This window comes from Drosophila biarmipes, chromosome 3L, assembly GCF_025231255.1.
Source record: "Drosophila biarmipes strain raj3 chromosome 3L, RU_DBia_V1.1, whole genome shotgun sequence".
NCBI lineage: Eukaryota > Metazoa > Arthropoda > Insecta > Diptera > Drosophilidae > Drosophila > Drosophila biarmipes.
In genome coordinates, this window is record NC_066613.1 from 11,347,254 (window position 1) to 11,551,103 (window position 203,850).

Here is a 203,850-nt window from a genome sequence, read left to right on the forward strand (position 1 = left end):
AACTGTTAGCACAGACCAGCTAGCGGTAATCGCGCTCCGGAGAATCCCGACCAGCCCCCCGAAAGAGTGAAAGTTTGCAGGGGGCTAGATCCTGTGCACATATATATTCCTATGGTGCAGGGTGTGGGGACCCAACCCCACATCTCCCCACAGCTTCTGTGAAGGTGTTTTCGTTCGACGCATGAATACCTGTTTTTGTTTCGTCTGGGGCTTTGAGCCGGTTTTTGTTTCGTGTTAACTACCGAGCTCAGCCATTGCTCAGGTTATTTTATGTTCCTGATTTATTGGAATTTTTAAAAAACCAAGGATATAAAAGTTGGTAAATTGAACGCGAACTTAGAAAAACCGCCATTAACCAATATTACTTTAAATGTTTTCAAACTTTGTACTAAGAGAAATACAAATGTCTTGTTCTGATATTAAACGTTAAAATTTACCAATATATGTAAGATAAATATTATTATAAGGAAGTAACAAAGATATTATCTCGTCAGATGGGAAAATTTAATGTTGTCGCCTTTTAATGTATTTAAAACCCCATATCATTTCTTAAGCTTATAAAAGCACTAGTTTTTATTGAAACCATTTCATCTGCGCCGTTATGAGCCATTGCACCTGATTGGATTAATGTATTCAAGACCATCAGCATGTACACAGAACCATAAATAAACCCATTCGCACCGTTGGCAGACCAGGTTCCAATCCTTTTCTTGGCCAATAAAAATATATGACTTTGAATTTGATCAAGGGGCGGACCGTCGAGCGAGAGGGCTTTTACTTGTGACGAATGCTTTGAATGCACGCTCTGGGGAATAACAAAATTAAATTGAACTGTGCCCAAGCTTTTTCCCACGTTCCAACTCTGCAATCATAACTCATTTCTAGAGTGTTTAATGCACTTTAAAAATAACCACCCACTTTTATGGTTTTGCCGATGGCAAATTTCCCAAGCTTGAGTTTAATGTTGTGCTGATAACTATAATAAAAAAAAAACATTAAACGAACTTCAAACTGTATTTAATATAAGAAAATTTAAATCGTTAGATTCAACACTTTAATCCAATGAAATGATTTCTGTATAGGTTTAAATCAGTCCATTTGGGTTAGCAGATAAAAGCGACAAGAAAAACACGAATTTATGGCCCACATATTTAATTCAATAATTCAACCGTTGTCACCTACGCCTTGCGGGCGGGATCGGGGATGCTAAAAACGCAGGATTGTTAGCATATAGGAAATTCCCAGGGTATAAATTAGAGAAATAAATTATATTTATCAATGAAACCCATAAATAATATTTATTTTCGCCGGTGACAGGGGATGCCATCCACACACCTTGCTGACGTGGATTCTCGTGCCTCTTTGTCAGTATCTGTACTCTGCGGTTGGGCGGGAAATGCGTCTTCGTGAAAAGCCCACAAAGCATCAATCAAAGGAATTAAATACAATTATAATTGTCTGTCACCGTATCGAGATGAAAAGCCGGCCGCAGAGGATTTTCCGAAACGCGAGAACTTTTCTTCTCGGCCTACCTTAAATTTGATAAAGTATGTACTCCAACGTAGGGTGAACCTTGTGACAGCATTGAAAATCTAAGATAATGTGTGATAAGTATAAGCATTCAGGGATAAAAGCGAATTAAATGGTATTGCACCTTATTGAATCTTTCAGCCACTATTTAAAATAAACTAAAAGAGTTTACTTGATTTTACTGTGCAAAGGTTCACCCAAATGTAACTTTATCACCTACGGCAAGCGATGACTTTCATGTGGAATCACACAGCATGATAATAAACTTCTTAATATACTTTAATCCCGACATTCACTGTGTGGCACCAAATACTTAAATTCCTGATAAGCTCCTTTAACATTTGTCAGGATTATAATTATTTGTTTTTGGTAATGTTGTTTACACATCTATTGAGAACTACAAGTTGCTTGAGGCCATGTGGATTACGTTGAAGTGTAATGAGTCCTATGACAAGCTCTATTTATTCTAGTTGAAGTATATGAACACCCTTTGAACTATGCGAAGAAACTGGAAAGTTAGAAAGCTCTATATAGACTCAGGCTAAACTCAGTTTAGGGATGTCCGTTTTAATGTTTGACATCCTATCCGCATTTCTAGGTGTATGGGACAATGGAAAGGAAAAAAGTAAAATGGAAATTGGAAAGGCTTTCTCCAAAGGTGCATCCCTCGAAAGTATCCTTTTTTGGCATTCCTCCTAAGTGAATTGAATTGAAAACAAACGGAGAATGGCTGCCCACTTTGGCACAGGGACGACCGCAGGGCTTGAGAAAGTACGAGCGAAATGTTTAATTTCCGGATGCACAGGCCGTTGAATTTAAAGGAGGCGGCGCCGAAATGTATGCAAGGAATATCATGCAGATGCTTCCGGCACTTGGCAACATGCAAAAGGTCGTTGGGTGGGCGGTTCGGTGGCCAGTTGGGTGGGTCGAAAGGGTACAGAGTGGGCAGTGGCAGTGACAGTGGGAGTGGGAGTGGACGTGAGTCACTAAGAGGTCGCCGCTCGGACAAAGAGCCGTCGAGTGTGTGCAGCTGAAAGTGAAGCGCAATTTCCTGAAAAAACTCTAAGTAAAGGCAGGCAAGATACCGAAAGTAATAAAACTGAGTACCGAAATAGTGAATACCGAATTTAAATGATCAAAACTGTTAAGGTCATAAAACCATGGCTTTTATTTTCCTTTTTTGATTGCACTCTAGCCAGGTGCTGCAGCAATTATGAAACTTCTCTGGCCTTATTCGTGTCACTTCCGGGCCCATTCAACTGGCCAAGATCACATCCGAATCATCAGCATCGAGGGCCACTCGGTGACAAAGTTTGAGCGGTAATTAGGCATGAACAATTGAGCCGAGCAGTGGGCAAACAATAAACACTTAATGCATTGGCACGAGTTTAATGACACTTCGCATCGGTGGCGATGACTCCTCTCGGGTAACAACAATTGGAAAATTAAACAAAGCCACCGCCAGTCGGGATGGGAGGGAAATCCCCCGCCCATGCATTCCACCCAGACAAATTGGGCCAAAGGAAAGCAAATAAAGGGTGGAGGGTGCAGGGAAAGGACACTGGGAGAAGAGCTAGCCCATATTTCAAAAATTTGTTTTCAGTTTGAACTTGTAATATGTATTGCATTATATTGTTTGCACCCTTGGGATAACTGGGAGGATTTTACTATCTTTTTATAAGGTTCTTAAAAATCTCCCTTTGTTTTAGATTAAGTCCTTCGGTAGAACTGAACATTGTAAAGAATTTTTTTACATCGAATAATATTATGGCTTATTTAAACGTATTTCTTCAGAATATTTTAAAATCAAAGGTAAAGTTAAGAGCCTTCTGTTCCTCTCCTTTTTTTATTTTAGTGGATAATTCGATGGTGTCCGGCATGTTGGATTGAGCGCCGGCCACAAGGTGTCTACACAACAATTTATAATGGTCGACTGGCAGTCCACGACCACAGGCAACAAACAAACAGCCAACGCTGGGAAAGAAAGGCGAGAAAGTGGCGAGAAAAATACGGGATAATAGCGCCAGACGGCTGCAGTGCCATTTCTCAAGCTCAAGCACCAAGGACCAAGGACCAACTGACCAAAGGACCCGGCGACCGAGCGCCTGTCAAGTCGAGGACTCGGCGACATTTGGACGCCAGGACATGGGCACCCCCATCGAGGTCCTGTCGTGAAAGGAGGGGTAGCCATCAGTGGCCAGGTGACTGACCAGTTGTTGTTTACTCTCCGCAGTCGCTTCGCAAACTCGGCTTCTTCATCCTGATGGTCCTGGATGGAGGGTCTTCCCTACATCATTTTATTTTTGAATTTGCCGAAATCGATATGGATACAGGGTAAATTAAGTTTACATTTAGTTCAGAGTGTCTGGTTTCTGCATTTTTCGTAAAGAAATGTAAAGGCTTTAGAACAAGCTAAAGGGAAATATAAGGATACTTATATTTAGAGCGGAAACCTTTAATGAAAATGTTTAAAATTTAAATTATAGACAAGAGACTTCTTTAAGTGACTAAAACTGGTTAGCAATAACGTTTGAGTTCGTCTCCTCAAAGTTGTATTTTAAAAACTCAATTTAATTCTAGTTTCCTTCGACATGGACGAACATTTCCCGTCCTAAGGAAATTTTATTGTTAAGCGAGTATCGAAAAGCAGTCGAGCCGAAAAAATGCGAAACTATTGTATGATGTGGTGGTCGAGTAGCCATAAATAATCCAAACGGACTTGACCTTCGATGGGTGCAGTGGAGGAGAAGCCATCGACATCGTTGATATTTATTATGCGACTCTATTGATATTTTAAATAAATGTTCCGTGACACAGATAAAAACATTTCAGCAGATACGAGTGCACTGATGCTGGCATGTTGCTATAGCCTCTATATCTGTGTTGTTTTTGCGTGGGGAATTGAACTATTTTTCCTGACATCGTTATTGTCGCTGTGCACCTGTCAACTGACCTTGTTTTCCCCCTTTTTTTTTGAACGAGAAATGCCGAGCAGGAAAAACCAACAGAATCGAATTCATTTTTTATGAAGACAAAATGGTTTCCAAGTCGCAGCTTCCTCGCTTTGAACACCGCTCTAAGTCTGATTGCATTGTGGAGCCTTGTTTCGGGTAATTAAATAATCCGTTTTCAATGTATACTGTGTTTTCGGTAATTGAAAGCTACGATTGTACATATAAATTACCAAATTTTCACTTCTTCAACCCCTTCTTAGTACCTCCAGAAATAGATTTCTAAATTGCATAAAAAAAATTGTGTTTTGTTCGTTATATCAAACTATTAAACTTTTGAATGAAAATCTTTATTGAATGGTGACCCAGATATCAATATATCATTAATTGATAATATTATTTTAAAAAATTGGTCAACGATCTATTAAGGGACACTCAGAAATTTTAAATCAAAGTCATAACATTTTGGTGACCCAGATTTGAGAACATCTTAAACGATCCCCTCTACATAGACTATCCAGAAATACATCCTTGCCCTAATCTCATCTTGGGCAGCGGCGAAAAGTCCATCAAGTGCGGTACTAAGAGTGGCAAATCCTCTTAAAGACTCCTCCTCGAGCTGTTTGTGGGACAGCCGCTTAAAGTGCGCCGCGCCGGGATGCGTGGATGGTGGATTCGCGGCACTCACAAAGGCCAGGAACGAGGAACGAGGACCCCTGGCACCGGTGTCCTGGGCTCCGTGTACCCTGCTCGGGGCTCATTATTTCCCCGAGTAATATGCTAAAATGACGCGAACACACAGGAAAGGCAGACGTCTGGCCGGAGGTAAAGCGTCGGGCTGGGAAATGTTTTTAATTGAAAGGAACTTGCGAGGCGTGCCTTCACATGGACATGGGCAAGTGCTGAAAGTGGCGGAGGAGCGCGGATGGGGGCCGGGAAAACTTGGCTAGGGTTAAGCATGGTGTCGACACTTTCCAGGCAGTGCGCCAGGTGGATGTCCCCGACAGACCTGTCACTGGCAAAATTGTTTTTAAAGCCCTACCTGGAACGGCTAATTTCCATTTGTTTTGCTTCAATTTCAGCTCTGTTCTCCTGAACTAATATTTGCACAATCACTTTGGTTTGACTTCAGCAAGTCAAGTAGCTGCACAATCTGTTAACTTTACTTACCCTGCAGGGGAGTAAAGATTGTTAATCATATCACCTCTGCCATAGAACAAATGGCTAAAAATAGGGCATTTAAGCTGTAATATGTTGATTCCCTGTTTCCCAGGATTACTTATCCTGCTGATTACAGGCGCACTTAGAAGTGGTCAGATTGCAAAGCTGCCGGAATCCCATGGCATTTGAGTGCGTTGCATCCACGCACAACCATAATCATAATCCCATTTACACGATTCCGCCTGGCACTGCAGTGGCTGAATTCGGTTAGCGGATGCTTCAAGTGGGCCCTCGGAAAACGAGGAAATTCAATGGGGGCTCGCCGTTCCGAGTGTTTTCCGCTGGAGAGTGAGCTCACAAATTGCGTATTTTTATGACTACCATTACGAGACGTCTAAATATAACTAACGCAGCCGCAGGATCCGCGAATCCGCGTATCCGAGGCAAGCAGCCTGACTAACTGCCTGCCATAACACTTCAATCGCGGAATTACGACATTTATCATAATGCTTTTCGAGAAGCGGTGGCTCTGCTGAGGGCGTGGCATGCAAATAATCCACTCGGCTGCGGCATGCATTGCCTGTTTTGAGTGTTCTCTTGGTTGCCTGCATTATATTTCTGCCGAAAGCAGGGATAAGCAGGGGAAAAATAATTTATTAACTCAGTAAAATTGCTGGTTTTATTTGCCAGTATAACTTGCGAAACATACGAGTTGAAAGGGTTTATCAGACTTATTTAATCAAGAGTGGGTCTTCTAGTTGGGGTGTAAAAGAAGCAAGTAACTAGGCTACTTTGGTTCATTTTTTACATTTTAGTTGCAAATTGCATGTGTATTTAATACTTTAAGTATCGGTAATGAAATAAGGTCAAGAGTCGCATTTAAAAATTGTATATGAACCACCCCCACATTGTATTTTATTACAATTATTAAAAAGGCTTAATCAATAGTTTTTCAACAACTTTATCGCGGGTAATTGGACGACAAAAGCCAGGCCAATTAGTAAAAGCCATTTCAATGACATACTGTCCCGGCACGATGGCCCTTCATTTATCAAGTTGCATCCTTGGCTCAGAGTCCTCCTTCGATGTCTCCGCTCGGCTGCAGCTGCCGCAAAACTTTTTAATGGTTAAATAAGCGATGTTGTCCAGTGCAGTTTGCCTGGTGTCACCATGGAACACAGATTTTAAACGTATTTGGCCACTTTCGGTTGGTAATTGGTTTTAAATGGCATTTGTTTAACTTGGCAAAGTGAATTAATTCGGGATAAGGGCAACTTCTTCTGTGCCATTAATAAAACTAATGAAGGCCATTTTATTATAAGCACAAAGTACCTACCAACTTTAAGTGAAATAAAACCACAGCTTTTGGTTGTTTACATTACAAATAATTTTGATATTTATTATTCAAGCGTGTAAATAAAGCTTTTTTGCACTTTACTCTTTGTTTCTTGTTTGTATTCCTTTGTAAATAAATTGCAATTAGATATAGTTGCAATAACATTAAAGTTTAACTTCTAAGTACCACGTACTGTATGTGTGTATGCATATACTCTTTGGGTTGGCCCGCAGAGGGGATAAGATATTTTTACACGAATGTATCTCGTTACAGGTTAAGATAGCTCCATGCCCTCCAACTAAGTATGACTCTAAAATACGATCTCAGCTCTACGCAGCCCTAAATGTTGGTAAGTATTCGTACATAAAAATACAGTAAACACTTTGTATTGCGGTTGTATTTTGTAATTATGTTGTAGCTCACTTCTGTGCAACACATGCACCTCATTAGCCCATATCTATATAAATATATTCCCTATATGTATGGTGTGTATATGTATTCGTTTGTCTCTCTATATGTAATTTAGAACTTATGTCACGCTTTCCCTTTGATAATATGTACAGGTCGTCATCCTTTTAATCGAAATTCTTTTCGAAGGAAGAACATTATCTTAGTCTTACTCTACTTTCGAATATGTTACCTAAACTCAAAGAACTAGCCATGATAGTGAAGGATCATAGAGGCGATTAGCATTAACATTATACTTATCCACTTGTCTAGATCTACATTAAAGTTTGGTAAGCCCAACTAAAATTGTATCACCCATATGAACATAGCTTAAACGACGGATAATAATTTAGAGTTGGAGTACTATTCATAGCCTGCCTTATTAAAAAAAAAAACATTCTCAAGCGTTAGAATCTGTGCTCTGGCTTACACCTCTTACGGTTTGTGGAAGAAGACTACAACATACTTATTTAGGTTCCTAAGGTAAATATTATAAACTATACATATCTCGACCGAAAATCGGCTAATACTCTATTTTGGTATACAATATTGTACCTAACACTGAGTTGAAGCTGTTTTGATGTTGTATCCAAGGGAACGGAAAGATTAAAATTCTAAAGATATTTAAAAAAAATTCGCCCCACTCCACAAATTAAAGTCTGACAAAAATAAAGTATGGAGCAGCTATGAAGTAAATATATGAAGTTATTTAACAAATGTGGGACCTTATGTTATGTGCAAACAATGGGCAGCCAGTAATATGTTATTTTAATTTATATGTGGTGTTTATTTATTTGTATTTTGACCGTAACACTTGATTTACCTACTTAAGGAAAGTAACGACTTACATCAATAATATGGAAACACTTTTATAAAGCTTGTGATCAATCTAAGTTGTTTCTGTATATGGCATTCGGACTATGCGTATTCTATGGTAACAAGTACAACTAACTTTAGTTTGGTTTAACTTTATTTGTCTTCATATCGTTATGGGAAGATTAAAATGGCGAATGTGCGGAGCATTGTGTTCTGAAACTTCTAGTCTCGCCAAGGTGTTGAGGGAGGGTGTTAGTTTATTTGTGGAATGCATATAAGTTCAATATCAGTTTTGGACCCAAAAGTGCGGTTTTCACAATACAAGCTCACGATGTCCTACACTCAGTATCCTACGTGAAATTTAGAAAATCGCCTTTCATTTTAGCTGGTCCTTTAAACAGTAAAATAAATACAAATTACTTATGAATAGCTTGATTTTCGTATAAGCTCTTAGTTTTAAAAAATAGTTTCAATACCTTTTTATCAATTTCGTACATTAAATGAAGGAAGCACTAAATGAACAATAAGAATAAAGGGTTTAAAAATAACTTATGTCATTTTTGTAATACGTTCTTGAAAATGATGATGGAAAACCGTAACCAAACGATAGCCAAATTAAAAGTTATTATATTTTTGGGGTAAATAGCTTTACCTTACCATTGTCCAATTAAAGGACTGCGAATCAAAGGCGATTTTCTAAGGGTTTTATACTATATGTGGGATAGTTGTGGGTAATTTGTGACGGATCTATTGGTAAGTACATTCTGCGGCTTGAGGCGTCTGCGACCCCATCCTCATCCTCATCAGACGTCCGTTTCGGTGCTCGACTGGTTGTGGTTGGAGGTGGGCAGCGGCGCCTGGTGGGAGAGCTGCTTGTGCAGCGGGGGTGGTGGCAGCGGCTGGCCCTGACCTTGACCCTCCTCGCTGGGGACCAGCAGGGGCAGCGACTTCTGCATGCAGACCGCTCCCGGCGACTGGTGCTGCGATCGCGGGCTGGGCGGCGTGGGCGTGGCCGGGATCTGGTGCCAGTTAATACTGTTCTGGGAGGTGATGTTCCGGGTCTTCCGCAGCGGCGGGTTCTTCGTCGACGTGGAGAAGGCCAGGCCACGGCGCAGGGGAACTCTACAGGAGCGGCGGGAGCAACAACAGGACGGAGGACACGCATTAGCAACGGTGGGTTGGTTAGCAGATGGCCATGCGGCGGTCACGATGAGGCGCAGGATGTGGGTTATGAGAGTTCAGGATCGAGTTCGGGACGATGCACATGAGGACACGACGCAGTTGGTTATTCGTTATTGTTTTGGTTTGAAGGAGAGGACGACAAAGACACAGGTTATACAGACGGGTTACACACAGTCGGACGTGGGCACTTGGGGGCTCTAATCTCTAGAGACACTCACCTCGTTGGGCTCGGCGGCGGGTAGGAAATGCCGCGGTGACTGGGCGACAACAACATGTTGCCCGAGTGGCTCGTCGTGGAGCCGGGCACGAGCAGAGTATTGTTACTACAAGTAGGACAAAGGTTATACTGTAAAGAGCACGCTGGCGGATTTGGATCCGGTTTCGGATTCGCTGGGGGAAGCGGAAACGCAAGTGGTGGGCGGTGACAGTAAAAGGATAAAATCATTGTTGCCCCTAACAAAACGCATTGCAGCAATCGCAGAGAACAAACAAAAATAAAAAACAAACAAAGGGACTGCTTGGGAAACCGAGGTATTAAAATACCCTTGCAAAAAAGAAAATTGGTGAAGATATTTTGAACATATTAAATGGTGATAACGAAAAGTGTTTTACCTTAATAAACATTTGAAAACTTGCAAGATTTGTAAACATAAAATGCCTGAAGGACCCGGGGAAACATAACAGATGGACGTAAAAGAATATATAAATGTAGCCAGTATGGTACGTAAAATATTTCCAATTTGAGAGTAACAAATTAAAGTTATTTTAGCACAAATGAAGTTTGGTGTGACAGGTGATTAGTGATGAATCCACGTCGTACATTTCACAATAAAAATTTTTATTTAGTTGATTTTGTTTTAATTTTTAAAATATGACTACAGTACGTACTAGCTAAAAACAGTGTATAAATATGATGACTAAATGTAGAGTATGGTACAACATAAACAGAGTGAATCCGATCCCTGGGAACGCTCACACGTGACTGGACAGGGGATCTGATCTGTGATCTGGTGACCTGATGATCTAGTGATCTGGTGATCGGGTGATGAGAGTGGTTTGGTGGTGTGTGCTTGCTTGATATTGTTAAAAGCTGGTCATGGTCAGTGGCGGTGGTGCACCCTCTACGCAACTTACGTGTGGCTGTGATGCATGTTCAGGTTGGGCAGGCTCTGGCCCAGATGGTTCATCGGCTGCACGGAGAGGGTGTTGGCCGACTTGGAGCCCATCTGGCCGATAATGCCCATCTTAGTCTTGTGCAGGCCACTGATCAATTGCTGCTTGCCCTTCAGGTTCACTCCGTGGTTGCCTGTAGATATTGATAGAAATAAAGTTTATCAAGAAGAATACCATTTATGCAAAGTTTTATTATAATTATTACTCTGAAGTGTCCAAATTGTTTGATACGTTGGATTAAAATGACCTTTTGATATATCCCTTTGTTAAAGTAATTTTTCAATCAATCACCCTTTAAAATTATATTTGCTATACCATTAATTTCTTTGAAGTTAACTTAAATAATTGGTAGGGTACATCTTAAAGTATCTTTATATTTAACCCTCTAAATGCTTTACTCCCTACCCACCTGTCATTATGCTGGAGCCCTCGTCGCTGGACACCGAGTTTGTCTTTTCAAAGTCGACGGATATGTTGCGCGAGTCGTTCCACTCGACGCTGCCGCTGTGGCTATTGTTCGCACTGGAGACGTGGCTGCAGATGGAGGAGTTCATCGGCGACTTGCGGACGCCCAGGGAGTCTGCGGTGCCGCCGCTGGTGCCACTCCCGCCGAAGCGGAAGCTGTCGCCGCCCACCGTGCCGCTTCCGCTGCCGCCGCCAGTGCCGCCGCCTCCGCGCTTCAGTCTTTGGTAGATCGTCTTGGCCCGCCACAGGGCGTCGTACCAGTTCTTGGCCTCGGTGCACTGCAGCGTGAACGCCGTGGTGGCCACCTGGAACTCGTTGAGGTACACACAGTTCAGCGTGTTGTTCGGCGCCAGCTGGACGATCAGCTGGTCGGTCAGGTACGGCTGCCGGATGACCTTCAGGGCCCCCAGGCCCCGCTTGGCGATCGTCTTGCACACCAGGAGCAGGTCCGTGAGCAGGAAGCAGTGCACATCGGACTTGCCGAGGTTGTCCTTGAACTTGTGGTCGCCCTCCATGAACAGGTGGCGCACCTGGTAGGCGGGGCATCCGCGCATCGGAGCACAGAGGTCGAACATCTGGCTGTGCTGCTTGATCAACTTGTCCAGCATCTCGTTGTTGGTGTCCTGCAACCCCGAAAAAAAATTATTTAAATTGAATGATATCATGGTTAAATAGTCTATCCATCCGTCAATGGCTCATTATAATAAAACTATTTTTCTTGGATAAGCACTACTTAAAATTAGAAAGAATAATTCCTGCAAAATGATTATTATTACTCACCACCACATCGTAGGACTCTATCCGCACCATCACCCCCTTGAGCCGCTCGTTCTCCTGCCGCATCGTCAAATGGTTGTTCACACTGCCCACGAAGTTCTCCACGCTGTGCATCATCACGTCGATGGCCTCGATCTCCTCCACGTCGCTCATGTGCTTCTTGATGGCCGCCAAGAGGAGGCTGTACTTGGTCAGTCGCTGCATGGGCCGCACCACAATGTCCGCGAGTCGCAGGCGGTTGCACATCTTCTGCGACTCGCACCACGCCAAATAGGAGGTGAACAGGGCGTTGTTGTGGTTCAGCTCCTTGCAGTAGAACTGGCAGGTGCTCTGCTCCGCGCAGTAGATCTGCGGGGGATCAGCAATCATAAGTACAACTAATTCAAGCATATTAGTTTTCAGGAACCCACCTTATATGGCGCAAAGATGGAGGCGAAGGCAATAAAGCCCTCCTGGAAGAAGGCGCATCTCAGCGGCTCGTGCGTAACCACACTGTGCGCCACCATGGGATACAGCCACAGGGTCCAGAACTTGATGTTCGCCTCGCACACAGCTCGTATGTTGGAGAACAACCGGGCCTGGTCCACATCGGTCAGCAGACGCTCCTCCTGAACGGCCTCCAAACAGGCCAGAAACAACTGAAACACATCCCTTGGTAAGTTTATTTCAAGGATTTGGACCGTAGGAAAAAGCGCTCACATCAGTCACTGTTTGCAGGGCGTGTATGTAATACACCTCGGTGGTAACCAGCTCCCAAATGGCCGTCTGGATCTTAATCTCCGACTCGCTCATCGAATCACTAGCCACAAAGTCGCGCCACGACTTGTGCATATCCTGCAGATAGGCCAGGGAGTTCTCCAGATCCGGATGATCAAAATTCATGCTATCCGGCCGCTGAGGAACTCCGTTCTTGGCATAGCTATTCAGCAGTTCGCAGAGCTGACTCTGCTGGGGATTCTTGATACCGAATATGGAAGACCACCGCTGCTTGATCTGCTTGCCGGCTGCCACTCCCGACTCGCTGGTCTCCTCGGTGGAAACGGAGGGCAGAAGTCGGGGCGGCGGTTGTCGGGAACCCTGTGAGTTGAAGTTTAGAATGATACAAAATTTAAAGGTGAACGTTTTCCAAATAATATAAAATAATATTATATAATATTTCTCAGCTCTCTCTTATGGTAAACGAAATGCTCCTTATACTATTTGATAGCTGCTAAATTTCCTACTAATATACATGCACTTTGTTTTACTCAAATTCGAGAACCTTAACTTACAAAGGAAGCTGCCTTCTGCAGGGGCTTGCGGTTGCTGCCCCGTTCCGTGATGCAGAGATGGTGTCCAGCCAGGCTCTCCACATCGGTCTGCTCATCCACGGAGACGGGGAGGAGCGGAGGACCTGACGGGGGCGAAAAAACAAGCTAAAATGGTAATGAATTTCCGGGAATCCCACGTAAACGACTTACCGGCATCTAAAAAACTGGGCGTGGGATTATTGTCAGTGATGGTGATCTGTGTAAAGCTGAGGTTCCGCCTACGCAGGGCGTGGCTGAGTGCGTTACTAAAAAGTGTACGCGTTGTTATATATTTATTCTAATTTCTGCGTGGGGGTTTGCAAGGACTCACAGTAGTGTTACGCCTTTGGTCGCCGGAATAAATTCCTCGTCCGGATGCTGCAACGATTCCAGGCAGAATGACACGGAGAAGAACTCGGAGCTGGATACCTAAACGAGTGATTAAACCGAAATAAGTAAGGGAGGCTTGCGTTGACGGTTAGGAACTTTTGGTCCACCACTTCCTGCTGATGCAGAACCTAATCTGTAAATTCAAGGACCAAACAAAAAGGGCCTCGTAATCTGGCCTTCAAAGGGGCCACAAAGAGGTCCACTGGCAAAAACTTCGATTTGGCGACTACAGCCAGAGCACTCTCTTTGATGGCCCTCCGAAGTGTGAAGATTGCATCTGTGGGCCCCGAGGAAGAAAGGGGGCAAGTGAATCCCAGTCCCAACGCCCGCAAAAACTACAGAAATAAGAGCAAACATCAAGAAATATTCTCCGTATTTGTGTTGGCGGGAAACGGGGCGGAATCCTCCGCTTGGCAAGTGACAGAAAAGCGGCGGCAATGGGAAACCGAAGAAAGGAAAGGAAAGTACAGGGAGGGCAGAAGGAAAGCAGGGAAAGTTCTACAACAACTTTGGCTGATTAAGGCGACAAAGGCAAATAAAGAAATTAAAAATGTATATATTTCCCCCATCCAACAAACGTCGTCTTCCTCGCCGTTAATTGCAGACTCATTTTTAAGGCACATTCAGGTGACAAGAAGGCCGTCTGATTGTGCAGCCATCCGAGATCTGCTTAATCCCAGAGCAGCTTGTCCTTTGACCAGGCGATACTGTTTGTCCTGTTGATTCAGGAGCTCTCCATTCCCATTCCACTCACCTCGCTGCGCGTCAGCAGTGGCTTCTTGCGCTTCATGAACGAGGATTTCTTTTTCACCGCCGAGCCGGAGGACGAGGAGCAGCCGACCGGAGAGGTTAAGCCACCTCCACCGACACCGCCACCACCAGCGATTCCACCGCCCGAGGTCGCAGATGTGGTGCTGTAGGGACTCAGGGTCGAGGACGAGGGTGTGGCCGCCACCTCGCCAGCGAACTGAAAGTGTTTGGAGGAGGGAATCGCATGAGTAGCCGCGGCGGTGGTGCCCGTGGTGCCGGTGGTGCTGCCGCTGGTAGTCAGTTGCTGGTGGTTTTGCTGATGGTGGTGCTGGTGGAAGGACGCGGCACTGGAGTGACTGGTGCCAAAGCAGGACGAGCTGGCCGTCTTCGTGGTGTCGTCCAGCGTGGGCGAGAGCATCAGCGAAGGCGTCCGCCGCACGATCTGCGGTGCCTGGGTGTAAATCGTGGGTGGGTGGTGCGGTGGGTGCGCTGGTGCGGGTGGTGCCGAGGGGGACAGACAGACGCCCGCCGCTTCACCCTTCTCAGTCTGCGATTTTTTGGGGTTTTTGTGGGTATTTTTTTTTGGGTAGGTTCAGCGTGTTTTTTTAAAGCGGTCAGCAAAAGAATAAAAACCAAAGTTTATTAAGCCCATTTAGGAAATATATAGGACAGAGTGGGGGGAAGAGACAGAGAAAGATAAAGAGAGAACAGAGAGGAGAAGACAGATATTGTGAGCATATTTTTTTGGTGGTTAGATGGTACTACACTCTATAAAGCTATAGAGGCTACTCTACTGTGCAAATCTTCTAGACTTGGCCAATTATTAAGCGGGGCTCAGCTACTAAGTAATACAATTAAAAGTGCAACATAGAACTCCTTATATTATTGCTTCTTTTCATAATGTAAGTAAGTCTTTTAGGCATAGGAAAAAGTATATCATATTTGATCATTTATTTTAATTTTAAATTTAAACGTCTTATTCAACTTAGGAAATGTTTAACCACGTTTTAACCAGTGGTTTCTTAGGTTAATAACTCCCAACTAAAGATGAGAAATAAATGACGAGATGGGGGAACATCCCTGTGTCTTAAAATCGCAGAAAAGTCACGTTCCGTGTAAAACTGACAACCAAATGACTAGCAGTTACAAATAGTTAGTGCAAAGAAAAACAACTGACTGTGCTTAAATCAATGACAGCTACAAGAAGAGCAGTGAGTAGTGCTATAAAAAAGTATAAGAAAACACAAATCAAAGACAGACGACAGCAGCAAGCAAAGTAATTTGTTATCAATTTGCGAGCGGACTTCCTCTCGAGGGGCTTAAAACCAGGAATGGCGAGTCTACTGGGGCAAGACACTACACTTCGCACACTACACACGGAGTAATTACAATCTAAAACCAAGATAAGTTCTCTTGAGATAGAGCAATAAATCTTTTCAATGTGATAGAGCTGAGTTAGATAAGTTATTATAGATAATTGAGTATTTATGAGATTATATTAAAGTGAGCTTCATATAATTCATCGTTTTAAACTGATAGTATCTGTTTTTGATGTGTATTTACCAAATGGAAAATATTTAAAAGCATATAACCTTTATATCTTTAAGAAATCACATTCTCGATTTTAGACCGTAAGTTTTCCCCCAGTGAACACGCGCTCTAGGCAAGACGGATGTGCTGACTAAGTGGCCAAGTCCTAGCACTTGGCCGGCGCTTTAGCATGTGCTCCGTGGTCCCCCGACTGCCACTTACCACATTGGCCTGCCGGCCCAGCGATCCTGGCGGTCCAGTGGTGGCGAACAGGCCGGAAGTGGCGATGGAGCTGCCGACGGCGGTGGTCGTGGTGGTGCTGGTGGCCATTCCCGGAGGACCGTGCTGGCAGGCCACCACACCCGAGTCGAGGCCATCCAAGTGCGTGAGGCTCTTCGATTTCAGCTGCAACGGAAAATGAAATCGAAATCAGTTCGCCGGTCTGGGTGAAATCGTTGAGGTGTGACGCAGATATTTATAATTAAATTTTATTTGCGTTATCGAGGGCTTTTCACATATTGTTTTTCATATGCTTCACCCTTCGAATGGGTTGCATTCAAATGAAAAATGCAATTTAAACGTAAGCGGATGAAGTGCAGTCTTTTGTGGACGCCTGAAAATGCTAGATGATTTACAAAATGCTCAAATAAAATAACCGATTATATAAATATTTAATAAAAAATTGTACAAATAAACTGATCAAAAATAATCTTAAAGCTTTAAAAACTCTTGTACAAACCACAACTTTTTCGCCACAGTTTCCAATATGTCTTATTAATGCAGGATCATAAATCTGCAAGCAGTCTGGACAGCGAAGAGATTAGCCCTTCGTTTTCGGTTTATAAGCCATAAAAATCCCGGATACGCTTTTGTATATTTTAAGATGCTTTCGGAAATGTATTGTGTGCCTGGCGACCTTCGGAGCAGGAGCTGACACAAAGCCATCAAGCCAGTGCGTCCAAGGGACGATGGAGCCACATCGAATTACTGAATATTTCGCGCTTAATGCGGAAAATAATGTTTTGAATGCTTTTGGCGCCGGGCGTCCCGAGACAATGAAAAGCTCAGTGCATTTTCCGGGGAAAATAAATTGCTTGCGGCTGGGTGGCAACCGGGCAACCTGACGAGGGCAACGGCAATGGCGATGGCTGTGGCTGTGGCTGTGGCTAGGGCGAACCGTCAACGAAAAGATGCATCGAGAACAAAAAGATTGCGCCGGCGGCCAAGAGCCCTAGACGTGTCCTCGAAGGTTGCCTGTCCTCGCCTAATGCACCGAGATTACATCAGTCAAGTGCCCCCAGCTGGCCGAGTGAGTGTGGACGTGGACCAAAGTCAGGGCCCGCCTCAAAGTCAATGCCCCGCCCATCAGCCATCGCCCATCAGGCAGGGTCTTTCGAAAAGGACTGCGATTTTCACATCTCAATGCCTCAGTTTAAGCGAAAAACCTTGTGCTTAAATTCGCATTAACCGCAGCGAAATGCTTGCCATAGCATGTCTAAAAGGATTGTCAACAAAATAACTTGAAGTAATTTATTTTACTTTTAAAGTTCTAATATTATCCTAGAAAGTAAAAGTAAAATTATTTCAAGTTTGGCTACACTTATTTCTTTCAAAACCAAAAAAACCAAAACAAATTCTCTGGACAAACAGCACAAAATCCCCAACATTTCATGTAAAACAATAAGTTACTTCCAGGAAACATCCTCTGTTGTGGTGCTGGTTAATTACCACTGAATTCTTGGGCGGCACTTCTCGTCATATCCCCAGATTTTTGGGACTTGGTTCCATTGGATTGCTTCGCATTGCTTAAACACCAAGTGGAGGAGATAGCCCCGAGTCCAGGGTGCGGCATGCATGGCATCCGAGCTGCGAGAATTTAAGCTCCGGGACGGATGCCATTCGGGCCCCGACGTCGCTAATCTCCCCCGAAAGCCACGACCAGGACCAGCGACTCCCCCGGAGTGCGCCCAAGGATACGGGCTCTGGTCTATTATTCCTGCTGACGACAATATTTCACATTCTGTTTTGGCAATTTCCAGCTGGCGGCCCTCACCCTGTGCCCACTTTCCGTGCCCTTTGCCCTGGTTTATGTTTTCGTTTCCGGTTATATTGTGAGTTGCTCGCCCACTGCGGCTTGGCTCACTGTCTGCGGGACCACACAAGACGAGGGTATACTCGGCTACTTGGACAGTAGTTTACTATGAAAGATCTTCCAAAAACCATACCAGGAATATTTTTTACATATTTCAATTGCCTTTTTCCTAATCGAAAATTATTTATAACTAACAGAAAAAATATTATACGTATTTAATTTAATAAATTAAGTAAAAATAGCTACATTCGAATGGGAATATGAAAATAACTAGGTTTATCCGTGAAACCGCCCTTAATCTAGTTTTTCATTAACATGACATTTTGGGGTTACAGGATATCTAATCCTTGGTACAGTCACACAAGGGCGGATTCCTTCCTGACTCTTTGGTCTTTTGGCTTAGTTTGGCCTTTGGCCTCCCACACAAAACAAAAGTATTCAAGTGCAATTCATACTCGTAGGTTCTCATAAAACGAACACTTTACCATTCTAGGATCCCGGCTGAGGAAATAATAGTGGTGATTGTTTATACTGCGTGGGAGCAGTGCAATGCGGCATTGCATAATTCACTCCACTATTCTGCTCACTTAAAGACTTCAACACGTGTGGTGGCCCACGGAATTTCCCTGTTAACACTGCTGCTTAAAGGGGACAGAGCTGGAAAAAAGAAAAGGAACTGGTCCACACGACTCGTAACATGGGAAATCACTCTGGGGCTTAAGTCGGACACCCTGGTAATTTATATATACATCCGGTGCCAGGGAGTTCCAGTCAAGTGCAGAGGATGCCTCCCAAAGGGGCTTGAAGAGGCTCTGGCTAAACGTCAAGGGGCAAATGCTGCCTACACATTAAAATAGAATTTAAGCGAAGAAAGCTTATGGCTCGCCTCAAAATCTCTGGCATTTGTAATATGCTTATGTTTTCGTGTTTATTTCAGCCAGTTATTTTGCCATAATTGTTTTCGTTTTTGTACGTGGAGGCACTCATGCCGCTTTCTTTGCCTTTTCAGAAAGCCTGCCACTAATAGGATTAGATTTTGTAATAAACGTACAAATTATGATTCCGGCCGAGGAGTGGTCCATTTAGATGCCCGTCGGCATCCGAGAGATTTGTCCGTAAATGGCCGCTTGTGCGAAAATATTTGCCAGACTCTGTGACGGAATGAAGAGGATAATCTGAATAGATTTCGCCAACAAAACAGTGCAGTGCTATGTGAAATGGAAGCATCCTTTCACGGCACTTTGTCGAGGCTTTCATGGGCGGACTCGCAGCGCAGGATCTGGATCTCCCATTGTGGGCTGGACAAATCGCTGATGCAATTTATTGCTCGACTGCACTTGCGCTAATGCCCCTAAATATCTTCCGGCGACAATTGAATTCCCCCCGCGCACATAAGCGCTCACATTAGTTGCTACGCAATCACACTGCGTATACGTAATGCATATAAAGTCTGTTATAATATTTATGAAATCCACGGCGGTCAGAGTCGTTTATTGCGATTCCATTCGGGCATAAAACACGACGGCGAACTGAATTTATGCGCCACATTAATAGCACACGTATAAGAATAACTTAGCGCACATTAAGTTGATCTCATTCGCCATCGGCAAATTAAATAACTCTTTGTGGCAGTCACTTTTAAAACAGAATAAATATCCAATTGCAACAAGTTAAAATAATATTACATCTTAAGAAATTATTTATAAACAGAGTGAATTTAAATCGATTGTGGTTAAATTGATGTTTTCATGGTATAATCGACGTGTCTTTAAACAAATAAATAGTTTATATACAAAATATTGTAAATTACCAAAATGAGTTCGTAAATGACAAAAAGTATGAAAAGAATTAACCAAAAAATCTTCCTCCCTTCCAAGATGCATCTTAATGGCCCTCCTTTTTGCAATAATAAATAAAGTTTAAAAATAAGTCTGAGGGAGCATTAAATAATTTATAGTTCTTAAGGGATCTCTGGGGATGCAGGACTTATTCATACTCAGGGGCTGACGTAATGGCTGCAAATTTATTTTCGCCGTTGTTCACGGGTAATTCGGTAATTTAATATCCCAACTTAAAACACAAACAAGGGCATGAAACCAGAGGAAGCAACAGAAGGAAATAAAACAAAATACGAGCGAACATAAGAGTGGAAATATGTTTATTCTCATTTGGCTAAGTAAACATTTGATTAAGGCCGCGCATAATTTGTTGACCACGTCCCTCCATTTTGGTGCGGATTTGGGAGGACTCACCTGGAGCTTGCTGTTGGGCGGCGAGACCACCAGGCAGATCTTCATGGTGGCCCGCAGGAACTCCTCGCGCTTGGTGCTGAGGTCAGGGGTCAGGGAGCCCGGCGAGGTCACCGCCGACTGTTTGTGCGGCGCCTTCTTCGGCGACGTAACGCTGGGCAGGAAGGGATTCAGACTCCTCACCAGGCTGGCCGAATTGAACTTGCCGCCGGAGCTACCACCCTCGTTGCTGCTCCCGCCCGAAGGAGGCGAGGCCGAGGTGGCTCCACTCTGCGGTGGCTGCTGCTGCTGGTGGTGCAGCAGCCGGGTGGGTGAGTTGAGGCTAAACAGCTTCCGCCGATGCCTGCCCGGCGTGGAGGAGGAGCTGGAGGCGGGACTGGGCGTGGGACCAGGTGGTCCTCCCTCGCTGTGCGTCGACTCCTGCGATCCGGCTCTACTGTACGATGGCGTGGGCAGCTGGGCGGAGCGGGAACCCGCACAGCCTCCATATCTCTGGACACCCCCGTCCAGCTGAAGCTCATCCGACGTCGGCTCTCCCCCCTCCACTGCCCCATCCTCGCTGTAGGTGCTGTGATACGTTCTCGCCGTGATCTCCGGCAGGAAGGGATTGTTGGGCGAGGTCAGGGTGTACTGATAGTAGCCCCCTCCTCCGCCGCTGCCGCTGCCGCCGCCGCCACTGCTGCTCGTCTCCACCGGCAGCGTGGCCTCCGTCTCGTCGGGCGTGCTCTCCTCGGGAAAGGAGCCGCCCTGGAAGTCATGGCCACCGCCCACGCCACTGCTGCTGGACAGATAGGCGCCCAACTGCTCCCACTCGCCCGAGGAGGAGTTGTGCGAGGACACAGTGAAGCCCTCGTTCGAGTGGCCCTGGCAGCTGCGCGAGCTCTCGTTGCTGCTCTTGAAGAGGAAGTTCTGCAGCCGGGTCAGTCGGATGGAGCTGCTCTCGCTGGTCAGGCTGCAGCTCCTGCTGCTGTTCCCGGGCGCCGAGGAAGCGGTTGTGTTGATGGGCTGCTGGTCACTGCGATTGCTGCTCTGCGTCTCCAGGCGTCGTCTATTTTGGTTTTCGATGGGTACTGCCCCTGCTCCTGCAAGTCCAATTGCTGCTCCTGCTGTTTCTGCTGCTCCTGCTCCCCCCGCGGATGCCGTGCTCACCTCGCCACCCATGGAGGCCCAATAGAAGACACTGTTCTGGGAGCCACTCAGCTCACCCAACTCGCAGCTGCTCTCCAGGGAAGTGCTCGAGTTGGTGGTGGCCACGCTACTCAAATGCCGGTAGGCGTACTCCGGCGGAGTGCCCTCGTCCGGGCTGTCCAGCAGCAGGGCGGGATTGATGTGGCCACCGAGACCTACACCCACTCCCAGTCCCAGGCCTGGTAAATTCAAGTGGCTGAGGGCAAAGGGCAGCCGGTTATTGTCCGAATGCAGACTACTCGGAGGCGGTGGAGTGGCCCGATTCTTGGCCTTCAGTTCCTCCGGCGTGGGTTCCTGTCGCTTGATCTCCAAGGATCGGTGGTCGCCGCGGCGAAAGGAGCGACGCAGGCGCTCCGCGAACTTGGACTGCTTGGGCGGCTTGTCCTTGGGCGGTTTGTCCTTGGACCTGCCCAGCAGATTGGTCCTCTCAGTCTTGTCCTCCTTCTCCAGGAGTTTCTCGTGCATATCCGTCGCCGGAGTGGGGATCTGGGCCTGGTCCAAAGCCACTGGTCGCTGGTTGCTGGCTAGTGTAATCGGTGGCGCCGCAAAGCCACCACCCATTACGGCCGCCCTTCGCCGTGGTGCTGGATCCTTCGCCCACGGAGGTTCCCCCAAAGTGTGGTCTCTAACTTAGCTGGTCCGTGGATCGTTATTCACTAGTTCGTTAACTTATGAAGCGTTGATTTTCCCCAAGATACACGTCGAGATGTGATCCTTTTTTGATTAACACTAGGTGCCTTTAAAGCGATTAAGTTATAAGTAGTTGGCTCGTATTGCTTATTCTATTGTTTTAACCTTCGTTGGCCTGCTGAAATGAGAGTTGTATTTCGAAAAAGGTTTAAAATGAGGTAAATCTAATATGCAACTCATAGCTCAGTCGAGGAGTGGGTGGTTTTATCTTAAACTAAATCTTAAATAAATACATTTCTTAAAGGTCTACCCTAAAATAGTAGTTGAAGATAACAAATTGGCCTCTCATTTTATTTAATGTTAAATGTAGCTGCAAAAAGCCAACTTTCCACTACGTTCAGATACAAAACTAATTTTCAGCAAAAAGCAAGCGACAATAAGTAATGCAAATAAGCACTTTCGGAGCAAATCAATTTAGGATAATCCATTCAGTCATAATCCCCAACCGTTATTGCTATTTTTCGCCCTTCGATTTGTGTATGCAACCTTTAAAGTTTTCGGTTGTTATGGAAATTGGGAAAACGTGTTAGCATTTCAAATGAGGGACGACCAGGGACGACGAGACGACGAGCTGGCCCCCGGGGCTTTCACATAATTTCCCGAATCCGGGATGCGATGGAAAGCGATTGGCAATCGATGCGAGATCCGAAAAGTTTAATCAATGTGCATATTTTGCTGTCAACCGATTGGCAAAACTGAATTAATCAGGCAGAATCGAAAACCAATTTGATGAGTCAAAGCTCAAGTCCGATGCAGTTCCATCGGAATATTTAATTAAAGTTGTAAAGTTCGCAGGATTTAAAGGAAGAGCAGCAGGCACAGCCCAAGCAACAGAAAGATTTTAAATTCATGCCCATTAATAATATTGATATTGAATATTTACAAGCACAATACTCCGATTAGCCTCCGTTTTCCCTTTAATTTGGGCCTGTTTATTGATATTCCTGCTGCTCAGTCACGTTCTGAACTCTCGCCATAATCGTACATTTATATTCGCAACATAACTTTAAGATCCTGCTGCACGGAGAAGAAGGCCTTTGGCCGACAATAAACAATTTCTGGGCCTATTTTCCTGATTTTCGTGCGCTTTTTCTGTTTTTTTTTCTGCGGCAGGAAAGGATGGTGGTTGGGGGCAAGCAAACTTGGCCATAAAACGGGGCCAGAAAACTTTATTGTTATTAATATTATTTGCACATAAATATAACAGTAAATAAACATACAAGAGTGCGTATGTGGATGGAGTGTGGCACTCGCAGCTCGAGAGTTGACAGCCAGCTTGCCCCCGGCTGTTGCAAATAAATCATTGCACACGCCTGGACGCCCCTCGAGCACGCAACGTGCCCCCGAATCCTGGGACCCTCTAAGTGGGTTCGGGCTTAACCATCCATACACTCGACCCAGAACGACCGGCCAGGCAACCAGCCAGCCAGTTAGCCAGCGGGGCGAACCGGTGTTTGCTTGTGTTTAGGCCAAAATAATGTATAATTAAGCTGGGCCAGAGAGCCGACTTCGGGCGGGCCTTTAATAAAACCAACCATCTTTCATGCCACACACACATCGGGGGTGCTGACAGCTCAGGGGCGGGGATGGGGCCGAGGATGGGGACGGAGGAGGCATGGTTGCTGTAGCCAGGATTGGATTGTGCAGATTGTGTTAACGGAGGCAGGGGGAGGGCTAACCCCTTTCAGGGGACCGAGGGGCATCTGGCAAGTTATTTTCAATTAAGTGTTCTTAACACGATGCCTAATCGACAGACATGTTCCCCTGGGACCTGGCGACACCGCCTCCTAATCACATTACTGCAAAGCCGAAGGAGCCGCACAAAAGGTCGGGCAAAAAGAGTGACATGATGTGATTCCGTCTACCCAGGGGAGGAGATTCACCCAGAAATTTCCTACTGGGAAACAGGTACAATGCCCATTTCTTGCACTTCGATTTAAAATTCCATTAGGCCAGGAGCTTTGACACCTTTAATCTGAACAACAAATGTTATATTATTTGTTTTATGAACTTTATAAATCATTCTTTTCAGAACCCCTTCTAAAAATAAATAATTGTGTAACATTTATTTAATGAACTTTATTATTCATTTTTTAAAAAACCCTTGAGACTTTAATAAAATCATAAAAAGTGAAGGGTTACAAATTATAAAATATTCTTTAGAATAAGGCAGATCCTTTAAATTTACTTTTGCAATTCAAAAGAGGAACAGAAAGAAGCCTATTTTAAATTTAAATGATTGGCACCCCTTTTGAGGTGGTCTACGTTTACACCTTGGGGTGATAACTCCCAGTATTTGGCAGTAGAAAAGGTATAAACCAGCCAGGGACCCACCCTGCATAATTGCCGCCACCTCCTAAAGCAATTTAAATATTCCGTGAGGAGCAGGCCGGGATTCCCTGGAGTGGGCTCAAAAATACGTTGTATCACGGCAGGCAAATCGCAGAACGTTTAAAGATAAGCGAGCATGTTGTTCGCCTCTCATTAAATTAAATTAAATGTGTGTCTTGCGATAAAATTTTATATTCAAGACCCCACTCCAGGGGCGCAATGCGTGGGGGGTTGGTCGGCTGCTTGGCTGGCTGAAGGGGGTTTCCTGGGGATGTGGGTCGCCGGTCGCGAGTGGGTTCAAGGCGCTTTTCAATTTCAGTGCAGCAACAAAATCCGTCCGCCACAACGCCAAGAACAACAACTAGCCGCGAAGCGCCGTCATTTCCGCTGCCTGTCAGACCAGCAACAATTTAATTTTTATTGTTATGATGTCATCAGCATAAGAACCAGGCCCGCGCCATTTGCAGCCCCCATCCCAGAGGCTCTGAACCTCAGACCCCAGAACCCAGAGCCAGAGCCCAGAACTCAAACCTCAGAGCCCAGACAGCCGTATCCAGAGTGAGTTTCACTCGGGTCTCGCTGACGCACTCGGACGACGTGAACCACATACAAATTGGCATTGTGATGGGGTCCAAGAAGCCCGCTAAAATAACACAGCCACTATCCCAGGACCCCGGGGGCGTCTTCGTGGGGTCCAAGAGCGATTTATGCGCGAATTGCTATTTGCACCAACAGGATTTACTCGAACCGCTGACCAGTCACCGAAGGAATTTGAAGTTGGACTGCTCTAAAGCCTCAGGTACAGTCTACACCCGTTAACTCGACAGATGTATAGTTTAAAATTAAAATATTATCTTGTAATATTCCCAAAATAGTTGGAACCGTCTTTTAACGGAACAAATTCTGGCCTGTTAATTAATGTACAAAATATCACTTACTATTTACACTTCCCCAAATTCATTTGGTTAAGCCTACTTTCTGGGTTACTTTTTTAGTGATATCTAAATAAAAATACAAAATAAAATTAAACATAAGTTTCTAAAAAAAGAAATACATTTTTATTATTTTACTGGGAAAAGTCAACTACATATGGTTAAATATTTTGAAATTAACACTCCGTTCAGGAATATTTATAATAATATCTATGCTGCGTAATCTACAATTATTTTTAACTTACACAAGTTGAAAGTTAATGTGAAAAATCGCAAAATACTTTTGTAACTACATTTTTAGATTATTTAATGTTTACATAAGTAGTTTTAAAAAATGAATAAATAGAAAAACTTTATGGATACTATCTTAATTCAAGAGATACAAAAAAACAGTCGAGGGAAGGTTCGAGCTAGGGAAGATAGACTGTATAGACATCCGAAGTGATGGCTTGGGTTGAGTTGGAATTATGCCCCTGGCCTGCCGAGTACATTATTACGACGCCGGCTTTTATGTGGCTGTGGTAATGTAACATTTTGCTGAGCAATCAAAAGGCGCAGCAAAAGTTTCCAAGTTCGAGGGGGACTGGACGCGCAGGAGGATGAACCGCATCCACCGAGCCCACCTGGCCAACTTGCAGCCGGAGTTTGATCGATAAACCAAGCCCGACCAAACCAAACCGAGCCAGGCCAGAGCCCCACCAGAGCGAATCGAGGTCCCTTGCAAATTGCGGCAGCTGAATCCGGCCGAGGCCCGTGTCAGTGGCAAAGTTTAATCTTCGATGCCGGCGACACATTGGGCCCAAATTGATTTTTAAAGTTATCAGAGAGCCGGCCCGTGATTTATGCAAAGAGCTTGCCAACTTTTGCTGGGGTTTTGTCTCTACAAGTCGGGTCAGAGTGCAGAGTGCAAAACCGAAACAAAAACACAACTCAGGGCCCCACAAAAGTGAAACAATGCCCATCCATCATTCCGCTATCAGGGGGTTCTACATTCGTAAACAGAGCAAACAAATGAGTTGTACACGATGACATAATAATATTAGTTTGAAATCTTACTTAAAAATAGGTTATGGGTTTTTATAAAATGTTTTTAATACCTTTTTAAAATTAAAACATGACTAGGTAATAAAGATTTTTTATTTACAATAGTTTATGCTTAACTCTTTAGTTTACTGCCCTGTTATTATTGAATATTAACCTATCTATAAGATATCCTTTAAAATATATTACGATTTCCCTGGTGCCCTTAAAAGAGGGCTATTCCTTTCTCCAGGTGCACCCACTCCTCGATGATTGTCACCGGCACTTACTCACCTTGGCTGGTTCATTAATGGGACCTCTTCGATTCCGATTCCGATTCTGATTCAGATTTTTGTTTCTTCTTTTTTCGAGTCCTCTTCCTTTTGTTGAGTCTTTGTTGCTGCTGCTTCTTCTGCCCCCCGCCGTACATTTATTTTAGCAATTTGTTTGCCTCTCGGTTGGTTTGTTTGTTTGTCTCTTTGTTGTTTGTTTGTTCGCCGCTCGCCTCGATTGCTCAGCCCACACACCTAAACACTCGCGTAAAGTACTTGGGCACAGTTTCTGCACTCGCACCTGTATCTGTATCTGCAAATGTATCCGTTACCCTACCTGCCGAGGACCCCGCAACCGGGATGGGTCCTGCCACAAGGAGCAGCGTGCTCGGGTCGAGTACGTAAATGAGTTTATTGCCGGCAATAAGCGAACTTAATGCGCCTGCACGAGAGGCATCGATGCAGTATATCATCTGGATTCGAGTCGTTACCTTGAAAGAGACAGAATACGGGCCAGAGGTTAGTGATGAGTCGTAACCTCTATTTATAGCATAAAAGGCTTGCACCACTTGTAATATTTCATCATCGCCACGAAGGCAGGAACAAACATTTCAGACTCAAACTTCTCAACTCGTACAAACAACTTTTACCACATGAAAGCTGGTAATTCAATTGAAGTTTGATTTAATAAATTGTCTAATCGAGTTTTCAATTGCTGTTGTTACTGAATGGTGCAGAAGTTGTAAAAGTTTGCTTCATAAATATTTGATTTAATGATGTTGAAGTTCCAGTAGGGGTTTTTTCATGAAAAGCAAAATATAGATATAGATATAGCTAGATTCAAGCGGTAACTTAAATTTACATCAAATAAACAAATATTTACTGGCAATTTCACACAAAAACGGTTAGCTTATGTGCTTAGACTTAATCAAGATACAATCCATGAAAAGTTATCTGCCGACCTTGTCAGCAGTTTGATTTGCCAGCCCCATATCGTGTTCTTCCGAGTGAGTATAAAGTCAGCAGGAGTAAACACGAAGGCCCCGAGAAGCCACAACACAATTACGGGTTACTTGGCCCGGCGAGTTCTCCGTAGTCGGATTACTCATTTTACAAGCAAGGTACAAGTAGCAACGGCAATTTAAGACAGCTGCCGCATTTTTTGTAGAATACGAAGGAGGACCTAGGGAGGATAATAAAGCTTTTAGATTCACCAACCAACTGCCACAAAAGAAGCCAAGAATTTAATGTGGTAAACAAGGGCATTTGTGCACTGCACAAGATATTTTTAGCCAATTTATATTTAGAAATTGAAATGGCCACAAATAACTCTTATTAATGGCAGTTAAATCTTCCTAAGCCCACGTTCTACAATTTCTATGACATATTCATTCATTTTATTTATAAACATTTGCACAGAAAACACGTTACATAGCGTCCTCAAATGCTCCCACAACGACTCTGATTGTACAATCGTGCCTACTTAATGACCTTTGCATTGTAATTTAAATCCATATGCTTGCTATTAATATTCCAAATTATTGCTGTAGTGGTTTAACACTTTCCCTTTATCAGCTTAATTGCTTAATTTGCTACCAATTAAGCCGAAAAGTGAATATGTAAATCACAATTCCCCCAGGCCTGCTGGCTCATCTTTGTTAGCATACATGTGTAAATCACTGGAAATCATCATTTAAGGCTTAATTCTATCAGCGAGTCAGTCGAGCGTAGTGTGCAATAGTCGAAAGAGCAAGATTCCGAGCTTTTGCTGGGCATGCCCAAACCCATTTCTCGGCGAATCCCGAACAACATCCCATGTGGCCCGCCCCGAGTGTTATGCAAAACAAAAATTCAATTTCAATTCAATTAATCACGCTTGATTACCACCAATAATGGCCATCGCCAGCAGCCAGCAGACAGCAGGCAACAGACAACGGCCAAAAAGGACCTCCAGATGGCAGGATGGCAGGATTCTGACAGGAGAGACTAGAGAGCTACTAGTTCTCGATTCCCCAGTGCAATCCACAGGCACGCTGCCTTTTGTCCTTGGCTTGCAACTGCTTCCGAAGTCGCTTTTTGTTTACCACTTTGCACATTCTGCTGTCAAATTTGTTGATTTATAGTTCCCGATGTGCCTCCGACAATGGCGGCGGGGGCGTGGCAGGACGAGGGGCGGGCGTGGGGCACGGAGGGCGTCTGATGACAGCCGGGCGCCAAGCAAAGGGCTCAGGGAATACCAAACCAAAAAAAATCCGGAAAATTCGCTGTAGACGAAAGCTCCGACCATCGAATACCCGGTGTGCCAGCTGTCAGATTACACAAATCAGCCATTCTTGTTTTATATAAAATGTCTTTACTGATAAACCTTAATTTAAAAAAGTGCTCAGAATCCACAACAGCTTTTTGATAATATGAGCTCAAGTCTAAAGAATAAAAGTTAAATTTTAGTGTTCGCGATGGAACTTATTTTATTGTAACCTATCTAAATGTACCTAAAACAGTTAGCATTTCCAATGGCATGTTAAGGCTAAAGTTTATTATCAGTCAGAGAAAATGAACTTCAGGTAACTGTAAGAATAAAAATATCATATGAGTCATATGTTTTGACCCTTTTTCCAAAACTTAAAAAGTTATTTTTGGTTAAGAATATTTTCTTAAACTTTTAGTACTATACTACTAGTACACTCCCTTTTTTGACCAGTAGCGGGTACATCAAACACGGGGAAAAATCGAAACCCCGAAAGCAAAAACCAAGCCCTGCGATAAAGTCAAACTACAAAGGACACCGAGTGTGCCAACAATTTCAATGACAATGCGGCAGTTTGTTGCCAGTTTCGCAGCCAGTTCGCCAGATGCCTTTTGTGGTGGTGCACTTTTCCGGCCTGTTTTTTCCTGGCAGCCTTTGGAGCTCTGGGGCTCGACGAGTGCGAATTGTTTTTGGCAGAATGCGATTTGGTACCTGGAATAGTTTGCGGTCTTCGCCCACTGCCAAAGCCTGGGCGTCTGCCCCCTGTCGATAAATCCAGTCGAGTGCACACCACCGACCATCGGAAGTGTTTGCCGGCCCACAGAGCAAAGATTGGATCCATCCACCCGCCGGCATACAAATGTCCGAGTGTCCTAAGCAGGTCGACTGTTCTCAGGACGCACGACCCGTATTCGACGGAGATCTATCCGCAGACGACCGCAATCAAACGCCGCTCATCTGCAGGCAGTCCGCATCGACTTCTGGTCGAGCCGGAGCAATCGGAGCAGTCCGGATGTCGGGGGCGCCCGGGGATTCGCAGATGTGTTTGATGAGGCCGGAGATAATCGTTTGGCAATTGAATGAGTCCCACATGTCGGATTTTGGGTTTTTGGACGGATGCCGAGTGGAAATTTTTGGCAGGCCCTCGCCTATGACAACCCAGAAAACACAATTTCAATGATTCCAGAGGGGGTCAAGTAATGTAAGTTGAGAGAGTCGTTCTGAGCTATAAAACATTTCCAATAGTAACTGCTAACCTATCAATTCTCTAGATATCTAAACAGTCTGCATAAAAATATATCAGACTTAGTTCCTAGAAACTTGTTTACCATCCACAAGTACCCGAACACTACAAATATTTATGGTCAAAAGGCAATAAATAATTCCCTACTAATTCCCCCCATAAACAGATGGTTCCGCTGGTGCAATAATCATATTTCAGATTGTATGAAATTTACGTTCCAGAAATTAGTGTTTGGCAGCCCAAGCGAAAATATTTCCGTAAAATGTGTTCCTATTTGGCTAATGGAATGAAAAGCAAATTGCAAATTTACCACTATTAAAATGAAAAATATTTTGCTGGGTATAAACACAAGTATGTAAAGCTAAACAGCCAGGGAAACTCTAGTAAAACAAAGCAAATGTCGGATTTTACATGGCAACATATGATTTTCAAGTGTTTTCTAATTTACACAGAGCAATTGCAAGAAAATGTTATTACATACAACAAATAGTAGAAGATTTCAAAAACCTTTTGAAATTGTTTGTTGGTTCGTGCTAGATTATGTTTGATTCAATGGGAAGTCTTGTGGGAAATATTTCCGGCGTAGTTCGTCCACAACGGGGCCACTCCAATGTTCAAATTTGCAAATTGAATGGACCTACTTTCGAGAGGGGTTTAACCCCATTGCACTGGCCATTATTGAAAACACACCGACTCACGCCGCAGAACGTTGACCAGAGCGGATTGGTGGAGGGGTCCGGGGTCGTCCATAAATAACGGCCAAACAGTCAGATAAATTTGCAGGAGCTATAAACAAGGTACTCCGGCGGACGCCCAGTGTCCCGCTCTCCCGGCGAAATCGATTTAAATGCTCCGTTTGCGTGTTCTGTGTTCGGAGTCCGCCGGTTACCTTGAAGTCGTTATGTAATTTGTACACAGAAACAAATAATATCGGGTATCAAATGAATGTCTCGAACTTAATTTGATCCCCGGCAAGATAAGATATTATATCACATCTCATAACATCACAAATGATAGAAAATGTCACATGTGTAAGATACCATTATAGATTGTGGGTACATTATAATCAATGATTTTTGTAAAAATGTAATTAGAAATTGCTAGTTTTATTGTTAGTTTAGTTAATTAGTTAGATTATTTTATTATTTCTTTTGAAACTGTTTGGTATTTCTTCTACCCCAAGGACTGGAAGCACTTAGAATCATACATTTTTTTAATGCCAAGTGTCTGCCTATATCAGTGTAATTATTTCTCTGAGTGCAGCGCAGTCCGGCTGTCGCATTGTGTCCCGGTTAGAGCCGCCGCCGGTAAGCGAATTTCCATGCTAAATAGCCCGACACGTGGCATCTGCCGCTCTCGACAACCTCATCCTCGTCCTTTTGCACGCTCGCTTCCACCGCGTGCACCATTTTGATTGGCGTTTGATAAGCCGCAAGGACGCGCCGGAGTCCTGCGGCCTGCCTTGGGAGTCCTGGACACCGGAACGGCGGAGCTGCCGATAAGGACGGACCCCATTCAGCCCGCCAACCACACGACGGTCTCGATTGTTTTCGCCAGTTCCTCGAAAACAACGCGGACACACTTTCCGTGTGCGATGCACTGCCTTCGAACAAACAGATTTTACGGCCACTAAAGCACGGGACAACCGCACGCAAGGATAATTACGGACTTACAGCGAACAAATATGCGAACGGTCGCGGCTTGCGGAGGGATCGATTGTGATGAATTGGGTGAAGACCGTGGGGGAATGTTTAATTTCAAATATTTGCCGGTTTAATTTTTGTTTTTTCTGACGGAGTAAGTCCTGGGAATTTATTTTGTTGTCTGCCTAACCAATTGCAAAACAAATTGTTTGCATTGCTCAATAGCTTTATTGCATTTACTTCTCCACCACATGCCAACATGAGGAATTCATCAGAGAAAAGTAATACTACATAGTTTTGGATGAAGATTGGTTTAACCAAGATTGGACTACCTGGGGTTATGGAAATCAAGTACGCATTGAGCTTATTGCATTTGCTGTTGCCCTAGTATAACCAACAATGTCTGTTGGAATTAGTTAAGCATTTGAAATATGCTTAACAAACGTGCGACAGCCAACCCGATTTCCATTCCTGCAGGGTCAGTGCGAGCCAATTTCCAGTTGCCATTTTAAACAGGAACGTGTCCTGCACACTCACCTTGGCACATTTGTGGTAAGCTTAATAGAGTTTTAGTCTAATATTATTATAAGTAATATACAAATATAATTTAACAGAATTTATGTTTTTTAAATGAAAAAACCGTATTATTCATTTACTATTTAGTACTTCATAACATATCTCTTTAGACAATAACAAAACAAAAGTAGTTCCGCATACTTTACCAACTTCTTTGATGAAGAATGTGTACGTAGCTCCTACAATAGACAACTAACAAAGTTACTTTTTATTAACCAATTTAGTGCGATATCTGTAATCCGACATACTTATATTACCCGATGAAAACTTAAAGAAAACACCTTAGATTTTGCGTAAAGCCCTATGTTTTTATATCTAAATCTCTATAACAGATCTCCAGAATAAATAGGCCACCAAATACAGGCGATTCATCTTCATCATCATTTGCCCCAAATTTCTTGGACATCCCCGAACATGTTTCTGGCATTTTTCAACAATTGGCAAGTGCACCCCCTCCCTCAATCTTGACCAGAACTGTGTGCGCTAACCCATGTGCCGAGTGGAAAGTTCATTGCATACATACGTACACAGACACGTGGGTTTCTTGTGCGACCCGAAGGAGTATAGTTGCAGTAGTTTGCCTAATATATTGTTGCAAGGCAAATCAACACAAATTTTCGAAGGATACGTGTACCGACTTTGTTGCTGGCTGATGTCTGCCCCGTGTCAGTGGAGCATGCAACTTGCCAGGCCACACCCACTGCCCACCGCCTACCGCCTACCGCCCACTTCCACCCACCGAGGACTATAAGCCAGCACGACCACCACCACCGCCACCACCCACTGAAGAACGCCCACAAAGACGAGCTGACATGCAAACACATAAACGCCATTTCGCCTCCAGTTGCCACCTAAATGGCAATGACATCGCCCCAGAAGACGAGCAAGATGGCAAAATGTTTCACTTTTGAGTCGACTTTTTCATTCGTGTGCGGAGCGCTTTAACATGTTACCTTCCAATTTGCCGTCCTCCGCTGTCGATGGCCAGTCAAACGGATCCGGGCCAGATGCGTCAAATTAATTTCATACCAAGCCAACCGAACCGGACCGAACCCTCTTTTGAGCGCAGAATTGGCCAGTTTTTTAGACGTGCCACAAAAGGGAATGACGGACAAATTTCAACATTTTAGGTAACTTCAGATGGGTTTTAAAAAATAAATATCTTAGTCTGCGACCCCTCAAAACATATAGGAACTCTAATCTAACTTGACACAATAATAAAGTTATTTTGACGTTGAAAAAATAAATTGGGCTCGGGTACATACTTATTTCTGAAGAATTCGCGTTCATTTTATTTATTATTACTGAATATATCAAATATCTTGTTCATAATTCGCGCTCTCTTCTAAAGAATTCGAGTTTGCTTTTGTATAATATAAAAGAGCCTTCATGCAATGGTTCATGGTTTTTCTAAAGAAGTCGCGTTTTTTTTGTTTGTAAGTAGAAGTAAAATGCTGTACTAGGGCAGAAGGGCAGCCAACAAAAATATGAAATAGGAACTGAAAATAATTCATCACAGAAAATTACCGAAATTCGAAATGTGACGGAAAAAGGCTAAACTGGTCCCGAAATTTCCTGGCCGGGGTGAGTCAGTCGGTCTGTCGGTGATAGCTGTCCCCGAACTGAGCGAGCTGGATTCACATTTGACACGTACACACATATGTGACAGCTCGCCAACTCGGCCTGGCTTAGGGCACATTTAGTTTTGGCCAGGTTTGACAGCCGAAATGGCCCAAAAAGTGGGGACAGGACAGCGGCCCTAATGAATTATGTGCGAACTCAAAGTTTCGCCAACTGCCCCACAAATCAAATGGATTCGGCATAAATTTGTGTAATTCGCACCTGTGAAACCTTTCCTTGGGGTTGAACTTTTCCAGGAAGAAAATCAAGCACATCGTTACCAGGAAATCAAGTTGAAAGGAGCCCTTTCTGCATTTTGCAGAATTTATACTTTTTTCTCAGGTACAGAATAGTTAAATGCCTTGTAGTTTAAAGTGCAATTCGATGTGTCATTCCAACTTTCTGTATTTATTGAACCAAAAACTTGAAATGGCAATATTGTGGTCAACAAATTAATATATGTATGTACACTCTGTGTGCAAATATAAGATGTCACGGATGGTCGGACAGCAGAAATATTCATAGTTATTCCATTTTATTGCGTTGCATGAACAATTGCCAGAGTTTAACAGAGTGTATTCGTAAAAATCTAAGTTAATTAAAATCATAAATAGTCGAGGGATTTGGCTTAATGCACAGTGGATTTCCATAAATTATTTCGTTGAAAAAATGAGTTACGTTTGCATTAATCATAAAACAATAATATTTAATTTAAGAAAAACAAATGAATCGACGACTAGACATTTTATGACTGCAATGTAGATATTAAATGCGGGTTCGAACCAGTTGCCACTACATAAGCCCGCTTATATATGGGCTTCCCCTTTTCGCTAGAAACTTCCTTTTAACAGGCACCCAGGAAATCTTTAGAACGATTTTAATGAGGTCCTCTTTCTTATACACAGTCACTGACTTTTTACACATCGATTATTGATCCGTGCCAGTTTGGCGCGCAGTCCTTTTGCAACTTCTTACGTCATTTGGGGAATGCTCGGCAACTGGTTCGCACTGGTTGGCTGGGGGCCACGTTTTCCCCATTTCCCCGCCCCCACACAGTTCCCCCACCTCGCAGGATGTGTCATCATTAGGGCTCGTCGTGCATTCCCCCCATTTCCCCGCCGGCGGCCATTCCCTTTTGCCTTTTTGGCCAGGCCAATACACAAATCGATCGCTGTGGTTTCTTTCATTAAATATATTTCGCGCGTTGTGTTCTCGCCGGGCGTTATTATTGTAATAAAAATTTACGTAAATCGTGCCCGAACATTACCCCCAGACCAGGGCGCCTCCATTCAGTCGACACATTGGCTCACGCACTGTCGTGTTGGCTCGTCCTTCGGCGAAAAGTTTCCTTTGTTTGCCAATTTTTATGAGCAGGCCACGCTTCCGCCAAGCGGCAACCGCTAACCGCCCACTGGCCACCCAGCCACCCAGCCACCCATCCGCCCGTCCGCCCACCCAGGTGGTGCGGTCAAATTCTTAGCCATCTTTCGCCACCTTTTCTTCTTCTTCTGGCCAACGACACCTACAGACTAATTAATGGCGAGTTTCAGGCACCTCACTTCGGCGCACATATATGTATGACCTCGCACTCTTGGATTCTGTATGTGGATACCCTGGTTGAGATTGGTTTAATCCGAAAACACCGAGGTTCCATTAGGATCGAAATTAATTACCATTTTTCGATTACGAGGAAGATTTACTGTTATAGACCTCGGTTAGTTATATATGACGTAGGATTTTATCGAGAAATGAAAATAGATCGCATGCGTTAGGATTCTCTGTGCTTGTTTTAAGATGTTTATATAGTAGAAATCTTGAAACTCTAGAAAGTGTTTAATAACAATATGGATTGTGGGTACCTTATAATACACCGAATTCCAGGAAATTTAGCAATTATTTTAAATTACTATAACATAGAATGGAAGCATTAAATCCCTAATAGACTCCGATTTTCTCTGAATGTACACATTTAGCGCTATGAAATGCCATGGCTGCCTATATTTGAGCCGTTTATGTCCCTTGGTGGCAATTTTAACAACGATTGTGCCCCGCTAATGGCATCAAAGGGTAACCCGTTCCCGCAATGACATGCCGCAGGTAGGGCATCCAAAGTGATTCGATTAGGCCCGGCTATCAATGGAATGTCTCAGGCAATTTGCATTCGATGGGGCGTAGTAAAAACTTTATCGAATTATCGAGTGTCGGTAGTTATGTTCGAGCGGAGAGCCAAAGTGATGAAAACTGGAGTGACACTTCACGTTACGTTGATTAAGCACTTAGAATTATGTGAAAATGCCGCCGGGGGGAGGGGTGGGGTGAAAGTAGGGATAGCACTCGTGTCCTTTGTGAGTCGAGTGTTTGCCATGCACATACGTACAATGTAGACACAGCCTCACGGAGGCAAACATGTTTGAGTTTCGTCTTTCGGGCGCACTTGAAAGCATTTGGAAACTTTTAATGACATTCTCGCTTATTATTTTCTGGGGCTTCGCAGCCAAGTGTTTGGCTGCCTTAATCAATGGCAGACAATTGTCCCCGCAGTGGCTGTAATTAACAGATGACAAAGGAGATCGCCTACCCAGTGGGGTTGTCCTTGGAATTACCACACTCCATATAAATGGCATGCATACATGCTGACCAGAAGGGAAAACTCGATGACGCTGGCGAATATTATTTATTCAGGCAAATTGCTGCTTACGAGCGTTTCATTCGCCAGCATTTTACATTCGATCTCCATTATGCCATTTGTTGCTCGAAGGGCTTTGTCAGCCTGATTTGGTTTCCGTTTCCCGGCCGAGGACCCAGAACCGTTAATACACCAACACACACCAGCGACAATGCCTCCTTTGTTGGCCATTTGGGCCTACAAGAGGCGAGGACGTCCCCTCAAGTGCCGGCAATTATTTACAACAATCCGAGAATGGCTCTCTGAAAGGATCAAAAGAGGAGGCGTCGTCCCATACGCCCAGGACATTGAAGATGTGCTACCGATATACACTTAACAAAAAATTAGCCTTTAAATCAGAAAGCCAACTGATGCAAGAGAAGACACCATTCTTTGTGGAATGGTAACTTTTTTCAGTTGCTAGACTTATATAAAAATAAAGACATTTCTTGCTATAATTAAAACTTTTTCAATTGAAAAATGTATTTTTAAAACATTAAAAAAGTTGCTTTGGTTGGTATAGATATTAATACACTCTTCCCCAACTAAAAAAAATGTGGACTCGAAACAATAATCAATTGGGATCTGCATAATAATACTGCAATCAAAATTAATGATAGTATGAATAATATTTTTTGTTAAAAATTCAGTGAGGGTTATCAAACATTTTAGCCCCGAAGTTGTTACAGTTCTCCCCCCCAATTTTACTCCCAGTGTATTGTGCGTGTCTGTCTGTCTTTGCAAAATAGTTTAACATTCTACGGATTTTCTGGGCATTTGTATCTTCGGAATCGTGGGGCCAGCATCCTCGCCGTATGGCTTGTTGGCGACGTTTCATTAAGCGAGCGGAAAATGACGCATGCCTGGTTCACTCGGCCACGCTCCGCTTCACAGGACATTTGCGGTTATCCTTTATTGTCTGAGTGGCAGGGCAGCGCGGCAGCGCGGCAGCGTGGCAATCTGGCAATGGCGATGGCAATGTGGCAATGGGACCTCGGAGATGCGCCACTCAAGCCCCGTTTCCGTTTCAAAGCAAACATTTTCATCCGCTCCAATCTGGCGACGCCTGGCGCAGAACAAAGCGAGGCAAAAGTGCTTGGAGTCCATTTGCTAAATAAATTTGATAAACAAGAAGCGCCCCTTGGCACAGAACTACAAACCTACACTCGGCTAAATGCGGCATGTATCCGTGCCCTTCTATTCCATTATATTTTTTATGGGTCAGCTGCGTGTCTATACTCTATGCCAGAGTGTATAACTGCCATTGATTTCATTGTGAATTCGGTTTAAGAGCACTTCAGCAGCTCTTCAGTTCGAGGCTGCACTAAAGCTTCAGCCGTCTAGCATGGCTTGTGAGTTCAGCAGGATGGAAGTAATTACTCAGAACTTACAGTACAAAATTCCGAAAATGTTTTAAAGATGGCAGAGAACTAATAGTTTTTTAAGCCACCCCGACTAGTGGGTTCCTAACTTCCCAGTGACACCGGCACAAAGTGATTTCATCTTTTTTCCGAGTGATGACCTTACGTCGCCCCCTGACAAGTGGCTCCCTTGTGCTATCTCCACTGACCCCAATTGGCAACAAAGTGGGTGTCGCAGTTCCTCGGGCGGTGGCGGAACTTTAACATTCAATCTGCTGAGAACACGGGACCGAGCAGAAAAACAGGAACGACATGCTCGGCGGGCGGGCCTTTCAGACTTGGCATCCGCTTCTGCACTCGACCGGGAATATTAAATTCTTGATGCCATTACCCGCTTGTTGATCCACATCATGCTAATTAGCCCCAACTTTTTGACGTCGCAGTTGTCGGGCTAAAGATAATGCCAGCCCCACCCCCAGCGCCTCGGACATTATCGGGTTTCGGGTTTTTGAGAATGCTAATTGAGGGGTGAACGTAATTTATACGCCATTTCGAAAATGAAAATGAAATATCGAACGACGTCAGCACGGAACCGGACCGCGGAGGGTGTTTCATATGTCTGCCATGACAGCCCTAATTCCCTCTTTAACTTTTGCTCTTAGCTTGCCAAGTTTTTCAGGCACTTTTCTTTGAAGATTTTCGTTTGAAAAAATTGTTTAGTACGGTAAATTAGACAAACCAGTTTTTCTTAAACGTTGAAAGATATTTTGCTCTAAAAGTTTAAGTAAAATGTTTAAAAATCTACGAAGGACGTACAAAATCTTGTTTGTATAAATGTATTATTAAGCGAAACCCACATTTTCCAATCAAAATTAATTGTAGGCTGATTTCGCTTTATATAACCGCTAGATTTTATTTGAATAGTCATACCAAAAAAGAAAGAAAGAAGGAAAAATTCCTGACTATACTGTGTTTGCTACACATAATTCGATTTAGTAGTCAGGCGAATTGCTGTGCGGCTTAAATAATACTGTTTCGCAATTTATAAAATTTAATTAATTTTTCGGATTTACCCAGTCATGGACAGAAGTGTGCCGAGTGGCAGGCAGGCTCTAGCGAAAATCCACAATTCGCCGCCAACTATGCAGCACCGGCAGACGACACCGCACAATCAGTGACCATTGTCCAGTCCATTCCTGCGATATACTGCCCAGCAGGCCGCACCCCTCTCACCTGGCGGGAGTCCTCGGAAGGCCGAGTGAGCCTGCATCGCTGGCCGCCGCGCCCAGGACACAAATCAAATTAAGAGCCGACAGACCGGACGAGCCCGAAAAACACCACATACTGAGAAAATAACTCACTCAATCGGTAATGAATCCACAAAATAAATCACATATTACCAGGACATTCAAAAATATATAAAATATTAAAATAAAATTTTAGTTTTCAGCTTTTAGCTTTTAAACCTTATAGCTTTAGTATTGATTTCTCTCAGTGTACCGAACCAAACCAAACCAGACCGGCAGTAATTACGGAAGAGTGGTGGGTGGTGGGCGACGAGTTGTGGGTGGTAAGCGTGGTGAATGGGAGGCTAGAGACGGCCACCTACCAATAGTGCATAAATCACTTCGCATTCAGCGAACACGAAATCTATGCCCCTGACGCGCCCATCGAGGGCCGGCTGGTGATTTATATTGATTAAAACTAGATTTCAATTCCAGCCGAAGCCGAAGCCATTATAAATGGAAGATAATCGTCGAGTTTTTCCCCGATGCTTAGATCCAAAAAAAAAAGGAAAAACAAATGAAATGTGCAAATTAACTGAATGACTTCCAATGAGCAATCGTTCATAATTGAATGTGTTTGCATTTTCATACGGACCAATTCCTAATTGAAAGTCCACGCTTTCATTTATTTTTACGCTCGCCTGCCTTAAAGATTAAAGTAATTTTTAAGCGTCCCTGAGCTTGTTAATTTTTATAGAAAGTTTACCATTAAATTTTAATATTTGTGCATATTATTATTTCTCCCATATTTTCCAACTAGAATTTATTTTCTTTTTTGTCTAAATGTAATAAATTTCCATTGGAGGAAGCACGCGTGAAATTAAATGCGTTCGGATTGCTTTATTCAGCTCACTCGTCGGCGGAATTAAAAGTGAGCAATCAGAACCGCCGGGAAATCCATCCTGGTGCTTGTTTGTAATTCAACCAGCAAGGAGTTTTCCACTTGTCGCTGTCCCATGTTTGGCCATCGCATCCGGAGAAGCGTTCGATTTTCACCCGTGTTGTTGGCCTGCGGTTCCCATCCCGTCGGTGTATATATACTCGTCCATTCGACGAGTCCGGGATCCGGGTTCTGGATCCGGCTGTGAGTGGGCTTCGTGCGGTTCGTTTTGTGGATTTGTTTTCGGTTTAATTAATTTTAAAATGGACTTCTACCTTGGCGCTAATTGCACTGACTTTGATTTATGTGTTCAGATAATGACCAAATTGGTTTTCTGGGTAGCCACTCTGGGTAGTCCTCCCCGCCACCGCCCACCTGTCGTTGTCTGCTTGTGTCGTCCTGCCAAGGATGCGGCACGCTGGGCCAGGAGCATTCCAGGGAGATTAATTCAAGAAATAGCTGCGAAAATGCCTGTGCCCCAGCCAGCAGAAGGGGCCCTTGTTGAAAGCGAACTTGGGGTTTTAATTCCCTATTTTTAGTTCAATAGTGGTGAAGGTCGCAAAGCAAAAGGCTCAGCCTTGAGCCTTCCAATGGTTAAATCGTTCATTTAATGACAAATGAAGCCAATTCGAAAGGGAATCAAACAACTTAAGGGGAAACAAAGGCATCGAGCTCCACTATTTCTTAAATCGGTTGGAGAAAGTACGTTTCCCGCACAGCAATTTATCAAAATAAGTTTATCTCTCCGTCTTAAATTCGATTGGTTTTATTCCCGAAATACATTTATGCTGCGCTATAGAGCCAGTTCGTGTTTGCCGCATTTCAGCCAATTTATTGCGACTGAATTTCCTGTTCTCAGTTTTCAGTGCTTCAATTGATGCTCATAAACTTTGCGGCATGTTAAATTTAAGTTCTTAGCCTCGAACGCAGCAAACTTCAGGTGCCACGTACGTGGAAATTGAAAGTCTGGCGGAAGATAAAAGTGTCTGAGATAACAGGACTAAAATAACCGAATGGTGCTGCTCAGAAACTTAATCCGGATATGGCTGAAGAAAATTCGCTTAAGAAAATGTGGCGAAAACTTTGAAACAGTGTTTAATACTTTTTCTAGGAACTTGCGTATGAAAACACGTTTGAAAACAATAAATATATTTTTATACATTTAAGTTGTGCGCTTCAAGCACCTCAACAACATTTTGCCTAACTTTATTAAATGTTCGCATTAGGAAAAGAAAATTCTTTCGAATGCGTACTTTCGCAAAGTCAATGGTCCAGTCAAGAGTGCTCTCGATTTCCCAGAAATGCGGGTGCATTCATTAAAGTTTTGCAAGACCCTGAACTTTTAATATTTATTTTGCTGGCCAAAAGGAAGGCGAAAGCAATAATTTCCACCAAAGAGGCCCAAAAGAAAACGTTCAAAGGCGTCTGCAGTATCCGGTGCAAACTTTGCATCGAGTTTTCCCTGTTATCTTAAGAGGAAATTTTGCCCTCGTAAATAACCAGATAATTTGTCAAGGTCTTACACTTACATTTGAGAACTTGTGTCATTTAAGGGCTTCTTTGCAAGGAAAAACGTTCAATTACCTGAAAGAAAAAAATAAGGTATCATTAGTAGGACGATGATTAGGCAAATTAAATTCAAATCGGCTGATTAGCCATTAAATCTTTGTTGGTAGAACAAATTACGTAATATTAAATTTAAGTAGTCCCTTGTTAAACAAAATGTCTTCTGAAGCAGCCATTAAAAATAAATACGAACAATTTAAAATGCTATATTTTAACTGTCGCCACAAAAACCCAACAAAAGACGCAGACTTTTATAAAGTAACATTATCCCCATAGATTTAAGGTGTCACATGTGTGGCAGAATTGCTAGGAATTCTCCCCATTCCCGGGCTTCCACAAATGCCAGTTATGTTTTGTTTATGAAAAATACCCGACAACAACCCAAAAGTATGCGGCAATAATTTTCCCATTAAAATTGATTTATGACGCTCCATGGCGTACACACACCAGCCATCCAGGCCGAATATTCAGCAGCCGACGCATTCGACAAATCTTGGAGCTATTTGTGTGGGCTCCCACATCCGGCGAGGAGCCGGGCGGATGACCAAACAAACCGAGGAATGGAATTGGCTGCAGCCTTAGCCAGAGCTGGCAGCCATAAATCATTTCCCGTGGCCACTTCTTCTTCGTCGGGCGGCGCGGAGTACTCCTTGGGCAGGAGCAGTCTCCTCCCATCCCCATCCCCACCTGACTTTGCACCTTTTTTTCGGAGCCCGGACGTCACGAGTGCCTAGCACGGACGTCATCGGAGACCAGTGCCAATTCCTACACGGAAAAACATTTTTTCTCATAGTTTATATTGAATCTTTTCCGCCAGAAGGTTGCGGTTTGGAACTGGAAGTTATTACCGGGAATCTACAGACTCTCTTACTCGGAGAACTACATCAAACAAAATATATTGAAAAATGTAACAATAACTAAAAATATTAAAAACATTTTGACAAAAAATTATAGAATTAGAACAAAGTACATTGCATAAAATTTCGAAATCGAGATTACGCATGGTATCTTAAACGATTCGATTACGGTCTTTTAGATATTATCTTTAATTTAATTAACATCTGATAACTAAGGTATTTTCGAATGTATCCGGATTTTATAAACATTACAAGTTGACTTTTGGGAAGTTGGTTAAAAAGTTGCGTTATAACAAATATGTATTATAACCACTTTCCCTTCAAGGCTCTCAAACCAGAAATTACCTTCGTTAATGATATTCTAGTTCAGTGCATTTGACGTGACCTATTGGAAAATACTCCCAGTGGTATTCTGATCGAATGATAGACGGAACTTAGTTTTTCCACGTGCACGGCTGTCCGGCACGACTCTCGCTCATAAACGAAATTTATTAGCATTTAAATGTTTCAGCGGCGGACGGGGAGCGCACATATGGCTAGGTAATGAATATTACAGCAGGGGCGCAGGAGGAGCAGCATCGATGCCGTGGGCCGGGCCGAAAAGTATGTTGCATAAGCCAAAATTAGTTTATGCATATTTGAAGGCTCCGGAGAGGGCCCAAAAAGTGGCACAAAAGCGGGGGCCGGAGGTCGCAGCCAGCCTCCCACTCGCTTTTGTGTTTCCAATAAAGAAAACGCTCCGCCATGATTACATTTATCTAGTACTTTTTATGCCCGAAAGTATGTTAAGCATTACAAATTTACAAATCTCTGTCGCAACGGAATGAATGCCACGAGCTATTCCTTGTGGAGGCAAACATTAATCCACAGCTTGGAGGAGATATTCATGGGGGATGGAACTGAGGGCTTTACAAAGGGAAAATGTAGGATTTCAAATGCAGATAAGTGGAGAAGCTTGGGAAATTAAGACACCAGTTAAAGATACATTTGCGATAGAAGCCTGGATAAAATATGAAAGGATGTTATATCATTTAGCCCTTGTTCAAAAGAATTCTTTTTGTTTTTCCGGCAATATATAGTTAACAAAACTACAACTAAATTTAAATACAAGAACATAATTACTTCAACATTAAATATTTAAAAATCCCCTTTAAAAATTAAATTCTTTGTCACATGTTTGAAATGAATTCATTACCATATGCCAGCATCACATTTACTAAATGGTCCACTGTTTAAATGTAAACGAGTCAACGACAGGCCATAACATTCATTAATAATGAAAGCCATTGAAATAAATGATTTCATTGAATTTTTATGGCCACATTTCCACCTCCACTCTACTCTGGACCAAACAAATGAAACGCAGATCATTCTGTGGAAAGATAAGGCATTTCCGTGTCAAAATGTAAACAAACCCCTGCATTGTACTATAAAAGATACACGGTTAAAGCTATGTGTCTGCTGAAAATTTAGGATGCTTTCTATCTATCGTATGACCTTTTAAAGTCACCGACATCAAGCAAACGTCAGAATCAAGGACACTATTCGAATAGCTTCAAACAAGGATAAGTGACACATCAACCATCGACGTCTTACAGTGAGAATCAGAACTATAGGGCGCAGCATTTTAGGGCTCAAGAAAATATATTTTGTATCTATTAATTAATTACCTTTAATATAATTAATAATTAATAAATGATCTTCAAAGACAAAATAATCATCTAATGAGCGTTGATTTAAACGCCTCAAAACGGGTTTGAGTTGAAAATTAAATAAAGAAATCATACAGGAATTATTTTAAAATATATAACTCTCTACAATTTAAATGGTTTTAACCATCAAATTATACTAACCAAATTAACCGTAATTTAAAACGAGCTTTACTCTCGAGTTTGGTTGGCAAGAAATGTTTTATGCTCTGCATTTAAATTTTATACAGAGGATTTTGGGATTATTCGTCCAGTCTTATATGCACATTTTGTGGTCACCAGTGTCACTTAGACGCGAAGTGCACTGTAGGCAAAATCTGGTAACGAATCCGATGTTTGCAAACAAACAATCATGGACGAGCTCTTGTGTACCGTGGATGCATCCAGCCAAGCGGGTATACATATTTCAATTGATTTGTTATTGAACGAGGGGCCTTACTTTATTTAGTCATGTAACTCTAGCTGTCTTGTTTTCTCTGTTTTTCTATTTTTTGCCCGAAATTACAGCACCATCACAGAACGGAACGAAAGCGTTCAAAACCGCGGCGACAGCGCGGTAAAAATTGCGAGCGCGAGCGAAAGGATGATGTCAAAGGTCGGCGCTCCGCGGTCCGGTTTTGGGTGATCCGCTCTGTGGGACGGCTGCCGACGAACTGAGGCGACGGCGACGCCATCCGCTCGTTTAAAGGACCCCCGAAGGCAGCAGAGAAGGCTGGCAAAACACTCGCCTGATAAGGATAACGACACGAAGATGGGGTTCGGCCGTGGGTCTGGTTAAACAAGGCGGCCATATCCGTACGCAGACCCACAAGTAGGTCTATGACTGTACTGCCACAATGGCAGTTGAAATAATAGAAACAAGTATATTTTTCTGATTTAATACTAATAAAAAAGCAAATATCCGAAGTAATAATAGAAATAACAGAAACAGGATATAATTTATATTTTCTATTTCTAGGAATATTTTTCTGATCAATAAGTAAACTAAAGAAAGAATTAAGGATATATTTTTTTTTTTTTTTAATTAAAAAAGGGTGAAAGTAATTAAAAGTCGAACTCTTAATATATTACAATGCATTCAGTGCTTCTCTAAATAAAAGTTTTAGAACTATATACACTTTCCGCTTTAAAGTCTATCACTCATACGTCCTGTTGACCTAGGAATGTATAACTTAACTTCTTAAAATTTAAACTTAAAGTGCTTTTCAGTAAATCTCTAGTACCTGCTGTTGGTTTCTATCATATATTTGTATCCTTCTTCATATTTTATTATAAATGTATTGTGCCAACTTAATTTGATTACCTAAAACCACAAGAGAACTTAATGTTCCTCTAAAGTGTATCACTAATGCGTATCATATATTTTTAATAAGTTGTACCATAAATTTTTAACTGTTTAAAATACTAAATGATTTGTTTTGTATAAAAAGACGGATTTTTATGCCATAGTACTATTATTTTCACCGCTGTTGTGGGTTCGAATTTTCATGAATCCATGAATATGAATGCAAGCGTTGAGCAAATGTCATAAAAAACCGTCCAAATACATTTTCGCCCATTTCAAAGTTCAGAGTAAACATCGGGGTTGAAAATTCTGTTTGTTCAACAGCACATTAAAATTATTCGAAAGTCTAGTACTAAATAATTATTAACTCCAAGTGTACAGTTTTGCAGCTCATGAGTTTGCCGCAATTTTTCAAGTGGCCAAAACTTTTCAGATGCGATTGAGTGTGTTCGAACTCAGGTGATAAGAATCTCTCCTTTCTCTTTTCCCTTACTCTCACTTTTACTTTACTCTCTCCGGGGCAGAGAGAGCTTTGTGCGCACACTCAAAAGCGCAAAAGTAAACAAACGGAACTTTCATTCATAAATAGCAACAACGCAGCCGGCGGAAAATAAGAGGAGGCGATATAAAATTGGTAATCAAAACAAAATCGAAAAGCTCCCGCCACATGTGCTCTTCGCCGTTTTCTGAGTCACTCGGCGACTGTCTGCCAAATTAATTGAAATCCGCCCACAGAGAGCGAACTTCAATCCCATTACCAAATCGCTGTCACACCTCATTGACGCCAGGTAGCCCAAATATGGCAGGGAAGTGCTTCCCAAAAGGTGTGCAAACAGTCATAACTAACTTATCTGTATCCGTGAGTTTCGGCTAAAAACTCTCGCTTGAGATACACTTTACATGGCTGTAATGTTCTGTAATGTTAAGCGGCGCTCTCCCAAGCTGAGTGCTACAGCACCCGTTGGAAGGCGCGCTTTACTTGTAGTGCCGCCAAGTTGGCCGTTTTATAGCTAAATATGGCGAGGGATTCAAGTCCGAATAATGTCTTATTTTAAAAGGATATTGAAATATTTAGTGCAGAGATTAAGGGGTTTTAAAGTGCTCAGAGTTCATATCGTCGTAATTTTATAAAATAACTTAGTTTAATTAAACAACTAGGGGTATTTTTCTTGTTGAATTAAAAGTGGGACTTACGAACGAATTTAATAGCAATATAAATAAGTAGATAAGTAGTAGGGTAGATTTTTAATTTAACACAACAACAGTTTTGTTATTGTTTTTAATGTTAATATTATCATCAACAAAACCAATTGGATAATTGTCTTTTTAATAAAACTGTTGATCTATGTTTTCAAAAGCATCCTTTTCATTAAAACCATCTTCGACTGGAAATATCCCAATTAAAACTATTATTTCCTTTGTTTATCTCATCAGAATAAATATTTGGAGCCGTATGGCACGCAAAAGCTGGTAGTTATGAAGTCGGTTGCTCTTTCCTTTTCTCTCTCCGTTCTTCATGTAGAGAGAGGGGCTCCAAGCCGAACTGCACTTGTGTTGGTGGCAGTTGCATGCCGGTTTCTGTTGTTCCGCCGCTGCTCTCTCTCTGCCCATGAATCATCGGCAGCGACGCAGAGGAGACAAATTCCAAATTTAAAGACTCTTTCTGGGACTCCATGGGACGCGAGAATGGGGAGGGGCAGTGGGGGTCGGCTGCGGAGGAGCCCGAAGAAAGAACACCAACCTCTGGCCTTGGATTGGAAAGAAGAAATTCCTGAACTGATTCAGGCCCGAGATAATTTGCATTGCATGCCTATATCTGGATCGAAAGTCTGTGCAATTGTACAATCTATATATATAAGTAATTTGTTATTTGCCATCAATTCTTGAAGAAAAACAATTGTTCCGTTAAGCTGTATCAGTAAACCAAAAAAAATGCATTCTATAAGGTTTCTTTATATTTTTAATGAAACTATTAAAATAAGCCCTACTTAAGGTAAGTCACCTCATTAATATTAAATATTTTATATGCGAAAGCAAAGATGTTTTCCTTGGGATATTTATTATTCCCTCATAACACATGTAATACCATTCCATGAGTTATGGATTATGCTGTACTGGAACTATTTTTGTTGATTTATGCTCCCCCAGAAACTAATGCACCATAATTTTCGGGTTACTCAGCCTCCGAACGAAACCCAATAATACTTGGAAGCGAGTAAACGATACTTGTTTATATATAGTACTCATGAATCTGTGTGTATACTTGCTACTCAATGGCGGGTCATAAAAAAACCTCTTGACTACGTGTGATGTCATGTTAGTTTCATGTTTTAAACTATGATTTATACTTTTGAAACTTAATGGTGCCTTAAAAATAGAGTCCACGAGGTGCAAAATGTTTACTAAAGTTTCCCATGTTCTTTATCACGAAGTTCTGTTTTTGCCTTATAAATGCAATTTTTTTAATAAAATACATTCTGGTAATTAAAAAAACGAAACTTAACAGATATTTACATTTTATTAAGGATCAAGAAAGAAATATATGCTTGAGAACAGCTAACGATGCCTTTAAATTGTGTATTATTTATGTAACCTCCTCCTCCACAGATTGAAACATCCAATTACTCCCCAAATAGATGAGTACAAGGGATCCCTGGCAAACCGCAGACGAGGTCTTGCGTCCGCCAATTGCCACTATCACTTTGCATTGCGCTGTTCCAATTGATTCGAAATCTCGAGCATGGGCTACGCCTGCGATTTATGTGCTAGGGTTGAGGTAATTGAAATGCAGATTAGCTCCACCGACTGTGGGCGAGGCGTTTCAATCAGCGGCGAGAACTAATGTAATCAATGGGGGCTATCGATCACATAGAACCGTGGCAAGGTCGGTGGATTTTCAAGGTTTTGGGGATGCATTCGGCGGACATTATCTTGGGGAATGCCAGACCTATGGCTCACCCAAAGTATTTCAGAAGTCCATCGATGACGCAAGAAGAGCAGTTTCCGGCCTGCCAGAGCCCGGGCTTCGCTGTCCACTTTTGTGGCTTTGTGGTCGCCATGAATAATGCTTAACAGTGCTGGGAGAAGGGCCAGCGAATCGGAGCACCTGATACCGCGATGTAAGGCGTCGGAACCCCGATAAGGCCCACCGATAAGATACGCGGGTGGGGCTGGCGCATGCGCATCGGGCTGTTTTTACCTCAGCGCCGCACGGGGAACCGCCGACAAATTAGTAACCCACTTCGAATAGCACCTGTTATCTACCGCGCGCCTATCTTATCGCTGACCGTGTATGCTCAGATTGCAAAAGCTACAAATTCTTGGCGACAATGCGAGCTGGGCGCGCAACAGGTTGCCTTTCAGTGATACTTTCCGTTTAGTCGACGAACGACAACGACACGAACACGAATCATTCTGTTTGTAGTTTCCGCGTGAAAATTACAGAAAAGATTGTGAGTGCCCCCCATTGATTAGCAGCCTTTCCTGAGGGGTGCGGTCTAAAGTATTTCCCTGAATTCCAGCCAAACGAAAGCAAAATCATCGTCCACTGTGCAAAATGGTGTCCGTGGAGACAGTTGGCTCTATTTTCATCAAGGCCCTGAAGCTGGTGAGTTTTCGGTATATTAATTGCTCCACCATTGGGCAATGCCTGGGTAGTCGCAACAACTTGGCTGAGGCTGATAAGCGCGCGTTTATCAGCCCGCGCGTATTAGCAATGTTACTCATACGCCGCGTTGAGCGGCGAGGCGTGGCCAAATGAGAGTGATTCATGAGTCAAATACATGACCTCATTGCTATCCTGCGTCCCTTTTGCAGATCATCAACCTGGTGATCATCTTCCTGTACCGCTGGGGCGACGGTGGCGAGTTCCTGGGCATCGGCGGCACTTGGAACCTGAACGAGGAGAAGAGCGCCGATGCGGAAATCGTGGCCTCGGGCGTCATGGTTGGTTTTCTGATCTACACTGGCTGCCACACAATCGCCTTTGCCTTCGGCACCACCAAGCACAAGGGGTGAGTTTATCATTAGGAAATCAACAAAACATAATGTGGCAAAGTCAGGGTTGACGATACTGGTCATAAAATTCAATTGTTTTAAACGTAGTACTAGAGTACTTTGACCTGCCACCTTTATGATTTTGCTTGTACCTAATTAAGTTCCTAAACTCCCATCTCATAACCTTCTTCTGCATTTTCCAGAGAGCTCTGCGACACCATCATGAACGTAGTGGGCTGCATTATGTGGATCGCCGTCGGCGGAGTGGCCCTGCACTACTGGAAGGGCTACATGTCCGACGAGGGATTCCTGTACGTGAACTCGGAGCGCCAGGTGGGCATCGCCATGGGTTCGCTGTGCGTCATCGAGGGCGCACTGTACCTGCTGGACACCGTCTTGGCCTGCATACACTACTCCAAGGGCGACACGGACTACACGCAGTAAAGTGGAGCACAGGGGAAATCGCAATCGCAGTCGCCGAATAAACTTAGATCGCTTTAAGTGCAAATTAGTCTTTATCCACAATCAAATTACGTTCGTAAGGGTCAATTGTCGCTACACTATATACTAACTGTTCAACATTTCCATTCACGATTCACGCCTAGATTTGGCAAATACAAATAGTTAAGACCACGCCACAGATACGAGTTGTTGTGCATTCGGGAATACTGTGGGAAAACCTGATGGCTATCAAAAGAAGTTTCAATCTGAGTTTCAATAGTTGATAGATTGATACAGAAAATTGAGGTACACATCTAAATACAATTAAAACTTCTGAATAAATATAAGTGGGCAGGAAGGAATAACACTTGTTTCCTCAATCGCACTACTATATTACTATACAAGTTATAGAACTATATGTTATTCAGTCAAGCCATTCAGATTTATATTTTTAATGAAGTTGATTTTACATTTTTATCCAATTTTGCTTAACTTTTTTAAAAGTTTTTAAAAATTCTTAATTGAGCAAGTAAGTGTAACCAACGGGTTGGTAATTTTTTTATGTTGTTTGTTTTTTATCTGCTCCAATGGAGAGCAAAATTCTTTTAGATTTTTTGAAAACTTTTGTTTCATCAGGTTTTAATAATTACTTGCATTGTGTTAGTTATACCCTTTTATAGGGGTCAGTTGCACATAAAATGCACTGAAGTACCCATTAAAGGAAGTGGATGAAGAACTTGGCGGTTGGCCACAACCTACGTAAATGACAAATAGTACACTCATTTCCTCGATAAACAAAGTTATGAGCTGTTTACCACATCGATGACGCCTTGAGAAGGAACCCCTTTCAGAACCATGGACTTTCCGGAGAAAATTATTAAATATTGATTACTCTGAGTAACAATCCACAGTTATCGGCAAGCTATAGCCAGAAGTCATATAATAATGTGTCACCCGTAACACTTATGACTGCTATAAGTGCACTCACAAGTACTTATTACTTACATACGTAAGTCACTTTATCTGTTAACTGAAGAACTAAAAGCTGCGTTTTTCTAATTTTTGATTTTTATACAATTTAAAAAAAAAAATTAAGAAAAGCAGAAATAACAAGTAGTACCATTTAAACTTTAAACTAGGATTACCATTTAAACATTTAGCTTCATTCTACTTCAAAAAAAAGGATTGACACTTCTGTTTGAAAAGCAAGGTAAGCTCACCTGTTTCACTGGATTCCCTCGCCCGTCCACGGCGTCCCGTTCCCGCTGCTGCTGCTGCCGCATGCTTCCGCTCCTGCCGACGCGTTTCGAACACAGGGCGCACCGCCGAGCCACCGACCCGTCCTCCAGGTTCAGGGCATCGAACAGCACCGCCTGGTCCTGGATGAAGGAGTTCCGGGACCGCAGGTTCAGCAGCTCCAGTGTTCTCGAGTCCAAACTCTCACGGTAGACATTGTGCACTCGGTCCAGATTGTGCTCGTAGTCGGTGTCCAGGTTGTAGGCACTGTTCAGGCTGGCCATGCTGCTCCTGGCCTCCAGCGAGGTCTTGCTCCTGCCCTCCAGCGAAGTCTTGCTCCTCTTCCGCCGCATCACCACCGTCCTGACCGACTCATCCAAGGAGGAGCCCAGGTGGACGGAGGTGCGCGAGGCATCGCCCAGCGGCGATGGCGAATGGGAGTGGGCCAGGGCCGAGGGAGGCAGTGGCAATTGGGTGGCGGTGGGCACCGGCTGCTCCGCCAGGCTCATCAGCGACTGCTGCCGCTCCAGCTGCTTCTCGTAGCCGTTGAACTTGTCGTAGTCGATGAAGGACATGTTGGCATAGCTGACCATGTTGTCGATGGCCTGCAGGGACTGCAGCGAGGCGCTCCACTTGGGGTTCATCTTCTCCTTCTTCTCGGCCCCGCCACTGCTGCTGGTGAAGCCACTGAAGGTGCTCTTGAAGGAGGCGATGAGCGTGTTGGACCGCCGCTTCTGGAAGTTCAGCTGGGGATTGGTGGGCTCCGTTTGATTGAGCGACATCACCGAGCCCTTGCGCGGACCTTGCTGCTGCACATCCTCCAGCGGAGTTGATGTGAAGGGCTGGGCGGACTGACGACGTGCCGGGGTCCTCACCGACGAAGTCAGTTCGTTCCTTCGCAGGAGCACCGGCGAACTGACCTCGAAGTCAGCCACCGAAGTCTTGCGCGGCGATGCCGGCGAGGTGAGGTCGCCCGACTTCTCCGTCTCCTCGGACAGTTGCTCCAGTTGGGGCTCGATGAAACTCCGGCGGTTCGGCCGCCTCATCTGGATCATCGAACGACTACGGGTGAATAGATAGGGTGTCCTGCTGGAGTCTCCGTCGTTGTCGGCCCTCGATAGGTTCTCCTTGCTGCCCGTCAGGTGGTTAATCAGCTTGTTCAGCTTGGTGCGCAGCGAAAAGCTGTTGGACCGCTCCATTTTGGGCACATTCTCGTAGCCCGGCAACGTGTTGGCGCCCATTATAAGGCCCTGGTTCCTCTTCTCCGCCTCGTAGTGCTCCTTCAGCTTCTGCGCCGTGTTAACAGGCAGCGAGTTGTTCTTACTATTGTTATTTGGCACTATACTGCTGTTGTTATTGTTGTTGATGTTGGCTTGGTTGTTGTTGTTATTTGGCTGGGAGTTCTTGGCATTCGCTGGTGATTTGACTTTGTTGCCATTCGGCAGCGGTTGCGACGGTTTCGGTTGCTGCTGCTGCTTCTTGGTCACCTTCTGCGTCTTTTTGTGCGCCTTGGCCGCGCTCTTTGTCTCCTTGTTGGAATACATTCCGAAGCCAGCGGACTTCAAACCCCTGGAAAGCAGAGAAAGAGTGTAGAAACGGGCGTTAATAAACTGATTAAAAGTCGGGTAATTCGCTCGGTCAGCACTTCTGTACTGTACGTTGGATTCGGCCCTCCTATCAGCTATCAGCACCCCTAATGGCACCCCGAATTTCGAATGGCGAATTCAGTCAACTCATGAGTAGCGAGTGGATCTCAAGTAATAAACAGTGAACAAGGTTCAATGGGGGTATTCTAAATTCGGATTTTCCCATTTTCGATATCTGATAGTGTATGTGTAGCATCTAAATGTTACATTTAGAATTCCTTCAAACTTATCTTGTAAATAAAATGATGTCAACTGTCTAGTCCTCCCATTATCTGTGCCATTATCATTTACCTTAGCTTTTGTATGTTTAGAGATTAAAAAGATGAAAAGGCCAAGCTAATGTTGTAAGATTCTATCTTTCGAGTGTGTATGTTAGGAATTTGTCGTTTTCAAGAGTCTCGTTTATCACAGAAGAGTGACATTGCATCAAATCAAAGCCATATTCTTAGAAAAAAATATATTTAAACCGCTGCAGACTGGGTTCAGAAGATACAACTTGAAGTGCGATTTTTATGATCATTTTTACTCTCCCTTAATGTATTCGGTCGTACAGCTCGTAAAACTCGGAGTGTTCGACTCGTCTGCGATCAATTGCATCTGACACTTTCCCATTCTAAGTGACAGTGACCTCGGCAGTATCGCAAAACGGCGGAGCACTAAGCGAAAACGTTGGACAAGTGCAGGCTGTCAATTTATCATCGCCAAAGGACGGCAGCGACTCGTTACATTGATAAACGCGACCCAATACAGCAAAAGAGCAAAAGTAATCGCATATATCACGCGTTTGTGTGGGTTAGTATCTGCGAGTGTTGGTGGAGCCATTATCTGGCGTACAGTAGATACCGCACAAGTGAAACTTTCACTCTGGTTAGTTGTGCCCCGCAATAATGCCCGCTCTCGACACGAATCAATATAAGATTAATCTACACTCAGACTGCACTAAAAAAATGTGAAATATTTTTTAACTACCCAAAGGATAGATTAAGTAAACACGGATAAATTAGAAACATGAAAAAAATGCATTTATAAAAATTGCATGTTTATGTACGCTTTGTAAAATCTTCCAAAAATATCTTTAAAATTTTTGGGACACCTTACGGATATTTTCCATGTAGTTTAAATTTACATTGTGATTAATGTTGGAAAAACATTTAAAAGCCTTAGAACCCGTAAGAAATATAAATATTTCAAACACTAAACCCATTCTTTCTTGTCTACTTTCTTTAGTCCACCATTTTCTCTAAGTGCTTTCCTGCTGTACATGGGCTGGCAGATACGTGGCCTATATAGCCAAAGATACACGGCCAACACTTGGAGATACTTGCAGCGGGCGTCATCAGAAGTCCATCTCCTCTATTCGACACAACTCCAATTTACGACTGACACTGGCAACAACTGACATATGTGGATGGGATGAGCTAGCTGCTCCCGGAGAACTGAACCGGGCCAGAAAGAGGGACACAGCAGTGAAATTGCCTAAATGTTATCGCCAGCAATTTTTATTTCCAGCAAAGCTCAAAAACAACAGTCAACAGCCATCGCGTTGTGATAAGATTTCGAACCAAAAAAAGCCCAGACGAGCGCACTTGTCTGAGTTCCCGCTGGTATGGTTGTGCGATTCTGGTCGGGTTGGCCGATATTGTTTTGGTTCCGTTTCCAACGGCCGTATGTGTGCGAGTGATTGCACTGCCCGGGGCAACTCTTTTTTCTTGATGGAGTGGATTGGTGTCTCTGATTTGGCAGTGTAATCTGTATTTATAGTTGGATGACTGCCGACGAGCTCTACTCAACTGTCCACTTGGGAATCAGCTCCGTGTGATCCTATCACTTTGCACCTTTTTAGTGACATTTTTATAGGGAAACATCTACTGGAAGTATTTAGGGAACGATCTTATCAACTAATTAAAATTTATTCACTTGTACCCTCGTCTCTATCAATGTCATTGCCACTTCAGTAGAACTTCCCGAAAACAAACAAAAATGTGTTATTATGATTCATTGCCTGTTCGCTTCTAGATTCTCGTACGCATCTAGTGGTCGAGGCCAATTATGTTGGCGTTGAGAACTCAATTGAGAAGCATGACACTACTTTTCATTTCGACTTGAAGATACCCAAACTTTTTCTATTTTTAAATTCAGTAAGTTAAGTCGAAGTTAATTTTATCTTGAAGAGGTCTAAACACAATAAACAAATCTCTCGAGGAGTCAGTTCGTTTGCATTGCTATCAACACTAATGAAAATAAAGGGAATCAATCATTCGTTATTCTCAACTCAATTGTTTTGATGTATTTCATTTTGTCGCCAGATAATGGCATGCGCTGCATATTTGGTATCTTTGGCAGCTATACTCTTACCAATTTTATTATTCCTCTAAAAGATTTACCAAACTATTTAATAATTAGTTCCATTAGTCAGTACTTAGTTCCGTTTTTTCCCCCATTTTATACATTTTGTCATTAAAGCTGATTAAATGTACGTGACCATATTGTCTGAGTTTTTGGCCTCTTTTAAAAGCGTACCTACGATTTTTCACAGATGTTAATATTTTTTAGTACAAAGTGCAAGCAACCATGATAACGATGTGGTCGTGTCATTGAGACCCCTTTATTCCTAACACTGAATAGCCCAGCGTCTCGAAATGGGTTGTTTTAAATTGTGTTGACCATTGTAACTTAACATTCATGGCGAAACGTGAATTGAATGGCTTATGAAGCCGCCTTCGAAGATATATTGTGCAAACTCTGGTAAACAAAAACAGAAATGACTGAAATATTTGTTCTCTATAGGGCCTGCTCAGCTAAGTACCCATAAGTCTCTATCCAGCGGTACACTGCAAACAACCAGCAGAAACAAAAATGACGTTTAAATATCAAAACCCGTTTACTTAGCCTGCTGAATATACAATTATAACCATTAAATGTTCTCAAAATCGTAAGTAATTCAACCATTTCCTCAGTAAAACTAGTTCTACATTCAGAAAATTCTTGATATAATCATGAAATAACGAAGTTTTTTCCAGTGCAGGATTTAAGTAACCGCACACTTCAATGATCGCAACCGCACGGGAAGCCATGATCAGAATATCAATAACAATCAGTCTCCTCAAACGCCTGTTTCCATGAAGATGCCAGTCCCTGCCGAAGCTTCAATCAGCCGCCAGCATTGTGGTTAATTTTAGACGAGTCTCCACTGTCCTGTCAACTGATCTGGCAATTATTTCGATGTTACTTCTGCCCTTGCACTTGCTCTGCGCATCGATACGGATATCGATTTCGGTTGCGTTTGATTATTCGCCATGCTCCGCTGGCGATTTCAAATTTCACTGTGCGTGGAGGAGCACTAACCAGACTCGATGTTATGATTCACTTGGTCTTGACTCCAGTTTGATTCGCTTTTGCTTATCTCTCGGATGCGATCGAATATTGCGTTACCACTCGCCGATAGCTTCTGTGCGAAGAGTTTGGCTTTTCAATTGACTGATCAAATTTACCTTGCAAACATCGATATGATAGCGTAACGAGAGAGTTGAAGACGCACGGCCGATGGTCAACAAAGATTGTAGTTCGGGAGGCAGTTCGAAAGATATTTTCCAATTTTATCGATTTGCAGAAAGCAAAAATTTGATTAGCTACTAGGTTATTCATTCCATTTAAAATTTAAAAAATAATTATTTTTACGATCCTAATAGCAAGATAGCCATAAGCCCAGCCTTGCCCGAAAGACCTGACTGCAACACGTGTCTGGTAATATAATATTTATATTAAGTTATAATTGTGCTGCCTGAAACTGAATAGTCAACAACGAGTATCACTTATCAAATTGCTCAGAGCACAAAATGCATAAATAATATTTTGGGTGCCCTTCTGGCGCGGTTCTTTTTGTTTACACTGAAATTAACACCGCGATATTTAAGACTCTCTGGGCAGTGCATGGGTATGCGGTGGTCGAGCTCGCAGCGTTTTCATCGGCCAACTTTGCACTGCCGTTGCGTTGATTTTCCTAGGCCGAAACCAGTTTGCGGCTTTCATTGACAACGCATTGTTGTCCGAGTGCACATACTCATAGAAAAATATACAGTTCATCTTCTGTAGCTCAAACCATCCAAAAATATCAAATATTAACCCTTGAATAATGTAAGAAAAATGGTATAGTTATTGGGTCTTAAAATTCAAACTTCTATCGTTATTAAAAATAAATCATAATTTAAATATATAAAATATAAACAACTGATACCTATGGTAGCCTGCAAGTCCTATGATTAGTTATACCGAAATTTTTCAAGTCCGATAAAGGATATGATGTCAAGATCTGTGATAGGCCATCACTAGCCTCAGCTGAGTTGCAGTTATGGAAGTTTGACTGTAGCACTGATTGATGGCTCGGTGCACGGAGTTCCTGTGAGGTGTACCCCGGCTTCCCCTTCCAGTGTGAGATGAGTCTTAACTGCAGGAACCCAAACCGGTTGTGAAACGAATTGAACGGAGTGGTTCGGGCCCAAAGCAAATTACGCCGCCAAATGGATGTGTTTGAGCATTTCTTGGTGCATTTTGTAGCACCGTTTGATAAGACTTTCGGATAGTGAAACTGGCCTCAGCCCCGTCAATTTGGAACCACGAATGTTACATAAATCCACGCGAAGCTTGTTAGCCTTCTCACGTACTCGTTAGATTAGCCGCCTGTGATAACGAGAGATATGCCATCTCCAGCACGTGTATACATATTTATCTGCCAGACCTCTGGAGACGTATTAGGTGTACTAGGTTAGTTCAATTTGTAGCTTGTATCTCAACACAACTGTACAGATAAATAAACTGTAGAGCGAGCTAATTTCCCGATTGTGGCAAAGATAATTATAATTTTAAATTATATTTGCTTCGATAGAAGTAAGAAAAAAATAAAGTAACGCTACAAAAGAATATAACAATAATGTAAATAAAATAAATTGATAAAAAAAATAAGTTTTGATAAGTTTTCGGGCATACGTACATACATTTGTAACAATATAACTCTAATAACCTCTTATTATGGTAAAAAAATCTTGCTCTCACCCAACGATTACGCATAGATAATAGGTCATTCCACACAGGAGCAACCAGAATTTTTTAAATATGCCACACATTTGTAATAAAGGCCTTTAAATTTTTAATTCTCAACACCTATCACGTCCATTGGGCACAAAAGTTCACTTGAAATAATGCCATGCCTCAAATGTATCGCTTTGCGATTTATGTAGAGCTAAAGGAGTGTTATAGGTCGATAACATAAAATATTGGAAAATGGGAACACCTAAATGAGTTCGCACCTTTGTTTGGGTAAATGTAAATAGAACAGGAGAGCTCTAGATCGGGAATAATTTAAAATAACATGGTTTCCAAATGAAAAAATGGGAATATAATACTTTTTTTACTATGCGGATGATATTCTTCTTCCGGTCTTGGCGCTGACAAAGGTTTAAAAAAAATTGGATAGTAAGAAAAAAAAATTGCCAAGACATAAGAAGCATTACCATCTCTTTATTTTTAAGCTATGAAAAATCATTTTCAAACAAAAGACATTGAAGTTTGAGATTTCGATTTATCGAGTCCGACACTTCTAATTGTGTTGTTCTGAGTCACTAAACTCAAACGGACAGAAATAGAGTGACCATATCCTACAGTTGCTTCAGAAGCGGTTCTGAGTGACTGCAGGGTATGCTATGTCGGATATTGCCGAGCACGCACATAGAGAGCAGCTGATACCAGGCCAGAGCGAGAGGGCAGGTTGAAAGAGTTGGCGAACCGAGCACTCTTACCTTCGAGTCTTATCAGTTTTTAAGTTAGTTTGGTGAGCGAATGCCGCTCGTGTCGGCTGATTTATGTACTCTATATTTTGATGGACTTGCCTGCTGCCTTATTTCCGTTTGCTGATTTGTTGCTCGGCGTATTGTTGTACTTCGTGTGATGATATTGTGATGTTTTATTTCTCTGTTTATTTTATCTGCTGTCGATTCTCAGGGGTTTGTGTTTTTCATTAACATTCGCATGGCGACGCGACGCTTGCGCTCTGAACCCACGGACACACAAACATATACAGCCTTGCTCGCTTTTCGAAGTTTGGAGCGAACTTCGGTCGCAAAGAAATGCACTTCAAATGCCACTTGCTCAGCACACGGCTTTGTTGTTGTTTCTAATACTGGTGAAAATAATCAAATAAATTATATATATTTTCAGGTACGCACAGACACACATACGTGGGTGTGTGTGTAAAGAATATTTATAAAGCGCTCTCTTCTGCTTGCGCAATAAATGAAAAGAGAGCGCGCGTTCACGAACACACACGCACCGCTCTCCCAGCTTTTTGCACGTTTCTTCGGTTTTTTTTATTTATTTTATTTCTATTAAACAACGCCAGCTTTTTGCACTTGATCATATACTTCTTATATACTTTTGCGCGCACAGCTGTTGGCTTTTCAAATGGCGCCTGCTGATCCACAAAATACGCGACACGCGGAAAGCGACGCGTGTCTCCGGTTAGGCCACGAAACAACAACTATTCCTTACGATTTCCATATGCGCGCAATTTCCCCCTGAAATCGGCGACGTCACTCGCGAAAAGTCGAACGGAACGAATTAAGTTAGGTAAAAACAAAATAAAACTATTCGCGGACGCCGCGGCAAAAAGAACTCCGCGCGCGGGTGACTGAATTTCAACTGATCGCCGAGCGAGCGAAAAAGCGCAGCGCCGCAGAGAGCGGGCCAGTGTACACGTACAGCTCGCGCTCTCTTCGTGCTTGCGTGTGTGCGGTGCTGGTTGCGGCGGCGCAACATCAGCTGTTGGCTGCAGGGTATCGGGAAGTCGACCTAGTTCTCGCAATCCTGGAGGATATTTTTAGGAACCATAAAGTTACGAACGTAAAACACTCTTTACGATGTGCATATTGGGTGACAAATAGATGTACTCCTAGAGTATACTAGGGTATACTAGATTCGTCGCAAACTTTGTAAGAGGTATTTAGAAGGAAGCGTTTCCCACCCTATATGGATTATAAATATCCTTAACCCGGATCACTAGCCACTCGGTTGGTCCGTCTGTCCGTTTTTACCCAAACTATTCTCTCAGCTTTTAAGCTATCGGTGTGAAGACTTATTTCTTTTGTAGGTAATAAGTCGGAGCGAACCATAGTAATAATCAAAAAAGTGTTCCTTAAAAATGAGAAAAATATAACTTTGGTGTTTTTTGGCACATTTATTTAGATTTTTGGGAATATTATTCTCTTAATATTTCAGTATTTCGAAAAAATTGAGTGAAAAAAATTCGACTACTATACCAAATAGTTGCCTTAGGAATGATCGGATGACTAATATTCACTAATAAGTGCATTAAAACGTTACAACATTTTTAAAGTTCTGGGCAAATGAGTTGATTGGAAGACTTAAATTTTAATTAATGAGCCCTAGGTTCTATACTAAAGCTAGGGACTTTTTCCTCCAGGTTGCGAATTGATTTAAAACACAGATCAAGTCAGCATGTGAAACAACAACATGCGTTAACTGCTACTTTTTCATACAAATACAACAAAATGAGCTTGGAACTTAGGTGTTGACCGCGACTGTGTTGGATTAACAGCGGGAAGGGTGTGACACAACAGAAGCGAATTTGAACTTGAAATTCAATTTGAATTTGCGCCGTTAGCTTGGAAGCAGAAAATTTACTTTGCTGTGGCAGAGCACACATATGTATACAAAATTAATGAAATCAATAAAATTAAGATACTTTTCGTATTTACATTGTTTAATATTCAACACTGTATTCTTCCGGGTTAAGGAGAATTTGGGTCGTACACACATATATATCTGATATTTAATAAAGTTTAAGGCTATACAGTCAATAAGTCACCTTGTCAATAATTGACACTTATATTATAAACCCATTAATCAGTGTTTGCTTAATATCTGTGTGTAATTTAATTCAACTTTCTTAATCGACAAAAAGGGCAATGCTCTTGTTGCGCTAATTACAATGTTTGTTTTACAAGTGTAAAATTAGGTGGAACACAAGTGATACACACTCAGAAAGTTATTCCTAGTGGTAGGTATGCAACTTTCCTTGTGATACTCGCACCGAAGTATGTATTTGCTTTGCCGACAACCCCAAAACGATTTTTTCGGTTTGCCATTTTGCGCGGTATAATGAGTCACGCGACTCCACGTTTGACCAACGAGTTTGGCCAACAGAGACGGCTGAATTAATTACTGGGCAGCTTGGCGATTAGCTGTGAGCAGAGAACCAGCCCTAATTGAGCCCGACCGCCTCAGAAGTTAAATTTAAATTTAAATTAGACGAACACATCGCACAGCCGTTTATGCACACTCATATTCGCAACATAGTCAAGCAGGCCAACATGGTTTTAGATAATTTATGAATGGACGGATCGATGTGCGACGAGATCAGGGACAATCTTTCAGATGTTGTTTGCCGATTGAATGACATCATTTATAATTTTTTAACAGAGTTCAGCCCGAAAAGCTACACGACAGTCTCTTTCCTTGACCTACCTCATGCCACCTAAAACTCGAACGTTCCAACCATATAGTAAATGTAAGATAAAATATGTATTTTCGCAGCCTTTTTCCATTAATGAACACATAGTCATGTTGGTAAACATTTATCTTTGGACTAATTTGATCTAAATAAATTTGCAGAGCAAACTTGAAAATCGTTAGGTTAATATTAAGAGTTACAGTGTAACTTCCTTAAGTATAACTTTACCATATCCAAGTCGTTATGTATAAAACCAACGTTAATTTAAATTTGGAGCACAAATATAAATATACTATAAATGAATCCCTTGATTTAAATTTAACAATTTCGGACGCAAATTTAAAAAAATTCGTTCAATAAAATTATAAAATTGATATAAATGCTTTAACCTCTGGCACTTATGTACATTTATTCTACACAAACGAAGCTTTTTACTTAGCGATCGTTAAATTCGTAGAGCTCTCTTTTAGGCTGAAAAAAGCGAACACAACTAATGTCGCTTGATATCTTATCCATTATCTGTTGTAAAGCAATTTGCGGCCGTCTTTAAATATTTTCTATTGATAAGATTCGGAATGTCGTCAGGCGAGCAGGAGATAACTTCAAACAAGATCAGTTAGAGATCATCACTGCCTCGAAATGGGAGCAGCTAACCGAATTAATTTCGCAGTTTTTCTAATATTTGTTCTTCTGTTCTCCTCCTGTTTTGGGGGCAACTCAGCTGAGGAAAATGCGCAAGATGTCCAATCGACGGAGCCAAGTGCCACAACATTCTGGGAACGTATTGTGAGCGGTGTTAGGAACTATCCCTGGAAAACTGATAAGGTCGAGAAGGAGAGCCCCGAAACTGCGCAGAGAAGGGCCGTTTTTTGGCAGAGACTGACGATGGCCACAGTTCTTTAATGGATAATTATTTGGAAATTAAATAAATATATTATTTTTCAACCAATTGTTGTGTCCAAAGAATTTTCAACTTTTTTGCAATTGTGTTTATTGTGTTTATTAATCACTTCTGGAAACACCTAACGTTCTTTTCCACATCGCAGTAGGCCGACTTCTGATCCCAGAAGAGGCCCTTGGGACAGGATGTGACCACGGGCATCCCGCCGATGCAGATGTAGTACTTGCTGCAATCCTCCGGGTGGGACATATAGCTCTGCTTGGCGGACGGACAGGTCAGGGCGGTGAGCTCTGTTCGAGGTGGGGAAGGTGGGGTGGGCAGTGTTACGGGAACCAACTCGGTGGTGAGGAATTGCTGGAGCGTGCTGAACTCACTCGATCCGACTAGGTAGCACACTGTTATTGGCGCCCCACTGCTCGGCGTGGTGTCTGCCACGACGGTATCCACTTTGGTAACCGGTTCCAAAACCCTGGACTCCCCGTAGCAAACGGCCTGGTCGCTCAACTGGCACTCGGACTTTTCGAAGTTCCACGAGGTTCCACGCCCACAATGATGTCGGTGCAGATGGCCGTAGGCGCAGATGAAGTACAATCCGCAATTTTTCGGATGCGGCAGGAAGTAGGCTCCGTAGTGGCGGCACTCGATGCGCTCCGGATCGTACTTCTCCATGGGATTGACCGGCTGACCACTGGTCACATCGACGGCCATGAAGATGGGGCGTGGTTTGTCTGGCCACTTAATCTCTGAGTTATCCCCTGGGCTAGCTTGGGAAACAGGTAGATCACTCTGCCAACAGTTGGTATTCTCGGGCAGATCGCAGATCCCACGATCACTGTCAAAGTGTAGGCCCTCATCGCAATAAAGCAGTGTTGGAATGCGTGAGCAGGAAAAGTATCCATTGCAGTCCAGCGGATGGGCCACCAAATCGCCCTCCTGACGATCCATGCAGATCTGAAAAAAGGAGTTAAACATCTGAACATAAGGAGAACGAATCCTTGAAAGTAATTAACTAGCCGAGGTTGTATTGTAGTTGAATGATGCATTTTTTTTTTTTAATTTTTACTGAAAACTCACATGGCTGAGATCACCCAAAGTTTTGCGAACTTTGGGCAGCTCCCAACTCCGATCCACTGAGTGACCGGCTCCCAACTGGAGGCAGATGCTCAGTGCCAAGACAAATGCCCAAGAGCTTTGCATTTTAGTTAGTAGTTCCTTTTCCTATGATGGCGGTTCTTTGCGGCTTCAGAATTCCTCAGATAGTATTTCGGCCGTCCCAAGACCGACCCTTTTATAAGGTCGAGAAAATGGGTGTGACTATTCTAAAAGCTAATCGAAAACTTGTGTTTTCATTCTGCGTGAACGCGTTGTTCGCGTTTTAAGATAAGATTCTATAAAGATGTTTGATATGCACACATCTACAAATAAGTAAAAGGCAGCTCTTAATCATCTCAATTTATCCATTTCACTATTTTTAAGGTTACTATTCTTAACTTAAGTTAAACTTCTTTATAATGATATAAAATGACGGATATTTTCAATATGAAGGTGTAAAACTTGAATAAGATGTACCATTTAATTAATTTTTCCTGCTATTCTTTTGCTTCTATTATTATCGACTAAGCTGGCTAACTGCTGAACTGAAACCGTAGAAGAGAGAGCCATATAATATTGTATGTATAGTAGAGACTGTAACACTTTGCTTGCGAACATAGCTTTATTGCCTTTTATAGGTGCTGAATACTAAATGGTAAATATATAGGATCGTGTTTGCAGATTGTCCCGTGTCGGCGAGTTCCCTTTCAGTAATCCTGGACTGGGTGATTCGGCTTATTCATCGACCGTAGTGGCACCATCGTCAGTGGTATCGCTGGTTGTGGTGAGACTGGATCCGTAGCAGGCTCCGTTGTTCTTCACATAGGCTTCCATCTCGTCGTCGGACTTGCAGGCGCCCACCGCCTCGTTGAAGAAGTACGATTCGGGGCAGCTGAGCAAGGTGGCATCTCTGTTGCTGTTGCAGTAGTAGTACGAGGAGCAGTTCTCCGAGTTGACGGCGTTCACGAACTGCTTATCGGAATACTGGCAACGGTTGCAGCCCGGCTCGGGAGTGGCCAACTGGCGGGTCACACAGATCTTCTGAAGCACATCGTAGTAGTATCCAGTGGAGCAGGACTGCTGAACCCACTTGCCCTTCGTGCACACCGAGTATGTGCCACAGACGGTGGCCGATGCCTGCTTTTCTCCATCCGTAGAACACGAAGTGGAGGCACTGCTCAAGGGAACTCCGGTCACACGGGTGCACACGGAAGTCGTGTTGTAGGTACACTGTTGGGTGGCAGCGTTATAGACCTAAGGGAATGCCATGAAAAAACGGTTAGACAGATCTTAAGAATGATATTGATAATGAAAATCATTTCATTACAAAGTGTTTTTTGTGACAAAAAAGCATTCCCAACTTATTTTAGTGGATATTACTCCCATTAAGAGTTGAACTGTGACCAGTAATGAGGAAAAAAAATAACAGAAGATTTCAAGAGATTAACTAATATCGCTGTAGATAGAATATTTCCAAGCATCCTTCGCTTTTAAAACTTGACTGTTTGGTTCGCAATAAATAATTAACAATGGCTGCTAAGAGAGAGTTAACTTACATCCTGTTTGTTGGCAGTTGGGCACTTGCCAGTTTGCAGGAAGACGCCACTGCTGTTGGATACGCAGAAGTTCCAGGTGGCACAGTCCTTGGTGTCGCCGAAGTACTGGTTGGGGGGCGCCACATCGCAGAGCGAGGTCAGAACGATCTCATCGCTATCGCCCAGGTTGGACTGGCAGGATCCCCAGTCGCAGGCGACCTTGACGGAGTTGAATATTTGGTTCGGTGGGCAACTTCCTGCCTTTCCAACACCATTGTCGCAATAGTAGTAGCCGCCGCAGACGGCGGTGTTCGGCACCCAGGTTCCATTCTTTCCGGCACAAGGCTCTGCAACGCCGTAGTAGCAATCCACCTGGCTGGACAGGGCGCAGGTGCTCTTTTTGTAGTCGTAGGAATAGCCAGTTTGACACTCGGCCACAACGGGGCCGGTGGACTGACAGACATAGTACTTCTGGCAGGACTCGAGGCTGCCCAGCTGGGTTCCGATCTTCACCGCCGTGCAGAAAGCGGTCACATTGTAGGTGCCCTCCAAGATATCTTCGCCCAAGGCGCTGCCGCCCATCAGGCACAGGATCGTCACCAGTAGGAGTTTGCCTGCGAGTCACAAATCACAAGTTAAAAATCACACTTCACACATCGCTTTGGACAGAATTCCTCGCGGTTATCCACTGGACTATTGGTAAGAACTCGCCACACTTGCCTGCCATCGTTAATTGGTAATACTTTTGGTCTCTCGGGGAACGAATAACACCACTTGTATTGCCCAATGAAAGGTAGTCGGAAGACTGATGTAGGAGTTTTCCCACCGCCTGGTTTTTATAGGTATACGCCGCGAACTTGGCCATCTAGATCGTAAATTGACTGTAGATAAGCCAGCTATTCTCAGGAATTATAGACATAGGAACATGGTTCAATTTTTTATTTATTCCACCAGATACGCGCTGAACATCTTGTCTGGTTGTTATTTTCCAATTTTAATTAAAGTTAAACGCAAGTCAGCCGCTATCATACTCTATTTCGATATGTTCCGCAACTTAATAATTAAAAAAAGAAGCGATTGACGCCACACCATTATCTTTATCAATGTCGTAAGGCCTGCCTTGAAAACTAACACCCAAGCCAGGTGTTGCAAGATCCAAAAAAGGATAACCTATTGCAGTAGAATGACGATAAATTAAATGTTGTTAATGGAAATAAATTTGTTGTGATACGGAATAACAGGAACAAAATCATTTTTTGTAATAAATATATAAATTTTATGTTTATTTTATACCTATCATTTATACATTAACCGATTTTCAATAGTTGCTTATCTGCTTTGGATGACGTAGTTCTAGCCAGTAAACTTTTTTCGGCTGTAGTTCGCTTAGTGTTTACTTTCGACTTTATTACCATGCCAAATGAGCTCTATAAAATGGTCTTTATACTCTTTTGGGATATCCGTAAATTGATTGGAAATTTCCGATGTACCTTTGATATGCTGCAGCACATAATTGAGACTAGCGTTATAAGTTAAATTCGGTTTATTCGGATAGTATTCACACAATATAAAAGTTTATAACTACATAAATATGTTAACTCATCAGAACGTAATGAATACAGGTACGACAGTGATTACGGGTAACATTTCCATCATAAACATTACCCTTACCAAAAACTAAACTATAATTAAAAGCAATTTCAAGCATTTTTATACTATTGGTAACCTGTTACAAAATATGTTGCCTACCTTAAAGGGTGGGTATTGTGTAACTCGACAAAAAAAATCAAGGAATCACTATCAGCTACCCGTTACTCAGCTTAAGGAAGCAAAAGGGGATGCAGATATATAAGCAGCAAGGCGATATTTAAGGGCGCCACCTACCGGCTATTTCAGTAGATGCTATGTGGGCGGCCTACAGATTTAGGCGTTTAAGCCATTTGTAGGCGTTAGAATGGGCTTGGCAGGAAGTCCAGGAATCTGCATGCCAAGTCTGACTGTTCTACCTCTTATAGTTTCCGAGATTTCCGAGTTCATACGGACAGACGGCTTGTGATCCTGATCAAAAATATATATACTTTATGGGATCGGAAACGCTTCCTTCTACCTGTTACATACTTTGCGACGAATCTAGTATACCCTTTAATCTACGAGTAACGGGTAAAAACCTATGTTTTTACAGCAACATTTTTGTATAAAAATAATGAAGTATACTCGAAGTAATTTATTTTATTGTTTGCTGGATTATATATAATATATTTTCTAGTGCAAAAGAGCCTAATCGATTATTTTGTAGTTCCAGTTGAAGTTCCTGTAGATGTTTTATCGGATGTTCCCGTAGAGGTTCCACTGGAAGTATCGGTTTTTGAAGAAGTATCAGTGGAGGTTCCCGTAGAGGTTCCACTGGAGGTATCGGTTTTTGAAGAAGTATCAGTGGAGGTTCCCGTAGAGGTTCCGGTGGAGGAATCGGTTTTTGAAGAAGTATCAGTGGATGTTCCCGTAGAGGTTCCTGTGGAGGTTCCCGAAGAGGTTCCGGTGGACGTTCCCGTAGAGGTTCCGGTGGAAGTACCAGTAGAGGTTCCGGTGGAGGTTCCGCTGGAAGATGATCCCGAAGAGCTAGAAGATGATCCATCCGAAGTGGATGGAGCGGCGGTGGTCGCAGTTCCGCTGCTTCCCGTGGGGTTGCAGCACAGGAACTTGGGCTCCACACCGTTGACACAGGATCCGAGGTTCTCGTTGAAGTAGTAGTTGGTGGGACAGCTCTCCACGGCCTTCTGGACACCGTTCACGCAGTACAGGTAGTCGGAGCAGTTGCTGCTCGAGTAGGCGTTCACGAAGCTGGCGGTGGTGCCCACACACCTGTCGCAGTTGTTCCTGGCGCTCATCCTGGTCACACAGGCCTTAGAGATGGTGTCGTAGAAGTATCCCGAGGGGCAGGTCATCAGCTGGTAGTTGAGGCTGGAGGAGCAAATATAGTACTGATTGCAAGCGGTGGCCGCGATCATCGATCCCGGCGAGGTGCAGGTGGTGGGGTTCGTGACCACTCCGGTCAGAGATGGATCGTTGGTCACCTGGGAGCAGGACGATGCCGTCTTGTAGCCGCAGTTGGAGGCCTGCACATTGAAGACCAGTCCAGCCTCGCAGGTTCCCGAGTGCAGGACGTTGTCCTGGCAGAAGTTCCAACGACTGCAGTTCGAGGGACTGCCGAAGTAGACGCCATCCTTGACCAGATTGCACAGGTTGAGGGTCACCGACGAGGCCGAGGCACTGTCTCCGCTAATGGACTCCGAGCAGGGATAATTGTTCTTGTACACACAGGCCATGGTCGTGGGATTGAAGTTCTCGCCGGCAGGACAACTGCCACTCACGGCGCCGGAGGCTCCGCAATAGTAGTAGCCACCGCAGGACGAAGGGGATGCGGCAAAGGTGCCCACCGCCTTGCCCAGACAAGGATTGGTGCTGCTGGTGCAGGTGCTTGGCGCAGTACCCGTGCACTGCTGGGCATTCTTGTCGAAGTAGTAGCCGGTAGGACAGGACATGGCCGTGTACGAGGATCCCTGGCACTGGTAGTACGTGGAGCAGTCCAGGCTGGCCACGTAGTTTCCATTGCTGACCAGCAGGCACAAGGCGGTCACGTTCAGTTCGGCGGTCGCTGGAGCGGCACAGGCGACCAGCAGCGCAACGGCTGCGATGATGGATCCTTTGTGTCCACCTGGGGAATTAAAATCATATGTATATTAGTACTTTTTCAACTTAACTAAGTTTCTTAGTTCCAAAACCCACCCATTCTTTAGCTCTGTTTTTTGGTGGCTCCTAGTTGTATACTGTTTGTGGATGTTGGCCTCCAGGGGTTTTTATTGCGAGTCCAGCCCGGGGTTTATCTTCGGTCCGCTGGACTGTCCAAATTGATCGACGAGCCGTCAGGCCAGGGAATCGACTTTGTGATACATCGCCACAGGCAACCAGTATAAGCAGCTCTGTTTTTGCATGATCGATGGCCCATTTGACAGGTCAACCAAGTAGTGGATAAGAAGTTCCCCGGAATCCGGACACACCAAAATAAACCGATAATAATTGTATTTAATTTAGATTGTATACAGAATGTTTCCCCCAAATAAAACTTAAAAAAAAAATAATTAGTGTAAAATGGTTTTATTTGAAACTGCTTCAACTACATACAATTACGGTAAAACATAGGCCCGAATTGAGGCCAAGAGCAAGATAAAGATAATCTATTGATTGGTAATAAAAAGACCGGTAAACCACCGAATTCTCGGAAGAAATCGTTTTTAAAAAGTTCAACTATTAGACTTCCTTTCATTGTCTTATATTTTTGTCCAATATTTTTGCAACAAATTTGATTAGATAATTATTGGCAACTTCCAGTCGTAAGAGAACCACATGATTCCCAAATTTAATGATACATTTTCAAATGGTATTTGGATTCGATTTGGGAAAGTCAGCTGATAAGAGTAATCTAAATTGGCTTTAAATTACCTACCTATTTTAGGACTTACCCACATATTTTATTCGAATTCTGCTTCAAAGCCTTCTAGCAACAATGACTTACCCATTATTTCCCATAGATGACGATTCCCAGCAAGTTGTTTGTTACTGGAGCAGCTAAACATGCCTTATGGGCTAAAGTTCAATTAAATGTTCACAAAATATATAAAAATGATTTGAAGTGAAGCAAATTCCAGGTAAATTATTAAATTATAATTAAAAGTAGTAATCTAAACCACTTAAGTCTAATCTCCAAATTTATACAGAAATTGGTCATCATCATCTATTAATACCTTAATGTCGTATGTACCAGTCCTATCAGCTCGGACACAGAAGATTAGGACAATTACCTCTTATTTGAAAATAAAATGTTTTATATAATATTGTTGGTAATAAATTAACGGCATGCTTTAGGGATTTTGATTGTAAAAGATCGTAAGAGTTTTCATTGAGGAAAAAAGAGCAGTATGAGCCATGCTCAATGAACAAAAATAAATGTGTCTTTAATCGAAGAAGATTAGGACAATTACCTCTTATTTTAAATTAAAAAGTTTTATATAATATTGTTGGTAATAAATTGACGGGAATTTAATTGTAAAAAATCGTAAGAGTTTTCATTGAGGAAAAAAGAGCCGTATGAGCTAAGCTCAATGAACAAAAATAAATGTGTCTTTAATCGAACTGCGAAGCGGCAGTGGTCAAATTTATCACTTGTCAATTTGAGAATTAACAGAACCTGATAAAACTGAAATATAAATACGCCATGCGTCCATTTTGGCCACTGACGACAGCTCAGACACTAAGTTAATGCTCCGAAAGTTATAGACCTTTCGGAACGCCCGAAACTAATTGAGGTAAGCATTGTCTCTGGTCATGTATTTAATGCCAAAGTTAAGGGGCTTCCAGTTAGACGTTTTTCCGCCGGTTAGTGTAGAGGATTGTTTATTTTCTTCCCTAAAACATAACAAGTTTTCCTCAAAGCGAGATGGGTAAGTGTTATCCCAAATCTTTCAGCGACTGTTGTTATTTTATCTGAAGTATCTCTTATCATTTATAATTGTGTAATGAGTTACAAGAAGAACTTATAAGAAAAGTTATAACAACACTTAAAAACAAATTTTGGATAGCTTACTCTTACATAAATCCTTTTGAAATAAAGGCAAGCACATATTTAAATAAAAAATAGCATTTATTAATTCAGATACGTTTGTCTGAATTTGTTAAGTTTGAATTAAGCTATACTAATGGCCATTTTCTGCAAACAGAAACCAAATTCGTCTTGTTCTTTGGACTACTTATGGTGCCCCTGATATCTGGGGCCTCCACCTTCAATGCGACTCTGATATGCGAACTGGTGGTCAACGGAACCAAGATGAACGATCCGCGGGCCTGCAACGCGTGGGTGCAGTGCGTCGATGGGAGCCCAGTTGGTGGGACCTGCGGCACTGGACTCTTCTACGACAGGGAGAGCCAGAAGTGCCTGAGTTCCAGCAGTGTGAAGTGCGTGTCCAGTGATCCCTGCGCCGCTCTGTCCACCGGATTCGCAGCCGATCCGTACTCCTGCAACGGGTATTACTACTGCAAGAATGGCAAGGGGCAGCACGGTGTCTGCAACACGGGAATGAACTTCAACCCGGGCACCCAGGACTGCATCCGGGACTTTCCGTGCTCGAGTAAGATGGATCCGGACAGCTACTGCAACATCCTGCCGGATGGCGTCTTTGTCAAGGACACGGACAGCTGCAATGGCTACCAGATGTGCTGGGATGGCCAGGTGATAAACGGCACCTGTCCCGGCACCTTCTACTTCAAGGCCTCCACGGCCCAGTGCGATTATCCCCAGGATGTGGCGTGTGAACTCACAGAAGTGCCAAACATTGCCGAAAAGGGTGTGTGTCCCGAAACGGGAGGTTTTATCTCCGATAACCGGACCTGCAATGGCTACTACTACTGCAAGGAGTTGGCAGACGGAGAGTTTACCCTGGAGCACGGCAAGTGCTCCGACGGCAGGTTTTTCCTGGCCACCGATGGAGGCGCCTGTGTGCCCCGATCCAAGGTGAGGTGCAACTACGACCGGTGCGTGGGATTGGGCAACACCACCATTCAGCTGGCCAACGAATCGGATGACGGGTGCCGGGGGTACTCGATCTGCCAGGACGGCGTCGTCATTGGCCAGGGAACCTGTCCGCAGGACGAGTACTTCGACGAGCTGACCCAGCGCTGCACCACCCAGGTGATATCCTATGCCGCCTGCCAGGTAACCGACGGCACCACCGGCTCCCAAGTGGAGCAGCTGACGATCGGAGTTGATGGCACTTCCACCACCACCAGCTCGGTCTCGTGAGCCTAGGCCGTAATCGGTTTTAATTAGCCTCTCGGTTTTATTTCATGCCATAATAAATTTAACAATTTCAGGTGCTCTTATCAGAGCCAACGCCTATAAGGCTGAAAGATCACCTCTGTGTTTAGATGGAATTGTGAAATTGTAACTGAGTAATCATTTTAGAAACGGCTATCCTTATATCCTTTATATTTCAGGTGAAACAAATTTTATTATAATTAGCTATACGATATACTTATGTAGTTATACGATTAAACGGAATAGACTTTTCATACAGAAGTGGCGGAGCTGACTCATTTCTGAGCCACATGGGCTATATCTTATCCCCACTGGCAGAAATCGTCGGTTGATGAATGGCACCTCCACACAAGTGTTGGTCTCGTGAGCGAAGTACGCAATCAGTTTTAATTAGACACTCTGTTTGGGTCGCCGCTACAATAAATATAACTACACATGGTGCTGTTATCAGGCGTAATAACGATTAAGTTACCGGATCACATCTTAACTACGATTTCCTTGAATCGATTGGCAGCATAGAACCGTGATGTCATGCCCGAAAGCGGAAAGGTACTAAGGAAGTGGTTCATAGAACCCATTCATGAGTTCAAAAAGCGGTATCAGCAAATATCTTGATTTTAGTAGCTGCATATCGGATAACGGCAGCAATAAAGAACTTCGATGGAAAAATACTCAAATAAACTTATCAGAAGGAAAATTCGAGTACTTTAACCACTTCACCCAATCACTTCATTCATCAATCATTTAAACTTGAGAACTTGAAGTACATCTACTTAAAACCAAATACATTCACTAATGGCTAACAAGATAATTTAGCGGCGTGGTAAACAAATTAATGAGTCAGCCTCAAAGGAAATCGTCTATAAGGAAGGATTTTGTCTAAAATCATAAAAACTCGAGTGTTGGTAAGTACTCGTATTTTGCAAACATTTACTAAAGTGTTCTATGCAGTAAAAATAAGATGAGATATGTTATAGCAACTTTCCATATAAGGATCAAGATCCGTGATCCAAAAAACGATTAAATTTCGTAATATAACCAATAACATTTCTCACTCCTTCGCCAGGTGTGATTGCTTTTACTTAATTAGTCGAAGAAGAGTTTGTAAGGAAAAAGACCCTTGGGGACCTATCGGATACTTCTTGCTCGCTTCAAGGCAAACACGGAAATAACGCCTCCGCGGCATTGGCGAGTAGCAAATTTGTTATCGGCCTATCAGGAATCGGTTCGGAATTCTCCGAACCCTGCGCCGGGGTACTCTTTTAATTAAAACTGATAACTTTTCGGGCACTCCAACTGTCACGAAAAACAGATTGCCAAAAAAGAACCGTGGTGTGTCGCCGTTCTGATAGCAAAAGGGTTGCCAAGAATTTTATCGCCCTGTCTTCGTTCCCCTAATGAACATTTCCGCTCCCGTATTTCCACCACTCCAAAAAACCTGTGGCATAGGATCACTTTATTTGGCCTCGACCATAAGTTATAGAAAAGTAGAAGAAAGAAATTAAAAACACACGTTTTCTTCGTAATGCAAATGTGCATTTTTAAAACCCTTTTATGTAAGATACTGATGAAAAATCGTTATTTAAATCAGTATTAACGTTTCTAGTGCCCCTTTGGGGTATTTAGAATGATCATACAAATTTTGCTTTGATCATAGGGATATAGTCTCAAATGGATCGTCTTTAAGGCAAAAGATCGTAACTTAGAAAACACAAATTAACCCGCCAAGAAGTACAGTAGTTCCTTTCGTAGAATGCATTTGACCTCCACCCTGAATTGGATCGATTTATTACTGATTTAAATTGGAAGTGACATTGACGGTTGGGCATCCTAGACGGAGCAGGCGATGTAGTGGTAGTTGGTTTGGGTGCAGCCCTGGTTGCGCTCGTCGAAGTAGTAGCCGGTGGGGCAGTGTCCCAGGCTGATGGTCACTCCGCCGGAGCAGCGTCCGTAGCTCTGGCAGTCGCCGGCGACGTTAACGTAGGTCAGGTTGGTGCCCACGCACCTGTCCAGCTGGCAGCGCACGTTGAGCCTGTCGCGGCAGGAGAGCTTCTCGAAGTCGAAGTACTGGCCCATGGGGCAGCTCAGGTGCTTGGGCTCCGTGTCGTGCTTGCCGGCGACGGGTTGGCCGCAGATGTAGTAGTGCGAGCAGGAGTCATCGTCGGCGAAGTAGCCCACGCGAGCGGATCCGGTGGCGTTGTCCAGGCAGAAGGTGTTCTCCGGCTCCGGCAGGGCGGCCGTCTCATAGCAGGTCACCTCGGCCACATCCACGCAGTAGCCGAGATCCGCGTCGTAGGCCGTCTGCACGGGGCAGGATCGGCTGTGCAGCACCTCGCTGACGCACTCGTAGTACTGGTCACAGTGGACGGGATCGGCCAGGCGGGTGTTGTTGGCCAGCGATCGGCAGGCGGGGCTTGACTTCTTGGTCTGGCTGGAGGGGCACTTGTACTGCGTCTCGTACACACAGGACCGGGATGTGGGATGGAAGATCAGCTCGTTGGGGCAGTTGGCCTGGATCTGCTTGTTGGCCTTGCACAGGATGTAGCCGCGGCAGTTGCTGCTGCTGGGGTCCACGATGAAGGCGCCCTCCGTCTCGTTGGCGCACAAGTTCTTCGGCTTCTCGATAGCTCCGCCCGCATACGGGCAGACGGCACTCGAGGCCAGGATGCAGCGGCCCAGCTCCTTGTTGTAGTAGAGTCCTGCGGCACAGCCGCCCTGCTCCAGGGCGCTGTAGTTGGTGGCGCAGCGCACCCAGTTGTCGCAGGTGTTCGGTCGCAGGAAGCTCGTGTCCTGTGGCAGCAGCTCGCACATCTCCTCCACCGACAGGTACTCAAAGTCCTCGATCACGCCGCCCAGGGCGCTGGCCACAAACAGCAGCGACAGGATGGCGCTGGCTGAAGGGATTCGAAAGCAAGGGGATACTCTGTTAGTCAGTTAGTCATTACTATGTCAGGAGCATATAACTCTCTCTTGTCATCGGTTAGACAATGATACTTTGCAATGATATTTGTCCTATTTGTCCAGGAATGTAGAACTCAGGTTTTACAAATAATAATATTTTACATATGGGCTGCTTCATAAATAAGACTCTCCAATCTACTATACTAAAATTTGTGCAAAACGATTAAAAAAAAACAAAGCTTTTGTGCACGTACCTATGCTCATGGTGTGTATCCTTTGGTTAACTTTTATCCTGGTAACTGGAACTTTCCGTGGCGATCTCCCGGTGGCGGCAATCACAGCACAAATGATACTGCACCCTCGGAGGCTGCTGCTCTTAAATATGCAAAGACCATTCTGCTCGGTTTTGTTCGGCGAAAAACAATTTCCAAAATGCACATGCTATCTCAACTTCGATGTACGATAGCGGGGCCGCATGTAAATTACACGGCAATAACATCGAATTGTCTCGTTCGCAGAAGAGCAGGCTCCTGGTGGTATCGGTATCAGTGTCACTCCGATCAACGGACTTCCATTGATAGGGAAATTGCATGTGTCACGTCGAGATCCCCATCAATGCCATTGACAGTTCTCGAACATCGCGGAATCGCTGAGAAGTGTTGTGATAAAACGCCTAATTGGTTATCACTCATTGTATCTCTAAACATTTTCATCAACTTGCATGCCAAATATTTAAATATTGAACGTTTTATGATTGAACCCGTTTCTTTGCATACAAATTCTTGAAATCGTATTTTATTAGTTGTATCATTATCAAAAATAACAATAAGTTGACGTCACTAAAGTTTACCGAGAATTCCGGAGGCATTCGATAATTTTGCCGTTCAAGTACCAAAATCAAAATAATATCTAAGTGCTGACGTCAAATAACGCTATTTTTCCAGTAAGTTCCAAGGAAAAATATTTGTTATCTGCTGGTATAAGTATCCACCAGCCTTTATCTTTATAAAGTATTTTTCTGGGGAAATACTTTAAGGTAGAAATCGTTTACAGGCATCTACAGACAGTTGATCTTCTTAAAGAGCAAAATAAAATCAACGTCATAGGTAATAAAAGAAATTTATGTTTGATTCTAGAAAACAATATTTGTATGGTCTATATATGTATATGCATGTTACAATACCATTTTGCAACAACATCAGTTTTTGTCTTGTACTTATTTAGTAGTCATGACTATACCCGATTCAGAAGAATCCATTTTTAAACGTGAATTAGCTTCAAGTCTTAGAATTTAATTATAAATATTGCGCAAAATAAATAAAACGAATGTTAAACCCAATTTCAGCTGATGCATTTTAAACGAAGTTCGATTGGTCGATGTCGAGAGTTTTTTTTATTAATTTGTTGTAAATACTTTCCCGCAGTCCTAGCAGGAGTAGAGTGAAAAACACGGAAAGGAATTCAGTTATTTGTAAATAACCAGATGTTGAACCAGGCCCAACACTTAGGCCGATTTGCAAATAGCGTAATCGAGCTTTCCGGAGGTGCACAAATTGTGGACCTCGTCGTAGTACGGCGAGGTGGTGGGGCAAGATCCGGTCAATCCGCTGGAGCAGATGGTGTAGCTCTTGCACTCGGTATTCAGTTGGGCCATAAAGGTGCTCTCTACGTTGCCACACCGGTTGTAGGGACAGGCATAGGCGGCCGGCGAAACGCACTTGCCTTTTTTGGGATCAAATTGTGTTCCGGTGGGACATTGGTTCCAGACTCCAACCTCATTCACATCTGGACAGTAGTAGTAGCCATAGCAGGTCGTAAAGTCGGAGACGTACTTATAGGATTCTGCCGTAGTGGTCGAGGTTTTATAGATGAAGGGTGCCTCTTTAAAGTTTGTACTATTGCATATTATTTCATTTGTCTCCCCAACCGTGAACTGGCCGGAGTTTCCGTTGTTGTTATCGCTGTTGCAGGGATTGGTCGACTGGCACAGGCCGTTGGCGGCATTATAGTACAGGTTATCGGCGCACTTTGTGGAGGTTCCATAGCCATTCACGCAGTTGTAGTAGGAACCGCAGTTTTCCGGATCGCCGACAAAGATGTTCGACGGCATGAACCGGCAGATGGTGTCCTGCGGGCAGGCAGGTCCCCACACACAGCTCTTGGTGCTGGCCTGGTAGACACCTCCCTCGCCGCAGTCGCCGTAGGAGAGGCCTCCCAGGCCGTCGCAGTAGCAGTACTCGGTGCAGTTGAGCGGATTGGCCACGTACATGGGCGAGGTGGCCGCTGCGCAGGTCTGGGTCGCACTGGTGGAGCATATCGTCGTCGCGGGATCGGAGCATCTTCCCGTCTGCGCGTTGAAGATCAGGTCGTCCGGGCAGGTGTTCCATGCGATCAGCTGCTGGCCCCTGCAGTATCCCCAGGCGCGGCAGCTGCTCGGATTGCCGATGTATCCCTCGCCCGACCACTGGGCGCACATCTGCTCCATCGAGTAGCCGCTGGCCTGCGACGCCATCAGAAGGCAGGCCGCCAGGACACAGATCCTTGCGTGGAAAGCTGTATGGAGGGCGTAGCAAAATTAATAATTCAATGCAAAATCATTGTAATAAGTTATAATTCTGGAATATTTTTAACACTTCCTTTGTCCTTTGTAGAGCTTTGATTCGAATAGATTTTTATTTAAATAAATGTAAGAAATAATTCAAAATGTCTGCCAAGTAATCAAGTTAATCAAGTAATTCAATAAAAATCCTTCTTAAAGTCGAATGATTTTGGTTTATAAAATAAATGGTTAGTAAACTATAGCAATTCAATGGATTTACAGAAAATGTCACAGTTTGTGATAAAAAGACTGCACAAAGAATTTAAAGTGACAACAAAACTGCTTTTAAATTCTACACCAAAAACACTGAGAGGTATCCACTCCGTGAGCCAACGTACCTCCCATCTTGGAATGGTAATATAACTTGGACTAATTCGCTTGGCAGACGACTGAAGCGAACGTTCCGATTTCTTTACTAACCCAATCAATGGCAGCCTCTGCGTTTTTATAGTTGGCCCATTCGCGGCGCGACAGAGTGGGTAATTAAAAAATTGTCAGACAGATAAGCCCGTATCGAAATTAAAACTAGATAAATTTCTAAGGTCTGGGGTAAGCCACGCACCTTTCATCCTTAATTTTTGGTTTAGCTCCCGGCTCGACAGCGTTGGACGTCGAAAGTGAAACTAGCGGACCGGGCCGAACTGGACTGACTTATAAGCACTAATCGAAACTTGGTCAGCGGACTATTTCGTATTTATATGTATTACTTGAGATATTTTCCTTTTTATTTGGCATGACAGCCCTGGCGGCATTCGGATTATCAGCTGCTGATTGCGAACCCTCCTTGTCTATAATGGTTTTTTAATTTCAAAGTACGTCGAGGAGGCGGAGGAATGTCACGGCTCTTATTGATCACTCACTGGTGTTTCCCTGGTATCTCGGTATTCATTTCGGCAACACAACATTAGCTAGATATCTCAATTTGAATCTGACTGCGATCCTTGGGATGTCGTTCGATTTCACTGGAAGTAATCAGTTTCCGACGAAAACTTAACGGCTTACACGTTTTTAATTTAATCATCTGCTATAAATAACTTAGTTAGGTAAAAGAATGTTCTCCACGAACATTTAAATGATATTTCACTATACGAATGTAGTGTGATAATTCCTTTCCCTTTGTATTTATTTATATTTTTCTTTTTTAGTCATTTATAATTTTACTAAAACACCATAAGGCCATATTCGACTTCATGGAAAAGGATCGATAAAATATTTTGAAGAAATAACCCTGTAAAACATTGGTTAGTTTAATTGCTTTATATCCGTCTTCTTTTAATTTATCGCCCAAAAGCAAACTCTTTACTCCTTAAAAATCACCTAAAAATATGCAATTTGAGAAATGTATTGCTATTGGATTTAAAAACAATTTATCAATTTACAGAAGATTTAGATACGTACACTTAAATACTATTTATAAAAATCTTAAAACTTTTTAACATTTTTGTGTTAAGGTGACAGAACATTGCAAAGGCTCTTACTTAAATCTTTGGACATTTTGGAAAGCATATTATTCGACAATTTTTTGAGCTGTCTAATAAAATATATAATTAATAAATATAAAATATAAATTTTTATATATATATTTATATATATATATATATATATATATATATATATAGAATACACACACATTGCGTTACTGCAAATCTTTTTAAGCTCCCTATAAATTTATGAATTAACGCAGCTGATCATGCTATTTGTCTTTTGCTCTAACTAATCTAATCAGCTTCCTATTTGATTTATTGCTTGGCAATTGGCTATCACCAATTTTCCTTTAAAGATTTCTTTTATCGACTTAAAGTCACCTACTAATTAGTCATAGAGAACGATGTTATAAGGGCAAAACAATATGACTAGTAACAATAACAATATGACTAGTAACAATAACCAGCTTTAAGTAATATCCTAGATGGGTTGGGTTCCAACATTATAATTATAAGGAAAATATGAATACAAAAGCCACCCGTAACACCAGCCTTGATATAACGAAAAAGTTTTTATTAAAAAATGAAATATATACATTTTTTAAATAAATAAATACACCTCCTGTGTTCGGGAACTTTACTTACATCTTCAACAAATAAATGTTGAATAAATGTGAATAACACTTCTCTAATACCCCGCAGTAATAACCAATCCTCTTATCTCTCCAACAAAAATAAATGCTGCGGATAGCTACTGATCCTCCGATATGGAGGGACATAAAAGTAATCGTCCGCCGAGAAGCGAACTCAGTAAGAGTTATTGGTTCTTCGGAAGTTGAGCTGCGATGTCGAGTGGGTATACTTTGTACTTTTGATTCGGAATATTGAACTAACCTAGTTTCGACCTCAGAACCGGTAGCGTTCGCGGGCGTGGCACTGGTGCTGCTGGTTCTACAAGCCTGCGGTTCGGTGAGTGCCAGGGATGAAGACATCTGCCGGCTGTTCTCCAACAACACTGTGATCCGAGATCCCGATTCCTGCAGCCGATCGATTACGTGCATCGACTTCGTGAGTCACTACAGCAGCTGCTCGGGAAGCACTCCGTTTTTCGACAAGGATCAGAGCAAATGCGTTAAGAGCCTGTCCTCCACGTCCAGCTGTTCTATATCCTGCGAGGGCGTGGCCTCCCACTTCCTGGCCGATCCCAAGTCCTGCTACGGATACTACTACTGCTCGGAAGCGGAGGTAGCCATGTACGGCAAGTGTCCGGAGGGCACCCACTTTAATGCCACCACCGAGACTTGCACCCATCAATACGAGTCGGCTTGCACCACCAGCACCTTCGAGTACTGCAACATTGTGAAGAACGGCGTGAGTTTCGACAATCTGCAGGGATGCGACAAGTATCACGTGTGTGACAAGGGAAAACTGGTGGATAAGACCTGCAACGGCCAATACTACCAGGCCAGCTCGGGAACCTGCGTGGCCAAGGCCCTGATCGATTGCGATGCCCATCCAAACACAGACAAGTGCGGCAAGGCCAGCAAGCCCACTGAAAACAAGTTCGTTGCGGATGGGGCCACCTGTCGAGGCTATTTCTACTGTGCCAAGCAGGCGGATGGCTCTCCCGACCAGAACCCCATCTGGAACCAGTGCCCCCAGGACAAGTTCTTCGATGCCTCCAGCCAGATGTGCATTAGCCCCACTTCGGTCAAGTGCACCAACGATCGCTGCGATGGCCGTACTGTCGATTTCGTTGTCAGCGCCACTACGGGTTGTCGCCACTACTACCACTGCTCCGGCGGAGTCGCCAGTGCCGAGAAGACGTGCGGCAACTACTTCTTCGACGAGGAGCTGGGTGGTTGCGTCCCAAACGTTAAGACCTACACTGCGTGCACTAAATAAATACCTTAAATAAAGACCAAGCATCGATGTGATATGGTTATATCGAAGACCATTAAATATTCTATATTATCTTTGTTTATATTTAGGATTATTGGTGGCCGTTAGACCACGAATTTTGTTTTATTGGAATAGAATAACACCTCTTCGAATAGGCTTTCTTGGGTATCAATATTGAAGTAATTATACATGTTGCCACATTACAAGTATGTGGTATCAAAATAGAAAGGCAAATAATAATTATAGATATGATTTTAAATATTTCCCCCTACATATATGAAAAAAAGTTATCTTTCTGTGTATAGCATTTTAAATCTATTGAAAAATAGTTTATTTTAAACTGGAAACTTTGTATTTTTGAATGGATGTGTTTTTAAAACTGTTCCAAGAGTTTTCACTTTCTAGAACAACTCAAAAATTAAGTATATTAGTTTGTATTAACACCTGTTTGTGATTAATCCAAAAAATATTTTTTTAAAAATAACGTCATCATGGAAACTTTGCGTTCAGGTGGTATGAGTAGAATATCTTCTAGCATAACGAAACCATAAATAATAATCGGCGTCCTATTCAAAAGCCACAATCAATGTTTTCAAAGGTTCTGATTTTACCAAAAACAATTAAAAGCAACCACATGACTATCATTTTGTCATATTTACGGTGGCAAACCAAAACAGCTTGTGACTGCTGATATGGCTACTATATTTATAGTTTAACTAATTAACAGCCAATAAGTGGTCTATTTTAGTTACCAAATACTTGACAACCTTATTTCCAAGTCACACTTTTTAGTTTCACTTTTAATTAGCTTGCATATATGACAAAATTCATTTGGTGGATAGTCTTTGAGCAATACTCAGACAGATGTTCAGATTTAAATCAAAAATTACCACGTACTTAAAGGGGCTTACGTACTTTCGCAGCAGTTTCGATAAGATTCGCTTATATTAGGGGCAATAAAAAGCAGTATCAGCAACGGCAGTGGCAGTGTTGTTGATTGCTAGTTAATATAAACTTTTTCCATTCACGAAACTCCATTTAGTCGGGAGCAATTAGTTCCCGAGGCCAGAGCAAGCTGCTCGATCTGTTTTTCTGCAAATTAAACGAAATTCCCCAACACCCAACCATGCTGAGTGAGTTTTATCTACCAATCCGTACACTGTTACAATTTTTGCACCGATTTGCAAGGAATTTTAATATATCATTAATATATCAAGCGATTAAATGAAATTTAATGGAATCTACAAATAATAAAAATTAGGAACAGTCGGTTTAGTGGGGCTCCTGGAATCAAACTGATGATGGGTTTAAAATAAAACTATATTTCTTGAGTTTTTATACATAAAAAATATATATAATGATTATAGTTTTTTAGGCTAATCCTGTTTATACCTCTAATGAAATAATGGTTGCTATTTTTTCAGACCCCAGACTTCTTGGAGTGCTTTTCGGAGGCCTTCTTCTGCTGACTTCTTCGGCTTCTTCAGCTAGTCTTGGGGACTACGAGGAGCTGTGCCGGCTGTTCAAGAACGGCACCCAGATCCGAAAGCCTGGCACCTGCGACCAGTACATCCAGTGCTTCGACGGCGAGGGCACCCTGCTATCCTGTCCCTCCGGCCAGTCCTTTGATCCCAACAAGAATGCCTGTGTGGCCACGCTAGCCGACAGCCACAAGTACTGCGGCAACCGCTGCGAAGGATTGGACGGCGAGTGGGTGGCCGACCCGACCGAGTGCCACTCATACTTCTACTGCCTGAACGGCACTCCGCTCCAGGGGATTTGCCCGGTGGGCCAGCACTTCGAGGAGAGCTCCCAGTCGTGTCTGTATGGAACGAACTCGCAGTGCGTGGATGTGAACAACATTTGTGAACTGGTCGCGGATGGCACGAAATTCCGGAAGGAGGCCGACTGCAGCTACTACTACGAATGTGATAAGAGCGGAAATCATGCGGCCAAGGCATGTTCCACCTCCAAGGCAACACTGTACTTCGATGTGGAGAGCGGCAGCTGTGTGGCGCCCAACAAGGTGGAGTGCACGGCTCACCCGAAGAATAATGTCTGCTCGGCCAGCAAGACGACGCAGTTCAAATCCGATCAAGCCACCTGCCGTGGATACTTCGTCTGCAGGGGCCTCGAAACTGTGGCCGATCTGGATCCCCTGTGGCGGCAGTGTCCCGAGGGCTATTTCTTCGACGACGAACTGAAGATCTGTGCCCAGGCCACCTCGGTGGTCTGCACCCACAACAGGTGCGACGGACGCGGCACAATGCTGGTCACCAGCAGCAACAACGACTGCCACAACTTCATCCGCTGTGTGGACAACAAGGAGGTGAAGGAGGAGACCTGCCACTTCGATCACTTCTTCGACGAGAGGATCGAGGCCTGCTCCAGCACCATTATCTACGACAAGTGCTGCGATGGCCGCGACTAAGAATTACTGGTTTAATGTATCTCCTCTATAATTAAAGAGTGCAAAAAAACAAACATTTCTTTTTATATTTCATAAGGTAAATTACTTGTATTGTAGTTGCCCGAGGTATATTGTTCTCCAAATCGACTTCTGGATTGCAGCTAGTTACAAGGACTTTCGAAATGCCTGTGGAGGAATCTCTCCTCCAAAGACGCCACCTTCCCTTTTACCAGGGGTAAATAAATCATTACGATCCTATCAATATTTCTTGCTTAAGGAATGGTAATCGCAGGCTAAAATAAAGTATAAATATTTATTGGAAACTAAATTAAGCCTGCTTCAAGAGTCGTACTCCCTGAAGAAAGTACGTTTTGTTCTTGAATTTATTTGACTGGATCCAAAAAGAAAACATTAAAAAAGTGCTTCAAGCTTCTTTTGCCTAACTTATCGTTATAGTTAAGAAAAGATTTGTAGGTGTTTTTCGCAATCTTCTTGCAGCTAAACAACCATGTCGCACAAATGAATTTTTTCTAAATATAGAAACGAGCCAATTAAATCGTATCTTTCTGTTAGGCAGCAGAGATGTCGAACAAGTTCCATAAAGTCGGCAATGGTAATGGTAAATAACGACAAATTTTTAACTATATAAATTTTGTTATCTTAACTCTAATTTAATAAAGTTGCCCTAACTAGGACGGTGTGGTTTAACAATTTGCCTTATTTTTTAAACATATTTCTAACACATTTTAATTCATGAGTTCTGAAGTCTATTAATTTTTTTCTTTCAAAGTCCGTTACATTCAAATGTAAAGTTTACCGATTCAGTCTATGGACCGGTTCAAGCCGGATGTAGCGGTTATCTATTAGTATGACCGCAGAGAGGTTAACAGCTTAACTCCTGGTTTTTCCAGCTCAGCACTATAGTTCAATTAAAAACAAATCATTTGAATATCATCTTAACTTAGTTTCCAAATAGTTAGGTCCTCCCAATTTGAAAATAAGAGTATATAAAACGTTAAAAAGGTAAAGCGCAGGCAGTGTGACCAGATGCTGCTGCTCGAATATCCCGCCCCGGTGGAGGCATGTTGGCAGCATTGCGCGGCTGCCACACCGCCAAAACCATATAAACAATTTTTTACATTTCAATTTGCACTTTTGAAAGTCGAAAAATCGATCTGAGAGCTAACGTAAAATGAAAAGCTACGCCTGGAGCAGCTAAAGCAGCAGCCGAGAAAAGTTAACTTCATTGAAAACAGCCCAGCAGGGAGTTGTGACCAAAAAAATATATCCGCAGACCGATCGGCAAAACGTGTGATAATAAACTCGCTAAATATTGGAAAAAAGAATGCAACAGTGTTCCGGGTTTTTGTGCTGAAGAATCCGTGACTTCCAACCGTAAGTTTACAAGGAAAGCGTACATTTTTCAACTAAATTTCAAGCGGCCTTCCAATTTTGTAGGGCTTACTTTTCGGTGTCACAGTTTCGGAGTTCCTTTTTCCGGTGATGAAGCCCACCCAAACCGGAGGAAGTAGCTCCAAAATGAACGAGCCCATTGAGTATGTGACGCTGATAAGCGACGATTCTGATGGCGAGCCCTCTCCGAAGAGGAATGCCCCTCCGCCGGCTCCCGCAGTTGGCCCGAATCAGCCCCGAAAGCAGCCGGACGAGGACTCAAACGATGCACCAGCAACCAGCGATGAGCGGCGCACCAGTAGGCGCAATCGACCCAAAGTGGACTATAGCAACAGGCCGAGTGGAAGTGTAGAATCCACCTCAAATGACAAGTCTGGATCGGGATCCTTGGGATCCAACAACCAGCAGGCGGAGCGACGTAGCCAAAGCCAAAATCAAGCCCGGAAATCGGAGGCTAATGCCACTTCCGTTTCCGGTCCCAATGCCGGAAATCCAAGACCCTCGCAGAACGGAGATTCCAAGGATCGAGACATGGGCACTCCCACTGTTTTGTCCGGCCAAGAGGGTGCCGTCTTTCAGTCGCGCCTGCCCTTCAACAAGATGACGCCCAACGAGGAGGCCTGCTTCCCGGACATCAGTCGGTCGGGCATTTTAGGCCATCGAGTGTTCCTCAATATCCGCAACAGCCTGCTCCACATGTGGGTTGACAATCCGAAACTCCAGCTGAGCTTTGAGAACGCCCTGAAGAACCTGCCGCCGCCCTTTGACAGCGAACCCAGTTTGGTCAGGCGGGTGCACTCGTTCCTGGAGCGCCATGGCTTCATCAACTTTGGCATCTTCAAGCGACTGCGACCTATACCCGCCAAAAAGCTTGGTAAAGTCATTGTGATCGGGGCAGGTATCTCCGGCTTGGCTGTGGCCCACCAGTTGCAACAGTTCGGCATGGATGTAATAGTCCTGGAGGCGCGGGATCGAGTGGGAGGACGGATAGCGACATTCCGGAAAAACAGCTACATCGCGGATCTGGGAGCCATGGTGGTGACCGGCGTCTACGGTAATCCAATGACCATCCTGAGCAAGCAGATCGGCATGGACCTGGTGCCCATTCAGCAGACATGTCCACTCTACGGCCCAGATGGCAAACCGGTACCGAAGGAGAAGGACGATGTGATAGAGAGAGAATTTAACCGACTCCTCGAGTCGGCGAGCTACCTGTCCCACCGCCTTGACTTTAACTACGCCGGTAATTGTCCAGTTTCTCTGGGCGATGCCCTCGAGTGGATTATCAGCATGCAGGAGATGCAGGTCATGCACAAGCGAGCGCAGCACATGCAGGAGATCATAGCCGCCCAAACGAAGATCATCGAGCATCGGCGTCGCCTGAGGACCGTCAAACAGACCATCGCTACACTCAGGAGTGAGCACCTCGCTATGGTCAAGCAGAGGAAACCCAAGGGCGTGGAAAGCGATCAGAATTACGGACGACAAGAGTTCTCCATACGAAACATCCAGATCAAGATGGAGGAAACGATCAAAGAGTTCAACGAGCTTCATGCTGAGGATAAGCAGATGGAAGCCAAGCTTCACGAACTGGAGCAAAACCGACCTAGGTAAGCATTTCAAGAAGCGTATCAGCGTTGATCTCCTTGATCTCTTTGTTATTTCCAGCGATGTGTACCTCTCTTCCCGCGACCGCCTTATCCTAGACTGGCACTTTGCCAATCTGGAGTTTGCCAACGCCACCCGTCTGAACAACCTTTCCCTGAAGCACTGGGACCAGGACGATGACTTTGAGTTTATTGGCCACCACACCACCGTGCGGAACGGTTATTCTTGTGTGCCTGTAGCGCTCACTGAAAACCTAGATATTCGTGTCAATAGCGCCGTCAAGGAGATAAGGTACGGCACCAACGGCGTGGAAGTAGTGGCCGAAAACCTGAAGACCTCCAACTCCCAGATGACGTACAAAGCGGATCTGACCGTCTGCACACTTACCCTGGGCGTTTTGAAAGTCGCAGTGGCTCACGAGGAGTCGCAGCAGAGCAACACGGTCAAGTTCGATCCGCCGTTGCCGGACTGGAAACAGCAGGCCATCAGAAGACTAGGATTCGGGAATCTCAACAAGGTTGTGCTCTGCTTTGACCGCATATTTTGGGATCCTAACGCGAATCTCTTCGGACACGTGGGCAGCACAACATCCAGTAGAGGTAAGTCGTTTTATTTATGGCATAGGTATTTTATTTTTTAATTGTAAATTATTTACCGATTTATTTACCAATTATTGCCATAGAATTAAACAATTATTTGCTTGCAGGAGAAATGTTTCTGTTTTGGAGCATCAGCTCATCTCCGGTGCTGCTTGCCCTGGTCGCCGGAATGGCAGCCAATATTGTGGAGAGCGTCACGGACGACATAATTATCGGGCGCTGCATGTCAGTGCTCAAGAACATTTTCGGGAACACCTCCGTTCCACAGCCCAAGGAGACGGTGGTCACGCGCTGGCGCAGCGATCCCTGGGCGCGTGGCTCCTATAGCTACGTTTCCGTGGGGTCTTCGGGCAGTGACTATGATCTGCTTGCGGCGCCGGTGATACCACCGTCCTGTAAGGATGCGGAAGGATTGCCACGTCTCTTTTTCGCCGGCGAGCATACGATACGGAATTATCCGGCCACAGTACATGGAGCCTATTTGAGTGGATTACGCGAAGCTGGTCGTATAGCGGACTACTATCTGGGTTATCCGGAAGGCACTCCGCCGGACATCGGCTACTCGGTGGCTGAGGCGGCCAATTTGGTCTCTGTGGGAAACGTTGTGAAGCTGCGCGACCTGTCGCCCAATCTATCCGACTCCCCATCGTCAAAGAAGTCCGAAGAAAACTCAAACTCAAACACTGCCGACTCCGCGGAGCTACAGTAACTATGTATTTAGCTTGATGGACTTGAGCCCCGCCATTTACCCCTAAAGCGTTTAGTTTTGTATCATACAACTGGGGCTCGCTGTTTAAAACTATGCTAGACCCATGTAAATACCTAAGACTATTCCACTGAACATGGACTTCTTTAGTTACCATTCAAGAAATAATTTTATTAAGAATTAAGAGAAAAAAAAGCAATAACACCGAACATAGCAAAACTCTATCAGTGTTTCTTTTCAGTCCCAAGCTCCCTTTGGGCGTTTTTAATTGAGCAACGATTGCAATCATCTATCAAAACTTGTTTAACTTGCTTTGATATATGTGTCTGTTACCCGTCTAAATTAGAGTATTTTATTGAAAAATGTAATAACCAGTTAATATGTTTGAAATCTTTCTTTGGTAATTTAAATTTTAGAATTTGTTTTGCCGCCGACTTTATTTAATTGTAATTTGCAAGCGTATTATTTATATTTATTGTAATAATGTATTAGAAGAAATATTTATTTTCAGGGGCCAAAAAAACATTTCCTTTTGTTTTTAATGCTTCAACTCAACTCAAAATCAGAAACTGAGATCCAAAAACTTAGCAAAAGTAATTTTGAATTTTTTCAGATTTATTTATACTTATTTATATACAACTATATTTATATTTTTTATCCCTTTTTCTTCTTTTTAACTAATATATTTGGTTGCCGAATATAGACATTCTTCTTCACAAAACTTTCGTGAAGTAAGTTGTCTTTTTAGAACTACTAGATTTAAGGAATGGCATTTAATTATACTTGTAACTTTTTCCAAATCTTAATTTTTATAAGCCTCCCAAGGAGAAAGTAGATTGCATGGACGAATGCGTGGTGTTTTGTCACATGCCACTATTTTATTGTTATTAAAAAAAATATATATATGAAGAATACCAAGACTTTAAAATATAGCCCCTTAATGAGTATAATTGTTGCAGGGGAGACTGATGTATCAAAAATGATGCTAAACTTAATATGTCCGTAAGTCTTTTTGTTAAGAAAGTAAAATACTTTTCGTTCTCAAATTTTAGATCAACCTGCCTATGAAAAACGGAAGTTGGGCCAGGAACTATCATACCTCCCGATGAGTGGGTATCAAAAAGCGAAAACTATAGTGTTTTGGGTCTCTCGGGCAGTTGGGCAACGTTTCTTTCGAAATTGTGTCGGTTCAACGACCTCCGCTCCGCAGCTAGCTTTCAATGCCAACGAAAGCTAAACCTTAACCATCCTATCTTCCACGAATTGGCGGGCCTCGGGAGGAAAGCTCGATCCGAGATGCACTCAGCCAAAGCCGATCGTTGCCCGGGGGTGCTAGTTATATCACTAGAACGCGTAGATCCGATGTGGGGCTGGTACTATACTATTTGCGAGCTTTTTTGGCGCCGTGCAAACACCTCGATTGTCAAGTTCAATGGCCGATATGTTAGAATCGCAGGTAATGCCCAAGAAGCTTCAGAAATGGGTAAGCTATGGTATGGCAAAAGCTAAAGTTGATTACTTTTTCTCAATCGCATGCTTTTCTAACTACCACTACACCAGCTTGCACATACGAGAGTGTCCATTGTAAATGTGTGTTTGCATTAGAAGTGGCCTTGAGGGGGGTCAACGACCAAAACTACACAAATCGACTGACGTTGGATTCTAAAATATAACACAATAGGAAGTGCACTATCTTTTCTGTCCATAGGTTCCATTATTCTGTGCAAACCCTCTGAATTAAGGGCACTATTGGGGTTTTGTAAATAAATGACTGGACTTATTTTGAGCACATATTGATGTTTCCATACTGCGCAACTACAAATCCTATTTCTGGGGCACCATCTACGCAACTCTTTAGTTTACAAATAATATTGCTTTGAATAAAAATATTTCATTTTTTTATAATATTTCTGGTTATACATTTTATAAATAAAACTCTTTGGCGAAACACTGTCAAAAGGTATTTCTCCTAAAGTGTATAAGCAAGTTAAATTTCGGGAATCGGATGGTAATGCTCAAATATAAAAAAGTATAACAAATTAATGAATTACAATAAAAATATAATTATATAATATGTAATACTTCTACGTTAATTTGTTGGTTAATTTAAAATAATTATTTTATTTATGACTAAGAAAGGAGAAAATTCGACTGTATCACTCTTATAAAGGACTTGGCCATAGGCATCTATTTTTATTTTATTTAAATCTAAATAGCTTTATCAATTACTTGAATTAATGTTGGCAAGATACCTTTTAAGGATGAATTTTCGCAATTAAAATTAAAGTTCATTGACCTACAAATATCCATTAATGAATCGAAAAAGATCATAAGTTTCAAAGCAGGAAGGATTCCCCCTATCACCAGCTCACGTGGTCTCCATCATCATCACCACCTACAATGCAGCGCAACTAACGCGGAGCTTTTCCGTCGACCAACTATAAAAGCAGGAAGAGCCGCTGCAATGATTCAGTTGGAAAGATAGATTCATCGGCGAAACTTCATGACCAGGTCTGAAAAAATGAGCGAGAGCGAGCTTTCGGGCGCCGTGACGAGCGCACTGTTGGAGCTCTACCATCGCGAAAGTATTCCTATGGTCTCGCAACCGACGGTGGGAGTTGGGGAGAACGCCTACGGACAGGTCCTTCGAGTGAGTTGGCCCACGATCCCGGAAGCTGCTAGCGTTGTGGTCAAAATGGCGCCGAAGAACGAGGCCCGGAGATCCCACATGCATGTGGTGGACTACTACGCCAGGGAGGTCTTCATGTACCAGGAGGTCTTCCCCATTTTCCGGGGGCTGTCACCAGGTCGGAGCATGTTCACTGTGGTGCCAGCACTGCAGGCCAGTGGCTTAAGAGCTCCCAACGAATTTCTGATTTTCGAGGATCTGTCGGGAAGTGGCTTCCGGCCCAATTCTCGGAGCACCATGCCCACCTACGACATTGTAGTCTGCTCCCTGAAAGCCTTAGCGGAGCTTCATGCCTGCTCATTTATCCTGCAGAAAAGAAATCCTGCAAAGTTCAAGGAGTCAGTGGAGTTCGTGCAGAAGGATAACTTGTTCACTGCCAACATTGAGGAGGTCACTATTGAGTTTGGAAAGGCACAGTTGCGAAAGGCAAGAAATATTCTGGACGCATCCGATGGCGATCAAGTAGGTGCGCTCAAGGAGGTACTGGAACGCTGTGAGAAGCAGCTGAAATCCTTGGCCCTTTACTGCGTGGATGGAAAATCGCAGGCACCACATTCCGTCATCTGTCATGGCGACTTCTGGAACAACAATATTCTCTACAGACATGAGGTAAGTCCTTGCACCTTAAGGCCGCCACCAAAACATAATAGATCTTTATAAAAATCATATTTTATATTTCAAAATCGTATAATTCTTCAACTTGTCGTTAAGATCCTGATCCATAATAATGTATTGTTTTTAAAAACCATTAATTTCTCAACGATTAGTTCATGACCTTTGGTTTTTATCACCAGCCCAACTTCGATCGACCCGTGGAGGCCAAACTCATCGACTTCCAGATGTCGCGCTATGCTCCGCCGGTACTCGACATTGTCCACTATCTCTTTGCCTGTACGGAGAAACAATTACGGGACGAACACTTTCCCGCCTTTATGGATGCTTACTACGACACCCTGGATGAGAAATTGACTTCTTGTGACCTTCGCGTGGAGGAGATGTATCCACGAAGTGTTTTCAGCCGACAATTGCAGCTTTACGGTGTTTACGGCCTAATCATGGGTGCATTTTCCCTACCCTTTTTCATTTCCAACGCCAGTGAGGTAATTGATATCGATACCGTTTCCGAAGCCATCCAGGACCTTTCTGCATCGTCCGATGAGTCCAAGTATAAGGAGCTGCTCGAGGAATACGATATGCTCAATGCACGCACTTTGCCAATTTTCAAGCGTCGCATCACTGGTATCGTAAAGGATCTAATCAAATACGACATGACAGAGCCTCTATTTAAAATGGACTCCTAAACGAGTGCTTCAGTATTAAAGCTTTAAAACCAAAATTACCATAGAAGACTTGGGTGCAAATATTTTGAAGTCTTTAAAGCAAGTACAACTAAGGCTTTTGCCAGTACATGTGATTTTCTTTCATATTTATTCAGGGAACTCTAAGATTCTAAAAATTCACAACTTAAATAAAATTCGCAAAACAAAGAATGTTAACTGAAAGGTTTGCAGTTCGACTTGTGAAACTAAGGCTAAAACTAAATATGTACAGATCTTATGTATAGTGATGATTAATGTTCCCTAACCACATTCGGTAGCGAAACACAATTTGATTGTTTGCGGGATTTTGGGGAGAACGATCCTCTTAAAAGATCCTATCAAATAAATGTTAATTTGAACTTTTGTGAAAAGAATGTTTAAGCTATTTCAACGCATAGAAATGTAACGTCTTCAAACTAATGAGTGGCGTACTACTCTGTTATTTAGTACTTCAAATTCCATATATATGTGTATATATAAATATAATGCGCGGCTATAGCTATGTGTATAGCTATTTACATGGCATGCACTATGCATAGTCCAAGAATAGACTTTATCTTAATCTTAAGGCCTACATAGTACAATATGTGTCTTGTGTCTGGTGTATAATAAAATAACAACTCATTGAGTTTATTGCAGCAATACGTGGGCTTGGCGTGTTATGTCCTAATGTCCAGCACTTGGATACGCGATCAGGAGTCTTCCTAGATTAATGGCTCCCGCTGATTATGGCTTTACTGCATGACCTCTCGGAAACGCTTCTGCCGCTCCAGACTCTCCACCTCGGCCCAGCAGTTGCGCATGTTACGGAACAGCTGAAAAGAATGCATATTAAAATCTCAGACACGAGTATGTCGTTTTAAGTTCTACCTCATCTATCCAATTGTGCTCGGCCAGCAGATCATTTAGGATTTCTGTTGACGTCTTCCCAGGGAACTGTTGCTGCTGCTCCGTCACCCGTTGCGAGCAGTTGATAAACAGATTGTACTTTTCGTGGGCAATCTTGTGGAAGAGATCTGCTCGAGCTGCGCAAATGCGGCATAGGACAATGTCCTGGAGAAAAAATAAAATGGATTATAATTATTTTCTTTAATAATTTTAGGTAATCACCTTCTCGTAAACTATGCGCGGATCCACGGGTATGGTCTGCATGGTGTTTGGATTATATGGCTCTCCGAAGAGTAGAAAACGCACAGCGATGCCTGGTTGATGGCAGCCGGCGCAGTTCTTTTGCGTTAGGTTGTTTTGTTCCCACTCGGAGAACACATGGCACTTGGGCCAGGTCTCGATGGAGGAGATTGTACTCCGCGTCCAAGGAGTGATGGCCAGCAGCTTGCGCTTGCAATTTTCCATGATATTGTCCACCACCCGCACGCTGCCCAAAAAGTAGTCGTCTAAAGAGAAACGTATATTTTATATCAACAATATTTGAGAATAAACCAGCCTTACCCTTTTCCCGCGTTATTTCCGAGAAGAAGCTTGGGTCGAGGGCTTGCGAGATCATGGTCTGAATATAGATCTCAAAATTGTCCCTGTACGACAGATAGTCCTCCATGATCTTCTCAATAAATTGCTCGGTATCATCGGCCAGCAGCTCAGATCGCATGAACTCGACAATTGTCTCGGTGTGGGAATGCAGCTGAATGCGCACTGGTGCTTTGAGGTAGAGTTTCTTCGTTTCGAGATTCCAAGAGGCATACTGAAATTCAGTTGATTATTTTTTTATGGCACAATCATATTAGACTGTTATTAAGCCCACCTTTGACATGTTACGATAGAAGGTTTTTCCGTTTTGGCGGAAGGGTTCGTACTTCTGCAAAATGCACTTAGAGTCCACCTGCCAAATGGTGGGCCAGTCGTTCACAAGATCCGATCGCAGAACTATAAAGTCGCCCGTCTGAAATGTTGACAACTAGTTTGAAAATATTCTCAAAACTTTTTAACAAAATAACTCTGAACAAAAAATTCAAACTTAATAAATTCCAATTAATTCTGAATTAAAATATTAAGTGCTCCTGTTTTAGGATTTAAACTTGAAGTCTGTTCATATCAGTAGTTTTTTTTATCATACTTATTTTAACTTTTTTTTTTAACTCTAAGCGTTACCCATGACGTTAAAAAATAAAAACCTAAAATTCAATACTTTAACCTACTTTAAAGTTCTCTGAGTTGGCAGCTGTGCCCGATGATGCACTGGCATAGCCCACATCCGCCACTCCGGACATGTTCTGCTGCGAATTGTAGCCAGATTCGCCGCCACCGGATAGTTGTTGCACCTGTTGCTGCTGCTGTTGTTGCTGATGGTGTTGCTGGCTAACCTGCATCTGCTGCAGTTGCTGGTGGTGTTGTTGCTGTTGTTGTGGTTGTTGCAGTTCTGAGGCATGGTCGTAAGTGTTCTTGCGGGGTGTGCCCTTCGACCGACGAGCTAGCTTGCGCTTCCCATAGCCCTTGCCGTCGTCGCTCTGCGGGTGAGGAGGGGAAAGGTGGTTTTGAGACAGTGGTTACGAGACCGGAGGCGAAACACTTACGTCTTCCTCCTGCGGAGTCCACACGGGATCCGTATCCGAGTCGGTGAACTCCTCCGGCTCGCCGACGACTCCGGTGTCGCCGGCGACGGCACTGGAATTCATGAGCATGGCATGCATGCTGCTCTGCTTGGCCTTGCGGGAGCATTGCTCCCGACGCGGCGGCACACTCAAGGGGTCTGTGGAGAGCACAAAAGTGGGTTAGCAACATTGAACTGGACATGGGCAAGCCCCGGGCTACACGAACGGAACGGGACGGGATCCACAACAACGACATCAACATCAACAACAACTAAACAACACACCAGCAACACCATTTCCCACGGCCATGGAACACCAGCACCAGCACCTCGATCGGAATCGGCACCGGATTTCTGTTCCGTCTTACAAGTACAAATAATAAAAATACACGGTTTATTTGGGTTTTTGAAAATTAATAATATTTGTTCTTCTCGATTTCATCTCAAAAATACTTCATACTTTTGTTCATGGGATTCTCCTTTTGTTTTTGTTTTTTTTTTGTTTGCTCTTTTAACAATTTAAAAGTTAGCGTTTTCCTTTTGTTTTTTTTTTGATGTCATTATGGTTGTTTTTTACATATACACACCGTCCAAGGGTCTAAGAGTCGCTAGTCTGTCTGGCTGTCTGTCCGTGTGGTGTGGGTGGTGGTGGTGCTGCGTGGGTGGGTGGTGCTGCTGCTACTGGCGGCCGCTAGTGCTGCCAGGGCCACAGCAGGTTTATAAAGTGATGAGGATTCGGCGCTGGTGCTGGCGTCGGCGTTGCTGAATTCGAATTCGCTGTTGCATTCGCGCTGGCTGGCGTGTGGTGGTGATTGTTGTTGTTGTTGTAGTTGTTGCATGGCGTGGAAGTAGCGATAGTGGAGTGCTTATTGGTACTATGCTGTTGGTCAAGTAACATACCTTGACCCGCTCCAGCTGTCAGTTGGGCGCAATGCTGCTGCACAAAGTGCTGGCCGCTCATCGATTGTTGCTGCTGTTGCTGTTGCGCCTGCTGTTGCTGCTGGGCGTATGGCCGGAAGGAGGTTTGATCCCCGGGCTGCTGGATCACCGACGACGAAGGTGCGGATTCCGCCGCGGCTGCAGCAGCCACCATTTGGGCATGCGGACGCTTCTTGGGGAGTATTTGCGTCTGCGAGAGTATTTTGATGCGATGCCCATCATCGCCCACGAGCCCTGCGAGTCCATCCACCGCCTGGCCGGCATCCCCCGCCGACTGCGTTGCCTGCGAAGTGGTCGGTTCGTCGCCACCGCTCCCAGATCCTTTGCCTTTCCGCTTGTACGGAGCTCGTGGGTAATTTAATTTCCGTGATGGCTTCACCACCGGCGGCGGATCGTCGTCTCGCTCGCCCTGCAGAAACTTTAGATAGCTGTCCATGAACTGAGTCTTCTTCTCCCCAATCTGCGTGCCCACGCTGACAGGCTTGGGAGCAGCCGGACTGTACGTCGTGGCTGCACTTGCGCCGCTGGTCGAAGGCGTCGCGGGCGTGACCACCGAATGGCCATGCCCATTATTGGCAGCATGCGAATTGGGCGGGCAGTTCGATGGCTCCGGAGAGGGAGTCTTGTTCGGATTACGTATGCCAAAGTTGGTGTTATTCGTGGAGGAGTTGGTTCCGCGCCCGTTGCTGGACAGTGAGTTGGAGTATCCCTGCTTCGGCGCAGCTGTGGCGTCGGCCAGAAAGTCCAGTTCCTCCTCGATGTTAGGCACGATGACCTTGTTGCTGGCCGCTGCTGCTGCCGCCGCCGCTGCGGCCGCCGTCGCCTCCTCCTCCTGCTGCTGGGTGGCCTCGTTCTTCTCCTGTCGCTGCTGCTGCGCCTGTTGTTGCTGCTGCTGCGTGTACGCCTGCTGGTGCTGCTGTTGCGTGTAGGCCGCCTGCTGTTGCTGCTGCTGTTGTTGCTGCTGCTGCTGTTGCTGCTGCTGCATGCAGGCCGTGTACTGGGAGGCAATAGGCTGGGGGAAGGCAGGATAGTATTGCGCCAACTGGGTCAAGTGCGACTGGGCCTGCGAGGACTGCAGGTGGGCCGGCTGCGGCAAGTGCTGCTGCTGTTGCTGCTGCGCTTGCTGCTGCTGGTGCTGCTGCTGTTGGCTCTGCTGCGGATATGTGGGTATGTTGATAGTGGCCGCCGGCGATACGGACGCCGCATTGTTTTCCGTCTTGAGCGGAGTGTTCCACTTGCTGTTGAAGTCGTAGTACGTGTTCTGCTGCTGCTGTTGCTGATTGTGCTGCTGCTGCTGTTGCTGTTGCTGCTGCAACTGGTGATGCTGCGGCTCCTGGGGACTGCGCACATTGCCGTAGTCGCTACTGCTGGGGATGAGCGTTTTCTTCGGTTGGCGCTTGCGCGGAGTCTTCGCTGGCTTCGGCGGCGGCTTCACCTCCTCCTGCAAGCAAGTGTCGAAAGAAAGTCGATTAGAACACTCGGCATCAGCAAATATAATAAGCGGACAGCACACTATCATTAGCTTGGACATTGGGACACTAGAAACGGTTGGTAGACATGTACACGGGCTGCTTCCTCAGTATTTTATGGGGGCTTAACAAATGGGCTTCGAGCGACAATCGCGGTTGGGTTCACCCTCAATAAAAATTTGATCATACCATTACAACATAACGTCACAGTTCAATGTGGCCACAGGACTTTCAATTAGAGAATTGTTAGCTGTATTTGAAGCAGTTTTCGTTAGACTAAACAGAATAATTCCAATAAAGCATATAACAAAAGGCCGAAATTAAAAAGCTTTCACCACAGGGATTGATCGTAAAGTCATGCATAATATTAGACTACATTAGAAACGGTTTAAAGGAAAGAGATCATAACACATAAACAAAATTTATTTATATTATTAATAGTTAATAATAATTTTGTTGAACAAAAATAAATGAACCCTACATTAATTTGCCTTCCTATTAATGAGCTTTAATATTGTGTAACCAAATAATGATAAAAAGACACCTAAACCAAAACTGTTTAAAAATAAAGGGATATCATTACATTTACTTTTAATGATAGAAAATTAAAAATGTTTTACATACATATTTTTAGGTAACAGAATGTAGTAGTAGTAGTCTTTTGGGTTGGCATATAAATTAAGAAAAAGAACGAAGAGCAAATAAAACAAAGTATAGCCAGAACACAAACAAATTAAACAAATAGAAACAGAAATAAAACAAATGACATACAAACCTTTGGCACTACTTGAATCTGTGACGCTAAGTTGCCCGCCGCCGGCGACATGATCATGTTGGCCACCACGTGCTGGCGCCGCCCAGAGGACTGGGATTGGGTTTGGTTCTGGTTGTGCTCCTGCAGCTGCAGTTGCTCCCCATCGACCACGCCCGCGGGATAGAAGGTTTGCTTAATCTCCAGCCCAGGCGGGAGGTTGAACACTAGATTTTCGCCACCACCGCTGACGTCTACTGTCGATGCCTCGTTGGCATATTCCAGCTGGCGCTGCTCCTGCTTCACCTGCAGCTGCAGCACGTTCTTGATATCCTCCTGCCCCGCACCGTCGTCCTCCAGCTTCGTCCAACAAATGTTCTGCTGGTGCTGTTGCTGCTGCTGCAGGGTGCTTTGTATCACAGATGAATAGGCCACAGTGGTGGGCGCGGCAGTCGCAGACGATCCAGCGCCTGCCTCCGACCGCCTTTGTACCGGGGACGCCGTCTTGTAGACGATCACCTGGGCCTGCGGTGTGCTGACCACGTCCACGGCATGTAAATTCGTAATGGGCGATCCATCTGCGGAGCTCAACGCCGGGCTCGCATATTGCGCCGGATAGGATCCCGCCGGAACTGGCACTGCCAGCGGCACCGGACTGCCGTCCTGTTGCTCGACTATTGTCGCTCGAAACGCCTGGCCATCCTTGCGCGTCACCTTGACCTTCCGGCCATCGATCATGTAATAGGTGTCCGGCTCCGTGTCCGCCTCGACGATCTCCTGCTGCAGTTGCTGCTGGAGCTGCTGCTGCTGTTGCTGCGCCGCCTGTTGTTGTTGCTGCTGCTGCTGTTGTTGCAGTTGGATCAGGTAAATCGAGTCGTTGTAGGCTTTTAATTGCTTTTCCTGCTTAATTTCCTACAGCGCACCGTACATAGATTGAATCGGAATCGGAAAGTGTTTGGTTTGGGTTTGATTCGACATAGAGAGAGGCTAGACCTTAGTCTAAGCTTTAATGTTTTGATTAGGGGGGATGTTATGTTAGTATGCGAGAAATGCGATAGAACCTGCGGGGGTTTTAATGAGCGTGTGTTTGTGTGCTTCCCCAGAAGCGGGTTTACTGAGAGTACAGTGATCTGCAAGCCGAACGAAAAACAAAAGAATCCTACTCACCACTTTGTCGGCCACCAGGTTGAGCTGTTGCTGCTGCGCCTGCTGCTGTTGCTGCTGGGCCTGTTGCTGTTGCTGTTGCGCCTGCTGTTGTTGCTGCTGCTGCTGCATGGCCAGGAAGGTGTTCGATATCATGTTCGGCGTGTTCCATGTCAGCGACGTCGACGTCAGCGCCACCGTTGTGGGCGAGGGCGATGCTCCACTTGACGAGGAGTTCTCCCCGTAGTAATTCGAGGCCACATTGTTGACCACAGCGGCCGCTGCCGCCGACACAGCCGCCTGGTTCTGGAACGAGCTGAGCTGCTTGTCCAGCGAGCTGGGTAGCTGCAGCTGGCGGTGTGGCGTGCTGACCGCCGACGAGGCATAGTGGGCGGGTTTTGGCTGGACACTGGCCGCCGCCGCATGGTGGTATATCTGCTGGAATACTGGGTTGTAGCTGCCAATCGGCGAAGGAGGCACAAAGCTGCCACCACTGGCGGCTGCCGCATTGAAGCTGGCGATGCTGGCGGCTGTGATGGTGGCCAGGTGCGGGTGCTGGAAGTCCTCTGCTGTTCCTCCAGAGCTGCCGGCGCTGGCGGGCACGATGCGGTTGTAGGCGTACGACCAGGGACTGGAGTTGGGATCCATGGTTGGCTTGGACTCTTCTACTGCTGTTGGCTGGTAACTGAAATAAATATTAAATTGTTAGTGGGTTTGGAATATAAAATAATGACTAAAACTATCTCTTCCGTTCTTGCCCAAAAAACCTTAAAATAGTTGCATTCTTCTTTTTATATATCAAAATAATACTTTATTTTACAGATTCCTTTAATAGCTGTTTTTGGCAAAAAAAAAGTTGTACTTTAAAAACTCCTATTGTGACTTTTAAAAAATTATAAAACCTAATTTTATAACGTAAAAATTCTTTATAAAATTATTTCTTTTCGCGCCATTAATAATAAGAGATAAAATAATTATATTTTTATATTAATTACTTTACAAGCTAATTATGTCCTGTTCAATAATGGCGCCAATAATAATAGTAATATTTTAAAGCTCGGTTTTTATAAAAATCATACTTTTTTCCAAGTTGTAATAAAAAATATTAATATTGACTTCCAAAATAAAATGTTCATTAGCTACATTTGTTTATCCTAATGTTTTTGTTTTGAAAAACTAGCATCTTTGCAAAAGATTGTGGTACTGAGGCTGAAAACAGGAGCTGGGGAGTTTGTTTCCATACTTTTTCGCACTCATTGTTTCCCCCTACTTTTTTCTTGTATCCCTTTTGGCCACGATGCGCTTGGTTCCCCCTTCAAAAAATTTGGCGTCTGTAGTTTTTTGTCTTGGCGCTCTCCTGCAAATGCGCCCGCATTTTTGCGCGATCCGGCGATAGTGGTTAATTGGTGCTCACTTTTACATTACAAATGCGTGGCCATCACACTGGCCGGGCTTTAGGCTGTTTTTGGTAGTGTTTTTCTGGCTAGGAATAGGATTTTTTCCCGTATTTTCCGCTTGTACATATATGTATCCATGCACACAAACACATACTCACACACACGGGCGTACATGCGTGCGTGTTGGAAGATAGTCACTAACTTTTTAGACGTTATAGAATCGGAACTGTCGGTCTGCTCGGGCCCAGCATTATCTTCACATCGGACTGCACAACGCTCCAAGTAGCACGAGCGGTTTTTATGTTTAATTTCGGGCGCAACGTTACGTTTTTTTTAGACTCGGTGCATAACTTTTTTGTGGATGAAACACTCTCCAAAATGGCCGCTCTGCTGCCCAGTGAAAAACGAACTACTGGCTCAGGTGAATGATGCCAGGGCGAACTAGTTCACCGGTTCGCTGGCTCGCGCGGCGAGTGTTTGTGTTTGTATTGCCGTCGTCGTTGCATTTTGTCTCCGTTATTGTTTGAAAAGTACAGTGACTTTCGTGTTTCTTGTCGCACAGGTTAGTGTTCTTCCCAATTTGTTGTCTTATTTTGGACAATATCACAACCATGAGCTTGGCACCTAATTGAATTCACATGTGCTGTGCTGCGCCATAGTCACAAGTGTTGTATAATACCCTTTTCATTAAATCTTCAGTTGTTTCGGCTGCTGTTTACCATGAAATAGTTACTCTGCTTAATATTTACATTTTATGATCATTGATTAAGGCACATTTGACTTAGTATAAACAAATTAATCGCCACTCGGCTCCAAGCTGTATGCACTTCAATCGCGCGCAATCTAACACTGTCCAGGTGGAACTAGTTGATTTTAAACACCCAGTGAGCAATTAGCGAAATTTCAAGAGTACGATAATAAATCTTTACTTGTAAGATACTTACAGGAATTAAATTAATTTATGTTTACAATTAAGCAATATTTAAGTAGTTATTAAAATATAAGCAAACAAACCACCCCCACTAGCGCGTTGTTCAACACTATATTTTTACGAACCCCAGTGCTCAATTTGAATATGCTCATGTAAAATAATGCAAATACAAAATTTATTTACAAATAATTTAGAGAAAAGCAATTATCATCTGTGTGTTGCAAAAATATACGTTTTTCTCAAAATAGTATACATATGTGGCAAGAATCCAGTTAAATCGGTGCTGGCTATTAAAAGCCACTTTTTTGCCTATTTTGAAGCTCCTTTCCAGGATTTTCCAGTTTTTGGTAAATATATTTTTAAATAGCAATTCAAGTTTATGTCCCAACAAAGCCATCGCTTTGCGATAGGTGCAACCTTTCCCAGCACTGGTCGCGCGGAACCAGTTCGATAACTTCTGTTTTATTGTTGGTTCACTTCACTTACTAATGACAGTCATTTTACGTATTCATTGCTAAAAGAAAACTGAAAAAATAGATTTGCCCGAATTTCCGGTTACTCATCCGCCCACACCGATCTTCATTTAGGCCCAACCGAATCAAAGGAGAGGTGCGTAGTGCCCAGGTGCCGAGGAGCCAGTTGGAAAATCGCCCGCAGCTGGCTGCTCTGCGTACGTGTAAATCTGGGTGAGACGCCCACTAAATTGCAATCACAACATTTCCAGAGAGCACATCGCCATGGACTTTGGAGACGATTTCGCTGCCAAGGAGGAGGTGGATCCGGCGGCCGAGTTCCTGGCGCGCGAACAGTCCGCTCTCGGTGATTTGGAGGCGGAGATCACGGGGGGATCCGTTCCAGCTGCTGCTGCTGCTGCATCCACAGACGATGGTTTGGGGGAGCTCCTGGGTGGGGGAGGCGCCACCACTTCCGATGGCGATCTTCTCTCGGCAGGCGGTACCGGCGGTCTGGAATCCTCCACGGGCAGCTTTGAGGTCATTGGCGGAGAGTCCAATGAACCCGTGGGCATATCCGGTCCACCCCCCTCCCGGGAAGAGCCCGAAAAGATACGCAAGTGGCGCGAGGAGCAGAAACAGCGACTGGAGGAGAAGGACATCGAGGAGGAGCGGAAAAAGGAGGAACTGCGGCAACAGTCCAAGAAGGAGCTTGATGACTGGCTGCGCCAGATCGGCGAGTCCATATCGAAGACCAAGCTGGCGTCCCGCAATGCCGAAAAGCAGGCAGCCACCCTGGAGAACGGCACCATCGAACCGGGCACCGAGTGGGAGCGCATAGCCAAGCTGTGCGACTTTAATCCCAAGGTGAACAAGGCGGGCAAGGACGTCTCCCGCATGCGATCCATCTACCTGCACCTCAAGCAGAATCCCATCCAGGTGCAGAAGAGCACCTAGGTAGTTTTAATTAAGCACTCGCCTAACCACACAATGAGTTGAATATGAAAATTATTATTGAAAGTATTCGCTGTATATTCCAATTTATGATACATAAAATATTATTATTGCTGCTGAAACATAGCTGCGATCATCGTTTTGTCTAATTAATGCAATAAAAAATGTGCACACAGTTGTCCCGCTTTCCTTGACTATCAAATACCCATCACACAAAAAATACAAAGAAAAACTGGACATGAAAAAGTTAGGGAAAAAGAACAAATGAAAAATAAAAATGAAGATACGACAACTAACTGAGAATGCTCTTTTGTTTTATAAATCAATCTGGGCTCATAGTATCCGGTTTTCGTGTTAATAAATATAATATTACATTTTAAAATGCATTATCAAAACCAGTTCTATTTAATGCCTTCACTGGCCTTATCGCTAAAGAAACTGCCACAATACATATAGAATATTTTACCCATATATTTGTGTTGGAAATGTCAATGGAACTTATGTTTACGTATCACATTCATTGAGTAGATTATGAGAATAAAAAAAATTGAAGCCAAAGAATTAAGTTGTTGTGATTTCAGTGTTCCCGAGATTTATTCATACATACATATATTTATGAATGAAATGAGTAATACATAGTTGCCGAAAGGAATCGCTTTTTGCACTTGTTTAAGTACTTCAAACTAATCAGCTTTCTTTACTTATTTCCAGAAAAATGTCAGAGCAAATCTCCGCTCTAGATGTAAGTACCCAAAGGACTGAGTCGCCTGAGAACCACAAGCGAAAAGACTACCTGCACTGGGATGACTACTTTATGGCCACCTCCTTGCTCTCCGCGAAACGAAGTAAGGATCCCGTGACCCAAGTTGGTGCCTGCATCGTGGACTCACAAAATCGAATTGTGGCCATTGGCTACAATGGATTTCCCCGAAACTGCAGCGACGACAAGTTTCCGTGGTCAAAGGCTCAGAAGGGCACACAGGAATTCGATCCTCTGGAGGACAAGAAGATGTACGTGGTGCATGCGGAGGCTAACGCGATCCTCAATAGCAACGGAATGAGATTGACTGGAACGCGACTCTACACCACTCTCTTTCCCTGCAACGAATGCGCCAAGCTCATCATACAGGTAAGATATAAATATGTTATAGACTAAAACTTCTTTTAATTTTTTTTGTTAGTCAGAATATTTATTAATGGAAAAACATAAGATTATTTTGTGAGATGGGATTTAATATTATTCTGACGAAATTGTAACTACACTCAGGGAAAAACACAGTGCTAAAATCAAGTACAAACAATCTTAATTTAAAATATAAATAAATACATCTCGGTTACCCAGTCTTGGCAAAAATACCTATCTGGTTTTTTATCTGCTCTAAATTTCCCTTTGCAGGTGGGCATTGCCGAGGTTCTTTATTTATCCGACAAGTATGCAGAGAAACCCACATACCGGGCCTCCAAGCGGATGCTGGATGCAGTGGGAGTGGCCTACAAACGACATCTTCCACAGCAAAAAAAGATCATCATAGATTTTGACAACCTTCTTGATGAGGATCCGAACGCATCGCTGGAGCTTAACGGCCTTCACTTATGATAAACTAAAACCGTTTTTGACCATACTTAAGAGCCCAAATTTTTTAAGTCAAATTGACGATGTTATTTAAAACACTTAGACAAATTTTGATAAAAAGGTGCAAAATGATTTATAAATTATTCATGTATACCAATTATTATTTAAATCCAAAATAAAGTGTCTAAATAAAATCATATAATAAATGACGCAATTTGTTTCTGGATATTCCTAAAACTCAAAATACTCGTTTCGGAATAACATATTTATTTTTTAAATGATATTTATATTTAAATTTGAAATAATTAAATGTTAATATTGATACTTTGTTTTAAAGGAAATATTTTAATTTAAATAGTTTCACACCTTGTTTTTAATACGAAAAAATTCGAGTATGAATTGTGATGAATTTAATTAACTTTGTTTTAAATATAAAAATAGGGCATTTTAGCTTTTGTTTTAAATACAGTTTTGACACTTTTTTTGAATATGAAAACATATAAATGAAAGGTCTATGAAAAATGAAAATAATTAAAAATATAAAAAGTTGTATATAGTTATATTTATATAACTCTATATAGTTATATTAGTATTTCCTGCGATAAAAAGGGGTTCACTTTCGATAATTGGCCTTTTAAATGTAGAGGCTAAGACATACACAGGTGTCTGCGCGATGAATGCGGTAGCTTTATTTCAAAGTACTGGCTGCTCTAAGGCTTTAAATTTCTAAATTCGAAAATCATATACATAATTCATTTATGAAGACGATAACCATACAATTGGAGCTTTTTAGAAATAACATAAGAATTTAATTCTTAAAGTGGTGCTCCTGCCCTAGAACATTTTATTGCACCAAATGCCAAGGACCTTAAAAATTCTGTTATTGCGCTACACATTACATTAATTAAGTTAGCTACTTTTGAACTTTGATGTTGTTTGCTAAAATTTCGCATGTAGTCCTTTAAAAACTGGACTGAGCAAAATGTTTGTGGGATGTTTTTAAATGGCATGCCAGCACGAAGGAGCTCCCACCTGACCATCCAAGCCATTCAGGTGAGAGTGGCGTGTGGCCAACCGGCCATTAGTACAGAATATGCAAAACAGTGCGCGGAACCGGATGAGGATACCAATAGGAACAGCGCCGAGGACACGCGACCTTTCGGAAATCCACGAGTGCTTTGTACTTGCCTCCCTGCTCTTCTATCTGAAGGCTGTATTCGAACGTGTCTTTTGGATTCAATATCGAGGGACAATGTAAATACTAGTTACATGGCGATGATGGGTGAAAGGAGTAACAAGGTAAAGCAAAGAAAAAATATAGAACTGCTTGAAAGGAAGTCGTTACATTCGAGACTATAATAATAAGGGAGATTTTATTTAAATGTCAAGTGTATCCCTAAACAACAAAGCTGATACGTCATTTTAAAGCACATTTTAATTGTTCCTTATAAAGTTAAAGAGTAAACTAAACTATTCGACAAACTAAAATCCTTTTGACTTAAACTTTCCAAGAAGAGAATGTCTGAAGAGGAACTAATCTTGGGACTCGGACGACTAACTAATCCGTAACTGAATCGACATGTATGGGAACCATTTCGAATTTTCCCAGCCAGTTGAAGGGGACGTATCCGTGGGCGGATTAGTTTCTGAATGTCTACCTTCATCTGCGCCGGGCTTGTTTGTATTCAAGGAATGCAGAGAAAGTTTACCTATTGCAGCGGAAACTTGTATCGCACGCACCTTCGCTAACTGAATTCGAAGTGGGCCCGAGCATTCCGTAATCACTAATAGCGGCCCTCCCAGGACCTTAATTGCCATTAAAGTTAAAGCTCCTCCGGCTGCCGAGAACCCAAAATCGGGTCAGTGTGAAGGAGCTGGGGACAGCCCTAATTTTCGGTTTCTTGAATTTCAGCTACAAAGTCCCCTTGGGCCGCTGCCCAAAATCACACCGAGTGGCCAACTGAAGGCTTGGCGGCCCTTGGACTATCCATATACATGTTCATGTGGGACAGAGGCCGTGGAGCCGACCAACTAATCAATACACAAGAAAGGAACCAAAACAAAGCTCTTCGTTGTGTTTGGGTATTTCTAAACATTTCAAAAGAATCCCCAGAAACAAGTGTTTGTTGTTTGTTGGTGGGAACCTACATTCCTAATAATATATGGTCATCAAACAGGTGTCACAAAAGTAGGCTGATATGGCAACAGAAGGAAACACTTTAAGGAATTTAAAATTACATTTTTTCTAAAGTTTTTTATACATCTTTTATAATATTAGATTTACTTAATGTGTAATTTACATTTGTATTTTAATCCTTCAAAAATATTGTAAATATGTACCATAACTTGCTCCCTCGTACACGAGGCGAACTATAGAGCGCTTGATAACACTAAGATCTATAAACGACGTTGGTTCAATGATTATTTTGGCGGTAAGTGTAAAATTAACATGGTGGTCTTTTGCAAAGGAACGTCTTTAATCTGGAAAAAGTCAGACCTAATGGCTTTTTGTTGATTCCTCTTTTTAGTCTGTTTTTTTCTCTTAACCATTCAACACAACCGGCACGTCTGGTTGAAGTTTTAGCTGAAGATGCATATCATAAATTCGAAATGCAAACATGAGGGACGTTATCAAACTTGGCATCTTTGGATTAGCAACGCGGCTGTGCCCGCTCTCTTAACTACACACAGAAAAAATTGAGGGTTCATGAAAAAAACAAAATTTAAAGGTCAATGAAGACTACATTTTTGGCTTTGCACCAGTTTTATATGTTAAAAATGTTCAATATAAATAAATATTTTTTAAACCCTCAAGGTTTAGGATTTAATTAAATATAGAATATTTTCTGAATGTTTAAAAATTAATATACGTATGTTATTGTCTACATTCCTATTAATGGTCTCTTTTCTAAACGTTTATTGTAATTTAAAAGCATTGAGATGGTTGTCTGGTTACTTTACGATATAATTTTTAAGCGTAAATAAATATTAAAAATGTAATTCGGGAAGACCTTTTCTATTAAAAGAAAAAACTATTTTCGTTGGGAAACTATTTTTTAAGTGTACTGGGAATGCGTGGGAGAGAGCGAGAGAACCGCGCGCAGCCTCCGCTGCGAAGCGAACAGGAATGGCAATGAAACGGGGCAATCAGCTGATGCGGCCATCGCTCTTTGTTTTGCTTTCGGCAGCATGGCGGCACATGGTGAGAGCAGGAGAGAGTGAGAGGTCGGCGGCGACGCCGGCTGAGGCGGCGGCTGAGGCAGCGACTGAGGCAGAGGCCAAAAAGGATTTCCGAGCTGGTGGCCTGCGTTCAGTTTGTAACGGTATTCCACCCGCCACGGTCGCCCGAGCAGCGGAGCGCGCACACCCGTACATCCGCACATCCGTTCACCCGTACGTATACGTAATGCTCTCCGCCCAGTACGCGCTATTTCCGATCCAAGGCAGCATATGCTTTTGGTTTTGTTCTGGCTCTGCTTCTGGACCCCCTTCCCCGCGGTTGCCTCTGGTTATATCTGTCACCACGAGCATTTTTGTGTGTGGCTTCATTTAATGCCTTCGCCGCCTTCTATATGGCTGTGTGGCATACGCGGCGTATACGTATGCTTCTGCCTTTATGGTCGTCGGCGTTTATCTCTTTCGTTGGACCCATGAAATTTCTGTGTTTGTTTACGCTCACGCCTTTGCGTTCCGGCCACTTGTGCCGCCGAATCGGAATAGTCCTGAATGCGCTGCGTCGGCGGCACATCCTGAGTGCCAGCAAAAACTGTCCGAGCGTATCGGCTTTTTATTCGCGCTCCTCAATTTAGTGCGTCGTTTCGTAGATTACTAACGAATTCCCAGCATTAAATGGGATCAAAAAACTAAAATCGACCGACGCGACGGTTGAGAGACACTCGAAAATACTGTATGCCAAAGAACATGCATTCCCAAACGTTCCACACATATAAGTAGCACATCTATCATCGGTACACCTAAAAAAATAGAAACCAATTGCTAAACACAATGATATATTTTTAAAATAATAGTGTAAAATTAAAAAATCCTTTTTCTAGGATGATAGTAAGCTAACACTTTTTAGTGGAATATTATATGACGCGAAGATTCACATTCATAATTCAAAACAATAAAGAGGCGTTTATTCACTTTAATAATAGTATAATGTTTTTAGTTTTATTTTAGATGTGTTTTGGCAATATTCAAAAGTATTCAGTCCTCAGAATGTACTTTTCTCATAAATCAGAATAGCCATAAAGAAATTAATTAAACGTACCAACGTAAAAGTACTTTTCCCTGTGTAAAAGTGAATTTCAAAATATGTACTCATGTCTGCCAGGAACAAGACCAAGCAGGAGAAATGTTTTAATGGAAAAATAAAAACAAAAGAAAATGGAAAGGTGATGACAGCCGGAATACGAAAAAACAAGACTTGCAGCCAATTAATAATAGATAAACGATTCCATTACGATCCAAAGGTGTTTGCCATATGAATTACTCATGGTATTTGGTATTCCACATGAGAAACGCAATATTTGCCCAATCCATTTATCCATTTGCTGCGAGCTCAGTATGTATAAGTCCCGACAAGTATTATGTTAAGATATAAGTATGTATATTTCTGACCTATCTCTGTGCCATTTGGCGGTGGCAAACATTTTGGGAAAATGAGGACAGACAAGTGCAGTGTTTTTAAAACAAACAAGCAAAAAAGCCATAACAAAAGACTTAGCCGAGCAGACGGGGGAAAAATGTAAATAAGAGCGGTGGGCTTCTAAAGTGGGCACAAATTTGAAAGAATACTCTTGGTGTCAAAAAATGTTTCGAGATTTATAGTGTGTCGGCGAAGCAATTTAATATTGCACATTCTTTTTAACAAAGTAAGCCTGACAATAAACCTGATAAACCTAGAAAGCTCCAAAGTAGTATTTAATGTTTTCTTTTTTAATTTTCTTAAATTATTTTGTAAATTCTAAAAGAACGTTTTTTTCTCTATTATATTTCTCTATATTTTTTCTTTAAATTGAGTTCTTCTTTTTCGATAAAACTTCACCCCTTCTATATCTAGAAGGAGGAATTTATTAGGTCCTTTACCTTGTGCCCGATTTCTTGTTCCACTCCACACTCGCACTCATAATTTGGGCAACCTGCCCACTCGGATTCGGGCCAATTGACGGCGGACTGGCGGACTAACGGGCTGGCGGACCGGTGGAAGATTAGCAACCGCCCACCTCCGAGAGGTTGTAAAAGTGAGAATGAGTTTTATGTGCCGCACAGGCAACAAATCTCGTTGACGTTTGGCATTTGATTTCCAGCCTTTTCCTTACGCTCCTCCTTTGTTTCCTCGGGACTCGGGACTTAACTTACTTATATTCGTGATTTCGTTTATTTTTTCCACAGTTCGGTTGAGTTCTTTTTTTGTACTTTTTCGCACGAATTCCCGGCGGCTTCTTTCTTGGGGCGACACGCCAGCAGCCCCAGAATTTCTCACCACTTCCGATTTAATTTTTTTTGTTATGGCTTTCCTTTTGCTTATCCCCAATTTTCCACGGTCACCGAAACAGTGCCAGAGCAGCTCCTTGAAGTTGCCTTGTTTCTGCTGTTTTCCTAACACGAAATGCCAAGTTCGAGTCATTTAAATTCGGCACAAAGTTGCGGTGAGATCCTCCCCACAATGCCGGCTTGAACTAAGTTGATTGTGCAAAAGTTTCATTGTCGGACCACGGAAATCGGACTGAAACCAAAAAGCAATTAACTTAAGGCTATTAACCGAGTTCCTTGGGGAATTCGTTTAAGTTCGGATTAGCAAGTACAAAACTGAGAGTTTAAAAACAGGAGTTTGCCAGAAGTTTCATTCACTGATGCAAGCCACCTAAAGTTCTTGATGGATTACAAAAAATGTAGAACATATTAGGCGAACAGAATCACATCCATTTAATTAAATACGAATTTAGGGAATTTTATACCAATTAGGCTGAATAAACTTATGATAGGCAGGATATTACGAGGCCGTCGGAAGGAAATTCCAGCTAGCACCATCTGACGGATTTTGCGCGCATTAAAAGCCCCCAGACATTCATTCGGTTATCCAAACAAGATAAGAAATTTAAAACTCCTAACGAAAATCGATTAAATTAAGCAGCTTAGCCGCCATCCCCCAGGGAGCAAGGTGCCGTCATTTTCACGCCTGATTTGTTAACCAAAACGAAGGCATCGGGTCGGTATGCGGATACTTTTCCATGGCAATTAAGCCGCAGTGTTCGCTCACTTTTTTCGGCTACACTGGTATAAAAGTACTAGTACTTCAGGTGCTATACATCAAATCCAAGTACTGGAGGTTCATTTTCACATAATCGCCTGAAAGCCATAACGTTTTCCTGTTCAGATTCGTTTTACAGCCCTTCAAACCTTACCTTTCCTTTGGCGTCCTTCTCAAATTGTGCAGTCATCAAGTATAAAAAGAAAATAAAAGCTTTCTTTCCAAGCCTCACTCAACGAATCGCCACATAAACGATGCAATCAGGCTTATACATATTTAAAAATACTCTTTTGGTAAATTTTTTATCCATTCTGGGTTTTATGTTGAATCACCCAGACCCCCAATAAAGGAGGAAAATAAGGAGCATTTTGAATGGACTTTGGGGTTTTCTCTTCTCTGAGTGTAGTAAGGGTGAATAAATCATGGTTCTCACAGCTGGCTGGAAATTTTAGTCCATATGGCCGTAGGTGTCGGCTGCCGAAGCCCAATCTGCGCTAATTCCCAATTTGGTTTATAAATAAAAGTAACAAATCGGCCTTTAACGATGACGAACATCAGCATCCGAGCTGACATCATTTCAAAGTCGTTAAAACCTTCGCCCCGTTAATGGGCTTCCCCAAAAGCGACTTGGGGCAGTAAAACTGCAAAATTGAATGGCGCACCTTTATGGGCAGCGCGTGATGCGTCCATAGGTCCTGGCAGGTCCTGGGCATCCCGCCTGTAAGTCCTGGGCATCCCGCCTGTAAGCCTATTGGTACACCTGTTACCAGACACGTGTCTTTCAGAAAATTTACTACGGCAACTTAATTAAAAGCGTAGGAAAACTAAATTACCTGTCGCAGAATTTGAGTGAACAAATTTCTCGACTGACCTTGGAATCCCGATAATTAGCTCAATTATTTTAGCAAAGCAAATTATTGAGGCACTCTGCAAAATTAGCGCAAATGAGCAGGGCTCCTAATGAATTTATCGAGCAGCCTGTAGAGTAAAAGGTGTCAGAGCTCTCAAACACAATAGTTTTATAGCAAGTTTGGGGCAGAATTTCACTATTTAGTTGCCATAAAATACATCTTAAGTATATTTTCACAACGAACAAAGCATATTATATTAAAATTATTAGCTTTCGTTATGTACCTACTTGGCTTTATAAGTTGTTGTGGTTTTGGTGTTCAATTACTGAAGAAATTATCAAGCAAACAATAATCACAAAACCAAGGAAAATGTGTGTGCTGTTTTTAATGTGTATTGAGTGGAACCATTTCTTATTGATTGTAGGTTATCATTTGTATTACATTTAATTTAACACAACTTAGGGAGTACTTCACTAGAACACGATTTCATTAGTGACCTTTTTAATTTATTAGATATTTTTGTCAGTTGAGGTCGAGAAAACAAAGGCGAAACACAAGGGCCCTTCTCCCATCGATAGGGGGTATTAAAGAAATCTTTGTTTACCCATACATTAATGCAGCCACCGACTCCGACTTGAAACATTATCTTCAGTAAATACTAACTTAATTGCTGCTGGGCTCCCTTAAGCGTTGTTTGCGGAACTGAAATGCGGGCAAATTTGCTGATTGTCACACAGGCTGACGTGCAATTTATCGTAATTGAGTCAGGCCAACAATCATTTTTTGATCGCTCCACACACGCACTTGGGGAAAATGCTGGAAAATGGGTGGCGAGGCAGGGGGAGGACTCGATGAGTTGGCAGGACCCATTACGGCCAGTGTCCGTTCTCTGTCTGAAAATGCCAACTTCTGTTGGCCCGCTCTTTGCCATGGGATTAATGGACAAATAACGTATTCCCGTCTGCAAATGTGCTGGCGGATAATCTCATTATCTTGCTGTCTTGACCCAGGAAACCCGGACATCGACCGGCAGCCCGGAAACCGGAAATTGGCCACTAGGCTGTGGTAATTGAAATAAATAGAGTTGGCTCTTGGCCACCTAGAGGGCTAGCAGTTCTGGGAATCGATCAACTTGGCCTAAAACCTTTCCGTCACTGCCAACTACATTAATTGGCTTATATTTGCTGGTACAAGAAAGATGGCATATGTGTTTACCAAAAAGAATCAGATACTTTGACATTTAAGTTCCTTAAAATAAGGTTCATTTTATTACCTATAAGAAACTAAGTATTACATCTAACCCAAGTGAAATATGTTTGGCTCTTGGAATCCTCTAACAAATTTAAAATAAATTCTTTAAACATGTTTAGCTTTTTTAAACAAAATTCGTCTTTTAAAAACGGTCTTTGAATTCCCCGAATTAGCTTAACTTTTTATCCATCGTTGCCAACAGCGTTAATTGGCTTAAATGGCTAATTCTCTGAGTCAGATGAATGTTGAATTGCCATCTTATTGAAGAGAAATATTTTCTGACTGCGCAAGTCTTGCCCAAATTGAATTTAAAAGTTTTCCATATTGATGGAAAACTTGGAGTTGGGCTCTTGAATGTGGTCTAATAATTCGCAGAATAATGCTAATCAGCATAAAGATTTATGTTAAACTTGTAAAAGTTGTTAAGCAAGCTGTACAAGTGAAGACTAATTAAAATATGTAAGCCAAGCCATGTCGTATTTATCATATTCAATTTAAAAGTTCAACAATGTGACCGAAAATCTTTAAAGAATTTAAGCCATTTCAGCTGTAAGTCATTTTCACTTTAGACAAATTAAATTTCGATAAAAGCCTCGCGCCTGGTTTTCCCGCTAAATTTACATTTTTTCCTAACGAAATTTTCGCGCGAAAAGTGCCATTGGGACAAAGTGCAAAAAGCACGGCCAACGTCTGCGTTGTATTGGTCCTTTTTTTTTGTATTTTATTCCCCAGCAGTTTACCTGGTGAGGAGCCAATTTCTTTCTGAGCAGTGGGGGTTAAGTGTTCACCCGAGTTCCTCAATCTTTGGCTTCAGAATGTAATAATTGAAATTTGCATGGGTATTAAAGTTCAAAGGGACCATGATAGAATTTTACGAACTTGGCAACCAATCTATACAAAATTGTTATTCATGGCCTTAAAGTTAAAAGAAATAAACCACAAATTTAAGTTTTCTGTGGACGGAATCATTTTATTACCAGTTAATCAATGACAAAATACTTCTGTTGTCAACCAAATATACTCGTATGTATTGGAATCACGAAATCTCTAACAAATGAGTTTTTGCTAAGCTATTATAATAATTATTATTATTGTCCGGATTATTTGACGACAATTTTGTGGCCCCCAAAATATTTTAACAAGATAAATCGACTTTATTGAGATTCGGTTCTCTTGCTTGCACGTTTTTAGGAGAAAAAGATGTAGCTTAAGATATTTAATTTCATTCTGTTAAGTGAACTAACTTTTAAAGTATAACTTTAAATTTAAAGAGTATTTAAAAGGCCAATTACAGTAAAAGAATACATTTGAGGCCATGTTTTCATTAGAAATTGCATTAAGATGCTAAAATTTAATGTAGTGAAACGTAATTTCCTGCAGCCAAAATATATTCATTCGTAAGCTGAGGAAGAAACATTAAGGCATCTGCAAAGCCTCGCCGGAAAATATGGCGAAAATAATATGGGAAAAGTAGCAAGTGAAACGCCTTTCTGGCAAATAAATTTCTGGCTCTTCCTTTTGGCACTATGTTTCCAGCGATTAATCAATACCACCTTTTGCGCTGCCTTTATATTTAGGACTCGCCCCACCGCACGGGTCCTGGGTCCCCTGGTCCTGGGCCGCTACAGGTTAGCATTTTAATTTCACACTCGCTGGACCTGCCGTCGGTGAGGGAGCTGTCTGCGAGTGTGACTGTCCGTGTGGCTTTATGGCTCAATTGGTGAAAATTGGTTTGTTTGTCTGCAGCCACTCAAGGGAACTCTGGCTTCATAGGAGCTGACAGGCACAAAGGACAAAGGACCTCGGGCTCTCGGCCACAACCCGTTCTACGCTGTACTATCACATCTATACTATATAGTGGTCGCGTATCGGTTGAACGGTTCTAGCACCGCAAAACCACAGACCCGTAGAAAGGAACCATAAATACTGGACAAAGGGGGTGTGTCTCTTTAGTCCTGACCAGAAAAGCAATCCTTCGCCTGCAGCAGTCAATTGATTCGATACATAATAGCAAGGCTTTTACATATGTTTTTCTGCCCTTTACCAGTAATCACCTATGCATGCATTATGTTCCTTGGTTTCGCTGTGGGCTGTGTGGGGCACCATAATTTGCATATTGTTATGGTACATTTATTTGGGCTCTTGCTCGAAGTGATAGTACATACAGTTTCTTATGGTATTTTAAAAAGATAAATAGCGGCTTGAACTTTTTTGCATATTATTATCCCCTTTTATCGTTTCTTATCAGACCAAAACCCGGAAATGGCTTGGTCCCATATTTGATTTATCTAAGAAATATGTCTAGAATTGGCATTCCTCTACCATTAACCACAAATTGCTTGTAATTGTAGCCCTAACATAAACAAGTTGACCACAATCAAAGTGGGCAGTATGTAATAACCAGAACAAACTATAATTATAATGGGGTGTTTGGTTGCCACGTCATCGTGGTTGAGTAAGCAATAATGAATGTCCAGAGTTTCCTAATTTCCAGTTAAATTCGCTTCCATAATTCAACCGCAGCTAATGCAGCAGTTGCTTTTATTGTTTCCCCCGAGACAAATCCCGAAAATATTTAAATCGCTTTCGTTGTATTTTTCTTTAGCATTTGGCATTCAAGAATCGGATTTTGCACAAAGGAAATATGAGAGGCGCAATCAGCGACAGCGAAATGAATAAATTACGCGAAAATAAAATCAATTTGCATTAAGAGCTGGAGACGAGCGACTAGCCAACGTCGGACGCGTCAGGCGGACTGCTGCCACAGAGCCCTGGAGAACCTAGACGCTAACCATCCCTCATCCACCGACTGACAGCCATTTGAAGGACAAACAAGGCTAGGCGCTGGCCCATGAGCTGCCGGGCGGGCAAATTATATTACCTTGTCAGGCGAGTGACATAAGGCGGACCTCTCGGCCTCTTGGCCCCGCACTCCGCACCCAAAGCCCATGTGTGGATCCCAGTGAGGTGACTGGTGACTGGTGGCAGGTGGGTGGTGGCTTCTCGGAGGCACTGGGGTCACGTCTTGGATTACTAAATCGCCAACGCCATCGCCATCGCCACCGCCGGAATGCTACGCAGCTGCGTGTGCCTGCGCACCGACGATGACGGGAAGCGGCGCAGCTCCTCCGTGGAAGACGCCTCCTCGTGCCGCTCGTCGGAAATAGAGCGCGTGGGCGCCAGCATGCAGACTTTGGGTCCCAATGGACAGCCGCAGTCATCCGCCGCGCAGACGAGCACCAGGGCCTCCAGTCTGCTGCAGCTCTTCCAGCGGCGAGGTTGGTGCAAGCACTTCCGCAAGCCGCTCCGGGGCATGAGCGCCTCCCGGGCCGAAAAGAGTGAGTACCGCTTTCTTCGTGGATAATCCTGACATCAATCCCTGGAGCAAAGAAGATTCTGACTGATCGTTTAGGGATATAGCGCACAAAGGAAAATGCCTTTCTTCTTTATCAGTTTGGTAGTTTTGATCAGAAACTACGCAGATCTACATCTCTAAAATCTAAAAAAGGTAGAATGTCTAAAATTATTGATCGACTTCTTAAAGGTATATCAACATAAAAAAAATTTAAAGCTAAAATTAAAGTTCTTTGAATCGAATTTACATCTTTCTTATACATCCTTTCTGTCCTTAAAAAGGAAATTGAAAATGCAGTGATCTATTCTAATTTTTAAAAGATCCCTGAAAAATTAACATTTTAATTGGATTTAGATTTTCATAAATTAAATCTGGCTTAGTTGCCCGAAAAAGTATGCTTTGATTTTTAAATTCAGGATCGAGTTCTTAAAAATAAGGAAGGCAATCCACAAGTTTTTTTCTGTGCACAATAATCAGGTTTATTTAAAGGGGATTTGTGCGAAACGGGCAATGAAACCAACGATTGCAACTAGCCTAATCCAGTTACTATGGCCTCTGGGTTTCTGAAAGTAAAAGCTCCCCAGGGCATATGCCCCATTGGATTTATTACCCTTTTAAAAATGCGAATAACAGCCAGGCCTGTCCTAGAATGGTAAAAAAAATATGTTTTATTTGCGGCTACAAACTTAAAGCTTACGATGACACGGCTAGCCTAGGTCATCGATTTTTAATTTTGTAACGATATTGGAAAACTCAATTTCTTAGACTACAAGAAATAGAAACAAACAGTAGAAATAAAAGAAACCTTAAAACATCAAGTTTCAAATCAATTTTATCAAAAATCAGAGGCAAACTACCCATGATCAATAGGTACTTTTAAAACAAAAAAAAAACATCTGAATACTAACTTTATTATAACAGAAAGGGTACTTAGCCTCCTTAGGGTACATGCACAAGATTGTATATCTTAAATAGTTGGCCAATTTCCCTAAATTTAAACTCGTACATGGACACATTTTAGCACTTACGATTACCATGTGGCCGGAATACATAATAAGTGGGTTAAGCGCGCAAGTTTATTACTATGTTCAACATTCGCGCTGGGTGGTAAAACTTGGGTTTTCGTAGCCGGCTACAAAGTAAAGACTTTTGGGGACCTTGTACTGCAGTTGCATTTGCCCTTTCCCGGCTATTGAAACACTCAGTTGCTCTGGCCAAGTGTGTCTGTTGTGGTGTTCCGGCGCTTGCGCTAACCTTTATTTATTGTTCCAATTTGCTAAACAAACGGTTCAGGTGGACCTAAAAAGCCAGAGACACGACATAAGCAAAGAAAGAAACAGCCGCCTTGGCTGGACAGCTGGCTATTAGTGGAAACCCCACTATAAACCTACATACACGATATGTATGAACACATAGAAGTCCCAGCCAGTCACGCAGCCAGAAATTAACCCACAAGCACGCGGACGTGGACGCAAATTGGAAAGGGGAAAGGTTACCACCACCCCCGACCAGTGTTTTTAGCTACTGTAATTGGGGAAAGCACAGTGGGAGTGTTTTGACAAAGTTGCCAAGAAAAACAGGAATTTCAGCATTTTTAGGGACTTAGCCTTGAGATGTTAGTTTATTTTAATCATATTGGAGCCTAAAAACAAAGTTCTTATGTGACTGACATCAATGACATACTATCCAGAAAATTAAATAATTCAATAAAAAACTAAGACATTTAAAAGTGAATTCTTTTTGTCATAAATAAATTAATAATTTTAACCTTTTGGCGGAATTTCTATGATATCAATCGACAAACAAAGGATATTACTCACCAAAAAAATTATTAAATCTGTTCTAGTGTTTCCGAATACGATATTTGTATGTAAATGAGGATATTGGGACGTGCTTTTTGCTTTCCCCAATTGAAAGTGTCAACAGAAACTGTTATTTGGCCCATTGTGTGAGTGGTAAAAGTTGAAAAAGAGCATTTAAGCCAAAGAAAACGGAATGCAGGCCGTGGGTATCGCGTTCGAAATGAGCAGTTTTGGGTTCCAGTTCCAGTCGGTCGTCTATCTAGTTTCAAGTGTGCACGGACAAGTGTAAAATGTCAGACACAACAGCTCGTGGTTGAAGTTTTTTATCCGACAAATTCACATTTATAAGCAAAATACGTCGCCAGTGGAATAATTACTTAGTACTTGATGTTTATCAAAAGTGGAATTTAATAACCGTTTAATTAAAATAAATTGCTTGAAATATTCAATAAAATGTGTTGCAAGTAAACGCTAATAATTTGTTGCAACTTAAATTTGATATGACTAATGGCCTTTAAGTTTAACGAGCATTCCACTTAACTCATGGGAAGATAATTGATTTAAAGGACATTTAATGGATAGTTCATATATTTGTTGACAGGCTAAAACCGTTTTTATAAGTTTACAATTAAAAATAATAATAATAATTTGTTCAGATTTTAAAAGATTGTAGTGAATTATTGTGATTTAAGTCTAAATATTGATTGTCAAATCCTTTTCAGTTTGGTTTTTCTGTGAATCCGATTTATATAATCTTCGCGAGCGGAAAGCAGTTTTCAACGGATGTCGAAACGTTAACAAAAGCCCCGTCTTATGGGTTGCATAAATTTGATAAAGAATAGAGGTCCACCTTCGCCACCAGATCTAGAGACAAGTGTGTAAAGACTTTAAAGCGGCAAAAAATAATTATAGCTGCGTAATGTTAATCAGTTGTTAGCCCAAAAAAGCCCCAAAGCCCCTTCCCAGCCACAGTCTTTGACGTTTTCAGCATTGTGTTAATAGCAGACGAATAAATTTGCATCAAAATGGATGAGAACGGCAAGTACTTTGTGGGAGTAATCATTTCGAGTCCCCAAGTCCCCGCCCCCCGAATCCCGCCCCGATCAAAATTCCCTGATTAAAATGTGTGTATTTCGTTAAGTGCACTGTACTGTGAGTAATAAGCGACCGAGGCGAAAATGTCAAGGGGGAAAACTTGGCAGCCGAAAATTTCTAGTGGCTTTAATGGCCATAACAAAGGGTTTCGGAATGTTGCATACTACTTGCCCCATGCAGGATGCCCTTGATGTTTTTGGACCCCCCATAAAATACTTTATTGGTCCTGAAGCGAAGTCTTAAAATCCCTCCACGTATATATATTTTGCAGCCATTCGAGCGGCAATATTCATCCAGAAATGGTATCGCAGGCATCAGGCCCGTCGCGAAATGCAGAGGCGTTGCAACTGGCAGATCTTCCAGAACCTGGAATACGCCAGCGAACAGGACCAGGCTGAGGTGGGTACATATGTACAAGACATGTACAAGACTTTTATATAGATGAAGGCGCCACATATGTACAAGACATGTACAAGACTTTTATATAGGTGAAGGCGCCACAGAGAGCTTAAGAGACCCGTAGAACAAAAAGAACCCTCGACGACGTCGGTCGAGTGCATTTGTAGAGTTTCAAAAGTCGATAGCCATCAACTCAGCTGTGAAACTTTGTCGCAAGTGCATTGTTGACCCACTCTGCTAATTTATTTCCATTTCCCCTGTTTTTCCACAGCTATACAAATTCTTTAATGACCTCATTAAGCACATGCCCCAGGCTGCGGGCAGGAAGAATCAGTACCAAGGATCCGCTCATGGTGGGTTTGGAAAAATAAAATATTATAATATTTATTACTCAACATTATATCCTTGTCTTCAGTTTCCGTACTGGATGAGAAAGATGACCTCGTTGAAGAGTTTGGGGACATTGTGAATGCCAAAATCGAGTTGCCAATACGAAAAAACCATATTGATCTATTGATTGACGTCTTCCGCAAGAAACGGGTAGTGAAAACTTTTAATAATGTGTATATATATATAGTATATATGCTTTGTTTTTTTAGGGAAACCGATTGCATCCAAAATACGTGGCCCTAATCCTACGCGAGGCTGCCAAATCCCTGAAGCAGCTGCCCAATATTTCCCCGGTGTCCACGGCTGTTTCCCAGCAAGTCACGGTTTGTGGGGATCTTCACGGAAAATTGGACGATCTTCTTGTGGTGCTGCATAAGGTGGAGATTGCTTTTCTCAAAGCCCGTACCTATTATTGAACCATCTTTTGCAGAACGGTCTTCCTTCATCTTCCAATCCCTACGTGTTCAATGGCGACTTTGTGGACAGGGGCAAGCGGGGCTTGGAGGTCCTTCTGTTGCTCCTCTCACTCTACTTGGCTTTCCCCAATGCAGTTTTCCTCAACCGTGGAAACCACGAGGACAGTGTCATGAATGCCCGCTATGGATTTATCCGGGAGGTGGAAAGCAAGTATCCTGTAAGTAGCAGAGCTTTTAAAAGGCTTAGCCATCACTACACAGAAAAAACTGAATATGCAAATTTTATGAAGATATTTTATTATATATTATGAACAGACAAAAAAATCAATGAACTTTTTTGTAAAAAAAATGGTATTCTTAAAAAAATATATATATATATTATTACATATTAAGTAAGGTTCAAGACTTCATCTCTTGCCAAAATGTAAATGTGTTAAAATTATTAGATGACTTAATTAATAATAATTTTTTCCCGTGTGCAGCGAAATCACAAGCGTATTTTGGCCTTCATCGACGAGGTCTACCGTTGGCTTCCCCTTGGCTCCGTTCTCAATAGCCGAGTGTTAATCGTTCACGGAGGTTTCTCGGATAGCACAAGCCTAGATCTAATCAAAAGTATTGACAGGGGCAAGGTAAATTTATACCACCCAAAGTTTTTTTATTGCCTTTATATTTTAATTTCCTCCCCTTGCAGTATGTGTCTATCTTGCGGCCTCCACTGACGGATGGCGAGCCACTGGACAAAACCGAGTGGCAGCAGGTAATGGCGAAGATACTATCTATAGGTAATGTATTCAAACCAAGTTTTTTCAGATCTTCGACATTATGTGGAGCGATCCGCAGGCCACAATGGGCTGTGTTCCAAATACCCTGAGGGGAGCTGGTGTTTGGTTTGGGCCGGATGTGACTGACAACTTCCTCCAGCGACATCGTCTTAGCTATGTCATTCGATCCCACGAATGCAAGCCCAATGGTCATGAGTTTATGCACGACAACAAGGTGGGTTCAACAGGTTTCTTAATTATTTCTTTTATAAATATATAATAATACTGAAAAACTCCTATGAGAAGACAATTGTCTTGCCATTATATTGGGGCGGTCCGGCCAGAGCCCCCACCACTTACTTCGACCTGTCAGCCATGCATTTGCAATTTACATGCATAGTAAATTAAGAGGATAATGGGAATATTGCGGTTGAATAATAATTATTACAAGCGGCCATAAGTGTATTGATTTTGTTAGGTTAATTTGGACAAGTGACATGTGCCAACAGAGTGACTTTTGTGGCTTGGCAAGTCTATTAAAGGACATTTGTGTTCTATCTAAATTAATTGTCAAGGCTCAGCAGCTTATAATATCATATGTTACTGTTCTTTATATCCACAGATAATCACAATTTTTTCGGCCTCGAACTACTATGCCATTGGATCCAATAAAGGGGCTTATATCCGCCTGAACAACCAGCTGATGCCCCATTTTGTTCAGTATATATCGGCGGCCTCACAAACAAAGCGATTGTCTTTCAAACAGCGAATGGGCATTGTGGAAAGTTCGGCGCTCAAGGAGTTGGCGGTGCGTATGCGTGATCACCGGGATGAATTGGAGGACGAGTTCAGGAGGTATGATCCCAAGGACAGTGGTTACATATCCATCTCGAACTGGTGCAAGGTGATGGAGAAGGTCACCAAGTTGGGACTGCCCTGGCGACTTCTTCGCGACAAACTGGCTCCGGGGACAGATAGCCAGAAGGTTAACTACAACAGAACCCTGGATTTGTTGGACACGGATGTTATAGTAAGTTTTATACCTCAAGTAAAAAATAATGCATACTTCAATTAAAAATAAAATGAAGTTTATTATTTACTTCTAAGTTATTAGACTTCATGAACTTATTTTATAATTTAGCTCGAAGCCGAAGCCGATGGCATGTCAGTAATGGACGCTCTATATGCCAACAAGGCAAGCTTGGTGGCCATTTTCAATATCATTGATGCTGATAATTCCGGTATGCTCAAAAAAAATATCTTCCTGATTTTCCCCATAATAAGTATTTTATTTCCTAGGCGAAATCACCCTAGATGAGTTTGAAACCGCGATTGATTTGCTGGTGGCCCATATGCCAGGTGCCTATTCCAAGGCAGAGATGCTGGAGAAGTGCCGCATGATGGACCTCAATGGAGATGGTAAAGTGGATCTCAATGAATTCCTGGAGGCATTCAGGTTGAGTGACCTGCACAGGAAGGAGCAGCAGGACGAGAATATAAGGAGGCGTTCAACTGGCAGATCGGCCATTGCCAAAACCGCTTCTGATCCCGTCACTTTGTTGGCCGACAAGATCTCAAAAAATACGCTGGTTGTGGAACACGACATCGATCCCACGGACTGCGAGTCGAAAGTAATTGATCCTAAGAAGTCATAAGCGAACCCAATTATCAAGGAAGGAGATAAGTTTGAGTTTTTTGATAAAGTTTTCAAAACGGATTTTATTTGCTCCACTCAAAGCATTTAAAGCACATTCGTTTTTGTTAGTCATTTATTCAAAATATATAAAAATCGCAAGAAAATGTTAACATTTACGTAAAAAGATTACCAAAAATTAAAACATAATTAAAGGCAAAAAATATAAGATCTCTGCAAAAAGAAAAACAGACTGCTGCAGTCACCGAATTTCTCAGCAAATTTAATGGCCATTCCTCTACGCTTTTGATTTAAATGATATGTAATAAAAAAACAATCTAATATGCACTCTTCTGTAAGCTATATCCAGACATAATACTAAAAGTAACTCAAAATATACATAAATTTAAAAAAGGATAGTGTTGGAAGAAATGTAATGTTAAATTTCTAAAACCAAATATCATACGCTTTATATACAAATATAGGCATAAAAACATACATTTTAATTGCTTATCTAACTAACAAAGTTAATGCCCGAGGGATCAACTTCAAATTTTATATCTAGTTCTAAATTTTTATAAAATGACTTAAGCTAAAAAACTTTCTATTAAAGACATTTTCCTTCCCTTACCATAAAATTTCGTCAACGATTCTGTTGTGCGATATTAAATAAAAATATTATATGCTTTAAATTAGGTTAAAATGACGTTGAAAACATAGATTAAAATCTAAATAAGTTTAATGCTTTGGAACCACCATGCGTTTTATAAAGTATATTTAGTACGTAAGAAGTTTAATCGTATTTTATAATATTTCACAAGAACTATGCTTTGGCACAAGTATTTAAGTGCAATTCTTAACTAGCTTGAGAAATTCACTTCATATTTTTAGTTTTCAAATTTTCGTTAAAATATTTTAAAAAAAATAGCTACAGCGAGCATATAAAAACTTTATAACTTTAATAAATGTAATGCAATACAAGTTTGACATTAAAAGTAAATAATAAGTTGTTCAGGAGAAATTTGTAGTTGCTCCTAACATTTTTAATAAATTATGTATTCAAATGATCGTAATCGAGTACCTATGACAAACTAAACCAAAACGCTTCTAAACAGGCACTACAGGACCAATAAATGTAGCTAATCGTTGGCAGTTAAATAACAGTCTATACTAGTCATCAAGTACCATTAATCTAATGTATATCTACTATAAGAAGCACCTGCTCCTATTTGTATTTTGAGCCACATTTCATCGATAGACAAAATATTTTCCAGAAACTTTATTAATAAATATGTTGAGTAATACACGACTCAGTTTATTTCTGGTTTAGAAGATGTTAGTATATCTATTAGTTAGATGGGAAAACACTAAAAATATAATTGTAAATGTTACATATCGAAAACAGAAAAAGGACCATTGAACGGAATAGTTAGTACCTAAATGTTAGTATCAGAAGGTATACACAGGTTCTTTAAAAATAAATATGTCTAGTAAGCCTATGCAGGTAATTTCATTTTTGCAATAGATTGCTCTAAATCGTAAACAAACTTATGAAACATACGAAAAAATATTTCTTTTTACGCATATTTTATTATCAAAATTGCCTGTTTATGGAGAGGTTACAGTGTTCCATTCCTATAAATCCAAATGCAAAGTATCTCTCCAATTCAATCTCGAATGTTTTGTACAGCATTCAGAAATTTGATGAAAGCACTCTTGCTTGGCCGACCCATCAGCGAACAAGGGACGTCTGTAATAGGAAAAAGGTTCGATCGCCTCCGGAAGTTCCTTTGGCCGGAACTGCATCCTGTGTGATTCCAAAAAAAAGGTGCTGTGCATTATGTTGTAACGCTAAGGCAGCTAAGAAAAATACCTACTATCAAATTCTTCAAGCCAGTCAAGATCAGCCGCATTTTAAAGAGGGTTCCAGATGTAAATATAAAAATAATGACTACCAATTTAAACGTGATTCCAAAAATGACAGCATTTACAATGACATCTACGATATTGTGAGGACGCACGTTAACTCCAAAAGGCAACCCCAATATGAAAAGTGTCCAGATCGAGAGGTTTCACTTACTATGCAACCTCCTAAGTTTGAAGTGTATAAAATTCTTCCTGTCCCAACTAAAAACATGGAGAATAAGAGCAAACATCTTCAATCAACTGCTAGATCGCCCCCAAAGTCATCTAAGCTTAACTATCCTATAATATATGTCGATAAACTTCGAGAAAGAACCAATGAGCTTTCGAATTCCAAAGGCCGTCAAACTAAACCGAAATCATCGTCATCCAAGAAAGAGTTCCTCAAATTTCTCAAAAGAGGCAATCAGCGGAATGAAAATTTAAAAGAAGAAAACCATAGGTCAACGAAAATGTTAAGATCCAAATCTCTAACTACCAAACAACCTTTCAATAATATATCTAAAGGCCGAGAGAAAATTGCACAGACAAGTATAAAAAAAGAAAAAGTCAATGCAAGTGTTAAAAATAACTCAAATGTTCCCCCCATCCAGGCCCCTTATAAAGATGTCCTACACGTTCGGGAGTTGCGGTCAAAACAGCTTACTACCAAGCATCCTATCAATGATATACCCAAAGGTCTACAGAAAACCGCAGAAGAAAATATAAAACAAGAAAAGTTACATGAAATTTTCAGGAATAAGAGAAATTTTTCCACCACCAAGGATTCAGTGAAAGGGATTCTAGAGATCGGAGAAAAGCCCGAAGAGACCAATCAGGAGAAAGAAACTGAAAGAGTGCAAACCAATAGGTTAGACTCCATAAAGAGAACTAACAAAGTACGGAAGAAGTCCAGAAAAAGTAGTGATCTGATGCCCACAAAAAAACCCGAAAGCGTTAAAAAGCCAACGTCCAAGTTAAAGTTCTTTAAAAACAAAATTGTTAGCGATAGGATATATATTGTTCGGGGAAGAAATTCAAAGGGGACAACAACGGCATCAATTGTTGGTGGACGCCCTTTGAATGAGATTTATAAGATTCAGGAAAGAAATGAGGCAAAGGAAAAGAAAAAGGAAGAAAACTTAGTACAGGATTCGTATAAGACAGATCGTTTTTTTCTAGGAAGATCGACTTCCAAGGACCAGTTAGACAAGACGACTAAGACGTCAAAATTTAAATCCCCCAAGGTAAAGACTCCTGTTAATTCGAGAGTTAAGGAAATACCCAAAAACACAATAATGCATCAAGAAAGTTTTAATGGAAGAGCAGAGAGGACAGACACTACATCGAAAACTGCCACCAAAGAAGGTGCAGTACGGGTTCAAAAGCTTAAAACGACATATAATAAAATCCGTGACCATGAAGGGCATTCCAAAGGAGGGACTGGTGAATCTAGGTACCCATCTCTTAGATTAAATAATTCTTTAAAAGTGAAACATAAAGTTTATAAGAGATCTAACAGTGAACCGAAATATGACTACAATAAAAAAAGAGTAATGAGAACAAACAGCAATATTTCCATTACCAAACACCCTTTAAAAAGTAACCACAGGCCTTGGAATAATCAGGGAACACACATCCGTAAACGTAAACAAATTGGCAAGACTGACGATATACTAAGCAATATGCGTCCACTTCAAGAACTCCTTAAGGAAAGGATTATACTAGCTCCTTCATCGGAAGAGAAGTATATTCCTCGTGGTAGAAATGCAAGAGAAGAAACGGGCTCGGTGATATCATCATCCTTTAGTAAACGTTCCACTTTGGAAAGCAATCAAGTTCAGGAGAAACCTCCCGATACTAACAAGCTAATGGGAAACCAGGAAAAGAAAGAAGCCACTGAAAAGCAAGAAGCCACCGAAGAAAAACCCACAATTTTCTTAAGAAAAATAAAGTCTCGTAAAATCAGGAAACATAAGAAGCACTTCAAGGGCGGAAAAGCGGCTGTACCAAATTCTTCCACAGAAGAAATCAACTCTGAGCTGGGTAAAAAAACTAAAACGAAAAAGAAAACAAAACCTACAGATATCCAAAAGCTGAAAGAAAACAAAGTAGAAATCAATTCTGAGCTGGGTAGTAAACCTAAAAGGAAAAAGGAAAAAGCTTCAAAAACTTTAGATAACAAAAAGCTGAAAGATGGCGAAGAGGATTATATAGACTGGGGATCTTGGAACTTTCCACTGAAGCCCAATAGAACCATTGGGCAGCCCGAAGAGAACAAAGATGATAAAACCATTTACTTGAGGTCAAAATCATTTAGTATTCTTCAGCCTCCCTTTAAGGAGGAACTTAAAAGTCAAATAAGCATCTATAAAAACGGAGAGTTTCAGGTATTTATGAACAAAGAAACACTAATATCTGTGAATAGCCCAACTGTGAATAGCCCAACTAAAACCAAAACGATGGAGAATGGGGGAGAATCTCCCGCCGGGCTTACAACATCAGCTGCTACGCCAGTGAATTCTTTAGAAAGCTACGACAGTATCAATGAGCAATATAACAAGGGCTTAATGGCGTCAGACTATCATTTTGATCAGTACCTACGTAAAGTAAATAATTTGAATTCTTATAGGCCAGACAGCCTCCTTTTTGGATACCGCAAATCGCAGGAGCGCAAAAACTATCTAGAAAGGTATGGCTCTGGGTCTAGGAAGTTAAGTACGAAGTCAGGCATGTCCACGGAAATGTACAACGAGCGATTGAGGAAGGTGAAGCAATATCTAAACCGCGAAGAAACTTTCGATGGCAATCACACCGAGACGTCTTCAATACTAGATATTGATCTCGAGGGAATCGAGGATCGCGACCTACTGTTATTTCCCTACCCGGAAATATATGAAAAGAAGACAAGTTTATCAGTAGAAAAGGAATCAGATGTTGATAAAAGGATAAGTACTAGTCCGAAACTAACGCCAAAGCAGTCAGATGAAGAGACTGAAAATGTAGTACCCGTGGAAAGGAAGACTGCCTGCATTATGTGTCGAACCATAAAACGAAATCCGGCAGAAAGGGAAGCACCCTTCCTGGAGGAGATGCGAAAAGAACACAGACGTCGAGAATTGTTGGCATATCGAGCAAGTATTGCTATTCAGTGTGAATCCGGCAAAAGAACATTACCCTTTACGCCCCTTGATCCAACCTGTGGAACTGGACCTATAAGCATGGAAGATCTCAGCAGGAAAGAACTCTACTCTCTGGAGAGCAGAACTATCATTTTTAGCACAGAAAGAAAGTTAACTAATCTTCCCAAGATAAAGAATCCAATTACTACCCTGGGTGAAAGTAGATCCATTACATTGCTTAAGAAATGTAATTCCTCAACTTTCCTCAAGGAGAGTAATTCTATTGCTTGTTTTTGAGGAAGATCAATTAATTTTAGGGTTACCAAATTAATCCATGCGCATTTAAGAGAAAAGAAATTATATTAATTTTCTTTTTAAATCCGAATGTCTTATAAATCAATAACAATAAATTCTAGCAATGTGTGCTATACATATTTTTGATATTTATTGTAAGGTTATACATATTACTGTTTTTATTAACAACAGAACCCACACCCAAGAATTTCTCTTCTATACAAGTTTTTTATTTGGTTTTTAACTTACAGATCGAAGTGATAAAAGGCTTAAAGTCTGGTTAAAACAAAAACATCTTTTGATTTTAAAATGCTATTTAATTTTGACTATCATATTGACTAGAATTTCCAATGCTCCGAAGCTCAAAATGAAGATCACAAAATTTCGTAATTCAATTGTCTAATACAAAGTTATTGCCAAATAAAATGTATAAATAACTCAGTAGTTTCATATAATTTTGTGGTTTACATAGCCATGTGCGAATAAATACTTAAATTACAGTGAACCTTAGCTACGATATATACATTGTAACGAGAGATTAAACAGATTAGCCTTATAAGGGCTTTGAGACTAGGTAAGAGCTTGCTCTATATTCTTTTCGATTTTAAGGTATACATATTATTGAGTCGAGCTTAGTGCTTAGCTTTAAAAACAGAATTACTCCAGGTGGTCTACGTTTCTTATGGTGCTGACATATGTATATATATTATTTACCCGTATTTTACAAGATCGTAAACTATGCTAAACATATACCGCCTTTCTTTTGCTGACTTTATGTACAATAATATTTTTGGGTTATACAGACACTTCCTTAGGTTTTGTCTCCTTTTTTCGCAGAAGCTTAGATCGAACATCATCCTGGTGTAGATTGAGCCCAGATTTGGGTAATTTCTTGAGGTTTACAGCCTCGTAATCGCTGCCACTCTCATCGGCAAACTGGATGTCATCGAGTGACAGAAACTCCTGCAGATCCCCTGATGATTTCTCCACGGCCGTTTCCTTTTCCACATAAGACCCAGTCATGGAATCGTTTGGTTCCGTTTCGGTCTCCAATTTCTGATGCACTGCAGCAATTTCAGTTGGAGCTCTCGAACTCCTATCCGATCGCTGTTCGCGATCGAGGGCATCGCTTAGTGACAAACTGGATTGCATCTGCTGTTTGGACTGACGGCGCTGCTTTCTGGACATAAAGGGAGTGGGTTGCTTGGGCAGGGACTTCGCTCCCTTCTCCGCTGCATCGCAGGGTGAGGTGGCCTTTGAGGGACGCCCACTGTCCGGAGGTGATCGCTCCTCGGAACTGGGTGTATTATCAGCCGTGGTGGACTTGCTGGACTCGGTGTTGCTGGCCGGGCTCAGATAGTGTCCGTACTTGGGCATCCGGATCTCCTCGTACAGCGGCTCCCGCTCATCTCTCTCCGGATTCGGCTCTGGCTCCGGCGTTTTGTCGTCCTCTTCCCGTTCTGCCACCTCTTCGAAGGGCGGTATCCAGATTAGGTAGGCCGGGTCCATTCCAAGATAGGAACCTGGCGCCGAACCCGCATTGATCACATTGTAATCATAGTAATCGAGCTCAAGTTCTTCCTGGTTCCCGAGCGAAAATTCTGAACCGGGTCGGGCCAGCAGTTTCCTACGATTCTGCTTCTCCTTGGACTCCTTGGGATTACTGGTGGTCCTGATAGTGGCCGTGCTCACCACGCTGGCAGCTGGCGAATAGCAGCCCTGTAAAAATAAAAGGTACTTAGTTTTTAGTTCTTCTTAAAAAGTTTTTAGATTTTTAAATATAATTTTTTTTATTTTCGAACTGAAAATAAATCGGAGTAACCTCTTAACTCACATTCGTCAGGGAAGTGCTGACACTACGGGATCCCAGGCGACCCAATCTGAAGGATTCGGTCACCGAGTGCAGGGAACTGGCGTCCTGCAGGCTCTCGTCCAATCTGGAGGACAGCAACTTGAGGGTCACCGCATCGTAGCGATCGGAGTACTTGCTCAGCCGCTTGCTGTTCATCGGTGGACTGTTGCACAGGGAGCTCATGCCCGAGGATATGATGGATTCCGAGTCCCTGGCACTGTCCTTGCCGCTCGGTGCCTCTAATTGGTCATCGGAGGGCGAGTCCTTGGAGCCATCTGTCCTACTGTGAACCGCGGCCAGCTCGGCTTCAGCAGAGGAGGGCGAACCGACCACACTTCCAGTGTCCAGAGATCGCGCTGGCGAGGATCGCTCGTTGCGCAGAGTGACCATGGAGGCCGAGCTCCCCAACTCCTGCACTTCAGCACTAAAATAATAAACAGTTACATTTAAAATTCCTTGCACTTAAAATATGAGACCTACCACTTGGCCAGCATTCCCTGTGAATCCGACTCCTTGAACTCCGTCTCACTGGTGAGATTTTCCGCGTCCACACTCTCGCGAAGGATGGAGTGGCGTAGGTGGTGCTTGGGTCGCATCTTCACCATGTAGATGACCTCCGAGAGCAGGGTAGTCGTGGACATGGCTCGTGAGGGAGGTCCCTGCAGGGAGCTCAGCGAAGCTCTAGGTGTGTGGAGCCGGGATCCTTCGTCCTGACGCCGAGCAACTGCCAAGTGGTACTTTCTATATCGCACCACATATTGGGCACCTAAGGAAAATCATTCATTTATCACTTGAAGTGAGGAAAATTCCGAAAAACCTACCCAAAAGGGCGCTTATTATGATTATGATGCTGGCAAAGATCATGGCGCTTAAATGCACCAGTGTAAATCGAAGTCTGGACATAGGTTTGTGGGTTACAGATCGAGTTTTTCCGGACAAACGGGTGGCGGCCACCAGTGTGGTACTACTGTTGCCTCCTCTGGATGCTGTTATTAAAACGCCTTGATTATTTATATAATTTTAATTAAATGTAGTAAGTTTACTCACCCAACTGCTGCTGCACACTGGCCATGAATCCTCCGGTGCAGGCTGCATTTCCCTCCTGAGATGCAGTGGACCCGTTCACCGCCTGGCCATCGCCGGCCGAGAATTCCACCAGGAGTTGGCCGCCACTCGACTCGATGGCCACCGGAACGCCAACTCCCTTGAGGATCAACCCACCGCCATTGAGTTCAACGAGCAAGGTGGAGGAAAGTGACGGACCATCGCGCACCTTTATGTACTGGGAGGCACAGGGCAAACGGAGGAAACTCAGTGCCAGCGAAATGCTCTCCTCGCCATCCACCTGGGGAGAAAGGAATTTCGGAGTTTGTGAACATACGGGAAAGTGTTTGGGGCTTCTCCTAGTCCGGGGCCAACGGAAGCTGCCGAAGTGGGTCAGGCATTCATCACCATTTAGCCTCCTCCCCATCAGCACTTTTCCCCTAACCCATGGAACGTGCCAATTGGCAGGTCTAATCATTCCAATTGTATCGAACAAAAAGGGGGTGAACAAAAGTGTGTATGAACCGTAAGGTCATATGATGATGTCTATTCTAGGGATACCCACTCTAGTGATATCCAGTACGAAGAAAAAACCTAATAACATTTCTAATAAGGAAAGCGAATTAAGCTGAAAATATATTTCTGTCATAGTAAACTTTAGCTCTTCTTAAAAATAATCCTTTTTTATGTTTTTAATTTTTGTTTATTTTTAATAATTCAACATTATTATTTGCTTATTGGTTTTCCACCCCCTTTTATTTCATATTCCTTCTTTCTGCCTATTTTGAACTTATAATTTTCCCCTCACTACATAAAGTTCAATATACCCTTTCATCCATAAGTACCGGGTACACAGAGTTAAGCTCACTCCAATGGTCCCCTTACGCATTGATAGTTTCGGGACTGGCCAAAACGACTACCGAGTGGGGCATTTATTATGCATGAATTGAGTTCAACCCCCATGGCCAGTGTTGCCCGGTTGCGACCCACACTTCCCTGTGGCAAGGAACATTAAGTGGGGCTCCTTTGTCATTTGGGGGCAGCCTCCGAAGCGTAGCGGAATTTTATTCATGGACTTGGACTTCTGAGTGTTTGGCATTGTTCGTTTTTATAGTTATGGCGGCAGACAACTTGAAAGCTCTCAAAACTTGACCAAATGCCAAAGGGCTTAACTTTGCTTAACTTTCGCTATTTTCTGGTGTGAGCTTATTTTTTAGTTGGCGGATACGGGGTTGTTGGTTAATGGCTCGTACCTGTATTAGCCAGAAGGAGCGGCCTGGACAGCTTTGTGTGGCTCCCGCAATGATTCTTTTGGGTTTCGAGGAGCCCAGATGGACAATGCAGCCGCAACGACATCCAGGTCCAATTTCCTGGCTCACCTCGGTGCTGTTCTCCTTGGTTATCACCGTACCGGATGTCTCGTAAATGCAGTCCCACGTATCCGCGATGCTCTTGCCACACTTCTGGGTCTCAACGGATGGACCCTGTAACAAGACGAGTCAATTTAAAAATTAAATTCCGCAAGCATTTTTTGAGAACTTACAATATTTACTAATTTACTTATTTTAACGGAAATGCCTAGAAAACTACACAATATTTTAAAATGCATAGGCTTTTCAATATGCGCTTTGCAGGACTTCGATCCTAAATCAAAACAGTTACCGATTTTAAAACAACCAAGGAATTGTTTTGAAGGAATCAGATCCCAAAATCCTTTAGATATAAATAATCTTTAAAACCTGCAAAATTATTCAAATTTGTAAATCCCATGAAGCTTTAATTATGAGGTACACAAATGTATTGTCTTGCAGATATTTATTATAGTCTCAACAAAATTACAACGAACTAGAAACAGGCCTATTAGTAGATGAACTGCACGTCGAAGTCCTCCTCCTCGCCTTCTTCCTCGCCCTCGTCCTCGTTGGTGATGCCCGTCAGTTTGGAAGTGGCCGTCAGGGTGTCCATGGTTCCCAGGCTGGGCACAGCTTTGATAAGCTTCGAGGAGGCGGAAGCGGCAAGGGGGGCAGTTCCGGGCGGGGCGACGGAACCCTCGCTGCTCGCCTTCTTCACAGACATGGAGCTGGTGGATCCCTCCGGCTCCTCCAGCGGCTCCTCCTCCACCTCGATGAGATCGTCCTCGCGCGAAGAAGAAACGTACAAAGTGGTTCCAAGTTCCACATCGATGATGGTGTTCTCGTCACCGCGCAGCGCGGTGATTAACCGGTCCTGCATCTTCTGCTTCTGCAGGTCCTCCGGAATGGTGCGATCCGGCTCCTGGTCGATGACCTCGCTGCGGAACGCATCGAAGGGCGTGGCCTTGGGGCGGGAGGGCATAAAGCCCATTTTACCGGGTGCATATAGGGATGAGGTGGCACTGCCAATGGAGGCAATCGATGGAGTCCTTGGCAGCTGCTCCGAATGGGAACTCACAATGTTGAGGAGTTGGGAGAGCAAGTCGCCGCGCTTAAGCTTGCAAACCGAGATGGCTTCCTCGCGCACTTCCTTTATAACCGTGGCATCATCCACATTGGCCTCGGTCAATCTCTGCGGGAAGGTCTTCGCCGCCTGTTCCGCCACAATAGCATCCCGCACCGTGCACTTGATCTCCTGAATGACACCTCGCAGTCGAGTGATCTCGGTCTCGTGCTGGGCATGAACCACCTCCAGATTACGATTCTCCAGCTGCACAATCTCCATGCGTTTGGCGAGATTCCGGAGTTTGGCCGCCGCATCCTTCTGCTTGACATTCTCGCACTTCTCCGCCTGGATATGCGATTCATAGGCCTTCCGGTAGCGCAACACCTCCACATATTTTTCCTTGAGTTTCTCGTAGTTCCGGGTTAGACCTTCGATAATCTTGATCTTGTTCACGGAGTTGCGGACCAGCTCGTTCTTGATCTGATCGAGGGCGCTGTACTGCTCCTCCATCTCCTTGTGCTTGGACTTCTGGTTGGTATAGGCCTGCTGGAGTTTTATCTGGGACATGACCAGCAGATCGATCTCTTTTTGCAGGGCGATGTTCTCGCGGATCAGGCGACGGGTGTAGCCGGCATTGCGGATCTCGCTGGAGCGGGTGAAATCCTCGGACACTTGGAGTAGCTTCTGTTCCACCTCCTTCTTCAGGGCATCCTTCTCCACCACCGCCCGCTGCTCCATGTTATAGAGCGCCTCCTTGTGGTCCTTCTCCCGCTCATTGAGATCCGCCTCCTGCTCGTCGAACTTGGCCAGCAGCACATCCCTTTGGATGCGGAACTCGTCCAGAGAGTTCAGCTTGCCGTTGAGCAGCTTTATCTCGGAGGTCAGTTGGTCATGCATGGCCTTGTACTTGGCCTCCAGATCCCCGATCTTCTCCTGCGCCAAGCGGTTCTCCACGTCGCGCACCTTGGTGATCTCCACCAGACGCTCCTCCAGTTCGGTGATGGAGTTGTTCCTCTCCGCCAAGGTGCGTTCCAAGTGGGCCGCCACATCCACTCCATCGGATTCAACTTCCTTTAGTTTCTCAGTTAGCGTTATGTTGGACTCATCGACGCTAGTCAGGTGGGATCGCAGGCGGGCCAACTTCTGGTTGAGGTCCGCGATGGTCAGCTCATAGAAGGTCCTGTCCACCTGGGTCACCTTGTTCACATCCTTCTTCTCCTTCTTCACCTTCGGGGGCATCTTGTGGGTTTCTTTTCGTTATCCAACTTGACTGTCTAACAATTTTGGCGTATGTTTGGGATTTTTGAAACGTATGTCAGAGACATCGCTCGTCAGTCGGAATTTGTATATCCATCGTTGTTTGACAGAGTTAAATAAGCTGCATTTTAACAACTAGTTGAACAACCGTTGTCAAGGCGATGCAAGCTTTTAAAAGCTTACCCCGTAAACCTTATAGTTAAAGTAGTTCACCCACAAAGCTATGTTTTTTCTAAAAAGATATGACTATAAAATAAACTCATACCATCAGACATTCCTTATTTATTAAATATCTTAAAAGAGAGTTCCTGCCGCGCCTGCCGCGCCGGAGCTTTGTTTGATTAATAGCCCGTGGGGCAATATTTGTATACACACATGGGCAGCAACGCCTCCGAGCAATTCCTTTGGGCGCAAATGCAAATTGTTATGGAAAGCCCGCTGCGTGAACGTGGAGGAGGTGCCTCCACCTTGCCTTCCCCCTTTGGACACCCCCACTCAATTGTAGTCGCCCCACGGCGATGCCATTGTTCCAGCATCCGTGGCACAACTCCCGTGTAAGAACTACTTGCAATAAGTGCGCAGACCATTTAAAAACTTTGCCTGTAATTGTTCCGAACAAGTTGGCAAAGTACGGCCAAATGTGCCCCTATCGCTGGATGACGATGCCGGAAGTTTTTGGATAATGAAATGCGCGGATGAGGATGGTTATGGTACTATTGCTGGAGGAGTTCACTGTTCCACTCGGCCCAACAAAAGAAACAAGATAAAGCGAGGCGCAGTAGGCCGACAATTGTCGGAAGCGTCGTAAATTCCCCCACGCAATCTGGAGCAAGTGTCGCAGTGTGGAAACACGCTCGCCGACAACATAGCACACCACCCACTCCTCCAGTGTCCCACAAACAGAAACACTGAAATAGTTCCACTTGGCCCCGGAGGAGTACACTGTAAGAAAGCGCCGGAACTTGTACAAATGTATATTTAAAATATAACTATAAGCCATAACTAACCAGATGGAAAGAAATTATAATATTATAGGGATAATATAATAACCTACCATTTTTAGTCCTTAAAGATCAACAGCTTACTGAAAAAAAATATCTAAAGAAAAATAAAGGAAACTCCATTGGGGAAAATAAAAATTAAGTCTCTTAAAAAGTGGAGACTTTCAAAAAGAGTTATGAACTACGCAACTAAATACCTATAGTTCAGTTCATATATGGAATATCTTGTGACAACTTCCGCAGTGTAAGAAAGTGGAAAAAAAAATGTGAACTAAACTGGAAGCAATCTCTAGGGTAACAAAGTCCCCCGAGTCGGGCGAAGTTTGCCTGTCCTCGGTTGTAGTTCAGCACTTATTGAAATCGTCTTGATGCCGCCGCTTAGATGTGCTGGAGTATTAATCATTTCTCGGAGCACTCAATCAAACTTTGACTATTAACGTTGTCAAATCAGGTGGAGGCAGAGGTCGTTCAGAGGTTAATCTACCGAGTTACTGCTTGGGGTTACAGGGGTAACTGGGCTTACTTACCTCGCAGAACTTGGCGCCGTATCGCGGGGGTGGCGAATCGCAGAATCGGTAGCGATTGCGGGTGCCTCCCAGGCAGTTCGTGGAGCAGGGCGTCCACTCGCTCCAAGGTCCCCAGCCACCGGTATCCGAATCTGCGGAGAGAGGGCTGTTATAAGCTAATCCCTTTCATAATTAATAAAGCCAGTTTAAATTATATATGTGTACAGGTAATAAAGTGAAGTGTTAAGTGCTTTATAGTATTGAATCCCTTGTAATCCCTCGGAGTGTGCATAAATGTGAGTGTTTATTGAAAACTTTGTAAAGGCAGTTGGGAATGTTTGGCCCAATTTATAAAATTTATAAACAGCTTTCAAATAAAAATGTTTAAATACAAAAATATTTTTCCTATGCTTGAAATAGCACGTGAGACAATTGAGGGAAAAAAGCTTTAACAAATGTTTTGACATTTTTAACAAGTATCTTCTATAAAAAGATAGTTTTTTAAGCTTGTTAAACATCTCTTAAAAAATATTAATATTTACAAAGAAACTAATAATTTCCTTAATATTTAGATATGAAAAATTAACTTCATCAATAAAGATTTGTGCTTAAAATATAAAGCATGGGGGAAAAAAGATAGACAATGAAATGTTCTATCTCTGGTATTGCAGCTCTTTGCAATTTTCAGTGTGGCGAATGAGCAGGCGAAATAAAATGTTAAGAACTATTTGTATTCAATTTAATTGGAATTTCCCCTTAATGATGTTAAGCTCGGTCTTAATGCACATTCGACCAGTTGCACTCACCGCTCACGGGCAGCGTGGGCACGCAGTCCATCCGGACATCGGCCACGGCCCCGGAAATTGCCTGGCTGACGTAGACGAAGCAGTACTCCACGTACTTCTCGGAGAAGTGGTCGCAGGCGAAGTACAGTGAGTGCTGGCTCTTGACCACCCGCTGCTCGGCGACGTAGTGCAGCGAGGTGGGTGGCTTCAGGGAGGCGACATCGGCCCGCAGCTTGGCATACAGCCGCACCCGGTCGCCCTGCTCCAGAATGCATCCCGGATACTCGTAGAGCACACCGATTCCCGTGTGCGGATCGCAGGGGAAAATGCTGCGGGCATACACGTTGAACACGAACTCATCGCTCCAATCGACGCTGAGGAGCCTCCGGGTGGTGGGCACGTTCTGGGCCGGAATCATGGGTCTCAGCTGAACGGCATAATTGCCGGCCAGTCCGAACAATTCGCAGCCCAATCGCAGGCTCTTGTTCTTCGGGAATCCCCTTATTTGCTCCGCAAAGAGGACACTGGAACGGCTTATGTTCCGGCTGCAACTGCGCTCCTTGCCGCAGTATATCAGTTCTAGCCAGAATTCCGGCAGCGGGAGACTGCCCGACTGATTGCAGTTCACCTCGGGAAATCGTAGGGTAACCTCGACGGGATTTTTGGGATAGGTCCTCAGGCGCACCGGACTCACGATCATCTCGGCACTGGGCCATCGCACATCCAGGGTCTGGTGCAACCGCTCGTCCTGTGCCGGCACCAAGGTGGTGGTCACCTCGCTCAGGTTGACCGACTTGAGGTTGCTGACCACCTGCATCTCGTAGCGGCCGCCAATCAGGAAGGTCTGACAAGGCACAGTCACCTGGGTGACATTGAACCGGGGATCCGGGAAGAGCGGTATGTTCTGCACCACCTCCTTGCGCTTCCGATGGAGCACCACCTGGCTGCTGGTATTGGTTGCTTCGGCGGTTAGAGTCGAACCCTTTTCCACCGGTGTATCCACTTCATCAATGATTTTGCTAATGACTAAAGTGCTCATTATGGTGTTGTTCCTGGTCCTCAAGTCCCGCCCGTCAGTGCTCAAGTGCTCCACGCTGGATGGGGTGTCCCTGTCCTCCTCCTCCTGCGAGGACTTCTCGTTCCCATTGAACTGGATCTGCACATGCAGGTCCCCGCTGAGGGCGGTGAATGTGCTGGGGGACATCAGGCGACCCTTTCGCACCGCCAGCACGTGACCTTTTGTCGAATCCGAAGGAGGCACCACATGAAAGCAGGGAAGGAAGGGGGAAAGCGGAGAGATAAGAATTATAAATCCTTGTAATTTATTTCGTGTCGCTGCCTTCTGTTGGCCCCATTCAAGAGCCCTGCCATTGTTTACTCCACCCGGGTCGTGTAAATTGAGTCGCATCCAACTGCTGCCACCCCGGCTACAAATTATGCAAGCAAAACAAAAACAAAGGGGCAATTTCGATTCGGAGCCACAAGCTTAATTACTCCTTTTTTAAGGCTTCAGATACCATCAAACTTTTCTATCTTGTTCTTTATAAAGAAGTTAACCCCTTGCTACCTCTTTGCCCCACTTTTTATAATATTTTAAAAGTTCTAGAAACACATTTTAAAGCTTAACAAATGTTGCTGTTATTACAAAATAATTAAGTTTATATTATTTATTTTAAACAATTAAAATCTCTAGTTAAAAGAGGATAAATTTCCCTGGTTTTCTAAACAGTAACTTCCTAACAAATGTTTAAAATTTTCTTTATAGGTCGAGAGGTAAAAAATGTTGACCAAAAATTTTAAAGTTATTTAGTAGTAGATATTTCAACAAATTATGCGAGAGGGTATTGATTGCAGTTGACTCCCATTTCATAATTTCAAAACGGAAAATGGTGGTGAAATTAGTAAACTCTAAGTAAACTATGCAGTTGCATCTGTATAATGTTTAATGAAACAACCCAGGCATGATGACGCCTCGCTGGCCATTTCAAAACGTCTACTGTCCAAATATTGCGTATACGCATGTTGGTCTACGATTGTATTTATTTATTCAGGCCGAATGTGTCAGAGGCAGTCGTTGTGTGTTCTGCCGTTAATGAGTTTCACTCACTTGTCCCACTTAATAAGAGCAACATTATGGATGATATAATAATTTTCCACTTGACTACTGATTTTAGTCCCGATGTCAGCATGCCGATTGTCTTCTTTCGCCTCCGATTCGCCGCCATTTCCTTTGAGTTTTTCCGCATTTCCTTCGTTTTTGTACTGGTTTTCGTTTTCGTTTTTGTCGCCGCTGCCGATTCAATCAGAGGTGTCTGCCCTAGGAATCTCCTCCTGCCACTCAGTGGGAGGATAAGGATACTGAAGGTTCCCCGTCGCTGGCACACATTCTGCAATTGCGATGGCGATGGCAAAGGCTGATGGCTGATGGCTCCTACTATCCCTGTCCCTCACGGAAGGAGTGCCATTTGTTTAGCTCTCATCGCCAGAAGAAAAATTCGCTGTGACGTTGGCCTTTCGGTGGAGAGGAAATCAGAAGTCTACCTGCCAGGCATGTTCTGGAAAATAGGGAAAAAGTTGACGTTTCAGAAAGATACACAAATCAAATTAAAGACAAATTGAGGTCTACTTTTATGGATTGACTAAGGAAATTCTTTAATTTTGACTCTATAATAAATTGGTGGGCATTGATGAACAGCAATATTTAAAGTGTTGATTTAAAATAAGAAAAAGGGCAACCTTTTAGAACGTTTTAATATAATAAATATATTATAATATTAGAAACAACTCAAAATTCTTGTTTTTAAATAGCAGTTTATTATTTATTCTGAATCAGAGTTCCTACGAGTAACCTTTATCTTGACCTCACAGCATTGAAAAGGGTTTTTAAAAGCATCCAATCGTTATCCATTCAAATCAAATGTCGTTTCGACAAAAAGCTTAAAATTAAAGTCCCAACAACAAAGGGTGTCAATGGCCCCTATCAAGGCATAAACCATCCCCATCCTCTAATCCAGAGCCCCGTATATGTTTGCACATACGACCTGTTCCAAGCCTGTATGTGTTTCGAAAAGGGAAGAAAAAGAAAACACAATCAACCCTCATAAATTCTTAAACCAATTACAAGTCGTGCACGAAACATTTTTATGGCGATTATTTCCACAATTCAATGCAATTTCATCGAAAGTTATGGTCCAGCACAAAGGAATAAAACAAACATAAAGAGGAGAAGTCAAGACTGGAAGTGACTAGACAATACCTACGGAAATTGTGACTCGACTAGACTTTTTAACAACAGGGCCATTCAAATAATATGGGTAAATTAAGAAAAGTTTTAGCTTGACATTTATTTATCCCTGAATGTGTTGAAAAAATCCACGAATTTCTTGTTATATTAAAGAAGGTTCCTTTAAAAAAGAATGTACAACAAAATGTATAATGGGGTAAAAGGGGTATATTCCATAAATAAAGTCATAAAGTCTACCTCCATATAACGCGAAAATGTAAAGGCCAACTTTATGTTCGAGTGTGTGGCTCATGACCCTCCTGTGTAATTAAATAATCAGCCACAAATAAAATATTAACAACTTTTTGAACCCGACGCAGAGGCGGCGATACATCACCAGCTGGCTGACGAAGGGGGTCGGTAATATGCTGACTGACATGCACATCTAATTCCTGTAGTTTTTCGATTCATCAACAGAAGTTCCGAAGGTGGTTGAGGTTGGGCTAGTGCCGGATATTTGGCGGACAGGAAGGGAGTCCACGGGCCAGGATGTAACCACCCCCCCACAGTCATTAGCGAAATCTGTCGCGTCACTGGGCTACGAGCCGAGCGAACCCCCTTGTCGTCACCTTAATTGCGGGCACGCACGGATCGGCCCGATGTCCAGATGCTATATGTAGGCTATGTGGCACATTGTACGCCCTCTGCGCTAATGAGTTGGGCCTGCCAATTGCTGCACACACGTGCGTCCGCTCGCATTAAACCGCTCTCGAAAGGTTCCGATTCCAACAACAGTTGGTTGTCAGAACGCCTTTTACAGCCACAATCATCAGCATTTACAGCCGATTTGATAGGGGGTGTTCTGCCTCCACCCAGGACGTTTTGAAACCTCTGATTGTAAATGGAAAATCAATGTATCACTTCCTGTTTCAGGGCCGAACTTACGGAGAGAACTTGCAGAGCTTATAAAACGATATATTCATAGAAACTATATGTTATTAGTAAAAATATTAGATATTTTAATTCTCAAAATAATTTTATAGTAATTTATGTCGATCTTATGAACATTAAAAAAACAGAATTCATCAAAACTACTATTCTATATAACCTCTCCTCTCCTTAAGTTTTTCCAGGCAAAACTGTTTCTTCCACTGACCCCAAATGTGATATTATTTTACCAAAACAAATGCATTTTATTCAATGTCTCTCCCAAAAGTTGCACTGAACTGAAAACGAGAGCTAGACGCGTAGAGCTCTGGAAATAATCCCGACACATCAGTTGTCCTTCAACAGAATGTGCAAATAGCCCGACTTACGGACAAATCCCATGGTCATCCGGCGCACTGGGAAAGTGTGGGAAATGTAGTGGAAACAAAGCAGAGGGCCAAAGACAGAAACAGGCATTTGCACCACATTGCAAGCGGCGAGGCCACCGAGTCGTATTCTATTTTCCGTTTTTTCCCCCAATTTTCCATTTTGAATTGCCAAAGCTGGCTGAAGTTTCGTGTTCAATAGTGCAGGCCCATCAACATGATTATCGGTGTCGCTGTGGGCGATCCGAGGTCAGGGGGCAGTGCGTGTGAGCCCGGGGGAGGATTGGATTGCAAAACTATTAGCTGCACTGTGTGGTCCTTTGAGGCGGCCGTTATCCTGCCAACCAGTCACCACCCCGCGGAGAGCGCTAATTCGCTATAGATACACTCGAAAAACTAACTTCTAATACATCTTTCAGAAAAAGTAAAATATATGTTATGATAGATACTTTTTTTTTAATATAAGGCGTATTTAAAGGTAATGAAAATGGTTTTGGTCTGAGATTCAAGAGTTTAATATAAATTTCCATTAAAAGATTAAACAAAAAATTCTTTATCTTCATATACATAGAGCACTGCATATAATTAGGAATTAAATACTACAAGATAAGTAAGCCATCATGATAGGTCGTAAAAGGACACCTATAGAAAATTTCTTTCAGTGCATCGCTGACCAGCCTAGTATTGCGAAATAGTCACGGCGCGGAAAATCAAAGCGATGGCGGTCCGAGAATTATGGCGCACGGCTGTCCGGGAAAATCGAAATGGGAGTACCAAAACGGGAACGGGAACGGGTTCGGGGAAGTCCCGTGCTTAGGACTCCATCCTCTAGATAGGCAAAATGTCAATGCCCCGGCTGCGCGGGTGGCCTGTGACCACCGGCTTTTCCACCCTGGCTCTGTTATCGCTCCATGGGAGTGCTGTTATTCATTATACTTTGTGGGCGAGGAAAATTCTGCTTTGGCTCGCTCAACATTTCGGGGTGACTCCGGTCCGTAGTACTCCTTAATGCCCACACAACACACACGTTCGCGAGGGGAACTTTAAACTGCGCAAAAATCCAGCCACAAAGAAAAAATTCACAGTTTGAATATCCAAACATTTACATGCTCTGTTTACTCTTAATCAATGGCCAAGGATGGCAACGAGCTGAGTCTGCACTTAAAAGTCCATTTTGCCACCCGCATTCGGACCTCTGCCTCATCCCCAAGCCTGGTGTATAAAAAACACGCTTTTCCCCACAAATGCGGTGTGCAATTGGGTTAAAAACTAAAAATAAAACCCCAACGGACGGCAGGTGAAAACACGAACTCCCCCCGTATGTAATTACCTGAAACGGACCTCATTCGCATTCAAAGAGCAGAGCGACCATTTGCTCATTTGGACAAATAATAAAGATAAGTAAATAAGGAAATTGCGGAAGTCAACCGAACAATGCCGCAGAAAAGAGGTGGTAAGCCCCATGTCCAACAGGAGGAGAGCAAACGACGGAGTAATATGATTTTCATCTCTTTTCTGGCGAGGAAGGCAGGAGAAAATCAACAACTTTTGTAAAAGCAAGGCAAAAACTGACTTGTGAAGTTAATGAATGGAAAATTATCTTAGCGAAATCTAACTGTCGTTCAGCTCAAAAAATCAAAGAAAAACAGAGGGAGATGGTATATATATGCGGAACTTAGTTCCCATTTTCGTCAAGAAATAAACTCGTTTTAAGTTATGCACCAAGTATTACAAAAAGGTTATAATTTTACTTACTACCGTATATGATAAAATATTACGGGTGTTTTTCATGTGTTAAATTCTATAAGATATTACTGCCATGTTTTTATAGACTTATGTAAATTGGTAGTTCCGAAATATTAAAAATTGTTTTCCGGATTACGGGAGTGGGAGTGGTCGTAAAGATACCCAGACTGTGGTTTATTTTCTGAAAACAGAAAATAACTACTTTAATGCCCGGCACCCAAAACTAGGGGGACAAAAATAAGTCTGCTATAGCTGTCAGGGTTTCCGAGGGTTTAAAACACAACAATTTGAGGAGGGGATGGGGCTGTCGTTGTGCTTGACACCAAAACCACAAAAACTATAATGACTGCGACGTCAGCCACAGAATCGTTCAAGTAAGTCCAGCAGCTGGTAAACCGCCATTTCAACCCCAGACAAAAGCAAGAAAATTAGTGAAATAACTACTTTTAAAAGCCATAAAAACAATGAAATATTAAATTTTAAAAATATAACAATTATGGAAAATTGTAAATTAATTATACCTGTCGACTCTAGTTATACTAGAGTGGAAAATAAACATATATACAGTGTTATTGTGGAGTACAAGAGATTTCAAGAAAAATCGGAGAAAAACTGGTCTAAATAAATCACAAAACAATTTACTTAAATTTTACTTAGTAAATATTACAAATAAAAGTCTTAAAGTAAAAATATACATATAATCATTTATCAATTTAGCTCTCACAGCCTTCATGTTTTCAAAACATAAATTAGATTCCAAATCATAGTGTCGTACATTGCGTGCAATATTTTTCGAAGCGAAGGACAAACATGCTAAATATTTAAGCAACTGGCTATCCCCTGACATGGGAATGCACTGGCAATTTAGCCCATCAAAGTGGAGAGGTCTGAAAACCTGGCGAGGCGAAAATTACTCCAGACTGCATCCTTATCGCGTGGCATTTTCCACAAGAATAACCCAGCACATCTCGCGTGCCCGGTGCAATTGACATTGACGTTGGCGCCGAGCAGTGGGTGCAAAATGAAGGTAAAATGTGGTGGAACCACCTCGCCCACGGAGCACCACAAAACTTGCAACTCTTTCATCAGAAGTTAGGGATCCTCGACAAGCCGCAGGGTAAATAATATGTATATTACTCTAGAATAAAGGGAAAAAAGCTTGTCCCCACACCTCACCATTCGCACCTACATGACGAATGGAGCACTACGGAAAACTGGGCAGTTAGTGGGTTAGCCTAGCCCTCCAATGCACTGGGAGATCAGGGCCATTTTATTACTTGATTTATAATTTGCTAAAGAATTAGCTCAAACAAATTTAGTCACAAGTTTTTCAAATATAAATATTTATTATAGAAACACTTAAAATATATGATTTTTATCAGCTCAAGTTTAAAGTTAATTAAAATGTTTAATTATTGTAGGTAATTCAAATTATTTAATTTCATTTTGGAAAAACTAATTTCTACTAATATGGTTTAGTTTTGATAAGCTTTTATCTCAGTGCATGGAAATGAAAGAGCAGCAGGGGCCGTGCATAAACCGGAGCTGCAGCCACTCCAGAGGGCGCCCGGGGCCAATGGCGGGATTGCATGCAGGTGGACATTAAAGGACGTTCTGCATCCTCCGCCGCTCGCCGCCCGCCGGCAAGCCTCGCTCTTCGTCAGCCGAGGCAACACTGAAAGTGCTACTTAATAATTGAAGACCCAGTCTTGGCACCACCGCAAGACCTGTCGGACCCGGGGACTGACTTCATTTTAATAAACGTCTACGACGTCTGCACAGGAAACTTAGTGACTAGACCGCAATCTAAGACAGAAACAGCAGGGCACACCGAGAGAAATATTTGATGTTTAATATTAAATGGATTTAACCAATTTAGTTAACAAACTATAGTTTTAAAGCAAAATCATTTTTAAAATTAAGGATCGGTTTAGATTTCAACAGTTTTGTAATATCTATATTTATTAGTTCAGCTTATTCCTGAACTTTGGTGATTTATCATTAATACTAGCACCACTTGGAAAGTTTCATTCTTGCATAAAATATTGGCCCAGTGTTTACCAAGAATCCAGAGATGCAGGGTCCTCGAGAGTGGGTGTGCCGAGTTCGCTTTGCGTGCGCCACTAAATGTGCACTTAAATCAGTCAGCCACATTGTCGGTGTCCGCCTCCTGTTGTCTGCACTCCGAGTAGCTTTCTCCGCCTTTCTCCGGGAACGCCCCCGGGTGTCTGGTGAGTCCGGAGTGCCGAGTCCTGAGTCTTGTGGCTGTCGCCTTTGTTCGATCCATAAAGCTGGCTCCCAACACATCTCAGCGCCTTGGATCCGCATCCGTGAAGACGGAGATGCACACATCTGAATGCGGAATACCAGGATGGGGCTTATTAATTACCGCTGCGAAGCCAAATGAGGCCTTGTCAGTGTGCACAGAATACCAACTGAAATTCAATAACCCAATGCTGAACGTACTTCGTGGAAGCTGCTTATTAAATTCCAGGTTCATCAATCGTTTGACAGTATTAGCTATTGGGATTTCTAATGTTAATTATTCAAGCATTTTCTCCTCAAAATCAATGTTGTTTCATTAATCTAAAGTCTACGCTCCCAGCATATAATCGGCAAATAAGTTTTTACCACCACATTCTAGAAAAGACAAGATCAAGCCCCCATGTTTTTCCAGCCCAAGAAAGCAATGGCTTTTGCAAATTGAAATTGGTTCATATTCACAAAGATAAGAAACCACACACCCCACATAATCATGAATAACGCTCATCTGATGTCTTTATATCGGGCAAAATGAATTACAAGCAATTTGCTTTTGACCCAGATTTATAATTTTCCATTTCGAGCCCACACGTCCGACTAGATCGGATAAACAAATCGGCGAATCAGCAGAATGGAAAACGAAAGGGCGGATTATTAGGGTAGCGAAAATGAAAACTCTGTCTGCTGATTTTCGATTGCCGAAATTCAGGACTCTGGAAGATTGCGGCTGAAGTTGGGACCCCTGCCTTTATCTCGGGCGGACCGAAAAAGTATTCATATTTGCATAACTCCCCCGTTGGGTTTCGTGGAGCGATGTCGCCATATATCCTGCTCCTTTTCCCCCCGAAAGCCCCTTGTACATACTCCGCAGTATCCTTCTCTGCTGCGCATTTGCCAATGTCTGGGTGCGTGTGTACTTGTGGTCGTTGACGCTGAAACAGCTGGAAGTTGATTTGTCAGTTTTTATGGCAGCCTTTCAGGCGCCGGAGCCAGCGGAGGAAATCCATTAATCGAAGGCAAGTCGACGGTCCAAAGGAGTTCATCACGGGAAATCGAGTAAAGCGAATAAAACGAAGTCAGCTGAACGACAAACTCTTTGGATAACAATATGGTTGCCCCACTTCGTGAGTGCTTCTGCATTTCCAGTTGGTACTCAAAAACAAAACGCAAGTCAGCTTAGATTAATTACAATGCTCAAGTGCAACCCAGAAAAATGTTTCATTCCTTCAAAGTTTTTCGCTGATTTTGGAACTACATTTTCTAATTTCAATTCCATTAGGTAGAAGGAGAAGGTTAAAAATTAATAAAATGTAAGTAAATATTTTTAGGCAAGTTTTTACTTATTTTTCTCTTGGCATTTAAAAAACCTATTTTCTTAAGGACATAAAAACCAATGCGGTCATAAATAATAATTTTGGTTAATTAGTAAAGTTATATGAATAAGTAATTTGTAATTGGTTAAAAGTGGCAAAAACTGTGGATAACATTTTTATGGCTATTACTTTAATCAGCCACAAATCATCACATTCAAATGTCTATAATTACGATAAGTAATAAATTTCATTTCGCTGTGCCCAGCAAGTGAAAGGTATAACAACATTTGCATAATTTGTACGCCATTCGCAATTATTTCTATGGGGATAGCTCGGGAAAGCAGTAGAGTTTATAATGAAAAAGTTTAACAGAATCGCTTAAATATACTTTAATTGGGCTCCATATTGCGGGTCTGAAATGAGTTATTCGGAAAAGTAATTTACTGCATTTTTGTGGCTTTGCCACAGGCTCGACAAATATACAACCATTTCATAAAGCCAGCAGCAATGTCATTATAGACCCAGTAATTTGGGGTGAAGTAATAAATAAAGTCGAAGTGGAAAAAAATAAAATGGCTATTTTACAGAGCGTGAAATACTTGTTTGACTTAATATTTGGCATTTCAGCTAGTACTAGTTGCTCGTTAAAACGTAACCTACATAAACAGGACCAAATTAAGGCAGAAAAAATTTACTCCAGGCCTAATTCGCATATCTGCAAACTCATAAATTCACTCCCGCATCTACTCGCTAACCATTAAGCGGATTTTGGAAATTAATTTCCGATAACGGCTTTGGCTGGAATGAATAATGCCGAGCCATTGAAATTTTAAGCGGCATTATTTGCGCATTCGCTTTCGCATGATTTGTTGTTGTTGATTCTGCGGTTCAGTTTCACGGCCCTTGGATGTAGTATGTTCGGCATGATTAATGGAATGTGCACCCAGCACCACCCCCAATCCCCCGGGCCAAAACACCCCGCCCCTAAACGTCCATTACGATAATGAGCACCGGCCAAAGCAAGCCCCACTTCGAGGATGCAGCCTAAATTTGAGTAGTACCCTTGCGGATCCAGAAAAACGGAAATGTCTCGGAATATTCATGATCTGAAATTCAGTAGTGGAATGAATCAGAAAATAATACCAGAACTCTCATGCCCAGTGTCCTTAACATCACTGCCTACTTTTTGGGGACGGAAGCCGTATAAAATATCTTTTGCGTAATACTTCTTATATTTGCTACAGTAACCACTGCTGATGTCAGAAATGTGTATATCCCTGAGAAGGCTACCTCAAGAAGCGATCTTTAATATTCCAATTTCAGATACTAATTAAAAAAATGTTTTCGTACTCATTTCCTTACAATGTTTGCCCTTGTAATCTGTATTAATAAATCTTTGTGGATTAATGAACAATAAAACGTTTTGAGTGTAACAAGCATATTGCAAAATATTCAGCCGTTCTGCAGGCACGTTGAAAAGTAATCAGCCGAAAGCAGGTCATTTAGTTTATTTTACGAGTATCTATATCAGCTGGATGCCACGGCGCTGACCAAGTGATGAGCTCCCCTCACGAATTTTCCAGTTCGCAGCTGCCAGCTGGCCATCCATAATTGTGCCAAGTGTCCGGCGGTGGATCTAATTTAAATAAAAATTGTTCTCATTATATTCAGCATCACGTGCCTCCTAGGCATCAGATGTGATGGAGTCGAAAATATGGCGTCTCACCACCTTCGCATGCCCACATAATACCGCCCATCCCCAGGCACCCATCCAAGCTCTCTGCCCCCCGAACCAAAATGTTTTGGTGGAGGCTTATGACACGCCATATACAACTCCTCCATCCGGATCCTGGAAGCGAAGGCGTAATGAGAACAGAGCAACCAGCTTCGGGAGTGGTGAAGTTTTAGTTACTCCTTATAGCCAAATCTGGCTAGTTAATATTTTATATTTGTATATTAAAAGCATGTAATTTTAAAAATGGTTCTCGTAACATTTATGTTTGAAAATTATAACTAAATACAAATTTTTATGTTAAGCTATTTATGTATTTAACTTTTTATTAATTGATATTTTTTTCTGGGTTCGAAACGTTTTTACTAAACAAACGCTTATTTTAACGTATACCAACACTTGGTTTAGCTACTTTTGCATCTTCTGCCCCTTGTCAACACTGAATTCTGGGAGGAGTGAGTGGAGGTGTGGGTGGTTGGGGCACCTCGTTGACTTCGATTTATGTTTGCTGCGGGCCGACAGCCCCCGAAAGTAAATTAAATTTGCGTTTTTTTATTAGGAAGTATTTTATTTAATCGTACAGTCTTGTTTTCCCCAGCACGTGGAATGTGGAAGGGGAGAGTTCCCCAGTTTACCATCCCAAAACGACGAGTGTTATTGTACCTGTTCCTTGATTATTCGCCTTGTTCAAAGACACACACAATCACACGAGCGTGGATTTTGAATTTTCTTGTTGGCACACACCGGAAATGGGAAATTATTCCGTTTCCGTCGCGACAGACGAATACCATTGTCGCATAAATTGCGAATTAAACCTTAAGACCGGTGTGCGCGAATGTTACCGCGTGTGTGCGCTTTTCCAAGCGTTTAGCAGAAAATTAAAATCCCAGAGAAGTAATTCAGTCTCATAAATTGCGTATCCTAGGAGTACCTTTAGTTATTGCTCAACATTGTTATTACTTTTTCTGAATACTTATAATCTGCTACTAATAAAGATGATACTTTAAGTGCACGCAAAACAATGGTATTCTAACGAAAATATCATTACAAAGTATTAGAAAAGGAAATCTATGAATAGGTTTCATTTCCAAGACACAATATTACACTCGTTGAATAGCCATTATTCTGACCCAATTTGTGAAGTTTGTTGAGTGCTGTGTAATACCTTTTAATAACTGTTAAGCGATAATTATCGCACTCGTCCTTAAAGAGCTCTTTAAGTTGCGTATACGCCTGGGCTGGCAATGTGGAGCAGACGAGTGCGCCGAGTGCGTTGGCAGGAAGTGCGAGAAGTGGCCACAATTGCATTTAGCCGAACTAAAAACATTTACGACTGGCAAACACTGCGTGACAGAATGAGCGGAAAAGGCTCCGCCGGCGGTGCAGACAAGTCGCTCCAGATGGCACATAACAGACACTTAAATGGCAAAAGTTAAAATTACAATTAAACACAAAGTGAGAGACCGAGAAGCCGTTCAAAGAGTTTCAGGCACACAGCGGAAAACAGTACCCCAGAATGGTAAAGTATTTATAATAGTTAATTTCGAAAAGTATTTGCATAAATACAACGGTCGCAATTTAAACAGTAGAATATTTTAAAAAAGGGTAGCCTTAAAAAGATGATAGTCGAAGGTCCTCGAAACTACTACAATTCGTTCCATATTTTTACATTTGTAAAAACACCTAACAGTATTTAATTTAAAAACCACGCATAATATACGACTACTCATAATTGGTAAATTCGTATATTTCAAAACAATTCAAAATGACTTATAAATTTAAGTTACACATACTCTAGAAATAATGAGTTGAAGAATTTAAAGTTCAGCTTAGCTTTATTTATATTTTTAAAGTTTTAAGTTCTATTATTAACCTTTAGATCGATTTTATATTTTTTTTGTTGTCTGTACATGGATCCCTGGATGGCATTCAGCATGGTCATCGGATATCCTTTCGCAGCAGAAACTGCAGAAAAGGCCAGCATGGCCCTGACAAATGCAAACAACTCGACGAAGTGAAGCCCCACGGAGCTGGGTAAATTGTTGGCTTAACAAATTGCTAATCCACTTTCGCCGGGGTTGGGGATTGCAATTGGACGAGGGAATGCATTTGAATGCTTCTCGAATCCTCAAAGTTGTGGGCAATCAGAGAGTCGCTTTGCAACCCATTCGAGACCGTAGCCCCGGAAAAAGACCCTCTACCCAACTTTCTATGCTTACATCAAAGGGAGCATTTATCTGATATGATTAAGTTGCAGTTCCATAACACCGAAATGCATAATAAGTGAAACTCAAAGTTTGTAATCCAATCTAGTTTCATTTGCTTAAAGTTTCGGGTCGAAGGTAAGGTGTTGCTCCAGATTTGTTTGTGATTTTATTTCTTATGCCAACGCCAAGGTACCGAGTTGAAAATATTTAAATTAAACTTTGCTTCGAGTATGTGCCTTGCTTTCAACTCACTCAAAGGTCATTTCACTTGGCTTTCAAGAAAATTAGTTTTAAATTAATTAAAAGATTTTCCCATAACTGTGCGCTGTGTGGCTCTTGATGGCGTTGGAAGAGTGAGGCCAGGCGGAGAAAGAATGGTAAAACTTGGATAATCATCCCGACCGCACCGCCCGCTTTTTGCAAGCGACTGGGCGACCTCCGACCGCCCGCCCCCAAGAACTCGGCTCACTTTTTAATAGTTCGCAAACCACGAAAGGCTATGTGAGTTTAAACACTGTTACAAATACTTTTCCGGAGGCGGAATGTGTGCGCCACTGGAATTACGCAGCAGGCGCAATCCGGAAAACTTCCTCGCCGTTCTTTTCTTTCCCACTTTTATGTAGTCCTTAAGTATTTATTTGCATTTCGACTTTGTGCTGGCAAGGCAATCGTTTCGGCAAAATTAAGCATCTTAAAGTATGCATGTACAGTTGGATTACGGATGCCAGTAAGCAAGTATATCTTAAGCCCGATTTAAGTAAACTAATTTCTTGGTATTTAAGAAGTGTGCCCCCTTTCTCCAGCGGAAGTTTAAAAATGGAAAAAAGTATCCAAACGGAAATTGCGAAGTAAGCAAATATTATAAATCCATTTAGAGTTAATCAACGAATCTTCTTAGGTAACTGGAGACAACTCGGGGTCGTCAAATTACTAAATAAATATTTTTGCAGGCATTTGTATGTTTGCATGTCGGCGTTGCGAAAGGAAATTACCCCGTGAGAAAGGAGCTGGGTTCTTGGGGTCGTAGAACCGCCATCAGCTGTTCATGCTTTCATCCCCAATTTTCACAGTTCGCTGTCAAAAAAAGTTAGCCTAACTCCGCAAAACACTGGCTGACTTTAGCTTTTAAAGTGTTTCCTTACAAAGGGAAGTTTAGTTACCATTTATTAGAAAAGTTGGTAAAATGTGGTCACCTGTTGTGAATACATTTTTGTCATAATAAGTGGTTAGTTAAAACTTTAAATGGATGGATGTATTTTGGAATTTGCTAATAATATATAAGGCTAGCGATGGTCTGGTAATTGTATTTTACAAAACCTGGTTCCCACATAAGATGGTTCTATGGCATAACTAACATAACTAAAATATTAATGTTGATAGGAAAGACATATGGGGAAATCCCTAGCGATAAAGACAGTTCGCATGGGGTTGTTTTCACCGGTTCCCGCTTGTTGCGGTGGTATGGCATAGGTATAGGATGGTTTGGATGTGGATGCCAACCCCCGAGGAACTCCGGCACACTCCGACTGCGCTCTCCAATCGCTACCTGGCCCCTGATTAATTTAGTCTGGGTCTCTCACTTTGTTCTGTTTTCTTTTCTGCCAGGTACCCACAGGGTATACCATAACATGTGTTCTCCTATGAAGTGGGTGGGTGTGGGTGTGGGTTGCTCGGGTGTCCAGGGGGTGGAAGTGCATTTCTAAGCGAGTCAAATTGAATGCAACGAAGACCTGTGACATCAGATGTCCATGGTATATGTGCATGGGTGTAATTAGAAATACATAGGTGTACATGGGTTTGTGTGTAAGTCACCAGGAAGTTCGACAATATAAAAAGAGTAATTGGTAAAACCAACTGCAAGTCATAGTCCATTTGTTGTGGAATTGGATCGAAAACTTCATGGAGCTAGCTCTTTAAGTTTAACATTGGTTTATTCGGTAAAAAATGGTAAAGCACGTTTTTGAACATTCCATTTTACAATAGACCTTTAAATTTACTTATCAAAAGTCTATGCCACAAATGGCATTGGATTTCAATGCAATTATTTTTAAGTCAAATCTAATGACAGGCCTAGACGGAAACCATTCTAACCGTCAAAGGATGCAAGGGAAATTAAAGAAATCTGACGGATTTCCATTGTCGGCTTTTCCGCCCTCAGTCTGCCTTGCAATTGACCACTTTTGTGCTTGACAAAAGGAGATACACGCCAACAAAGGGGAAAAGCCCACAAAGGAAATTCAATTTAATGGATTTTAAATGTTGAGGTTACTCGACCCTTCAAGTGAATCCTGTACCAACAGATTCGTTTAACAATTAAAATATACATAATTTATTGGGCTTTCCAATAATGCCCTTTCTCACTGAAACATGTAGAATTAAAAAATAAATCATACCGAGTTCAATATAAATCGGTTTGAAAACATAAAAGGTTTTAATAAATTCAGAATATACTCCTTATTAAAAACAAATTGTAATGGAAATGCAGTTCTGAGAAGGATGAGAAATAAAAATCCACAATGTACAAGAAGTCTTTATTAAAATATTTACAAATGTGTTCTTGGCAACGATGTGGTATAATTCAAACATTTTGTGCTTCTTCTGTCAATAATTATAAACCTTTTAGAAAAACATTAAAATAGTTCCGAAAAACTCTGTCTTAAAAGCATATCGTATTGATGATAAATAGTTATTTCCCTCATATCGATCTCCCAACGTTGTAACCCCCGACTTCCTTTACATATTCACAAATGTATGAGCTCTTCGCACGCAACTTACATGAATGATAAATCAATTTGGACAATTAGATGTATGTTCAAGAATGAGATTTATCCCCTGAAATAGATATTATGTGGTTCCGCACTCTTGCGTAAAATGCAGCAGAGTTCCTTGTTGATTTTAGTTTTCCTTGGAATTGATTATCCCATACCTGTCGACGGCAGATTGGAAAAAACACCCCGAATCGCCTGCAATTTTTGAAACACCACCGAAAACGAGAGCCGGGAAACCAAACAGCCAGACAGTCGTATACAAAGGTTCTTATAATTGCAATGAGATCACTTCACTTACCAAACAGTCGGATGATACATATACACATGAAGTTCACTATAGTGCGATGCTGTTGATGAGTTCACTTAGCACTTAAGTATCTCTACAGAACCTTTTGGCTTAATCCGGAAAGCTCTTGAGTTTGGTTCGCACATCGAAGCCAGACAAAGGCCGAAGCACTCGTTATGGCCATTTGGAGGACCTTTGTTCACTAGCGTTCGGTAAATTCAATTTTGACAATTTTCAAGTGGCACTTGACGGCGGCACAATCCACGCGATACAATTGCATCCGGATAGGAGCGGTTTCCGTGTGAAGTATCTACGAAATGCGGCAAAAAACTGAGGAGCCCAGCGGACCGGACTTTCACCCACGAACAGCGACGGCAGCAAACTGACTGCCACGCGCCGTTGAGCCACCGGCCAGAGCCAAAATAAAGCCACGAGCGCACTGCCGAGCACGAGGCGCCAGGACACAAACAGCACTCAGCACTCCAAAGGAGTCCTCGTGGATGTAGCGAGAGGCGCACGCCACCGCTGGTGTGAGGACTGCGCAGAGAGAGAGCAACAGAGAGCGAGGGCGAAGGATGCACGGTGGTTGTTTTCCCGCCCGACGAGGGGGTGGCTCGAGTAGTTGGGTGGTTGGGTGGTGCCGAGCACATCCAGCTCGACATGTCATGTTGTGACGCCGTCTGCTGCGAGTTTCACTACAGCCAGGCGGTGAAAGGGGGTGGAAAGGCTGTTGCCGGCCAGCTTAACTCTCGGTCATCTGAAAAATTCGAAGCAAATTTATTCCAAATCTGCATGTCTGAATCTGTGTGCCACCTAGATTTTTATTGGATTTCGGTTCTGAATTACTTTATAAATACTGGCAATTTCTGGCAAAGTAATTAGCTAAATATGCACTGCCAAAATTGCTCTTAACTTTGCAATGTTGATAAGTTATACTCGAAATAAGTACAACTAATGAAAAAATAATTTATATATTAGGTCTAAAAAAAAGTAATCCTAGAACTACGAAACAATAATAGATCTAAGATAATACAGATATTTATTCCCTGTCCGCTTGCTGTAACTGTTTGCAGCGTATCTTCGATATTTCATTTGCGATGTACAGTTTAATATTTATCTGTAGGATCAGGTCAGAATTCAACTAGGGACTGACATTTTAAAAGATATTAGAAGCAAGTTAAATTAATCATTTTTATAATTAATTAACCACCAACCTTTAATATTCAAGCTAAGAAACGAAGCCTTTTTGTGACTGGTACAAAAATCTTTAATGAATGGGTACGAAATCAAATCGGTTTACTTGCAATACCGATCGGCCTTCATTTTGCTGCGTCTGTCCAAAAGAGTTTCGTGCAGGGATCCCTGAGCCTTGGCATCTTCGAGTTCTTTTACATCGTTTTGATTAATCCGCATTTTCTTGTCTTGGAACTTTTGGAACTTTTTCCTATAGGGATACAAGAATTGTTGATTACATTTTCTTATAATGGACTAAATCCTTTTAAATCATTCATTCATTCAAATATTTGTTTTTTTTAAGAATAAATATTGGCTGTACTTACACGTAGTTCTTTTCAACTTCGCCCAAGTCCCCCTTTTCTTCCTTGGGCTCCGTATCGATGACCACATCCCTAGCTGCGTTACTCCGCACTTTACAGATCTCATATTGTCCAACCTTTTTACGCAATGCCACACAGGCGTCGTCTTCGGGGTCGATGGACATAAAGTGTCCGGTTTCCGAAAGCAGGGCCATGCGATTTTCCTTCAAATAAATTGATTATTTCTACTGATCAAGGCGGGTTTAAAATAAATGTCGCATACCTCAAAAACTGGCTCCCACTGTTCCATACTACCCACAGCTTCGGATCGCCCTGTTACCATGCCATCTTTCTCGATTTTCAAGTACTTGCCATAGCCAGACTTAAAGGCTACCTTACGGTCATTGATAAGAAAGACAGTGAAGATCTCTTCTGGATCTGGGCCATCGCCAGCGTTATGAGGTGCTCCCAGAGTAAAAAGACTGGAACATTTTCATTAAAATAATTCAAGTTAGAAAGTTTGGAGGAATGGAGCATCCAAATGTTACCCATTATCCATGGCTTTCAAGTAACACCTATCGCCGAACTCAATAGACACTGTCCCCGTTATGTCGGCAGCTGTCTTTGCCGCCCACCATCCACCGTGCTCCACTGCATCCTGGTCCACCACCACCTTGGGCTTTTTGGAAGATCCCGCCTCATCCTTTTCCTTCTTTCGTTTTTTACTTTTCCTGCAACAAATAGTAATAATAGCTGGCATATGTAAGCAACTCAATGTAATACTTACTTATGTTTTTCGCCTTTCAGCACTAATTTCTTGATGCGTGCATGGTCGTAGTCAGACATAGTCACAGAAAATGGACTATATATTAAATATTAATTTAATAAAACACCGAAACACCTAGTTTATTTTGTGTTTTGGTCAACAATAGTGTGACCGCGGCGGATCTAATAAAAAATTACTTTTATCGGATATAAAAATACCATAAAAATACCACGATCTATAACAGCCTGATTCTACTGCATAATGTGTTTACTACACAGTCAAAAGGAAATAAATTCTAAATTCCATAATTACACGTCTCAGGATAAATCCAAATACTGCAATTTTTCACCACAAATATGTTACAACTCACTTTACACCTTTATAAAGCCTCTCTAACTATATTGGCCAATGTTATACAGAGTAACCAAAAAGTGACATCTAGAACTTCCTGAAATACTTAACCGTTTAAAGAACACAATGATTTAAGTGCATGACATTCTCACAGAAATAAAATTCAGGGCAAGCAATACAGTGGAATCATCCTTATAAAAAATAAAAAGCCGGCGATACTCTTCAGCATATTTATAGTATTATTTGAAGAACGAGCAATAGGATGAAAAGTATATTTTTCAGAGTCAGATGATATATTTTTATGACTCCCTTACGGTCACACTGTGCTGGCTTTGGTTTTTCATGATGGCATAAACATTATCCGGAAACGTACATGAAACCGCAACCGCCGAGCTGGTGCACCGCTGCAATCGACGAGGACGTCCGCCCGCGTCGCCCAATCGATACTACCGCTCGGCGAGGGAAAGCGCAGCGTGGAAACTCAGCAACGCGGCGCCGCCATTGAGAGAGCTGAATAAGAAAAGCGTGTGCTCCCGCAAACAACAAGAAAAAACTAACGAGAGGAGAGTGGAGTGAGAGGAAAACCGATTTGAGGTCGCCGGATGTGAGAATGTCGCAAGCAACTGGAGGATCAGTCGCCGGAATGGAGGACCAAGCACCAGGCAACCCGCCAAAGCCGCCAGAGGATCTGCAGGACATTGACACCAATAGCCTGGAGCCGGGCGAAGTGGTGACCCCGCCCCACAATCATTCGGGGAGTCCGGTCATTAAGAAGCAACTTTCCAAGGACCTGATGATCAGCAAGACGTTGCGAAAGGTGCCAGGTGGTACTTTAGATCTGGCACGCAAGGAAAATGGCTCTACGGGAACGCCGAAGACACAACCGGAAGAGGCGGACGACAGCGAAGGTTTGTATTCGGACTCGGACTCCTCCGGGGAGGACCTCAAGAACGTAGAAGATGTGCAAAAGGCCAGGAAGGAGAAACAGGAGGAGGCCGCAGCTGCTGCCCATCCTCAAGCGCCACCCACACCCTTTATGGGTATAAATCCTCTAAGATTCAACATGAGACCTCCTTGCTTTGACTTTCCCCGCATGGGTTTTATGCCCCAATTGGCCAGGGGCGGACCCAGGGGCATGAGACCGCCCTTCTTTGTTCGCCCTCCCGCGCAAAATCGTATGTGTGGTCCTTCAAATCAAGGTCCTCCGCCGGGTGCCTATGGACCGCAGAATCCTCCGGGACCAGGAGGTAGCAACAACTCAGAACGTTCGAAGCGACTCCAATCTGATATAGTGTAAGTAAATACCATTACCATTTTGGACATCGAAGTTTAAAAGTTTCCTTTCAGATGGACAGCCCTGCAGCCGCCAGTGTCTTTTGTCTTTAATCTGGTCACCGAATGCTCGAATACAAAGCATGAGAATTGTAGAAGTAAAGCAGAAACTGCTCCACAGAATTCCACAGAAGGCCCAAGCGAAACAAAGGACAAGTCTACTGAGCCGTCAAAGGAAGTTGAGCGATCCAGGGGCAAGACCAAGGAAAAATCACCGAGAAGAGATGGCGCTAGAGAAAGGACCAAGGAAAGTATTCCAAATCGAGGAAAAACTAGAGAGCGGTCGAAGGAAAGGGGTTTATCTAAAGGAGGAGCAAGTGAAAAATCAAAGGACCGGGATTTGGGTAGTGAAAAATTCAGAGAAAAGTCTAGGAATAGAGATGCAATTCGAAAAACTAGGGATCGATCACAAGAACGAAACCAAGATAGCAGAAAAAAGAGAAAAAGATCTAGGGAAAAAGATCAAACTGAAGGTGAATATAGGTTTAAAGGCAAAACAAAGGACCGATCCAGGGAGAGAGATGAAACTAGGCCGAAAACTCCTGAAAGGTTACAAGCGGGAGATCGAAGCAGAGGGAAGACAAGGGATAGAGAACAGTCCAGGGCGAAATCAAGGAAAAGGTCCAGATCCAGAGAGAAGCGTCAAGAAAAATCGAACGAAATGGTTGGCGATATAGAAAGTAACAGAGATTTATCCACGGAAAAACTGAATGAAAAAACCAAACTGCACAGGGATAAATCTATGAATGAATCGCATGACAAATTTAAGAAAGCGCACGAGGAACCCCCGAATAAAAAGCATCGCGAAAAATCCAAGGAAAGGGATAGAAAACGATCGAAGGAAAGATCCCCGAGAAAAGAAAAACCTTTAGAAGGTAAAAAAGACACACTGCCGGAACAATTAGTCGAAACACAAGACGAACGTTCAAAGGATAAGCATAGAAAGCGATCTGGAGAGAAAGGCTTAAAAGAAAGCGGTAAATTCAAATCTACAGAGCGTTCGCTGGAAAAGTCCAAAGAGAAGTGCAGTGATCGGTCGAAAGAGTTTGGAACTCCCAAGGAAAAGGATATTGATAAGTCAAGAAAAGCAGTATCGCTGCATGATACCTTTCACAAAAATGCCTTAGAAAACGACCACAGCTCCAGAACAAAGAGCGAGGCATTTTCGTCACGGGAGGATAGAGAAGGAACTCCCCCAACGACGCCGCCCCAAGTTCATATCCCTCTGACTCCAACTGTTGAAATCCAGAGGCCCAAGAGTTTTGATATATTTGCCGACTCTCCGCCAAGACTAAACACTGCCGTTACAGCACCGGCTGTATCCATTGAAAGGAGTACCACGCCACCATTAAAGGCGACTCCCATTTCCATTCCTATTGCTCAAACTTCCAAACCCGATAAATTGGCTCCCCTGCTCAGGGCCAGCGAGATTCACAGTAGGATTGGCGCCCTGCTCGAGGACAGTGATTTGCATTTGGACGCCCTTTTGGCTACCAAGGAACAGCTGTTCCGCCGCACCAATGAATACAAAGAAAGAAAAGTGGCGCCCAAAGAGATTAAAACAGAACCTCTGCCAAAAACTAGGGATAGGAAATCGGGTGGTGATAGGGCTGAGGTTGATCATCATAAAAGCCAATCCAGACATATAAATCCGTTCAAGCGAGAATCAGTATTAAGCGGGAAGAAATTTTCCTCGCGCCCTTCAAGCAAGGAGAGGCGCCTTCAGCGAAACGACAGTGGAAGTGAAGAGAATTGGGACAAAGAACTGGAACGGGAAAGAAATCAATCGCATGACAATCATCAACGTGGATCCCTACCAAGACGAAGTGCTGAGTACAAAAACGTTAGCATTAAGATCGAAAAGGACCTTACGCCCCCGCCTCAACAAAAGTCCTTTACTGTAACCACCATTAAAACCGAACGCAATTCTACGCCGCCCCGAAAGGCGGAGCGGGAAGTGGTGTTAAGAAATGGTGCAGTAGCGGCCAATGCTCCTCCTCCAGCAAACGAGCAGGAAAGTCCCGACACGGATGACTACATTGACAACTGGGAAAACGACGATTCAATGGCCAGTATGCCGAAGAACGCCCCACCCGCTACTCCGACTCCTGCTCCAAATCCCAATGCTTCTCTAAATACTACCCCCTTGCCCCCACCAGCTGCCGAATTCAACGGTGACGATGAGGATTCGAATGCCTTGTGGAACGCCAACAGCACACCACCTCCTCGAGCCAAAGATGGGAACCTGGCCACGAGTAATATACATGAATTATATGACAAATTCATGAATAGTATTAAGATGTCCAACGAGGATTTAGAGACAGATATCCTGGAGACTTCTAAGAACAGTTCCCTCAGTAATTCCGCTGCCGATGAAAGTTCTTCGGGCACTGAGACGTCATCAACAAGTAGCAGTAGTAGCGAAACCGAGGACGATTCTAGTTCAGACAACGAAGATGATAATGAGAGCTTTTCAGATGAGGAATCTTTGGCAACATCAGGTAATTCACAAACGAATCAAGATGATACGTCTGGCAAGGAGCAGCAGCAAAAAAAGAACAACGTTAGCAAAGATTTGCGAAAACTCAAAAGCCTAGAAGACAATCTAGCCAGAATTCAGATGATGCGTGAGAACTACGATGCTGGCGATGAGATATCCGAGGAACTACTCAAAATGGAATCCCTGTTTCTAATGCAGCGCAATGCCATAATGGACAAGTATCGCAAGCAGGAACTAAAGAGCAATTCAAGTGAAGATCAACAGCCAATAGATGAACAAGAAAACGTTCAGAAACAAGTGGAGGTTCAGCCGTCAGCCTTTCCCGTAAACAACATCTTTAATGCCAATCGTGAGGCCATCAAACTGACAATTTCGCCTCTGAAACTCACAAGAAAACCAGCAATTTTCGAAAAAGATGAAGCAGAACAACCGGATCCACCCAAGCTTGCCGAGGAGCCTCCTAAAGCACCGCTGCAAAAGCCACCAAAGGAGATTGCAATTGTGAAACCGACCATTGTGAAATCCCGATCGAAATCTAGGACACTGAGGAGTCCACCGCCGCCGACAGGAAATCGTCGAAGGTCTCGTTCACGTTCCATATCCAGGAATAGAACCCGTCGTCGCGGCTCGAGGCTGAGGTCTCGTTCTCCGAGCCCCAGGCGCTGGCGCCCTCCATCGCCGAGGAGAGGATCGAGATATGCTAAGAGAATGGGAGGAATAACAGTTGGAGGAACTAAAATAGGAAGAAGTCGCAGCAGGAGTTTAACAAGAAGTCGAACGCGTAGTAGAAGCCCAAGTAGACGAAGACGTCCGGCACCAATAGTTGGAAATAGGAAACGCAGTTCGTTGTCTCCTATGCCAACAAAAATGGCTGGACCTCGGTCACCACCTCCTCCCCGCCTGCGTCACTCATCAAGTCGAGATAGGGAGCGAGAACGGGAGCGGGATCGCTTCTCTCGCTCGCGTTCACCGTTGCCTTTTAAACCACCGTCGCCGCCAATGCGACGTAGTTGGTCCAAAACCCGTTCACCAACCAGGAGGAGATCGTTCTCTAGGTCGCGATCCCGATCCATATCTCCAAGATCTCGTTCGCTTGGAGAGGATAGCTTCGTCAACTATTTCGAGGAAAATCAGGGCATGGAAGCAGCTGCCTACTACTACAACATGTCATTAATGCAACAGGAGAACCAGCACACAATGGGGCAGGGCTATGATGCCTATGCTGCCTACATGGACTCCGCCTACAATATGGAACAGGCCTATGCCCAGTACTCCGAAGATTATTCGAATTCTTATGGGGATTATATGGGTGAAGTATCATTATCACCTCAGCCACCAGGATCAGTACTCAGGGAACTCCCTATGGCGCCAATGGAATCCATTGTTCCTATGGCGCCGATGGCTCCAATGCCACCAGTGGTGCCTTTGTCGTCGGTAATGCCCGTGGCAGTGCAAAAGGGAAACGTTTTGGAGATAGTACCTTCCGGCGAGGACATAATGGAAGCGGGGGACACTCCGCTGCCAGCTGCAATGGAAGAACCAATGGAAGACAATAGGTAAGCCAGTATTTTCAAAATTTGATAGGCCATCCTAACCATAATCATTTTATAGTAAACCTAAGCGAAAGAGCGTGAACTTCGTGGATAATGTGCTGCCCACCTACGAAAGCGATAACGAGGACCGCGTCGTTGTAGGAATGGCGGTCGAACGTGCCTTGCGAAAATATCAGGAGCGTCGTGCCCAAGCAGCTGCCAAGCTGCAACAAATTCGGGACGAGTTACTTGGATTGCCTGCACCGCCGCCACCTCTAACACCCAAGCCAGCCCATCTAGAAAAAGCCGTTTTGGTGCCAAAGAAGCCCAAGTTCCGGTACTTCCATTTTGATCCTCTCAAAGGAGCAATAGTGAAGTCGCACGCTCGAATGCTACGTTCACCTAACCGCCCGCCTTTCGATCCCAAGCATTTTGCCATGCTGATGAAGACTGGTCGCTTGCCGCAGATGCCCCCCGGATTCCTGCGACTCCGCCCGCCAATTATTCCTCCGCATGTGGATGCTGCCACCAGGGCAGTGATGCTCAAGGAGTTCTTTAGCAAACATCCGCCACCTCCACTGCCGATGCCCATGCCTCTGCCGGATGGAATGCCCTACTACTTGAGTGGACCACCTCCAATGCCAAGTGGAGCTGTGCCCTCTCCTGTGCCTATTAATGTGCTACCGCAGCCCATTCCCGTTTTGGATGGAAGTGGCTATCAGGGCTATCCTCAGCCGGTTGCCATGGTGCCATCTCCTGTTCCGGTTCCTGTACCCGTGCCGCTACCAGTGCCCGTGCCTGTTCCAACTGATCCTACGCCACCGCCTGCTATGATACCTCCCTTTTTCACACCTCCACCTCTGCCCGAGCTGCCAACTCTACCCGACCTGGCGTCCCAATTCTCAATGAACTCGGTGCCCACTATTACGGAGATAATGCCGGTGGATATACTGCAGAAATTGGGACCGCTGCCGAAAACATTAGATGTAGATGAAGGAGGAACAGCCAGCCCGGAGGACGCCAGCAACGATCTCAAGGAGTCTGAGCCGAAGCCAGCCGAGCAGCCAGTGGTGGACATTCAGCCGCAGCTCCTTGTGGAGACCCAGTAGTAGACCCATCTCTTGATAGTTCGATTATTTAGCCAATAGTTTTTCTTTAGGTAATTCGCTTCATAACCATGAATATCCTTTACGTTAATACTTACCTTTAAAAAGTTTCGTTTTTATAATTTTGTTTTATTGACCATTTTGTAAACAAGATGCATTTATTGGTAGAAGTCGTTTTAGGTTAACTCAGCTCTAAGTTTGTATGTCATCTATATATGGTTTGACTTTGACCAAATTCATTGATTTCTACAAGAAAATAAAAATGTAAATATTTCAATTCGCTTTAGAATCATACACATTTCGCCAGATTATGAATATATGAATCATTTATTATAACGAAATTCTTAACGAATTAATCATATAAGGAGAATGAGTGTATTATAAATTGTGTGTGTCTTGGAACTATAAGGCTTTGTGTGAGTGTTACGGTACAAAATACAGATATGAAAAACAAACTAGTTTTACAATTTTATTTTATGTGTTATAAATTTCATGAGTGCAATCTTAATTAGCTATGCCTAACATTTATTTGCTTATCAGTAATACAAAAATAATTCGACGATTATTCTTCCTAGATGTTTTTCCTGGGTGTCAGGACCAGAGAAAAACAATTTGCGGGCAGTGCCAAACTTTCTGGACTGATCTTAATTGTAGACAGATCGTGACTGCTGATATTATATCTCTGCATTACGTTGACCAGGATCAGGAAACCAAAGCCCCTGACCAAATTTTGGCCGATGCAAGTTCGCTTTCCAATGCTGAAGGGCAAAAAATGAGGAATATTCTTTCTTAGTTGAAGTTTTTCCTTATCACTCTCAATGGCAGAATCGGAACCCTTAAAGTTTTTAGGTCTTTCATGATTTGGCTTTTCCAAAAACCTATAAGGATTAAATTCCTTGGGATTTACCCAATTTTTTTCGCTAGTATTGAGCACGTAATTGTTGATAAACACAATGGTACCCTTTGTTACGCCATAGCCAGAGATTACTGTATCCTCAGTGGCGACATGGGGAACAATTGGTGAGGAAGAATATCGTAGCACCTCGAAAATCGTGGCCATCGTAAAGGGCATGGCATTCATATCCAGCAGGGTTACTTGCCTGTTTTCCGCCGATGTAATACCGTCTATTTCCTCTTGGATTCTCTCTTCTATATTCCGATTCCTGGCTATGTAGGCCAGTACTAGCATCACAAGATTTCCCACCGCCGAATGTCCGCCAATGAAATCCTCCAGCATAAAGATGATCGTATTCCTTGAGACTTCTTTGTCCTCAATGAGACTTTTTAGCAGGGCGTCTGTGAAATCTCGATCTGGCTCATCCAAATCGATGTTCAGCTCCCGGTGGCAGATGATCCTCTCCATTATGAATTTCCTGATGGTTGAGGACCAGTTGATGATTTTCTTAAGGTGTCGCTGATAGAAGGGATACAGCCAGGGAAAAAAGTCTAGGGGATGTCCCTGGTTGATCTCCCAGAAAATCTCATCAAAGAACTGGACAATCTGTTGGAACTCCATATCGCCGTAGTCGAATCTCTGGGAACACATGTACTGACTGAACATGTTTCCACAGGCCTTTAGGATCAGGGGCTTCAGTTTAATGGGCTCTCCAGGCACCAATTGGTTCCGCAGCTCCCTATTCCAGTGCTCCATTTCCTCGCAGCCGATTTGGGACATTTTCATATAGAAAGAAGACGATTCCCTCGGCGAACAGTGCCGCCTGGCGAGATTCCTCCTCTTCTGCTGCAGTTGAGACCAGTCGCAGAGGGCCAATGAATTGCTTCTCTCGCCTCCAAATAACTTGTGGTATCGTATAAAGTCCGGGCGCCCACTCATTACCTTGCCATTTTGGTTCAAGACCTCGCGTATCAGCTCCAGGTTATTCACAACCAAACAGCGGGTGTGGCCAAAAGTCAGGGAGTAAATGTCTCCATATTGTTTGGACAACTCAGTAAATCCAGCGAAGGGATTATCCCTATAGCGATCCAGCAGATGTAGGTTGCCAATGATGGGATAAGGTCGGGGTCCTGGAGCTTGTTTAAATTTCTCAAACGCTATTTGATTTTGCTCACTTGAATTTTTATTTTTAACCGGCAGAACAACTCGTCGCTTGGCTCCGTAAGTAATAACAATGTAAGACGTGACCACAACACTCAGTATAATGGCCAAAAAACTGTATGCCAAAATAACCAGCATTTTAGCGTAGTTCTTGAAGGTAGGAGGTACACAAGACAACTAACGATGCCGAAGCAAATATAGTAGACAGGTAAGGTAGGGGCCTCGATTTTGCTAGACCCTTAAAAGAACTGCTTCGTTATCTGTTGGTAAGGGAATTACCTGCTAGTACTTTCGATTCTGCGGGTACCTGTTTTGGTTTGGTCTTAAGGTTTGTTTTTCCCATTTAAAGGACAACATGAATCATCAGGATGGACACTGATATGTGATAGATTACGACCTACTTTCATAATGATAAGATATTTTAAAGTATCATTTTATTTTAACGTAATTTTTTCCGTCAATTTTTTTTAAATAAACTATAATAGTAGATAGTGCCTCGACAAAATATTTGGTAACTGGTGGGCACCGGGTCAAAGTGGGCGGCTGATCCGGTTGATGACGTGAAAGTGACGATGATTCTAATGATTATGTTGGAAGGGCAGCTTCTATAGCGGTGGCCTTGGGGCTCAGCCAGGAAAGACTTAATTGCACTGCTTTGGACGGAGTTATGGGCTCACAGCCAAGTGTCTTTAGGTCTAAGCCGTTCGAAAAAGAACTGGCAAGTCGTGTGCGCATAATAAAAAACCGCTGACCTTGCACCTTGAATCAGGGTGCAGCTCACAACAGTGCCAAAGCTGCGTCAGCGTCCTGATGTCAGCTTTATACTAAGGTGACTCGATGGGTACACGCTTCAGTTGTTAAATACACTAATAAAAAAATGAATATAATATATTTACGGATTTTTAAATTGGTTAAATTTCCAAGGAAGAGTAAACGATTCATTTCCAATATCTAAAGCACCTTTGGCTACAAAATTTATTCATCACTTTTTCATGTGTACTTGTTTAATAAAAATTAAAAATATTTATTTTACATCTGGTAATACAGTTTATAAATCAGTTCAGAGTTTTGATAATACCTCCCATCACTTTAGTCTAAATTTATCGTAAATACACTTCCCTGAATATTGATCTTAAACTACTCGACACTTATTGAGTATTCCGTATGCGTATGTTACTTTAATCGGGAGTTACTCATTAAGCTTTTCCTTTGAAAAGGGTCCGATGTTGGCGGCATAGGCCATCATTGCGGGAATGGAACTTTGCTCGTAGTTGCCAGTAAACAGATGCTCGAAGGGACCAGAAGCAAAGACACCCACATCCTCGGCGCCATGGGTTTCACTAACCAAGGGAACCGTAGCCTGGAAAGCAAACTCCTCGTTCGTGGTGTCCACATGGGAAAGATCAATGCGTCCAGCTGAGGAGCTGTAGGTGTCAACGAATCCCGGACCGTTGGCATAGGACAAAATGGTAAATGGCAGGTCATCGTCAGCCAAGTTGGGAGCCAGGGAAAGGATGTTCTGACGGCGATACTAAAACATATAAAAGGATATTAGTAAAATAGTTGGTATATTCTAAGGGTTTTTAAATGTTTTTTTTGCATGCACTTAAGTATATAAAAATGTTCAGTATTTTAATTTGCTTTATGATTATCTTATTATTATCATATCATATTATGTTTTATGATTATCTTTTTAATACTATCCTCAACAGTATTCAGAACCAATAATTTGCTCATGTATTTTTAATAACTCACCGGGTAGCCGTTGATAGACATGGTGTGCGAGTGATCCGAAGTCACCACAATCAGAGTGTCCTCCTCGCTGGTCATTTGCCTTGCCAGTTCCACGGCTGCAGCGAATTCCTGGGTATCTTCCAGCGCCTTCTTCGCCTTCGTGGCGTGATGGGCCATATCGATGCGGCCACTCTCGACAAACAGGAAATAGCCTTCCTCGTTCTTACTGAGCAACTTGATGGCTGCTTCCGTCATGTCGGAAAGGGATGGCTCAGCATCCTCGTAGTGGGTTCGATGGCGATCGCCATGGTATGGCATGTGGGATGTGTCGAAGAGTCCGAGAAGATAATCCGTCTTGCTAATATCGGTGTCCCTGAGACCCTTGAGGGACCACACATACTTTCCCTCGGCTCCCTGTTGCTTCTTGATCTCTTGCCAATCCTTGACCAGATCACGACCATCGGTTCGCAGGCCCCCAACGCCGGTCTCGTCGGGCATGGAGCGATCCCGGAAATAGGATCGACCACCGCCCAGAATTACCCGAAGTTCCTGGCCCACTGGCCACTCCACAAGCTGGCGGGCAACGTCCGTGTTGATATCGGGACTGCAGTTGGACTTGACTATCTCGCCATCGTGCTCCCACTCCCTATCGGCTACGTGGGCATAAACTCCGGCGGGCGAGGCATGAGTCACGCGGGCGGTGGTCACCACACCAGCCCACTTTCCGGCCTCCTGGGCCCAGTGACCAATGCTCTCGACATGGTTGCTCGAATTGGTCACACAATCGCCCCTGTGCACTTTGGCATTGACTCCAATCGTGCCGTAGTTGGCCTTGACTCCGGTTAAATAGGCCGTGGCTGTGTTGGCCGAGTCCGGAGTACGTTCGTTCACAGCATAGGTTTTGGACAGGCCCAGGTAGGGGAACTTCTCGAAGAAGACCTGCTTGTTGCTATCGCCCATAAAGGCACGTGTGGCCGCTATCGTATGGATTGACATGCCATCGCCCAAAAATAGGATCACGTTCTTGGCGCGATTCTCGTTGAGTTTCTTATGGGTGGCCAGCTTATCGGCTAGAATCGATTGGGCCTTATCGTACCAGAATTGAGTGTCCAGTTCCTCGTCGAGGGCCTCGAAGTCACGTGATGACTGCAGACGGGGATGTTGGGCTGTAAAGACCGGACTTTGGGTTAGCAACTAATCGGCGGTAAAATGGGTCTAATAAAACTGCCTTCTCAAGTGGTAAACATGTTTTCTGGTTGTCCTAATTAGACCAATAAATCTGTTTTAATTATAACTATTTATGAGCGTTGGCTAAGCAACTTATCGATGGAGAATCGCACCTGATAAGACCTTATTAAACGTGTTGAAAACGTTTCAGTCGTAGAACTGATTAATGATTATTCATGATTAATTTTTTTTTACCAAAATAATGTGCTGTCATGATTATACTTTCTTTTTGAAATGTTCTTTTCTTGTTAGTCGGTTTTCAGAATTAGTATTGCTTAGATACGTTTTGTTAATTGTACCACAAGTTTGACTTTCTTATTTCTAATATCCTTAATAAGTTTCCACAAGCACAGGTCATAGTCTAGTTAAATTCCTATCCGTAGGTCCTTTAATGCATTTTATTGGTATTACAATCAGTAATTGTGGTTTATAGGCCTTTCTACCGCTTCTTTATTGTAATTCAGTTTCACGTGAACAACTGAACTGATAATCATTATAGCTTGTCGATGACTGAAGCTTTTTAAAAATAGATGTGGATTAGCAAATTCTATTAGGCAAACAAGGCTTGCGATAGGGCTAATGGGCTTCTTCAATTGGCTGCAGATAAGCTGGGGCCCGACAAATCGGATTCGTTCGGGAGCTCTTTTCGCAATAGCGTTCGGTTCCACTTACCATGTTCTTGGTCGTCGGCTAGATCGCTCCGAACCTGGATGAACAGGAGGGCGAAAAAGCACAAGATCAGGCAACTCTTTACCATCTTGAAGGGGCGGTGACTAAAAACTGAGAAATGCTCGGTTCGGGAGTGACCGCGAGACTGGCCAAATTAGACGATTTGGCCCGGTTATATAGTCTCCGATTTTCATAGCGTTCTTCCTGTAGTGCACATACGTATTATATATAATTGTTTTTGTGATTTGAGCAATCTAAAGTGGCGATCGATTAATTATCTCGAGTGCCTAAAAACGTGAGTATCACGGTCTAGCCAAGGAGGGGTCGTAAAATACCCGCTCCCCTCCAAACCGCCCTATCGACTCCTCACACGAGCTGCACCTGATGGTATATTAATGGGTGGTGTGTGGCTCCGTAGTACAGTATTCACTTGGCCGGCACAGTGAAAGCATCTCGAAAATGCTGAGTCTTAAGTTCTGGATTGGCCTCGGTCTGTTGGCCGTCGTCTGGGGTGCAGCGGTACCCGGAAAGGCTCCCGTGGACGAGGAGCAAATGCATCCCCATCTGCCCAGCAGTCCCAGGCTTCGTACCATTTCCGGAGAGGAGACCCAGGAGTTCTGGTACTCGGACAGCAAGAGACTCATCCGTGAGAAGTTGGAGCTAGTGAGGAACACGAAGAAGGCCAAGAACATTATCCTGTTCCTGGGTGACGGCATGGGTCTGGCTACCCTGGCTGCTGCTCGCAGTTACATCGGAGGCGAAGAAATGAAACTCTCCTTCGAGGAGTTTCCCTTCACGGGGCTATCCAAAACTTATTCGGTGGACAAAGTTGTTCCGGATAGTGCCTGCACGTCTACCTCATACCTTTGTGGAGTGAAGGCGAACTACGGAACCATTGGCGTCAATGCCCATGTGAAACGAGGCGACTGCTTGGCCATGGCCAACGCAACGAACCATGTTTTCTCCCTGGGAAAATGGGCCTTGGATGCGGGCAAAGCTGCGGGACTCGTGACCACCACTCGCGTTACCCACGCCTCTCCTTCGGGCGTCTACGCCCATGTCGCCGATCGTGAGTGGGAGAACAATGCTGTGCTGGAGGAGGACTGTGGTGACCAGTCCGAGGGTCTCCAGGACATTGCCCTCCAGTTGATTCACGGCGAAGTGGGCAGCAAACTCAAGGTGATGCTGGGTGGAGGCAAGCGAAGCTTCTATAGTCCTGAGCACTACGACAAGGGACGCCGCACTGATGGTCGGAATCTCGTCGAAGAGTTTGAGGCCCTGGATGCAGGCAATGTTTTTGTGAAGACCCAGAAGAAGCTGCTTAATGTAAATGCCACCGAAACTGGTCGTTTGTTGGGCCTGTTCAGCAAGAGCCATATGCACTACCACCTGGAACAGCTAGCCGATCCGGAGAACAATGAACCCACTCTTGAGGAGATGACACAGAAGGCAATTGAAGTTCTGGAGACCGAGGACCAGGGCTACTTCCTTTTCGTAGAAGGAGGTAAGATTGATATCAGCCACCACAGTACGATGGCCCGAATTGCTCTGGATGAGACGGCCGAACTCTCGAAGGCGGTTAAGAAGGCTCTCGAGATGACCAATCCGGAGGAGACCCTTATTGTGGTGACCTCGGATCATTCGCACACCTTCAGTGTGTCCGGCTATCAACCTCGAGGAAGCGATATATTTGGAGCTGCCAAGGGGAAGGGCTCAGATGGCGTGCCCTATCTTGCTTTGAGCTATGCGAATGGTAAAAGTTTCGAGGACTACTACAACAAGGAGACCCACCGACGTGTGGATCCGGCCAGTCTTCCCACCGTCGGCGATTTTGATCAGCTTTTCCCCGCGATGGTGCCACTGGAATCGGAGACTCACGGAGGCGAGGATGTCGGTGTTTTCGCCTCTGGACCCTGGGCTCATCTCTTCACCGGGGTCTACGAGCAGAACACCATTCCCCATATGATGGCCTTTGCCGCTTGCCTTGGGGATGGACTAACCGCCTGCGATTAAGAACCAGAACCACAACCAGAAGTTGATTGACACGCCAAAGGACTCTTAATTAGCTCGCCCACTTGACGATTCTCACGTACGCTTTATCGTTTTAAATGAATACTCAAAAATTGACAGGTGCCGGAACACATGGCCCTCGAGAAAAGTTTTGATCGGGGATTACTCGCACATTCCACAAGAAGTGTTTCCTATCAATATAAAAACCAACAAAAAATACCTATGTTGTCTGATTACAGGCAGACATCAAAATCCCGATGAAAGCAGATTAAATTAATAAGAACCATTTTAAATTTCGACTTTGTACTTGGGGTGTGGTGGTGGACTTTAAGATCTACATAGTTGTTCTTGTGAAGCCAAAAATATTGGTCGGACTTTCAGACATTTTATAATGGGGCATTTCTGCCAATGAATACTAATCAAACCACTACATCAATTATATAATAAGTAGACAATATTGTCTGATAAAGACTTTTTATGACGGGTTATTCAGACTAACAACGCAAAAAGTTGATTTTCATCTAAATGCTAAGGACATACGGTGCTTAAGTCCCGACGCCAAAATCTATTTAAAAACTATGACTTTATTAGCTCATATTAAAAAAGGTCCAACATGCAATTTAGAAAGTATATTTTTATATCTTTGTGAAATTAATCATTTATTTATCTCCGGTAGACATTACTTATAAATAATTAGAAACTCAATTATCACCATTCTCAATTGAAAGTGAATCTAGTGACGAAGAACTAAAAAACTGGTTCTCAGAAATGTATTTTTAAGATGCGCAGATTATCTGTGATTTTTTCTGGGAATTTTTTATTATGACTATTGAAAGTCTGAACCGAGTTGTGTGTGCTACTGAAATGGTAAATCTCTTATATTTATGTACTGTCAATATTATACGCAAAATCATTGTTTACAATTATCTGCGCGAATACAATTTCATTGGGGAACACCCCTTAGGAAAGGTAAGTTATTCTGGATTTGGTAGAACCAAGGTAATCGATTCATAGAGTTCGATGATCGTTTATTTTTTTACTTAATCAACAATTAGCACTTGATAACCAGTTGCATGAAACCATTCAATGAACACACAAGAGCAAGCCTAAAAGAGAAATCTGTTTTCGGAAATGGTTACTTAATTCAGAAGGTTAATTTATTATCTTTTTAGACATTATCAGTACTGTGTTGATTAAAATATTTAACTAGCTCCAAACCAAACTTTCCTTTTCAAATGATAACTGCGTATTGGTTGGCACTTCGAGGTTGGACGAGCGTGGCATACTTCTCCTTCAGCTCGACCAGAGCCCTCTGGAAGTTTTCCATGCTGCTCTCCAGCTGATTGGGATTGTGCTGCTGGACGGATTGACCCTTGGCAGTCAGTAGGCCATCGTGGGGTCTCTCGCCCAAGAGGAGGATCCTCCTCCAATCGCTGGCATCAGAGCTGCCTCTCAGGAAGTCCTTGCGATTGCCCACTGCGAACACCGTTTCCTCTATATTTTCCGGTAGTAATGTGGTCTGCGGAGTTCCCAGTTCTCCAGGCGTGGGTTGAGTGGGTGCCAACTGCATTGCCGGCGGTGTAATTCCCGACAGAGATGCCGATGTGGGCTGAGGTGGCGGAACGGGAGCACTACCACCTTGATTAGCCGGTGAGTCGAATAGCAGTTCAGTGGGAATATTCTGTGGTCGATCGATCTGCATCACCTGACCATCCGGTGAAATGTGGAAGAACTGTGCCCGGCCAGTTAAACCAGTTCCCGCACCTGCGGGAATCACTATAATGTTGCCCACAGCGGTGGTTAGGGCCGAAGCTCCCCCAAACCCACTACCAGGAACCGCTTGGGTGGAAACAAAAGGTGGAACAGGCACTCCCGGTGGCGGAAAGGATCGCAGAGGTGGAGCCGCTGGACAGGGGAAGCAATATCCAGGAGGGCCAGGGGGTCCTGGTAGTCCTCGAGGACCCGGAACAATGGGCACATTCGGAGGATAAGGACCTGGATAGCCCCAGTAGCCGGAACCACTGCCATGATGACCGTTAGCGTTTCCTGGAGGTCCGGGAGGACCAGGAGGTCCTCGTTCACCCGGCGGACCAGGATCACAAGAGCATTTCACCAAAGATGCCTGGACACTAGAACAAAGACCTGCAGGAAAAATAGATATTATAAAATTGTATAGAAAGTTAAGGAAACTTTAAAAACTTACCCAAAATCAAGACCGCTAAGAGACCCAGGAAACCCATGTTGCTCTTGGAAAATTACTTCGGAACAGACTGGCTGACACGAGAACTCGGCAGCTGCTTTTATAAGCTGGAAAACTCGGACCAAATCAAATGAGATGACAAACATTTTAATATGCATATAAAATAAACAAAATAATCAGAAAATCGAGCCGAAAACACATTTCCCGCATCTCTTTAACTGTTCCTGGCCTACAATCGAAAGGGAAATGTTAAACGATCAAATGGAAAAACGCCATCACCAAGGCGGTCCCTGACATTTATGGTAATTTATGCAACAACATACACGAGCATCATTAGGCCTGAAGCCAAGCCCTAAAAACTGGGTCAGCAGGGTTCTGAATTCTTGGCCAACAATCAGCGGGGAAAAGCTCAAAAATGCATCAAATGTCAATCAAGTCGTAAACTGTGATTAAATCAGATAGTTTATGTTACCTAATGTGGGCGCTACCCATCAAAATGACACCCAGACTTTTGAATCGCTGGAGGATGCCTCCGCAGAGAATCTGAAATTCTACACATATTTTTCTTCGAGCGCCGTTACAGTTTTCATGATCCAAAATTAGCATAAATTACGAAATCAATATGTTTCTAATCAGGTTCCTCCCCTCGGCGGATTGAAATGAAAAGGTTCTGGCGACATTTCCGACTTATCTCAGAATTCCATTGACGAGACAAAGACCCGAAAACACGCGTCATTAGGGGCACTCTTCAACCTGAAGTGCCCACTTCCAAACGAGCGCCATTCTCTAGAGAACTGGTGACATTGGGCACCCCGAGTGGCCAGATAATTAGAAAAGTAAAACCGGTTAAAGGATGGCATGTTGCCTAGGCTTCAATTTCTAAATACCCTACTGTTTTGGAAAGACAGTTTTCCAAAAGATAATAATTTGAGATTAAAACGTGACTTGGCATAAAATTGTTTAATATCGAGCCATATTAATAATTAGGTATATCAAAGAAATTCATTATTCGATGTTCAAAAGCTCTTTCCAACCTTTTCAGGGTATAACACACTTTGTAAGCACTGCAGTGATTAACCGTATCGTAATAAATTTAGTTCAAGTACTTAAGCCCAAATCAAACTCTACCAGTTACCGAAAAGAGTCCAACAAAGCTTTATCAATTGTGTTGTCATGGAATATTCCCAAGGTACTTGATCCGCCCTGGTGTTTTCTTGGATTGCTTTTTTTCGCACTCCCTAAAAAACAGAAGAAGTATAGGAATGCGAAAATTGGCAATTGCCCCTCTTATAAATGGGCGCTTATCTGCCCAAGCCAATTAAGTGCAAAAAAAGAAAAACGCTTAAGTTGTTTGCCTCCCAACAATTCAAAACCAATTTGAGGGTCAATGGTACTAAGCGGATCAAGAATCAGTAAAGATTACAGATGAGGGGACATCAGCGGCATTATCATAATCATTACGCTTGGTTTTATATTGAATTTATTATTAGATTATCGACTATTGCTAATCAGCACATTTCTTGCATCGTACATAAACTTAATTGGCGCAAACAAGTTCAAGTCACATTTTGTTGCAATTGCATAGATTGATAAGTTTTCTAGGCAAGCGATTCAAATAAATTACTCGGTGTACACGGGATGTAAGCACATATATGACGAAAAACAGGTCTTCGGAACTATATCAAGCAAGATCAAATAAAGAATTTGAGGAAATTTATTTTTCATAAAATGACAAGAAAAAAATATTTTAATTTTCATATTTAGTAATTATATGGAATAAAGGAGATTCCAATTAGATTAGATAGGATTGATAATTGACTCTTAAATCTATCGAAAGTAAATGCAAAACTGACCTGTCAATTTACAATTGTTTGTTACTTTGTCTACATTTTCTCGTAGTTTCATTCATTTTGTCATTTCTAAGTTCCTTGCTTTACAATCCCGAAAAAGCACTATTTAAGTGATATATGTGCCTGCGTATAAATCGATAAACTGAATATTTAATCTTTGGTGCGAATACATTGGACTGGCATTCATTTTCACACCAACATGAGAAGTGAGAAACACAAGAGACGGAGGGGAGAGCCAACTGCAGCAAAAGTAAACACACAGAACTAAAACTCTACTCAATAAATACAAGTGTAAATCGATTAGGATGATATACAGATCTGGGGGCGGGTTTGCGGCGGATTGAGCCGCAGGGCTCTTAGTCTATTTTCACATTGGAATAGATTTTGCGCACGAAGAGATTCGTGCCCACATAGCCGACGGTGCCGCAGATAATTCCCAGGGCGCCGCTGAAGAGAGCCATGTAGCCAAAGTAGAAGGCCGTTTGGAACAGACCGAACATTCTGTAAATAATAAATGGGACTCATTAGTTTGATCGTTCGTATAATCAAAAAGAGGAACTTACTTGGTTTTAAAGAAGAAGTAGTAAAATGAGTAGGCATACACATATATGGAAGTGGAGCCCGCCGCCATGAAACTCGTCCACTGCCATCGGTAATCCTCAGCATTTAGCAGGAAGTATGTGCATACAATGGTAACGCACACAGTGACCACAGTTAGGATGCTAAACACCAGCAACATGAAGCCATAGACATAGTAGATTTTGTACGCCCAGAAGGAGGTGAAAATGAAGTACCTGTTTAAGGAGAATTACAATTACTTTTCATTCTATTTTTTCTTGCCTGTCTTTTGATATAGTCACACATGACAGGACAATACTTACATTTCGATAAAGATGGATCCAAAGGGCAGGACGCCGCCTAGAAGGACAATAATCAGCGGCTCCATGTACCACTTCTTTTCGGGAATGGGTCGTGGCACAGCGTTAACGCGGCAAGGGAAGTCCGGCTGCCCATCCAGATTGCGACCCACCACAGTACCCACCAAAGTCAAGGGCAGGATCACAAATAGGCAGATGCAGGTCACTGCCACCATGGTTCCGAAGGGAATGGCTCTCGAAGCGTGATAGCCGATGGCAATGAAGTTGATCAGGAAAGCCGTTCCGCACACAGACACTGGGACTGTAAAAGCGGACACCAGCATCTGCCTAATCCACAGTCGTCCTCCCAATCGTGCATATAAAGATCCTCCAAAGTAACCATTAATTGGAGAAGTGGCAGCATATACAAATATAGCTGTGGATAGCATAGAACCACGTTCCGTGTACAATTCGCCGACTATGGCAAACATAATCACACAGAAAACTACCGAAATCAGTTGGTAGCCAGCCCCCACCAGAGCCGAAAAGAGCAGAGTATTTGGTGGAGAACGGAACACATCGCCGTGAACCTGTTTCCAACCGTACTCATCACCTAGATCGCGCTCCATATCGTCAACCTCTTCGTCTTTGCTATAACGAGCATAATCCTTGCGCAGAGTTCGCATCAGAATCATGGACACGAGGCCCACCAGGAAGATGACCATCATGAAGCTGTTAAAGATGCTGAACCAGTGGATCTGTAGAAGATATAAATAGAAAGGATTTATATATTTTTCATATTAATTTCACATTAGCTGATGTAGTAGTTGTTATAAACTTGAGATCGGTTTTCGGTTGAGATCGGTTTTCTTTAAAACATTAAAACGAATCTTAATAAAGTGGAACGCCTTTAAGTACTTTTTCTGCATATCTAAAGTTAGGTAACAAGAAAACATAGCTTTTGGCAATTAGCAGTTTTTCTTATATTAAAATTCCGTGAACTGATAAGAAAATTATTTTGAATGACTATAATGGATGGATATGATTCATTCACAAAAGGTTTCCGATGGGAATTTAAGTATTTCTACATAATCTATTAACGAGGAATAGCTTGGATACACAGGCCATGTTGTCCTTTTATTTAGTACTTACCCTATGCTGGAAGAAGTTGGGGTCCAGGTACTTGTCGAATCGGTTCTTGAACTCTATCTTGCTGGACTTCCAGTTGACCTCGTATGAGAAGTTGATGTGCGATCCCGGCTTGAGTTCCTCCCGACCTTCGGTGGTCAGGGTAATGTCCACGATTTGCTGGCCATTGTAGCCAATGTCGAACTTCTTGTGCGTGAAGATGTAGTACTTGCCATCCCGTTCGTCTCGCTCTCCGACTTTGCCCCATATCGGAAGACCATCAATGTACATCTGGTACCAGTACTCGTTCTTCACGGCGTAGGTAAAAGCCTTGGCGCTCTCCTCCTGCAGGGTGACCATGCAGATGACAGATCGTGGGGCATCGATCTTGAACTCCATCTCGTAGCCACTGAATTCCAGCTCAACGCCTTGGAGGGCCTCGCTCAGGGTCTCGTGGTAGTGGGAAATCGAGGATTTCTGGCCACTGCAGAAGGGCAGGGAGAAATAGGCGTAGGTCTCCTGCCGATTGTGGTACGGACCCACCGTGTTCATCCACAGGACCACCTCCTCCCGGTCATTGTACTGTCCGGAAATAAAGCAGATGTGTTATATGTGGTTTTAGCTCGAATGATAACAGCATCCAAGTCCAAACTCACCTTGTGGTTGTGCTCATCCGCCTGGGAGTGCGACACGTAGCAGCTGGCGACGAGCAGACATAAACAAATTGCACGGAGCTGCGGGCGAAACACCGTGGCTTTCGTGGCTGCTGCGATGCTGCGGCCCATCTTGGGTTGTGCAGGTGGTGGCCTCGATTGCGCTACTTCCCGGTTACCTCGCTCTGCCGGCGTGCTGCGAATGCCCTCGCTAAGATTGGCTTTTCAAACAATTTTGTGGCAAACACAAATTTGCCGACAGAAAAAATATCTCGTTAACGTAAAGTCAGTTCATTTGTGCTGGTTCCGGGTCTTTGAACCACATCACAGAACTAGAACACACGTCACTTGGCCGAAAGGAGCGTTGTGCAACACTGTTTTTCTGGGGCTAGTGTGACCATTTAATAATTTTTAAAAATTCAAATTGGGTTTCTATTTATTTTTTAATATTCTAGAGCTACTCTGACAATAATTTTAATATTTCATTTTTGAAAAAAGAATATTTACTGGACGGGTTGTGACCGTTTACATTATGAAACTAGTATTGTATTATTTATTTATTTATATTTCGGTTTTGAGCCAATTGCAAATGGCCTAATCTTTGATTGATAATTTCCTTGGGTTAAAATATTTATAGTGTTCAAATGTATTTCGTTATCCTTGGAAAATTGAAATGATTTTCGTAAGACTGATTGGAGTCTGGGTGTTCGTTTGGATTTGTTTATTTTTTGAAGGATGGTTTGGATTGGGGTATTTGCTGCGAACAGCAATGCCTTGCACATCTTTGCTTCAATCATTTCAAACCTTAGCTCTATCGGCATCAATTGGGCTTCGAGAAGGAGATTGTTGACGGAAGTGGTGCGAAATGCTCCAAACGCCAGGCTTAGGGCTGAAACCAATTTCCTTAGAATGGAAGGCAATAAGGGCATTTGTAAGGTACATATGTAAGAGTCCTATCTCTGGTTCGCCAACCGTTTTAAGAAGTTAGGCCGTTTGGAGATTTGGACCGTTAGTGAGTCGTTCCTCCATCTGTATCTCCTTGTTATTATTAAACCAAGAACCTTTATGTGGTCGCTTGAGTTAAGAGGGTAAGCGGTTGAGTTGATCCTGAAATTGCAGTTGTTTTTTCCACATATGTGTAAAGGCTTGCATTTAGAGACAGACAGCTTCGCTCCCGAATAACTACACCAATTTTATGAAATTGTGGACTAGCATTGCTTCTCCCTCATGTGAGTTGTTGGCTGTATAAAACCTTTTATAAATAATTTTTATATTGTAGCCTGGTGTAAATGGGCCGGGCGTAGGCAAGATACCCGCACTTCTTGTTGTAATTGCTAGATTTTAATTGTTACAAATTTTACTTAAGCTCTATGGGACATTTTATTAAAGCTACCTTGGCCGCTTTACATACATATTTTCATCATCACGTTTATAATAGTTATATTAATATGACTCAACACTTCCAAGAATTGGGATGTGGATGGAATGTCGGCCGTTCTTATCAGCTACACTTTAGAAAACTGTGCTTTTTTGTAACCCAAAAAAACATTAGTATTAGCAAGTCGGACTCTGAAAGAATCTTAAAATTATTTCTGTATGTCCTAGAACACTTACTCTTAAACTAACGAAATTCCTTTCAAATGCTTCCGCTTTATACATAAGAACTCTTTGTCGTTTGAAAAAAAGGTCAGTAGATTGTACTGTAAAACATAACTATAATTGTTTAATATTAAATAAACAATTGTTTTGGCTCACAATTGTAAGATTGTGTGATTTTCTTACTAATTTTTTGGCTGTGCATACTTTCTTTATCAGAACGGGGAGTTCATGGTTTGAATCAGTCGTCTAAGCAGCTTTGTCGGATGCAGTATTCCGTTTCAAATAATTTCAAAAGATTTGGGTTTAGGAAATTTTATAATAATGGGACTGCTTATTGGATTAGTGGCTGGATTTGTATTGCTGATGCTGCCTAACTCCAATGCTGAGATTGTCGGTTGTGATTTCTTCGATACTGTAGATATCTCTGAAGGTAAAAGACTCGCAAATGGTTCAGTCCTTTACGAGGACCTTCTCATTCCCGCCGATTTGACGGGCGAATATGACTTTAAGCTTCTCGGCAACGGATCGAAGGAGGCGGTAGCAAGTCACATAAGAGGATGTGTCTGCCAACTGAGGTCCTGCGTCCGGTTTTGCTGCCCCCACAACCACTTAATAAAATGGGGCGCCTGCAACAGTAACACGACAACGGACGAGCTGAGTAATGTCGATCCCTTCCTAAGCGTGACGCTCAACAACGGCTCGGTGGTTAAAATGCACTACAGAAAAGACCTAGTGGTTCAGTGGGACTTGCCCAAGCCCTGCCAGGAAGCCGATTTGTACTTCCTAGACGACCAAGTAGAAATGGAAAAATACACATTGCTTGAGGTTGGCTTGATTAATTAATACATTAATAACACATTCGACACGTTTAATTCCTGTATCCCCTATCTAGAACGAAACTCTGTTGCGCCACTTTGACAGTGTGATCCTGGACAAGGCGGATTACTGTTTTCAGCATCTTCTTTCCGAAGATGGTAATGTCCGAATAACCCCTCACCATTGCCCCATGCTCACTTATAGAGAGCCTTCTAACATTGCCCAGGCAGATGTCGAGACAGTTGCCCAGACAGTTGGTAACTTATAGTAATAACTTTCCTAAATCCCTCCTGACGATTTCCCCTACCCGTAGTGATGATCCTATCGTTGACATGCATGGTCCTTACGATCGGCGTTTATCTCTTCGTTAAGAAACTGAGAAATTTGTATGGCAAATGCTTTGTCTGCTACATGAGCAGCCTGTTTCTGGCCTACTTGCTCCTGCTGCTTGACCTGTGGCACCTAACCTCCGGCCTCTGCCTAACAGCAGGTTAGATATTAGCCACTATATCGTCGTCATTAAAGCACTAACACATTCCCTTGAATTTCTCGTAAGGATTCCTGGGCTACTTTTTCGTCATGGCTGTCTTTTTCTGGCTCTCTGTAATCAGCCTGGACCTCTTTAATGGGATGAAAGGCGTCCTTGTGTCGGAGAATCGGTTTCTGGCCTACAACTGCTATGCCTGGGGAATGTCGGTGGCCTTGACCGTAGTCACCTTTTTGGCTGACAAGTTTGTAGAAAACCAGGACTGGAATCCTCGAATGGGAGCCCTAGGCTTCTGCTGGATCTATAGTAGGTTTAGGTGCTCTCTAATTTGATTTAAATCAACCTGAAACTTCCTTCTCCAGCCAAAGAGTGGTCTGCCATGCTCTACTTCTTCGGACCGATTTTAGTGCTGATTCTCTTCAACATGACGTTGTTCATCCTGATGGCCATACCTTTGATCAGTTCTAAAAGGGCGCTGAGGAAATTCGCCCGCAAGGAAGGCAGGAAGCAGAAGCTTAAATCGGACAAACAGAAGTAATTACATACTCGTATTTATTGCATAGTATGCTTATTTGCTTAATATGTCTTTCATAAATTCATACCAGTTACGCATTGTTTCTGCGGCTCTTTGTCGTCATGGGATTGACGTGGAGCTTGGAGATAATATCCTACTTGGTGCAGAATACAAAGTGGGCCAAGGCCCTTCTGGTGGCGGACTATCTAAATTGGTCTCTGGGTCTTGTCATATTTGTGGTTTTTATTATGAGAACCAGTACGCTGGACCTATTAAAGATGCAGTAAGTAAATATGTATACGGCCAGTCTTTACCTCAACAACCGAAGTATCTTAGTTTCAAAATCCCATGGTAAAAATAAAGCTTTAACATTAACATTTTTTTCTCTTCAGAATATTGCCAAAGCATCAGCGGAGTGGCCTAAGTATTAAGTCAAAAGTAAGTCGAACGACGACTGCGGAATCCCTCTCTCAGTACCCAGGTCCAAACCAGAGCTTTTCGATGCAGAACTCATCCAGTGCCTAGAAAGGCATTCTAATATATCTACGATTTGATATCCCTCGCCAAATTTAAATATTAATTTTCATCAAGTAGAGACCTTATAAATGTTGTTTTAAGTCAAGAATACTATTACTATTCATAAAAATATAACGATTATAATAACAACAAGCCCAGTACAAGCATTCCTACACATTTATGTAGAGATTAATTTAAGAGCTCGCTTTTTTACCGAGAAGCATTATCAGACATAAGGGGAAATTTTGATGATGATTCAAAAAACATTTTTTTTGTGACCTCGAGAAGTTTGAAATAAATTCTGATATCAAAATATACATTTATTTTGTTTCATTGACGTAAATTTCATTTGTTTCATAAGACGTAATTCATTTTTATGTTATTCATAAAAAATAAACTTCCGCTAAAGGAAGACATCATATATGGGGGCTTCAAATAGAGTTACTTATTAACAACTATGAGACCTGGAATGATACTTCATAGAAGAATGTTCAGTAAAACCACTTGGCCGTAAATCTATATTCGTTTTATTACTTGTACAAATTGTAATTTCAAAACTTTGAACATAAACAGCGGGTCATGCGGACCCTACATCAGCAGTCATCATCGATGTCGAATCTTCTTGTTTATGTGCCCGCTCTTCTTTGCCGTCGCACTGGAGTTGGTGGATAGTTTGCTCTTTGTATTTGACGTGGGCGTGCCAAGACCATCCTTGTTTCCAGAGCTGACACCTCCACTGCTCGCAGGTCCGGCCACCACTCCGGCACTGGAGACCAGACTGCCTTCATTTCTGTGCGAGGGTGAATCTGGAAAAATGCGCGGTGTTTTTAAGGTTATAAGAACGGGTGTGTGGGCATTACGCATTTATCGCCTTGAATTTTTGATGTGCCTTACCCTTTTCATCTTTCGGTGTGCTCTTTATTGTTGTGGCTCCATCGTGGGCCGTTGTTGTGTTCTGACTGATTGAGATCTGATTGTCGCTTGAGTCTTCATTGGTGATGGAATCCGATTCGCTGGCGCGCTCAGCTGTAAGTTAATAAATATTAAAATATTTGCATGGACAAAGCAACAAGCAGGGTTAACCATTTTTTAAATTAGGCAATGCGAATGCAATTAGTCTTAGTAAATAATGGGATGCAGAAGTATGTGCTAGTCCTATAAGCCTATATGATAGGATGACTTTGTTGTTATGCTTAAAAGCGGGGTTTTGAAGACTCTTCAGCTGATAATGGACAGGTAATTTATCCTGTTCCGATATATCTCCCACTTACGATTGCATATAGCCATGGAGGTGATGCTGGACTTGGAGAAGAGGCGCTCGGCCTCCTTGAACTTGCGGTTCCGCTTGTCGGCCTTGGAATTGGTGGCCTTGTTGGAGGTCAGGTAGCGCTCCCAGCCGCGGATGATGTTCCCGCACAGCTGGGTGTCCTCCAGGTAGGAACCCTCGAAAGCGTAGATCTGTCGCTCCAGATTGGCCAGTTGTTCCTGCCAATTCACACGACATGACATGACAATTTCCCGCGGTTTCGGGTTTGTTTATATTGTGTCTCACCGAAGTCTCTGCCTTCTTTTTGATGAGGTCCGCCAACTCGGCGCGTGTGTCCATGGAGCCGCTTTTTGCGTTCGAATTCGTTTTGCCCGACTTCTTGGGCTTGTTCCCATTCGTTTCGCTGACATTTTTACTCGTGGGCGAGCTCATGTTTCCAGAAAATGCTAAAAATTTACGAAGTGCTGAACAAAACAACTTGTGTTGTTCTCAGTGTGGCCGCAGAGTGAAATATTACAGAACGGCTCTCAGAAACATACTTTATATACCAATTATTCATTAAAATATACCAGGAGTATTTGAAACGGTTAGGGTTTATGAATACGATAAAATTTAGGCGAGACTCGAACCAAATTAATTTTTGTTTCACAACTAAACACTAGGTGGCGTTAATAGGGTGTATAAAGCGGCACCTATTGCCCTGTTTTGAAATTCGTAAATGTTTGTGGCAACGTTTCGCGTAGTTTTCAAAATTAAATTAAAGATGGCGCTGTGCCGTCATGCGTAAGCCTGGACTCAAACCTTTTTAGTACATCATATAAATATTTATTTACGTCGATCAACCAACTTACTGGTTATAAAACGTTGGGAATTACGAGAAATAAACTGCACATTTGCTTCTGCCAATTTGAAATTGTTAAGAAAACTCAATTAATCGATATGCTAATAAGTTCTTCAGCTAGTTCTAGGTCATGACTATGATTGTAGGGTAAGTACACCTACGTAGTTAAAACCACATGGTAATATTTATTTCTTATGCTATTTTATTATTTAATTGAATTATTTCTTATGTAATTAATTTATATTCTTGATATTTTGAATGAATATTTATCGATATTCTTTAAATTTAATTATGGCATAAATTTAAACATTAATAAACCATCCAGATCAAATACAAACTTCTATGGCTATTTTCGTTACAAATATATGGCATTAAACTTCAATTGTGCCAATTTAATTGTGTAAATATTAGAATTAACCGCTAACCTATTTATTGAGGCTACAATGGCTTGGGAAAATGAAATCGTTAGAATAGGCATACAATACAGTACGCAAATATTTAGCAACTAACTGAGTTAATTATCAATTTAAAATTTTTTCTGGATGCAGGGTTTGTGGTAGTCGAATTGCTGGTATTTTTTGATGTAACATGTATTTGCACACTATCATACATTAAATACGAGGTAAAATTGAGCCAAAAAATGTATTCAAAGCCGGGTCAAAGTCCGCAACAACAGATTTTAATAGATTTAATTGCTCCCATTTTTTTCTTAGATATTTTATACAGATACAAAAGTTAGTTTCCCTTTTCCTTGGCTTTAGTAAGCGCTTCCCAGCGCTTGCCCCTTCACCACTTTGCATTTGTTCTGGGGCGAGTGCGGCTGCCATTGACCTCTCGTCTTGCTATTCTTTTCATTTATGCGTTGGCCACAGACGAAAGATTCGGTTCAGCCGTAGCGCCATCATCATCAACGTCACGATGGTGATCACCTAATGATCTCCCCGCGGCTCTTGCATAGTTTATTGACCCAAGTTCGTTCCAAAGTTTGTTGAACCGCCGAAAAAAGTGAAGCTACCGTTCTAGCGCTCCCTCTTTCTTTCCTTCGTTGTTTTCCGCCTTTCGCTCTCTTGCGCCCGCCTTTCATCTTTCTCTTTTACTTTGCTTCATTTCGGCTGCCGCTTTTTATGGGCCTTCGCCGTCGCGCCTTTTTCACTTTCGTCATACGCGGCGTATGCGTGATTTTATTTTTGCAACCCATCTCCTTTCGTGTTGGCCATGGAAAAGCGATATGAGGTGCAGTGAGGCTGCGGATGAAGACGAACTCGATTAGAAAATGAAATCATAATGCGGCGGCCGGCAAAAGCGAAACGGCAACGACCGTTGCAAGTCGCTGGCTAAACAAAGTCTGCCACTCCGATTCCGCGGTGTTCCACTAACACAATCGACTCGCTGACTAGGTGACTAACTGACTTGGTGGCTAAGTGACCGACTGACTGACTGACTGACTGACAGACTGCACAGCCTTTTCAATGTGTGTCAAACATTGGCGCGCGCGTATTTCGAAAACAACAAAAAGTGCAGCAAAAAACTTTCATTTTATTTAAGCAAACACACAAGGCGCGGCCTGGGCTAAGACTCGGAAAAACTTATTTTCATTTGGTTTTAAGCAAACATCTGCCAACAGAAAACTCAGGCGCTCGATCGGCTTAAGCCAACTTCTTCGGGTTTGCACTGGCAAAAAATCAAAAGTCATATTTATAGATTTTCAGATTTTTTTCAAAATTGTTTTTGAAAACTATTTTTCCTTATCAAACTTATTAAAAATGTAGAGTCTAAATGCATAACAAATATATAAATAAAAATATTAAATAGGAAAGAAAACTCAATAAATACCTCTTATTTAAATATTATTTGCATAATTTAGACCACAACGATATTTTCATTAAATCAAATATTAACTGTACACATATTTTTATCAGTGCTGCCAATTGATGGCAGTTTGCAATAATTTTTATGATGAATTGCTTGGCCGCGTGTGAAATCTGCGGCAGTCGCAGCATCGCAGCATTGGCCGGTGGAAAAGTGGAAAACAGCCAGAAAAGTGGAACACAGCTAAAGAAGCAGCAGCTCCGAGCTGCAAGTGCAACAACTGCAGCAGCAGCAACGCAAACACTCTCGACTAATTAGCTGCGTTTTAGAAATTCAGGCGGCAATGAAAACAAAATCGAGTTCAATGCTTGCAACGATGACGTTGTTGTTGCACTCGGCGTGGTGTGTTTTCGACTTTTCCGAGAATTTCACATATAGCATACATAGGCCGAGTGGCGCTTTCCCAACGCAAAGCGAGCGAAAATGAGTCTGCTTTATTTTGGGCATCTAGGGAAAACGGCGAAATTAAGTGTTAGCCACGTCTTTGTGTTGGAGTTATTGACCATAGTTTATCCAAGCATATAAATCACCTACTCAGATTACTTTTTAAGCGTTTTGGCACTGAATTAACAATGATTCCAATTTTTAAAACATTTTCCACTTGTTACTTTTTTGTTTTTCCGGCTCAAATTAAACAAATGGTAAAATTTGGCAAATCGTATTTGGCAAAGATAAAGAATTTCCTTCGGCCCCATTAATTTTTTAACTTGTGTTTTCGTTTAAAGGATGTTTTCCTTTAAGTCTTACATAAAGAAGGAGGATTATTATTTTTAATTTTAAATTATCTAATACTTTTTGATGAAGCAGTTATTCTATTTATTTTTACAGTTCTACAGAACTAAAAAAAAAGACATACAATAAAAAGAGTTCAAAAATCATTACGTTAAATAAAATGTGAAAAATGCTAAGCTTAACCCTTAGTGGGCAAACGGTGTCGTAGTGACATCATAGCGGAGATAACAGAAATGCACTTGCCATTGAGCTCCGCTCTCACACACACAAATTCGCCACTGCAAAGCTTTCCAAACAGTTGAACTTGCTCTCTTTTCCTCTCTTTACTAAAAGCTCTAGTATAAAAATGTGCAAAATGACGGAAGAAACTTGATCTTGATTATTTTCTATGTGCGAGCGAGCGAGAGAGTGACTGCGCGAAAAGTTCAAGTTTAATGTCGCGGCCATCATGGCGCTCTCTCACTCGCGCTCTTTGCCCACGTCATTGTATGTGTGAGTGAGGTGGGGCGTCACAATTTGCACTACTATTGTTTTTTTTTTTTGCTTTTTGTGTGTGGGCCCGCATGCATTTCAGATTTTAGATTTGTTCTAAGCGATTCGAAAGCTTTTAGTGCAATCTTTTTTTGTGAGAACCATCCCTTTGTTTTCCTGAAACTATAGTAATTATTTCATTTTTTCAATGAACGCATTTTGCCATTTGGCTAGATTATGAAAACTGTGAAATGCAATGTTTGGTTTTAACTATGTTATGAGTTGAGGTTGATTGCTAAAAATTGTAAAGCGGATTGATTTAGTTTATTTTACTTCCTTGTATTCTAATTTTAAATGAAAACAAAACTAATTACTTTCTTTTAATTAACATTTATTTATTTATCCTAAAACAGAAGCATAAGATTTAGAATTATGTTTTCCCAGTGTATTATTTTCCTATATATAAAGAATTTTTAAATACATAGATGTTTAGGTTTTGCTTACAATATTGTTCAAGCCAAATAAAGAATCAAATAATGAGCATGTGGTAGGTATGAATGAATGTCCTCCGCTCCTGTACGCGTTAATTTGTATTTACCTAGTTTGCTTTCGAATGGCCTAAACAAAATATCCCTAAAAATTGTGTAATGGGCACTTGAAAACATGTTTGCACTTCGCACCGTTTGGGCATTGCCCTCGACCAGCTATTAATTATTACTGGAGTCTTTGGCTTCCCGAACCGACTGTTTGATCAAAAAACGGCCGACCAACAAAAACGCACAAACGCAAACATTTCGAGGAAAATAAAACAAAAAACAGACAAAAATGCAATCAAAGTTAGGTAAGAGAACTGACCTTTAACAATGCTGCACAGATCGACGACATCATCGCTGGCATCGCATCCCCAACTCTTTCAGTCGCCCTCCTCTTTTCTCTACCCGAAACCCAAAACACATTCACCCAAAAACGTCGCCGCTGACAAACAACAAACATTCCTTTTTCAAGAGACATCGCTGCAAGCACAAACACCGAATAACTTCAAGCTACGCGCCAAAGGCAAAAATAAGCCAACAAAAACTCAAACGAAAGCCAGGCTCAGTAAAAAGAGAAAAGCAATACAATAACAGTCAGGACCACAAGAAAAAAACGTGTTTAATTAAAAAATATAAAGTTCAATCATTTTTATTGTGTTTTAAAAAGCAAATTTAAGTAGCGAAAATATTTTGGTGCATGCTTTTGGGCATAAAAATAAGAGATTTTGTCATGGTTTCGATTCTCGAAATATGAAATTGCAATAAAAAGCATTTTAAAAGTGTATATTTAAAATAGGTAACAACTTTTAAGTGAAACGATTAATAGTAAACCACTATTTATAGTGAAAAAGTCGGCTTATTAAAGAAGATAGTTGCTACAAATTACAGATTTAATGTGAATTGTTGTTTGAGAGCAATTATACACTTGAAGTCTATAGACACTACATATTTATACTTATTTAAATTCTTGTAACTAGCAAATACAATGTAAAGATACAGAAATTTACAGGTAACTGCTATTAACTTGGCCGCACCTGTGAGTTGGCCTCCAAGAGGCTGAGAATCAGTTAATAGAGAGCAGAGCCAGACGGCCAAGAGAGAGAACGAGCTGGAGAGAGTGGGGGAGGGAGAAAGGAAGGAGACGGAGCGAATGGAGTGCACGAGGCGAATGAACTTTCGTGGCGCTCTGTTTTAATGCTGCCTGCGCGTTGGCATGAAAGTTATGCAACGCAACGCACACACTCACACAGAGTCTGAGCTCGGCTTTCGGCTTTTTACACGAAGATCGACGAAGTCAGCTAACTGTTTCGCGGACCGAGGAAGCAGCAAGAGACGAAGGAGGCGCGCGCGATGGAGAGAGGGGGAGGAAAGCAGCGCCGACGAGTCGTTGACTTTGCATAAGTGTGCCAATTTATAAAACAGTTCAAGATTAACGTGGCCTTCAACACCGCATCGAACAGAAACGCAACAGGGGTAGAAAAAACATACAATGAGTAATAATATGTCAACAAATGCATTAGCGCACCAATAACTTTCACATTGAACAAATATATTTAACTGGAATGGAAAAATTCTGTAGTATACGTTTTGAGATACAATAAATAGGCTAAGAAAAACAATGAAACTTAACTTACCTTTACCTTCCCATGTTTTCCAATGCGTTGAAATAATAAATTATATACGGCGTATATGTTAGGGATTGTATCTTTAGAAACTAGATAAATACTGTAAAAGATAACTGAAATTGTTTTTTAAAACAATTTAGTGAATGTATCTTCTTGGTGTCCATGGAAACATGTTCCTACCAGCTTTCAATCAAATGTTGAATTTGTTGTAAATCCTTTTAAATAAATTAAAAAACAGAAAAAATAATAATACATTTTCGTTTAATTAGGCTTTTGTCAGAGCTCGATTGCAATTAAAGGCAATGAACTGAAATGGTAAATGAATAAATTGACTACATCCAGCATAATAGTTTTCTAATTCATATTTTCGTTTAGCCACTTCGATTATTTTCCTGGGAGAATGTATATTCCAGGAACCCTAAATCATTGCCTTCTGAGACCTGGCCCTCTACCTTTAGGTTATTTTCCTCTGCCGCTTTTGGCCCTGACAGAACATCACGAATTTGCCACGTTTTGTTGCTGTTGTTGCTTGCAGCGTTGCAATTGAGCATGCAGCAAACATTACTGTACATTCACCCACTTTTCAAAGTTCAAACACAGACACTCGCACACACAGCCACATACAAACTGGCGGAGAAAGAGAAGCGATACAGAAAATTGCATTCTAACAGAGTTGCGCATGCGCAGCGCAAAATCCGATGGCCTAATGCTATTGGTATTGGTACTGGAGCTGCAGTTGCAGTAGTGGCAGAAAGAAAGAAAGAAGCGAAAAAAACTGCTTTCTCTTGCAGTCCAAAATCAAATTCGCTAAACTTTATGGCAAACTTCTAATGCAAAGAGCAAGTAAAAGAAGTTTCTTCGAGAAATGTTGGAAAATGCATTTGATGACCACAAAATGTGTTCTGTTTGTCTGTTGATAAGGATACATTTTATTGAGAAGGTAAGACACAAACTTTAAAGTTACAAAATCATTTCTTATCTAAACAGATTATATTTATGTCCATACCTAAATCGTTTTTAGATAGTATTAAGCATGAATCTTTTTTTCCAACATCTGCAAAAAATATAAGACTATCTACAAAAAAAATAGCAAGTACAATTTACTACACAAAATAGGATTTTCAACCAGGAGTAGGAGGCAATCAAAGGTAGTAAAAATTTATTCATAGCGAATTCACAAAAAAGTTTAATCACTACCAATGCATAGCTTTCCTTGTCGCCGCTCAAGGCAAACGGAATCCGTATTCCAGCCACGTTAAAAGCAAAAAGTGGAAAATTGCATAGCTCCCATCTGCGCATGTGTGTTTGGCTGTATCTGTGTGCCTATGTGCGGCTATAGTGCATCATTTCACTTAGCGATCGGTTCTCTGGCTTTTCCAGCCATTCGTTCTGGCTGTGCTCGTTGTTGCAACTGGGATGATGTTGTTGTTGGTGTTGCTGTTGTGGCAATTGCAGTTGCACACTCTCTGGCGAAAATAGAGAAAAGCCCCGTTAGGCGAGTGTTTATTACGCTCCTGTTACAGCATACAAAGTGGGCAACAATCGACAGACGAGAGCGAGGGAAACCCAGGAGGAAGTCAGAAAGGGAGCGAAATGGGGCAGGGAGAAAGGAAGAAAGGTTCCCATACGAAAAAAAGTAGACAGAGTTATACCTATGCTGTTTATGTATAGGAGAGACAAAAATTTCCCATAGTTATAAATAAATATCACATTTGACACAATAAGAAGTTTAAACGGATTTATATCAAGAGCAAAACATTAAAAAAAGATATTTCGAGTATATGTGAAATATTTATTAATAAATTTAACATTGAATAGGTATACTTTCCAAAGGAAAATTTCTCTAATAATTCTGAGGAATTTAAATTTAAAAATGCTATTTAAAGCTTAAACTTAAAATGAGTTCACATCGCCGCTGCTTAAGGACTATCTATTTTAAAGGCACCTAGTGTCTTATTAGTTTTACAGTCCCAAGACGAATTCAGTTGTCAGATTTCTGCAAAAGGCCATAATTCAGATGACAATATCGAGCCAATATTGTTCCCTTTCCCATTGTGTAGGAAAAGGTAATTTTCCATATCTTGCCGCGGGCAAAGAAAATTCGCTGCCATGAAAACGCAAACTCGAACGGTTTCACGTTCTGCGGACATTTTTGCATTGCCCAAAAGCGCCAATGGCCAAAACGTTCTTCGGAAACTTGTCCTCTTCCCGCAGATTCGATCGGTTCCTGCACTCTATAATTTTATTGCTAGCTGGCGTTAAAGTCGAGGAGAAAAGTAGAATTGGTAGAAGCAGAGTGGGCATAATTTCAGTTATTTGCAAGCTGCAAGTTCCTCGGCCTCTCATGCGCATGGGCAAAGAACTTCCGGGCCGAGAACAAAAAGCAAAAAATGGCAACAGCAATGGGAAGCAATGGCCAACTAACGCCAACAGCCACAACAAATACAATGGCAAACGACAGCTACAACAACTGCATCTGAGTGCAAAATTAGGTCACTGGGAATTCTTTTTGTGCAACATTTTGCTGCCGTTGTTTTTGTGGTTAGAACGCTTTTTCCTAACGTTTTTGCTGTACTATTTCTTTTTTGTGGCTGCAGTTGCTGTTTTGGGAAGTGTTCCCAGCTGCATTCTTCGCTGAGTGTGATTATGGCCAAGAAATATCTTTTGCTTGCCAATTTTCAATTAGTTGCAATTTTTTGTTGGCCGTGGCGTTTTTCTTTTCCTGTGGTTAACAGAATACATTTTTGACATCAATTGTGGTCTTTGGAAGGTTATTTTGGCGGAGATGAAGATGTGCGATTGCCGGGAGATAGTAGTGATATGTGGGTTGTGGTCAAGAGGGACTGATAGATATTCTGTAGAGCTCTCTCGTACTTTAAAAACCATTTGTAAAACGAAAAGCCGATTTGGAATTTGTGATCCGAATTACCACCTAACTAGGGGACATATAAGACATAAAGTTTTGACTAAAGTTTTAATAAAAAATCAATATATAATAATTAAAATTAATTTTAAAACTAAAGAAATGGCAAAAGAACTTTGCGATCAGGCTCCTACATTCTTATAATCAGAAAATATAATTTGGTAATGTAAAAGCATCATCTAAGCCTATAAATATCCCATTAAATTAAATGAATTTCATAATGGCATTTCGGAGATTGGCATCATCGCTGCACTGAGGTGAATGTTTCCCCAAGAACTTTTGGCTCGGGAAAACTTTTCCAATGTTTGGCTAAAAGTTGTTGCTGGCGTTTTTGTTTTTGCTTTGCGCCTTTCCCTCAATAATTTTCTTGGAAAATGCTTCTTGGCGACCGGTTTGCATCTCTGGGCAGCAAAAAGAATCGCGAAGCTACCGCGGAGTACTGTTATATTCTGCTGCATCTGTCTCTCTGCCTCTCTTTCTCCCTCTTTCTTCGGAGTGCATCTGTATGCAAGTCTCCTTTCGCTGTGCTTTTTGCACACATTTTTCAAATGTAAGTTACTTGCGGTCATTGGCTTTAGCTGCTTCTTCTTCCTCCGCCGACTTGGACTTGGACGTCAGCTTCTTCTTTTTCTTCGAGTGCAACTGCATTTGCGGCCGACTGCTTCAACTTCTTTGCGCTGCATTTCCTTCTGCCTCGCCTTCGGCTTGCACTTTGCAAATTTCTTTCTATTTCGAACTGGTTGTCTAAAATCCGAAATTTTTTTTAAATATATTAGAAATTATATTAACAAATATTCAAGAAATAGTACTTATAATTATAAAATATAATTTTAATGCAATCAAAATTAAAGTCTATAATAATTATAAGAATAATTCTAAAAGGTATAGGTACCAGGAAAATAAGAATGACTTAGGCAACGAACTTAGAAGAGACGAAAGAAGACGAAAAGGGTCACAGTGTTCCATAAAAACTAAGATGATGAAATTATAGTATTCAAATTGTAGAATCATATAAAATAATTTGAAACAGAGTTCAAATGGAAATAAATATTTCATTTGGGATTTTTTTTTATCTAGTTCTTAATAACTACCACTTTACTTTTAGATAATTTGTTTACTGTCTCGTACCATTTAACCGCTTTATTTAAATTATTGAACGGTTACCTTTAATTTTCCGCTCGAAACGCAAGCAAATACGAAAGACTTAGGCAACGAACTTGGCCGAACCGGCGGCAGAAGGCAAGAAGAAGAGCACGAAGAGCCGCAGACGCGAACTCGTCGGCGAAGGCACACGAAGGCGAAGCAGTCAGTTCAACGAACCTGCGCTCGAATCTAGGCTAAACATTCTCAGCTCCGCTGCTGCTGCTCTTCGGCCGCTTCTTCTGCTGCGTCTTCGGCGTCTTCTTCTGCTGACGTGCAATGAAAACGAAAAGTACCGTAAGCTAACCGCTACGCGTGAAGACGAGGCTTCCAGAACGTTGAACGAGGCATTTGATTAGTGAGCGGGCCAGCACGGGCACAAATATCGTCGAGGGGGTGGATCTCGACTTGGCCCGAACCGAACGTGACGTTCTATTTGTCTGCTAATCAAATGAAGGCAAGCCGAGGCCCAAACGGAAGTTGCATGCGCCTTTATTAGCTTTTAATGGGAAAGTTATTAAAGCCAAAGAGTATGTGCGGTATGGGTACACACAACATGTTTGTATGTATAAATATTTAATAATAAATATTTAATATTTTTTATATTGTAGGTGTAGCCTGAAAAATGTATTATAAGTCATCTTATTTTCTTGCACTTTATGACTGCAGACTGAAGTCTTTGGAGTGCCCTATCCTTCTAAGATTCTACTTAAATACTTAAATGAATACGAAAATGTAAATATAGAATTTGACCGATTAAATGTCACTAGATTTGATACAAAGCTTCGTTTATTGGATCGGTTTTAAAAACAAAAATGTGTCATAAAATGTATATTTACAAGAATGAGTTTGCGAAATACATATTTTTACTGTGCATGAACCTATGTACCTGTAATCCAAGCAGGCCTCTTTGGTGGGAGATGCCTTTCGCATTGGCCAACTGACAACTTGGCTCATTGACTCGGGCTGTCAATTGTTTGTCGTCGAAGTCTTTCGTTTGCTGTCGTCGTCGTCGACGTCTCCAGAACTGCGAAAGCAAAACAAATTGGTGAAAGTTGTTGGCCATCGTCGCCCGCTTTGTTTGCGTTGTATTCGCGTTCTTATTCGCAACAACAGCAATCGCTGGAAAGAAAGAAGGTTCTCTTCGAACCATTCTTTTCGTTCGTGTTACAAAAACGGTCGTTGAACCTGCTGATGGAGACTTGAAAACTCCAACTCTCGAGCGCAGCCGGAGCTGCGGTTCCTCGCCTTTTGTCCATCTGTAATAATTTGGCGTGTAAACAACCAACGGAGGCCTCTTGGAGTCAACGACTTCTGTGCCGATCAACAACTTCATCATCACCTTTTGCGATAACACGGCGACTGACTCATTTTGAGAGTTTCTTTTCGCTGGAATCAGAATCGGGAATATCGCGCATATGGAATTGGGCTAACGGCTTGACTCAGACTTGCAGCCAACTAACCGAAAGTGTACTGGCCAAAAAAAATAAGTCAAGCCAAGCGACAAACAAGAAACCCCCTTCTTCTTCGTGCGGCATGTTAATTCTGACCATGGCATTAACAACTGTAACCACCATAATAACATCCATGTAAACAAGATCTCTGACTCATTTGTTTTGTTCCGTTTTGATTAGGGCCAAATGTGAGTGAACTGCAGGCCGTCCAGAAGAAAACTTGATAGATTTCGTAAACATTCTGGGGAATTCTAGCGAAGAGTGGGGGAATTTCCCCCGTTAAGTGGGCCACAAATAGTTTGCAGAGGCTTTTTCGCCGGTTGGTGCGCAATGATTTATTTTATGATTTCTATGATGTTTGAGGTTGCATCATTAAACTCTTAAAGCAATTGGAACAGCTGGAATTAATAAAATAAGTTTATATTGGAAGAGATACTTAAAAGCCCGTTTTAATCCGTTTTCTGCTAAGTTGCTATATATCATTATGGATAATCATTGCTTTATGAGTATCTGATCTTCAGGTAATAAAAACTTGAAAGACTGCCGACTTAGATCCCTCTAAGGCCCAAGAGGCCACAGTAATCAATGCTCCTCAAGCTACACAATTGTCTCAGCTTGTGGCATTCGCTTAATATTCCGGCTTTCCTTTGGACTTCGAGATTATCTCCCTATAATTTCTGCACAGTTTTGTTCTACTTCAAAACAGTCATTCGAAGAATGTGCAAACTAAGAAGAATGCTTGCCAGCTCTTATCCTCCGAATCAAGATCAACCTGCCGCCGCTGAAGAAAGACTGCGGGAAAGAGAGGGGAGAAAAGACCCACATAGAGCGACAAACGAAACGCATTAGAATTCCCAGCGCGTGGTGCATCTTCCACAGTCATCATCATCGGATGCATCGGCTGCAATCGTAATAGCATTTTGATGGTCTCCTTACCGCCTTATCAGTTAGCCGAAATCTGTAATGAAACCTGCCGCAGAGGAGAATTCTGCCATTTAATTATTTGTCATCTCTTTTGCTACTCCACTTCGGAGCCGCTGTGTGAGTGGCGGAGTGGGTATCGGTGTGAGTGCAGAGCCCAAGTTCAACGCACTCGGTTGAACTGCAGAGAAGAGTGAGACGGGGCGATGGATGGGAAAGAGAGGGAACATTTCCGCAAAAATCTAAGTAGAAGAATTCTTTCTGCCCAGATACTTTCATTGCCAATCTCTGTGTCTCTCCGGCCATCTCTTTCCGTCTGTCTCCATCTCGCTCTTGCTCTGTCTTTCGCAGCAGCCAACCAGTTTTCCCAATGCAAAAAGAAAGGCTTTCTTTCGGTCTTCCTTCTCTGCGTTTCGTTTCTTTCTTCTGACTGCAGTCGGCGAGTGCAGTTTTTTCCACCGTCTTTATTGCAATTTGAAAGTATGACCGACTGAGTCGCGTTCTCTGTTTCTTTCCAACGCTGCTGCCGTCCCGCTTCCGCCTTGCAAGCCGTTGAGTAATTTTGGCTGGATTCTAACTCCCAACTCCATCTTGGAGCCTGGCTTTTGTGTTAAAGTTCATTTGGTTAGATTGCCATTCTTGGTTCGGGGCTGGCTTTGTCTTGGGTCTTGTCTTTCTTTTGTCCGCCTGCTGGTCAATGAACTGCCCAAAAAACAGAACTATACACATATACCTCCCGAAAGCAAATCAAAAGTTCAGTCCCAGCAAACTTTGTTACATTCTCGCTTACATAAAAGAAAAAGGTACGAAAGAAAAACACAAAAACAAATTTTTGAACGCACTTTTGCGGCGGGAGGAGGGGCGAGTTCTTTGGGGTCTTTGAAAACTCAGCGGCGTATTAATTTTTCTAATTTGTCTAACCGAGAGGCGAATGAACTTTCGTCCGCCTCTGTGGGGCTTTAGTTCTTTCTTAAGTTTTTCGTTTTTTTTTGTTTTGTTTTTTGATAGTTTGCTTTTATGTCATGATGATGTTATTTCGTTTTCGTTTCTTCAGCTCGGCTCAAAGCCCTAGCTTAGCTTTTTGAACCTATGAAGACATAATCGTTATAGCCGCAGCCAAAGTTCAAAGAACTCCCAGACTTCGTGTGCGAGTCTATTGTGAGAATTCGTGCATAAATTTGGACAACACGCGTTCCCAACATAGAGCTGGAATAATGGTTCTGGGGGCTGGGGGATCGGTCGTTAGATGTGGACGTTTTGATTTATGGAAATTTTAAAGCATAGAACGTATCATAAAAACCCAACGAAATTAGCAAAGATCGAATCATTAATCACAGATCGTTTGGGCAACTTGCGCTGAATTTAATTTGCATTTTTTTATCGTTTGGAGGGAAATGATCTTTGATTGCTCTCCGGGCAATTTCAATTTCCTTTAAATCGTTAGTTTTGCATAAAACAAAGTTAGCTATTCCAGTTTTGGGGACATAGACTATAACTTTGGTTTCTTGCATATAATTATTCGCACCTTTGTTGAAATATTAAAAATTTGCTTTATTCGTCAATAAAAACCATTCATTATTCTGAGTTTTGGCAGAAACTAATAAAAAGTTATCTGATGTGGGTTAAGGATAGCTGGAAAAGACTTCCATTGACTAAAAATGCATTTGCTTTATACTAGTTTTGAGCATTGCTTTTGTGAGAATTTCTTTGAGAGTATAGGAATATGATTATCCAATTTGGTAATTTCCCTAAATGTTATACAAAATATCACATGTTTTTTTACTATCAGAGAAACGAATTGAAGAACGTTAAATTTAATAGCATTTTACAGTTACCTTGTATTCTTAGGGGGCTACCTGGCTCTTCAAACAGATGTCCTGGCATCTACATAGCCCCAACATAACAATTTACGCTTATTCAGGGTAGAAGCATGCATCCTTCCTGTTGCTCAACAATAACCCCTATAGGTTCCCTTATTACCAAAACAAAATCTAAGACGGAACCTAACGGTGCCTCCAATGAATCCTTTTCGCGTCAGCTGCTCGCTGCCCCAACTTCGAGTTCATTCAACAAGCTGTCATAATTGATATCCGCCGGATCAGTTGCCCAACTTGACATCCTCTTAGACAGCTGTTAACCCACTCGCTTTGCATTTACAGTTATGCAACGGCGGCCGCGACAATGCATCCTTTCGACATAATGCCCACGCCGAGACCCAGAAACGAGTTTCCTGTCTCTGTGAATTTAAATAATGAACAGCGACGGGGGCAAGACGAGGGAAAAGTATGAAAAACCCGCTATGCCGCCGAGGCCGCTGCTCCTTTCCATTTCTCGCAATTCTCACTTGGAAATAAAATAAAACGAAATGAAGCAATCCCAAGGAGCGACGTTCGGTTCCGCCTCTGACGCCTACAAAATAAGGTATTGGTATGGAATTCTGCTACCCCATCCCAGCAACTCGGCTCGAGTAACTCTCCCTGTTTGTATTCCCTGCTCCTTGGGAACAATAGAACAATAAACAGGCGCAGAATGGTTTGGAAAACAACATTTTTACCGTAATCCTTTCGTTTTGATCCGCTTGAGAAGCGCACACACGCACATCCCGCAGCTATTTTCATTCGGCCGAAAACGAGATTGAGGAAGGATTAAGGAATGTTGCGCTACCTGGGCCAGGACATGAGTCTGCTTTATTTGAATATCATCAGGTACCGCTAAAACCCGCCAAGGGAAGAAAGGTTCAGCGGCGTCAGGTGCTCTTTCTCTAATGGAAAGGGATGGGAATGTGGGATTGCGTGGATCCTCAATCAATTTGATTGCGTGAAATGGAGAAAAATGATATTTTAGCCCTCGAAAAAAACAGCGACCGGGGAAAGGATGGAGAAATTGAGTGTTTACACAAACCCCAGACAATCGATTGTAACGCACATGTTGCGTACACAGGATGTGAAAGGATAACTCACTCTACTGCGTCTTCCTCGGCGGAAATAGCAGCCGTTCCGCTACTGTCCGAAAACAATTCCCTAATTATGGCAAGGACACGGCCATAAAGCCATAAAATCAGCCGTCAAAGGGTTCGTTTCGATTCTTGGCCATTAACTGCCTTTCTCCCTTCAGGGGAATCCTTTTAACCCATTCTCGTCCTTGCACGGTAGGCAAATCAGTTTCCTTTCCTGCGAAAAATGTAGGCCAACGACGCGGCGCGCCCACTTTCCGAAGTTCGTCGCTTAGGTCTTTCGTTTCGAAACGAAGGCGGGCATGAAAAATCCAGAAAAACAAAAATAAATATAAAAATACCCAAAAAAAGATTGCTCAACTACCGAAAAAATAAAACGCCCGAGTTCAACGAACGCATGGAAATATATAATGAAAACAACAACAATGCATGCTCTGTTACCAACAGTCAGTCAGTCAGTGGTCGTCTTCCCCCCACCACCCCCAGCCCACTTTTTAACGTGGCTCTCAGTTTGTTGACCTTCTCGGTTATACGTTATTGTGTTTTTTTTGGTTAAATACATTTCGGGCCAGAGCCGAAAATGAAATGGAAAAGAGCGAGCTGGCCCAAAACCCACCGAATTTTACACGAAACACTCTCGCCCCGAACACGCGCTTTGTATGCTCCTCCGTAAAGAATTTTGGACTGCGGGAGAGTGTATCCAAAACTCCTTCCCCGTCGCTCTTGACTTGGTTTTCGGGTATTTTGTTTTATTTTGAAAAGTGAAGTGAATCACTTCGATTCCCCCAGTTTACACACACAGTAGCCGGAATAATGCGAAGCGATGGGAGGGAACAAATTGGGATACGAGGATGAGATTTTTGGCGAAAAAGGTATTTTGGAGGGAGAAACAGGGATAAATAAAAGGGATTTGTGAGAAATTTGATAAAGGATCGATTGAATGATAGGAGGTTTCCTAAAGGGGAAGTTCGGGTATCTTTTGTGGGGGGAAAAATAATTGGGTAGTCGAGGGTTTTTGTGGCAAAACATTAAAAGTAAACAATAAATATAATTATGTATTTCTATCTGACTAGGAAAAAAAATAATTGTTAATGTACAGCAATTCATTAATTTGCTAAAGTTATAATTATTTTAAAGTCTAAGAATTTAGTTAACTAGTAAAAATTGGATGAATAACTCTATAATATTTAAATACTTCTCTGGAACTTTAAGTACGGATTAAAGTTCTATTAAACAATTACTATATAGAGATATGTATCGTAGGCCCAAAGAATTTCGGGCAGAGGAAAAGCAAAACGAGAGTAAGAGACAAACTTCGAGACAGCCGACGATCGTCAGCAAAAACCGCGGCAATGAGGCTTCAAACTGTGTATTTTGGCAATCGTTAAATTATGTCGAATGAGTTGGGCAAACAGAATGGGTGCTCACAAGAAGTACTTTGAACAGAGCCCACTTTTTCCCCAGCCCCGGCCCACCTGCCGCCCACCTGCGGCTTAAAGCTTGAGAAGGTGTGTTCAAACGGGTATAAAATTCGAGGGTGTTGTGTGTCAGAAGTTCTGAGCTCTGAATTGCTCCCGGTGTTGCTTTCTTTTGTGCTTCATTTCGATTTTGAATCGTTTTTGTATTGCCAATGCGCATGCGGAACTCTGAAAAAAGAGGGAGTGGGAGTAGCCTTCTGACAACTTACTAAACTCCCATTCACAGAATGAGTAAGCCAGGAACGTCACGAAATATGGTTATTCATCATTTTTAAAATACCCGACGAAATCTTTAAGCTGCCAGAGATGCGCACACAATTAGCAATTATAATCCTGTTTATTTTTGAAGATTACATACGCATATTTTTGTTAGATTTGAGAACATTTCCTCACAAAGGAGATCCTCACATGTTGGCTAATATTTTGAGCTGCCTTCTACCTGAGTTTGGCGAAAATTATGACCGCAACCTTCTTAAAAAAGGAGCGAAGACGGAGAAAGTAATGGCAAGTCAAAGTCCTTGAACTGTGTTCTTTATGTGTTGTTTATCCCTGGCAAATTTACGCGTGTCTGTCTCGCTCCTTTCTGGACAATGGGTCACAGTTTTTGGGACTGGTCAGGGCTGTGATACCTGAGACGGCGTGACGAGATGTTGCATCATTTGTGGCAAACAGCGATCCGAGGAAATCGTCCCTTTGCTGCTAAGCCAGCCATCCATCAAATTTATGAGGCCGGCATAAAAAATGTTTTCTTTATCGGGAATTCTGCGCCTTTGACAGGATCATAAACGCATTTTCCACACTTAAGGAAGCGAGCAAAGGAAATGGAATAAAGCTAAGGGAATTGGTTTGGGATGAGTGACGTTCCCATTTCGCAGAGAAGTGGATCAGTAGTTCCGTTTCCCAACTAACTGGGTCAGCACATCCTTTCCGCGTCCTGCGCTTTTCCAGGTCATCGTTTCCGTTCAAATGGCAATCGAAGTGATCTCTCAATGAAATGAGCACACATATCTAGGACCGACACTTCCTTATGTTCCTTCGGCGTTTTCCCCCTATTATACCGAATCTAAAATTACATAATTATTGGGTACCCGAACGCATGCACATCAAAGGGAGGAACCCATAAAAAACGGAGACAGGGAAACCCATAAAAAACTCGAGAATTTTCGCGCGGAATGGGAATTTTTCCCATTCGACTATTGTTCTCAACCCCAAAAAAGCGGTGAAAAACACATCGAAATGGAAAACCTCGACAGATGCTGGGACTGATTCACTGATTACTATCAGGGGATCTCGTCCTTATAACTGTGAACGCTTTTGATTTCGTCAGGTGTGATCCCGAAGATCCCGCCGAGAATGCCACTGCTGTTGGAGGAAATCCTTTTGTTGCGTGTTTACAGTTAATGCACGCCGATGCCCTGGCAATTACGCTGGGGAGTCCTGGATCGTGGGAGCGCTCCTCTTACAGGATGCAGCCGCGTTCAAGCACCGGTCTAACGGTTCATAATTATGCAAGTGCCGTGTCACGCTAAATTCCCGCCGACATATGTACATGGTCGCCACCTTGCGCCGGTGTATATCCGATTTCGCATGTGTTCGATCATCAATCAGCATTAGTCCACAAACCGAAAACAAGAGCGACAACAGCTTAAGAGTTCATTGTTACAATTTATAAACTTTTTCGATGCCATCGGCGGCAGCAGAACGGAATTGGTCAGCAAACAACGCCGAAGAGATGGAAAGATACAAACACACAATGCCCAGACAAAGCAGAGCAAATTATACCCTATGACAATGGCCAAGAATGCGATCTGTAAGCAGATGAGGATCCTAAGTCAATGGGATATGCTTAGATTTTAATGTTTTGTGGGTCACTTTTGTGGACCTGCCGAAAGGTGAACTTTAAACAAGATACAAATGTAGCTAATCTTAATTAATTAACTTGTTTTCTACACGACAATTGGTTATCTCGTTATTTAATTCTACTGGTTTTATTTTCATAGTTTTTAGGGATCCAATGATCAAATCATATGCAATCCCTATGAAAGAATTATTAAATGGGATGGTGTCTTTTAAATGTATAATAGTACAACATAAGAAGGTTTCAGGATCGTCGGAATTGTAATAACTCTTATAAAATTATATGAAGATAAGCGTATTTTTAGATTCCTTTGATGATATGAGTCTTTAAATTTTCCATTCAGATTTAATATTTAAAAATCCTAATATTTAAAAACATTTGATAAATCTTAAATATTTTCAGTTATTGAATGGCCTTTTCTTTCTATAAACACTCTTACCTCGCATTATCGTTTCCCGTTGGCCTGGCAAATGGAATTTAATTGGTATTAAGTAAAATGTAGAACATTTCCAGAACTGCTGGCGGTTTTTCTAGATTTTTTCCTCCATCCCGAGTGTTGGTGGAGTAATCATAAGCACAAAGTGCCGCTGCGGCAGAGGCGTTGGCAGCGACGTGGGCAGCGCAGATTGACACAAACACTTCAAGTCGAATCCAGGAGGAGAGGGGAGCGGGGGAAGGGGGTTTTGGCCGATTCACGATTCTTACCACTACCACCGCCTCTTTCTTCAGTCTCTTTCACCTCTTCGCGATTTGCGAATATGCCGCACACACGTATTCGAGTTAACAGTTAGTTCTGCCTTTGTGTGCGCTCTGTTTGCAGTGTTGTTGTTGGCTCAGTTGTTGCTGCTGCTGGCGTACCGCTTCTGTCGGTCATTGGCTTAGCACACATTTTTCATTTCGTTGCGGAAAAGAGTGAATTCCTGCACCGAGCCGGGATCGGCAGATCGGCGGATCGCTTTTTGATTCTCACAGTCTTCGGATGGCAATGCGCACCTTGAGATACTTTTTTGGCCGGGGTTCAACACTTTTAGTGGCGTTCGTAATTGCGGTTTCGATTTAATCATCCATGGTGTTAATGGGTGGCTTTACCAATCTTCTTTGATGAGCAATAAAGACGCAAAATTAACTCCCTTGATTGTCTTCATTTATCGATTAATAAAAAAACGTTATTTGTATTCAAACTGAAATTTGAGAAATATAATTCCAGGGAAAAATTTAAAAACGATGCACTATAATGTTGCTGTTACTTATTAAATAATAATAAATTTCCAAATATATTTTCAAAAGCTAACATAGCTTGCAAGTAAATATAGGCTAAATAAATTTCTTTTAATGAGAAGTCTAAAGAACCTTTTAGGCTCACATTTTTCGGCCACTTTGCTGCTGAACTTAATATGGGTCCACATGGAATGGCAGCTTCGGCTAAGTTCAAATAGTAATGCACCTCCACTTCGGCCGGAGCAGCCTTTCCATCCTGGGCGCACTGGCATTCACCGGCGGACCAATCAAAGTCCAACCGAGTCCGTCCAGCGGAATGGTTCTTAGACAGCCGACCAATTTGACCTGTACAGGTGTCTATTACTAAGACAAACAGACGGACGGGCGAACGCAGACTGACAGGCAAACAGAGAAAAGCATTCACTTTGTCTTCCCGCCTTCTCGGCCCGATTCTCCAGGTCCTCCAGTCTCTCCAGTCTTCGGTCGCGATTCTGTTGCCATTCCAGCCTCTGACGAATGGCAAGTTCATTGCTCCTAACCTAATTTTTCAAACATAATCATGAAGTAAATCAGGTTTGGCACATAGATAACAACAACAGCCAGCTCAAGTCCGGAGACTGGAGACGGAAGACTGAAGACTTGAGCTGAGACTCCGCCAAGTGGCGGGCTATCAATGAGTCTACGTCTCTCCATCTCTAATTCTATCTCCACTTCCATCTGTGTGTGTGGTGAGAGCTTTTACCGCAAAATTCGCGCGTGTGTTTAACACCTTTCGCGCCCCTTACACTGTAAAAATGAGCCTTATCTTAATTGCAATTAAACGCATCTTAAGACTAGGCCACTGAAAACCCATTCCTTTAACAAGAGGTCCTAGGTAAGAGATAATAGGCATACTTTATTTATTTTATCAACACCTTCTATCATTTTGGGATACACTGGTAGGAGTTCCCTTTTCTCAGTGCACTTCTTGGCCACCATTTGGCTGCAGCGTCTGGGGAACAGTTAAATAGGCGAGCTTCAGTTGGCGTATTCTGGTGTTCTATTGGCGTGGGCCCAGAGTCAAGTTCTCACAGCAGAAAAGCTACAGCGATGGCTGGTGGAAATGGCAACAGCAGCTGCAACACTAGCAGCAGTTGAACTACTTACCCACTGGGAAGGCCAAAAAAGTGTTTTTTCGCCAGCCGAGCCGTAATTGATGGCAAGATCTGAGATTGTTGTTGCTGTTAGCAGCTGACAACAAGTGGCAAGCCGAGGCGAACTCCTTAATTTGTTGAGTGACCACGCAAACAATCCGACCAAACGCCGAACAAACAAACAATCAGAGGTCTTTACGAGATTTGGGTTAAGATTGATTGGGCACTTGAGTCCCTTTGGGACCGCTGATTGATTTCCCTTAATTATAATAAGAAATAAGTCAAATCCTGTCCTAAGAGGCTGTTTTTTATTCCTAGCGACCATGGTTTTACCAAGAATTAAAAGTACATAAATAACAGCCGGTGACCTTCAATATTCCCACCCTGGCTAAAACATAATTGCCAACAATTAGAAGGAATTAATTACCAACAAAAAAACAGCGTCTCGAAATGCAAATCAAATTGAGTTGCGCAACCGCAGCTCAGTGCCCAATTATTCTTAACTACCCCGGGCTTTTTTTCCTCAATTTCTGCACCGCCACTGCGTGCAAATCGAATACAATAAATTAACTAGTTTTTGATGTTGTGTCATGAAAAATAATTTACGAATTATTATGCCTCAATCCCGGTAATCAATCACAGCGCCCGAAAAACAAAAGACTCAGGCGACAAACTTGCAGAGGGGAAAGAGAAATATGCAAAATCAAAACCGCGTAAAAAGGCAAGTGGAAGAATTTCTTTTTTGGCCAAAAGCAGAACCAAAAACCAATGTAATAAATAACGAATATATATGTATGTGCGTGTGTTCCAGCGGGAACTTTACTGGGCCTTTTCATTTCAGCCATCATTTATTTATTGAAGTGCGGCCGGCAGCTTCTTCGGCTTGGATGGTGCTCAGGCTGGTGGCCAATGAACTCCAGCAATGAAAACGAAATGTATAAAAACGAAAACAACAAGAACACAAAGCGGCCACGAAGAAGAACCAAAAAACGCGGCAGAACCCGAAACAGAAACCGAAAGATACAAAAGTGTTGTTCCTTTTCCCCCTTTTATTTTTTTCGGTAAGAAGTCAATGAACCTGGCCAACTGCGTGTGTGCGTGAGCTTGAAATAAACTTGGCTAACCAAAAAACGAAATGAAATGTAAAGAAAAGAAATGATTGTTGCGCCCAAAAAAGGAGGGGGAAGAGCCATCAAAAGCGGGCGAAACGATGATGAGTTGGCCAAGAAGCCGGGCCAACGAGCCAGCTGTAGATGCCGGCTTTTTGGGCCTACGCATGCCCGTAT

General features: G+C 42.7%; 28 protein-coding genes and 5 long non-coding RNA genes across 63 annotated transcripts; 17 read left to right on the plus strand and 16 right to left on the minus strand.

Moving 5' to 3' along the window:
• Window positions 1–8,191: 8,191 nt before the first annotated feature.
• LOC108028292 (uncharacterized) lies at window positions 8,192–59,503 on the minus strand. Of its 11 annotated transcripts, none has more exons than XM_017100009.3 (15): window positions 59,370–59,503; window positions 58,712–59,001; window positions 51,168–52,752; window positions 16,020–16,202; window positions 14,272–14,814; window positions 13,459–13,556; window positions 13,299–13,393; window positions 13,110–13,231; window positions 12,538–12,915; window positions 12,249–12,476; window positions 11,842–12,186; window positions 11,006–11,684; window positions 10,558–10,729; window positions 9,642–9,746; window positions 8,192–9,363 (listed from the first exon to the last, which is right to left on the minus strand). In XM_017100009.3, the coding sequence occupies exons 3-15, from the start codon at window positions 52,725–52,727 to the stop codon at window positions 9,045–9,047; spliced, it is 4,827 nt and encodes a 1,608-aa protein (XP_016955498.1). In that variant the 5' UTR covers window positions 52,728–52,752; window positions 58,712–59,001; window positions 59,370–59,503; the 3' UTR covers window positions 8,192–9,044. The 11 variants fall into 11 exon arrangements, with proteins under 11 accessions (XP_016955498.1, XP_016955496.1, XP_016955495.1 ...); XM_017100007.3 differs by having other exon boundaries at window positions 59,254–59,503; XM_017100006.3 differs by having other exon boundaries at window positions 59,243–59,503.
• On the minus strand, window positions 26,951–44,765 carry LOC108028295 (uncharacterized). Of its 2 annotated transcripts, none has more exons than XR_007763853.1 (3): window positions 44,665–44,765; window positions 41,623–41,677; window positions 26,951–27,062 (listed from the first exon to the last, which is right to left on the minus strand). It is a non-coding gene; the product is annotated as an uncharacterized LOC108028295 (long non-coding RNA). The 2 variants fall into 2 exon arrangements; XR_001768377.3 differs by lacking the exon at window positions 44,665–44,765 and adding an exon at window positions 44,370–44,464.
• LOC127010929 (uncharacterized) lies at window positions 32,098–33,524 on the plus strand. Its single transcript, XR_007763850.1, has 2 exons — window positions 32,098–32,257; window positions 32,614–33,524. It is a non-coding gene; the product is annotated as an uncharacterized LOC127010929 (long non-coding RNA).
• LOC127010928 (uncharacterized) lies at window positions 44,283–45,153 on the plus strand. Its single transcript, XR_007763849.1, has 2 exons — window positions 44,283–44,620; window positions 44,733–45,153. It is a non-coding gene; the product is annotated as an uncharacterized LOC127010928 (long non-coding RNA).
• Window positions 48,823–50,148, plus strand: LOC108028294 (protein snakeskin). Of its 2 annotated transcripts, XM_017100014.2 has the most exons (4): window positions 48,823–48,962; window positions 49,032–49,117; window positions 49,327–49,523; window positions 49,710–50,148. In XM_017100014.2, exons 2-4 carry the CDS (start codon window positions 49,067–49,069, stop codon window positions 49,948–49,950), a joined length of 489 nt encoding a protein of 162 aa, XP_016955503.1. In that variant the 5' UTR covers window positions 48,823–48,962; window positions 49,032–49,066; the 3' UTR covers window positions 49,951–50,148. The 2 variants fall into 2 exon arrangements, with proteins under 2 accessions (XP_016955503.1, XP_050742781.1); XM_050886824.1 differs by having other exon boundaries at window positions 48,882–49,117.
• LOC127010930 (uncharacterized) lies at window positions 54,895–56,801 on the plus strand. Of its 2 annotated transcripts, none has more exons than XR_007763852.1 (3): window positions 54,895–54,967; window positions 55,617–55,761; window positions 55,850–56,801. It is a non-coding gene; the product is annotated as an uncharacterized LOC127010930 (long non-coding RNA). The 2 variants fall into 2 exon arrangements; XR_007763851.1 differs by having other exon boundaries at window positions 55,855–56,799.
• Window positions 59,504–62,356: 2,853 nt separating the features above from the next.
• Window positions 62,357–63,493, minus strand: LOC108028071 (probable chitinase 10). Its single transcript, XM_017099712.2, has 2 exons — window positions 63,326–63,493; window positions 62,357–63,202 (listed from the first exon to the last, which is right to left on the minus strand). Exons 1-2 carry the CDS (start codon window positions 63,446–63,448, stop codon window positions 62,357–62,359), a joined length of 969 nt encoding a protein of 322 aa, XP_016955201.1. The 5' UTR covers window positions 63,449–63,493.
• Window positions 63,494–63,946: 453 nt separating this feature from the next.
• Window positions 63,947–65,677, minus strand: LOC108028073 (peritrophin-48). Its single transcript, XM_017099714.2, has 3 exons — window positions 65,599–65,677; window positions 64,900–65,492; window positions 63,947–64,597 (listed from the first exon to the last, which is right to left on the minus strand). Exons 1-3 carry the CDS (start codon window positions 65,603–65,605, stop codon window positions 64,079–64,081), a joined length of 1,119 nt encoding a protein of 372 aa, XP_016955203.1. The 5' UTR covers window positions 65,606–65,677; the 3' UTR covers window positions 63,947–64,078.
• A 1,416-nt stretch (window positions 65,678–67,093) lies between these two features.
• Window positions 67,094–68,691, minus strand: LOC108028103 (peritrophin-48). The gene is made up of 2 exons (XM_017099750.2): window positions 68,662–68,691; window positions 67,094–68,590 (listed from the first exon to the last, which is right to left on the minus strand). The coding sequence occupies exons 1-2, from the start codon at window positions 68,663–68,665 to the stop codon at window positions 67,164–67,166; spliced, it is 1,431 nt and encodes a 476-aa protein (XP_016955239.1). The 5' UTR covers window positions 68,666–68,691; the 3' UTR covers window positions 67,094–67,163.
• A 1,604-nt stretch (window positions 68,692–70,295) lies between these two features.
• On the plus strand, window positions 70,296–71,728 carry LOC108028150 (peritrophin-44). Its single transcript, XM_017099807.3, has 2 exons — window positions 70,296–70,373; window positions 70,650–71,728. The coding sequence occupies exons 1-2, from the start codon at window positions 70,370–70,372 to the stop codon at window positions 71,726–71,728; spliced, it is 1,083 nt and encodes a 360-aa protein (XP_016955296.1). The 5' UTR covers window positions 70,296–70,369.
• Window positions 71,729–73,487: 1,759 nt separating this feature from the next.
• LOC108028097 (peritrophin-48) lies at window positions 73,488–75,009 on the minus strand. Its single transcript, XM_017099742.2, has 2 exons — window positions 74,899–75,009; window positions 73,488–74,637 (listed from the first exon to the last, which is right to left on the minus strand). The coding sequence occupies exons 1-2, from the start codon at window positions 74,906–74,908 to the stop codon at window positions 73,574–73,576; spliced, it is 1,074 nt and encodes a 357-aa protein (XP_016955231.1). The 5' UTR covers window positions 74,909–75,009; the 3' UTR covers window positions 73,488–73,573.
• A 1,005-nt stretch (window positions 75,010–76,014) lies between these two features.
• Window positions 76,015–77,875, minus strand: LOC108028086 (peritrophin-44). 2 transcript variants are annotated; one of them, XM_017099728.3, is made up of 2 exons: window positions 77,806–77,875; window positions 76,015–77,197 (listed from the first exon to the last, which is right to left on the minus strand). In XM_017099728.3, exons 1-2 carry the CDS (start codon window positions 77,810–77,812, stop codon window positions 76,149–76,151), a joined length of 1,056 nt encoding a protein of 351 aa, XP_016955217.1. In that variant the 5' UTR covers window positions 77,813–77,875; the 3' UTR covers window positions 76,015–76,148. The 2 variants fall into 2 exon arrangements, with proteins under 2 accessions (XP_016955217.1, XP_016955216.1); XM_017099727.3 differs by lacking the exon at window positions 77,806–77,875 and adding an exon at window positions 77,582–77,655.
• A 1,566-nt stretch (window positions 77,876–79,441) lies between these two features.
• LOC108028166 (peritrophin-44) lies at window positions 79,442–80,598 on the plus strand. Its single transcript, XM_017099826.3, has 2 exons — window positions 79,442–79,519; window positions 79,578–80,598. The coding sequence occupies exons 1-2, from the start codon at window positions 79,513–79,515 to the stop codon at window positions 80,570–80,572; spliced, it is 1,002 nt and encodes a 333-aa protein (XP_016955315.1). The 5' UTR covers window positions 79,442–79,512; the 3' UTR covers window positions 80,573–80,598.
• A 1,023-nt stretch (window positions 80,599–81,621) lies between these two features.
• LOC108027994 (peritrophin-44) lies at window positions 81,622–83,053 on the plus strand. The gene is made up of 2 exons (XM_017099621.3): window positions 81,622–81,702; window positions 81,994–83,053. The coding sequence occupies exons 1-2, from the start codon at window positions 81,696–81,698 to the stop codon at window positions 82,998–83,000; spliced, it is 1,014 nt and encodes a 337-aa protein (XP_016955110.1). The 5' UTR covers window positions 81,622–81,695; the 3' UTR covers window positions 83,001–83,053.
• A 1,025-nt stretch (window positions 83,054–84,078) lies between these two features.
• LOC108028724 (possible lysine-specific histone demethylase 1) lies at window positions 84,079–88,224 on the plus strand. Its single transcript, XM_017100685.3, has 4 exons — window positions 84,079–84,374; window positions 84,438–86,002; window positions 86,061–86,599; window positions 86,707–88,224. The coding sequence occupies exons 2-4, from the start codon at window positions 84,483–84,485 to the stop codon at window positions 87,306–87,308; spliced, it is 2,661 nt and encodes an 886-aa protein (XP_016956174.1). The 5' UTR covers window positions 84,079–84,374; window positions 84,438–84,482; the 3' UTR covers window positions 87,309–88,224.
• A 1,564-nt stretch (window positions 88,225–89,788) lies between these two features.
• Window positions 89,789–91,341, plus strand: LOC108028335 (uncharacterized). The gene is made up of 2 exons (XM_017100085.3): window positions 89,789–90,603; window positions 90,789–91,341. Exons 1-2 carry the CDS (start codon window positions 89,809–89,811, stop codon window positions 91,293–91,295), a joined length of 1,302 nt encoding a protein of 433 aa, XP_016955574.1. The 5' UTR covers window positions 89,789–89,808; the 3' UTR covers window positions 91,296–91,341.
• Window positions 91,342–91,405: 64 nt separating this feature from the next.
• Window positions 91,406–100,414, minus strand: LOC108028333 (probable serine/threonine-protein kinase yakA). 11 transcript variants are annotated; one of them, XM_017100081.3, is made up of 11 exons: window positions 100,307–100,414; window positions 98,185–98,845; window positions 97,042–97,929; window positions 94,759–96,238; window positions 93,842–94,017; window positions 93,467–93,775; window positions 93,073–93,210; window positions 92,763–93,012; window positions 92,424–92,707; window positions 92,184–92,366; window positions 91,406–92,128 (listed from the first exon to the last, which is right to left on the minus strand). In XM_017100081.3, the coding sequence occupies exons 2-11, from the start codon at window positions 98,806–98,808 to the stop codon at window positions 92,048–92,050; spliced, it is 4,413 nt and encodes a 1,470-aa protein (XP_016955570.1). In that variant the 5' UTR covers window positions 98,809–98,845; window positions 100,307–100,414; the 3' UTR covers window positions 91,406–92,047. The 11 variants fall into 11 exon arrangements, with proteins under 11 accessions (XP_016955570.1, XP_016955569.1, XP_016955567.1 ...); XM_017100080.3 differs by lacking the exon at window positions 100,307–100,414 and adding an exon at window positions 99,716–99,975; XM_017100078.3 differs by lacking the exon at window positions 100,307–100,414 and adding an exon at window positions 99,575–99,975.
• On the plus strand, window positions 99,977–103,676 carry LOC108028337 (probable deoxycytidylate deaminase). Of its 2 annotated transcripts, none has more exons than XM_017100088.3 (3): window positions 99,977–100,119; window positions 102,606–103,023; window positions 103,291–103,676. In XM_017100088.3, exons 2-3 carry the CDS (start codon window positions 102,610–102,612, stop codon window positions 103,489–103,491), a joined length of 615 nt encoding a protein of 204 aa, XP_016955577.1. In that variant the 5' UTR covers window positions 99,977–100,119; window positions 102,606–102,609; the 3' UTR covers window positions 103,492–103,676. The 2 variants fall into 2 exon arrangements, with proteins under 2 accessions (XP_016955577.1, XP_050742773.1); XM_050886816.1 differs by lacking the exon at window positions 99,977–100,119 and adding an exon at window positions 102,502–102,522.
• LOC108028336 (clathrin light chain) lies at window positions 100,934–102,190 on the plus strand. The gene is made up of 2 exons (XM_017100086.3): window positions 100,934–101,097; window positions 101,213–102,190. Exon 2 carries the CDS (start codon window positions 101,226–101,228, stop codon window positions 101,895–101,897), a length of 672 nt encoding a protein of 223 aa, XP_016955575.1. The 5' UTR covers window positions 100,934–101,097; window positions 101,213–101,225; the 3' UTR covers window positions 101,898–102,190.
• Window positions 103,677–106,787: 3,111 nt separating the features above from the next.
• LOC108028354 (serine/threonine-protein phosphatase rdgC) lies at window positions 106,788–122,983 on the plus strand. 3 transcript variants are annotated; one of them, XM_017100111.3, is made up of 13 exons: window positions 106,788–106,860; window positions 114,431–115,163; window positions 118,349–118,476; window positions 118,748–118,829; window positions 118,892–119,016; window positions 119,076–119,243; window positions 119,297–119,500; window positions 119,765–119,914; window positions 119,977–120,042; window positions 120,096–120,281; window positions 120,669–121,076; window positions 121,188–121,287; window positions 121,346–122,983. In XM_017100111.3, the coding sequence occupies exons 2-13, from the start codon at window positions 114,896–114,898 to the stop codon at window positions 121,699–121,701; spliced, it is 2,241 nt and encodes a 746-aa protein (XP_016955600.1). In that variant the 5' UTR covers window positions 106,788–106,860; window positions 114,431–114,895; the 3' UTR covers window positions 121,702–122,983. The 3 variants fall into 3 exon arrangements, with proteins under 3 accessions (XP_016955600.1, XP_043951355.1, XP_050742722.1); XM_044095420.2 differs by lacking the exons at window positions 106,788–106,860; window positions 114,431–115,163 and adding exons at window positions 117,227–117,274; window positions 117,705–118,020; XM_050886765.1 differs by lacking the exons at window positions 106,788–106,860; window positions 114,431–115,163 and adding exons at window positions 117,233–117,362; window positions 117,705–118,020.
• Window positions 122,984–123,229: 246 nt separating this feature from the next.
• LOC108028353 (uncharacterized) lies at window positions 123,230–124,338 on the plus strand. The gene is made up of 2 exons (XM_044095419.2): window positions 123,230–124,133; window positions 124,196–124,338. Exons 1-2 carry the CDS (start codon window positions 123,230–123,232, stop codon window positions 124,204–124,206), a joined length of 915 nt encoding a protein of 304 aa, XP_043951354.1. The 3' UTR covers window positions 124,207–124,338.
• Window positions 124,339–127,222: 2,884 nt separating this feature from the next.
• LOC108028352 (uncharacterized) lies at window positions 127,223–153,150 on the minus strand. The gene is made up of 10 exons (XM_017100108.3): window positions 152,723–153,150; window positions 137,968–138,415; window positions 135,882–137,096; window positions 135,097–135,227; window positions 131,147–131,377; window positions 129,897–130,194; window positions 129,671–129,835; window positions 129,330–129,615; window positions 128,832–129,273; window positions 127,223–128,716 (listed from the first exon to the last, which is right to left on the minus strand). The coding sequence occupies exons 2-10, from the start codon at window positions 138,104–138,106 to the stop codon at window positions 127,793–127,795; spliced, it is 3,831 nt and encodes a 1,276-aa protein (XP_016955597.1). The 5' UTR covers window positions 138,107–138,415; window positions 152,723–153,150; the 3' UTR covers window positions 127,223–127,792.
• Window positions 131,692–133,691, minus strand: LOC108028356 (cilia- and flagella-associated protein 157). Its single transcript, XM_017100116.3, has one exon. It carries the CDS (start codon window positions 133,548–133,550, stop codon window positions 131,754–131,756), a length of 1,797 nt encoding a protein of 598 aa, XP_016955605.1. The 5' UTR covers window positions 133,551–133,691; the 3' UTR covers window positions 131,692–131,753.
• On the plus strand, window positions 149,760–150,878 carry LOC108028357 (uncharacterized). Of its 2 annotated transcripts, none has more exons than XR_007763832.1 (3): window positions 149,760–150,383; window positions 150,439–150,554; window positions 150,607–150,878. It is a non-coding gene; the product is annotated as an uncharacterized LOC108028357 (long non-coding RNA). The 2 variants fall into 2 exon arrangements; XR_001768386.3 differs by having other exon boundaries at window positions 149,762–150,383; window positions 150,439–150,504; window positions 150,555–150,878.
• A 536-nt stretch (window positions 153,151–153,686) lies between the features above and the next one.
• Window positions 153,687–155,193, minus strand: LOC108028058 (protein FRG1 homolog). Of its 2 annotated transcripts, XR_001768352.3 has the most exons (6): window positions 155,033–155,193; window positions 154,794–154,976; window positions 154,529–154,727; window positions 154,270–154,469; window positions 153,925–154,154; window positions 153,694–153,858 (listed from the first exon to the last, which is right to left on the minus strand). XR_001768352.3 is itself a non-coding variant. In XM_017099697.3 (5 exons), the coding sequence occupies exons 1-5, from the start codon at window positions 155,089–155,091 to the stop codon at window positions 154,007–154,009; spliced, it is 789 nt and encodes a 262-aa protein (XP_016955186.1). In that variant the 5' UTR covers window positions 155,092–155,193; the 3' UTR covers window positions 153,687–154,006. The 2 variants fall into 2 exon arrangements, 1 of the variants encoding a protein (XP_016955186.1); XM_017099697.3 differs by having other exon boundaries at window positions 153,687–154,154.
• Window positions 155,194–155,683: 490 nt separating this feature from the next.
• On the plus strand, window positions 155,684–162,126 carry LOC108028477 (serine/arginine repetitive matrix protein 2). The gene is made up of 3 exons (XM_017100339.2): window positions 155,684–156,655; window positions 156,710–160,750; window positions 160,806–162,126. Exons 1-3 carry the CDS (start codon window positions 155,973–155,975, stop codon window positions 161,833–161,835), a joined length of 5,754 nt encoding a protein of 1,917 aa, XP_016955828.1. The 5' UTR covers window positions 155,684–155,972; the 3' UTR covers window positions 161,836–162,126.
• A 14-nt stretch (window positions 162,127–162,140) lies between these two features.
• Window positions 162,141–164,586, minus strand: LOC108028478 (cytochrome P450 307a1). Its single transcript, XM_017100340.3, has one exon. The coding sequence runs from the start codon at window positions 164,024–164,026 to the stop codon at window positions 162,404–162,406; it is 1,623 nt and encodes a 540-aa protein (XP_016955829.1). The 5' UTR covers window positions 164,027–164,586; the 3' UTR covers window positions 162,141–162,403.
• Window positions 164,587–164,829: 243 nt separating this feature from the next.
• LOC108028052 (alkaline phosphatase) lies at window positions 164,830–167,686 on the minus strand. The gene is made up of 3 exons (XM_017099691.3): window positions 167,522–167,686; window positions 165,644–166,788; window positions 164,830–165,419 (listed from the first exon to the last, which is right to left on the minus strand). Exons 1-3 carry the CDS (start codon window positions 167,604–167,606, stop codon window positions 165,078–165,080), a joined length of 1,572 nt encoding a protein of 523 aa, XP_016955180.1. The 5' UTR covers window positions 167,607–167,686; the 3' UTR covers window positions 164,830–165,077.
• Window positions 167,687–167,947: 261 nt separating this feature from the next.
• LOC108028025 (membrane-bound alkaline phosphatase) lies at window positions 167,948–169,821 on the plus strand. The gene has a single exon (XM_017099661.3). The coding sequence runs from the start codon at window positions 167,978–167,980 to the stop codon at window positions 169,529–169,531; it is 1,554 nt and encodes a 517-aa protein (XP_016955150.1). The 5' UTR covers window positions 167,948–167,977; the 3' UTR covers window positions 169,532–169,821.
• A 718-nt stretch (window positions 169,822–170,539) lies between these two features.
• LOC108028117 (collagen alpha-2(VIII) chain) lies at window positions 170,540–171,828 on the minus strand. Its single transcript, XM_017099766.2, has 2 exons — window positions 171,732–171,828; window positions 170,540–171,670 (listed from the first exon to the last, which is right to left on the minus strand). The coding sequence occupies exons 1-2, from the start codon at window positions 171,766–171,768 to the stop codon at window positions 170,760–170,762; spliced, it is 948 nt and encodes a 315-aa protein (XP_016955255.1). The 5' UTR covers window positions 171,769–171,828; the 3' UTR covers window positions 170,540–170,759.
• Window positions 171,829–173,191: 1,363 nt separating this feature from the next.
• On the minus strand, window positions 173,192–176,525 carry LOC108028700 (transmembrane 9 superfamily member 3). Its single transcript, XM_017100647.3, has 5 exons — window positions 176,220–176,525; window positions 175,588–176,145; window positions 174,460–175,193; window positions 174,142–174,372; window positions 173,192–174,079 (listed from the first exon to the last, which is right to left on the minus strand). Exons 1-5 carry the CDS (start codon window positions 176,346–176,348, stop codon window positions 173,935–173,937), a joined length of 1,797 nt encoding a protein of 598 aa, XP_016956136.1. The 5' UTR covers window positions 176,349–176,525; the 3' UTR covers window positions 173,192–173,934.
• Window positions 176,526–178,085: 1,560 nt separating this feature from the next.
• Window positions 178,086–180,465, plus strand: LOC108028106 (probable G-protein coupled receptor Mth-like 2). 2 transcript variants are annotated; one of them, XM_017099752.2, is made up of 7 exons: window positions 178,086–178,640; window positions 178,708–178,888; window positions 178,945–179,121; window positions 179,188–179,424; window positions 179,481–179,652; window positions 179,724–179,915; window positions 180,025–180,465. In XM_017099752.2, exons 1-7 carry the CDS (start codon window positions 178,137–178,139, stop codon window positions 180,155–180,157), a joined length of 1,596 nt encoding a protein of 531 aa, XP_016955241.1. In that variant the 5' UTR covers window positions 178,086–178,136; the 3' UTR covers window positions 180,158–180,465. The 2 variants fall into 2 exon arrangements, with proteins under 2 accessions (XP_016955241.1, XP_050741935.1); XM_050885978.1 differs by lacking the exon at window positions 178,945–179,121 and having other exon boundaries at window positions 178,708–178,789.
• Window positions 180,466–180,659: 194 nt separating this feature from the next.
• Window positions 180,660–181,911, minus strand: LOC108028107 (chromatin modification-related protein MEAF6). Its single transcript, XM_017099753.3, has 4 exons — window positions 181,701–181,911; window positions 181,420–181,633; window positions 181,043–181,174; window positions 180,660–180,954 (listed from the first exon to the last, which is right to left on the minus strand). The coding sequence occupies exons 1-4, from the start codon at window positions 181,845–181,847 to the stop codon at window positions 180,752–180,754; spliced, it is 696 nt and encodes a 231-aa protein (XP_016955242.1). The 5' UTR covers window positions 181,848–181,911; the 3' UTR covers window positions 180,660–180,751.
• Window positions 181,912–203,850: the final 21,939 nt, after the last annotated feature.

What these genes read in the sequence shown, in the direction of transcription:
- LOC108028335 (XM_017100085.3), top strand. Translation starts at nt 89,809, where the DNA reads ATGACCAGGTCTGAAAAAATGAGCGAGAGCGAGCTTTCGGGCGCCGTG. An exon ending in ATATTCTCTACAGACATGAG is followed by an intron (nt 90,604 to 90,788) that starts GTAAGTCCTTGC and finishes TTTTATCACCAG; the next exon opens with CCCAACTTCGATCGACCCGT.
- LOC108028107 (XM_017099753.3), bottom strand. Translation starts at nt 181,847, where the DNA reads ATGAGCTCGCCCACGAGTAAAAATGTCAGCGAAACGAATGGGAACAAG. An exon ending in CTCCATGGCTATATGCAATC is followed by an intron (nt 181,175 to 181,419) that starts GTAAGTGGGAGA and finishes ATTAACTTACAG; the next exon opens with CTGAGCGCGCCAGCGAATCG. An exon ending in CACACCGAAAGATGAAAAGG is followed by an intron (nt 180,955 to 181,042) that starts GTAAGGCACATC and finishes GCATTTTTCCAG; the next exon opens with ATTCACCCTCGCACAGAAAT.
- LOC108028025 (XM_017099661.3), top strand. Translation starts at nt 167,978, where the DNA reads ATGCTGAGTCTTAAGTTCTGGATTGGCCTCGGTCTGTTGGCCGTCGTC.
- LOC108028052 (XM_017099691.3), bottom strand. Translation starts at nt 167,606, where the DNA reads ATGGTAAAGAGTTGCCTGATCTTGTGCTTTTTCGCCCTCCTGTTCATC. An exon ending in AGCCGACGACCAAGAACATG is followed by an intron (nt 166,789 to 167,521) that starts GTAAGTGGAACC and finishes CGGTCTTTACAG; the next exon opens with CCCAACATCCCCGTCTGCAG. An exon ending in TGTCTATCAACGGCTACCCG is followed by an intron (nt 165,420 to 165,643) that starts GTGAGTTATTAA and finishes TATATGTTTTAG; the next exon opens with TATCGCCGTCAGAACATCCT.
- LOC108028352 (XM_017100108.3), bottom strand. Translation starts at nt 138,106, where the DNA reads ATGCGGAAAAACTCAAAGGAAATGGCGGCGAATCGGAGGCGAAAGAAG. An exon ending in GCTCTTATTAAGTGGGACAA is followed by an intron (nt 137,097 to 137,967) that starts GTGAGTGAAACT and finishes ATTCGACAAAAG; the next exon opens with GTCACGTGCTGGCGGTGCGA. An exon ending in ACGGCGCCAAGTTCTGCGAG is followed by an intron (nt 131,378 to 135,096) that starts GTAAGTAAGCCC and finishes GTCTTGTTACAG; the next exon opens with GGTCCATCCGTTGAGACCCA.
- LOC108028724 (XM_017100685.3), top strand. Translation starts at nt 84,483, where the DNA reads ATGAAGCCCACCCAAACCGGAGGAAGTAGCTCCAAAATGAACGAGCCC. An exon ending in CTGGAGCAAAACCGACCTAG is followed by an intron (nt 86,003 to 86,060) that starts GTAAGCATTTCA and finishes TGTTATTTCCAG; the next exon opens with CGATGTGTACCTCTCTTCCC. An exon ending in CAGCACAACATCCAGTAGAG is followed by an intron (nt 86,600 to 86,706) that starts GTAAGTCGTTTT and finishes ATTTGCTTGCAG; the next exon opens with GAGAAATGTTTCTGTTTTGG.
- LOC108028700 (XM_017100647.3), bottom strand. Translation starts at nt 176,348, where the DNA reads ATGGGCCGCAGCATCGCAGCAGCCACGAAAGCCACGGTGTTTCGCCCG. An exon ending in CGGATGAGCACAACCACAAG is followed by an intron (nt 176,146 to 176,219) that starts GTGAGTTTGGAC and finishes ATTTCCGGACAG; the next exon opens with TACAATGACCGGGAGGAGGT. An exon ending in GGATCCATCTTTATCGAAAT is followed by an intron (nt 174,373 to 174,459) that starts GTAAGTATTGTC and finishes CTCCTTAAACAG; the next exon opens with GTACTTCATTTTCACCTCCT.
- LOC108028354 (XM_017100111.3), top strand. Translation starts at nt 114,896, where the DNA reads ATGCTACGCAGCTGCGTGTGCCTGCGCACCGACGATGACGGGAAGCGG. An exon ending in GTACCAAGGATCCGCTCATG is followed by an intron (nt 118,830 to 118,891) that starts GTGGGTTTGGAA and finishes CCTTGTCTTCAG; the next exon opens with TTTCCGTACTGGATGAGAAA. An exon ending in CATTGATGCTGATAATTCCG is followed by an intron (nt 121,288 to 121,345) that starts GTATGCTCAAAA and finishes TTTATTTCCTAG; the next exon opens with GCGAAATCACCCTAGATGAG.
- LOC108028294 (XM_017100014.2), top strand. Translation starts at nt 49,067, where the DNA reads ATGGTGTCCGTGGAGACAGTTGGCTCTATTTTCATCAAGGCCCTGAAG. An exon ending in TCATCAAGGCCCTGAAGCTG is followed by an intron (nt 49,118 to 49,326) that starts GTGAGTTTTCGG and finishes TCCCTTTTGCAG; the next exon opens with ATCATCAACCTGGTGATCAT. An exon ending in GGCACCACCAAGCACAAGGG is followed by an intron (nt 49,524 to 49,709) that starts GTGAGTTTATCA and finishes TGCATTTTCCAG; the next exon opens with AGAGCTCTGCGACACCATCA.
- LOC108028477 (XM_017100339.2), top strand. Translation starts at nt 155,973, where the DNA reads ATGTCGCAAGCAACTGGAGGATCAGTCGCCGGAATGGAGGACCAAGCA. An exon ending in CGACTCCAATCTGATATAGT is followed by an intron (nt 156,656 to 156,709) that starts GTAAGTAAATAC and finishes GTTTCCTTTCAG; the next exon opens with ATGGACAGCCCTGCAGCCGC. An exon ending in GAACCAATGGAAGACAATAG is followed by an intron (nt 160,751 to 160,805) that starts GTAAGCCAGTAT and finishes ATCATTTTATAG; the next exon opens with TAAACCTAAGCGAAAGAGCG.
- LOC108028106 (XM_017099752.2), top strand. Translation starts at nt 178,137, where the DNA reads ATGGGACTGCTTATTGGATTAGTGGCTGGATTTGTATTGCTGATGCTG. An exon ending in GACAGTTGCCCAGACAGTTG is followed by an intron (nt 178,889 to 178,944) that starts GTAACTTATAGT and finishes CCCTACCCGTAG; the next exon opens with TGATGATCCTATCGTTGACA. An exon ending in CGGCCTCTGCCTAACAGCAG is followed by an intron (nt 179,122 to 179,187) that starts GTTAGATATTAG and finishes ATTTCTCGTAAG; the next exon opens with GATTCCTGGGCTACTTTTTC.
- LOC108028337 (XM_017100088.3), top strand. Translation starts at nt 102,610, where the DNA reads ATGTCAGAGCAAATCTCCGCTCTAGATGTAAGTACCCAAAGGACTGAG. An exon ending in GCGCCAAGCTCATCATACAG is followed by an intron (nt 103,024 to 103,290) that starts GTAAGATATAAA and finishes TTCCCTTTGCAG; the next exon opens with GTGGGCATTGCCGAGGTTCT.
- LOC108028292 (XM_044095329.2), bottom strand. Translation starts at nt 21,887, where the DNA reads ATGGGTGGTGGCTTTGCGGCGCCACCGATTACACTAGCCAGCAACCAG. An exon ending in ACCAAAGGCGTAACACTACT is followed by an intron (nt 13,394 to 13,458) that starts GTGAGTCCTTGC and finishes TACACTTTTTAG; the next exon opens with TAACGCACTCAGCCACGCCC. An exon ending in AACATGCATCACAGCCACAC is followed by an intron (nt 9,747 to 10,557) that starts GTAAGTTGCGTA and finishes TCCTACTTGTAG; the next exon opens with TAACAATACTCTGCTCGTGC.
- LOC108028356 (XM_017100116.3), bottom strand. Translation starts at nt 133,550, where the DNA reads ATGCCCCCGAAGGTGAAGAAGGAGAAGAAGGATGTGAACAAGGTGACC.
- LOC108028336 (XM_017100086.3), top strand. Translation starts at nt 101,226, where the DNA reads ATGGACTTTGGAGACGATTTCGCTGCCAAGGAGGAGGTGGATCCGGCG.
- LOC108028058 (XM_017099697.3), bottom strand. Translation starts at nt 155,091, where the DNA reads ATGTCTGACTACGACCATGCACGCATCAAGAAATTAGTGCTGAAAGGC. An exon ending in AGTGGGAGCCAGTTTTTGAG is followed by an intron (nt 154,470 to 154,528) that starts GTATGCGACATT and finishes ATTTATTTGAAG; the next exon opens with GAAAATCGCATGGCCCTGCT. An exon ending in GAAGTTGAAAAGAACTACGT is followed by an intron (nt 154,155 to 154,269) that starts GTAAGTACAGCC and finishes GTATCCCTATAG; the next exon opens with GAAAAAGTTCCAAAAGTTCC.
- LOC108028353 (XM_044095419.2), top strand. Translation starts at nt 123,230, where the DNA reads ATGAAACATACGAAAAAATATTTCTTTTTACGCATATTTTATTATCAA.
- LOC108028073 (XM_017099714.2), bottom strand. An exon ending in CAACTGCCAACAAACAGGAT is followed by an intron (nt 64,598 to 64,899) that starts GTAAGTTAACTC and finishes GCATTCCCTTAG; the next exon opens with GTCTATAACGCTGCCACCCA.
- LOC108028117 (XM_017099766.2), bottom strand. Translation starts at nt 171,768, where the DNA reads ATGGGTTTCCTGGGTCTCTTAGCGGTCTTGATTTTGG. An exon ending in CTTAGCGGTCTTGATTTTGG is followed by an intron (nt 171,671 to 171,731) that starts GTAAGTTTTTAA and finishes TTTTTCCTGCAG; the next exon opens with GTCTTTGTTCTAGTGTCCAG.
- LOC108028333 (XM_017100081.3), bottom strand. Translation starts at nt 98,808, where the DNA reads ATGGATCCCAACTCCAGTCCCTGGTCGTACGCCTACAACCGCATCGTG. An exon ending in GGACTCCGCAGGAGGAAGAC is followed by an intron (nt 93,776 to 93,841) that starts GTAAGTGTTTCG and finishes CCTCACCCGCAG; the next exon opens with AGCGACGACGGCAAGGGCTA. An exon ending in AGCACAATTGGATAGATGAG is followed by an intron (nt 92,129 to 92,183) that starts GTAGAACTTAAA and finishes CATTCTTTTCAG; the next exon opens with CTGTTCCGTAACATGCGCAA.
- LOC108028071 (XM_017099712.2), bottom strand. Translation starts at nt 63,448, where the DNA reads ATGCAAAGCTCTTGGGCATTTGTCTTGGCACTGAGCATCTGCCTCCAG. An exon ending in CTTTGGGTGATCTCAGCCAT is followed by an intron (nt 63,203 to 63,325) that starts GTGAGTTTTCAG and finishes TCCTTTTTTCAG; the next exon opens with ATCTGCATGGATCGTCAGGA.
- LOC108028478 (XM_017100340.3), bottom strand. Translation starts at nt 164,026, where the DNA reads ATGCTGGTTATTTTGGCATACAGTTTTTTGGCCATTATACTGAGTGTT.